Source organism: Rhineura floridana, chromosome 19 (assembly GCF_030035675.1).
Source record: "Rhineura floridana isolate rRhiFlo1 chromosome 19, rRhiFlo1.hap2, whole genome shotgun sequence".
In the NCBI taxonomy this organism is placed as follows: Eukaryota; Metazoa; Chordata; class Lepidosauria; order Squamata; family Rhineuridae; genus Rhineura; species Rhineura floridana.
The window spans coordinates 4,343,428-4,631,785 of NC_084498.1; the positions used below are offsets into that span (position 1 = coordinate 4,343,428).

At 44.0% G+C, this 288,358-nt stretch overlaps 3 protein-coding genes, 1 long non-coding RNA gene, 6 other non-coding genes and 1 pseudogene across 29 annotated transcripts in view; 4 read left to right on the forward strand and 7 right to left on the reverse strand.

Moving 5' to 3' along the window:
- The first annotated feature begins 24,116 nt into the window (after positions 1 to 24,116).
- On the forward strand, positions 24,117 to 175,577 carry HECTD4 (HECT domain E3 ubiquitin protein ligase 4). 6 transcript variants are annotated; one of them, XM_061603389.1, is made up of 76 exons: positions 24,117 to 24,790; positions 48,133 to 48,650; positions 58,978 to 59,067; positions 59,386 to 59,516; positions 60,673 to 60,781; positions 63,985 to 64,123; positions 69,250 to 69,420; positions 70,003 to 70,195; positions 70,553 to 70,714; positions 72,052 to 72,165; positions 73,047 to 73,187; positions 75,015 to 75,247; positions 76,127 to 76,272; positions 81,567 to 81,637; positions 82,420 to 82,525; positions 84,979 to 85,099; positions 87,299 to 87,427; positions 90,982 to 91,106; positions 92,926 to 93,079; positions 94,750 to 94,850; positions 96,570 to 96,768; positions 97,860 to 97,979; positions 99,996 to 100,100; positions 101,337 to 101,500; positions 103,603 to 103,836; positions 108,065 to 108,257; positions 110,000 to 110,104; positions 113,250 to 113,338; positions 113,575 to 113,750; positions 114,697 to 114,832; positions 114,944 to 115,085; positions 118,997 to 119,163; positions 121,150 to 121,296; positions 122,645 to 122,829; positions 124,082 to 124,235; positions 124,983 to 125,263; positions 127,560 to 127,749; positions 127,834 to 127,915; positions 128,130 to 128,332; positions 129,916 to 130,051; positions 131,885 to 132,067; positions 132,274 to 132,444; positions 133,168 to 133,337; positions 135,846 to 135,961; positions 136,950 to 137,053; positions 137,243 to 137,425; positions 137,565 to 137,713; positions 139,774 to 139,853; positions 139,962 to 140,125; positions 141,107 to 141,344; positions 142,855 to 142,991; positions 143,853 to 143,979; positions 144,272 to 144,409; positions 145,030 to 145,166; positions 145,273 to 145,433; positions 153,694 to 153,875; positions 154,073 to 154,278; positions 155,055 to 155,185; positions 155,515 to 155,720; positions 156,136 to 156,315; positions 156,929 to 158,220; positions 159,184 to 159,391; positions 159,891 to 160,114; positions 161,949 to 162,100; positions 163,343 to 163,449; positions 164,626 to 164,749; positions 164,924 to 165,114; positions 165,290 to 165,436; positions 165,793 to 165,912; positions 166,057 to 166,212; positions 166,602 to 166,705; positions 168,728 to 168,949; positions 170,583 to 170,749; positions 171,077 to 171,272; positions 171,642 to 171,864; positions 172,586 to 175,577. In XM_061603389.1, exons 1-76 carry the CDS (start codon positions 24,590 to 24,592, stop codon positions 172,720 to 172,722), a joined length of 13,296 nt encoding a protein of 4,431 aa, XP_061459373.1. In that variant the 5' UTR covers positions 24,117 to 24,589; the 3' UTR covers positions 172,723 to 175,577. The 6 variants fall into 6 exon arrangements, with proteins under 6 accessions (XP_061459373.1, XP_061459374.1, XP_061459377.1 ...); XM_061603390.1 differs by having other exon boundaries at positions 163,346 to 163,449; XM_061603393.1 differs by having other exon boundaries at positions 137,264 to 137,425.
- A 1,240-nt stretch (positions 175,578 to 176,817) lies between these two features.
- TRAFD1 (TRAF-type zinc finger domain containing 1) lies at positions 176,818 to 193,969 on the reverse strand. 13 transcript variants are annotated; one of them, XM_061603408.1, is made up of 14 exons: positions 193,798 to 193,969; positions 191,609 to 191,650; positions 190,622 to 190,778; positions 190,448 to 190,516; positions 187,601 to 187,736; positions 187,440 to 187,493; positions 185,761 to 186,166; positions 184,035 to 184,286; positions 182,845 to 182,912; positions 180,474 to 180,695; positions 180,219 to 180,351; positions 179,154 to 179,460; positions 178,605 to 178,662; positions 176,818 to 177,644 (listed from the first exon to the last, which is right to left on the reverse strand). In XM_061603408.1, the coding sequence occupies exons 4-14, from the start codon at positions 190,495 to 190,497 to the stop codon at positions 177,597 to 177,599; spliced, it is 1,734 nt and encodes a 577-aa protein (XP_061459392.1). In that variant the 5' UTR covers positions 190,498 to 190,516; positions 190,622 to 190,778; positions 191,609 to 191,650; positions 193,798 to 193,969; the 3' UTR covers positions 176,818 to 177,596. The 13 variants fall into 13 exon arrangements, with proteins under 13 accessions (XP_061459392.1, XP_061459387.1, XP_061459394.1 ...); XM_061603403.1 differs by having other exon boundaries at positions 190,622 to 190,784; XM_061603410.1 differs by having other exon boundaries at positions 193,794 to 193,969.
- Positions 193,970 to 207,414: 13,445 nt separating this feature from the next.
- LOC133373575 (U1 spliceosomal RNA) lies at positions 207,415 to 207,559 on the reverse strand (annotated as a pseudogene).
- A 12,537-nt stretch (positions 207,560 to 220,096) lies between these two features.
- LOC133373571 (U1 spliceosomal RNA) lies at positions 220,097 to 220,260 on the reverse strand. Its single transcript, XR_009759702.1, has one exon. It is a non-coding gene; the product is annotated as a U1 spliceosomal RNA (small nuclear RNA).
- A 933-nt stretch (positions 220,261 to 221,193) lies between these two features.
- LOC133373573 (U1 spliceosomal RNA) lies at positions 221,194 to 221,357 on the reverse strand. Its single transcript, XR_009759704.1, has one exon. It is a non-coding gene; the product is annotated as a U1 spliceosomal RNA (small nuclear RNA).
- Positions 221,358 to 223,896: 2,539 nt separating this feature from the next.
- On the reverse strand, positions 223,897 to 254,454 carry LOC133373514 (uncharacterized). The gene is made up of 4 exons (XR_009759684.1): positions 254,065 to 254,454; positions 249,595 to 249,687; positions 248,447 to 248,589; positions 223,897 to 224,381 (listed from the first exon to the last, which is right to left on the reverse strand). It is a non-coding gene; the product is annotated as an uncharacterized LOC133373514 (long non-coding RNA).
- LOC133373562 (U1 spliceosomal RNA) lies at positions 225,428 to 225,591 on the forward strand. The gene has a single exon (XR_009759695.1). It is a non-coding gene; the product is annotated as a U1 spliceosomal RNA (small nuclear RNA).
- LOC133373563 (U1 spliceosomal RNA) lies at positions 227,445 to 227,608 on the forward strand. The gene has a single exon (XR_009759696.1). It is a non-coding gene; the product is annotated as a U1 spliceosomal RNA (small nuclear RNA).
- LOC133373564 (U1 spliceosomal RNA) lies at positions 242,215 to 242,378 on the reverse strand. The gene has a single exon (XR_009759697.1). It is a non-coding gene; the product is annotated as a U1 spliceosomal RNA (small nuclear RNA).
- Positions 248,052 to 248,215, reverse strand: LOC133373565 (U1 spliceosomal RNA). Its single transcript, XR_009759698.1, has one exon. It is a non-coding gene; the product is annotated as a U1 spliceosomal RNA (small nuclear RNA).
- Positions 253,978 to 288,358, forward strand: part of NAA25 (N-alpha-acetyltransferase 25, NatB auxiliary subunit) — a 65,317-nt gene continuing 30,936 nt past the window's right edge. Inside the window, exons 1-11 of one of the 3 annotated variants that reach the window (XM_061603396.1) lie at positions 253,978 to 254,250; positions 260,519 to 260,604; positions 265,097 to 265,235; positions 265,898 to 266,016; positions 270,250 to 270,324; positions 271,876 to 271,983; positions 273,533 to 273,611; positions 276,644 to 276,755; positions 278,428 to 278,517; positions 280,294 to 280,463; positions 283,694 to 283,806. In XM_061603396.1, the coding sequence (XP_061459380.1) occupies positions 260,545 to 260,604; positions 265,097 to 265,235; positions 265,898 to 266,016; positions 270,250 to 270,324; positions 271,876 to 271,983; positions 273,533 to 273,611; positions 276,644 to 276,755; positions 278,428 to 278,517; positions 280,294 to 280,463; positions 283,694 to 283,806 (1,065 nt within the window). In that variant the 5' untranslated portion in view covers positions 253,978 to 254,250; positions 260,519 to 260,544. Of the gene's footprint in view, positions 254,251 to 254,302; positions 254,467 to 256,778; positions 256,983 to 260,518; positions 260,605 to 265,096; positions 265,236 to 265,897; positions 266,017 to 270,249; positions 270,325 to 271,875; positions 271,984 to 273,532; positions 273,612 to 276,643; positions 276,756 to 278,427; positions 278,518 to 280,293; positions 280,464 to 283,693; positions 283,807 to 288,358 lie in introns of those variants that run through there. The other 2 variants (XM_061603398.1, XM_061603397.1) reach the window with 2 other exon arrangements.

Below are 288,358 nucleotides of genomic sequence, written 5' to 3' on the forward strand. Positions count from 1 at the left end.
AAAATATTTGAGCATCAGTGGTTTTGGATTAACGTAAGGAGCGGTTGTAGTGCAAGTGGGTAAAACACCTTCAGGTTCATGACCAAAGGACCAAAATTGCCTTGTAAAGTGATTTGAGTTAAGGTGTTGACTTTGTCAGAATAATGACACCCAACAAAAGTGAGTGAATGATGTGGAATTCAAGACACCCACTCTTTAATGCGTTGCTGTTGTTGTTATGTGCCTCCAAGTCGACTGCGACTTATGGCGACCCTATGAATCAGCGACCTCCAAGAGCATCTGTCACGAACCACCCTGTTCAGATCTTGTAAGTTCAGGTCTGTGGCTTCCTTTATGGAATCATCCATCTCTTGTTTGGCCTTTCTCTTTTTCTGCTCCCTTCGGTTTTCCTCAGCATTATTATATTTTCTAGTGAATCACGTCTTCTCATTATGTCTCCTCAGTTTCATCATTTTAGCTTCTAGTGACAGTTCTGGTTTAATTTGTTCTAACACCCAATTATTTGTCTTTTTCGCGGTCCATGGTATGCGCAAAGCTCTCCTCCAACACCACATTTCAAATGAGTTGATTTTTCTCTTACCTGCTTTTTTCACTGTCCAACTTTCACATCCATACATAGAGATCGGAAATACCATGGTCCTGACTTTAGTGTGATACATCTTTGCACTTGAGGACCTTTTCTAGTTCTCTCTCAGCTGCCCTCCCCAGTCCTAGCCTTCTTCTGATTTCTTGACTATTGTCTTCATTTTGGTTAATGACTGTGCAGAGGTATTGATAATCCTTGACAAGTTCAATGTCCTCATTGTCAACTTTAAAGTTACATAAATCTTCTGTTGTCATTACTTTAGTCTTCTTGACGTTCAGCTGTAGTCCTGCTTTTGTGCTTTCCTCTTTAACTTTCCTCAGCATTCGTTTCAAATCATTACTGGTTTCTGCTAAGAGTATGGTATCATCTGCATGTCTTAAATTATTGATGTTTCTCCCTCCAGTTTTCACACCTCCTTCATCTTGGTCCAATCCTGCTGTCCGTATGATATGTTCTGCGTATAGATTAAATAAATAGGGTGATAAAATACACCCGTGTCTCACACCCTTTCCGATGGGGAACCAATCGGTTTCTCCATATTCTGTCCTTACAGTAGCCTCTTGTCCAGAGTATAGGTTGTGCACCAGGACAATCAGATGCTTTAATGCTACAGAGGGCTAATTTAAGAAGCATTTGCTGCAGGGTTGGGGAAGGCTGTGGCCCCCTGGATGTTGCACTTCATCAGCCCCAGCCAGCACTGCCAGTAGTCAGAAATGATGGGATCTAGAACCCAACAGCTGGAGGGCCATAGGTTTCGCCATCTCTGCATTAGATGTTTCCGAAATGGCTCCTGACGTGTTTGCATGCTAGGGCTGATATGAATTGGGTGCCCAGCAACAGCTGGAGGGCACCAGGTTAGCTACCCCTGGACATTATGCCCTGCAAAGGGCTAGTTTCACACCATTCAGAATGATTCACTTTAGCAGTCTGGTTACATCCAAAGATGTCCTCCACAGGACAATTAGGGAAATTAAGGTACAGGAATTACATAAACACATGGATGGCTTTTTGTGGGCAACCGTCTTGCTCATCTGCTCTGTACGCATGTTTTTCATGGCTTTTGCTGCTCCCGAGTTGACTCGGCTGACTCGTGCCTTTTCACTGAGCCCAGAAGGGCCCTGATCCCTCTCTCTCCAGCCTTGTGCAGCTCATAGAAAAGACTGAAAAGGTACCTGCTTCCAAAACTAAGATGCATAAGCTTCCCAGTGCACTTCATTAGCATCAGATCCACTTGTGGCAAAGCATCACGCTAAAAACTAAGCAAAGGGGAAAGGGATGGCAGATTGCCTAAAGAAACAATGATCAGATGAAAGCCTTTAAGTGGGGGAGCGGGGAGAGAAAAGGAAGGGCAGCTCTGTTCTGTTTCTAGTTAGTATAATTGGTTTTGGTAGTCAGCTTCATAAGAAGGAAATGCATACCGTTCTCAAGCTTTGGGGCTGTTTTTTAAACTTCTAGTTGGTCATCACCTGCAAGCAAAACAGTGAGCATGTGGGAGCCTGCCTCTCGCCTAGCAGAACAAGTATGGCTTTTAGTCAAGAGTAGATTGGGGAGAGGGGGTGTCACTAGATAAGGAACTGCATCCCACACCTTTAGACGTATGCAGGGGATGGTAGCCAATTTTCATCATATTCAGTTACCCAGTGGTTACAAACTGAGTGCATCTGATCTGTGGCATACGCTGCTGTTGGCAAAAAAACCCCACGCTATTGCAGTGCTTCCCCAAAAATAAGTAGCACTGATAGGGCAAGGATTGTGCAACAGAGAAGCCAGTTGGATGTTGCCACTGTTCTACCCCCAATCAAGAAAAAAAAATTAGCATTGACCACAGTCCATGCTCTCGGGCTGATAGGAGTTGCCATTGGCCAACATCAGGAGTGCCGCAGGCTTAGCCATCTGTAGTGTAAGGCAACCATTTAAGTCTAGCAAGGATTTTAACCCCTGTGTCTTTTCTAGCTTTTCCTTTTTACTGTGGATCAAGTGGGGAATCCTCTCCTACAGCTAACCACGGCTGTGGAGTCGGAGTCAGGACCAATTTTGGGTGGAGTCAGAGTCTGTAGAAATGTTCTGACTCCTTCATAAATGGCAAATGTATATTAACTAGTAATAACAGATTTACTGTAGTAAAATGGTAGCACAAGGCATTTCATCACCACCACGTGAATCCAGACCTTGGAAAAGTTACTTTTCTAAACTACAACTCCCACAAGCCCAATCCCTGGGGCTGATGGGAGTTGTAGTTTAAAAAAGTAACTTTTCCAAGCTCTGGATTCACGTGGTGGTGATGAAATGCCTTGTGCTACCATTTTACTACAGTAAATCTGTTATTACTAGTTAATATACATTTGCCATTTATGAAGGAGTCGGAGTCGGACAGTAGAAAAATAGAGGAGTCGGAGTCGAAGGTCTGGCGTACCGACTCCACAGCCATGCCGCTAACAATATATTCCTTCCCAGATACCTAAGAGATTGCTGCATTCCCTTTGACATGAGTGCAGACCTTAGGCCCAGGGAGCCACTGGGAAGAACCCACCATCCAGACTTCTTTCATAAAGGAAATTATGAAACCAGCTGGTGTTGCTGTCTTTGATGAGACCTGTAGGTTGCATGATTGGGTGGCACTGGGCAGGGACCTTGGTAGGATTCTTTGTATGAGCCCTTCGTTAGTCATAATTAGATACGCACAAGACAACACCTTTAATTGGAGGGTTTACAAAGTCTTCAAGCACTAATTAGTTAAACTTCGTAACCTGCCTGTGTTGGTATATACTCACTGAAAAACTGGGGAGGGAGTTATTGTCCAAGTATCAAACAGTATGAATATTGAATTACAGAAAAATCATACACTTGATGAAAGTGAAAATTACTGTTCTATCCAGCAAAGCATGCACATAAGCAACTATGGTCCTCCAGGTGTTGCTAAACTATAGTTCCCATCATTCCTGATTATGGGCTAGGCCTGCCGCCTTTCCCAACCAGTGTGCCTCCAGATGTTGTTGGACCGCAACTCCCATCAGCCTCAGCCAGCATTGCCAATGGTCAGGAAAGATGGGAATTGTGGTCCAACAACATCTGGAGGCACACTGGTTGGAAAAGGCTGGGCTAGGGTGACTGGGAATTTGGATCCAACAGCATCTCCCCTCCCTGGAAAAAGTGATTTTACGCCCATAACTATAACTCTGGATGGAAAGCCTGATACTCAGTGGCAGAAAACGTTTTAATGACTCCTATTGACAGATGTTAACCAGTCCAGTGAGTGAGGCTGTCTTATTTATACAAAGTAGCAGGTGACCCTTATATTTTTTTTGGGGGGGGGATAACTCAGTAAAGCATGATGCTCAACATGAGGGGAAACCTGTGGCCTTCCAGGTGTAGTTGGGCTCCCATTATACCTTGACCATTGGCCATGCTGCTGCAGATGTTGCTGGACTTCAATTTCCATCTTTCCTGATCAGTGGCCATCCAACAACATCTGGCCTTTGACACCTGAGAGAGAGAGGTTTTACGACTCAGTCTATTTTTTAATTGCTGAGTGGGTAAGAGATTGAAATTACTATTAATAATAATATATAAATAACATCTGGATGGCTACAGGTTCCCCATCCCTGCTTTATGTACAGAAGGTCCCAGTCCTCCAGTTAAAAGGATTGGGTAACAGCCGACAGGAAAGTCTTCTCTCTGCTTGAGATCTGACCTCTCAGACAATAGTGGACTATGGTCCACAAAAGTATAATTCAGTTTCCTTTGTGTCAGTGAGGTCTGTAATGAATGTATATTTGTTGTTGTTATATGCCTTCACGTTGATTATGACTTACGGTGACCCTATGAATCCTTTTTGGATATATTCATAAAGTTTTCATGGTAAGAGGCATTAAGCGGTGGTTTTCCATTGCCTTCCTCTAAGCCAGCCTTTCCCAACCAGTGTGCCTCCAGATGTAGCTGGACTACAATTCCCATCTTTCCTGACCATTGGCAATGCTGGCTGAGGCTGATGGGAGTTGTGGTCCAACAACATCTGGAGGCACACTGGTTAGGAAAGGCTGCAGCCTACACATCCCGGGTGGTCTCCCATCCAAGTACTAACCAAGCCTGACCTTGCTTAGCTTCTGAGATCGGGCATGTTCAGGGTAGTATGGCTGCAGCAAGGAATGTATATACAGTCCTATAAATAGTATGAAGTTGCCAATTGACTCGGATCTACAGCATATGAGTCCTGTTCTGGGAGCAGTCAATGAAAACCTATTTCCAGGCATCAAAACCTGCCCTGCAACTTTTCATGCTGTACAAATGACACCACTTAAGAATGCAATTAAAATGCACACACAACACAGGAAATAACACTTCCGAGTGCCTGACACTCTTGTCAACAAATCGGGAAGTGCATGGGAACGAATCTGTGTGAAGCATGCTGGCAGAGAACCAAGGTACTTGCTAGATAGGTGATGATGACAATGGGGTAGTTGCTGACAATCCCTCCTGCTTGGGTTGTTTCCAGACTACATCATTTACTAAAAAGGAAAGAAAGGTGTTGATGGGATCTGCATAAATGGGTCTGTGATCATATAATAACTTTTGTTGTTGTGGCTTTGTGTAAAACATAGCAGTTCAAAACAGTATTTCCCCTCCCCTCAAAGCCATGCGATAACATCTGGCAAAATGGGTCTTGAGCAGTAATGTAGTGGCAAATCCAGAAGTGCAGGGTCCCTTCATAATAGTCGCAGACACACACACACACATTTATTGCTGTGGGAGAATGAGAACCTTGTTAATGCCTGCTTCCACAACAACAGACATCCTTAGGATCCAATAAGCATGAAAGGGGAAAGTGTTAGTTACTGAAAAGAGTCTTCTCAGTGGCTGGCTTGCCATCTTTCACTCATTGGCTCCAATCAGGTAGGAAAGGATAAGGAAGCATGTTGGAAGACTTCTCAGGCTAGAACACTTCCCTTTCATGATTATTGGCTCTTAGGGTGCTGGAGACATTGGGACCCTGCTCCACAAAACATAAGGGGTCTAAGACTCCCTGAGACCCTGAAATGACTACACCCCTGGAGGCATTTTGTGTCACCCACAGCCTTCCGTAAGATTCGGACAGAAATTAAGAGCTCCAATGGGGATGGCCTTAAGCTAGCAGACATCCAAAATGCCTTGCAATGGAGTTGAGGCTTTTCAAATGCAACATATAACAATAACTTAATAATAAACAATAAATATGTCATGGCTAAAAGAATATTATATGGTACAATGTGGCAGTAGCCTGCTGAATGCTAATGATGATCATATTAACTACAAATGTCCTGCTTGTTATATTTATCAGATGGCCCTGGTGTCAAACACGTCCTAAACTGCTCTCTATGTGATAAAGTAAAAGGGGAAGGGGGATTATTAATAATATTAGTCATTAGATTTATTAGCTGCTTGTTACCTGAAGCAACATACAACACTTAAAAAACAAAACCAAAGATACTATAGTATCAAAACAGTACAACAAAACAGCAACAACACACACACCCATGCAGCCATGGTAACCTTTGGCAGCATACTAACAACAGACAACATCATCTCAGTCTATCATATGCCTGGGAAAAAAGGTAAGTCTTTATCTGGCGCTGAAAAGATGTCAATGAGGGCTCCAGGCGGGCCTCACCAGGGAACTTGTTCCACAGATGGGGAGCTACAACTGAAAAGGCCCTCTCCCTCATCACCACCTTTCGAGCCTCCCTCACAGGGGGGACCTGGGGAACAGCCTCAGAAGGAGTTTTGTGCCCCAAATGTTGTGCATGTGCAAGAAGAGTTACCCTATATACAAAAACATTTATACAATAGGATTGCCAGGGAAGTATGTCTCACTAAGACTCGGGAGGGCATGATTTATCAGATCAACAATTCCCATGAGGCTCAGCCAACAAGGAAGGGATGCAGGGTGATTTAATGCGTGCAAAAAGCAACACACGCACTTTCACAAGTTGGACTCTGCCAAAACGTATCTGACGTTACCATCCCACCAAATCCCAATAACTTTTTTCTTTCCCTCTTGCTCCTTGTCCCCCCTTTATCAACCAGCTATTGCTTATCCTCCATTTCTTTAATCTCAAAAAACATCACTCAGGTTTCTCGTGAGATGTACTGTGTATAAAAATACATTGTAATAAGACACTGGGTATTTGGATTTCCCTGTATCTTCCTGGCTTCAGATTATAGCCTTGGAAAGACAGCATTTACTCTGCCTCTTGGAGAGAGCCCCAAAGAGCAACAAGCCTGTCATCAGATGGCACTTAGGTGATTTGTAAAGTAATTTAAGTCAAACAGGAGGTGGCGAAAAATCTGATCCACCTGACTATTTCAGAATTATTTCTGCTGTGTAATGGAGAGAGACCAGCACTCTTACATATGGTTAGCAGCACCCTTTTTTCTTTATAGCTCAGAGAACACTTTATATCATCATGTGGTTCAAACAGATCAGTGTTATCTCATAATCGCTTTGTTTTAGATAAGCTGACATAATAATTCCAAAATAAGTGGAAAGGAAAAAAAGTGATTAACCATAACCAACTAAACTAGTATCTTTACAAACAGCATGTAATATAACAATTTGTAGCTTCCAGATAAGAGAAGTATAAATATCTGTAGAAAAAGAAGATGAAGTTGAACAGAAACAAGAAAAAAGTTGGTCAGAGACAAGACAAGCATAAAGTAAAGTTGTACGGGTGAATGTTATCCTTAACTTTGTTGTTCCAATAGCTCAGGAATAAAGCCCAATGTTGAATAAACTTGTTCTCTTGCTGGTTTCTGACCTCTTAGTATTGGGAGTAAAACAAGTGACCTGAATAAGGGTGAGGGTGGGGAGGTGGGATAGACAGAAAGGCAATCTAGTCTTCCCTCTGCTGATTCCTCCTCTAAAGCATTTGTTGCTTCTGTAGGCTTCGCTCCTCCCCTTCCTCCATTCTCTTCCTGTCTTTGTTCTCAGTTAGTGAGTAATGGACCCTTGAGTGCAGGCTGCCCTTCAGCATGTATGACTTTGCCTCTTAGTAATAAAGCTTACATTTCTTTCTTCTTTCAACTACCACTCTTAACAACCTAGTTATTTCTGCACTCCAGTGTAATATATAAATATAAAAACTCTTAGATGTGTCATTTTAATGCATACTAACACTTGCCGTGTCTTTTCTAACCACGCTTTTAAAAAGGGAGGAGCTTCAGCCTTCCATCTTTTTGCAGTGCATATTCTTACAAATGCTAGAAGAGTTGCAACCTTCAAGGTCTTCTGATCTTATTCTTACCTCAAATGAGCACTGTTTTCAGACTGCAGGGCAGATAATAACTGTTGGTTCCTAAGGATGGGGTTGAAGAGGGTGTTGTATCGTTTTACTGTTTTATCTATACTATCTTAAAGTGAGTTTTGAATTACTTCAATTGTATATTTAAATGGTTTTATTATTGCACATAGTTTAATTGTATTTTAATGTTGATTTTTTGTTTGCTTGTAATTATATGTACTTTTATATTTGGAAGCCGCCTTGAGTTCCAGTCCTTGGGAAAAGAGCGGGATAATAAATAATAATAATAATAATAATAATAACCAATACTTTCTTCTATTACTCTAAAAAAGTCTAACATATTACACTGCCAGAAAAGGTGCAGGTAGTCTGTTCTTAACATCCACACCTCCAGCAGAAAATGTTTTATACATTCTAGTTAGTTTGTGTGTAGTTAAATACCACCAGTCGTAGATCATTTGAAATAAAGTTAGTTACCTCCACTGATTTTATTTATTTATTTATTTGTTACATTTATACACCACCTTTCTTTCACCATGGAACCCAAGGCGGCATACATGTGGTTCCCAGGCAGTCTCCCATCCAGGCACTGACCAGACCCAGACTTGCTTAGCTTCAGCAAGGTGGTGATCTCATGCACCTTCAAACCATAGTCCAGGTCTTTAATGGGTCAACTACTCTTGAGGATGAATAACATCAGATATCTACATAAGATATCTTGATTCATGTAGTTATTCACTTAGGTCAGCTGCGTATCATCGACAACGATAAGTATGGCCAAAATAGAAAAGCAACTAATGAAAGAGTCACTCTTTCAAAAGCTATTAAACAAAACATGTACAGGAATAGCCCGCTATACGGACCTTCACGAGTATGGACATATTTACAGTAGCACCATTCCCGTTTACGTACACTCGCTGCGCAAGAACGCACACTTAACGGCATGACGTCACCGCCCGATCAGTTTCCAACTACGAACTTTTTCTTAAAATAAGGCCTACTGTGTTTATTTTAGTTATAAATGCGTTATTTACATCAGTTATGCCTATATATATGACGATTGCAGTGCAGTATATGCATCGATAAGTGAAAAAAGGTAGTGCTTCACTAAGTACATTTTTGGTTTACATGCTCGCTCTGTACCCATTGCGTACATTAATGCGGAGTATTCCTGTAGTGTGTAAGATCTTCAGGTAAGGACCTCTCTCCTTCCAGTTTATGTTGTTCTGTAAAACACTATGGGCATTGTTTATATCTATATAAATAAATAAACTGCCCAGTGCTGTACTATGCTGTCTCGCAAGGCGCACCATTATAATTCTAGCTCTTTAAAACAGGTTTTTAGCCCTCATTGATGTGGGGAGATGTCTTTAAATAGCATGGCAAAATACTTAAAAAGGAGAAACTGGAAAAGCCATATTGATTATGGATTGTATTCAACTAAGTTCTACTCAGAGTGTTTGTTGTGTTGTTATGTGCCTTCAGGTCGATTACAACTTATGGTGACCCTATGAATCAGCGACCTCCAATAGCCTCTGTTATAAACCACCCTGTTCAGATCTTGTAAATTCAGTTCTGTGGCTTCCTTTATGGAATCAATCCATCTCTTGTTTGGCCTTCCTCTTTTTCTACTCCCTTCTGTTTTTCCCAGCGTTATTGTCTTTTTTAGTGAATCATGTCTTCTCATTATGTGTCCAAAGTATGATAACCTCAGTTTCATCATTTTAGCTTCTAGTGACAGTTCTGGTTTAATGTGTTCTAACACCCAATTATTTGTCTTTTTTGCAGTCCATGGTATGCGCAAAGCTCTCCTCCAACACCACATTTCAAAGGACTTGATTTTTCTCTTATCTGCTTTTTTCACTGTCCAACTTTCACATCCATACATAGAGATCGGGAATCCCATGGTCTGAATGATCCTGACTTTGGTGTTCAGTGATACGTCTTTGCATTTGAGGACCTTTTCTAGTTCTCTCACGGCTGCCCTCCCCAGTCCTAGCCTTCTTCTGATTTCTTGACAATTGTCTTCATTTTGGTTAATGACTGTCCAAGGTATTGATAATCCTTGACAAATTCAATGTCCTCATTGTCAGCTTTAAAGTTACATAAATCTTCTGTTGTCTGTTCTGTTGTGTACTCAGAGTAGGCCCACTGAAATTAATGAACCCACATTAATCATGTCTATTTTCAGCAGGTCTACTAAGACCAGCATTCAATTACCACCCTCTGTTTTCCTAGAATTCCCAAAACAAGATTCTTTAAGAATAGTATGACCACCAGCCATATCTTAAAATGCATCAGGCTGATTAGAAAATAAACCTGAGGTGCAACTTGTGCTAATTTCACACAGCCAAAATCTCAAGTACAGCCTTCTGTCTTGTGTTATGTTTTCAGTGTGACCAATGCAAAACAGGTTTTGGGATCATCTTTGAAGGTTTGCCTTTCTCCCCTCTCTCTCCATCTGGACTAGTCATGATGGCAGGGTTTCCTTTCAACCTTGCCCAAGCCAGTGTTGCAAGAATACCATTATGAGTCCAACGTGTTGACGCTTTACATCATCTTTCACCTTGACAAGAATTTGGCGGGGAGGTAACATCCTGTCATACCAACACAATCAAATAATATCATTACTAATGTTTTGCAGGGCGGGGGCTGAGATTTAGACCTTGCCCTATGCAGTTTAATAAAAGCAAATGTCTGATGCCTCAGTGTTTGTGGTTTTTTAGTGCAGAAAAAAGGGTAGTAGATGGAACCATTATGGAAATGTAAAACATTATGCATGGTGTGCCGAAAGCAGATAGGGAGAACGTTTTCTCCCTCTCTCATCCTGCTAGAGCCTGGGGGGCAAGGGGAGTCATTAAATGATGCTGAATGTCAGGTCCCAGCCAGGGGAGTCTTCATCAGAGGAAGACCAGGAGGTCTGGTCTTGGCCCAGGTTCCATGTGAAAGAAAGGAGCCAAGGTCCTATGACAAGGCCCTGGATGGGCCATCGGCACCTAGGGCAAGTTCGGCCCCTGACACTGAAGCTGAACGGCCCCTGACCCCAAGGGAGAGGAGTCTGGCTGCAGGTGATCCATGGGAGCTGAGATTTGGGGTGTGCTTCCAAGAGGTCCAGCATAAAAACCCCAGTTCCAGGCTAGAAGGGCTGCTGGAACAATGTCTACACTTCAGCTCTATACCTGCCCTGCCTAAAGATTGGTCCTAGGCTATGGTCTGAAGCAGAGCTTGGAAAAGTTACTTTTTTGAACTACAACTCCCATCAGCCCCAGCCAGCGCCATGCTGACTGGGGCTGATGGGAGTTGTAGTTCAAAAAAGTAACTTTTCCAAGCTCTGGTCTGAAGCCACATTTGGCCAGCTCCTGCTGAAGCTAAGCAGGGTCAGGTCTGGTCAGTGCCAGGATGGGAGACCGCCTGGGAAACGTATGGAAACCACCTTGGGTTCCTAGCATGGAAAGAAAGGCGGGGTAGAAATGTAATAAATAAATAAATAAATATTGTCTGTGGCCCCAGGGTCTATCTCTTGCTTTGTCCCTTACCTGCGTTGCTTACAGGCTGCATGGCTTCTGACCTTGATCTTTGCCTGACTCCCTTGGTTTTGAGGTAGACCCTGGTCTCTGACTTCGGACTGACCCTGGATACTGCCCCTGCACTACCCTCACTTCTGTTTTTGTTGCTGGGCAGTCTCTTGCTTCCTTAAGGGACCTGGTGAGAACAGGATGCTGAATGTGGGATGATTCAGAACAGACAAACGGAAGGACTTCTTCACACAGTACACAATTAAGCATTGGAATTTGCTGCCACAGATGTTGATGATGATGGCCACCAACGTGGACTACTTTAGAAGGCAACAAATTAATGGAGGATAAGGACATCAGTGTGGTTGCTAGCAGGCCTTGAAATGAGCTAATTCCCTGAATTAGTTCGAAAATCTCCGAACTACACTTGAAAGTAGTTCCTATAACGGCTGAATTAAGTTTCTTTGGGAATAGAACATCCCATGATTTCCAGCTTCATTTTCTTACATGTGTTTTTTGCTCTTAAGAGTCTTTGGGCCTTTAAGCCTAAAGATCATAATTGTGGGGGGAAATGAATTAAAACCATTCACATTCCACTGTGTGTGGGTGTTGTGATCGTAAAGGTCGAGCTGACCTATGGTTCGTCAGATCTACTCAGATTCACCCCTCACCCAAGCATCCCAGCAGCACCTCCAATGCATCCCCCTTGCCAAAGCTGACTAAAACCAGAACTACCTTGCAAGGGACCCACCTTAGCCAATTTCCCACCCTGAGTCAGGGTCACTCGCAAGAACAAGAGCCAAATCTTACACGCACTGCTCTGGAGCCTCAAACCAGACCCAATTCAGTAGTTCGTAGCTTCGTGGCCAAGGTACAGGATTCAGAGCCACACTGTTTCCCGAGGAACACACATTCGTTAGTATTAAATAGTTTATTGATTAAAGTGCACATCAGAAAGAGCAGCATACAGTTCCTTCAAGCCAAATACTACCACAGGAGTTAGGCATGAGCAATGCCCATGCAAGAAATAGGGAGAAAGTTCCACACAGACACAAAATAAGGAATCTTGTGTAGCCTAAGCTACATACTTAGGAACAGGAAAATATAGGCACCAGACCACTTGGCTTCTTCTATCAGCACAGATAAGGCTGCAATCCAATACACGCTTACCTGGGAAGAAGTCCCATTGAACCCAATGGAGCTTACTTCTGAGTAGACATGCCTTGAGTTGCAGCCTAAGTCAGGAAGAAATGGGGCAACTCGTCAGAGGGTGACCTCTCTTTTATGGGAACTTGCTCAGCAAGAGTCAATCAGGACACCTCCTGAATAGTTCAGAAGTTCACAGTAAAGTCAGACTTACTAATTTATGGCTACTGGGGCCTTCTGACCTTGAGTACCAGGCAGTGCAGACAACACCACTGTCTCCCCTATGCCGTACGAGGCTGCAGCTCGAACTAGTGAGATGCCTTAATTTTTCCCATCCTGATGAGTCCCAGGAAACCATTATTATTATTATTATTATTATTGTTGTTGTTGTTGTTGTTGTTGTTATTGTTGTTGTTGTTGTTGTTGTTGTTATAAATATATTTATACCCTGCCTTTCGGCCAAAGGCCCTCAAGGCAGCTTACAAAGAAAAATAAACAAGTATAAAAATACATCAATGAAAGCAGTACAGCAATACAATTTACAAAATTTAAACTAAATAACAAATAACATTAAGACAAAAAATGTCCAGGGAAGAAACTCAGAATAAATTACATACATCCACCACTGTCCTGCTTTGGGACTGAGACAGGTACGGGTTTCCCCAGGCATGACATCTTCAGCCAGGCGGGAGAAATAGGAACAGAGGCAAACAGAGTGCCCCGTCCAGGTTCTTTGACGCCAGGAGCACGGAGCAAAGGATGAACAGTCTGCAGGCTAGGGTAGGGTAGGGCGCTGTCATATTCCCGCGCGGGGGCGAAGGAAGCGAGGCATCCTCCCCACAGGTTTAGTCGTCAGGGGTGCAGGTGGGGTGAAGCTGGTCCAGGCTGCCGACACTGCCGGTGCTGGAGCTGCCGTTGCCCAGGTCGTGGGGCCTGCAGGGCAGGCTAAGTCCAAAGAGCCACAGCCAGGGCTGGGCTGGTGTTGGGCCACGTGGAGGTGTATTCTCAAACAAGATTTCAACCATGCGAGATGTTCCCCACAATCCCTCAGGGTTAAGCCATTTTACCTGGGCCAACTCAGCTCTTCTATACTGTGAAGTTTTCTTCAGCTATGTACATACATTTTATTCTAGAATCAATGGAGACTGAGTACTTGTTTTTTCTATGTGGTCCACACATAATCTATTGGATATTTTTTGCCCCTGAAAAACATTTCTTGAGAAACTGCTTTAATTCAAAAAAATAAAAGCTCAGTGCAGATTGATTCTGCAATACCCTGCAGTGCCTGTCCATTTGGTAACAGATGTAGGCAGTCCTGGCAATGGGGGGGGTGTATCCACCCTTGCCCAATGAAATTGTGGTGGGCTCATGCCAAGAACACAACCCCCACTTTCTGCTTTATTCACCTGGGGCATGGGCAGGGGGGGAAAGGCATAGACAACCTAATCAAGGGGATGGTCTTCAAATGCGCATCAAGTAACCACTCGCCCTTGTGGATGGCAGAATCCAGAATCGATCTAGATTGAAAGCAGCGTGCTGAGAATGAGTATGAATGATTCCACATTGAGTACATTTTTGTGCTACAAATGGGATAGTCTGTGTACACAGCCATGGTTGTCTTCAGTATATTTTATACTTCAGCACAGCTTATAATATTCTGAATGCTTTTTTAAAAAATGGTCAAGGATCATTTGGATTAACTTGATCTGTGCGCTAAACGTGAAGCAAACTGGTTTGTTTTGTAACCATATGAACTGGAATTGCCTCCTTTTTATGTTGAACTTGAACAAGAACTAGGTTCCTTTTAAAATACACTTTTCGAACTCTATTTACTAGTTGTAATGAGCATGTTACATCCAGTATCTGAGCAGTATGTCTCTGAGGGTAGAGGCACACTCACTCTTCTGCTGGTTCCAGGGCATCTCCACCTCTCTCTTCTGAAAACGGGGGCACAGTCAAACCCGGCCACTTTTTACTGGAAAACCTGGTGGGATCAGCTTGAGTGTGTGTTGTTGTTTTTTAATCAGCTCCAAAGAGATTTTGCAACTCATCAGCCGATCAGCCCTTTCCCCCTCCAGGTGTGACTCATGGAAATGTTTTGCAGCAGGCAACTAGTATGTTCACAGCCAAAATGCCAAGTTTCTGGGCAGCTCAAGCAGGGAGAGTGCTGATGTTGTTGAGATCAAGTCCTGCTTGTGGGCTTGCCATGGGCATTTGGTTGGCCAGTGTGGGAACAGGATGCTGGACTAGATGGGCCTTTGGTCTGATCCAGCTGCAGCCTTAATATTTTTTTAAAAAAATAATTGTTACAAACAAAAACAGCTGTATTTACCATAGCTTACAAAACCAATGACTGCTAACAAGGACCAAGCGGTCCGAGCATATAACACCTGTTCTGGCCCGCTTGCACTGGCTGCCAATATGTTTCCGGGCCAGATTCAAAGTGTTGGTATTAACCTATAAAGCCTTATACGGTGCGGGACCACGATACCTTGCGGAACACCTCTTCCGATATGAACCGGCCCGTGCACTACGTTCTACTACAAAGGCCCTCCTCCGGGTTCCAACTCATAGGGAGGCCCGGAGGGTGGTGACAAGATCTAGGGCCTTCTCAGTGGTGGCCCCCGAACTATGGAACAGTCTCCCCGAGGAAGTGCGCCTGGCGCCGACTCTGCTTTCTTTTCGGCGCCAGGTTAAAACCTTCCTATTCTCTGAAGCATTTTAATTTAAATTGATTTAATTTTAAAAATGTTATTGTATTGATTTTAGACTGTATTATTTTGTTTTATATTGTGTCATTTATTGTATTTCCTATGTTATTGTATTTCTTTGTTCACCATCCAGAGAGCTATTGCTAGTCGGGCGGTATATAAATTTAATAAATAATAATAATAATGACTCCCCAGAGGAATAACCGATGAAGCTACTTTAAAATTGCTAAACACAATCTTAAAAAGTCAGAAAATTGTGTTTAGCAATGCGTAAAAAGAATATGGAAAGATGTCCAGCTGGATTTTATTTTAGTGTCTAAAATGAACATACACCTTAGAGCTGACCAGATATTCTTCTCTTCTCTACCTGATTGATCCACCAGCCTGTATCCTCTGACACATCTGCTCAGGAATATTTGCAGCTTCTAGTATTATTGCTTCATTTTGTTCGTGATTGTTTGAAGATTTGGTTACATTATATGTTTTGATTCAGCAAGAATTATGCATTTTAAAGCTAGCATATAAAGTGTCTGGCATTTAAAAGTATATCCATTTAATCAGATGACAACTTTGGTGATTATAAGTATTTTGAAATATAGGATGCATTACCCCCCCTCCCACCCTGGGAGCTTTTTAATTTTCTGAATGATATATTACCTTCTCCCACCCCACAGAAAGACTTGGGAGAACACTTAACAGTGCAATCCTGTGCATGCAGGACTAGCATTGGGGGCAGTATAATCTAATCTACTGCTGGACCCCAGAAACAGCAAACAATGGTGCAAGCAGAAGGAACAGGATAGTCTCCTCTGTTCTTCTGGACAGCAGAGGTGTAGTAATCCAGGGAGTCTTCAGCCTCTTATGTTTTGGGGAGCAGGGTCCCAGCAGAGTCCCTATATCTTCAGTGTCCTTTCTTGCTGATTGGAGCCAATCAGAGTGAAAGGAGTCAGGTCAGCCACTGAGGACTCTTCTCAGTAGCTAATATATTCCCTTTTAGTTTTAGTACGGCAACCAAAAAGGGAAACTCAGCAAAGGAAGTTCCTTACCTTACAGCATCTTAGTACATTTGCCCATGTACAGTAGATCCAGCTGAAAGGCAACAGAGGGAGATCTGCATTGATCTCTGCAATGCAACACTAAGGGAAAGTACCCCAAACAAAGAGACTGGAAGCTAATTTTATTATATAATCTTAGAAGAGGGAGTGACTGCAAGGGGGTGTGGTGTGACTATCATGAAGGGGCCCTGCACTCCTGAATTTGCTACTACACTACTTCTGGGCAGAGATTGGGCTCAGAAGATAAAGTGTGCTCTTGTAGAGAAGAAGACTTACGCTAGGGGGAAGTACTGGGGGCCTTACTGGGAGGAAGGGCAGGATAGAAATCTAATAAATAAATAAAGTAATGTACAGGGCACATTTTTCTCACATGTGGTAGGAAAGTCCTATTGTACTACAATATTGGCAAGCAGTGTTTGAAGAAAGTGGTAATATAATTGGACAGTGACACATAAAATGCACACTGCAGTTGACTTTGCGATAATTATTCAACAGTGACAATTTAAATTGAACATTTAAACATGTGATGACTTTCTTCAGAGTAGCTGCAACAACAACCCGGTCTCACTTTGAATAGATGGTATGGAAATATCTGGCACACAGCAAGAGCAGAGAAACATACAAGCCCGTTCAGAGTAGCTAAATGACACAAGGCAAGGACTTTGGCAATGGAGTAGCTTTGCTTTATATTCTATATGAGCAAATTCAATTGTTCAACACAACCTCCATCCATCGACTCATGGTTTGTGATAGCGAGACCTAGTTGGTTAAGATAATACAGGCATATTATTGTGTAATGCTAAATAGTGTAGTCGCCCTGGGCTCCTTCTGGGAGGAAGGGCAGGATATAAATGTAATAAATAAATGAATAAATACTGTACCATTATTAATTTCCCCCTTTTTTAATATAATCTGATAAGGGCCCCTCCTTCGGGTGCGAGGGTGAGTCTCCTATTCCATGATCTGCGGTAGCGTCAGGTCCTGCAACATGACCCTGCTCCGGATCGCAGAGAGGGAGCTCTCAGGCACCCCCCAATACGGACAGCATGGGCTTCAGTAAGCCTGCACGCACACCCCACCTACCTCTCCCATCAGTGTGAATGCTGTGTGCACTGTGCGCACATCCCTGCCATCACCCAAGATGGCAGTGGAGCCTCCCTAAGGGGCTAACAACCCTGACGCCATCTTGGTTGATTACAGGCATGTGCACTACACACTCACGTCATTCATACATGAGAGGTAGGTGGAGAGTGCAGGTTTATTAGCCCCATGCTGCCTGTATTGGAGGGGTAGGTTATAGTGCTGCAGGCCCAGGGAGGGCTGGTACCCAAGGGCCCAGTCATGCCTGGCACCAGCCCTGGGCAGAAGTGAGCAGATGGTAGATGGGACTCTACTTGGTAGATCTGTGGTTGATGTGCAGTAGATCAGCAAGAGCTTCTTACTTCCCAGTGGTTAACAATAGCAACAATAAGATGTCTTTTGATCGGTCTGATAAAATGACATGAGCTAAGTGGTTAAGGTGCTGGACTACGACCTGGGAGACCCGGGTTCAAATCCCCACACAGCCATGAAGCTCACTGGATGACCTTGGGCCAGTCACTGCTTCTCAGCCTCATGAAAACCGTATTCATAAGGTCGCCATAAGTTGGAATTGACTTGAAGGCAGTCCATTTCCATTTCCAACCAGGAGCAGACCTTTGTGTGAAATGGACACACATTGGCACTGAGCACAGATTTCTAGGTTTTAGAATGTGCTCTCACCCTGTTCTTTAATCCAAATATGGGTTGCATTTTTAAAAAATTAAGTTGCTTTGAGTCACTTCAGTGAGAAAAGCATCTAACAAATTAAATGATTTTAAATTTAAAAAGTCCTACTCAGAGTAGTGTAGAGTAGAGTAGAGAAATTAGTGTACATAAGTTAGTCGTGTCAATTGATTGAATTGGATCTACTCTGAGTATGAACAGCATTAGATACAAGTCAATATATTTTTTGCACCTGATTTTGGTTGGAAGATCAAGGGCAACCTTTGCCAACTTGGTGCCCTCCAGATGTTTTGGACTACAACTACAGTGCCAGCATCTGGGTAGGGCTGATGGGAGTTGTAGTCAAAAACATCTTTAGGGCATCAAGTTGGCAAAGACCCTGGTTAAAAAACAAACCAAAACAAGGCAGATCCCACAAAGCTGAAGTCTACCCACTCCTGCACTAAAGCACTGTTGAAAACATCAGCTCCTGGGCTTTCAAAGAATCAGGTTTTGTTGTTGTTATGTGCCTTCAAGTCGATTTCAACTTATGGCGACCCTATGAATCAGTGACCTCCAAGAGCATCTGTTGTGAACCGCCCTGTTCAGATCTTGTAAGTTCAGGTCTGTGGCTTCCTTTGTGGAGTCAATCCATCTCTTGTTTGGCCTTCCTCTTTTTCTACTCCCTTATGTTTTCCCCAGCATTATTGTCTTCTCTAGTGAATCATGTCTTCTCATGATGTGTCCAAAGTATGATAACCTCAGTTTCATCATTTTAGCTTCTAGTGATAGTTCTGGTTTAATTTGTTCTAACACCCAATTATTTGTCTTTTTTGCAGTCCATGGTATGATGGATAAGCCCCACTAGTCTACTGCTGTCATTCAGCTGCTCATCACTACCATCTCTAGATGCTGCATCCTCCACAGATGGATCAATGACTCTTCTTATAATTCAGTTTTTATTCATACTATTGTACTAGCACATACACACTATGGTTTCCAATTCTGTTTTGTCAGCTAATGGCAAATTTGTTTTGGCAATCCACCCTCCAGTCCAAACCATAGTTAAAAGGGCTGGTCCAAGACATTTTGCAGCCTGAGGTGAAGGACAAAATGGTTCCTCTCCCATTCCAAGTATGGAATCCAACCACACTGGCAGCTGAATCTTCCTTCACCAGTGGCAATAGGACACACTCCTCCACCATACTAGAGAGCAGCAGGTGAATTTATGGGGCACAGAGCAGTCTCATTTCAGGAACCTCAGGGAATAGTGAGGCTACTGCTGCCCTCGGCATCTTCTGAGGCAGCTGTCCCACTCTGCCAAATGGTAGAGCTAGCCTGGAGAGGTTTTCAGTATATTAGGACTCCTCCAGACAACCTGTTTATTCAGCATTTTTCCTGATTTGCTTGCACAAAGTTTACACAGTGGTTAGACTTTGTCCAGTCTCTACTGAGCATATATTCTGATTTGTTTGCGGGGAAGTTATATGACAATAATAATTCATTCTGCATGCATTCTGATTTGCTTGCAGGATGCTTAGAAGTCTTCCTTTTCATCATTTGTCCATCCCACACTTTCGGTGCATTTACCTGTCACTTTCCAAATCACACAAAGTCTGTGTTTATTTTTTTAAACAGGTTTGTTGTGCTTGTCAGAGAAATTTAATCCACTTAAACTGCACACGCCTAAAGTTCCGGTCTGCAGCTAAATCTGTCCCGCAAAATAGTGTCAGTCTACAGGCCCCCTTTGCTAGAAATGAACCAATGCAATTACAGTTTTTGTTGGCATCTAGCCTTCTCTGGATTATTCATTTAAGATGCTGCTGTGCCATCATGACAAGTGGAGGAACAATTTCTAAGTATCATTTGTTTATTTTACCCCTCCTCCCACCCCACCCCAGCAAGGCTCCCTTTTCAGCACATCAGCCTATAATGCTGCAAACGGAGCATGAAGGCTTCATATTTAATCTCAGCTGTGATCACATTATATTATGCGCAGCATACAGACTGCACACATGCTATTGGAGTGGAATATATATAGGATTCAGCTTCTGCTCTTGATGGAGCTTGGCTATCGGGGGCAAACACATGTCGCAACTTGCCAAGGAGCAATGCACCTGGGAAACATCATCTCCTCATCTCTCCTGTTGCTAATAGCATTGGTAGCAGTGATTTCTGTAACAATCTATCAACTTTAAAAAAAAAAAAAACCCACAACTTAGGAAAGAAAGTCAAAGACAGCCAAAAATCCTTCTTTCTCTATTCAGCCTTTCAGACTCTCATGGGGCCCTGCTCTCTCTCACGAGCCTTCCTCTGCTTTTCCCTGTCTGGGATTGCAGTGACAGATGGCAGCCCCATGTCAGTGGGGCAGTGGAATCAGTTAGTAGCGTCTTGGACAGCTTGAAAGTTCAGACTAAAACCCGGAGCTGATCCCACTGCCCCACTGACAGGGGGCCACCAGCGGCCACAACAGCCTGTATTATTGAACTCTTCTTGGGGACATGACTATGGATTTGGTGGTGTCCCTATGGACCCTCCTTGGGTGGGTGGCAATGGGGGCTGTCATTATAAGCTCCTGCCCTTCAAAAGTTACCACTAAACCCCTGCTCACAACCTGGCATCCTAAGAAGGAAAGAATAGGGATAAATAAGGGCAGAGATAAGGGCCTGTCCCCTAGTAAATAGGCCCACATGGATCCTACGAGGACAGTTTGCATGCAAAACATGTGCCCTGCCGCTGAAGTATGTCAGCTCCCTAATTCAGTATTCTGCGAGAAGCTGCATGTATGCTCTGTTAAACAAAACAAACACACCTCATTGAACAAGCTAGAATATGGTTTGCAGTGCAAACTCTTCAAATTAATTTGCCCAATACCCCACTGATTTCATTAGAACTTCCTTTTCAGGTTATGGCAGGGCAGGGTTGAAAGAGGGATTTCTGTTATAACACTGTTGTCGTCTCGTCCACTCAAGTTTCTGATAAGGTCCTTTCCCCACACACACACACACCTTGCATAATTTTATAAACCACTATCATGCAGGGCAATGTTCCCCCGTCCCAAGGGAAAAAACTGCCACTCCTGTCCTCTTCCTTTGCAAACTCTCCTCCACTCTACAAGAACCACTGTGGCTGGCAGGATCCTGAATCCAATGGATTCTTAGGCTGCAGTCCTTTATGCACACTTACCTGGGTGAAAGACCCATTGCACTGAATGGGGCTTACTTCTGAATAAGCAGGCACAGGATTGGGCTGCTTGTTAGATCCAGCAGGACTCTGGACACCGCACTTTCAGGATGCAGACAGACTAGAACGGGTTCAGAGAAGGGCATGAAGGACGATCAAGGGAATCGAAACAAAGCTCTGTGAGGAGAGGCTGAAAGAACTGGGCATGATTAACCTTGAGAAGAGAAGATGGAGGGGAGATATGAGAGCACTCTTCAAGTATTTGAAAGGTTGCCACACAGAGGAGGGCCAGGATCTGTTCTCGATCATCTCAGAGTTCAGGACATGGATTAATAGGCTCAAGTTGCAGGAAGACAGATTTCGACTGGACATCAGGAAAAACTTCCTACCTGTTAGAGTGGTACGACAATGGAACCAGTGACCTTGGGAGGTGGTGGGCTGTCCAACCCTGGAGGCCTTCAAGAGGCAGCTGGACAGTCCCCTGTTGGGGATGCATTAATTTGGATTTCTGCATTAAGCAGGGGGTTGGACTTGATGGCCTTACAGGCCCCTCCCAACTCTACTGTTCTATGATTCTGTGAGTCTCCTCATGTTCTAAGAGTTTGATCCTTGATACATAGCCTCTCCCCCTCCCCCTTCCCCTGCTTTTCAGGGTCTCACCATGCCAGAAATTATCAGCCAGAGATGTGGGAGGTCAGGCCAGCCAGCCAAAAAGCATTTTTATGGGTTAATAATTTGTGGACTTGATTGCAGAAGCTCACATCAGAGGGTTGACTTCAGGTTCCGTTGCTCTGTGGGTACCACCACCCCGTCATATTTTACTTTCAGCAGTCCAACTCTAAAGCTATGCATGTGCGTATGTGTGTAAGAGACTGAAAATATAGGCATACACTTGGGAAATTTGTATTTATTTATTTATTAAATTTATATCCCGCCCTTCCTCCCAGTAGGAGAATAAGAACTAGGGTAAGCAGGAGGGGAACAAAAAGGAGGAAATATTGGCAGGTGGGGGGTGGAATGAAGTGTGTGGTACAGTGGTTAAAGTGTTGGAGTAGTGCCTGAGAGACCGAGCAAACCCAGCAGCAATTAAAACAACCAGCAGTTTAAAATTTTTGCGGCTAAATACACAATAACCATCCTTCCAAAAAGGATCCTTTAAAGAAAATTAGTGCGGGAGGGGAGGGGAGAAGACTTGCGTGGTGAAGGATAGTCCTAAGAAGGGATTGAGCTCCCTCCCTCTTTTGTTTTCCCTTGTCCACTGAAGATTGTAAGCTCTGTGAGGGCAGAGACCTGTGAAACCCTGTAAGGCATTATGTAAGTTGTTAGCACTGTATTCCTATGATCAAAGCAGAAGCGAGCAGATGTGTATGAGGATGAGGAGGAAACTTGAAGTGGGTAACTGACTCAGGCGAAAAGGGAAGAGTGGAGGCAGGAAGACCACTGCATGTGTGGATAGGGAGGGGTCCTGAAGAGGGCAGGAAGTAAGCAGTGGTGCAGTGGCAAATTCGGAAGCGCAGGGTCCCTTGATGACAATCACAGCCATGCTCCCTCCCATATTTGTTTGGAGGGGCACTGCTGAGTTGAGAATAAGATCCTTGTTAATGCCTTCTCCCACAACAGACATCCCTAGAAGCCAATAAGCATGAAACAGGAGTGTGTTAGCTACTGAGAAGAGTCTTCTCAGTGGCTGCCTTAACTCCTTTCACTCTGATTTGGTCCAATCTGCAGGAAAGGACAAGGAAGCATGTTAGAAGGCTCTTCTCAGTGGCTAACACACTCCCCTTTCATGCAGATTGGCTCATAGTATGCTGGAGACATAAGGATCTTGCTGGAACCCTGCTCCCAAAAAAGTAAGGGGTGTAAGACCCCCTGAGACCCTGGAGCACTACACCCGTGGAAGTAAGTCCTGGATTTGCATGTGCCTGACAGACAAAGGGCTTGGGAATCAAAAGGAAAGACAGGGGAAGGGAGGAGACTCAGTGGTGGGAGGAGTGCTGAGAAGGGTCAAGCTAAGCCCCTCCCTCTGTTTTGTAAGCTCCTTGCAGGGCAGGGCCTTAGGTTTTACTTATGGCATTCTGTAAGACTTAACACACTGTTTATAGAGATAATGGTGATGATGAAGAAGAGATAGCTGTCATACTCAAGAGCAGACCCATTGAAATTAAGGGTCTACTCTGCTTATGTCTGACATTGGTTAACACCCATTTACAACAACAGCAAGGAAAGAGTGATGGTGCGTGTGTTAAATAAAAAGCAGGAAAAGAGTAGACAGGCTTTGGGTGAACACAAGTTCCTGAAGTTACTAAGTCCCTGCATGTGTGTTTTGTAACCTGTTCAGGTGCAGAGAGCTATTTTGTGGTATGAAACTCACAATGAGCACTGATGGCATATTATTATTATTATTAGTAATACTATTAGCAGGCAAGAGTGAGGTTGTGTGGGAGAATGAACGGATAAAATGTTTATTTGTGCTGAGGGGGATATCCTGTCGGGTGACACAGATAACCTTAAGCTGTTGCGACGGCGTTGTTTTTGCAAGCTCTTTGGGGGCAGGGACCTGTCCCGTTTTTGCTTAGGAAACTCCGCCACCCACCACGTCCACTGAATACGTGGTGCTTGCTGTGACAAAGGGTGGTGGTTTTGGAGTGAATAAGCGTTGGCATCGGGCCAAACCCGAGGGGAGACAAAGAACTCCCGCTCTTGGGGCACGCCGCGGGTGACCGCTCAGAGGGGAACGATCCTTTCGCGAGCCGCTGAGTTGAAGAGACGGCAGAGGCGGGGAGGGGGCGGAGCCACCGGCTCGAGAGGGGCGGGCTCATCTCTCCCCGGCGGCCAGTGAGCGAGTCCGGTCGCCCTCTGTGCCCGCGCGCGACCTGTCCCTCCGCCCCATCACCACCATCACCTGCTTCCCCTCCGCGGCGCGTGCGGAATCTGTCAGTCACACTCCGCCCGCGCGTCACGGCCCTGCCACAGTCTCCCGCTCGCTTTCTGCCAGCAGGAGGGGGGAAGGGGTCTCGGGGCGCGCGCGCGGTGCATGCTGGACCCTCCGCCTCAGCCGCCCTCCGCCTCCAACATGGCGTCGCGCTGTCACCTGTGTGTGTGAGGGAGAGGGAGGGGAAGGCGAGGAGGACCGACAGACCGACCGACCGACCGGGGACACTCCACACCTGGCGGCCCCCCTCAAATCCCTTCGCCCCCCTTTCCCCTTCCTCCTCTTCCTCCGCCTGCTCGCTCAGCTCCTCCCCGCTATGGCGGGGGGCTGAAGGGACCCGCCTTGGCGCCCTCCCTCCGCCCCTCCGCAGCATCCCCTTCCCTTCCCCTCAGCTGAGGCAGGTGCTGTCAACGCCGCTTCAGCTTCCCTCGCCGCCTCCTCCTGATGGGGTCCCCGGCAGGCGCGTCGGGTTCGGCGGCTGCCGCTGCTGCTGCTGCGGCGGCGGCGGCGGCGGACTCGGCTCAGTGGCTGTCGGTGAAGGAGGAGACCATCTTCCTCCACGACGGGCTGATCCGGGTCACGGACCTGGCCGAGCTGCCCAGCGAGATCGTCGGCGTGGCCGAGCCTGCAGACACCGAGCTGGAGGTGAGGAGAGGAAGGACGGAGGGAGGGGTGGTGGTGATGATGATGGAGGAGGATCTGGCCTTCGTCCTCCTCCGCGAGCTAGGCTTTGGCCGTAAGATCAGGTCGGGGTTCAATCTGGCCTTCATCAGCACCACAACTAGAAACCCACCACGCACACCTCCCATCCCTTCCCGTAGCTGAGGCTTTAACTGGAGGGGGAATTGGGGAATTCGAGATGGCGAAGTCATCCTCATCCCTACGAAGTAGCAATAAGTTTTGTGGATGGGTGGGAATACGGCCTTCATCGTCGTCATCATCATTCTTGTTCATGATGGCCTCTTCACCTCTGCAGAATAGGCTTTAAGGATAAAGTGTATGTTTCTGTGGTGGCGTCTGGCCTTCATCTACATAATTCATCATCATCATCACCATCCCTCCCAATAAGATGGGGCCAATTTTTCCATAATCCTAATCTGACTTTGACAGGAAGAGGGGGAGAGACCGGACATTCATCTTCATCATCATAATCATCATCAACATCCAACCCTCTGAATGAATCTCTCACAATAACATTGGGGACGGGGTGCCAAGGTGGATGGAGTGGAACAGCTGGAGGAATAATGGAGGGTCAAAATTTGCAAGGGGGATGGATGTAGAGGAACCTATCCCTAAATTTTGATGCCACACTCTCCCTTGTATCCCTTTCCTCCCCTCGATGATGATGCTTTTAATCAATAATGTATTGAGATCTTTCAGAGTTAAACTCAGATAATGATTTTGACATCTTTTACTACCCCTTGGTTACTGCTTCCCCATGCCAACGGATTGGGATGGGGGAGGAGTAAAATGTTCAAACCAGGTGTGTGTGAACTATGTGGTATTCCAATCAAGGGGTGAGAAAAGAATGGGGTGAAAAAATCAGGGATGATGGAAAAGAAAAACTGAGGGATAGCCCTTTCCCAAATAAGAGGTGTTGGGAAGAGATGTTAAAATGTAGGCAGAGTGTCTGGATTAGCAAACTCTAGGCTTTGGAATAAGGTAAGATGTCAAAATTGGGACATGGATGGTCAACCCATGAGTGGGTAACTCGAATGGAGAAATTGGATAAGGGTAAAATAAAGATGTGAATGGGGCTATTGTTGGAAGGAATGTGAGGAGGAAGAATAAAAGATGGGGTGATGGGTCACAAAGAGCAATAATGGAAGGTGGGGGTGTCAATTAGCACTTGATGGGAGAGAAGGCCACAAGGGAAGCATGAATAACAAGAGTCAAAATGAGGAAGAGATGATGAGGGCAAAGCGTTTCACTGGAATGGTAGTTAGTGAGCAGACTGGGGAGACTGCACTTAGGCTGTGGCAACTTTCAGGTAAAAGTTGTGGGGAGCAAAAACTGTGAGGTAGCAGTGATGAAGGGGTCAGGGAAGCTTAGGAGGAGCAGGGTGGTGATGAGGGAGGATATCCTATGTAGTAGGGGATTCCAATTACTAGTTGGAGGATGAGGAGCTGTGAAGTATCAGATGGAGAATCAATAAGGGATGGTGGGGGATGAGGACAAGAGAGAAGCACCTGATGGTTCAAAAAATGTCTTGGTGCACTAGGATCATAATGGGTTGGGGGGAGAGACTGACAGCTATTAGGAGAGAATGAAGCATCAAGCCATGCACATGTCAGGGCAGGCCTGACTCCCAAATGTATAGCAATGGTGGCAAAAAGGTGATTCAGCAGGAGCAAAAGTGGAGGAAGCAGGACACTAAAGCAGTTGAAGCTTCCCTTGTTTTGAACCAGGAAGGGCAGAATCCTCCTGTCTTCATTTGCCCAGAGAAGGATCTTCTGAAAATTGATGGTGGTTTTAATTATTACTATTGTTTTCTTTACAATGTATATCTGTTTTCACAGAGAAATGTCTGGGATGTGTTTAAGAGCTGGGTATCAAGGCTGGAGATTATAATGATGGTTGAACGGCCAAGGGGAGTAGCTATGATTCTTTACCACCTCAGCCTCTCCTTCTCCTCTGGTAATTGTGGGCAGCTGAGCTGTAGAGAGCTTTATAACACCGTAATTGTGTGTTGTTTGAAATATGTACTTTGGGTGAGCTGCTGTCAGTCATTTCTGCTTGCATGGCTGTCTCTTCGGTAGTCTGCATCTCTTCCTCATGCACCTCCCTCTGTCACCCCGCCCTCTCCTCCAGCAGTGTGGCTTGCAGTGACACAGGTTCTTTGTCAGAAGCTGGGTGGCGTGAACCGAATGGGGATGGTTCAGCAAGCGCTGCATTGAATGCTTATGTTCAGTCACCTGCGTTTGTTTGGGGGCTTGGCAGAAGGCTCTCTCTTATTGCCAAAAAGAACCACGAGTTGCAACTGGTATAATAGCCAGTTGCCTGGGCAATATGATGACTGGATTCTGGTGACAGCAAGGTTAATTCCTTCTTGGTGCCCTTCAGCGTAGTGTTGAAAAGAGAATCTTTCTGGACAGATTTTTTTTTTACTGTTGTTGAATGGTCTAAGTGTTGCACCCCAGTTGTTATTAAAATGAATCTTACTAACAATGCAGGCCCAGGCTTTTATGTCTGGCATCTGTTATCTGCTTTTTCTGGGGGAGTGTAAAATGATGCAATGATTCATGAGTCTTATGGTCCAGAGTTCATTTTTTTGGTATCAGTACAGCTTGTGTGCAAAGATGGAGTTGAATCCATTCATTCTGCAACCTTTAATAGCTCAAATAATCACATGCCTGGTAGCTGCAATCTGGGCTTCCTCATGGCATTTCTGTGCAAGAGTTGGTCAAAGTGTGTGCCATGATTCTAAGGTTTACTTTATTAAATCTCCTGTTGTCCAGGCTCTAAAACTGATGTAAAACTTGCCACAGAATCAAAACGGATATGTGGGGTCTTTTGGTTTCGTGAAAGAAACTGCAATTGATAGACATTTCATTCTTGTACTGTATCGTTTACCTTACAAATTGGACATGGATTCATTGGAATCACAACATTAAGGCATATTGTAGTGAAAGCTCTATCACCCCATAGTTAAAGGAAACCATGGACGGGAGAAGGGAGGGAATTTGCACCTGAAGGAAGGGAAAGCATGCAAGCCCACAGGACAGAGATCAGGTATATTTTGACTACCCATCCTGAGCCTAAGCCAAACGGTGCTAATTTTGGCACTCAGATTTGCAAATGCATTGGAGGCCTGGGATAACTGACAAGGATGGGGGTGGAGGGGCTGATGGTGGTGCCCAGGGAGGGGGTGGGGAGAGTTGGCCCCTTTCAGCCCTGTGTTTCTATCATCCCGTGTTGCAACAGGTCACAGTCGCAGATAGAGCAACTCAACCTGACTATTCCATTGGTTCAACTTATCTAGAAGCTGAACCACTGTAGCAGTCTTCAGGTGTGCACATAACATAAACCCTTGAAGTACTCAGAATCTTTAGGTGTTAAAAGTTAAATGTGCTTGTTCAAAATAAGCTCTATGCAGCTCTTTGTGGCTTATTATTGGTCAGGCCATCTTGTTCCTTTATTGCACATTTTATGTATTGTTTCCCTACATGTTATCTGTGCACACCCTCTGGCAAGAACTTGGGAACATTGCCTCATTAGAGAGGTCACGATTAATTAGAGTTCCTTGCAGCCTGTCCCAATAATTGTGGCATTAAAAGTATATAAATGGAATAAAGAGGAGCTTCAGAAATCCATTCAGGCAAAGGACGAGTTAGAAAGGGTAGTGATGAAGCTAATTCAGGCTTTCACTTAAAAAAATAAAAAAAGGTTTGGACACATATGGTTGTAAAGATAAAGCTTCCAAACATTTGCAGGGTGTAAATGCATGCAGCAGCATCTAACTGTTCTGCTGTGTTGATATGAAGAGCCATGGAGGTCTGCTACTAGTGTTGCTCATAGACTATGCATTCCAGTGGGATGGGCAGGTGGTAATGGAAGTGGGAGTTTGGGGGGGCGTTATAAAATGTGGTGAAATGGAGCAGAGGTTACGCGTAATCACGCAAGGAGTAAAGAACAGAATTTGCAGTGTACCAGTCAGGGGCAGGTGTTCTCACTCTTAGCAGCAAATGAGGTTTCAGTCAGAATTGTAGACAGTACTCTTTAAGTTCCAGGGCTTCTTCAGAACATTAGATTTAAGGTGGATTTACCGTGACACCTCATGGAGGTTGAATGCACAGTAATGGTATTTGCCCCAGAATCAGAGGCAGCATACTTCTGAATACCAGCTGTTGGGGAATGACAGCAAGAGATGGCAATTGCGCGACTGGAAAGAAAACAGTTCTGGTCCAACAGAGATTTGCCTGTGGCCCAACCACATATTATATTTTTATTCAGCTGTTGGACTTGAAACAACTTCTTTCGATTGATCCCAAACCCCTGAACATCTCAGTCAATGTCTATAGCACCAGGGCTGTGGAGTCGTGGAGTTGAAGTCGGAGTCGGGAGCAATTTTGGGTGGAGTCGGAGTCGGTAGAAATGTACTCTGACTCCGATTCCGACTCCTTCATAAATGGCAAATGTATATTAACTAATAATAACAAATTTACTGTAGTAAAATGGTAGCACAAGGCATTTCATCACCACCACGTGAATCCAGAGCTTGGAAAAGTTACTTTTCTAAACTACAACTCCCATCAGCCCCAGGGATTGGTCTCATGGGAGTTGTAGTTTAGAAAAGTAACTTTTCCAAGGTCTGGATTCACGTGGTGGTGATGAAATGCCTTGTGCTACCATTTTACTACAGTTAATTTGTTATTATTAGTTAATATACATTTGACATTTATGAAGGAGTCGGAGTCGGACAGTAGAAAAATAGAGGAGTCGGAGTCGAAGGTCTGGTGTACCAACTCCACAGCCCTGTATAGCACATACTGGTAACTCCCACACCAAAGGGAAGAAACTACCCCACATTTCATTTGAATGTGCCCCATATGAACCTAACCATTTCCTAAGACAGGCCCCGCTGTTTAGCCTGCTGGTAGGAAAGATCAGATTGCTGGGTACTGAGGACAGGGCCTTTTCATTAATGACTCCACAACCATAGAAAAGCCTCCCTGGGAAAGTTATTTAAGCAGGAGTTGAAGCAAGGGTTTTTACAAATATTCATTTTATATGTTTTCATTAATAAAATACAATAAAATAATATTGTTTTACTTTACCCTGGAACAACTTGTATTTTTAAAAGCAGGATTTAAATTATTATAATGAATAAAATAAACCTTACCTGCTGTTCCTGTGGACTCTGTAGTCCATGGATCTAGCCAGGTCCTGATTGTTCACTGTGTCCCTGAAAATTGTGCCGTGCTAGTAATTTTTCAGCCATGTGCATGGAGGCATTTAGCCAAACCTAGTAACCATGCCCTTAGTATATTCTTTATTCAATAAATAATGGGTACCTGGGTATATAAAAGTTACATATAAAGTACTCTGAGATTGTCTCCTGATATTTTAAATTCTGTGTTTAGAGCAAATAAGTTGGTCAGCAGCAGTGCTTGGTGACTTTCTCTTATTAGAGTGTTACTGGAGTTGTCAGTGTGCCAAACCCATCTCTGTAGAGGAACAGGCCTTTGTCATCTCTCACTTTTGTGTTTCTGCCACACTTGCATACCTATTGGATATTTTATCAGTTCTTTGCAAAACTCTGGTAGAGCTCTAGTGCACAAGCGACAGCTACCCTCTTCATTTTGGGGAACTGTTCTCATATGCGCACAGAGCTGCTTCCCTTATTAAAGTGGACAAAGAACCTTCCTCATTTGTGCAGTGTATCTCCAATAGGGTCAGGAAAGCCTCTGGACTGGATTTTAGCTTCCACAGTATCTATGACCTTAAAAGTAAGGGAAAAGCTAACCAAGGGACATAGGCTACTACTCTGTACTTGGTGATTCTAGGCATCAGAGAGGGAACAAAAAATCACCCAGAGGAGCAGAATAAATACCTTGCATGCATGTAACATGGTCAGCCCTTTAAACTGGCTTAAAGTTTGTCCTGATTCACTGAATCAAAGCCAGTGGTGGATATTTACCTGGAACTTATGTTGCCATCATGAGACCAAGCCCTGGGAAGCTTCTGTGTGCCTTAGAAATTACTTTTGCTACTAACCAGGGCAGCAGCATTCTCCAAAGGTTCCCACTGGTGATTCACCTTGTCAATCATGGAAGGACATACAGAGAGGAAATGATGATTTCTTGGCTGGCCTCATTTGCATCCCTCTCCTTTGGGTGGCAGCATGTCAACATGCCTATTATTTCATTAGGAGCTAATTGATAGGTGTCTAATGACTAAGCAACACATGCAGATAGATCGAAATCCATGCAGGAATGCTCTTGTTCAAACCAGTGAGTGATAGTTCAACTGGAAATAAAGTTGAAGATGCAAATGACTTTTTCATTGTGAAAGGTGTAAGGCAGTTTGTTGCTGGTATTTTACCAAATAAATTTTAATCTCTGACTTGAGCAAGGAGGGGATCAGAAATTCAACGTTTAATTTTTTTAAAAATAACTTGATAATACAAAACATAATTTTTAATTTTATTTAAAAATATCTTGCCTTTCCTCCAAATTGAGGCTAGCTAATTGACTTACATCTCTGTCTTCATAAGAACCCTCTGAAGTAGGTCAGGCTGAGAGATGGTAACTGATCCCAAGTCGCCTAGCAAGATTCATAACTGAGGGAGGATTTGAACCTGATTTCCCCAGGCTGGCCGAAGTTCAACCCATCCACCACATCACATTGGCTTTCCAGTGCATTTTATGGCTACAATATAATAAGATTGTAACTATTGTGTATGGGTTACTGGTTTTGCCCGGTCATGTGGGTTACTGAGTTTGGCCCGGATTCATACAGCTGCACAGATAATTCTGGGCACTCAAAGAGGGGCTTGCGTTTCTTGAAGAAGAACAGATCTCCCATGTCATGACAAATCACTTTTGAAGTGGAAGGAAGTTTCAAAAACAGCTTTTGATATGGTATGCTGAGTGCTTTTGTCATTCCAGCATGAAAAGTAAATATCCCGCTCAGAGCATGTAAGCTGTTGGGCACATCCAGCTAAACTAGCCTTTGTTTCTCCCCAAAGAATTTCATCCATGTATTCATGTCATTGTCCTTTTTAGTATGTGCTCCATTCAGCTGCCAGCTTGTTCAGTGTAGGTTAACTCAAATGTATGTTCATAGCTGGACTTGGGATGTTGCCAGAGCTCGACAGAAACTCTTCTGGCATCTGAACAGCATCTGTGGTGGCTTAAATCTCAGGCTAAGGCTTCCAGTTGCAAACTTCCAACTGAATGGTAAAAGGTGGGCACCCCTCAAATTTGTCAAACCAAGTAATTGTTGAGAAGGTCAGTTCTGCTTCTTTGAACAGTTTATTCTCACATTAATACATTTTCTGTGGGAGTGTGTGAACCCAGAGGATGGATGAAAGATGAAAAAATGGGAAAGGGGGTAGCCTGTACTGAACAAGAGACACAAGGGACTGTCAACTTGCAAGTTGCAGGAAGCCAGATTTTGACTGGACATCAGGAAAAACTTCCTAACTGTTAGAGCCATACGACAATGGAACCAATTGCCTAGAGAGGTAGTGGGCTCTCTGACACTGGAGGTCTTCAAGAGACAGCTGGACAGCCATCTGTCAGGAATGCTTTGATTTGGATTCCTGCATTGAGCAGCAGGATGGACTTGATGGCCTTATAGGCCCCTTCCAACTCTACTATTCTATGATTCTATGCAAGCTCTAGATATCTTTTGAGCTGCCAAATGATGGACTTTGGTGTGCATTATCATTATTGAGAAGTTGTGATTCTTGCTTCCTAGGCACTGTGCTAAAAATACACCTCTTAGTAAATTGCTGTTTCTTTCTAGGTTAGATTGAGAGCAGACTTAAATTATCCTGCATTTTTTGTTTTTGTTTTTAATATCCTGCCTTAGCATATGCCTATAATAAATTGCCTGCCAAAGTGACTTCCCATTCGATTTAGTAATTGCGACTTGCTTCCTTGGAGAGCTCTACTTTGTATGTGGCATTTCTGAAAATGCCAGGTAACACAGAAGCAAAAGCCAGAAACTGCATCCACATTTAAGACCAACCAGCCTACTGGTGTTCAGAGGGCAACAAACTTCCACGCTTTGGAGTTATCAGAAAAGATGAGGGGTTCTGTTCTGCTGGGAGGAAAGATAGTGAATAGAAAACACATTCTCTGTGCCAATGATTTTCTCCCTTGGCTCTCCTGCCAGAGAGACTTGTTTGTTGCAGAAGTGGTCTAGGCTGCAAAGTCAGTTCTTGCATAGTGCTGCCCAATCATTTTTGCCCTCAGCTCAGTGCCATGTGAACATTAGGGGTGTGCCTGTTGAAGGCAAAATTTAATTGTGTTGTGAGCTTGTGGGAAAGTTGTGCACCACCTTAATATTGCAATGTATTGATATGTTAGCCTGCCTTGGGTGGATAAAAAGGTGGGCTAAGAATCCAGTAAATACAAAATAATCTTACTAATTACCAAGGGACCCCAGGGTCCTCCAAATAGGTTGCTACTCTAGACCCAGAGATGGAATTTGGTTTTCAGATCTTCTCTGAAATAGCAGAAGTTAAAGTTATATCTTAAACTGTTGTAAGCTGCTTTAGAATCTCATGGTCAGAAAGTTGAATGTAAACTGATTCACTGGACTTTGTAGCGTCTCAGTATTTTTGTCATTTTGAAGCAGAGCGCGGTTTTATATTTTTCAACATGACAGTCTCAGCTCCATGCATGTTCAGATCTAAAGGGGCATAAGATCTCATCCTCCACCCCGTCCTCTTTTGCATCATGCCTTTTTTAGACCGTCAGTTTGAAGGCAAGCACTGCCAGGTTTTTGTATTGATCTGTAAGCTGTTTTGGGATCTTTTTGGGCTGAAGAGCAGGGTAAAAATGCCTTAGAAAGAAAACCTGCAGAGAGTTTTCATAGTTTTTGGTAGACAGATCACTAATCCCACTATTTCACAGGTAGTGAACTGAAGTGATAGAAAGTGACTTACCCAAGGCCTCTCAATTAGTCCATGTCAGGGAACAATCTAAACATCTAGAGAATTAAAATAAATAAATCAAATGTGAAATGGCTGCTGAGATGTGTAGACTGCCCCAAACATTAGCTGCTAGTGACAAACAAGTCCATCTGTATTCAGCAGTGGTTCTTCAATTTTACTGGCTCCAGGACAAGGAGGACTCTTTGATACACTTGAATGGGTCTTGCCACCTCTGTCATTCATATGCCTTATGTTTGTTTAATGCCTTCAAAATCTGTGTAGATCCTTTTTGGTGAATTTGGATGAGCAATTAGCATGACACCAGTGGTAGCACAGTCAGTCACAGACTATTAGTACAAAACCTCTTTGAGGAAAATGGGGTATCCTAGCAGGAAGACAAACTTAGGTGCAGTTTTTTATCCTTGAGAGAGGTGGAAACTCCAGGTGTTGCAAAAGCATGTTCCAGTTTGTAGTATTGCCTTATATTATTGCATTTTTTCTCTGGTGCCCACAGCATATGTATAGCCTCCCCAATTTACTGCTGCCAAAAATGCAATGTTTGCACTCCTGGTATCTGTGAAGAAAAATACCCACCCCCACCCCCAAAAATTTCATTCCCGTAAAGTTCCTTGCTCACTTCCCCACTCTTCTGTTTCTTTTATGACAAAGTGGGTCATTGAAACTTCTCTTCTAGCCTAAAGCATTTTATAAGCTACACACAATATTTGCCACTAATTGGGCCGTGTCGATGCCACTGGGGAATATATTTCTATGGCCCTGTGATAGCAGAGTGGTAGTACCTTCATTTCAGTGTGAGCAAAAGTATTGCTTATTTCAGCATCATTTGAACCTAGACTTGAAAGGTGTTTAACCATAACTTTGATTAAAATGTGGAATGAAATTGAAGCGTAATAATTTTGCTACCGCCTTTTCCCCACGGACCATTTTTAATTTCCAGAAGTACTTGTGAAACTATTCAGTATTGTGCTTACACGATGTAGTGCTTGAAAGGCTGCATACACAAATAGAATATATTTGTATTTTAAGAGAGTGGCTTCTGGGCTACTCTTCTGCACAGCTTGTTTTTCAGCACCTTTCCTGCTCCCAGATACCTTGCTTTCCTGTGACACTGGAAAGTCATATGGTTTTGGCAGGCTTAGAGAATCATTTGATCAAAACCATTCACTCAATGTAGAGCCTTTTACCACTGCAGGCAATATTATTTATTTATTTAACATGCTTCTGTGCTGCCTTTCCTGTGCCTGGAGCAGCTCACAACAATATTTAAAAACATAATCCATAGTCCTAAAATCATAATTTGACAGTTTCAGCCACAGCAGTTGTCACCTCCAATACAAATCCTTGCTGGCTTCCAAAGGCCCTCCTGGAAAGTTATGGGTTGTAGGAACATAGGAAGCTGCCTTACATTGAGTCCATCTAGCTCTCCCAGGCATAGCTGGAGATGCTGGGGATTGAACCTGGGATCTTCTGCATGCAAGGCATGCTCCATCCCTGAACGGCAGTCCTTCCCCTTGCAATCGTTCCAAATGCCTATGCTCTTATTCACCTTCCCCTGGAAGGATTAGGAGTTAGAGGAGACCGAAAAGGACAGAGCTTGTCAGTGAAGTAGCCCATGACTGAATCTGACCAAACTGACAAGAGCAGGACTGGCCCATCTGCAGAAGCAACCAAAAAGGTCACGAGGTAGCAGCATTTTTGGAAGCTTTGGATCACATTTAGAGCTTGTAAGGAATTCTGGGTGCATAGCGACAAGATTTTTGAACATGTGGTAGCATCTTAGGCCAGGTTTTGGATTAAATTGATTATCCTGACCCATTGCAAGATGTCCTCAGGCCTGGTTTTGGGACTGAGACAGCTTTTGGTCACACTGGCAGATGATCTACACCAGGAACTAGACAGGGGGAGTATGTCTCTGTGGGCCACTCAACAGCTTTCGATAACCATACACCATGGTATCCTTCTGGACTGCCTGAAGGGGATGGGCTTAGGTAGAAAAGTTGTGTGATGGTTTTGGTCCTTCCTTGTGCGTCAGTTTCAGAAGATGACATGGGATTCATCTGGACCTTCATCTTGGCCCAATATCCCTCAGGATCAGTTCTTCCCCCCATTCTGTTTAGCATCTACATGTTAAACAGCACTGGGAGAGAATGGTGACATACAACTCTAGTTCATCATTTTTATCTAAAACCAAACAAGTGGTTGATGTTTTGAATTGGTAGCTGGAGGTAATAGTGGATGGGATAAGGGCAAATAAATTAAAGCTTAATCCAGACAAGACAGATGTACTCCTGGTCAGGAAGGAGATGGAATTTGGAACAGTCTGTTTTTGAATGGGATAGTACTCAAAGAATCAGCTTCATAGTCTGGAGTGCTCCTGGATTCAGTTTTGCACCTTGGGTCCTCAGGTAGCAGTGGCTACCTGGGGCATCTTTGGCTAGCTTAGACTGGTAACACATGCCTTAGTTACATCTAGATTGGATTAGGGGGTTACCTTTGAGAGTCTTTGGAAATTTCAGTTGATCCAGAATGTGACAAGCAAAGATGTTAGTGGGCATATGCCCATATTACATTTATCCTGCAATGATTCCACTTATTGGGAATTTGTTGCTGTGTGCAATTTAACGTGTTGATGATTACCTTCAAAGTCCCTAATGGCTTAGGTCCAGGGTACTTAAAGGGCTGCCTGCTCCTTAAGTTCTGGTAGAGAGGCCCTTCTTTGTGTCCTACCTATGATGATGGCAGTGCAATTGGTGGTGGCTTCGGAAAGGGCCTTCTGTCTGACAGCGTCCATGTTGTGGAGCCCCTTCTTCCATGACATTTGGCTGCCCCCCTGTTGTGGTGTTTTCCATTCCATAGTAAATAACCATCTATTCCAGCAGGCTTTTGCCTTGCTAGGTAGGTAATGTTTTGCTTTGAATATTGTTTTATCTGCCTCTATTGTGCTGATGTTGTAGTTTTATTGTGAGATTGTAATTTCAATTCATGTAAGCCACCTTCAGTGATGCATAGGGATCAGAAAGATAAGGTAATTTCCCCCCATCATAAATAAATAACTATTGTTTTAAAGTTTTTTGTTATCTCTGTTCCTGTTTCTAAAGGCTTTATGATGGTATTAAATTTTATGAGTTTTGTGGATTTTTAAAAATGGTTGTAAGTCACCTTGGGTATTTTGACTGCAACAGAAGGACAGGGTATAAATGTTCTAAATAAATAAATGGATGGTGTAGGCAATCAGCTAGCCACGGGCAAAAGCATGTTCATGTTAAATATCAAACCTGCCAAAATGATCTGTTTATATAGATTGACATGCTAATTGACTAGAACTACTGACTTACATCTGCTTTCATTGGGTGGACCACTTTGTTGTTGTCATGTGCCTTCAAGTCGATTACAACTTATGGCGACCCTATGAATCAGTGACCTTAAAGAGCATCTGTCATGAACTGCCCTGTTCAGATCTTGTAAGTTCAGGTCTGTGGCTTCCTTTATGGACTCAATCCATCTCTTGTTTGGCCTTCCTCTTTTTCTACCCCCTTCTGTTTTTCCCAGCGTTATTGTCCACTGGCACTGTAACTATTGCTCTTTGTGTAAAAATGGATAATTAATAAAGATCTAAGTGTTTGCTCAAAGGCATGTAAGGGCCAAATCTAAACTTGGGCTGATATGACTTTTGGGGAACTCTGCCACAGTGCAGAACCCAGATATTGTTAGGATCTTGTTGGGTTGTGAATGGTCTCAAGTGCTGGAACTGAATGCGAACAACGGTGCTATTCTCAGGCAGGATTTTGTTGCAAAACTGAGGAAGAGCCTGAGATGGACTTTGTTGTTGTGATTCAAAGGTTAAGTGGAAACTGCTTAGATGACCAAGAAATGTGCAGGGCCCCAATGCTTCACACAGATAGGCGACTGAGGGGAAGAAAAGAGTGTAAATATCTTGGTAGAGATGAACAGTGGATACAAATAACAGAGAAGGAACCAGGCAGAAGACATAGACAGGAATTTAGAAATGTAACAAGCCAGTTTTCTGTGCCATCCGTTTTCTAAATTACTTGTTAGTGCAGCAGTATTCCTAGTCATTCTGTGAAATCTGTAGCCGGGTGCCAGATTTCTTGTGAACAATTTAGGTTTAAGTGGCACAGAGATGTAAAAAGAATGAAATTGCACACAGTAGGAAGGGTTGTGGTCTCTTTCATTTCATTTTCATTTAATTTAATTTTTAATTTGTATACCGCCTTTCTACAACACTGCACTCAAGGCGGTTTACAACCATAGAAATAACAAAAATATACAGAAGTAATCATACTATCATCCTATAATGTTACAAAATATAAAATATAAAGTAATACAAAACAACAAATGTTACAAAAATACACAATAATACATATACAAGTGTAGCACCAATGCAGTTTACTATTAAATAAACCCCATATCAGTCCCTTCTGCTTCTAACATACACACCCTCTCAGGGTCCTGGCTCTCACCCAGGACTCCATGCATCCATCTTGGCTCTCACCCAATACCCAAACACAGCTCACCCACAGAGTCCACAGCAAAGAAGGGACCTGGGAACTGCTTAAAAAGGTAAAGGTGTCCCCACACTTATAGTGCAAGTCGTTCCGACTCTTAGGGTGACATCTTGCGACGTTTACTAGGCAGACCATATATATGGGGTGGGATTGCCAGTTCCGTCCCCGGCCTTTCTTTACCCCCCAGCATATGCCAGGTACTCATTTTACTGACCACAGATGGATGGAAGGCTGAGTGGACCTCGACTCCTTTTACCGGAGATTCGACTTCCTCCTTCTGTTGGAATCGAACTCCAGCCGTGAGCAGAGCTTCGGCTGCATTACCGCCTCTTAGCACTCTGCGCCACGGAGGGTCTTGTGCGAACTGCTTACATCATCATAACAAACAAACAAACAAACAAATCACATCATCATAAAAACAACTTAAAGCTTGTTTTTATTAATAAACGCTAAGGTAGATGGCAATTCATATAAAATATCAAAGTAATGTACAAAATATATAATAAAATATATAATAAAACATAAAATATCATACAAACAATACAATGTCCAGAGCCTTCTTGCTCTTGCCCAATGATGGTGTGGCTCTGATGTGCAGCCGGTGGTGGTGCTGCTGATGGAGGTGGTGATGGGCGGTGCTGGCGTGCTGGCTGAGGGCTGGCGTGGGCGGCAGCATGGGCTGCCTGCTGGGCTGTAGGTGCACCAATGTCTAGGTGCAGCGTACCACCCGGTACTGGAGGGGGCAGAAGGTAGAGGGCGGCCAGCTCCGCCACCTCGTCGTCCTCGTGGGGTTCCTGCTTGATGAGCAATGGGTGCAGGCCGGGCAGTGGCGGGGGGCCCCCACCTAGGTGCTCCTAGACTGCGGTGGGGTCCAGCTTGTGCACGTAGCTGTAGAGCAGGCCACCACCCTGTGGGAACCCGCTGCCCGGCATCCCCGCCCCTCCACCACTGCTGTACTCCAGGCTGTTGTCCTTGGCCGCACGCTCCTGTTCCTTCCCTCAATATCCTTCATAAGCTTCTGCAAGTCAGCTTCTTGCTTCTTTAGATTTCCAAAAGACAACTGGCTTTCCACAATGCCACTTCCTCTGGCTCCTAAATAAATATTTCTCACCTGTGATATAAAATGAGACTCCCTCCTTCTTTGCTTGACTCATGTGACCTTGTAAATGATATAAGTTGCTGCATGCTTAACATTACCAGCTTTCTTATTGGAATATTCCTAAAACTGAAGGATTTAGTAAGAATATTACCAGTTGACTAGCCCGATAATGTCTTTGTACAGAAAACTGATGCTACATCGGTCCCTGACAGTATGGGCACATGAGAGAGATTGCCGTTCTCCCTCTTTGGTTCCCAGCATAGAATATATGTGATTTATTCCTGACACAGTCTGAAGAGTACATTCTCAGAACTGGATATGTGTTTAGTGTTTGTTTGCACTTACCAGTTTGTTTCTGATCAGAGTTCAACTGAAGTTAACGTGCCACTGAACTGCAGCACCAAGCTGCACTGGTCAACAACAGAAACATTTCGGGGATCTATTTAGGTACAGTCCAAACGGTTTGTTGTTGATATGTGCCTTCAAGTCAATTACGACTTATAGCTACCCTATGAATCAGTGACCTCCAATAGCACCTGTTATAAACCACCCTGTAAGATCTTGTAAATTCAGGTGGCTTCCTTTATGGAAACAATCCATCTCTTGTTTGGCCTTCCTCTTTTTCCTGTTTTTCCCAGCATTATTGTCTTTTCTAGTGAATCATGTCTTCTCATGATGTGTCCAAAGTATGATAACCTCAGTTTCATCATTTTAGCTTCTAGTGATAGTTGTGGTTTAATTTGTGCTGACACCCAATTATTTGTCTTTTTCGCAGTCCATGGTATGCACAAAGCTCTCCTCCAACACCACATTTCAAATGAGTTGATTTTTCTCTTACCTGCTTTTTTCACTGTCCAACTTTCACATCCATTCATAGAGATCGGGAAAACCATGGTCTGAATGATCCTGACTTTAGTGTTCAGTGATACATCTTTACACTTGAGGACCTTTCTAGTTCTTTCATAGCTGCCCTCCCCAGTCCTAGTCTTTTTCTAATTTCTTGACTGTTGTCTCCATTTTGGTTAATGACTGTGCCAAGGTATTGATAATCCTTGACAAGTTCAATATCCTCATTGTCAACTTTAAAGTTACATAAATTATCTGTTGTCATTACTTTAGTCTTCTTGACGTTCAGCTGTAGTCCTGCTTTAGTGCTTTCCTCTTTAACTTTCCTCAGCATTCGTTTCAAATCATTACTGGTTTCTGCTAGTAGTATGGTATCATCTGCATATCTTAAATTATTGAAATGTCTCCCTCCTATTTTCACACCTCCTTCATCTTGGTCCAATCCTGCTTTCCATATGATCTGCATATAGATTAAAGAAGTAGGGTGATAAAATACACCCCTGACTCACATAGTTTCTCCATATTCTGTCCTTACAGTAGCCTCTTGTCCGGAGAGTTCAAATAGTAAGGAGCAAATTTTCCCTGCTCTACCTTACAAAAATGTGTGGAGATGAAAATCCTGAGTAGACCTAAATATTAGCCATGGTTGTCTATATCCAAATTAAATCACTTCCTGGTACTTCATAGTCTTCCTCCCGTTTTGTTTCCTTTCTGAGGACAGTCCTGTTACTGTGTTACAGGGGGGGGGGAGTCTTGCAGCACTGTAATGCATAACAAACATTTTATGACACACAGCTGCTTTTGTGGCAGATGTGGTGATGGATGTGATCAGGTGGATCTTTTTTCTCTCCCTGTTCCACCAGGGGGCATCCTTTCCATTGCAATAGGCATAGCATTACTTTGATTTCATTACCCCAAACTCTTCATTTTAAAAAACACATTTTGTTCTGAAGCTGCTCATAACAGTATAATTTTTTCCGGATGTCTTTAAATTTTACAATCAAGTAAAAGGTGGTAGGAGGGGGCAATTTGAAGAGTGCTAACAGCTCATTAAAATCTGAAGGGATTCCCCACACCCCATCCAAATGTATCTTGAAGCATACCAGTCCTTTTTTATCTGTTTCATCAGGTAGCATGAAAAAACGGCTTAGCTGTTGTTTTGTTTTCATCCCAACTATTGGAGAATTGTTACTCAAATATTTCTGATCAATATCAACCATTTCATCACAATACATAGAAAGAACATTTTTTTATAACCTAGCTCTCTGTGCATGTAACAGGTGTAGCAGGATTAAGCACAAATTTATTTTATGACAGACCTCTCATTAAGAGGTAGCCTCACTGCCATTGTCACTGAATAGTTTCATCACAAGGACTAATCTTGTTTTTTTTCCTTCATGATAGAATGGGTGCTTCCATTTTATTGTAAAATATTTATTGTAAAATCACTGCTTCAATTGCATGGATGTTTTTCACATACCCATACAGCATTGTTGTCATCAAAATTCTAGCCCCCAAAATACTTTCAATTTTTTTAAAAAAGTTAAAAGCACTTTCAAAATGCTAGCCCATACTTTTTTCCATTTAATCTAGATTTCCCCTTACTGTGGAAAATTTAATAAATGTAAAACAATCCATTATACATCTGCAGTCACTGCTGGTGTGGAAGCTTGATGGCACTTTTTTGTGTGGGTGGGTGGTTTGTCGTGTGTGGTAATGTTTTGGTGGGTGACCTCTATTGGCATACCCCTGCTTCCATTTGCTCCTCAGCTTGGCTTAACCTAGCCATTTTCTTTCTGGGAGCCAAAACAGGCTGTCCCCTGCTCAGTATTAGCAGTTCAGCTGCTGCTTGCTTGGTTATCCTTCAGGCTGGCTGAAGGGTAGTTTGGCATGTGGTGGGCTGCTGTTCAAGAAATACAAGTCCAGTTAGGCTGGTAGATGAATACCGGTGCAACTATCTTTTAATTGGGCAGCAAATTAAATGGGCCATGTTGTTCTGGCTGTCATGGTATTGCCTTGAGTACTGTTTGCTCTTGTCCCAGCTTTTTGTCTGTAGGTATACAGAAAATTCCTAGCCTCCTCACTTTGCAAGCTTTATTGTCCTGGGGGCAGTCTTGGCAGAGGCACTTCTGCCACCTACTGTTCCAAGAGTCTATCTCAATAAAATGACACTTTACCATTCAGCTGAGTATCTTGAGTATGTCCAGGTCCTCAGTGGATGCCAGGTTCAGACCCTGGGACAGTTTATCCCACTTCTTGTTCTCTGCCCTGTCCTTGCCCTGTAATCTTGAGTCCTGAATAATTTGAATTTAGATCTCTTCTTCTCTCTGCTACTACATCATCCTCATCCTTGCATCCATCACCTTTCTGTCTTGACCACTGCTTTCTTCTTCATTGCCATGACAACCTGGCAGGCATGGCTAGAAAAAGGCAAGGCTGACTCCTGCCAGCATTTGCACCCCTCCACTGTTTCTGCACATTATTTGCTTGTTTGCTTGCTTGTTTGTTTATTAAATTTATATTCTGCCCTTCCTCCCAAAGGGAGCCCAGGGTGGCAAACAACAAGCACTAAAATGGTAAAAAATTATCTTTTAAAAAATCTTTTAAAAGAACAAGACACCTTAAAAAACAATTCCTATACAGATGCAAACTACATCATAGTTGGGCGGTGTTTCCAATTCTTTGAACATCTTTTTAAGGGAATGGAGGTCTTTTAGGGATTGTGAGACTCTTCAATTTGAAAATGGGGTATAGAGGGCTACCTTGCCTAAGCTGTCTTTTTAAAATAGTGATTTCTAGACATATGAAAATCAAAAATTCTAACATTACTCTCATTAGCAAATCTGAAAACATGACATAAGGCCATTGAAACCATAAATCCCTGGTTGGCAACTAGATTGGTCCCATGTGACCATTATGACAACACCTGACTTACTGATTACGGTTTTTTGGATCCCTGGTTTGGACATCATGCTAAACCAGAGAACGTCGTTTGTTTTTCCCCAACATGAGCAGGGAGGAGCAAAGCAGGTGCAGTTGGCTTGTACACAACAATCAATTAACTGTGGCCTCCTGTGATGTCCAAACAGACCCTGCCATTACATTTAGAAACTACAGGAGATCCTTCAGTGGTTGGCCAGTTCATGCTACCAGGGCAGGCCATGCTATGAAGTGGTGCTAGCTGACTATGTCTTTACCCTGGCCTTTAACACTTGATATGTATATTTTTAGGACCAACTCTTTTGTGATTTTAGGTTGTTTTAAATGGTTTTTAATGCTGTATTTTAAAATGGTTGTAACTGCCCTTTGGGTGAAGGGTGTGTAATAAATGTTAATGTTGTTGTTGTTAATATGTCAGGTTTTGGGTGCTGTTAAACAGATAACTGGTTACTTAACTTACTATTTTTCACCCTGAGCAGTGCAGTTGGGATATAAATGGTTAAAATACCATATTTGAAAGCAATACAAATGTTTTAAATAAATAAAATGGGAATCTGCTGCATCAGGCATATTGTTATCTTTATTTTCTCCACCTTTTGCTCTTCAGAATTTGTCCAGTGTGAAGGCTACTAAACAGTTATACATGTGGTGATCCCGGGTAGCGATAATATTATGTCAGAAGTACTGAAGGAAAATATGGATTGGTGGGCGCCAGTTTTGGCAACCCTATTTACCGCAGTTGACCAGTCCGTACAAATTCCGGTTCACTGGAAATTAGCAATTGTTATACCAATCTTTAAAAAAGGAAATAGAGGGGATCCAGCCAACTATAGGTCCATTAGCCTACTCAGTGTCATCAGCAAGTTATATGCTAAGCATTTACTTGAAAAATTAATTACCTGGCTGGAAGAGGAGAAAATCATAGCCGATGAACAAGCTGGGTTTAGGACGGGAATATCGACCGCGGACCAAGGTCTTGTCCTCCAACACCTTGTTGAAAAATATTCTGCAATACCAAATGGGACTCTATTTGCTGCTTTCATAGATTTTAAATCGGCATTTGATTCAATCTCCAGGGACAGACTCTGGTATAAACTGGAGAGCCTAAATACTTATAAAAGGCTGCTGCTTCTAATTCGCAGTCTACATGAGAACACTAGCTCAAGGGTTAGAGTTGATCGAGCAGGGCATTTGTCAGCACCCATTCCCACCTTGAATGGAGTCAAACAGGGCTGCATTCTTGCCCCTACTCTTTTCAATCTGTACATAAACTCAATACCTAGTTACCTAAGGTCAGTAAATTCTCATCCCCCTAAATTAGGGAATAGGCCTCTGTCCATATTATTATATCCGGACGACGTGGTCCTCTTAGCTCAAACAAGTGTTGGCCTTCGGCGCCTCTTGAGGGCGCTCGCGGCCTACTGTAATGAGGAGATGCTTAAAATAAACTATGATAAAACCAAGGTGCTGATCTTCACCAAGAAAAAGATCAAGCACAAATGGCAAATAAATGACCATCCGATTCAGCAGGTTACAATCTATAGGTATCTGGGCATTATTTTCCATTCCTCTGGCTCCTGGAACCCGCAAGTTACCTACGCTATGGCGAATGCCCAGAGGACTGTCAGGGCACGTTTATCTTTCTTCTATGGTAAAGGGGGGCAATATGTCCCCTCGGTGATCCAGGTGTTTAGTGCCAAGGTAATAGCTCCGATGCTCTATGGAGCGCAATTTTGTGCGCTTGAGGAGTATGGCCCTCTGGAAATTATCCAATCCAAGTTCCTAAGAGCCATTTTACGCCTCCCATCTTGTGTACCTAATGTGGCTATACGCCTCGAGGTCGGTCATCTACTAATTGAATCCCGTGCCTGGATCTATAGAATCAATTACTGGCTCAAAATGATATTTACACCCATAGGATTGGCTCCCCTGATGCTAGAAGACCCATTTCAATCTAGATGGAAGCGACGTGTATACAACAAACTTTACGCCCTGGGTTTTTCGCCTGAGGCTCTCATAGAGCTCGGGTTCACTAGGGCCAAAACAGCCATCCAGCAACGGATCAAGGATATAGAATTACAGAATAATTTAAGTTTGGCTGCGGCATATTCTAATCTGAGTCTAAATCAAAGAGTAGTTTTCTTCTATGTCTTATTTAACCAATCTAACTGTGGTCAAATATAGAAAAGCTTTTACTCTGGCCAGATTCAATGCTTTGCCATCTGCCCTGCTCAATGGTAGGTATAATAGAGTGCCCTATCAAGATCAAGTTTGTCCATGCGAAGCACGGGAGGTGGAGACCATTGGACATGTTCTTTTGAACTGTCCTTTTTACTGAGACCTCCTGCACGTTCTTATTACTCCTATCTTACACGAGCTTTCTGTAAAGTCTGAAGCTGACTACCTCCATCTTTTGTTAGCAGACACTAGCCCAATGGTGACACTCAGGGTAGCTAAATTTTGCGCAGCAGCCACCACCTGCAGACAGAAGATTTTAGATATGAATTAATTATTTTAATTATTGGTTCCTTTTATATACTTTAGTATTCCTAATTTTATACATTGTATGCCTCCTAATGGTTTTATTGTAAATCATATATTGTGTCATTTGTGTAATTTGTGTATTGTGTTCATACTATGTTGGCTGGTCCATGACCGAAATAAATTCATTCATTCATTCATGTGGTGATGCCTGAACAGTGTGGCAGGTCATGGGGTGTGTGGCTTGCCCATCTGCCCTGTAGTGCAGTTGAATAGCATTGGTGCAAGACCATCAAACAGTTTTTGCAGGGGCAAAACCTTTGGGGGAGAGAAGTGGACACTGTTAGTGTCAACCTCCCATAAAACTGGCTGCTCCTAGAATTTGTAAGATGCCATTGCAAATTTGTAACGCCGAATATCCTAATGGATTTTTAAAAGTAGTTGTGAGTTTTGGGCACCACTGAATCAATAGTTGTAGTTGTTCCCGAAGAGTCTGCACCAACTGATGTTATTTGGTCAATTATTCTTGAAATCCTTTCTGGATAATCCAGTTTGTTGTATGTTGCGTTTGTCCTTGAGAATGATTTAAAAATAGCAGAAACACCATTAAAATTGTTCTAGGAAACCCTTAGTATTGCATGTCATGTAATCTCATCTACAAAACATAAAGAGCAGCTCTTAATGAACAGCATTCATAAATATCTGATACTGATCGTAAGGGGACTTGAAACTTTATCCTAACTTTTTGATCTAACCAGACAGTAATTTGACCTTACCAATGCCTTTTGTGCAACACAAATTTGTGATAAATAATTAATAAAAGCGCTGAATATTATGTGTGTGAGTCCCATGGTCTTACTAGATCAGGATAATTAAGGGGGAATAGGAGAAGTCAACAGAAGATTCCCCGCCATCCCTTGCAGTCCTGTCTTTTAACTGCTTTGCTGTTAAGGCACAATAATGAAACCAGTGAGGTCCGGAGGTAAATTAAGTTTGTGTGCTTTTCCTGGGACAGGAATTCAGCATGAGTCAGTAGCAGGAAATTAGTCTGGTTTATGCAAAGGTTGTCATTTTTGGAGCACCCTCTGTTTCTTTTTTGTTTTTAAAATTAATTTCAACAAAACAACAAGAAAGAGAAAACAGTACAAAATTGTCTGTTTATATCAGTGGTGGGAAACATCCAGCCTGTGGGTCTAATTTGGCCTGCCAAACCTTGGAGGTTGGCCCGCCAGACGTTTCAGGTGAACCATGCCCACCTTTTCAGCGCCTTTTCATCGTACATGACGTCAGCGGCAGCAAAGTTCAAGCTGCAATTTGAAACTTCAAGCTGCAGCTAAAAGGAAGAAGAATTACTTGCATGGGATGCAAAGGAACACTTGTCCTTTGTAGCCACAGTTTGAACTCAAGCTGAGGATGCAAAGGAAGCATTGGGAGCATTCTTTGAGGGAACTTCTGTTTTTTTTTCCTTTGAAGCTGAGTCATCTGATCCCAGGGTGACAGTAGATGATTGACACGTGGGCAGCTCCACCCACTTGTCAGAGTGGCCCATGGGGGATGGGAGAGCTCAGGATCTGCACCATGGCTTACACAATATATAGCAAACAAAGATCTAGAACCCAAAGGTTTTATACAGATCTTCATCATTCTTTGTCTTGTTATTAATTACTATTGAATAAGATGTTGCTCTCATGTCCTGCTTGCAGTGGTTAGCCATTGTGAGAACTGGGTGCTAGACTAGCTGGATCTTTGGTCTGATCTAGCAGGGTTCTTATGTTCTTGAGATTACTTTATAGGAGTCAACTTAATGCTAAATTGCACTGTAAAACAGGTGTACAATTTCCAGAAATGTTGAAGCCATGGGAAAAAACATTCCCCCCTCCCTGATTTTTTTCATCTTTTTCTGGATCTTCACATCTCTACTTAAACTGGGATATTGTAACATTAGTACTATAATAAACCCTCAAAACATTATGAGCAAAGGTTTTTCTTCAGTATTCAATAAATGGCAAATCATCTTTCTGCCTTAATAGAAAAAAAATTGACAACTTGCTTTAATGGTAATTGCCACGCAGGGCGCAGATTTCATGGAGATTGTAGCTGGGGAGGGGAGACTTAAACCTTACCTTCCCGAGCACTGTGATCTGGGTTATAATTACCCCTCCCCCACGTACCTAGTATTTAATTTAAATGTAATTTAGTATAAGATTTAAAAACACACTACATGATTGCTAATCGTGTCACATGTAGTTAGCTCCCAAAGAACACTATTTGTTCTGTAGTTCCTGAATTAGCTTAGATTACCTGATTCATTTGAAACATGTTATTTTATTGACTTATGTGGGAATTTTGCGATTGTGTCATAAATATTTACACATTAAGTGCTGTGTGCCTTAACTTGTGCAAAAGTTCCACTAAAAGCAGCCTGGCGCATTCTTTCATCAGCCTGAACTTCTTTTTTTCTCCTTAGATCTTAACATTTGAGACTAAGAATCCATCCGAGCTGTCAGAGCGCTTGCGTTCTGTTTGTGGAAATCAGAGCAATGCTTATGCCCGCCTGCTGGAATATCGCTTGAATGCTCTGCGTGGACTCTGGAATGCCCAGCGCCAGCTCGCCTTGGAGGAGCAGCATGAACGGGAAAGCTCCGGGGATGAGGAAGCACTTGCCTTGCTCAAGCGACAGGGCCTGTTACAGCAACCTGAGCAAGCACCTTTCACTTCACGGATGGGGCTGCTCTTGGTCTTTCCCCTCATTGAGTCCCAGAGCAGAACGGACCCTTCCCTTTGTAACATAACTGCCGAGGTGCTCTTGACTTGCCTTCGTGACTGTCAGCCCTTGAGCTTGACTAAGGAGCCCGTGGACTGTCTTAATGGCATTGAGTGCTTGCTCTGCTCATGGTTGGAGGAGACGTCCACCTCTGGCCAACAGATTCCACACAAGCAAAAAGAAAACGCTGCTGCTGCCCTTGTTGCCTTGGCTTGTGCAAGGTAGGAGAAGATTAGGGTGGGAAATCTCTGTGTGTGGATCTTTTCATTGTTTTACTGTTGTGTGTCCATGTTAAACAATGGCAGAAAACATTGACATGTGCCCAGGGATGGGTATTCGGCTTTGTGTCTCCTCTTCTCCTGCCCCATCTTGCGACAAATTTAACTTTTAGCAGCAGAGGGAAAAAGGTGTTCTTGCGTGGATTGATGCATAGAGGTTGGGTGGTGGGCAGCTGTTAACCTCCAGGCATGGTTTAACACAGGTTCGGTAGTTCAGATCAAAGATCCAAATGAACTAGATTTGGATTTTAACCCAAAGTCACATTCACAATGCTTCTTTAGAGGGATGTTTCAGTTGCAGTCAGTTTAGTTGGGGTGCCAGCCCAAATTGCTGATAAGAAACTGCAAATTGTGAGGAGGAGGAGACAGTGTTTTTCAAGGTGATGGAGTTCAAGGTGATAGAGATCTATTATATATCTGACCAAATGTGGAGATGTTCTGGGAAAATGCAAAGATTTCAATATGGAATAAAAATGGCAGCCCCCTTTTGTCACTTGTCATATTTAAACTTTTACATGTCATATTGGACAGGCATAAGGAACAGTTGGACCTCCAGATGTTGCTGAATTACAATACCCATCAATCCCAGCAAAATAAGGATGATGGGAGTTGTAGTTCAGCAATATCTGGAGGGCCAAAGGTTCCCCACACCTGATATAGGAGAATCTGTACAGTGCTGTTTGTGTTGTTTAGTGGTTCAAGGAATCAATTTGTGAATTCTAAAGTACAATGAAACAGAGGCTGATATATGTAATCATTCTCCACATAAGGAAAAAGAAAGTGGAGAACAAAACCCCCCCGATTGTGCACATGAATAGTTTTTGTTGTAGAAGAACTCTCTGTGAGTAAAGGCATAAAAACTACATGTAAAATGCATCTTTCTACAGTAGGCTATAATGTGCAGGAGCGCATTAGCAGGTTTTAAAATATATAGTTTGAAGACTTCAGATCAACAGAACTATTCTTTCCTAAATGTTTTATAATGATTACATATAGGCATGCACATTCCTCCAACTTTTCTTTCTTTCAGTCAGTTTTAAGATGGTGTTGAGCAATAGTAAGTTATTTGGATGTTAATGCTGGTCTGATACAGATGATGTATCAGAAAGCTCAGAATGTGGGTAGTCAATTCTGACAAATGGCACTTAATAATCTATTGATTCCAGAAAATTCTGTTACTGGATATTGCTTGCAGGAATACGTTCGTGCCATAGAAGGCACTTTTGGACCTTATGCTACTTGGATTGTGGTTTCTGTCCTTGCTGCCACTGTTGGGATTCCTTTGTGTAGCTTCACTGGATGAATAAACTGAAGGTTTAAATGTCTGCTCAGAAAACATGAGGGGTCCAACGCTGCATACGTGGGACTGACAGGCCCAGTGTCATGTAACAATTCCATAATCTTCTTCTTTCTCATTTTTCACAAGCAGACTGGCATAGTAGGCTCTTGTCATTGTGCTTCTAGCTCACAACTTATTCTTAAATTTGTATCCTGCACTTCCTCCTGAAGGAGTACAGTGGCAAGCAAAACAATTTAACAACAAAGAAAAGCATTCTAAAAACAGTTGCAGATAAAAACATTCTAAAACAAATTTGCAGATAAAAATGTTCTTTTCTCCAGAGATATCCAGGTTGCCAGGAACAGTCGTCTTCAGCCACTAAAAGCCTGGGTAAACAGGAAAGTTTTCAAATTCTTCCTAAAAGTCATTAATATTGGAGACAGTTGCACTTCACTGGGGAGGGCATTCCACAAATGAGGAGCCATCACTGAAAAGGTCCTGTGTGGGTCAGTGCCAATTAGACAGCCTTTGGTGGCGGCACCAGCTCCAAGGCCTGACAGGGTCCAAGATGGTTTATACTAGGGAAGGCACACTTTTAGGTAGTTGGGTCCTAAGCCATTTAGGCCTTTATATGCTAGTACTAAAACTTTGAATTGCACCGGGTAAGTCACTGGTAGCCACTGTAAAAATGATAGTGAATGCTTTCTGGACCAGTGACACATTGTTTTCAAGGGCAGCCTCACATACAGCATATTACAATAGTATTATGACTTTGCAAAAAAACAAAAACCAAGGAGCGATGATACTACTGAGAGAGCATGATGCCATTATTTTCTAACTATGATCCATAAAGATCACAATAGCAAGCAGTTCTTGAGGTAGACATTTAAGTTGACAACTCTTCTCAACTTGCCCATTAAAAGTGCTGGGATGCTCCACCATTTCCATCTAATCATTTCTGCAACACAAATAAAAGCCAGTATACCTTCATTGTAATCCTCTCTGCAGCGTTGTCTCACTGCATTGCCAGTATTTTCTCATAGATCAGTGGTTCTGAAACTTATTTTCCCATGGACCACTTGAAAATTGCTGAGGGTCTTGGCCAGACCACTTATTGATTTTTCTGCATGTTGTAGCAATTGTAATGTGCTGTGCTAGATGCTGTATGATTTTCAATTGTATTTTTATTGCTTCTTTTATTTTTTATATATTTTACTGTATCACAATTTGAATTCAAATTATGATACAATAAAATACAATATAACAAATAAAAGAAGCAATAAAAATATAATTAAAAATCAATATTAATATTTAATGTGATGGATGTTCCGTCTCCTGTCTTCAACCACCAATCCACAGACACTCCATGGACCTCCTCAATGAAGCTTGCAGACCACTGGTGGTCTGTGATCCACAGTTTGGGAACTTTCACTGTCATCTGTAAAAAGCATGAGGGAATCCTGTGAAACTCCTGGAGATTTGTATATTCTGTGCATCTTCATTGTTGCTCTTGAACTGTTGTGTGATCTGCACTATGTATATCTTATTAAGGCCTCCCATTTTGAGTGCTAAGTATAATCCTTTATTTGCACAATCTCTTCCATATAATTTGTTTTAACTTTGCAAAGTTATTTTGTGCCAGTCTTCCTCACTGGACTTCTAAAACCCAACCAAATATTTTGCATGATATTTTGCTTTCAGGGCTTATCATGTCATTGGAACATAGCTAGGATATAAATTTGCTCTTCTGTTGTTCATTCATTATTCAGTCATCTTGCCTATATTTAAGGTTGCAATTTTAAAGAATGAATTGTGGCGTGAAGCTGCATTTTCACAGAAAATAACATAAATATTTATGGTGTGGATTTAACCAACTGTCACAGCGTTTGTCAAAGCCAATGACTGTTCATTAATTTCCTCTCCTGCCCATTTTATAGTTCTTTCCAGTTTAGCAGAGTTGTACTGCATTTTTTGCCCACTTTTCTTTGAGGATTTTTTTTAATTCTGCTGTGGCCTTCGTAAAACTTCTGAAGATCAGTGTCTGTGGATAGCATATCTATTTTGAATTCTCTGAGATGTTTGGCTATGGGAATGTAAGCTGCACTGTGCAATTCCCTGATTAGTAGTATTGGCAAGACCACATAAATTATGGTGTCATATGGGTAACTCCTGATGCACTGCTAAGTTACACGTACCACAAAAGAGAATTACATTGCTGTTCTGACATTTGGATACTGATACAGAACATACAATGATCAGTATAGAGGTGTATGCTGGATATTTCTCACTGTTTTTATTATTTATCACATTTTTCAGAAAAGTGACACTCAAAGTGGCTTAAGAAAACAAACATTAACAAGTGTAAAAACAAGGATTAAAAACAACCGAAAATACGCAAATAACATATATAAAAGAACAGATCCAACTCAACCCTACCCCACTAAAAAATTAGCAGAAAATTAAAATCCAAATATCTGGGAGAAAAAGAATGTTGTTGCCTGCCGCCTAAAAACAAATAGTGATGGTGCCAGGCGTTCCCCCCTGGGGACAGCATTCCAATAAATGTGGAGAAACCACTGTTAAGGCCCAGTCTCGTGTCACCACCCTCTGCACTTCCCTTGGAGGGGACACACAGAGAAGGGCCTCGGATGGAGAACTCAGGGTCCAGCTTGGTTCATGTGGGGAGAGTATAAGGGTCCTGAGCTGCATAAGGATTTATAGGTCAAAACTAGCACTTTGAATTGGGCCTAGAAACTAATTGGTAGTCAGTGTAGCTCTGCTACAATTGGTGTTACGGGTTCAGACCGTCTTGCCCTGGTCAGCAACGTGGCTGCTGAATTCTGCACCAGCTGCAATTTCTGAACCATTTTCAAAGGCAGCCCCACATATAACTTATTGCAGTAATCTAACCTAGAGGTTACCAGAGCATAGACAACAGAAGTTAGGCTATCCTCTGTCCAGATAGGGTTGTTGCTCAGCCACCAAGTGAAGCTGGTGGAAGGCTCTCCTTGCCATCGAGATCACTTGAGCATGAAGCAACTGTAATGGATCCAGAAGTACCCCCAAGCTATGCAGCTGCTCCTTCAGAGGGAGTAACCATATCCAGAAGAGGGCACGTTTCCTCCATCCAGTGTAGGGAACCACCCACTAAGAGTGTCTCAGTCTTATCTGGATTAAGCTTTAGTTTATTGTCTCTCATCCAGTCCACTACTGAGGCCAGACTTCTGTCTAGCATATCCAGTGCCACACCTGGAGATGTAAAGGAGAATAGAGGTGTGTATCATCACCACTCAGCAGTTTCATGTAGAAGTTAAACCGCATGGGGGATAAAACCGAACTGCAGCACACCACACTGAAGGCTCCATGGGGCCAAATAAAATTCCCCAAGCACCACCTTCTGAGGACAGCCATCCAAGTAGAACTGGAACCACCACAAAACAGTACCACCCAATTCAGACACCTGCTCCAGAAGAATACCGTGGTCAATGGTATCGGAAGCCACTGAGAGATCAAGGAGAATCAACAGATACACACTCCCACTGTCTCTCTCTGACAGAGGTGACCAAGGCAGCTTCTGTGCCAAAACCAGTCCAGAACCCTGATTGAAATGAATCTAGAACATTGGTTTCATCCAAGAGTACCTGAATCTGGCCCATAACTGTGCTCAAGAACCCTTGATCAAGAAGGGAACATTAGCGACTGGCCAATAATTATTTAGATTTTCCAAATCCAGGGAGGGTTTCTTAAGAAGTGGTCTTACCACTGCTGGACTCTCACAAGGAGGCATTAATCACTTTTGTGGCCAAGTCATCTGTCCCTTCCTTGCTAGTTTTTATCAGCCGTGAAGAGCAAGGCACAAGAGCACATGTGATTGCCTGAACCAAACCAAGCTCCTTGTCCACATCTTTGAACCTTACTAACTGAAACTCATCCAACACAACAGACTAAATAGTGCTCTGGACACCTCTTGAGATTAATCTACTAAAACAATGGAGTTGAGGCTGTGGCGGATGCAAGCAATTTTATATTCAAGATGTTTTGCAAACAAGCCACACAGAGCTGCTGTTGGTCCTACCGCCTCCTTTTGGCCAGACTATAAAAGGCCCTCACTACCCAGAAGGAAGACCTCTGCTGGACAGCACAGTGAGGATGTGATGCCACTAAGTAGGCTCAATAATAAGCTCTCTAGCATTTGGTTTCATACAACTTTCTCAACTTGCATTCAAGCCATCTCCCAACTTGTTTCATTGCCTTCAGCTCTAGTGTATACCAAGGAGTCATCTGGGCTGTATCAGGCGGGAGAAGGATGCTCAGGGGCGATCGTGTCAACAGCCTGGACCATCCCTATATTCAACAGATCAGCCAGGGCTTCAACAGAGTCATTTTAGCTGGGAAATCCCCCAGAGCCATCTGGAAACCAATTGGATCCATCAGCCTCTGAGAGAGGACCATCCTAATAGGTCCCCTGTCTCTGGAAAAGGGAAACCTAAAGCTCAATAGGGAGTGATCAACTATGACAAGGGACTGATATTAATATCCCCCACTCTGTGGTCACCATCTTCCTGCCTGGTTGAGAAAACCAGTTCCAGAGTGTGCGTTGGGCTGATGACAAGTTGGGACGACCCCATAGTTGACATGGTGGCCATGAAGTCCTGAGCTGCCCTACAATTAGTGCCTCAGCATGGACTGAAAGAACTGGGCATGTTTAGCCTGGAGAAGAGAAAACTGAGGGGAGATATGATAGCACTCTTCAAGTACATGAAAGGTTGTCACACAGAGGAGGGTCGGGATCTCTTCTCAATCATCTGAGAGCTCAGGACACGGAATAATGGGCTCAAGTTGCTGGAAGCCAGATTTCAACTGGACATCAGGAAAAACTTCCTAACTGTTAGAGCCATACGACAATGGAACCAATTACCTAGAGAGGTAGTGGGCTCTCCGTCACTGGAGGCATTCCAGAGGCAGCTGGACAGCCATCTGTCGGGAATGCTTTAATTTGGATTCCTGCATTGATCAGGGGGATGGCCTTATAAGCCCCTTCCAACTCTACTATTCTGTTATTCTATGACTCAGCATAAAGTCCCCCAGAACCAACAGCCTGAGAGTCTTCAACACTATCTCCGAGATCAACTCTGTCACCTAAGGCAGGGAGACTGCTGGGCAGCAAGACAGGTGGCAAACCAGCAGAATCCCTAAACTGTCCTAGTTGCCCATTGCAAGGTACAGACACTCTAGATCTTCACTCAAGCAGTCAGGAAGCCTGGAGTGAGAGATGGAATGTCTATAGACTGCAGCAACTCCCCCTCCCCAACCCTCAAGCCTGCTCTGATGTGCTGCAGTGAGTACCTGGGTGGACACAGCTGAGTAAGGCCAACCCTATCCTGCTCACCCACCGAAGTCTCAGTAATATACACCAGATCAGCCACCTCATCCAGAACCAAATAATGAGTGGGGGAGTTCTTATTTGAAACCAACCTGGCATTCAAAAGCAGCTTCTGCAGTCCTGAGGGTTGCCTAATTGAGCAACCATGTGACCTCTGGCTGGAGAAGGGGCTGGCATGCAACACAGCCACCAAAAGTCTGTCATGTGCCCCTTATCTCGCTTGCCACGTCTCTCACACCATACCTCCCTTTACCCTGGATCACTGCAGTTGGGACTGCTGGTGCTTGTGAAGTTCGTGCTTATAGTGTAAATATGGTAAGTGCTGTTTATATAGAAGACATATGGTAAGTGGAGTGAAAGAGGAGGGGGGAGTACATGAGCAGTAGAATGCTGGATGATTGGCTGAGCGTTTGAGTGGCTGGGAGTATAAATGGAAGAATGACAGTTGAATCTGGGTGGATGTTGGGAGTGTGGAGAAAGAGGTGTTTGAGGGTGGAGGTCAGGAGTGTGGAGAAAGAGGGAGTTGGAGTTCTGATTAATAATAAGTCAAGTACAAAACAGGAATAGATGAAACCATACGCTTGTGAAACATTCTAAAACTAATCTTGTTATTTCTGATATTTAATAAATACTTATTCGGTTTACCAAAGGCCTGATCCTTGGCTGGGGGATATACATACCAGAAGGGAGGGCAAGGTAATTACCAAGGCTGAAGAGAAACAGTATCTAATGGTGGCAGCGGTGAAGGGAGGAATAATAACAATTCAAGTATCCAGAGCAACCCAGAGTTGTATGCGTTATCTATAAAGATACAAGGGGGTTGGGAACAGCATAAGCACACAGTCACAAAAGTAACCAGCTAGAGAGAGACTCAGGCAAAGTCTCTGGGAATATTGGTTATAGGACGTGACTGGTGGTGCTGCCTAGCAGGGGGATCTAGTGAGATCTGTGCTAGAGCGGAGTGAGAAACCATATAAAGGACGGTCCGGACTGGTGGTATCCCTGGTGGTGCCTAGTGAAAGGCAGTAGCCACAAGCAGGTGGGAACCTGACAGGGAGAACCAGGGAAGGACGTCACAGTGCTCTCCTCGATTGATCCCATCCCAGGTACATATCTGCACTTGAGAACACAAAAGTACAACAATTGGGCTATAAGCTGGCAGTATTAGTTCCAAGAAGCCTCCAACTGGGTCCTGTGTCAGCTCAGCTATCCCTCAAAAAAGTGTAGCTCAACAGGGCTGTTAATCAGTGCACAAGGGAAAGGTCTCTCCTGCCAGTGGCGGTAAAACTAGCATTCTGAGGCACTCCCCAAGCAGGCAGGGGAAAAGGAAAAAATACCCAGCAAAGCCTCCTGCTAGAATTTGTGTAAGCCCAGCTCTTCAACCCCATGGGGAGAGGCAGGCTCTTTCATGCTGGTGGCGGTCGGCTGGTGGCTCAAACTTTCCCCAAGTAGGGAAATAAGGAAGGAGGAGAAAGGAAGCAACAGCAGTGAGCAGAGCCGGGCGGGCTGACAGGATGGTCAGACTCGCCTGCTGTGCTGATGGTCCTGTCTTTCGGAATGGTTTTGCTAACCAGCTGAAAGTATTGTGGTGTCTTCAGCATTATTTTCAGTTTTGAAGGGTTATGATGACATCAACTTGCACACCTTCAAAGGAAATATGAGAATTAGATACTCTAGTAAAATATTTAGGTGAAATGTTTCTTTTAAAATTAAATATTATACAGTTATTTTAATGTTCACAGGCAGATTCCTCAACTTACACAACTACAGAAATGGCACCATTTGCATTCTCATATGGAAATGTTTATAAACAAGAAGCATTACCAAAATGTTCTTACAGTAGGGCCCCACTCATACGGCGGGTTACGTTCCAGACCCCCGCCAAAAATTAAAACCTGATGAAAGCGGAACTCATTCAGTAGAATGGTGCCCGGCGCCTGAAAAACGCCGTAAAAGCGGAACAAGTGCCATATGAGTGGGGCCTTACTCTAATTGAAAATCGCTGTATTAGTGGAACATCGAAAAGTGGGCCGCCGAAAGCAGGGCCCTACTGTATTTGGCTGCCATATTGGAAGCTCTGCATTTTCCAAGATGACTCTATATCTGATATTGGCTGTAAAATGAATATCTGCAGTCTTGCAAAAGTTGACTTACTTGTCACAACTAATTATTGCCTAGGGAAATGTTAATAGGGTAACAAGTAGTTCTAGGGCATTGTTGAATTCTGTGTACTTTTATCCCTTCCATCCTATCTTAATTATGATCACGTGGTAGTTAACTGTACAGGAACTGCAGGAACTGCATTTTTATGGTATAGAACCCATTCAGATATTGTGATAGTCTCAATTACAGAGACTCCCCCCTGCCTCTCTCTAAGTTGTTATTCTCTTACTTGATGCCACCTCAAGATGTAAGGCAAGTCAATTCCTTCTCATTACGTTTTCTACAGCTTCATGCCCTTGAATTGATTCTGCCCTGAGTTTATGTTCTACTAGAAGCCTTTGCGTGAGGCTACATCAGCTTTCCATGCTGAAATTGTGTGATGGCTTATTGAGTGGCAACTGAATCCTACTCAGGGTAGACCCACTGAAATTAATGAACCTTTAATGTTTAATGAATAATTAATTGACATTAATGAATAGTCATGTCTATTAACTTCAGTGATTCTACTCTGTGTAGGACTAGGATTGAGTTTCACCCATTCCTTTGAATTTCTTGGCTGCCTTCATTGGTGCTACCCTGTAAGATAGCCAGTGTTGATTCATGCCCACCCCCTGTGTCTACCAACCAATATATTGCTGTCAGTATTTGTTCTTTTGTGAAGAATGGCAACAAAAGTAGTATGGGCTCCAAAGCGCAGTTGGGTCTGCTCACGTGCAAATCTGCTGGTTAATTTAACGTCAATTCTGTCTTTACTCAGGGTCTTTACAATCCATACCATACTGCTGTGTATTAGCTGCATTTCCAGTTTGTGTCTGTGATATACTGAGCAATAGATTGTCTGCTGCACGCCAGTTTGCTGGTGCAATTGTTATATGGTGGCTGCATGATACCCAGAAGCATCATTCTGGTGGGCCCTTCCATGTCACACTAATCATCATTCTACTTTGATAGTTCCTCTTGCATCCTACCTATCCTTAGAGAAGAAAACAATGAAGTTGGAGGCACTAGCCTATTGTTAAGTGTGTCCATTTAGAATTATCATCATCCATCCCAAATAATAGGATCTTGAAAGGCTAGTGAAAGCCTCTGTGCTCTCATGAAACCATTGATGTGCATTACAAGTGAGGTGTCTGGGAACTGTAGATAATACAAGTTTATATAACCAGATCTCTTGTATTTAATATGGATATCTTACTCCATGTCATATAACATCCTTGTTGGAATTCCATGAATGTTGAAAGTAAACATTTGAAACACCCCCAGATTTGTATTCTAAATTCATATTTTTGCAAGGTAAGTTGTCTTTCAGGAAGGCATATGGAGGCTTTGAACCATTAAGACTTTGCTTGAATGTTGACTTTTTAAGAGCATCCGTTGTTCTCAGTTGGTATCCTGCAGAGTTTCCAAGAAATGACTACTGCCTTGTGTTTTGACTCTATCCTCAGGGGATCACTGAAGACGTTTGTTCACACAGTACATCTTTTACAGAAGCAAACAGAGTTGGGATCCTTGCCTGTAGCTGATGTATTATACAGGTAGGAAAGGGGCTTCTGAGGGCAATCATGCTGCTATAGATCAAATGCTAATCTTAATAATACACTCGTGCATCAATGTTGGGATTTATGTTTTTCATAATAGTTTAGAAAACTGAGGATGAGCAATTAGAAAAGTCAATTTTTTCCCTGCAAAGCTCATTACAAACCTGAAATACACTAATAGTTCTTGTTCATACACAGGTCACCCACTATTTAAAGATTTTAATGTGAGATTTATGTCTGTATTTAGCTAATTATTTCCATTTTACAGAAGCTTTTCTCCCTTTCTATAACTTACTTTGTATCTGTTCTCTCAAGGTTGCTGCTTTTGGAAGGTGGACCTGGATCACCCTCTTGTTTGCTTGGGGGCAAACATATGGTGTCCTGGGGGTTTGAAGACATGTTGCCAGCACCTGATGCCAACCCTGCCTTGGGCTCAGAAAATAAAGGTGAGATTTGTGATTTTAAAGAGCAAGAATGTTTTTGTGTTAAAATTGCTTTGCCTAATAAATGCCTGAAGTCTGAAGTTGCAAAGATTGATAGAAACCATGTCCAGGTCACAGCTGGTGTTGTACAGAGGCAGCCAAAGGCGTTATTGCCAGGAGAAAAGAAATTCCTTGTGCAGAAGGGGTGTTCACTACAGCCAACACGTATGTTAAAACTGTTTGTAAATAAACAAACAGACTGCTAGATATAGTAAAGTTGTTTTCCTGTTGTTACTGTTATAATTATTATTATAATTATTGTTTTGATTACATTTATGACATACCTTGCTCCCAAGGAGTTCAAGTATGGTTCTTCCCCTCCTGATTTTTTCCTCACAACAGCCCTTTGAGGTAGATTAGGCTGAGATACAGTGACTGGCCCAAAGTCATCCAGTGAGCTTCATTGCCAAATGAGGATTTGAACCCTGGTCTCCACGGTTCCAGTCTGAAATTCTAACTACTACATCACATTGGCTCCCTGAGACAAGTACTGTAGTGTGGAGTTCTCCTGTTCAAGGTTCCAGCTAACCAGCTATGCCCCCTTCCAGGATACTTCATTCCATTCCCCCCCCCCCGGTTTTCTGTGTGTTCCCCCTCAAAGAGCTAGCCAGCATTCTGTGGCCACTGAGCATGCTCAGCCCTCATACAGCTGTTTTGGGAGAGAAGTCCCATCCTTAATATTTTTTTTTCCTTTTTGGGGGGCAGGGGGACTACTTCTGCAAACCTTGGCATTCCCCTGAGCCTGCTGGCACCTCCTGTTTTGTGTGGATGGTGCTGTTTAGGCTTCATATGGATTGGCACTCTGAGAAGTGTAATTTTAAAAACTGTTTGATGTGAGAATGAAATGTGTATTTGCATGTGGGTTTTTCCTCTTTCGTGGATGGGGGCAGCTTTACAGATTAGCATTAAAACTGAAGTATGCAGTCCTGGGCATAATGGTCTAGACATGGTAAGTCATTTGGGTGAAATATAACACATGAAGCTGTCTGTTTCTAGCCAATAGCTTCTGTGTTACCCCAACAGTTTGTGTGGGGAGATGCATCTCTCTCTGCCCCCCCCCCCAGCTAAATTCCATGAGTTTGGAAAAGGTCTACTTCTGAAAGCTTGCTTCCTCTTACAGACGCAGACTTAGGACGCTGCCTTGCAGCAGATGGGCTTTATCTTTATACAACAAACTCTGTTGGCAGAGGAATAAGCAAGTTAGGATCTGGATTACATGGTACCTTACGGTAAGCCACAGCATCATTATATACCCAATTTGTTTTTATTGTCAATTACTGTAACTGGCATTTAAGTGCAGGGTAGCAAATCATTTGGGGAGTCATGTCTAAAACTACTGTAGTCCCTCTCTGAGCAGAGTATTGGGACTAGGGCCCAAGTGGCTTTTGTGGCTAAGAGTGCCTTCTACCAGGTTTGTCTGATTCGCCACCTACAGCCATTCCTGGACAGGTATAGCCTGATCACTTGGGCACCAGCCTACCTCTGCCTGATACAGGCAGAAAGGACTTAAATATGATGTCAGCATAACACTGAGTCTTCAGCATTATTGGCCTAATCTTGTGGAATGCTCTTCCCATAGAGATTCAGCAGGTGTCTTAAGCATTAATTGCTGAACATTTGCTGAAAACCTTTGTATGCTGCTGGGCTTAGGCAAGACAATTAAAGAAAAAAATTCTCTTACAATTAGCGGGTGATCTGTGATTTTGGTTTATGTGATTTTGTGTGTGTGTGCAATTAACAAAACAGAGGTTTTTATTGTTCTACCAAAACACTTCCATTTCCACCTTCATCAGCTGCTAACATACAAATGCTGTTACAAAGGTGGCAGTTATAGAGCTTTGAGGATGGAATGCTCAGAGGGGCTTCATTTGCAAAAGCTAAGTAATGCTGGTACTGTCCTCCACGTTAAGGCCAACTGAAACTTGAAACTGAAACGTTTTGGTAGAACAATTAAAAACCTCTGTTTTGTTAATCACAGTTGCGTGCATATATTTTTAGGTGATTAACGGATCCAGAGCAAGCTTGGGTGACTTTCAGAATTCTCCCTCTCTCTCTCTCTCTCTCTCTCTCTCTCTCTCTCTCTCTCTCTCTCTCTCTCTCTCTCTCTCTCTCTCTCTCTCTCACACACACACACACACACACACACACACACACACACACACACACACACACACACACACACACACACACACACACTCTCCCTCTCTCTCTCTCTCTCTCTCTCTCTCTCTCTAAAATCACTGCTGTGCTAAATCAGCTTGTTCATAAGTTTCATTTAGGGTGTTGCATTTGTGACTTGTTTCTGAAAGTTAGACTCGCAGCTGCTTGCAGTTCAAGGGTAAGCCCAGATGTGTGGGACAGATATATATATTTAGCCCTTCTACCTGTTCAAATGAATTACACAAAGTTCTGGGTGTCTGCAGTCTGCCTGTGTGGGTGCTGATCAAATTAGTTTGTTTCGTTGAAATATTATACTCCATTTTCTGCCCTTGATGGGGGAGCCTCAGGCGTACTAACAGCCATCATGAAGCAGTATCAACAAAACAAATAAACAATACATGCGTAGATTAAAGCAGAGTAAATCACAGACAATTTCCAGGAGGTGAGTGGCTTGTTCCTTATTGAGTTCCCATGGCAATTGTGTGTCCTTTTCTTCTCCATCCTGTCTGCCTTCAGTGGGCCTTCAGTGAGTTGAGAGTGCTGACCTGATGAATGCATCATACTCCACCATTTGTACTGGGAAATCTTGGGGCACCCTATATTTGCAGCAAGATCTGCACTGGTCGCCCGTTAGCTACCAGGTTAAGTTCAGGGTTCTGGTTTTGGTGTACAAAGTCCTATGCAGCTTGGACTAGGTTATCTGAAAGATCGTCTTGCCCCTTATATACTCACTCGATCACTGCGCTCTGCAGGTGAGGGCCTCCTGCAGATTCCATCTTATCAGGAAGTCCTTTCAGTACAACATAGGAAGCAGACCTTTAGAGTAGTGGCACTGACCCTTTGGAATCCCCTCCCCTTAAATATTAGACAGGCGCCATCTCTGTTTTCTTTTCGGCACCTATTGAAGACCTTCCTCTTTCAACAAGCCTTTTAAGTAAAAATCTTATCCCATTCTGTGTCTGTGTTGGAATTGCTTTTTAATATGTTTTTAAAGCTTTTTTAAAAAAAGGTTTTTTCAAGATGTTTTGTTTTAAAATGTTTTTAAAGATGTTTTGCTTCAATATATTTTAAAATCTGTTTTTATGATGTTTTAGAGTGTTTTTAGTTTTTTTGTTTGTTGCCCCGGGCTCCTACTGGGAGGAAGAGTGGGATGTAAGTTAAATAAATAGATGAATAAATAAATAAATAATTTTCAGCAGCTCTTCAGTTCCCCAGATACCACAATCCCAGATATGTACGAAAAGTTTACCTGCCTGTGAACAATGCTTTGTGTCTATGTGACACAGAATGGCTTCAGCTAGGTATGGCTAGCAAGTGGTTCATCCAAGACGATGCTTACAAGTCTCTCTTAAAGCTTAGCTTGAGCCCACGTAGCTCAGCTTCTTTGCACACTTTTACCTGGCATCAAAACTCCACTAGCATCCGTGCTGTTTGCACCTGCGGCGGGAGGGCTTTCTAGAGTTTGGAGGACCACTGATGAGAATGCCTTCTCTGGAGTCTCCACACTCTGTCTCTCGGAGAACAGATATCCTGTCTATGCTTCAAATGCCCATGCTTGCCCTGCATATCTATCATGGCCCTGTGCCTCTGGCCCTGTGCCCAGTGCCTGCTGCACTCTGGGCCTGTCTGTCTGGTCCTTTGGAATCTCACAGGCCATACTCCCTCCTCAAACCACGCGCCTCACAGGCTTGGCTCCACACCCTCCTCAAGTGCCTTTGCCTAACTGGAGTGTGTCCTTCAACTGTGGTTAGATTTCTTGCTTGCCTGGATGGAGAGGGATGGGTGGCTTTTGCATGGCTTGAAAGTGGCCTCCTGTACAAAGGTGAGAGTCGCATTCCTTGCGTCGCCTGCTCTTGCCTCTTGCTCTGCACGTCATTAGCACACAGTCCCTAAGAGGTTGTCAGGAAATGAGGCCCTCAAGCTGAAAAAGGCCCGCCACCTGTGCCCTCTTTGAAGAAGCAGCCTCCACCTTGTAGATTCCAGATGCCGTTCCTGGTTTTTATCTGCCGTGTTCCAAACTGTATCAAAGAGAAAATTGCCAAGGCATGTGGGTGTTTCAAATACTTCTGAAAACATTGCCAGCATTTCTTTAACCATCACGTCCTTTTAGCCCTTCGTATTCCACTGCATATATTTTGAAGGTTGGTTGGTTTTTTAAGCATGTCAGAAAGGCAGAAGCCCCCTGAGTTTCACGATGGAAGAGAGGCAGGCTATAACTGTAAAACCAAGCTGTATTATAATTAAAGTGTCACTCTCCTGCTTTTCCCTTCAGGGGGTTTGTGTACTGCCGTAATGAAGAGTTGGAGCCAGGCTGGGTCGCTTTTGGCAATGGCAGGCTTCTTCACAGGCCCGTCTCTTTTGATAGCAAACCACACTCCCTTTTCCAGATCATTGATCAGAATACCCTTCAGGTAAAGTAAAAATTGGAACCACATCCTTCATTTCATATCCATGTTGTAGATGAAAAGATTAATTGTTAATCAGGGATTGTGTAGTCCATTCAGCCAAATATTTCATGTTATTTTAATTGACTGTTTACTTTAGAGGTTGCTACCTTTTTTTTTTACAGTTCCTCACATAATTTTTTGAGCAATTTAGTGATCACCACACTAGTCATTCTATGGTTTCATTGATAACAAATTAACACTTTAATACCACATCAAATGGAATTGGCTGTTGTCATTGTTCCTGCAACAGGTTTTGCTTTTGACTTCCTCTGGATTTGAACAAAAAAGTAGTCTTAAGTCTTGACTTTCCCCTGCAGTCAGACCTTGCAAGCAGGCAACTTTCTGTGATAACGCAGCTTTCCGAGTTCAAATCTAGACCCTGGAGGCCTGCTCCCTGGCCCCTCAGTCGCCAGGCTAATTTTTTTCCCTCCAGCAGCAACAGATGTCTTGGGTCTCAGGCAGAGAAAAAGAGGGGGAGGGAGGTAAGATGAGCCTCACTCATGTGGACTTACACCTCTCCCTTCATTGCTAAATAAATGGCCTCCCAATGCCCTACAGCTAGCAAGGCTGCCACTGGAGCAGGAATGTACAGGTATTCCCTGGATAAATAAAGAAGATCCAGGGTGTACCTGCTTCCAGAAACCCATTTTTATATTTGTTGCTTCAGTTTACCTTTCTATCAGTGTCCTTTGAAAACCATATGCAATTTAAAAAAGATTAAGATGAAAAGGCCAATGTGTGCATTATCTTTTTCAGCAGAACTTTTAAATCCTGCAATTTAAAAGCTAGCTTTACTGTCATTTGCCTTGAAGTGTAGAAAGATGACTTGCATCCTGATAAGCGTCTCTCTCTCTCCCCCCCCCCGCAAAAATAAAACATTCTGCCCAGCGTATTGGAGATGACTCAGTAATAGTTTCTCTTTGAAGGCTAGGAATCCAATATTGAGAATGTCTATGGTTCAGCAAAATATTGCATACTGGCTGTATCCGTGACTCATGGCCCCAATCCTAGGAATTGCTGTATCAGCAAACAAGTAACTAACATAACATATCAACTGCTGTGCCTGTAATGCCATGGAACAAGATGTTACGCCAGAGGTGCAAAGGAGTCATTCTGCACTGATTCTGCAGGCTGATATGCCTGTACAAGAGTCTAGGATGAGGGGGTAAATGATTGCATCATGTTGGTACTGAGGTTGAATCTTACTTCAAAGCTTGCTCCCCTGGGCTGTTTATAAATTGAATAAAAATAAAATAAATGAATAAACTCTGAAAAGATGGTAGTTGTCCTAGTCTGCAAGGCTGTTCTGAAAGCAAGTAAAGCATTTTTAAAAAATATTATTTACAGCCATAGTCTATTTATATACCTCGTTTTCCACAAATACATTGTGCTCAAAGCACAGTGGGCCTTTATTTCACTACTGGTGTAAATGTTATGTTTCCAGTGGGGTCTGTGTTGTGTTGTTATAATACATGGAACTGCCTTATTACCCAAGCAGAAGATTGGTCTGTCTGGCTCAGTATTGTCTATCCTGACTGGCACCACTTCTCTGAGACTTCTAACAGGAGGCTTTCAAGGGTGGATGAAAACAGATTTTAAAAAGTTGAATTTGCCTTTTCTGCATTTTAAAAAATGTAAATACTACATTTCTTAATATTTAACCTGTTTATGGTTTCATGAGGATATAATGATGTTAGCCCACCCTTGTATTTAGAAAATAGCCTGGTAGCCCTAGGCAACCAAGAATTCCATTGCAGTGAGGGTGATGGGGCTGGCAGAGGAGTGACATGGCTCTCCAACCCTTCCCTCCGTACCCAGCATAGAAATGCAGCTCTCAGTCCCTCCTCTGCCAACACCCCACAGGCTAGTCACTTTTGGGGCTTATTTACAAGGCCATGTTAGCCTCACAGTCAATCTCTACACTGAATCAATGCCTTCTATTAAATATATTGAGATAAAGGAGGCTTTTCTGTGTAAATGAAGAACTAAACTGATCATTTCCCAAATATGAACATCTACACTCCACCTACCAAACATAAGCATTTCATCTTCACCCAATAAAAATAAATTGCTTCAGCTTGCTGAATAACAGTCAGCTTTGCTTTGACCCATCAAGTCATGGGCTCTTCATTTTTGTTTGCTCCTTTCTTTGTGAGGGTGGAAAATGAAGGGCCAAACGAAGCAGAAAGGAGCAATGCTGGAAAAAAGAGTGGAAGACAAAATTGTGCAATATGCCGGTTCCTATATTCTCATACATGAGCTGCAGTGCTCTGCCCAGTTACTTGGAAGAAAGCCCTACTGAACTCAAGGGGAAGAAGGCTGTTGCACTCTGCTCCTGCTTGTGGGCTTCCTAGAGGCATCTGGTTGGCCACTGTGAGAACAGGAGGCTGGGGCAGTTGGGCCTTTGGCCTGATCCAGCAGACCTCTTCTGATGTTGTGTTCTGAGTAAACAACATTGCACTGTTAGCCTTGCAAACTGTCATGGGTGCTGGTTGTAAGAATGACTCCATATCTCCATAACTGTCGCCGCCGGGAACACATCACCCCAGTGTTGTTCGACCTACGCTGGCTCCCAGTTATTTTCCGGGCCCAATTCAAGGTGTTGGTATTAACCTTTAAATCCCTATACGGTCTCGGCCCAGTTTATCTGATGGAGCGCCTCCAGCGCCACCAACCATGCCGCCCAACAAGATCAGCCACACAGGACCTTCTCTCAATCCCGCCAACTAAAACAGCTAGGTTGGCGGGGACAAGAGAGAGGGCATTTTCAGTGGCGGCCCCCACTCTCTGGAACTCCCTCCCGTATGACCTTCGACATGCCCCTTCCCTGAATGTATTCCGCCAAGCTTTGAAGACCTGGCTCTTCAGACAGGCCTTTGGGACTTACGGGGAGGGTTAAATTTTTACGACCAATAGCCTACTACTCTGTACTGGAACTGTTTTATTGTTTTATTGTTATATTGTATTTTATGATGTATTTTATTATGACGTAATGTATTGTTGTTAAATTGTACGTCGCCTAGAGTGGCCATTGGCCAGATAGGCGACCCACAAATTAAATTATTATTATTATTATTATATAACAATATGTTAAAGATATTCCCCCTATTGATAAAAATGGAAAGCAGGGCTGGTCCCAAAGGGCGGCCAGGTCAGGCCCTGGCTGAGGGCTCCTGTAGCCACAGAGGCCCCTGAGGGGCCTTTCAATAGGGTGGGGGAGGAGTAGCGCTCCTTTTCTGCGATCTGTGGCAAAGTAGCTGATGCAGATTGCAGAGAGGGAGCTTCTTCCGCCTGCCCGTCTCTCCTATCCTTTGAGGCTGCGTGTACTGTGCAAGCAGGACTGCCATTAACCAAGATAGTGCCCGAGGTTTCCCTGAGGGGCTGAAGCCTCTGGTGCCATCTTGATTGATGGCAACGATGAGTGCGCGTAGCAGCCTGCGCAGCTGCAAAAGACATGAGAGACGGAGCCAGTGAACGGGTGGGCGGAAAAAGCTCCCTCCCTGTGAGAGACAGGTAGGCGCGTGTGTGTGAGAGTGTGTGTGTGCACCAGGGCCCGGGACAAGCTGGTGCCCAAGGGCTGTCTGGTGCCGGCCTTGATGGAAAGCATGAAAAATGTATACAGTGTGATTAAGAGATGCTAGGCTTAGTTGTAAAAATGAAGCAACTGTAAATAATCTATTTAGCTGTAAATTAACATGATTTAGCTGTCAGATTTGCTCCATTATTTTTTTCAGCAAACATACAAAGAACTGTCGATGGGAAGGTTGCTTTAAATCATTTTTTTTCTTGCTGATTGAAATCACTGAGTCTTTCTCAGCTCTTCCTGGAGATGCTGGGGAATGAACCTGGGATTTTTTGGATACAATGTAGGGGCTTCATCTATAGCCCCTCCCACTTTCAAGGGGGGAGAATAAAGTGGAACATTGTGTGTATGTGAGGGTTGCTGGTGGGTGAGAGTGCTTATTTGGTTATTGAGAGAAGCGTTTTTGAAATGTTTTAACAGTTCACTGTGCTTGATTGGTAGGCATGAGTTTGCAAATTATGAGTGGTTTTATTTTTGTAAGGATTTTTGCAAGGTATCTGAACAAAGTAAGTTCGGTGTCCAGTACTCTCCTTTTTAAAAAGTCAGATCTATATAGGTCACCCTTCCCCTTTTGCTGTTCAACTGCCCTACAAAGCATAAGCACTGGTTTTAATGACAAAAAAGAGACCACTGCAGAACCACTCAGTGGTCATGGGTTTGGCTTGATATATCATCTGGACCCAAGCTCATGGCTTAGTTCTCCAGACTAGGGATGGGGTTCGCTGCATGGTGCTGATCCGCATGCATTTCGATAGTCCGTCATTCCTTTACCAGTCCATCCTTTTTTTGTTTCCGCTTTCTCTGGCACTTGCCAATTCGATCTGCTGTACGTGTTTTTGGTTGATTCGATGCGCAGGTTTTTTTGGGTTGCAAAAATTATGTAATTCTTTTCATAGATACTTATGTAAATGACAGCATTCCACGTAGTTTTTTGGCGGCGGAGAAAAACATTCCGTAATTTTTAGGTCGCTTACGTGAATGATCGGTGTTCCAGTGTGATTTTTTGGCGGAGGGGAAACACATTGTGAAAAATAATTACAAAAAAATTACATAAAATAGGGGGAGGATTTCAGAAAAAAATCTTGCTCATTGCAGTCGCGGCCACAAAATCCATGCCAATTACAGTCACAACCCGCTGCAAGAGATCGGTGACGCTCCAAAGAGATAGCGAACTAGCACATTCAGTCAGGATCTGGTACCAGGTTCAATTTTGTCAGATATTCTCCCCTATCCCTACTCCAGACTAACCATGAGATGTAAGCAAATGCTTCTCCTATGGTTCTGGTTCGTGGTTTGTCCAAGAGAACAAACCCCGCACCTGAGTTTGGATGGCATGCTTAGCTCAGTGCAACATAGCAGCAGAATGACTGGGAAGGAGCAAAGCAGCTTAGCTTAACATGCTATTTCCAGAGTCATTGTTCAGGAGACCTGGTAAAACTTTTTTCTCTCTCTTCTTCTTCCCACCTCTCTTTCACCCTTCCCCTTTTGCTTCTATGTCATGCCACAGGTATGTCAACTTCTCCCAATGCCAGCAGATCACTTTCCAGTAGGCAGCACTATGACCACTGTACATCTTTCTTCGGACGGGACCTACTTCTACTGGATCTGGTCTCCTGCAAGCTTGAATGAGAAAACACCAAAGGGACACTCTGTCTTCATGGATATCTTTGAGCTCACAGTGAGTGCTGTTCCTAAGGTGTTTGGCAAAAAATCGGGCTCAGTGCTATTACTTCTCTCTGTAACTAAAAATTAGTGCCTGAGCTTGCATTTTTCCTTCTCCCTCCCAGGCCCTTTTTCTTCTGTGTCATGTCTCTTAGATTGCGAGCCTCAGGGGAAATAGCTCACTGATATTAGTAAGCTGCTCTGGGAGCCTTTTTTGGCTATAATACTTATGACTAACCTTTCTTGTTTACACAGTAGTTTCAATTTGCAAAATATTTTGCTTTCTACTCTTTGCAGCTGCAACCACTCTGTCTCTGTCTTCTGTTTCTCCATTTGTGTTTAACTTGCTGCTGCATGTGCTATATACTGTTTTAATCTTTTATTTCTCATGTATTTATCCCTTTGCTTCTTTAATAAATTGTCCAACGGCAACATCCTTCACATTGCACTGTGCATGCTTAAAGCTGTACGCAGCTGAGCACGGGCAGTCTCCATCTTCCCCATCTCAGCCTGTGTCTAAGGACTGGAGTTTAGGGTTGGAGGTGCACTTTTTTCCAAACAGGTAAATGCTGTGTGTTATCTTGGCTCATTGGACTAGGTGGAAAACGGCATCTGTGTGGCCAATCCCCTCCAGGAGCGGATTATACTCATGAGGAAAGAGGGGGACTCCGCAAAGAGCATCAATGAGATGCTTCTGAGCAGGCTTTCAAGGTACAGAGCCTCTCCCTCAGCAACCCTGGCTGCGCTGACTGGGTCTACCATCTCCAATACGCTGAAAGAGGACCAAGCAGGTGAGGGAAGGAGTTTGTCACTATGATTTTGCCCATTCATTCGCTTTGATAAGCCAAGTCCAGTAAGAATGCTAACTGTGCTTCTATTGCTGTGTGGGTCCAAGCACATCAGAAGCATCTCATGCACAATCTCTGCTGGAAGTGCAGAGGCCTCTTGTTTCAGATGAAGGCATGAACTTGGTAGACTGTCTCTCTTCTCAGAATCCTATGTTATATCACAAGTGACTGTAGGGCTTCCCTTTGGGGCTTGAGTCTCACTTCTTCATCCACCAAGGTTTTATCCCAGAATCTAGTTACTTCTTTTTCTTTTTCATGGACAACACCATGCTTCTCATAACTTTCATCTGATTTTTTCAGCTGCTAACACTAGTTGTGGTCTGCCTCTTAAAATGCTACGGAGGACTCCGATATACACTTGTGGGACTTATTTGGTGATGTTAGTCCCACCCCCGGGTGGCTCTGGTAGCTCTGCCACACGATCACTCTTTGGTGGAACAAGTGGCTTGTCATCCTTGAAAAGTAAGTTCTCTCCAGCCTGCCTCCTTGTTCCCTCTGACCCCCATGTTATTCTTACATTCTGCTCAGTCTTCAGCTAAATTCTCTTTATCACCCAGTCCCCTTTCCAGCTTCCCCCCCCAAAGTGTTATTTTACTCCCTCTGTCCACCTCAAAGAAGGCGTTTCCGCCAAGTTTATTTCCCAGTGGTTTGTTGGCTTGAGCTTAAGCTAGCTGATTTAGCCCTGAAACTCAGCATAGGGCTTAGGGTTTAAATAGGTATGTTTCTGCCCTGCTTTCATATAAAATGGCTATTGTTGTTATGTGCCTTCAAATCGACTACGCCTTATGGCGACCCTATGAATCAGTGACCTCCAAGAGCATCTGTCGTGAACCACCCTGTTCAGATCTCGTACGTTCAGGTCTGTGGCTTCCTTTATGGAATCAATCCATCTCTTCTTTGGCCTTCCTCTTTTTCTACTCATTGCTTCAGGTAGTTTTCTTCTAGTCCCCCTCTTGATACTAAAAGTGACCTGTGTTTGGAGTGAGAGGGGAGGGGAATTGCTTGAAGCAATAAAGCACAATGGGAAAGAGGGATGGGTTTCATTCCCCTTCCTTGCCTCTGCTTCTTTTCATGTAAGGATAGACCCTCCGACTTGGTCTCCGTGTGAATGGAGCAGGCACATGATCAAAATGCGTGTAGCTGCCCTGCCCTTTTTAGTGCTGTTCAGTGGTACTACTGCTACTAGACAACATACTTATATGGAACTAGAGGCAAAGGTGGGTAGTGCAGTGGATGTGACTCACAGTATGCTGCATTCCAGCCAGGCAGAAACATTCAAGGAGGGCTGGCAAGAGATGTGGCCTGGGGAAAGAGGCTTGGCTTGGAGAGAGTCCCAAGGGCCAGATGGGAAGCCCTCAAGAGCCGCATTTGGTCAGTAGGTCTGAGGTTCCATATCTCTGACCTACAACAAATGGAGAGAGACTTGGGATTGCCAGGGGTTGGGAAGAGGAGAGACACACAGGGCAAGAGAAACTTTAGTTAAAAATACAAATTGGCAATAAAGGTGGAAGGGCCTGAGAGCATGTGCAGAGAGGGTCTTTCTGCCACTGCTCAGTAGACACAGCCAACCAATCCCTGTCCCCCAGCTCCCTCTAGCCAAGTTTGGGAACAGGCAGGTAAGAGTTTCCAGGACAAATGGTGTGGCTTCCAGTTAAGTTTAAGCTTCAGTATCTCGATTTTCTCCCCCTAGAAATTAAGCACTGACTATGTTTTACGGTTAAGCTCTGCTTCTGCATAATGCACAGTTCGGAGAAATGTGTGAGCTTTCAAGGGATTGATTGCAGGCTCTTTGTTTAAAGTTCTGGCTTCAAGTTTGGTGTACAATATCTTGGACGGGCAGTTTGCAAGCCGAGCGGATCTCATTGATGCTGCTGGAAGCTCACTTGGACGCGGCGCTCTTGTTCCTGGTCTTGGTAAGGAATGGATATGCATTTTCGATGCAACCTGCTCGTGGCAATTATGGCATCTGATGCCCTGGATTATAGATTTCTCAAAGCATAAACCTGCTTGAAACACCTACTCCGTTGAGGCACTCTCTTTAAAAAAAAAGAAGCATTGGAAATAACCTGCTAAAGGAAGAGTAGGCGAATAAATTTAAAATGAGAGGTAATTAACTTCAAATAACTACTTGAAGCTGTATATTTGCTCTAAACCGTGGGTGTCCTAAGGTGCCAGCTGAGTCAGTGAAATTGCAGTGTGAATTTTTAAAAAATTAGCTTTGGTGAGTCTCATGAAGGAGGGAATCTCAGGCATTCGGTTTATTACTTTCTTGTCACCAGCAATAGTATCTATAAATCTATTGGCCAAGCAAACGCCAGCCTTGGATAATATGTTGGCATGCTTGCTGTGATTGAATGGAGTCAGAGAAGGTATCATGTTAAAGGAAGCAGATCTGCAGAAAAATTGGGGTTTCATAAGCTTCTCCCCAAAATCAGATAAACTAGAAAACAAGTAAAACCTGAGTTGTAAGTAAGCCACAATCTTGGAATCACACCATATTGGATGTAGATTTCAGTAGATTTCAGTAGATTGCATGAAGATCTCCCTAGCCATGGGCTTAGCTGCTGAGGTGTTATGGAATGTTTAGGAACATTCCAACTTCTCAATAATAAAAGCAAACAGAATCCTTTAGGACCAGACGAAGCTGTTGATGGGAAGAGGTGCAGAGAAGGAAGGAGGCATCTGTGTCAGTTAAAAGACAGGAATTATTACCAACCAAAATCGCATGTGTCTCCTCCTCTTTTGCATTATAAACCATTTTTGCTAAAGAGATCTATTTATTGTTTTTGTTCAGGTGCGTGCTATGATGCTATGAACAACATGATCTGGACATGCTCAAACGACTATATTGATCAATGGTGCAATCCAGGGAACCAAGCCTTCCATTACGTTTGCCAGAGGCTAGGAGTCAGCCATATAATTAAGGAGCCAAAAGGTGAGGGGAAAATCAGCAGTCAGCACTCTGTACAAAGTCAGTGTCAGTGGAATGTGATATGGATGGCCTAGATTGGTGGGTGGTGCCTTTGAGCCATGTTGCACCTTACTGAGAAGCCAGCAGGGCAGAACAGAACTTTCATACAAGGTTGATGAGGGTATATATATATATATATATATATATATATATATATATATATATATACAGAGAGAGAGAGAACAAAAGTTCCATTATTATTATTATTATTATTATTATTAATGATGATGATGATGATGATCATGATAAATGTTTTGAAGTTCTCCTGCTTTTGATGTTACAGACTGTAGCCTCTGCGGTAATTCCTTTGAATTCCTCTGGAATTGTGCTGAAGGAAATCAGTTGACCATTACAGCTGCAAAACTGTGCTTCCTTGAATACAAATGTTATCACTGAAATCATTAGATATTGGTACCCCCATCATAAGTTAGCAGAATTTGTAGAGTTCAATGCAGACTTTAACATGCTTTCCCTCTCAACAATCCTATGGAGTAGTTTATTGTTTGTTTTCCATTTGTAACAACTGAGGTTGAGAGGTGGTGACTTGCAGAGGCCAAACCAACAAATCCATGTTAGAGTGATCCAAGCCACCTGTCTTCCTACTACTTTTGGGATGCATTTGGCTTCATGAAGGAGAGAAAGAAAGAAAAGTACTTTTAGAGCATTTGGCAATGCGATGGTGCCCAGCACTCTTAAGATCCACTCTGAGGATGTCAGCTGCCCAGGATAGCAGGGAGGTCTCTTTGAGTCCAATACATGCAGGAAGTGGGGAGATAACTGGTCAGGATAGTGAGGACACTCCTTCAGCCCCCCCTCCCTATATGCAATGTCGTGGTCATCTATGAAGCGAGGGGGAGGGACAACTGCCTGGGGTAGCAAGGAGACTTCTTCAAGCACCCCACACAGCACTCTGCTCTGACTCTTGGTTGTCACCGAAACACTTCGGAGAAGGAACAGATCACCTCTGCATTTGCCCCCCCCATCTCCCCTTACCTGCTTTGGCATACCACAGGCACGGCCTCCTTCTCTTGGCAGCCCTTTTGATTCTTGGTCAGGGTGGGGGTGAGATTTGGAGAAGACTCCGAAACTAGAGCAGGAGCAGGTAACCTGTGGCCCTCCAGATGATGTTGGACTCCAGCTCTCCTCGGCCCTAGCCAGCATGGCCAATGCTCAGGGAATAATAGGAGTTATAGTCCCGTAGCATCTAGAATGTTGCCCACCCCTGAACTAAAGCAGCCCTGATTCAAGGCTTCTTTAGCTTGTGAGCAGGGTTTAGACAGCTATGAACAGCTTTATCTCTCTCACATACATGGTTGCTGTTCCCAGTTACTTGTGGGCACCTCAGTCTCCATGTCCTTCTTCTGCTCCGCCCTCATGCATATGAATATTTGAAGATGCCTCATTATACTGTAAGGCCATTGGCCTGCCAAGTTGTCTAGCTAGTGTTGTTGATCCACCTGAGAGTGCCTCTCCAACATCTCAAGCACCAATCTTTCTCAGTTTTCCTGTACTGTAACCTGTAAACACTAAGGATTGAACCTGGGGACTTCTACGTTCCAACAATATATTCTGCCACTGAGCCTCTCCCCAACTCCCTCCCCCACTTACCTTCTGCAACCCATGTCCTTGCAGCAAGATGCAAATTATTTGTGAATCTTAATTCCTAAATTACGGAGAGTAAACCATTTGTATGAATATTAAAAAAAAGAAAAATCCAGCAGAGTACAAAAACCCTGACAATCACTGAAATACACACTGCATATTTATATGAAACTTTTCTCACTGTTCTAGGAGATGCCATAACCACCAATGAGGTTATCAATCAATTACTGCACCATGTTGGTGCTATGTGTATCCATCAGCTCAATCTGCTAACAGCAAGTAACAACCTTCCAATCACAAACTTTCTGGGCAAGCAACACCCAATTGAGGCCCATCATCTTAGCAGCATTTGCGACATTATGGAGAAAGCCATGGTCAATGGGGACATGTGCATTATACGCTGCATCCTGGTTGTCTTCCAGGTGTGTACATGTGTGATAGGAAGTTGCAACTGCATATGCTATCCTAATGTAATTGTCTGCATTAGGATTGGGGAGGGGGCACTCAAGCAGAACACTCTTTAGTGGGGTTCCCTTAACCTGGTAGTGGTGGGATGTGTAAATGGAGAATTTCCTTGCACAACACTGGAGGCATTTGAGAGGCAGCTGAACAGCCAACTGTCAGGTGTGCTTTAAGTTGGATTCCTGCATTGAGCAGGGGCTTGTACTGTATTGGGACATTGGTAGGTTTTTTGTCAGTCTTGGAAGTTCCATCCAGGAGAGGTCTTCATGGTGGTTTCTGCCACTGATGGAACTTTTCATTGGTAATTGAACAAAATCCACCTCTGGCCATCTTTTCCAGGCATCAGATGCACCTGCTTTAGTTGACTTGTGTGGTGCAAAGTTAAGTCAGCAGAGGGAATTTAATGTGATCATGCTTTATTCTGTTTGTCTTGAGGTTCTTTTGCTTTTTGTTCCCCACTTTGAGCCACTGGAATGAAATTGGTGGCAGGGGTTGCCAACCATTTTTGGACCCATGGTCACCGTTGCAAACTGGAAAAACTGTTGTGGGCACCACCACACAGACACACCACTGTGGCCTAGTCTGTTGGCTACAACACAGTGCTTCTGTCAAGTTTAATTTCAGTGGGGAAGGAGACCCTATGGGCACCAGGGAAAACCTCTGCAGGTACATGTATGCCCACAAGTGTCATGTTGGTGATTCTTGGGTTATAGCAATGCATTATATTAATATAAATAAGTAAATCATCAGATTACATATACTTTTTTTAGCGACGGTCACTTATTCATCACTGACATTTCAACATGTGCATTTGCACATACCCATATATTTCCTTGTAGGTGGTGTTTAAGTTTTTCTTCAGTCCTCAAACTGAGAAGAATCGAGACATTGTAAGACGATCCGGCCTCTTGCTTTGGCAGTTACTGATGGCACCGGTGGACCAGATCAGCCCTGAGATTCAGAAGGAGGTCTGTCTGGCAATCAGGTGTGTTGTCTCATCTCACTGCAGTAGATCAAAGGATTCTGTAATCATTATGAAAAGAAGACTTCCAAGGCCTGAATCAATAAAAATAACAAAGCAGCCATTTGGAGCTTCACTTTATCTGGATTTTCTGTGCTTTAGGCCAGGGCATGGCAACTTATTTTTTATTTGATTTATAGTCCGCCCTTCCTCCCAGCAGGAGCCCAGAATGTGTGGGATCTGGGCTGAATCTGGTCAAAGGGAGGGAGCTAGCTTGGACTCCAGGCCATGCTAGGCTCCCACCCTGCCCATTCCAGGCCACTGGGTATTTTATTCAGGAAGGAACCGCTGCGGTAGCTTTCCAGCCTGCTTCTTGCTCACTGAGATTAGAAATCTTAAAGTGAGAGGGGTTGGGGTTGGCTGTGTGCTAGGCAACATCAAAGCTCTGCCATTGGGTTTTGACTCTTGTACAGGACCTTTTATAGCACAGGGTGGTGATGTATCTGAGCCTGTCACGGAAATGCTTTGAACTGATTTGCTGGCCAGTCTGCTTCCCGCTTTCTGGCTTTACACTCTTAGGAGGCCATTCTGATGCAACACCCCCAGTTAAAATGGTCAAGAAGCCGAAATCGTTGGCTATATAGGAGAAAGTTTTATAGAAAGCAAGTATTTCTACCATACTTATTGAAGTTCTATTGTGAGAGCTGGTGCTGGTTGGGGATGGTTCTCTGCGGTGTGTATGCCCTTGTTCTTTGACCTAGTTGGAGAGACAAGTTTGAAGATGGCTCTCACTCTTCCATCTGCCACTTCTTTTGTCACTTTGCCAAAGTAGAGGGAATGTTATAGTGTAACTTTGTGTCCCTGTGTTAATATAACCAGATAATGTACATTTCATGAGCAAAGAACATTCATTTTGAGTGTCCTGGTTTTGGACCTGTAAATGGGACACATTACAAAACTTGAGAAGAAAACTTCCAGAGTAACCTGCATGCCTGTGCTTATGAGCTGCTGTGTTCTCAGTTCTGGAATAATAACGTCATTTGAATCCAAAGCCTGCTTTTTCCAGCCCTGTTGATTAATATTAGAAAATTAATCCTGGTTGCTGCACTGTATGACCAGATAATCCTATCTGGAAAGTGTTGAAGAAACTTGGTTTAAATAAATTGGTGAAGTGTAGAATTAAGTCTCTTCATTATAATAGTCAGCCAGCATGTTCCTGCGGTTGAGTGCTGGACTTGAGTTGAAATCCTTCCTCAGCCACAGCCTCACTGCTTAGCCTTGGGTGAGCCTTGCAACTGCTTAACCTCAGATCCTCATCTGAGAACTCGGAGTATTGTTAATCTACCTCACTGGATACTGGATACAATAGAGAAGGATTGTAAAGTGCTTAAAGCACGAACAAACTTTCAAGCCAGGCCAGCGGTAAGGCGTAAGCTGAAATATAAGACCGCCTGTAGTGTGAACCAGGTTCCCTTGCCCATAGAAGTACAAGCAGCAGCATCAGACAAACAAAGAAGAAAAGGCGTGTGTGTGTTCATTCTTTTAACTGTAGAAGCAGTCGTGGTCTTCATCCTCATTTCCCATAAAATGATCCTTAATCAGTCAAGTTGCATTCCAGGGAGGAGAAATGGGAAAAATCTGCTCTTTCTGATCATAGCAGTTATCTTTGTATGTTGTTGGCCTTCTCTCTTAAACATGAACATCCTTTTTTTAAAAAAATACTCCAGACTTTCCTTTTATTCTCAGGAAGCAAATGCTAAATTTTTCTGGAAGGGTAGTCTTGCTAATCTTCTGTGGCAAAAATACAAAAGAAAAAGAAACAAAAAAGCCCATGCTGCAATAAGGGCTCATCCACATTCTCCTCTAAATCCAGTAGAAATCCACTATTTCCTTGTTTGGATTTGGCCCTGATAGTTCACACATGTGGAAATTGGACTTTGTAAAACAGTTGGAATCTTCTCCTGCCCATCCGTATTGGCTGCCTAGTCAGTGCTGGTGGGGGAGTTGTGGGGGGGTGGGCAAGGAATGATGGTTTCCAAGCAATCTTCTCCTTCCTAGAAAGAAATTTATCCAGAGACAAGCTTGTGGGAAAGTACATATACCCATCTTATAACCATGCTTCTTTGCCATATATGTTGCAGAAAAGGGACAAAAACAAACACCGGAATGCCCCATATCTGTCACTGTTCCTTGGTATTTCTGCTGTTATGCCATACGAAGGTGTTACATTTTTAATTTTAAAAATTAAAATTGTGTGCATAAATTAGTCAATGGTTTTTTTAAAAAAACATGTAAAAGAGAGCTTGCTTCCCTCCCCCTTTTCTGAACTTGATGCTGAGGGCAACTTATTTGAGGAGGGGGAGAAACAGGCATGTGTGTGCAGCTTGGACTAGGTGAGAAGGAAAGGGCTGCAGGGTGGTGGGCTCTGAAGGAGAAGGCGTGTTGAAAACTGACTCCTGTTCCTCCTTACAGACTGAAGAGTACCTCTGGTTTGGTAGCTGCTGTGACACCCTTTAATCTTACACACACACACACACTCTCTCTCTCTCTCTCTCCTCTCTCTCTCTCTCTCTCTCTCTCTCTCTCTTAGGTTGTAGGGCTGGCGTGGAGTGTGTGTGTGTCTCCTGCTCCCCCATTTTCTAGATTTATGCCTCCCTTTCCAGTCTCATGTCCCCGTCCCCTGGTTTCTTGTAATCTGCTGATTTACAACCACTTGAGCAGCACAAGACAGTGGCTCTCAGGCAGAAGACATTTCCATGGTTTTATCTCCACAGCTAACAACCCACTCACTCACTCATCCTTATGTTTCTACTCTCCATATTTTCTTGCAGTAATTTTTCAGCCTGCCAATAAATGGTGAGTTGAAAGAAAGGGCTTGCCCACGTTCTCCATTTAATAATAATTGTGTGCAAATTAGTTAGTGGGTTTGTTTTTTAAAAAAAAGGAAAGAGGGGATTTAAATTGTCCCCATGTTAGCCAGAGCCCAGAAAGGCATTTAATCTCCTTTCCCACTTTCTCAGCTCCATCAGCAGCTAACGGGTGGCCAGTTTACACCCCCCTTCTGTCCTTTTTTAAAAAAAATTAACTAATTTGTGCATAATAGTCATTTCTGTTCTTGATTTATTTTGGGCAAATCAGACAGTTAGAGCAAAACCTTATAAAAGAAGCCTGATGCTGGAAGTTTATGCAACCACTTACTAAAGTGAAATGAAGAGGAGGCAGGGAGTTGCAGTTACCATGCGCTGATAACCTCCAAGCTGGATTACTGTTATGCTCTCTATGTGGGGCTGCCCTTGACATTGGTCCAGAAGCTGCAGCTGGTGCAAAATGTGGGGGCGTGACTGCTCACTGGGGCAGGGTATCACCAACATGTCACCTTGTTGCTGAAAGAATTGCACTGGCTGACCATTAGCTACCAGGATAAGTCCAGGGTTCTGGTTTTGGTGTACAAAGTCCTATGCAGCTTGGACTAGGTTATCTGAAATAATAATAATAATAATAATAATAATAATAATAATAATAAAATAAAATTTTATTTGTGAGTCGCCTATCTGTCCGAATTAACGGACACTCTAGGCGACGTACAATAGCATAGTAAAATACAATATACAAATCAAAAAGCCATACTCATCAGTTAATCTAAAACCAGCCTTCAATTAATACATCATAAAAACTAATCCACCCCAGCAATCCTATAGGCCTGCCTGAATAGCCAGGTCTTTAAGGCTCAGCGAAAACCCATCAGGGAGGAGGCATGTCGAAGGTCAAAAGGAAGGGAATTCCAGAGGGTGGGAGCCACAATCGAGAATGCCCTCTCTCTGGTCCGCACCAGCCTAGCTGTTTTGACTGGTGGGACCGAGAGAAGGTCTTGTGTGGCTGATCTTGTCTGGTGGCATAATTGGTGATACTGGAGGCATTCCTTCAGATAAACTGGTCCGAAACCGTATAGGGTTTTAAAGGTCAACACCAACACCTTGAATTGGGCCCGGTAAACAACTGGTAACCAGTGTAGGTCTACTAACACTGGAGTGATGTGATCCTGGCGACAGATATGCTTGATCAAGCGTGCCGCCGCATTCTGTACCAGCTGCAATTTCTGGACCGTTTTCAAGGGTAACCCCACGTAGAGCGCATTACAGTAGTCTAAGCGAGAGGAGACCAGGGCATGTATCACTCGTGGGAGCAGATGCGCAGGAAGGTAGGGTCACAGCCTCTGTATCAGGTGTAATTGATACCAAGCTGCCCAGCTCACTGCCGAGACCTGAGCCTCCATGGACAGCTGGGAGTCGAGAATGACCCCTAGGCCTTGGACCTGGTCCTTCAGGGGTAATCTCACCCCACTGAGCACCAAGTCTATATCTCCCAACCTTCTCTTGTCACCCACGAGCAACACCTCGGTCTTGTCAGGGTTTAGTTTCAGCCTGTTCTCTCCCATCCATCCACTTACGGACTCCAGGCACTTGGACATGGTGTTCACAGCCAACTCTGGTGAGGACTTAAATGAGAGATAGAGCTGAGTGTTGTCCGTCTGAAAGATCGTCTTGCCCCTCATATACTCACTCGATCACTGTGCTCTGCAGGTGAGGGCCTCCTGCAGATTCCATCTTATCAGGAAGTCCTTTCAGTACAACATAGGAAGCAGACCTTTAGAGTAGTGGCACTGACCCTTTGGTGGCACTGACCCTTTGGAATCCCCTCCCCTTAAATATTAGACAGGCGCCATCTCTGTTTTCTTTTCGGCATCTGTTGAAGACCTTCCTCTTTCCACAAGTCTTTTAGGTAGAGAACTTATCCTAGTCTGTGTCTGTGTTGGAATGGCTTTTAAAGATATTTTAAAGCTTTTTTAAAAAAAGTTTTTCAAGATGTTTTGTTTAATATATTTTAATATGATTTTTTACTATATTTTAAAGTTTGTTCTTGTTATGTTTTAGAGTGTTTTTAGTGTTTTTGTTTGCCACCCTGGGCTTTTACTGGGAGGAAGGTCGGGATATAATAATAATAATAATAGAGAATCTGGTTAAAACTGGAGCAAGGCATCCACCTCCCTTTGTAGGACACGCCATCAGCATGCATTACCTGGCTGTTTCAGACTTTCCACAGATTAAATGCAAGTTTTTTTTTAAAGGGGGAAAGGTCTGAGACAACACTGGGATGAGGAGGCTGTCACGTGGATTCTGCTAAATTAACGGAGAGACAGGCCGGTGCAAATTCACATCTTGCTCCAGTGTGGACAAGCCCTAAGCCTGTTTTTAAGGTGCTCTAAGACTCAGCTGCTGCTTCTTCAGATACTAAAAGCGACTTGTTTTCTCTCCTTTAAGCTCTGGCCTAAATATCCTGTATCCTGGAGAAGTAGAAATTAACAACTTGCTTAAACTGGTTTTAACAGAAGGTAAGTGTTTGGACTGAAAATTGGAATGCTGGAATGAAAATTTATTTGTAGGCTGTTACCACACTGACCTTTTCCTCTGGAGTAGCTATATTTTGTTCACTCACTTTTCATGAGGCATCTTCACAATGATGTGAACAAAATCTCTTTCTCTTATGTTCTCCCTGTTGAGTTTCTGTTTTTCTCAAAGCTCAGACAATCCAGGGTTTTTTTTCCCCAGACTGGAATCGCTGTGCAATTTCTGCAGATGTAGATAGCCCATTGCACTGTTGTTCTGGCTGGTCATGGTCTGCAGAGATTACTTTAACCAGTTCATTCTCTAGGAATCATCTGTGTCACTGTAACCCTTTCCTTTCCAAATGGCATTGCTTTAATAACAGTTTCTGCCCCCTCTCCCAAAAAAAGAAAATATTGAAGTGGGGAGGGGAGATTCATGATTGGGAATGCAGCGAGGAGGGAGGGAGTATACAATACAATAGCGTCAATGAAAATCGGTTCCCTTCAACATTTGGGGTTGGGGAAAAGGGGTGACTGCACACTTGGCTACAGAGAGTTAGAAGTCTGGAAGCAGAGTTGCGATTCCACTTCCAATTTAAAGCAGAGCAGCAATGATTGGGTGGTGCCAAGTTGTCCATGTCTGGAAGCATCGGTAAACTAGAAGTACACGATCCAGAAAGTGCAATGTGTTCCACATTCAAAAAGATTGAAATGTGCTTAGCAGTTTACAGCAGAGGCCAACCTCTACATATATGCCCAGTTTTCTCATGTGAATGATTCCATTGTAGGAGACAGGAACAGTGGGCTTGCCCAGCTTCGAGATGTGATCATGACTAACCTGGCTGAGCAGCTTCAGAACAACAGATTTGGCAGTGAAGATGATGAGCATTACAGGTAAGCAGCACAAGTGTTGTTCTACGTAAGGGAGGTAATCTGCCAAGGGCACAGTCTGAAAGCTTTGGGGAGTGGACTTGACAAGGTAGCTTGCCTGTAAGGTAGGAAGCTGAGGAGGAGGAAACCTCCACTGCAGGTGCTGATGGCCTGTGCGTTTTCACCCCTTGGGATCACATCCAGTTGGGACTTTCATCTTGGAGTTGCTGCCAGTGTTGTGCAACTTCCATTTGCTTCATCAAAGCTTGCCTGGCGTACCTGTAAGTGGCTAGAGATGTGAAGGTCTGGGGGGAAAACAGAACATTTGGGGGCGGGAACTGATTCCCCCCCCCAATTTTCCAGGTTCCCCCCCCCAAGCCTTCACATCTCTACCAGTGGCCTTTTTAAAAGTGGAGGTGGCATATGTTCTTTGGCTAGCAGACTGTTTCTTACCAGTAGTTGCTTACATTGTCTTTCTCTCCCTCCAGATAAAATCTCTACAGTTCTTAAATATTTTTGGTTTTGTAGGGTGCATGTGCATCAAGGATTCTTGTGTACTTTATCTGCATTTGCACATAATGCTAAGTCATGGCTTTGTTTTAACCAAACCAGGAATAGTCTCACAGCCATGGCTTGCTTTTCCAAAGCTTAGTTGTTTTCCAGCTGCTCCTGCCTTGTGCCTCTGTAGCTTGCAAGGACCTACAATGGGGTAGCTAAACACACTGTGGTTATGAAAGGCTGTTGGGTTTAGACATGACACCAAATCAGAGTTAAAACAAGCCATGGTTCATACACCTTCGTCAAACCATGGCTTTGATTGTTGTTTGTTCCCAAAAAGCATATCGTAGTTAGTCTACTGGACCAGATTTGGATATTCACAAACCATGCTTTGGCCAAACAAACCATGGCTAAGCATAAGAGACATCAGCCTCCTTGTGCCTGTGGGCACATTTGGAAATCTGAGAAACTTTGTGGGCCTCAGACACGCACATCCTGCTACTATGCAAGCACACACAGTCTACAACCACACAGTCATGCACACCACACCGTCACTCTCTCCCGTTCCCTGGCCAGCATTTAGGATTGTAGAAAGTGGAGAATGCAGCGTGGGAGGGAAGGATTAAATCTCCAAAAAGATCACACACCCTGCCCGTGGCAAGAATTAGGTTTGAAAAAAAGCCTTCTATTGGCTACAGTAGAAAGCTCCTGCCAAACTTATTCATGGGAGGGAGGGGCAGGGTGAGGAAGCGATGCCCAGGAAAGGTGCCAGGAAGCGCAAAGACAGACACACACACACATGGCTTAACATTATTTGTGAAACTGGCTGGTGAAACTTGTCCAGTGTTAGTGGCAGTCAATTAGAAATCAAAATTCACAAGTACATCCAGTCAGGAACCTCAGAACTGCCATACTGGCTTAGAGCAACCTTGGCCACCCTGCTGCCTTCTCTCTCTCCTTTGGACTGCAGCTCTCATTAGTCCTAGCCAGCACAGCCAGACTGCCTGGTGCTGATGGGAGTTGTAGTCCAAAGCATCTGGAGGGCACCCAGTTGGCGAATGATTGGTTTGACCTAGTCCAGTGTCCTGTTTCCAGCAGTTGCCACCAGTCAGAGGCCTCTAGGAAGCCCACAAGCAGGGCATGAAAGTGATAATCTCTCTGTGGCGTTTATCCCCAGTATCTGGGGATTGAAAGGCTGCCTCTCAGCCTAGGGGTTTCGTTTCTTAGCTCTCATGGCTAATAAGAATTAATATGCTTAATCTCCATGGAAGATCTTCCATAAAAGCAAGTGATTGAAAAAACCAAAATATTCCATACAATAGGATTGCAAGACAGACTAAGGAGAACTCTTGTTGCAGTTTTGGGAAAGCACATTTGCAAGAGCTAAATGCTTGGAAGTATGAATTGGAAAACCTCAGGCAATTAAATCAAGAGTAAGATGACCGGTTTTTATATTTCACCACCACCACCGTTATACACAGCTCTCTAGTGCACAGAAGATCCTCTTTAGAAATTTTTGGACAGTGCGAACTGTAGGTGGACCCAGTCCGTGGGGAATATTCTCTGTGCAGACATTTGCTAGGCGCTTGTTTCCCTGTATCAGAAAACTTCCCATAAAATTGTGCCCCCATTGCTGGGATTCAAAGAGCTACTTCTGGTGCCCCTTAGCACTCGAGTGCACCAGTGGAGTTTTGAACTTGGAAATACAGATCCTCTCCATCACACACACTATCAAAAACTGCTTTTGAATCCCGTTTTGAGGATTTTTTTCTGAGACATGGAGTCCTGCTCTTAGATATCAGAACCATCTCTGCAATCCTTTGAATAGAAGCTGATGTAAGTTAAGGATGTAAAAAGATGTGTCTCTCTTTTATAGTAGCTACTAGCTTAGTATAACCAAATAATATACTTGCATGTGCGTTTTTTATGTCCAATACTGAGCCCTCACCATATTACCATGTCTTTCCTGCATTTCAAAGACTAAACGATGAACTTTTGCACTACATTCTCAAGATTGTTGTCCGAGAATCCTGTATCTTAATCACCAAGTGCCAAACTGTATCCAGAGATGAATTTCAAAGACTCCTCTCAACTGTGCCTGTGAGTAACACCCTTTGAGCTTGCTCTTTTTCAAAAGGCCTCTTCTTTTGTGGATAGAGGCAGGATAGGGGCAGTGCTGCAGTCTGCAAGGAGAGACCTCTTGTGGGTGTTTGGGTTACCAAACTTGACAGGTGAGAGACTGAATTTCCCTGATTGGCATGCAAGAAGCATCCAGAGGACAGTGGATTAACACCCTGCTGCTACCCAGGAGAGGCAGGGACATGTGCTCCAAACTGTACTAACGGGCAGCTTCTGAGGCTGCTCCCCACACTTTTGTTCCCTGCTGAACCTTGGAAAAGCGGTCTTATACCTTGTCCTGCCATGAATTTCAACACCTTGTTAAACAAGCACGAACCTTTGCTTGCTTGGACAGATGTCTTATCATGCCTTTCATCCACATGATGCCTTACTCTGTTTTTCGTTCTTGATTTAAAGAGCAGCAGCAACAAAATAATCATAATGAAGAATTAATGTTAACATAGCAGTTTCAAGAGTGAATGGCGAGATGGGGAGTCTGTGGTTTAAGTCTTGCCATGAGTAGCAAATTCACTGGACAAACCAGTGTTGATTGTTTTTAATATTGTTTTTTATTTTAGATTGTAGTCTATTCACTTGTAAGCTGTTTTTGGATACTTCTGTAGAAATCTTGAGTATATATATATATATTTAAAAGATGAATGGAATGGAATCAAGCCAAAAAACCCCATTGAATAGTATTTATTTATCTTACTACATTTTATCCCACCTCAGAGTTGCTCAGAGCTGCGTCCGCCCCACCCTTTTATCTTTGCAACAGTCCTGTGAGGTAGGTTAGACTGAGTGTGAGGTGATTGGCCCAAGCTTACCCAGTGAACCTTGTTACTTCCAGTGTGTGTCTGACACAGTCTAGCAACTGCATCGCTCTGACTCCATTGTGGATATAACAATCCAGGCCTCTTGCAGGGAAGCAGTGGGGTTAGGAAGAAGCAGGCTGAAAATTTGGGTAATAAAGATTCTGGCAGAATTTCAGGAAATGGTGACCAACAAGCTATGAGTGTGGGAAGTAGCAGATGGGACCAGATTTATGTGTCTACTGTGTTAACTGAAAGGCCAGGGCCAGGCCATCCAAAGCCTGCGGCAAGAACAGCTGAATTCTGTGCCCTCTCTCGGTATGCAGATTTACATAACTGCTTTTGTTTTGCACAATTTATTGTGGTTTTGCCAGTTGTGAGAGAGGGGCAAGGAGTAAGGCAGACCATTGGAGCCCTCCTGCCCCATAGACCTTCTAGCTACCTCTCTGGCTCTTGATATTTTAGCAGACCTTGCCTTATGCTTCCAAGCACATCTGAACAGCCGTGAGGGCTAGTTTTAAAAAAATGAAAGCTTGAGGTTTTCAAGAAGCTGAATTCTACACCCAAATCAATGTGGGTTTTCTGTGCTCCCACAGAACCAAAGCATAGAAGACACAGCACTGTTTTAAACTTCGTTTATCTATTTAGAGCATTTGTACCCTGCTCATCAGCCAAAAAGGCTCCCAGGGTGGCTTACATAAAGTCAGTCCCTGCCTGCAGACTTACAGTGTAAAAAAAAAAAAAGACACGCAAGGGAAAAGGAACAGGGAGAGAAGTGAGGGGAAAAGCAAACTCAGGCCCCAGTTCTTACATAGTAGTTCTTATCATGATCGTCTGGCATAGAAACAGCTCAGGGGCAGCTGGTTTTTCAGCAGAGCTGGTGGAATGAGCCCTGTGGCCTGTCTCTCCCACTGAGGCAGCCTGATGGAATGGCTGCTGCCAGCGGATGGCTGAGAGAGAAGAAGCCTGATGCAGCTGTGTTGTCTATGGCAATAAATATGATGAAATCACATTTCCACTCCACTAGCTGCCTTTCCAGAATACACCAGTTGATCCCTGTGATTCAGCTTTGTTTTCAGGATCAATTTGACTATCTATTTCCTACTTATGTGTCAACTCAGCAAAAGCTAGAAATTTGTGGCATGTCTCTCAAATTTTAGCTAGAGTTAGTGAGTCTTTTGTTATGTTCTTGTAATGTGTTACAAAGCTGTGACAGTCTAGCAGGAGAATAACTTAACATTTCCCTTGTACCCTTCCCTGTTTGTTCTCTTCCTTCGTGTTTCAAAAATAGCACACAGCCTTTTTCTTTGCTGATTTTCTCATTGAAGTGTTGAAATGATAATGCAAACGGTGCTCATTTATATTAAAGGCTGCCTCTTCCTGCCTGCGGTATCTGATGGCCGTACAGAACCATCTTCTGAGTAATACAATTTTGATTAAGCCTGACGAAAACGATGACAGTGACAGCTCCTTGCAGGGAGAGACATTGAAGGTACAGGTAAACACCGAGATTAAATTCCAGTACTGCTTTCGACAGCCCATGCTCTCTTCAGACCCTTGTATCTCTGCAGTTCAGCTGATGGGTATACCCGCTCTGTGCTGTCTCATTGCTTCTCATTGTCTCAGTGTAACTGTGTGAAAGCTTCAGCTGGAACTCTCAAAGGTGGCTTTTTTGTGTGGTGGGAGGGAGGTGCTATTGAAGCTGTCCGTGCCCCGATTCAGGACCTCTTGTGCTTTGCAGTGCATGGCTGGGCTCCCCTTTTGACTTCTGCCAGGATGCCATTCAGGAAATGCAATGAAGGCCGTTGTATGCTGCTGTCCTCCACCACTCACAAGTTCAGTCCAGATGTGACTGTTCCTCAGGAGTGCCTCTATTTTGGACCAGCAAATTAGTCCACACTGAATGACTGTAATTACCAACAATTCATTGACACTATGTACACCAAAATCCCGTTGTATTAGAGAAAAAAGTGTAGGCGTTTGTCCTGTATTTGATGACATTGCTACAGATGTTTTAATCCCTTAAACAAATACTTTCTTGCCATTTGTTTTAGAATATATCCTGCAATGGGCCTTTAAAACGTTCAGAGTATTTACCTGCCCCCCTGAAAACTCTGTGACATACTCTGCCCCCCTGAAATCTCTGTGCCTTAACCATGTAAAATATAAAAGGATACTCTGGATGTTAGCATAAAGCAGGCATGAGGAACTTGTGGCCTTCAAGATATCGATGGACTCCAACTTCATCATACCTGGCTGTTGTTCTGTGGGGCCACAAGTTTCCCATCCCTGGCATAGAAGGTGGGTCTGCATTTGCATCCCTTTTTATGCCTGGAGCTGTCCCACCCCCTCCATGGAAACCCAGAGGGAGCCTTTGTCTTGGACTGTTCACCACAGACTTAAATAGGTTGATCTCGCCAGAAGTCATGGCTTCTCTCACACTCCAGACCCCAGTGGATGTAGTTCAACGAGGGAGCTAGGAACCTCTAAGTAGAGAATTCTCTCTAGCTTCAGAATGCCTAGGGTTTATTAACAGAAGCTGTGTCACTTAGGACCAAACTACACATGCTAATAAAATACGCTTTATAAAAAGTGTGCTTTAGCAAGCTACTTTAGTTTTGAAGGAAAAAACAGCTGTGGGGCCCCTGGTCTGGCATTTGCCCCCACTCCGGATTAACCCCATGCTGGCCCCTTGTGGGGCAAATAGAAGCAAGGGGGATTTTTGATAGGAAACTGGCACAGGACTATTTGGGAGCATGTTCTAGATGGAGACACTGTGGTGCTTTGTCTTAAGAAAAAAGAAAAAGCTGAGGGGAGTGGGGGGGACACAGGCCAGTTTAAGCACCCCTTTTCTCAAAGTACATTTATCATAACATGTGGTTTGGCCTTTAAGCAGGTCTCAAGCCTATTTATATCTGTGGTATAGATGCATCCGTCAGCAGCTTTTTCTCCTTTTGACTCTGGTTGCTGTAAGTCAGCTTGATAGCCTCTGTTTTTATGAACCTCGGCCCAAAGTGGTTGATGACTCAGTGCCATTCTAGATGGACATCTTTGCAGTCCTGTTGCAAAGATTGGGTGACTCAGTTCCAGAGCTATTACTTTATATCAGCCACTGAGTATTCCTGAGAGGGGAAGCTATCCCTGTCTTCAAAAAAACACAAAAAGCACCTAGGCTTTCTAATACTTCCTAATACTCACTACTGTTTGCAGTTTTACCACTCAGTGATCTGCAAAGCAGTGCTGTTAGAAGTAGGATTTCTGAGAGCGTAATCCCCCTCACCGCCCCCAGGGAATACTAGTTGTTTATCTGCAGAAATAGGGCAAACCATACTCTTATGTAGGGCCTATGCTTCTTTTTCTGATTCGCTTTGCATCTCTTATTTCAGCTGCTTAAGTTTGATGGTGGAGGGTGGGGAAAGGCAGTCCATAGCAGGCTACTCGAGCCCTTGGAATTGACTGGGCTGGTGGAGAAGAGCAGTTTTCATTTCTTTCAGTGGGGCCCGCATGGGAGGGACATATTTAGTTTTGTCCACCTATTTTCAATTCTGTCAATCTCCTTTTAGCTCTTCTTTGGTGTATATTATGTGTACTTGTATGAAGTAAATGCCAATTGTGTCCATGCCGTCTTTCATCCTACAAACACCTTTTGTTTTTTTCAGTTCCTCTCTGCAGTTTCTATCATCCTCTCTTCCCTTCTAGGACTGTCTGTTTCATTACTTCTCTGGCCAACAGACAGGGCTGGATTAACCATTCTGATAAGTACTCTACACAGCTGGGGCCTGGCCCTCTAGAATTTCTCATCTGCAGCTAACTAACTGGAGTTTTCCAAATGCAAAATGTGTGTTTTATTTTACCCCTTCCATTTAAAAACCCACTGCAATTAGGAAAAAATAGGCTGTTCTAATTTGTCATGGAGAAACCTCAGCCAGTACATAAATATCCAGTAATGTTCTCTTCAATATAAGTAGAGCGTCCTCAGATCTGCAGAAGATTTTGCCAACTGGGCAGGATGGGGAGGGATAAGTAAGGGTGTGTGGGCTTTTCTGTGCCCACTAGAGTTGTTGCCCAATGAAAATTTTTTTTAATCTGCTCATTGTATAAGGTTTTAATAAATAGGTTAAATCTGCATCAGTTTGCATAGGAGTAAAAGCAGTAATTCTGAGGAGGGAATTATTTTCTTTGTTCTTAGAAGTAAACACCATCTTAGAAAAGGCATTCCACCACAGTGTGTGCGTGCGTGCGTGCGTGTGTGTGTGTGTGAGAGAGAACATCTTCTAATACGGTGCCTACGGTGTATGATTTTTAGGAACTTGTTTTAAAGAAAAGTTAACATTTTTTCAGTGTTTTGCCCAATCACAAGGGCGTTTTTAAAAATCAGTTACTCAGACTGATTCATCACTTGAAGTTGTGGACCTTGTGCTCACCTTTGTTCATGAATGTTGGTAGACATGTGTCTCTGAGACAGGTGTCTCCCCTCAAAAATGGCTCCATAGGGCTTCCCGTATCCCCCTGGGCCTTCCTGACAAGGAGATCTCCTACTCGGAATCAACCCATTTCCTCCATACTACACAGATTCATCATACATTTTAAATAAAAACATTTTCTCTAGTACTTTGGAACTTAACATGTTAAATTTCCGGCTGGCACAGAAAACAAGACTCCCCACCCCCAGAGAGTCAACGGAGTAATGATAGCAACATCTGTTTTCATGGCGTGTTCACTCATTTCTTCTGTCCTGGTTTGTTTGTGGGTGGGTGGGTCAGTGGGGCTTCTGAAGCACAGCAAAAGACCTCTGAATGGAGTTGATGATGGAGTGAGTGTATATGCTACAGGCCACAGTGTCTCTCATACCACCTTCAGACTGTTTGAAGAAGCTATTGTCTGTCCTTAGCCTCTGTCCTGGAAAGATCTGCTAGTGCCAGGCTTCATTGTCATGATCATCCCATTAACTTTGGAAGCCCATGCTTATTTTTTTGTTGTTCTGTTTATTTGTTTTAAACAATGGCTGTTCCCCTTGGCCATGTAAACAAAATTGTTCTCTTTTGTGCCTAGGAGCTTAAGGCTAGTATCTTGGCTCTGGCTATACAGATCCTTACAGGATGTGACGAAGTTCTAGAAATGCTGCAACAAGTCACCACTGCTCTTATAAACAGCGATATTCCAGACAGGGAGCAGAGGTAAGATTATGTACTTTATTTATTCTGTAAATACCCCACCTTTCTTTTGAATGATCCTCAAGGCAGTTTACAACGTATTAGGGATGGGATCTGTTTGGTGGATGCCTGTTTGAAAGCATTCCGTTGACCTAATAGGCTGGTATCGATTTGAGTTCATTCTTTGTCTGCAAGGCGCTGCTTTTACTGATCCGTTTTTCCCCTCAGAAAAAATACTGTAACTATTATCGATATTTTTATAGGAAATACTGATATTTTGAAAAGATTGATATTTTGAAAGGAAATGCTAATAAATTAAAGGAAATATCAATACGTTAAGGAAATATTGCCGCCCTGGGCTCCTGCTGGGAGGAAGGACGGGATATTTAATAAATAAATAAATATTGATGTAAAATTTGTTATTAATGTCAATATTTTAGGCAGCTTTTTAAAAAAAAATCAGTTTCCAAAAATAGCAGCGTGAAATCACTACATAAAAATCCGATCTGCAATCATTATTTATTTATTTATTTATTTATTTATTTATTTATTTAATTTGTATCCCGCCGTTCCTCCCAGCAGGAGCCCAGGGCGGCAAACAAGGCACTAAAAACACTTTAAAACATCATGATAGTGAATAAGCGTATTAATGGAAAATTTGGTAATAAGGTAAAGGTGTCCCCGCACTTGTAGTGCGAGTCGTTTCCGACTCTTAGGGTGACGTTTTGTGACATTTACTAGGCAGACCATATATATGGGGTGGGATTGCCAGTTCCATCCCTGGCCTTTCTTTACCACCACCCCCCCCCCCCGCATATGCCAGGTACTCATTTTACTGACCATGGATGGATGGAAGGCTGAGTGGATCTCGACCCCTTTTACCGGAGATTCGACTTCCTCCTTCCGTTGGAATCGAACTCCGACCGTGAGCAGAGCTTCGGCTGCATTACTTCTGCTTACCACTCTGCACCACCCAAATCCAAATTGGGCAGAATTCTAGCACATCTCTACAACAGACACAAAACAAACATGCATACAACCTGAGGGCCCTTAGCTGTCTGGGTGGTGGGTAGGATTGGGGTATGCGTTTATTCTTACCTATAGTCCCAGGCCACTGGCAGTTGGAGCAGAGGGATCTTCCTGGCAGAGAGAAAGGGAGGGAAGCAGGCAGTGGGCTCCCCGCATCTGCCCTTTCTCTAGATGGTGGATGTGGCCAGATTGCTCTTCTCTTCCCTATGATGGGAAGGGATCTTCTAGTGGCTCTAGATACTTTGCGCACTGGGTGGGGCCAGAATGTGTTTCAGTTCAGTTCTGCAAGATCCCAATTGTCTCCTTAACAGACAAAGGGCAGACATTAAATCTTCATCAAAACTTACACCATTTTGCCATATCTCCTGTTATTGTTGCCAAAATCAGGAGACTTTGGGAACTGTTGTACAATTTCAGTGTGTTGGAGGCTAGCATTTGTTTGGCAGGATGCAAGTCCAGGCAGACTCTGGGTCTCAAACAAAAATGAGAACCAGGGTCAGAGGCAGGGGGATTGTGAGCAAGGGGTTGTCCTTAGGAGGGTAGAATAGGGCTAGATTTGAGCTCTGTCGGAGGGAACAGCTCGATAGCTAAAGCAATGGCAACAGGGACAGGCTTCAGGTTCAGAAAAGATGACTGGAAGTCGAAAGATGTCAGGGTTCTGGGGATCAGCACCTTAGAGAGCTTGTTGTACTCTTGGAGATGGAGGGGGGTAAGGCAACTAGGGTGGGGAGTAGGCAGTCAGACACGCCAAAGCAGGGCTGGTGAGCGAGGACAGCAGCAAGATGGGCTAAATCCAGAGGGCCTCTCATTGCAGGTTAAAAGGTCTGGAGCAGGTGACCAAAGCCACAATGCTGGGCCACTTGCTTCCAGTTTTGCTGACTTCTCTGATGCATCCCAATCTCCAAACGTTGACCATGGCCGATGCTCTGATGCCTCAACTGGTCCAGCTGGTCCTCTACACAAGCCAGGTAAGGCCTTTCTCTCTTCCACTGGTTCTTTTATCCAACCCCTCCAAATGGTTTTGTGTTTCTTTTCCCTCCCTTGGGATGATCTTTGCTACTGAAACCATTACACAGAATAGCAATATTCATGTTCTACCTTGTACCAAACTTTTATAATCCTCACTGGCCTGGTGGGGAAGCCATAGGTGTTGCATTGTGTGTATGTATGTATGTATGTATGTATTTATTTATTTATTATTTGATTTATATCCCACCCTTCCTACCAGCAGACAGCATTGTTTTTTTTATAAAATTGTCATCCCTGCAGAATTTGACTACCCAGAATGCATTTATTTATTTATTTATTTATTTATTTATTTATTTATTTATTTAGTTTAATTTATATACCGCCCTAAGCCCGAAGGCTCTCTGGGCGGTGTACAAAAAGATAAAAACAAGCACAATATATAAATACAATAAATACAATAAATAATAATAAACAAACAAACAAACAATAACGAACCAAACAACATCCAAAATACGGAAATGCTGTTTAAAATACACTTTAAAATGCTACTTTGACTACTTTGGCTCACTACAACGTCCTAAAAACCTGAATTGCCTAGTTACAAAAGCCTGCACGTCTCCATTTTTATTTGTTTTTTTATTTAACAAAATTTATATACCGCTTGATTATAATAAAACCTTGAAGCAGATGAGTGGCATGACCCAATCATTGCTTTTCTGTTGTAAGCTACAAGTGGAATCGTGGAATTGCAGTTGACTTTCCACACTTTCGGGTATGTTGTGCTTTTTCTGTGTGTACATCCCACTCTATCCTGTCCGCACCACTGGGTACAACACAGACACTGCGGGAGGGTCTATCTGAAGCTCAGAATGCATTCGCCAAATCCCTTGTGGTGGGTTATTTTATGACTCCTATCTATTTGAGTTTTTTTAATCCATCTTTTAAATATCACTAAAACACTGTTCTGACTTTTTTAACTGAAACAGAGGTATAGCAATATACACTGCACTGCTATAAGTTTATCATGGTGCTATAGGGCAATATAATGGAATAATGCTATAGCTATGGGGTGTTGTAGCACTATATGTCTTTCATTTAAAAATAGATGGAAAAGCATTTAAGTGATTACTAAAATATCAATTAAAAACGAAGTCATAAAATGACAAGTCTTATAATGAATGTGTGCTGAGCTGTGATAGGTTCATTTTCCCAATATATCACTTCCCAAGTCAAAACTCTACTCTTTTAGAAAGATGAAAGAACAGGGAAGATTGCACTACTCCTTTGTTCTTCCTAAACATTGTGGTCTAAGAAAAACAAAAGGCAGAGCCACAGGGAAACAACAGGATTGCAATGATTGGATGATTGCATCCTGTGGATGCCCTGTAAAAAGTGAGTGAAGGAAGCACCCCTGTGCCTCACTAAATGTCTAGTGTAGACGGAACCCTCAGTCTCCTCCTTCCAGGTGGATAATGTGGACCAGGAGGCCTGGGCCATCTTTGAGGGCAATAGGGAGCATTGACAGGGCAACAGAATTAAAAAAAAGTCATTTTCATTCTATTTCTCTCTCCCTAGTCCCAGCTCTTCAGTTACTTTTTCTCCTTAACTGAGAGACAGCATTACACACAGCTTCGCTAATCATAAGAAAACCATGTTCATGTTGTTACAGACAGCCTTGCTGCTGAAAACCCAGTCTCCTGTTTTCGCCGATGTGGGCAGTTCTCCTGGAGGGGCATCCGAACAGAGGAGCAAGCTGTTCCCTGATGAGAGGTGATAGACATAGCATCATCAAACTGCTCTTTGACACTTAGCATTCACTACTTTAATGCATCGAGAGTACACACATTTGCTGGCAGTGTCGCTCCTAGCCTGACCATTATTGAAAAATTATTCAGAGGCAAGGAACTCCACGTTACTTTGTAAAATTGCTTTATAGACTCATGGGGAAAAAACCTCCTGTAGAGAACAGAAAGTTACAAATCCAACTGAAGGTTTTGCTGGAGAGCAAGTTACAGTTTTTCTTTCTCCTCTCTTTCCCTGCCACCCTCAGGGTTCTAGAAGAATAGCAGAAAAATGAGGAAAGGTTGAGATTATTTCAAGGGCACCATGCTTTTAATTTATAATGGGCATGATATATCAGCCTGATCCTAAGAACTTAGGGTACAAGTAAGTGGGGTGTAGTGTTGGAGAAGTTTGTATTTCTCCTGTGGGTTCTTTCACGGGGGTCCCTTAAATAATAATCTCTGAGACAGGCTTAAAGCAAAAGAGTAGGCGTTCATTAAAAAAATAAAACAAGCATATGCAAGGTCAGTCCCCCAGAACACATCCAGGAAGTATCCAAGAGGGACTGCCCTGAGGCACTGTTTGCCTGGGGTTTTTATACATTTTAGGACAAAGACTTTAGCATCTACCAGTCAGGATTTAACACATCAGAATGACAGACATGACAGTATTACACAGGCATTTGCACAGGCATTGCATAGGTACTGTACTTCTCTGCATCGTGTTCTAGTGAATTTGGAATGTTCAGTACTTCACATGAAAGTACATTTTCACAGTGAGCTAAGCACTCCAGCTAATGAGCAAAGCAATTTAGTTACGCATTTTATTACTGCAATTCTTTCTTTCTACATCTTAGGGATACTGAGATGTTCAGCACAGTGTTATCAATTATTTTGAGTACAAATAGTTCCAAACAAACCAGCATGGTCAGAGAAGTCAGTTCCAAAGAGAAAAGGGGTTTTTTTTGGCTTGCTACTAAACTATTAAAATATTATAAACCTTTATAGCTTTATAAAAGAATACATTTTGCTTATTGTTTATGTATAAAGAACTCCCCATTAGCTATACATGTATGCATATATAAAATTCCCCATTAGTAGTGAGATCCATTACTAGATCATGTGTGGTCTTTAAAATATTGAACAGCAGCTCTGGAGAGGGGTTCCATTTCACTGCAGCCCTGGGGTAGAGGGAGGTCAACTCTTCCCCTCCTTCCCTCTTTTCCCAATGGCAAGCACCTGTAAAAGTGTTATTTGCCCTTTAGGAAAAGCTTACAGATGCCCATGTGTACTTCCTCTGCAGGGCAAATATCAGCTTGGCAGTAGCTTAGCTATGCATCACATTCTATCTAGTTTGTTGGTTGTTCTCTGTTTATAACACATGCTGTCTTTGATTGGCAGGCAATAGTTTTTAGGAGAGTTGAAAGCAGCATCCCCACTGCTTCTCATGGTGTTACATATGTTGCCTATGGTCAAAAACGCTTTGCAGGATTTTTGAAACCAAAGAAAAAACTGCCAAACCTCTTGAGCAGAGCTGTACACCCCAATCAGCAGCTATTCCTCTTTCAAGCTGCCTTCAACTCTCATTAATTTGTCTTCATCCCAAGGGCCCTTCCCACACTATGCATTTGCTGTTGTGAAAGGATTCCAGTGCAATTTCTAGATTTTCTTTGCTAATGTTTGTTCTTTCTTCCCTTTTTAATGCCAGAATGCTAGAAGAAAAAGAAGAGCCGGGTTTCCTTACTGGCTTGAAAATCCCAGCTCCTTGGGCTGCTGGGAAAACAGTAGAGACAGTTCATCCTGTCAGAGACAATTACAAATTTAAGGAGACAGTGCATATTCCGGGAGCCCGTTGTTTGTATCTGAGGTTTGATAGCCGCTGCTCCTCGCAGTATGATTACGATAAGGTAAGTGTGTAGAAACTCTAACTGAGACATATCCTGACAGAAAGGTCTCCCTGGTGAAATGAGACACGTCATGTGCAGTCCCCATTTCCTTCAGCAGAGTTTGCACAAGAGCAGGGTCTGCCACTTAGTAGTCTTCCGCTTTCTCGTGGACTTTATTGTTTTTACTGTTAATCACCTTCCAACTATGTCCCAAGGGGATGGGCAAAATATAATGACAGCTAAAAAACAGTTAAAAACAGTACAAAAAATTATCAGAACATGAATTTAAAAACAATACAAAATGCCCCCCCCCTAGCAAAGACCTGCTCATCCAGCTGGAAAGGCTTGTTGGAACAGAAATGCCTCCAGCTGTTTCCAGAAAGTGCCTGTCTGGAAAGATAGTAGGTGCCTATCAGATGTGTTGTGGTCTCTCAATATGTATAATACGTTTCCTGATGCCATGAAGAAAAAGTGGGGAAGATTTTGAGGTTGGACCTCTACCCACAGCTTCTTCATGGGACCACAGAAGCTGGTTGTATGTGTGTTGTGTGAAGAAAAGATCCCTCAAAATTAATTTATTCACTGCTGAGTGGTGACCACTGCTGAGTGATGATTCACTGCTGAGTGGTGACTAGACGTGACACCACTCATGCAGTTAACAATTTTATGAAGGCTTTTTTAAAAGGTGGTTGGCTTATTTAAAATGTCAACACCTAAAGGGGTGGGTGAATCCAGATAAAAATCTGAGCCGGGTGGTGGTGGACTTTAGCTCGGTGTTACTGGAAGACAAACTTCCGTTGGCACACATAGGAGCTTTCCCTCTAGGACCAACAGCAGGGCAGGAGCTCCAATCCAGATCAGCATCATAGTGGGGACAAAAGAGAGAGCCCCCTGTCCTGCCAGGGTCCCAAAGTGATTGGGGGGCCCTGCCCCTGGTCTTTACGTTTAACAGGCCATTCATGCAACTGCTTCAGAGTTCCTGTGTGTAGTACCAAGATTTGCTTGTCTCCTTCAGAGCAATTTAGGAATTGTTTTAAATAATCAATATGCTATACATCTGCACATGGTCTTTGTCTTTACCCCACCTAACAGTTTTTTTCTTGTTTTTGAAGTTGGTGATCTATGCAGGTCCCAACACAAATAGCCGGAAGGTTGCTGAATACGGAGGCAATACCCTTGGATATGGCAGCCGTAGTGTCTTAGGAACTGGTTGGCCTAAAGACTTGGTGAAGGTACAGAATAAACACCTCTTAAAAAAAAAAAAGACACTATTTTATTCTTCGGGGACTATGGAAAAATGCTTCCTGTTTATCGGCAAATATAGACCCAGCAGAAACAATGCATTTTGTTGCACCTGTGTTCAATATTTGTTTTGTAATGTTAAGGGAAGGAGAAGGGAAAAAAGCAAAGGAACTGCTCTGTGGGCAGTACTCAATGTTAGTCCTACACAGACTAGACCCATGGAAGTTAATAGGCATGATTAACTTAGGTCCGTTCATTTCAGTGGGTTTACTCTGAGGAGGACTAAGTTCAGTACAGCTCTGGAACAGTTGCTGATCCTGAATTTTCTGATGCTATTATTTATTTATTTATTTATTTATTATTAAATTTGTTAGTCGCCCATCTGGCTGGTTGTCCAGCCACTCTGGGCGATGTACAAGATAAAACAGTATATAAAACAATTAAAATTTAAAAACTTGAATTGTACAGGAAAAGACTGGTTTTGTATTTTTGTTTTTAAAAAACACTTTCTAAAAAAAACTGCAGAGAGGTCATTTTTGAAAACAAATTTTTGAAATAATAACGCCATTGTGGTTAGGCATTAGGACATCTTGCATAAGAGAGAGAGATTCGTAGACCCCAGAACTATCATTGATATACACTGTCCTCTCTAATCTGTCACTCACATTTTAAAACTGCTTGGTGTTTTCCACATTTGTCATGGTTCTGTGGTGAAGGACCTCCACCAGCTGCAACATCTGAAATCAGTTTATGCATGTCAGTATTTCTGGATTTTTGCACCTCACTTCTGGTGACATTCCTGTCTTTGACATCCCTTTGGCGGGGTGAGACTACCTCAATGGAAGTATGTTGGTTACTGTCAGATTGTGATCCAAAACAACTCTGTTTGCTAAGGCAGCAAAGCATATTCATGCAATTACTTAGAGTGCTATTGCAGTGGACTGTGCAGAGGATTTGCTAAATTGAACTTTGTCTCTATTTCATTATTGTAATAAATATTTTCTTATTTGGTTGTGATGGCTATTAGTCAAAAACAATAAAATGATGACTGGATTGGATTTTTGCACCTCACTTCTGGTCAACCAGAAAGAGGGTGATAGTTTTTTATCTCCTAGGCCAAACCTTGCTTGAGAACATCCGGGTTAGCCTTTTTCTAGATGCTGCAATCATACAACCTTACAAATTTGGGCCTGGTGGATTTTTTTTTTTTTGGCAGGGTTCCCAATCTCTGTACATGACTGCATCTGAGTGTGATGCCCCTGAGCAGACACCCCCTGTCCCCTTCCTCATAGGGCCAGGCTCCTTTTTGAACCTGGAGCCTTGTAAGATAGCACAAACATTTGGTGGCGGTGGCAGCAGCAGGGGTAGATACAAGAGCTTTGTCTCAAACTAATGCTGTAACAGAGGCGATTTTTAAAGAAAATTTTGCAGTTGTTGATATGTATCAAGGACAATGTGTGTGTGTCTCTTTTTGTGCTGTGGCAAAGTCTTTTAAGGGACCTTGATAAAGCACACACTTATTTATTACTTTAATGTATTGCATTTTTATCTTTCCTTATGAGGGAGCTCAGAATAGTGTCTCTTCTTCCCTCAACCTTCCCTCCCATTCTGTTCTCACAACAAGCCTGTGAGATTGGTTAGAGTTAGAGTTTGTGTGTGTGTGTGTGTGAGAGAGAGAGACAGAGAGAGACAGAGAGAGAGACAGAGACACTGTGTGATTAGCCAAAGGTTATACAGGGACCTCCATGCCTGAAGGGGATTTGAACTGGGGCCTTCCCATCTGATCTCTTAAGCACCAGCCTATACCCTGTCCAGTGTGACTTCCTGTGATTTTTGTATAAAGCCAGTTGAGTTGCTGTAATGCTCTGTCATCTCACCAGACCTGCTAGAACCCAGTGGAAAGTCACTGAAGGTGGCAGTGCTTGAGAGAGAGAGATTGCACCCCGTCTTTGGTTGCTTGCTTAACTGAATCTTTTTTTCCCCACTTTGCACTTTCAAAACATAAGGTGGAAGGGGACACTGTGACCTTCTCCTTTGAAATGAGAAGTGGCCGAGAACACAACACCCCAGACAAAGCAATGTGGGGCTTTGCTTGCACGGTTCGAGCACAGGTATATATGTGTGTGTTAGGTTTGTGTTGTATATGGGCCATTAATGTACTAAAATGTCTAAATGTGCTGGATTTGAGGGAGGGGGAATTAGGACAGGTGGTTTGGTGGCTGCCTAGTGGTAGTTGCCTGACATATTGTGTGACTGATCTGTGTTGTCTGAGCCTTGACTACACTCATTCACACTTTATTCAACTCTAATGTGACCAGCTTTCTAAACATGGCGATATGCAGTTCTCTGGCAGGGCTCTCAAGACGAGCTGCTGCTGCACAACTTCTCCTAGTCAAAGGATGAAAGAGGGGGCAGTCTGGATGTTGGGCTGTACTTCAAGGGACAGTCGACAGTTAATTCACTGGGCCTGAATACAACATCAAGACCTTGGAGAGGAAGAAATGAGTTGAATACTTACTAGCTCACATGATGGACTTTGGCAGTTGAGTGTCAGCTTTGGTTTTTGTTAAGGAACACAGAGGCAGGTTAGAATTGGGATAAGAGCATCAAATCAAATACTAATACTGTGCTTGGCTGCATCAACATGCAATTCAACTCAGCCACATGGGAAGCGGAATCTAGACATTAATGTGGTCATGTCTGTGGAGTCTCATCCACATGGAAGTCATTTTTGCCAGGAGTGGCACTGCCGTGTTAATGTTTGAATCAGCCCAAGGAAAAAAGAAGGATCAGTCAACATGAGGCCAAATTATTCCTTGCATTTTCAGGCGAGAGCCAAAAATAGTCTGAAGAGCAGTCTGAAGAGTCTAATGAGGTCACCTGGCCATCTGCTTTCAACTTTTTTTGTTGCTTTTGATCACTCCTTTTTTCCAGTATCCAGTTATCTACAGCTTGTTCAATTTTGGCTTTATGATAAGTAGATTTTTCAATTAATTGATAGGCTTTTACCCAACTGCAAGGTTGTGGGTGTATTTTCTTAGCCTCAGTTCTCGGCCTCCTTTCATTAGATGCTGCTTCTGATACTGTTTTCAGAAGGAGCTTATGATTAGTGCTGTTGAAGAAAGGAAAGTCCTCTAGCTCAGGACTATGGGGGGGGGTTAATTTGCTTTTTGGCTATGTTTTTTAATGCTCTTGGTTTATATTATTTTTAAGGTAATATAAAAACATTACTTATTTACTTTTTATTATTGTGAGCTACCTTGGGAGCTGTTTTGAGATATGCTCTTATAAATAAAAACAAAGAACATTAATTGTTTTTTGTGCATATTTGCCTTTCTGTGCTGCAGGAGTCCTCGGAAGACGTGTCGGGTGGATTGCCATTCTTGGTGGACCTTGCTTTAGGCTTGTCTGTGCTGGCTTGCTCTATGCTGAGGATACTGTACAATGGACCAGAAATAACCAAAGAAGAGGAAACGTGTCGAGAACTTCTGAGATCCAAACTTTTACAGAGGTAAATAGTATAAGAATGGCAGAATGTAAAAGAGGCCAGTATGTTGATTCCCAGAGTTGGATGCCAGGAGTTTGCAAAGTTTTTCTTTTTTATGTGTAGGTAGCTGAGGACACAACTCTATGTGAGCTGGAATATCTGTGCTTAGGTCTCCCGTGGCTTTTCTGTGCTTAAAAGCAGTTGCCAAGGAGGGGAGGAATTGTGGTGCTGGGGGAGCAGATTAACATCCTGCCTATCAGCCTAAATATTACTTCCAGGATCTCACAGCTACATTTTCCCATGTTATTGGTGCCAACTTGCACCACGACCACTTTCTCCTCCCCAGCACTATCTACCAGGCTATCCAGAAGATGGGTGACATCTGCATCCTTTGCAGATGCCCATCACATACCCAGCTATCTATGTGCTTAATGATCAAAGGACCCACCCACCCCTCTGAGGGCTTGTGAGGATAACCGCTCACCCAAGGAATGAGTCCCTTCTAAGGGATCACTTCTCTTTTCCTCAGAGCGACAACCTCCTTCCTTGAGACCCTCATTCTCCATGACAGCAGGGGAGCTATATTCCTAGGAGTGGGAAACAGCTTATAATGTCCCCAAAGGCCTCATTCACTAACCTCTCTGCTTCTCTCAGCTTCTCCAGGCCACCTTGGCCTCAAGAGAATGAACCTGTTCCCTGGGGGCCAGGAGTTCATTGTACTAAGGACGCAACCTTGACTTCGGTCCAACAGGCAGAGAGTAAACAGGCAGACAGTAGTGCATGTGACAAATAGCGCAACACATGGAAAGTCCCCACACCCCTGCTAGGTTTCTATCTGCATAACTTTTGAAAAAAGTTTATTGAGCTTGGCTTTTGTTAGGTCATGGAGTGACAAAGCATCAAGGCAAGTTAAGCAGATGAGTGAGTTAGGGAATCAGACATAGAGCAGCCAATGAGGTCAGAAGATGTGGCTCAAGTTCTTGAGAGTAGGAATTTGAAAAGGGGAGATGGGGTCAGGTCAGTTTAGCACTCTGGGAAAGGGGAGTAAACAATAAGTATTGATTAAATGGACAGTGGGCAATGAGTTGACTAGGGATTAACTCCTTGGGGAAGTCTTCTTTCTTCCTGATAAAGTTTTTGTATTAGAAGTTTTTAAATAGGAATCTAACTTTTACCTGAATTATTTTTTTAACTGAGCAGAACACAATTTTTAAATTGGAAGTTACCCTGTAGTTTTAAGTGGTAGCTTACACTGTAGCTTTGATAAGCTGGACTAGTTTTTAGCTGGTTTTAAACTGATCTGAAAGCTAAAATTTTCAGCTGACTTTTTTCACCTCAAAACCACCTTAGAAAACCTAGAAAACTGAAGTCTACATTGAGCTTGTTTTTAAAGGCTAAGCCTAGCTTTTTATAATCTAAGCTGGCTCTTCCACTATCTAGATCTGTATTTCTTGGAACTATATACATTTGTGGGGATTTCCTTTTTACCCCTTCTCCAAAATTGGAGTTTAGTCTAGTTTACTATGGCCCCTCAAGGTCCCCTGTTAGGGTAGGAGTGAGGTTGTATAGGCTTACCATTACTAGAATTTAGCTACTGAGCTATTCTTTTATTACAGGATTTGGTTCCTAGCACACAGTGCCCTTACTGTGATTACTCTGAGCTGCTGCTTTAATTAAATAGTTAAATACGTGTTGTTGCTTACCCTCTCATAGCTCATCCGCTCAACTCACCTTGACACTTTGTAAGATGGTATTTGCAAGATGGTTATATTTCTTAAATTCATAAATCAACCAGATAGATGAATTGCAAATAAAATGGCAGAAACAATAAAGAGAATATGCAGTGTTTGAGTCAGCCCTTGTGAGAGATGTCGGACAGTCCATTAAACAAAAGATCCGGTTGGTGTTTGACAAACAGCTTCATGGTAAAGTTGTTTTAAGATCATTGTAGTTATACTGAGGAATAAGTGTGCTTCTCTGCTAAGAATACACTTCAGTTACACTGTTTTCTAATCCAAATTACTTTGAAAATACTAGAGCTTGTTTTGAGGCCTTTTAGGTCAGGGTGATATGATAAAACTAGGGAAAGAAAGGAACAGAAGACTTCCTCCTTTTTCATTTTACAGGTGCCAGTGGCAAGTAGAAGCCAATGGTGTCATCTCACCTGCCCTGACTCCAAGCCCCTCCCCACTGCCTCTCACCATCGAGGAAGATCGGGAGTTCACTTACCCATCTGATGTTCTTGTGCCCCCTGTTGGTCATTACTTTGACTTGCCAAGGATCAGGCTCCCTCCTGGAATCATGATCAAACTGAGGGAAATATCCGGTCGTGCTCGGCCCCAGTTCAGACCCAGCATCAGGTCTGTAACAGCTTTTCTTTCTCCTTTTTTTCTTAATGCAGGTTCATTTTCGGTCATCAAATGCCTATCTTTAAAATAACTTCCCTTTAAGTAAACAAACTGAAGAGAGATTCTTTTTTAATCTGTCAGTAGTTGTTGCAGAATTTGTGTATGATATTAAGCACATTTAGTAGTTGGATCCTCCTCTGGGATGCACACCTTAATGTGGTGAAGGGGTTTGAGAATTTTCCAAAATGCAACATGAGATAGTGCTGGATGATGAGACCCTTAGGTCAGATGGCACTCAGTGAGCTACTGGGGAAGAACAACGGACAAGTGCGAGTAGCACTGTGACTAATGACGCCACTGAATCAAAGCTGAATGAAAGCCCAGAGGCTGATGCACACAGATGCGTAAGGAGAGTCCAGAGTTGTACTACTTGAAAAGTTACAAGTTGTCAAGCAAGAAATGGAATGCATCAACATTACAATACTTGGGGTGAGTGAATTAAAATGGACGGGAACGGGACATTTTCTATCAGGCAACTACAAAATATTTTATGCAGGAAATGAGAAATTAAGAATAAACAGGGTTGCTTTAATAGTGAGAAGTGATGTAGCAAAAGCAATTAGGAGCTATAATGCGAGGTCTGAATGAGTGATATCAATGAGATTTAACGGGAAACCTATTAACATAACTATCATCCAAGTCTATGCTCCAATGGCAAACACAGAAAAGGAGGAATTAGAGAGATTTTATGCAGAAGTACAGGAAGAAATTGATCACACACCAAAACAAGATGTTCTGATAATCATGGTGGACTGGAATGCAAAAGTAGGGAACAGAGAAGAACTACGATTTGTAGCAAAATGGGGTTTAGGAGATAGAAATGAAGCAGGAGAAAGACTTACTGAATTCTGTGAAGCCAATGATTTCTTTCTTACAAACACATTTTTTGAGCAACCAAAAAGACCGCTACATGTGGACATCACCAAATGGTCAATATAGGAATCAAATTGATTATATAATTGGTAGCAGAAGATGGAGAAGTTCCATACTTTCTGCGAAAACAAGACCAGGAGCAGACTGCGGTACAGATCATGAACTGATCGTATCGAAAATCAGAGTAAAGCTGAAGAACAACAACAAGGCAATCATAATGCCAAAATACAATTTAAATAACATCCCAGATGAATATAAAGATGAAATAAGGAACAGGTTTGAGGCTTTAAACTTAGTTGACAGAGAACTAGACTATGGATTGAAGTCAGAGACATTTTCAGGGAAGAATGCAAAAAGACAATACCTCTAGTTAAAAAGAGAGAAAGACCTCAATGGATGACTGACTAAACTCTTAAAATGCTTAAAGAGCAAAGGAAAGCAAAAGCAGAAGGAGACAGAAACATGATCAGAACCCTAAATGCAATAATACAGCAACTAGTACGTAGGGACAAAGAGAAGTACTGCAATTGTTACTGTATAGAAATAGAAGAGGACAACGAAAAAGGTAGAACAAGAGCCCTATTGCAAAAGATGAGAGAAATTAAAGGGCAATTTAAACAAAGAGTAGAGATGTTAAATAATCAACAGGGGAACACACTGACTGACCAAGATGAAATAAAAGGAAGATGGAAACAGCACACTATAAAAGAGATGTAAGGATGATTCATGGAGGAATCGTATGATGAAGAACCGGAAATTTTAGAATGTAAGGTGAAAGCTGCTTTTAAAATACTTAGAAGAAACAAATCACCAGGAACAGATGGCATACCAATAGAGTTGCTACAAGCTACTGAGTCTGAATCTGTCCAAATTTTGACAAAAATTTGACAACGCATATAGAAAAGAAAACAATGGCCCACAGACGAAGTGTTCAATATACATCCCAATTCGAAAGAAAGGAGATCCCCGGGAATGCAGCAATTATCAAATTATTACCTTACTATCCCATGCAAGTAAAGCTATGCTCAAGATTCTACAGCAAAGGCTCTTACTATATATGGAGTGAGAGATGCCAGATGTTCAAGCTGGATTTAAAAGGGGAAGAGGCACAAGAGATCATATCGCAAACATACATTGGATAATGGAATGGACCAAGGAATTTCAGAAGAAAATCACCCTGTGCTTTATAGATTACAGCAAAGCCTTTGATTGTGTAGATCATGAAAAACTATGGAATGCTTTAAAAGAAATGGGGGTGCCACAGCATCTGATTGTCCTGAACCGCAATCTATACTCTGGACAAGAGTCTACTGTAAGGACAGAATATGGAGAAACCGATTGGTTCCCCATCGGAAAGGGTGTGAGACACGGGTGTATTTTATCACCCTATTTGTTTAATCTATGCGCAGAACATATCATATGGAAAGCGGGATTGAACTAAGATGAAGCTGAACTCCTGCCAGGAGGAAAGGCGGGATATAACGAATGAATGAATGAATGAATGAATGAGGTGTGAAAATTGGAGGGAGAGATATCAATAGTTTAAAATATGCAGACGATACCATACTACTAGTAGAAACCAGTAATGATTTGAAACGAATGCTGATGAAAGTTAAAGAGGAAAACACAAAAGCAGGACTACAGCTGAATGTCAAGAAGACTAAAGTAATGACAACAGAAGATTTATGTAATTTTAAAGTTGAGAACGAGGACATTGAACTTGTCAAGAATTATCAATATCTCAGCCCAGTCATTAACCAAAAGGGAGACAATAGACAAGAAATTAGAAGAAGGCTAGGGCTAGGGAGGGCAGCTGTGAGAGAACTAGAAAAGATCTTCAGATACAAAGATGTATCACTGAACACTAAAGTCAGGATCATTCAGACCATTGTATTCCCGATCTCTATGTATGGATGTGAAAGTTGGGCAGTGAAAAAAGCAGATAAAAGAAAAATCAACTCCTTTGAAATGTGGTGTTGGAGGAGAGCTTTGCACATAACATGGACCACGAAAAAGACGAATAACTGGGTGTTAGAACAAATTAAACCAGAACTATCACTAGAAGCTAAAATGATGAAACTGAGGTTATCATACTTTGGACACATAATGAGAAGACATGATTCACTAGAAAAAACCATAATGCTGGGAAAAACAAGGGAGTAGAAAAAGAGGAAGGCCAAACAAGAGATGGATTGAGTCCATAAAGGAAGCCACAGACCTGAACTTACAAGATCTGAACAGGGTGGTTTATGACAGATGCTCTTGGAGGTCGCTGATTCATAGGGTCGCCATAAGTTGAAATCGACTTGAAGGCACATAACAACAACAAGTAGTTGGATATCCGAGTTTTAATGTGATTTTTAAATAAATGGTTAGAGTATATGCCACTTGAGAGGATTTTTGTACACTGCCCAGAGAGCCTTCGGGCTTAGGGCGGTATATAAATTAAACTAAATAAATAAATAAATTTCCATGCTCCAGAGCAAGTGTGAATCATTCCCTTTCCCCAACTCCCTAATATTATTAAAAACTGACCAGTATTGTCCACGTGTGGGTCTGCCCTTAACCATCTTGGTCTATCGTCTCTCTCCCCACCACACCCCACAGTAGAATATGTCGATAGGCTCACTAGAACTCCTTGTTTCTCTGCTTCACTTGTATTTACTGGTGGTTGATCATAGTGTTCTTTTGGGCTAGTCAATGCCCTTGGTACTCCTCTTGCCCTAAGGCCATAGAATCCCTAGATTTGAGCTCCAACAGTACACTTTGCAGGGTCCCTAGTCTCAGCAGTATTAGCTGGACTGGGTGGCTGAAAGGATGATAGATCCTCATACTTTACAATTGCTTAGTTCAGGCATCATGCCAAACCATGGTTACAGACATTTATATATAATGCCTGAATTACCAAGCAATAGCCTGCAGATGGTCGGCAAAACAGAATCAAGAACCATGGTTTGAAGGAGGTTCATGAACCATAGTTTGGCCAACTTTATATCTGAATTGACAAATCATGGTTAGGGCTGTTGCTCTGCTCCTGGAGGCTACTGCATCTAGAGGTGATAATGCTAAACAGATGGAAAGTGAAAAGTAGATCTAGACAATGGTTTACTTGTACATTTGGAAGCTTAGCCATGGTTTAGTGTGATGTCTGAACTGAGCCACAAGTTCCCATGCAGGTCCTTTATACATTTTTCTCCTTTGCTTTCTGCTCAGGGGCCCCTAGAAACAGCACAAGCTGATGGTTGTCCCAATTTGCCAAAACATGTGTTTTTACCAAACTTTCATTTTTGGTTCCTACTTTCAACAGAGAGGTGATCCAACCAGACATAATGGAAGAAATGGTGGTTTCATGTGTGATCAAACATTTGAACCTGGTTGATGCCCTCCAATCCCTCATAAACTTCCAATATCAAGAGGAGCATGCAGAAGAATATGACTTGCTTTGTAAAATTATGGGAGAAACTTTTAAGAAGCTAAATGCCATGGAAAGACAATTGCAGGTAAGAAAACTACAAAAAAATTCATTTCCAGTGCAGAGAAAGAGGATGCTTGGGCTTTTAGATTTAAAATTATATTCACTAATAGGCAAAAAACCTTGCGGTTTAAGAACGTACCTATAGCCAACAGATATTTCTATCAAACTTTAAAAAGCAGGGAAATTGGCCAGCTATAGTGAATGCACCAGGGGAGCAGGCGACCTGACCTCCTGTCTGAGATATTGTACAGCCCTACACACTTGTAAAAATGGAAACACAATTTGGGTTGGTCTTTCACAGTCCAATCCACTTCCTGTGCAGCTTGGACGAATTTGGTAACATGTGCCTCTGTTTTTTAAAGTTTGATAGAAATATTTGTTGGCTATGCCGCAAGGTTTAAACCACAAGGTTTTTTGCCTATTAGTGAATTTCTCTGCTTTTTAATCCGGGAGGTAAGAAATGGGATCCTGTGCAAGTTTGCTGAGAATGGATTGATCATTTGCATGCTTATTGAGTTCAGTGGGATTTACTCCCCTGCAATCATGCTTAGGATAAGTGATACTGACCACGGGATGGGGAGCGGGGGGAGCAGACAGGAGGGGGAGGGGAGATTTGATCATTTGCATGTTTATTGAGTTGAGTGGGATTTAGGATAGGTAAAACTGATCATGTAGGGGGTGAAGGGGAGGGGAAGGAGAAGAAGGGGATTGGAAGGGGATGGGGGGAAGGGAGGGGAGGGCAAGTTTGATCATTTGCATGCTTTTTGAGTTCAGTGGGATTTACTCATGTGCAATCATGCTTAGGATAGGTGAAACTGGCCTGGGGTAGGGGCAGAAATGGGAGGGGGAGAGAGGAGGGGAGGAGATTGGATGGGTGGTTTCCTTTCCAAACGGAGAACACTGTGAACAATATCATTTTTTCAGGGTTTCCCCCACCTTTGTATTCTACAGCAGGGACATGTAGCCTTCCATCCACATTTAAACCAAAGATGTCCCAGGCCATATCCATACCAGACCTTTATTTCACTTTAGACAGTCGTGGCTTCCCCCAAAGAATCCTGGGAAGTGTAGTTTGTGAAAGGTGCTGAGAGTTGCTAGAAGATGCCCTGTTCCCCTCACAGAGCTTCAATCAGAGTGGCTGACTATTAAACCATTCTGGCCACTGGAGCTGTGTCAGGGGAATAGGAGTCTCCTCTCAGCACCCTTCACAAACTACACTTCCCAGGATTCTTTGGGGGAAGCCATGACTGTCTAAAGTGAAATATGCCTGACGTTATTCAGTTCAACGCTAAATTTCTTAAATTAATTAAAAACCGTGTAGGCATTTTTTAAACTTTTAAACTGCAGAAGATGAAGGTCAGAGTATGGGGCAAGGTCAGTAATAGGATTACAGGTACTCTGTGAACATGGCTGATTTTTAATTAATTTCAACAAATTATGAGAACTCTGACAGAAAAAAGTCCAACATGGATCTTGTTTTTCTCTCTCTTTTTACATTTTGAACTCTTGATTCTCTCTGATTGTTGTGTGTATCGCCATTAAAATTTAGAGGGTTGTTAAGCAAGTGTTTCTGAGTTCAGGACTATAAATTTTGTAAGGTTTTGTTTTAAAATGAGCGTATGGGGAGCATCAGAATGGCATGTGGGGGGTATTTCTAATTTAACATTGCGGAATGTGAAAAATCCATGCTGACTCTGATTTGCTCCTTAGCTTTTGATAAGCTACTGGTGACCCAACCATTTCACACTGTTCTTTTGTTTTGGCCAGAGTGTCGCCGAATTAGAACAGAAATGGCAAAGTGAAGTGGAAGATGCCATGCACGGGAAATTGGAGAAAAATGTGCCCTTCTTTTATGATTATCACTTTAACGAGGTGAGACTAGCAGTACTGGTAAGACTGGGGGAATTTGGGCAATGCTTTCTCTGTCTTCTTTCTCTCTTCCTATAAAATGTTGTGCTGTGTTTATTAGTGCCCAAGAGTAAATCACATGTACTTTAAAACAGACTGAATGACTGCGTGTTGGAAATTAAATGGTAAATGACAATTGTTTCTAGGAACAGCTAGCTTCTGCAGGCATATGTGTAAGGGAAAGGCATCTCCAAAGGATGTGAGGATTTCCCCAGTATCCATGGTGGTAATAAAATAGAGCAAATAGAAACAACCAATATGAGTGAATTGTAAAGATGGGCACCAGTGTTTTACTGCTGCTAGATGTTTTTTTAAAAAATGGGCCTGATTCTGGAATATGTAACTGTTTTAGCAAGATTCGAATTTTTCTTTAGACTGAAGGAGAAGGCAATCTGGAAGTTTGGGGAAGGGCTGTAGCTCAATAGTAGAGCACATCTTTGCATGCTGAAGATCCGAGATTCAATCCCTGGTATCTCTAGGTATGGATGGGGAAACTGCTGCCTGGAGCCCTAGAGCTAGGGTCCCCAATGTGGCACCCATGGGCACCATATATTCTCAGACACATCTCTTGGTGCCTGCCCAGGTCCCCTCCCCCTCTCAATTTAAAATAAAAATTAGGATATTTGACTATTGTTTTTGTTGTTTGGTTGGAGGGTGGGGTTGCCTGTTTTGGGGGAGAGGTTTTCTTTTTTTCATCTGTGTTTTATTTAGAGATGTGAAGGCTTGAGATAAATTGGGAAAAAACTTTCCCATTTTCCCCAAATATTTTCCGTTCCCCCCCCCAAAAAAATTTTTAAAAGAGAGAGAAAAGGGGGGAGACTCTGAATGTGTCTATTTTTTCCCCTTCACATCTATAGCTTTATTTTGTCAGGGATGTAGATGTTTTGCTCGTTTTGGGGTAGTCAGTTTTTCTCCTGTGAAATGGGTATTTTCTGGTGCCCATTACAGTTTCTTAGATTTCCAAAAGTATCCTGGGCCCCAGAAAGACTGGGGATCCCTTCCTTAGAGAGTCACTGTTGACAACACTGAGCTAGAGAGACTAGTGATCTGACTTGGCATAAATGCTTCCTGTGTTCCTTGCCAGTATAAACTCCTATGCTGGATGTGGTCATGGCTCATCTGATCCAGCATCCTGTTCTGTAGGAGATAAAAAAGCAGAGCATGAAAGTGCAGGCTGCCCCCTATTGTTTGTCCCCATCATCTGGTACACTCAGTGGTAGATTGCTTTCTGAACATAGAGGCCCACTTTCTACCAGATTAGCAGCACAATCTTATACATGTTGATTTCAAAATCGGTTTTACTCCTTTCAGTGGGACTTCCTCCCTGTTAGTATGTTTAGCAATGCAGATTCCCTCCTTTCCCTGCACCCCCATGCACACCACAAAGTATAATTTCTACATAGTGCTGCGTATGTTTTGACGTCCATAAAATAAAAGTAATTAAAGAGGTTGATGGGGCTTGCTGAAGTCAAATAGAGAACTTTGTGGACAGTAGGCCTTTCCTGTATACTTAGGCCCTGACAAATGCCCACAGAAATGTGCAAGAGAGAGGGAAAGCGGTTCCTTTCCAGGTCATATTTGGTGGGAATCTCCTGCATTTTTGCTACCTGAAGAGTTGCCTGAATCTTTGCCCTTTTGGAATGATATACTTTGCTTTCTTTTCTGGATGATTCTCTTATTATATGGGCTAATCAAGATTTTGGCCCTCCAGATGACGTTGGACTCCAACTCCCATCAGCCTCAGCCAGAATGGGCATTGTTGTCCAAAACATCTGGAGGAAGGGATGTGGGAGAAATTCAGTTTGGCTCACATTTTAATGTGAATCTACCTAATTTATGCTTGCTGAAATAATATGCAAACCATAGTGCAGCCATCTATCAAAAGCCACACTTCTCCAAATTTTGTGATGAAGTTCCCCAACCAAAAAGTATGTAGAAAAATGTGTACATTAAGAGGGAGTATGCATAACAAGTCTTTTAAATAGAGACCTTATCCCAGTCTGCGTCTGTGCTGAAATTGCTTTTTAAGATGTTTTTAAAGTTGTTTTTAAACATATTTTTAAGATGTTATGTTTTTATATGTTTTTAAACATGTTTTGTTTTAATATGTTTTAAAGTCTTTTGTTTTTAAGATATTTTAAAGTGCTTTTAGTGTTTTTTGTTTGCTGCCCTGGGCTCCTTTTGGGAGGAAGGGTGGGATATAAATTTAATAATAAATAAATAAACATATTAGTAAAAATAACATCAAATGTTATAAAAAATTGCTTGAAAAATGTGTAAAGGTAAAGGTTAGGGTGTCCCCGCACTTCTAGTGCGAGTCGTTTCCGACTGTTAGGGTGACGTCTTGCGACGTTTACTAGGCAGACCGTATATATGGGGTGGGATTGCCAGTTCCTTCCCCAGCCTTTCTTTACCCCCCAGCATATGCCGGGTACTCATTTTACTGACCACGGGTGGATGGAAGGCTGAGTGGACCTCAACCCCTTTTACCGGAGATTCGACTTCCTCCTTCCGTTGAAATCAAACTCCGGCCGTGAGCAGAGCTTTGGCTGCATTACCACCGCTTACCACTTTGCGCCACATTAGTGTACATTAGGAGAAATTCACACTAAAAGTTTTGTGAGGATTTCTTAAAAATTACAAATACATCTCTGATGCAGAGATGTAGCAAACCGAATTTAAGATTGGAAAAACTGAGCAAAACCAAAATTGACAGATTTGTCCATTCTTATTTGAAGAGCACCAGGTTGGGGGAGTCTAAGCTAATCAGTTAGGGAGGTTTTGAGTTTGGGAATGAAAGGATCTGAATCTCGATGTATTCCTTTCTTGCTTATTGTGAAAGATAGTTGCAATTCTACTATTGGTGCAAGGCAGATAATCTCTGATGAGGATGCTATCTGCCTTGGGTAGAGGATGCGCTGGCTTCTTGCTCTGTCCTGTGTGACTAGCTTAGACCACCAATAAAGTTCTGAGTCTGTCCACAGAAGAGGAATTTTGTATCATAAACAGAAGTGGACATTTCCTGTCCTTATGATAAATGAACCGCCACATTATCTCCTGAATCAGATACATCTGGGCTCCCTTTTTAGCATATTTTCTCTCTCTCTAGAGCAAAATGAAAGAATTGGAACTTCTGTGCTCAATGAAAGAGATTTCGTTTGATGGAAGTGATCTTGAGAATATGGTTCTCTCACTGAGGTTAGTGCAGCCATTGAATTTGATAGACTTTCTGTTCTTCTACTCCGTCCCTCTCTTCATTTGGGTGGCAGTAAATTTGGGCTGCTACATGTTTAAGTTCCAGTCTGAGGTTCTCAGTATTCAACTCTTCCACTGCAGCCTCAGATTTGAAGAAACATTGCACCGTCCCCCCTCTATGTTTCTGAATATTGAATGAACATCCAACCTGTCTGGAATTTGACTTCACTGGTTTTTAGGGAGAAATTCTTCCAAGAAGTGAATTCTCTGCTTCAGAAGCCTTTGCATCCCATGGCTAAAACGAAAACTCTGGTCAAGAGTCTGATGAACCGAGCAGAACTGCTGTTGCACGTCACCATTGCTGCCCAGGCTGGGCTTACCAGGAGTATATCCGGCACACCCACAGAGACTCCAGGTAATGTTGGTGGCCTGGCCACAGAAAAGAATCTGGTATCTTAAGGTAACAGATGCTTGCAGTGTACAGTTTACAAGCTACTTCAGGCAAACTCTCAGGCAATACAGGTACGAAGCAAGAGAGAGGTGCTGAGAAACTACAACTACAGTGTTGGTAGGGGATGGGCATGCATTCTGAGAAGGTGCAAATGGAGGGAAGCATTATGGCGTCACTTTTTTACTCAGTTTAATTCTGATTCATCTCCTAAACGTAAATATAACATGCCGCAATAAAAATAAAATCTCATTTACAAAGGGCAAGAAGAGGATAGCACACTAACAGTAGTCTGAGCAGGTTCTTCACCCAGCGCATGATTCTGCCTGTGCAGCTTGGCTTACATGCATGCATAGTCCCCAGGTGCGGCCATCAATCATGCACTTACCCTCAATTTTTTTATTACCCTCAGTTTTTTTATTAATTAATCTGTCTTTGTTTCCTTAAATATACCTTCTTACATCACCTCATTGAGGGAAAAACAACTGCAAACATTTTTAAATAGTTGTAAATAGTTTCAGGGATTAGGGGAGGGTGTGTTGGTGATGTCTTCCACACATGGCTTTTCCCTAGTTCAAACTGCACCACACTGAAAGTCCGCAGATTGGTTTTCTTCAGAGCATGCTGAAGGAGAGCAAGAGATATGTTGGTACTGAACAAGTGTGCTCAGTAAGTGTGCTGTCAAACAATCTCCATTGTTCTTAAAATGTTAAGTATAATATCATTGAAAGATACCTTTTTGCAAATCAGGCATGAAAAGAGAGTGAGATTCCCAGTGGGAAAGCAACCCGTGTTGAGTGTATACATGGGGAGTCACACTGAGAAGAAGTGGCTGCCCTGTTGCATTGGCATCCTAAAATGTCAGCCTAGATCATAACGAATCAGTGCTTTTTCTGTTCACTTCACACTGCAGCCTGCAAGTCAGCGTCAGAAACGAAGGTGATATCCCATGCTGTTCGCCAGCCTGTTTTTCTCCGCAGTATGTCAGCACCATCTGACCTTGAAATGATTGCAAATGAAGATCTGGAGTTCACTAGGTCAAGCCAGAGGTATATGTTGCCTTCAATTTCCTTAAAATACAGTCTGTGCTTTTGTCACCCTCTTGGTGTAATTAGAGGTTTCTTAATCTCCCTAATGAGATCTGTGTTTTCTCCCTATAGGCGGCGCCACGTTACTAGTCACAGAAGCAGCTCCTTTACTCTTCTTCAGTCTCTGACCATTGAGGACAGCCGAGACAAACCCACTTACAGTGTCTTACTGGGGCAGCTGTTTGCTTTCATAGGGACCAATCCTGACCAAGCAGTAAGTCATGCCAACATCAGAACTTGGGGTGCCTATCAGGCTGATGGAGTCAAAGACCATTAATGACCATAGCTCTGTGTGCTCTGCAACAAAACAAGGCAAAATTTCCCAGGACGTTATGGAATAAAAGCAACAAGCACAATATTTATTAGATTTATATCCTGCCCTTTCTCCTAGTAGGAGCCCAGAGTGGCAATACAATGCAATGGTCGTATCAAAGCAATACCAGCCAATAATCAGTTAATCTTTAAAATTCAGCAAGCCATAAAAAGCACACTTGATCAGCTATAAAGCATGCTGGAATGACCAGGCAAATTATAAAATTCTTTGCTTGGCACCAAAAAAGATATCAAAACTAGCAACAGATGAGCTCTAAGGGATACTATTCCATATTCAGGCCACTATGACCAAGAGACACCTCTCTCCAGCCACCACCTGCATAATTTTGATGGCAGAGGGACCCAGAGAAGGGCTTTTGGCGACAAATGAAGGGTTCAGACAGGGTAATGTTGTAGAAAGTAGTTACTATATATACATCTGAAGCTGTGTTATACTGAGGTCTTTGGTCTACTTTAAATGAGTGGCTGTTCCTCATATTTGCTGTCTGAGCTCCTCCTAACTGGAGATGCCGAAGAATGAACCAGGAACTTTCTATGACCAGTAAGAGAGAGGCATCCAAATATGGGTTGTATCCCAGTACTGCCTAGGGTCATGCGATCTAAGAATGTCTTCACACTGCTGCTGAGGAGGCTCTGCCCCAGTTCCCTCCCTGTCTCACCCAGGATCACCACTTTTCTTATTTGTCACCACAGAATTTTTGATTTTTTTTACTGTCTAGCCTACCCAACCTCTTCTAAGTTTTCCTCTTCTAAGTTGCTTTTTTGTTTCAGGTCTGTGTTCCTATAAAAAAGAAAAGAAAAAGATTTACCTTTTGTCTTGCTCTGTCTTCTCTTTGCCCCCCCCATTTTCCACTGTCTTGATGGCTCAATCAAGGAAGCATTTGTCTAAGCCAAAAGGAAAAGAGTTAATCTAGTCCACAGCACCTCTAGGAAGGCTGTCAGAGTGCTTGCTTGAACCATAGTTTCCTCCCTCTTGCTGAGTTTGCAGTGGGCCAGATCACTCACATAGCATTATTCCAGAGTAAGACATCTCCCCCCACCTCTCCTATATTGGGCAGATAAAGGATCCTCCCACCCCATCCAATCCATTTTTGTAATCTGATGAGGCATCTTGTGGTAGCCTCAGAGTGGAGCAACTCATTGCTTCTGGTACGAGAGAGTTTGCGTGGGTGGATCGGGCTAATGCTGGAGGAACTGACTCCGTGGATTTCCAAGGTTCTCTTTCATCCACCAAAGGGCACACCAATCAGTTATTAATTACACTGGGCTAGACCTTGCATCACCTTCTCTTACCAGCAGAAACTGCTTTGGCATTGTTCTACGGATGAAAGCATGAGGATCGGTTAAAATGCTTCTTTTCCGTCTTTCAGTCACCTAGGTCACTTTCTTCTTCACCACAGGCCACAGTTCCAGTTTTGAACAGCATCATGTTGTTAGTGGAGCCCAGTGGGATGACAACACTTCCAGTGGACTCACTGATTCCCAGTCAAATCATGTAGGCTGTTATTTCTGGCCCATATTCCTGCCATGGGTCAGCAAAAACATCCAGCTGAAAGGTCCAATAAAAGAAAGCATATCTGTTGACTCCTCCCCCCCACCTACAAAGATAAAGACCTGGGCCAGGATCACAACAATCCCACCATTTAAAAAAAGTCCAGGCAATATGCCTAATTGTTACCACCAATCTAGTAAGCCTCACAGCAGAAGGGGTGACAGAGCACTTTCCTTTGAAGAGTATGAGAATTTCATCTGACCCCACAGCCTACCTGCAAGCAAACACCCAGATCTTCCTCCCCTCTTCTCCCATCTTTGAGAATGAGGATTCGACTGTCAATAATTGACAGGATGAAGCTTGTGGCTCCAGATTATGCACCCCTGTGATTTTTGTGCTCCATTAATATAAGGTTCTGGCCAGCCTTAAGTCTCCAATGAGTTCAGAGTACATTGGTGTTATTGAAATGAAAACAACAGTCAGATAGGTTCCCATCCCTTCTTCCTTTGATACCATCATTAAGGAAATGTAGGCTACATCCCTTTAGGTAAGAAAGTATTGGTGTAGCAAAACTACTCGATGCCCTCTTTAAAAGCATTATGGAAGAACCAATGGTCTCCATGGTGGATGCCCCAGTGGATGCCTCCTTATCAGAAATGATGGTTGCAAAGGACAGAGACATATCCCTTCATCATCCAAGGAGAGAGGAAGTCAGATACAGCACTTTGTAAAACCCATGAAGCACAGGCCTTTGCCCTACAGGCAGCCTTCATGACTTCAGTGTTTTCTAGGGCATTTGGATTCTTAGAGGATTAGGATCTGGACTGGCCAACCTTTAAAAAAAGCTGTGATTAAATTGTACATGGCTTCAGCCTATGTGGCAGACACTACATTGGACTCTCTTGGGTTCTCAGCCAGACCCCTCATGGCTGCCATAGTGGATGCTTTGGCTAAGACTGAAATGTACACTCATTGTCATGCACAAATCTGCCTTCTGTTCCCTTCAAAGGAAGAAAGCCATGCCCATTGCCATAAAAAAGATAAGAGAGATCAGCACAAGTCCTTTCCCTTCATTTGCCCCTTTGGGGAGTAACCCTACAGGGCCAAGGTTTATAAATTGGGAAAGCCTCCTTTGAACCACTCAAGATCGCAACCTAAGGCTTGAATGTCAAACTAAAACAAATCCAGGTTCTCTCAGAGCTCTAAGAAGCCTAGGCAGCAGTTCTTGCAATGGCCTTCTTCTGGTAGGAGAGTGGCTGCACTTTTTACTGCTGGCCTGGGAGAAATCTGCAAAGGAGTCCTGGGAATAGAACAAAATTGCAGAATAAAGTTCTCAATATCCAGAGACAAGGCTCTTTCTACTCAAATCCCCAGAGAAGCTGGCTATTGTGGAGGAAGCCATTTTACACCTCCTGTGCATCCAGGCCATAGAACCAGTCCCCCACAGAGAACGCCGTATGGGAGTATATTCCATTTTCTTTGTGGTACCCAAAAGGGGGAGTATTGGAGAGCAATACTAGACTTGAAATATATCAACAAGTTAATCAAGTTCAGGAATCCTTGCTAGATTCAGTAAATGGCTGCCAATCTATTACCAATTTATCTTGTCTTTGAGTTCACATTATGTCAGATTATTGGTCATTGAGGCAAACTCCTAAATTTTCTCTCTGCATTCATTAACAGTTGGTATCATTGCTGTTCTCCGTTTTTTGTTATTGTTCTTTAAAAGTTGAGCTTTCTAGCTAAGTGGGGGTTTGAATCCAGATCCCACTCATCCAAGTTGACACTATCCACTACATCAGAGACCTCCAAATGTGTAAGGCCAGAGTAGGCACAGTTGGAATTTTGATTAAGTGTGAGTCACAAAATGGCTGTTGTGGACACGTAGCATAACACAAAATGGCTGCTACATCTACAAGAACAGGAAAAGAGACAGGCATGCCCTCCCATCAGCATTCCCCTCAATGGGGAAAAGGAACCTAAATTAACCACTATCACACCTACTCACAGAGAGAAGCAACAGTTTCTCATGCATTGTGGATTTTTGAAGGGATATTTACTGAGACTTTTCACAGGTGCCATAAGAGACACTGGTAGACACAATGGCACCCACAGGCGCCATATTGGCAACCTCAGCAGTACATTTACTACTTTTTATTAGCAGCCCTGTTATTAGTAACTCAAACATGCATGCTTCCAAGAAGACATCCTCTGAACCAACCAACTAGCCCTCAAAAACAGAAAGAGAGGTGATACCTCCAGCCCCAAAGTCATGAGATTTACACATTCCTTTCTCCTAGGTATCTAGCAGCAGTTTCCTGTTAGCCGCTCAGACCCGGTGGCGCCGTGGAAACACCAGAAAACAGGCTCTGGTGCATATGCGAGAGCTGCTGACAGCAGCAGTCCGTGTTGGTGGTGTGACGCATCTTGTGGGTCCAGTCACAATGGTACTTCAAGGAGGCCCACGGTAAGTTACCTTCTGAAACTCACATTTGGAGATGTCTGGCAGGGAATGTGGCTGGTGTAGAGGCAGGCTCATCGGCAATAACATACTTGCTGAGAGAACTCTGGAAATTGCCAAAATTGGCCCTCTTTTTGTGCCTTGGTCAATGGAGAAGAACATTTCAGCTAAGGCATGAGATCGTATCACAGGGACAACTTTGAGTGGTGGTTGTTTATACTGTCTTGTAATGAAAATGCTGACTAAAGCCAAGGTTCCAACAGATGTAACAGCTGGAAAAATAATTCAGCCAGTTGTGTAGTAAATGGGCATCCTCTTGTGGAATGCATTGCCTCATGGGATTGGTTTGCAAACAGTTCTTGGGTAACGCTGGATATATCCACAGTGCAAATGTAACTTTGATTTTTTAAATCAGTGTAATTGGCATCGCTTCTTCCAAGAAATCCTGGCAGTTGTCTCTTTAAGAACATAAGAACATAAGAAGAGCCTGCTGGATCAGGCCAGTGGCCCATCTAGTCCAGCATCCTGTTCTCACAGTGGCCAACCAGGTGCCTGGGGGAAGCCCGCAAGCAGGACCCGAGTGCAAGAACACTCTCCCCTCCTGAGGCTTCCGGCAACTGGTTTTCAGAAGCATGCTGCCTCTGACTAGGGTGGCAGAGCACAGCCATCATGGCTAGTAGCCATTGATAGCCCTGTCCTCCATGAATTTGTCTAATCTTCTTTTAAAGCCGTCCAAGCTGGTGGCCATTACTGCATCTTGTGGGAGCAAATTCCATAGTTTAACTATGCGCTGAGTAAAGAAGTACTTCCTTTTGTCTGTCCTGAATCTTCCAACATTCAGCTTCTTTGAATGTCCACGAGTTCTAGTATTATGAGACAGGGAGAAGAACTTTTCTCTATCCACTTTCTCAATGCCATGCATAATTTTATACACTTCTATCATGTCTCCTCTGACCCGCCTTTTCTCTAAACTAAAAAGCCCCAAATGCTGCAACCTTTCCTCGTAAGGGAGTCGCTCCATCCCCTTGATCATTCTGGTTGCCCTCTTCTGAACCTTTTCCAACTCTATAATATCCTTTTTGAGATGAGGTGACCAGAACTGTACACAGTATTCCAAATGCGGCCGCACCATAGATTTATACAATGGCATTATGATATCGGCTGTTTTATTTTCAATACCTTTCCTAATTATCGCTAGCATGGAATTTGCCTTTTTCACAGCTGCCGCACACTGGGTCGACATTTTCATCGTGCTGTCCACTACAACCCCGAGGTCTCTCTCCTGGTCGGTCACCGCCAGTTCAGACCCCATGAGCGTATATGTGAAATGAAGATTTTTTGCTCCAATATGCATAATTTTACACTTGTTTATATTGAATTGCATTTGCCATTTTTCTGCCCATTCACTCAGTTTGGAGAGGTCTTTTTGGAGCTCTTCGCAATCCCTTTTTGTTTTAACAACCCTGAACAATCTAGTGTCATCAGCAAACTTGGCCACTTCACTGCTCACTCCTAATTCTAGGTCATTAATGAAAAGTACAGGTCCCAATACCGATCCTTGAGGGACTCCACTTTCTACAGCCCTCCATTGGGAGAACTCTTTGAGGAGCAATTAATTGTTAGAGATATCCCCCCCACCCTGCCTCCATCTCAGTCCACAGTGTTTCCTTAGTAGAGGCCATGACTGTTTAAAAATCAGCAGGTCTACAATATTAACATGTCTCTGACTCCCTGCCTCATCCCTTTACTAAAGTTTTCTACTTCTTCCTTTTCTCAGATCTGATTTTGTCTTGCTCTTTTCAAGGCTGTAGATACTAATTGCAGCAAGCTGCTGAAATACATGAGTGGTTCAATGTGGGAAAAGTCCCTTTTTCTCATGTCTTAACATTATTCCTCACACTTGTATCCTGCCCTTCCTCCAGGGATTTGGGGGCAGTTTATGCTTGAAGAGCTTGTGCATTAATGAGGATCAACTGTTTTAACTTCCCACAGAATTGAAGAACTCACCTGTGGTGGGATGGTGGAGCAAGTACAGGAAGCTTTTGGGGAGACCATGACCTCCGTGGTGGCACTCTGCGCTCGCTATCCCATTGCATGTGCCAATAGCATTGGCCTGTTGTGCACTATACCGTACACCAGGTAGGCATGTCCCACTGAGAGAGAGCTTGTGAGCAAAGTAGCAACAGCAGCTGTCTGCATATCCTGTTACATAAGTAAATGTGTCCAAAATGATGCTCTGCCAATAATTGACAATAGTTCATGAGAGGCTTTCTGAAATGTGGCTTATGATGCCTCCATCGCTGTTTTTGTGTTCCTTGCCATATGTTTCCTAGTTGCACTGCTGCCATTTGGATGTCCTACTATTGTTTGTTTGTTTATTTATTAAATTTATATCCTGCCCTTCTTCCCAGAAGGAGCCCAGGGCAGTAAACAAAAACACTAAAAGCACTTTAAAACATCCTAAAAACAAAAAGACTTTAAAACGTATTTGAACAAAACATCTTTAAAAACATACTATGCCATCCCATCCCCCACCCCAGCTGAAATTTTGCCTGTAAAAACTTTTTTAATTTCATTTTGTTTTTCTGCTAAAGTTGTAGGTGCAATTTTTAAAAATAAATTTATTGGGTTTTTTTAAAAATCAGGCACAGTTGTGCTAATAAAACATTAAAATAAGAAAATAAGGATTGATTCCAATAATGCTGCTGACCAGGAAGGAATGAGTGTAGGAAATAAAGAGTCAGTTTCAGAAATTAATAAATAAAAACTAGCAAGCAGTGTCAACATTACTGAGCTGAATGGAACTACTAGCATAAGGCATTAAAGGTCTCCCCGTTTTGATGTGGTTTAGAACAATTCCTGCTTCTCCCAGCTTTTGGCCCTTTAATTACTGTTTCCCTGAACCTAGTTCTTTCTTCTCACCTAGTTCAGGAATCAATTAATCAAAGCGTTGAGAAAAAGACAAGCCGCTTTAAACCACACCAAACAGGGAGACATTGGCACTTTTTCTAAGAACTAAGTCCCATTAAAGTAAAAGAAATGTACTTCTGAGTAAACATACTAGAATCTTGCCTGTGGCATTCTGGGATTATTATGAGGAATATGGGACTATACATTAAATGCGATGTAAAACTACAGTGGTAATTCCATTTCCAGATATTTGTAGGAGAGCAATGCCTTAGTAGTGCTAAAGAGCCCCTGCTAATGCATCCATTACAAGTTCTTATCTCCAAATGTGACTATAGTTTCTTAAAGAACTTGGTCTTTTTCTAGCTGTAACTTGACTATGAGGACATTGGCATTCAGAATATAATTAGAATGATGGAAATAGTCAAGTAGGAGACATAGTGATATTATATAGAGCAGCAAAGCAGGAAATGAGATTTACAGATGCTGTAAATTTGTTGCGTGGATTCTACTTGAGTGTATATTAAGAAGGTTACAATGATACTGTGGCCTCACTGTTGTGGTTTATGTTTCTGGACAGGAGTGAAGAGAAATGCCTGGTACGGAGTGGGCTCGTCCAGCTGATGGATCGGTTGTGCAGTTTAAGCAGCCAGACCGAATCTAGCTCCAATGAGAAACAGACAAAGAAGCAGAAGGTGGCCACTATGGCTTGGGCTGCATTCCAAGTGCTAGCCAACCGTTGTGTCGAATGGGAAAAAGAGGAAGGTAGGAGGGGCTGCATGGCTAGCACTGGCTGTATGAACTAAGAAGCTTGGCAGTGTGTCCAGGAAAAAGATATGGAAGCTTTTTGGTTGAACTGAGTTTTTTATGGCATTACTTTGTATAAAACCCAACCACACTGTTCTTTAAAAGCATAATTGATACGTTCTGGCACCTCAGTTGTGGACACATTGTCCTGTGGCTACCCAGAGTGACATTGTAACTTTATGAAGATGCTAATCCTTGTTCAAACCTTATGTTTTTAAACTTGCTGTAACAGCACAGGCTGTGGTCTGCACCATGAGAGGGAAAGGAGGCAAGGAAACCAGCCAAACCCATTTCTCCTTCTTAATTTCAGCACTTCCACCAAAGGAGATCTCTTTATTTTTCTATGGCTGCCTCCCCTAAGCAACCCTTTAATCTTCTGGATAACTGGCTGAACCTACTTCATATACTGAGTAGTGGCATGGCAATTAGATGTTGGGTGAATAACAAGGCCTCGGACTGTTCTTTCCCAAAACAAAATATGCTTTTACTTAAGATTCTAGTCAAGCAGCAAGTTAAACAGTTTTTGAGAAAGTTATTTTAGGAAAAAGCTAATTTTACAGTTTGAATAGTTATCCAAATATGAAAATAAACTGTAATTATCCATATATAAAAATAAACTGAGCAATTTGCATCCCTCAGTCCAGCTTCGGGGGCCCTTTCAGTCATCTGGCTCCTTTTGCTTCAGTGCCCATCCATGCTATCCAACATTTTCCAATGGTCCAGCTGTCTTAAAACATTTCAGCCCTTTCTCTTTCTTGCAGCTCTTCACTTCAAGTTTCAGACTCTTTTCTAGTCTGACATATACAGTATTTTCACTCCCCCGCCTCAGCAACCTTTTAACTAATCAGTAGAGTAGGCTCCTATTGAGGCTTTCCCCCCTTAATTGCCAGGCCCATATGCTGAACATTTGACCATACTGTGTACAGCTTCCTGAGCAAAACATCCCCTTGTATATTTAATGTTCCTGTGAATGTTTGACCTTCCTATGCTGGAGAGCATCTAAAGCAAAAACAACCATTTTGTAACCCAAGTTTTACAAACAAAAGCCAACAAAAATGGCTCAAAGTCCTATTCCATCACACACACACACACCCCTACCTCTCCCTTCAATTTCACATTTTTCATTATTGACATTCTCCTGTTTTTAATAGCCTCTCAATGCATTAGTTGGATCTCATCAACTATGATCCCATTTATGTTTCTGTTGCAGGTGGATCAACAGAGGCTGTGCACTCGGGCTTGGCTCGTCAGGTCTCTAGTCTCTTAACCAACCACTTGGCACGTGCCACAGAGTGCTGTGGCAACCAGGCAGCTGGGAATGATGCCTTGCAAGATGTTCTCAGTCTTCTGAATGATCTGTCAAGGTACAGGCTAGTTCTTGGCCTCTGGATTGCACATTAGCCTAGAATGAATTCATTTTAGTAATGCTGGTAGAGAGCTTTGAAGTTTAAAAAAAATCTTGAAATTTTCTTGTGAATCATAAAACAAATATATTTTGAGATTGATATGCTGTGCTACTGAACCACAAACCATTTGTGCATCACACTCTAATGTCCATGTATTTAGGTTGCTGCAGCAGGTTTTCTTAATATATTATTTAATTAATGCAATGAGGTATAATATTTTGACTTGATTCTGCTGTCTAACATGAGTCCCTTCAATCTTGTAGAAAGTCATAGGGAGTGTTTTGTTGTTAAAAATGACTCAGCCAAAGCTCAGAGTTTCAATGCCTTTTATTTTGTCCAAAGTTGTGTTATTGTTAGAGCTGTCTTCCCGCCTTGTTCCATAGAGATGAAACTGGAAAAGGTTACATTGTAATTTTGCCCCAAATGTCATTTTAAACCAAGAGCCAAAACATTGTTAATTCCAACAGTGGCTGAAACACACCAAAAACAAATTGTTGTAGTTCATAGTCACTTCCTGATTAGGATGCACTGCTTCTAGTCTTATTAGATTCTTTTCTGCTCTCCAATTTAGAAATCACATTGGACATTTTTGCCAAGCTGGGACCACACGTTGTATAGAACATCCTGTTGTCACTTGTTCTTCTTTCAAAAATATATATATAGAGAAAGAGACATTCAAAGCTGGTGGTGTTTGTCCCCTTTCAGGAGTCACATTGGCAAAGCAATCCTGAGCCAGCCAGCCTGCGTGTCCAAACTTCTCTCTTTGCTCTTGGACCAGCGTCCCTCTCCAAAGCTAGTCCTCATCATCCTTCAACTCTGTCGTGCTGCCCTTCCGCTCATGAGTGTCGAGGACTGCGGGAATGTTGAATTGCCCCCCTGGAGTTACTCTGTGCCCTCCCTGAACAGCGAGCAGGATGACCCCAGCGACCCAGCTTCCAAAATTGCCTCTCTGCTCTTAGCAAAACTGGCAGATTATGTGGTACCAGGTAGGGAATGCAGAGGATAATGCTGCTTGTTGGTATCTTGAGAAACTAATCAGTGCTGCATGAGAATTCAAGAAGCATCTTTCACTTCTAAGATGTTCCTTTTATTACAGCTTGGAAATGGCTTTGCAGGCCAAATGGGGAGGCCTGCTGGGCCTATTTAGGCCTGTGGGCCAGAGGTTCCCCACTGCTGCATCATTCACTAAGGTGTTCTTGTCTCTGAGCCTGTAAGAGTCTCTAACTGCACTGCCTTAGCCATCCTCCAGAGTGACTTCAGAGTTTCCTGCACTTAAACCTACTACCAAAGATGTAGCTTTCCTGTTTTCTTTAAGGAATTTGTGAACTTCAAATGGGCCATTCCCTAAAGAGGAAACAAAATCCACCAGCATGGACCAAATGTTTTATTCACTTCCTGAGAAATCAATGGAATTATTTAAGGTGTCTTTGATGGATGCTCCTGTAGTTGTACTCTTATCCAATGTGGTAGTCCCAACAGATGGGAATACGCCTCTCACTCAGGGATGCTGGTGAAGTGCAGTCTGACCTGGCTCTTGGTAAAGCTCATGAGGTGGAGATCCTTTGTCTTATAGCTTCATTCCCTGTCTCCATTTTTGCACATACTTCTTTCTTGTGAGTTGAAGATTTATTGGTAGAAAGAGACACTGAAGAACAGCTTCACTGTCCTCTCTCATGTAGTTGGCTGAGTCCCTAACCCTCATTGTTGACTCTATAATGGGTTCTTTTCAGTTTGTAGCCTACACCTGGCCACCAGCACAGTAGCATGGCATGCAAGTCTGGCTTAAGCATATGAATGCTGTATCTCAAACTAGGTTAACTACTGTGTTCTTTACATTTGTTTGAGAAAGAAGCACTGAAATTGAGAAAAAAGCACTGCTTATAGAAATGAAAAACAAAAAATAAGTCCATGCCCTCTGCCCTCAAAAGACAAAACAATCATTCCTTGTCACATGCACAATAAGGAGGGGCTTCTCATTCTTTTGAGCCTATAGGCATCCATTTCGTTCCATGTACTGATCTGCCTGGTTCTGGGTACACTGTCCATCCAGATCCTGGCCCTCCACCTCAGGGTCAGTGCAACTAAGGTCAGTTGCAGATCTCAGTGATGCCATGCACTTGCCAATGGGAGGGCATCTCCAGACATTCCTTCCAGTCTGACAGGCATTGGCATCAAACTAGTGGGTGCTGCAACCAGCCTTTCAGGGATACTCCATAGAAATTTTATCAGTCCAAGGAGCAGGTTCTCCTCTGTCCTGCTTCTTCTCAGAAAAGGGCAGTAGTGGCCAAGCCATTCAGTACTTGGTGAAAATCAGAGCAATAGAGGACAAACTCACTCAGGAAACTTTCTGGGAGGTGTACTCTATTTTCTTCATCATTCCCAAAATGGGTGACTCTAACAATCCATCTTGGACCTGAAATACATGAACAAAATTGTACATTGCAGGTTCAGGATGGAAACTTTGGTATCAGCAATGTGATGTGTTTTAGGGACTTCATTACCTCCATCAGTCTCATTGAGGCATACCTGCACATCCTGATTGCACCCAGGCACAGGTGGTTTATTGGCTTCAGTTAGCTGGGGAGACATCAATTCAAGAAATTACCATTTGACCTGGCATCAGCAGCCAGGATGTTCACCAAGATTATGACCCCTTGGTAGCTCACCTCTGCCTTGGGGGAGGGGGAGAAAAGAGGGCAGAGGAAGATCTGAACACCACACTTTGTGCTATGCCAAACAGTGGGTTTTTGGTCATCCACCTGAAGAGTCAGCTCCAGCCTTCACAATGCATACAGCACCCAGGGACGTGCATAGATATTGCTAGAGGAGTACTCTCTCTGTCCCAGAAGAGTACATCCAAAGCTTCTATCCAGTATAGCTCAGCTTTCAGTTCTTTGCTCTGTGGATCTGATGGACCAGGCATGTGCATTGGGCCTCATGATCGCATGCATGGGGATTTTAGCATGGGCCAGGTTCCGTTCTCAAGCCTTGCAATGGCTACTCTTTAACAATAGTAATTTTAAAAACAGTAAGTTCACAATACACAACAAATAACATTAGTCAAAAACCAGAGTAATTTTTTCAGTAAACATTTCTGGTCAGAACAATGTGTGTCCATGTTCTGTATTCTGAGTTCCAATGTGGTGGTGCTAAACTGTTACAGTTCCCTTTATGATCAAGTGTCTCTCCAAAACAAAGTTTTTGTGATTTCGCCCTCTCCCCACTTCTGTTAACAAAAGCCAGAAATAGGAACCAAATGCTTAAAGATTATTTTGCTTGCAGGATGTCAGACAGTTCTTTCTCCAACTGCTTCTGAGCCTGATATTTCATTGACGAAAGCCAGCCCGAAAAGTTCTCTTAAAGGAGACAAAGATCCAGGAGAAGAGAGTGAAGCTGTGGATGGGAAACTTTCAATTTTTATTCATAAGCGGGAGGACCAGTCATCTCACGAAGTCCTTCAGCCATTGCTAAGGTAATTTGAACTCTGTGGAATGTAGTTAAGAAATCTGGATGCTGCAGCCACATTTATACTGTACATTTATCCTTCCTTTTGTAGTAGCTCAGAAGGTCGGCCATTTCGCCTCGGAACAGGAGCTAATATGGAGAAGGTGGTTAAGATGGATCGTGATATGACTAAAGTAAGGGCAAAACAGGTTAATCCTTTTTCAAAAGAACTAAAATAAATCTAATTATTTCCCAGCAAGAAGATGACTTGCCAATTGATGCTTTTATAGCTAGACTGCAGAACTAGAAAAAGAGGAATTTCTAGTGATAATTAGCATTAGGGGAAATGGTGTTGGTAAGCACATTCAGAATACTGAGTGAGTTGCAAAAGAATTGTTTCTTTCTCAGAGTGGCTGCTGCGAGGTGATTACAGAGGAAGCTGCTGCTGCTTTGCGGAAGGCCACCAAGTGGGCACAGTCCGGACTGATTGTGAGCGTGGGGCCACCAGTAGAAACAGTAAATCCTGAAAGCACAAGTGGCCTGTCAACTGGGGACAAAAAGAAAACAGCACAAATCTCCATTTGTAGGGAGCGGAATTCAGAGCTTGCCAGGTATGGAACCTCTGCTGACATCCAGAACGCCTACCATCCTGATGCTAAGAAAAGATGGTTGCATTATTGGCATGTTGGAAATCTGTTCACATATTGGCCCATTTCTGTAGACTTTGTAATATATAAAAGCAGTGGAGATGGTAGTGGCCTGTGTAGGTTTGAAACTACACCCCAGTGGACAAAGCTGAACCAATAACAAGGACTGTAAAGCCAAGACTGTACCTGAAGTGTATTGTGACATAATGTTCAATACAGGGACAGCAAAGAAATAACAATGCAACTACAGTAATAGCTACATAAGCAGGAAAGGGACAATATTAATACATACTAGGATAAAGAAGCATAACCCAAGAAGGAAAGTATGCCATAATAATAAAAATAGGGCAGAAATATAGATTAAGAAAGTAAAGTCAAAAGCTTTTCTGCATATTCTGTTCTGTTCTGTTCTCGTAAACTCCCTCCAGCACACCTGCTTAAGAGCTAAATCATCCTGACTCAGTTACACAGCACTTTTAAGCAGTCCATAGTTACCAGAGAAGAAGTGAAGGAGGAAGACCAAGGAGAGGGAGGAGTGGAGTGGAAGTGGCCTGTGCTGGGCTTTTATGTATTGATCAGAGGGTGGGAACAGACCTTTCTACACTGCTTAGCGATGGTCACAAAGGTGGGCATAGAACTTTTCCATCCCTTGACTTTATTAGGGAAAAACATCACCCATGTCACTGTGTGTTTTCCATCGGGTTGTAAGCGCATCCCGTTTCAGCATCATCTCAAAAACAAATACTATTGCTGCCAGATTTTTAGGGCTTTACCAGCTACTAGGTCACCAAGCAAGAGTCTTCTCACCCTCTTTATTGGTTAGTGAGACCTTTTTATCCACAAATGAGGCTTTTTTATCCTCATTTCTGTCCAAATGCCAAGGTCTCATACATAAGCATTGTCTTTGTAAGACAAACATCTCAATGGCCAAGGTGTCCACTATGCAATTTGTTTGTCTAATCAAACGTCACTCTGACCCACAGTTAGTTTCCCTGTAGATGAGGGATGGGGGACCTCTTTCAGCCCAAGGATCACAATTCCTTGTAGGCAACCTTCCGGCAGCTGCATGCCAGTCATGGCTGGGGATAGAGGGAAAAACAGGCAGAACAACAGATGTGTCTTAGCTTTGTACAAGTGGGCTATATTTCACCCATGCAGAAGTCAAAGGTTTCTAACATTTTTGGGTTTCTGACACCCGCACGTTTTCCCATCCTCCATCTGTGCAAGCATGATCACTGTTCAAGGATACGTTCCTGCAAGGCAAATGCAACTCAGGAGGGTGTGGAGTAGGGGCTGGTAAAAGGCTTGGCCTGGTGAGATGTGTGGCCTGGGGAAGAGTCCCAAGGTCCAGGTAGAGAGGCCTGGAGGGTGTTGCTTGGGCCACTATTCTACTGGTTCTCTACTCCTGCTGTAGCAAAGATAACATGGAGCCCAAGATTTCCACAACTGTCATCCACTTTGGTTCATCATGGGTGCTCTGGGGTTTGCAGAATTCAGGGTTTCTCTCAGCCTGGCAGCCACATCATGACATCCACCTTTCTCAACAGAACTGACCCTGTGCGACCCTTCATCAGTGGCCACGTAGCAAACAGCATGGCAGCGGAGGTGATTGCTTTGCTCCACAGTTTGCTCATGGCGCCAGAATCCAATGCAGCTCAGATATGGACGACCACAGCTGAAAAGGTAAGCCAGGGGATAGTTCTTAGCCCAACGGATGCGCACATGAAAGCTGGGGAGTCGTTTGCCAAATCTTAAACATGAGCCTCTTTCGTAAGCATTAAAATATTTTGTTACCTGGAATTCAGTCAGAAGGAATCAATTATAATTATGTATAAATGGGACCTGCTACAAGATAATGCAGTGAACCCTCACCGTGTGCTTTCTGGTCAAGGATTTAGTCAGCCATGCCCTCCTCCAGGATACTGCACGTTGTCAGGGGCTCAAGCTGGCCATGTCCACACACCCCTACCCCATATTTTTCCTTTCCTATAGGCAAAACGTTCCATGGCTTATGGAGGTGTTCAGTTTGTCGTCACTTCTTTTATTTTACAAATTAACGTACTGTTGCAAACCTAGGGAGCCCCCTCCAAAAAAGTGTGTAGAAATTATTAGCTTATGTCAGGGTGGCCCTATTTTGCTTCAGAACTGAACCACCTAAGTTTGCTGAGAGGGAGTGATAAACATTTGTTGTTGTTATTATGTGCCTTCAACATATTAGTCATTTATTTGGTAAACAGAACCCAAAGCAATGTACAAAAAACATAAATTATCACAAACAAAAATAACAATTTTAAAATAAAATACCGAGAGACTAAAATAGCAACAGTTGAATCAAATAAAAGCACCACTATTTATTTATTTATTTATCCATCCATCCCTCCTGCCCTTCCTCCTGAAGGGTCCCAGGGCTGCAGTCATATCAACAAAAACAACTAACAAGAAAAAGAAAAGCATTCTAAAAACATCATAAAACACAGTCATAGTTAAAACCATTTTAAAACACCTTCACAATTTAGCAACATTCTTTCATCAGTGATCTTCAGGTTGCCATTAACAGTCCCCTTCAGCCAGTGAATGAAACAATCAATCAGTATAATGCAATCTAGTAACATGTAGTTGTTTAATTCTTACTGGACCTTTTTATTTTTATTTTATTTTAAAGTGTTACCACCTGTCCAATACTGTCCTGTTCAGAGTGGGATCCACAAGGATGAGACGCAGGTGTAATTAATTCTTGTTTTATTAGAGTAATGGATACATCAAAAGCAGTACGTTTCATAGAGAGCACTAAATTAACTCACAAGAATTCCCTAGCTGCACTCTAGACATGCTCTGCAACGTATAAAGAAAGTTGACTCAGCAGCTCCTCCCCTGGAGCTGCAGGTTTAAGTAGGGAAAGTCCTTGATCTTAATCTCTGACTCCTTCTCAAGTCCTGCCTCTGACCTGTCTGTTTCTCGCGACAATTAGTGCGGGGTGATGGGGGGCGGGCGTCCAATGGCTCGTCCGAAAGGGCCTTGGCAACAGGCTCGATGTCAGGGGGAAGTTGCTCTCCTGGCGCCTCCCGAGAACCGCTAGGCAGAGGGGGAGGGAGCACGCCCTCTGGAGCAACTTCCAACGGCTCCTCGTCTTGGTCTGGGGTGGGGCACACCCTTATTCAGAGAGAGTGCCATCCGTGGGAACTGACCCTGGCTCCAACTCACTCCCACATCCCCTATCCTGCAGAGACTTGACAACTCCTGGATCTACTGCTCCTTCTGACAGCTGGGGACCCTGAAACTCATGCCTTCCCCCTTCCTGGCCCCCATGGAGGAGCTGAGGCCCAACAAATACCCTCTGGAAAAAACAAGTTAAAAAGCTATATAAAATAATTTCCTGTAGGAGTTGTGGTTTTCGGGCTGCATCTGCATAGAATCTGGCCAAGTCCCTCTATACCTAGCTAATTGTATATTTAAATATAAATATGTATTTTTATATTTATAACAGTAAAGTGTCTGTGTGTGTAAACTCCCCCTTAGGTTCTGTCACGTGCTCTGATGTATATTCCTCAGCTGGGAAAATATGCAGAGAGCATTCTGGAAAATGGCAGCAGCAGCGGAAGGAAACTTGCCAAGCTTCAAAGGATCGCTCGCCAGGCAGTAGCTGCTTTGTGCGCTCTCGGTGGCTTCAAAGAGACCATCAAAATTGGCTCTGAAGTACAGGTGACTGGCCAGGTTCCCATTTATTTCTCCCCCCCCCTTCCAAACCTTGCATTTGAGGATATAAAACATTGCTGTTCTTTTTATTACGGCTGCACTATCTCTCTGTCCAGCGTGTTAGGTTTGTTGCTCTGTCCGTGTTAATTATTTAAACCCATGGATAAATCTTACCTTCCTCCCTAAATATTCTCACTTTCTCTTTTTATTAGGTCTTGGGTAGGGGAATAGCAGGAAGCATTGGAGTGGTGGCATCTATTAATGAACAGGAAGGTATTGCAACGGTCAAATTTTCGCCTACCAGTATAGACTGTAGAAAGACTTCCCAAGCGTCAGACATTTTAACTATTCCATTATCTAGGCTCTGTGTTCCAAGATCGGAGGTAAGGTCACATTAATATCCAGCACTGAGTGTAATAGTGAAGCCTTGTAAATAAGCCCACAAAAGTTACTGGTCTGCAATTTTATTTTACTAGCCTGCAAAAAAGCAAATAGTCTGCATTTCCAGAGAAGCCCTCCCCTCTTTGGCCATCACAGAAACATAGGATAGTAGCCTTACCTAGCTTTTTTTAAAAAAAGCCTTCTACCAAGTAGGCTGGGAGAGAAGTGACGCCTTCCCTTCCTCTATAGCCAGCACAGAAACCATGCAGGTTGCCAGAGATGGGATAGCGATCCATTCCTTTTCTGACAGCCCACTCATTCTTCTGCATAGGATGATTTGTCACCCACAGCTACTAGGCGAGTTGTTACGTACAAGGCTATAATACCGAATTGTTTAATTTAAGCTACAGTTTAAAATGTGAGCGGCTTGTTAGAGGGGCCAGTTTATAGGTTTTTGTTTTGTTTTTTAAAGCTGATGTGGGGGATTTTGGGCATTCTGTAAAGAAGGCAGTTTGAAAAGTCTGTTCTAACGAAAGATAATGTCAGTCATTGAGAATTTGTGGCTATCTTGCCTTTTTCTTCTTGGTTTGTAACTTTTGAAATAGCGCTGCATGTTTTTGTGATGATGTAAAAATGAGACTATATAACTCCAGGTAATTCCCTCGTTTCCTAGAAACTAACGACTTGAATTTAACTTTTTACCGTGCCCCCTCCACTACCATCAGGCATTGCCTCTCCATAAACTGTCCATTACTGAGAAGGTAGTACAGGCAGTCCAGTCCATGTTGCTTCCTCAGGAGGGAAGTCTCTCTATTCATACCTCACTTCCTGCAACAGGAGATGGCTCAACTCCAGTAATGGCAGTGGTCCGACTCCTTGCTGAAATTAGAACCAGGTGAGTGGTGGTGGTGGTTCTGGTAGTATTTGAAATACGGTTGGGAGGCAGATCCCAAGGATGCCTGGGTGCTTTGCTAGGTGGGCCGATGATGGCAGCTCAACGAGTGCAGTTGACACAGTTTGTAGACAGATAGAATATAAAAGACAGAACTCATGGTGGGTCCCTTAGCTGTGGGGCAAGCTCAGTTTCCTCCCAACTTGCGTAGATGCATACCAGTGCCAAGATGCATACCAGTGCATCAAATGCTGTCTCGGCTGCCAGTCTGGCTACTCCCTATGGAGTTCACTCTGCCTCTTTGCTGTTAAAATTTTCAAAGTTAATTCATGACTTTGGTTTTTAATTGTAAGTTGCTTTGGGTAGGCAAATTTGCCCAGAGAAGCAGATTAAAATATTTTAAATAAATATATTTTATTTTTTATTATATTTTAAAATGCAAAACTGCTCTGTGGAAGAGAGTTGTTTGGTGACATTGTGGGGGGCAGCCAATCAATACCATGCGCTGCTTCAGACTTGCCAAAACAGATTTTTCACAGCTCCATTCTATAGAGGAAAAGTACCTCTGACCTGAGCATAGCAAGGACACTTCCAGATTAGCCCACTACTCTAAATATGTTATGTCTGTCTTTATTCTTAAATCAGTGGATGGCAATTATATTTGCTGTATAAGGTAGATGGCTATATTGAAAGGGCTTAGGTCACTTCCAGACAAGCTGTTTATTGAGCACTCATCCTAATTCATTTGTAGGGAGGTTATATGATGTGATGTCAAGCAATTGTTATCCCACATTTTCTGTTGCAAATTTCCCATTTCCTTACTGCCCAAAAAATCTAATGGGGAGGAGCAGGTTTGCTGTGCAAGAGTTCCAAATCCACTTTCTTTGTGCAACCTAATTTTCCCTATATGGCATTGAATCCCGCCTACAAAACAGCAACAGTCTGGAAGTGCCCTAATGTGGGACAGACAATGCATGTACATTTGAGGTGTGCTTTCCTATTATTTAGTAAACAGCAGTATCTTAACCTAGCTTGTTTGTGAAACAAAAGCTCCTTGACCTACAGAAAGGTGCTAGTTGCTTAATAATGTAAAGCAATAATAATGTAGGGGAGCTTCAGCAGCCATAGCCTACTTGCCATAGTGAACAAGCATTGCTTGGGTTCCTTGTAGGTGTTCACCCAGCTGCGTAGTGGTTGCTTACCCAACCAATCTGTCTGGGGCCCGATCCTGTGGCTGTTTGTCACAGGCCTGGAGGAATATATGCGTTGCTAATACCTGTCCCCAGCCATGTGTTTATTTAAACATACTTCTTGTTGTGGGTAAAAAGTCCCTGGGCTTCTGGAAGAGCATCCTAAAGGGTGCTTTAGTCATTGACTAATAGAGCAACTGACCCCCAAGTCTCAACTCTGGTGCTTAATAGCTGTGTCAGGTTGTTGTGACTGAAATGCCTAGATCAAGTTTATTCAAGTGGAAACACTTTCTGGGGTTTGGACACAGTGATAATATGTCTGGCTTGAGGACAAAAACTATGAGTGTATTGCACTCTAAGGCCTGTGCAAACATAATGCTTAAACCTGGTTAAGATCCCAGGCTTCTAAGGAAATCTTGGTTTAGTTTGCCATGCTAAGTTCCTGGAGGACATGTAGAAGGAAAAACCAGTGAGACCTGCTTCTCACATTGCAAGCAAAGAGGCTGGGGAGACCAGGAACTGCCTTAACCGTGGTATTACTTCAGTGCATAAGTATCACTTCACTGTACATTTGCAGAGCTACCTCAAAACATGGTTACATATATCCTGGTTTGCAGCTTTTCTTGAGTATTCATGTAGTATACATGTGGGCTTCCCATAGGCATCTGGCTGGCTACAGTGGGGAAAGGATGCTGGACTAGATGGACCTTTAGTCTGGTACAGCAGGACTCTTCTTATATGTTCAGACATGATGCTTAACCGTGGTTAAGGAAAAGAAAACATGGTTAAGGGTTAGGTTTGCACAAGGGTCTAAGAATATACAAGTTATAGACAATTGTTACAATTGTTTGCCAGTGTGGTGTAGTGGTTAAGGTGATGGACTACGACCTGGGAGACCAGGGTTCGAATCCCCACATAGCCATGAAGCTCACTGGGTGACCTTGGACCAGTACTGCCTCTCAGCCTCAGAGGGAGGCAATATCCATAGGGTGGCCGTAAGTCGGAATCGACTTGAAGGCAATACATTTACATTTACACAGCGATACGGCTGTGGTTGGAATGGTTGATATGAAGAGGTTTATTCCAGGTGTGAACTTGGCATACCTCGTCATGCTGGTCGTATTTTCTAGAAACTCATTACTCAGGCCTTTTTAATGAGACCTAAAAAGCAACTAAAACTTAATTAGCAAGCAAGGGATTATTTCCCCTTGGATGTTTGTTTCTGGAAGCAATGTGAGAATGTGTAACCCCAAGTATATTCTGGCAAGATTTTAAAATGCTTGTTGTTCACCTTTTATCCCCTCCTTCCTGTCCCCCCAAGAGCATGCCTGGTGATGGCACAGTTGTTGGAGGACAGTTCCTTCTGTGAAGAATTCATCCAGCAGTGCCCAGCTGCTGTGGAAGTCCTTAACCTTGTGGCCCAGGAGTGCAGCCCTGGTAGGAGCTCAGTCTTATTTTGCAGAACTTCACCTAGTAATGAGTTTGGTCAGTGTTTAAGAACAGGGAGACAATAAGGTGTGTGCTTATGCTGTGGCTTGCCACTGATGTTTGGATTGAAATAAGGTTGGCGGCTAGGCATGACCTGTTTGGAGCAGAGCAGTGGGGCAAGTAGCAACATTCTCATCTTGAAATGGTCCTCCTTATTTGTTTGCCATAAACATCTGTGTTTGAAAACCTCCAATATCTGTGCAGTCTGTTGTGAGGGAAGAAGAAACGATGTCAGAGAGCAAGTCACTGGAATACCCTGAGCCACATCTGAGAGCTTCTCCTTTCTACAGCCTGCTGGGGCTAAGTGTGGTATATTGGATAGTCAGCCACGATGCTCAGCATTTATTTGTGTATTTATTTATTACATTTATATACCGCCCCATAGCTGAAGCTCTCTGGGCAGTTTATAGCAATTAAAAACAATAAAAACAAATATACAAATTTTAAAACAGAAAAAACAATTTAAAAACAATTAAAAACTATTTAAAAACACATGCTAAAATGCCTGGGTGAAGAGGAAAGTCTTGACCTGGCACCAAAAAGATAACAGTGTTGGTGCCAGGCGCAAGTAGGTGATCTTGACCCAGTTTCTTACACTAAAACAACCTCACAGGGAGACTGTGAAGATACAGTGGGGTATAAGAACCATCCTTGAAGGAAGGGAAAGATAAAACTGAAATGAGTAAACTTTTGCTAATTCTGTAATAGAGGTACTTATGTTCACACTGCTTCTGAAAAAAAGAGGTTAAAATGCAATCCAGGAGGCCTTAGAAAAGTTAGCATTTATTTATTTATTTATATCCCACCCTTCCTCCCAGCAGGAGCCCAGGGTGGCAAACAGAAGGGCTAAGAACACATCAAAACATCATGAAATAGTAGCACCACTATAATCTTAAGATCTGACAGGCATGTTGTTGCTGGATTTGTTATCTTCTAGGGGAGCGGCTCCTTGTTGTGGAAGTGCAGTGTGAAAGGTTACGGATGCTGTATCGTGATAGCGCTCGCCCACCCCCACCCCCACTCCAGGCAGACCGAAGGCAGGTAAATATCTAAGCACGGCCTTCACCCGCCTCCTCCTTAAACTGCTTGTGTGCCTGAGGGAAGCCGATGTTGAGTCATGATAACATGTATCATGCCCCACACTATCTCCAGTCTCCTGCTCAGTGTACTTTGGATTTTGCAGGCCCAAAATCCAATTTACACACAACAGTTATATGTAATTAAATGCAGGCCCTTCTCTTCTTGGTTCAGCCCAAGGAAATCACCTGGAGCCCTTCTAGGGTCTTCCCACCCGTGAGAGCCTGCATGTTCTCCTCACATCTTACAGCAGTGACCTTCCTTGCGGATCCCAGCGCAGGTGGAGGACTTCCTCGTGGCACTTTCATTTATGCCACATCACCACTTCCGGTACAGGTGAGAATTCACAATGGATATATGTGCATATGCAGTCGTGCTCATGCATGCACAAATAGCGATTCAGAAGGTGTTGGAAAGCACCTTTTCCTCTGGATTGATCTATGCATAAGTGTGTGTGCTTTGTTCTTTTCCCCAGGCACCATCCTTTTATTGGGAGATTGAGATAGTGTCCTATGGAGATACAGATGACGACACAGGGCCCATTGTTTCCTTTGGCTTTGCCACTGAAGCAGAAAAGCGTGATGGAGCATGGACCAACCCTGTGGGCACCTGCCTCTTCCATAAGTAGGTTGCAAATACATTTGCTATGAAACGACCCTAATTTCAATATCTGCTGTAGGAGAATTAGGCTGCATTAACAGGCTGTGGGCTGCATTAACAGAAATATAGTTTCCAAATCACGTGAAGTATTAGTTCCCCTCTATTCAGCACTGGTTAGGCCTCATCTTGAATACTGCGTCCAGTTCTGGTCTCCGCACTTCAAGAAGGATGCAGACAAACTGGAAGGGGGTCAGAGGAGGGCAACAAAGATGATCAGGGGACTGAAAACAAAGCCCTATGAGGAGAGACTGAAAGAACTGGGCATGTTTAGCCTTGAGAAGAGAAGACTGAGGGGAGATATGATAGCACTCTTCAAGTACATGAAAGGTTGTCACATAGAGGAGGGCTGGGATCTCTTTTTGATCGTCCCAGAGTGCAGGACACGGAATAATGGGCTCAAGTTGCAGGAAGCCAGATTTCGACTGGACATCAGGAAAAACTTCCTAACTGTTAGAGCCATACGACAATGGAACCAATTACCTAGAGAGGTAGTGGGCTCTCCGAGACTGGAGGCATTCAAGAGGCAGCTGGACAGCCATCTGTCGGGAATGCTTTGATTTGGATGCCTGCATTGAGCAGGGGGTTGGACTCGATGGCCTTATAGGCCCCTTCCAACTCTACTATTCTATGATTCTATGAATTTCAGCATCTCAAGAACAGGCAACTTTTCATTTCTGTACAAGGGTCCCAAAGTGAGATGTACTGTATAACAAGGTGGATGTAGCCGATACCAGCTGTGTTGGTGGGACGGCAGGCCTTTGAATTGCACAGAAGCTTTTCCCACTCCCTTCAGGGGCTGTCCTTCGCCACTGGGCTGTGCCTCTTCCCATAATGACGAAGGCACTTAGCTATTCATATGTATAGTGCTTTACAAAGAGGACAAATTCATTCTCCAAGGAGCTAACAATCTAAACTTCAACTCAGGACAGTTGATGGAGGATAGGAAGGGGAATTGAAAGTAAAGCTAAACATGGGAAGAATGTGCTATTGTTTCAGTCTCATATACTGAGCCTTAGGTTGCTTCCACAAGACCTGACTCTTAATCATTCAGCCCAATTTGTTTTGTACGAAGTTTGCTGGGGAGCTTATGCAACACTGCATGAAGCAATTATTGTCCTACACGTTCCAGTGCATTTTCCAGTTGCTCTTCTCAACACAAAGTCCAATTTTTTGAAGGGGGAGGGAAGCAGGTTGCGCAAAACTGCTGAGTCAACTTTAATTGTACAGCCTAAATTTGCCAGTATTTGACTGAATCCCCCCAATAAGCAACAGTCTGGAAGCATCCTTAGTTACAGCAGAGCCTGGGGAACCAAGTAGATATGCCAAAGGCGTCATCGGAAAGATGGATTTTGAGGAAGTGTTTGAAGAGGGAGAGAATGTGGCATCGCACCAGTATTTGGGAAGTCTTGGGCTAAGGGGCAGCAAGGGAGGAGGGATGGAGTTGTTTGAGAGAGCAGGAGATTTTCATATGGCTGAGGATGGGGCATTATTGCTGAGACCTGTCTGAGCCTTGATGCCAAGAGGGAGCGGCATGTAAGAGTTCTGCTCCAATCTGCCTGTCTGTCTTCAGGCGTGAGACAGTGTGTGCTAATGTGGTTTTGGATACTGGAGCCTCAGAAGAGAGAGAAGTCCTTTTTTATACAACCTTAGGGCATGGTACATCTTCCCACGTATCTTCATCTGTCTGTCTCCCTGGTGAAAAGAGGTTTTCATACCCTTTTCTGGAATAAAACCTCCCATATGGCAGAGGAAGATTCTGTGCAACTTGAAGGCCTGCTTCTGTAATCTTCCCAGTGTGTTAAGCATGAGGGAAAGTGCCATCTAAACCCATTGACAACTGTTATGTATGTAAACTGATTAGTTTCTTTTGGGACCTCAGCAAAGATCCTAATGCGTCCCCCCTCCAATCTTGATACGGTAAAGTGAGCACAGGTTTGTTGTAGCGTCCTTTTAGGTACTTGACAAAAGATTAAATGAACTGTTTGTCCAGTTAACACTTTGCTTCTTTCGTCACATGGTTTCAGCAATGGGCGAGCTGTTCATTACAATGGTTCCAGTTTGCTGCAGTGGAAGAGCGTGAGACTGGATGTGACCCTCTCTCCTGGTACGTCTCCTTTGGCTGGGCTGACCCTGCACACATCTTCTGAGAGCCCTGTTGGCAGTGGCAGAAAGATACCTCCTTTTCTCTTTTAACCCTTTGCCTTTCTTCTAGGTGATGTTGCAGGCATTGGTTGGGAAAGGGCAAAAGGCACCCCACCTCCTCCAGGGCAGCCAGCCAAAGGCAGAGTGTATTTTACATACTGTGGACAGCGGTTGGGGCCGTATCTGGAGGACGTCTCCGGGGGAATGTGGCCAGTCGTCCATATCCAGAAGAAGGCAGGTTAAACACCATCCCATTCTCCTAGAGGAGTTAAACAGAGCATGGCCCCAGATCCTGTTTTAAGTCCAGGCCTTTAGACATGTGAAGCAACAATTACGAAGAGTAGCTCTGTGCTTGTGCAGAGTGCCTTTCCCTCTCTCTACTGTGTAATCATAACTAGCCCATGTATATCTGAGGGAAGGGGTGAACGGCTCCAAAGTGGACTTTTTTAAGCTCTTGGCATGGGGATAGCCAACATGGTGCCTTCTAGATATTGTTGGACTCCACCTCCAATCTCTGACTGTTGGCCATGCTTGCTGAGGCTGATGGGAGTTGGAGTCCAACAGCATCTGAAGGCCGCCACGTTGGCTACCTCTATCCTGACTCTACATACAGTAACGTATTCTGAGAGGGGGAGAAAACCCTCTGTATGTAGATACATAGATAGGTATGTTTCCATAAGAGCTGACGTGAGCTTCTCAGCACTCTGCAACAGATCCAAGAGCTTGCTCCCCTTAAATTTGTCTATTATGACCTTCATTTCTTAGACAGGCTTTTTATAACAGCTGTTTTAATGCCAACCATTGGCTTCATTTTGCCCCTTCCCTTGGTCATTTTATTTGTATTATTAAAATCTTCTAACTGTATCCTGTTTCGGAGGTCCAGCATTATTGAAAAGTTGGCTGAAAATAACCTAAAGAATTAGATATAGATTTCAGTATTATTCACGGCACAATGTTGATATCTTTTCTTGTTGATATTTGGCATTTTCCCTTTTTCTAATGTGTATTTCCTTTTTGACAACAAATGGATTATCAATAGTGCCATTGTTTTTAAAAATGCTTCTTGGTTTACTGTACAGCAGAAACTGTAGTTCTGGGAAGTATTTAGTAAGCCAGACAGAGCGCATCTTCCTTTTTTAGCAAATAGTATAAAGAGTATAAAGCTGAAACAGTACACAGGATGAGCCCTTCTGATTTGTTTCCATCACCTTCTAGAATACCAAAGTCCGAGCCAATTTTGGGTCCCGCCAGTTTGCCTATGCGGAAGGCCAAGCTCACCGAAATGCTGCCGACCTCTGTGTTGACCTCGCAGAAGAAATAAGTGCCAACTTTGAAGCGTTGCCTTTTGCCATGGCATCCGATAGCGATAATGATGCAGGCACCAGCACCGCCTCTGACCCGGGGACTCATGGGCCTCCTTGCAGGATTGCTGCTGTAGCCACAGCTCAGCAACGTAATGCCCCCTTCTCTCTATTCCAAGCAACATCTTCTGCCCTCCATAGCAAAACAGCATAGAAGGGGTGTCATTAACGAATTGTATGCCAGAGGAGGGTGACTGGAGCTCTGAGTGACAATTCCGTGCATGCAATTGTATTATTATTAGTACCTCTTTTAATTCCTTAATTTGGAAGTAATTCTTTTTTTAAAAATTCTTGTTCACTTGCATGATAGCCCTAGGAAGTAAGCTGGGACTATTCTGCCTTTGCAGTGAGGATCTGTATGGCATATCTGCAGTACAGATTTCACCTGCTTTAAGTGTCATGGTTGCCCTGCACCTCTTGGGAATTGTATTTCTGTGAGAAAGTTAAGGATTTGTACCAGAGAATCCTGTAGCACCCTCACAAAACCACAGTTCCTTAGAAGGGCAGGTAATAGATGATGATGAGGAGGATGAGGAGGATGATCATGACTAGTAAGGACTGATCACTTTAGCACAGAGGCAGCCAGCCCAATGTCCTCAGGCACCATGGCACCCACAAAGGCCTCCTTAGGTGCCCCCAAGATAATCCCCAGATTCTCAGCTTTCATTTTTTAAAAAAAGTAAGTTTCTAGCATTTTTTGTACCTGAGATATGAGACAAAATGTACAGACCTCATTCTTCTCAATTTTTGTGAGAAACCTTTTCAGTGTTTCACTTTGCCCCCCCCCCCGAAAAAAATCTCTTTCTGGAAAAATTCCTGTGGATGTCTGTGTGTGAAAGAGGGAAAGATACACTTGGGGTGGGGAGGGAGAGAGAGTGGATGCATGTATGTATGAAAGATGTCTGTATGAGTGGTCTGTGGGAGAGGGAAAAATGCACTTGAACAGAGCGAAAGAGAGAAAGGAAGAGGTCTGTGTGTGTATTAGAGAGTGAGCAATGCATGTGTATCTGTGGTCTATGTGGGTGTGGTAAATATGTGCATGTGCATGAGAGAGTGCGTGTGGTGTGGCCACCTTGTATATTTGTCATGGTACTGGGAAATGCTCCCTGTTGTTACTAGACAGCAACAGCATCACTGTGGGGAAGCATGTGGAGAAATCAATATTGTGTTATCTCCACAGTCAGGACCAGCGGGACATAGATGACTTCTCATGGTAAACCTGAGGTTGTTGGGGGCAGCAATGACTGTACTCGCTCTCATTTTGTGTTAAGCCGCCGCCACCACCCATGTCAGCCATTTTGAAACTAGTGCCCTACAGGACTTCCTTAAAACTCAAAATGTGCCCACTGGTCCAAAAAGGTTGGTGACCCCTGCTTTAGCAAGCTTGGGAAGTCTTCTCAAGACCTCAGAGAGATGCTGTCATGATGGCCCCATTAACAGGACCGTGCAGGGCAGCTTCATATGTTCTGTACCTGTTTGCAGCCTCTCGTTCTTGTGTCAAAAGTGCATCAGGCAGCTTTCTTCTAAGCACAGGGTCAGATTGCATCCATCAGATACGGCGGCTGGTACAGCTTCCTTTTCCTCCTTGTTGCTTGGTTACAGAATATGACAGTGACACCTCCTGCCATTACAAGATGGAGCTGAGCTATGAAAACTTCATCACGTCAGGCCCAGACCCTCACCCCCCTCCCATTGCAGATGACGAAAGTGATGACGAAGATGAAGATGACATCCCACGGGTAAGCAAAAGGAGGCGCCTCTGTGCTGGAGGTCTTACCTGCTCACACAGTACACAGAATATTTGGGTGTTTTGATACTGCGGAAGGGACAAGTGTAGAAGCCTCTGGCTCAAAGCCAGAGGGCTTCTGCACGTGTCCCTTTCACAGGCCTCTCAAGCCTGTGTCCCCATATCCACGCACTCCCTACTGCCTTTCATATGTGCCTGTTCTTGGCAACATTGCTTGGATCCAGATTCTACACAAATAATGGACTGAAAATGACACCAACAAATGCGGCAGCTTTTCTCAAATCAAGCCAAAACCTATGATAGGTTGGGAAGGAAGAGTTTGGCAGGGCAGTCTCTCCATTTGATGTTCTCTCTCTCTCTCCTGCCCCAACCCCCACATTCACAGATTATCATCGGTGTAGCTGCCAGCAGTCTCACTGTCTGGATACCCTCAGCTTCTCAACTGCAGCTTCTTAACACTGCCTTTCTTTGTTTACCTTCTTACAGATGCCCCCTGCATCAAAACCCTGTATTTTTGCAGACCTCCTCTCTAAGAATCCTTTATCCATCTTTCCAAGGTTCACACAATGTGGGATTGGACCAAAATGTGGATCTAGATACTCTGTTTTGCAACACTGCAAATAATTTGAATTTTCTTGGATATTTAATTTTCAGAGCATGAGTGAGCTGTGTATTATTTATTGAGGCATAAGGCTCTGAAATAAATAATATGTGTTACATTTAGAAGCTCTCAGTCTACTGCCTTCAGTTAGACTCTTGAGAGTTGTTGGTTATCAGGATAGATATTATATAGCTGGATGAACTGATGGCCTTTGCTAGATTTGACAAGGGGATGCTTGGCTTCCTTTTGCAGGAGGATCACTATGCCTTATTAGTTAAAGCCTGGGAAACCAAAGTATTCCCGACAATTAGAAGACGGTTCCGTAATGAAGCAGAGAGGAAGTCTGGCTTGGATCAAATTAAAGGAGCTTTGCAGCTGGGTAAGCCTGCCAGAAATGTTTCTCTCCTGAATTTAGCACCAATTTTCAGGCCTTCTTTGTTAATACCTACACTGAGAAACTTTTGGTGTTGTGTTTATTCCTCAGTTTTCATGTGTGCTTGGATACAGACCTAAGTGGTCATGAAATGTTTTGTGCATCTACCAGAGATTCTCAGCTGTAATGGCCAGTTCATTCAGCTGTTGCCTGAGAAGTCTTGCCCACAATTATCCAAGCTTTTAACATTCAAGTGATTTCAAAGGCCCCCTTAATTGACAGTTAATCTTTGTTTCAGGAATGGTTGATATAGCCCGGCAAACGGTGGAATTTCTCTATGAGGAAAATGGGGGTATCCCTCGAGACTTGTACCTTCCCACAATTGAAGATATCAAAGATGAAGCCAATAAGTTCACCATTGATAAAGTTCGGAAAGGTACATTTTGGGATGGGGTTGTTCTTAGAGTTTAGTTTGATTATGGGTGGATTCAAGGCTTCATACTGGATGACTCTAAACAGAATGGGTGAACTGCCTCTGAAGAAGCAGGAGAAGGTCTGCTTGGACTGTGTGTTCTAAGATGACACATTTACTCTCAGTCACACACTCTCACACACCATCATCACCACTCTGAATTTGCAGTCATGAAATACTGAGCTTGGGTGTGTGAATTCCATCACACTGTGGTGATGTATGGACTAACAGAGCAGAAGGAATTTAACCGCCATCATAGTTTCACCTCAGAGTTGTCAGAGCCTCTGCTTCCCACTGCAGTTATCCCCTCATTTCATGCTGCTGCCTGTAGTCCTTGATGCCCTACAAGCACAATATGGCAAGGAGACATGGTAGCCAGGGCTCAGATTAATTATGATCACCACAAGCAACAGGCCACAGATTGGGGGAGGCACAAGTGTTAGTCTGCTCCACACACGCTGTTCCAGTTTGTATAGGCCAGACTTAATAGCTGCCTTTCTTGGCGGTGGGAGCTGTGCTTGAGAAGGCCCTGCTTCCTCTTGTTGGAGATCACAGCGTTAAGACCACCTTTCTCTCGGCTTCAGGACTCACCGTAGTCACCCGCTGCCCAGACAGTAACAACGTGGCCACCAATGCTGTGGGAACAGCCCTGCCTAAGTTTGCTATCCGCGGGATGTTGAAGACATTTGGCCTCCACGGAGTCGTTCTGGACGTTGATTCGGCAAGTTGTAGCTGTGTTTAAACTTGGCGGGGATGCCTTTGGCATTTTGGCTGTAACCTGTCACAAAGGCTCGGAAGTTGTCAGGTGATAGATTTTGTCATTTCAGGTGAATGAGCTTGTCCAGGTAGAGACTTACCTCAGAAGCGAAGGTGTCTTGGTAAGATACTGGTACCCTATTGACATGCTTGAACGCCCCCCTGCTGGCTATAGAAGGACTGCAACAAACGGGCTGGTTTCTCTGGATAATACAAACATTCAGATTCACAGGTAAATGGAGATTAGACCACTGGGGAGCTTGTGTGTGCTTTGAGACCATTCTACATCCAGTGTCTCTTGGGTTAAGTCCAATAGGTGCAGCTTTGCATAATAAGATCTTCTGAGCACCTAAAAGGAAACTGGGCAGTGTTTTATGAAGGTTTCCTCCACTAAAGTCCACCAGAGGCTCTGTTACAGTGATCTTCAATTCTTACACAACTCATGGGGTTCTTTCTGAATTAGCCACGTAATTGTGGTTAATTTCTGCTCATCCTTTTATTCATTCAAGGTTAATTGATGGTTATTCTTATTGACGGGTCTTCCTGTAACTTGGTCCCATTCAGCTGGAGAGGTTTGTCCTTCACTACTATAGATAATAAAGGAGCAGTTACTTTTCACGGGATGACTTTGTTCTGTGAATTAATGCTGTATTTTGTCCGTAGGTGCTGCTGCAGTGCTGTTTGCTGTCTTCTGGTGTAGGCTGAAGCAAACTGTGCTGCAGTGCCACCTAGTGATAGAATATAAGCAGTACAACACAACATACAGTAGGGCCCCGCTTGTTGGGGCCCCGCTTGTCAGTATTCTGCTACTACGGCAGCGCCAGTGGGGCAGTCAGCTGTAGCGCGGGGAGCTCCAGCCACCACGCTCCAGCTGACAGCGATCAGTTGGAGTGCATGAGCTCCCCACGCTCCAGCTGATCACGCGCTCCAGCTGATCAGCTCGAGCGCGCGATCAGCTGTAGCATGGGGAGCTCATGCACTCCAACTGATCGCTGTCAGCTGGAGCGCGGTGGCTGGAGCTCCCTGTGCTACAGCTGATCGCACGCTACAGCTGAGTAGGGCCCCACTTTCCAGCGGTTTTTGCTTTTCAGCAGGGGCCTGGAACAGAACCTGCCATATGAGTGGGGCCCTACTGTATTTAGAAGGCAAGAGAAGGCAAGAGAAAAAGTCCCCATATATTTCAATCCTAAATGGATGCTAACATCCTAATACAGGTAATCAAACACAGAGAGGTAACTGCATATATTACATACAACAACAGTCTGAATGCATTTTTTTAATCAGTATGAATTATTTTAAGCTCTCCTTTTGATGAGCATGCCTCTTGGGTGAGAAGTTGTTCTGGGACAGTATAAAAATATCCCTTAATAATTTGTAGTTTTGCATATGCGGTACTAGCAATAATAACAGATTGTGCTAGATGGATGCATATTTAGCTGTGGTGGCTGCTAAATTTTGTTAGAACTCTATAACTTCCCATCAATAGACTCCAAATTTGAGATGAAGTCTGCAAATACATTTTGAGGACTTGGTTTCACTGTATTGCAATTTCTTTCTTGCAGTTCTGCATACAGTATATTGGAGCTGTTGTGTAATTAATGTTTCAGTGGGAGGGATTCCAGGCATAGACTAACACACACACTCTGGACAGTGTTAAAGTACTTTGCCTGGTAAGGAGGCTCTACCACAGTTCCCTTCCTGCCTCACCCCAGGTTCAGAGAAGTTTCTCTCTTTTTGGCTTTTAACAGCATTTCTCTCTTCTGATTCATCTTTGAACTATATAAAATCCCCTTTCTCTCATGGATGACAGAGGTCTCCAAGTGGGTAATATAGCTCCTCCTACAGCCCAGAGACAGGAAACGCTTCAGCGAATATTTGCTCTTCCCCTGTCGCTGAGGCTCAGTTTTAGTTTCCTGTCTCAGCCCGGAGCACATCCTCTTGGATTCTCTCCTTATTTAGAGATAGTCTATTCCTAGCTAAAACTTTCCAGCGTTTTCTCCTTCCCTTACTGTGTATGTTTACCTTGACTTACATCTGTCTGTCTTCCATTTTTCTTTCTGTCAGTTTCACCTCAGTCCTCTGTATCTTCCCCACTTCTGCAAGAGTATTCTCTTGTCAGTTTCACTCCCTCCCTTTTCCTCTCTCTCTGAGCTATGGAAAAAGCAAAAAGATCCAAGTTGGGGAGAAAAAAGCACGGATAAGACTAAGAGCTATGTTTCCAGAAAGAAGCATCTTAAGAAAATCGGGCAATACCCAGCTGCGGCTTCGGTCAGTTCCCGATCACTGCGCTTTCCCGCCACTTTTCAGCAACGGCTGCTTACTGGCGAGGATGACCCAATGGAAGAGTCTTCTTCAAGAATCTTTTTGCACAGCTCACCAGCCTCGCACCCGGCTCTGCTAGGCAGCGGGGTAAGTCGATACAAGGATGGGCTCATTCCCCCGGCAGGGCTGCAGGAGGAGATAGCGCTGAGGCGGTTGCGCTCGCCATTTTGGATCCAAACATAGCAGCGCCTGCCATTTTGGAAGACACTACTGAATTAGCGCCTGTCATGACTGAACGGAGTACTTCTGTCCTGCTTGATATCTCGATGGCTGCTGCTGCTGAGGGAGGCATCCAGGCCACGTTAAGGGCGCGCAAACAGTGTTCTCATGCAGCCCCTCCCCATTCTCCCGATCCTCCCCGCCTCATTCTTAATATGTCGGGGCAGCTGGACTCGCTGTCTTCTGAGGACGAAGGCATCACCAGGTCAGCCCAGTGTGAAGCACCTTCCAAGCCCCGGCTAGGGAGCCCCTCCAGGAGCCTTACCCAATAATTCAGCAGCAATTACTGTCTGACCTCTTCTCTCCCGCTGTGCTGCATCAACTTAGAGAGGCCATCCTAGGGGATTTACCCACACAAGGGGGACAGGGAGCCTGAGGGTCCTTTTCCCAGCAAGGGAATACAATCGATCGCCCTTCCCTAAGGGGGCAATTAGAGCAACAGGAGCCAGACATAGCCCACTCTCCTGGTCCCCATTCTGCTGCTAAGGGCAAGACAGACGGAGGGAACTTACAGTTAATGAAAGTCACTCTGATGATGGGGGAGATGACGTTTTGGATGAAGGGGATGGGGAATGGAGTGATGGATCCGAGCTGGAGGACTTTGGCTCCGCTAGACTTTTCTGGAGGCCCATTTCCCTCCTCTGTTTCACAGAGTGTTGACTGCTTTAAACCTGAACTTAACACAGCAGCAACAGCAACAGGAGCCAGTATCTAAAAGCGCTTTGGTCCTGCCTGTCCCAAGACTGTCCACCAGGTGCATTCCTTTCCCTGCTCCTTTTAAGTCAGTAATGAAGTTGGAGTGGGACTCTCCACTTCTATGTAAGAAGGGTACTAACTATGCCAACAGATTTTATATTCTAGAACCTGAGATCATGGAACAGCAGCTGCAAATCCCAGCAGTGGACGGTCCAGTCTCTGCTTTACTGTCCAGGGCTTTCCTCCCTCGGGATGGGGATGCTCAGATGAGAGATCCCAATGAGCGAAAGATGGAGGTAGCCCTAAAAAAGACTCATGAGGCAGCTGCCCTTTCAGTAAGGGCTTCCGTTTCGGCCTCAGCGTTTGCCAGAGCAGCACTCCTTTGGGTAGAGGACCTTCTGGACGATATGTCCCTAGATCCCGTGCAAATGAGAAAATCTTTATTGAAAGTTTCTAGATCATGTACCTTTATAGTGGATGCAACTATGGATGCTTCCCAATTTTCGTGTAGAGCTATAGCAGATGAAGTGGTTGCTCGCAGACACCTTTGGCTTAATCATTGGGATGTAGATGCCCCCTCTAGGGCTAATCTGGCATCTGTGCCCTTTCTGGGTTCCAAATTATTTGGGGACACTGCATTACAGGATGTCTTAATAGAGTCTAGAGACAAAAAGAAAATTATGCCGGCTCAGAAGAGAGAGGCTCACCGTTCCTTCAGGCGTCCCTTTCAATCAATCATCAGCCCTGCCAGTCCTTTTGCGGGAGTAGATTCGGAGGCAGGAGTTGTGATTTTAGATCAGGCCGTCCCTCCTGGAACAGACAACGGTTCCAACAGAGAAGCCAGCAACCATTCTCCTACAAGGGTCCTTCAACTCAGTCACGCCAAGGGCATCAGAACCAACAGCGCTTCTGACTCACCCACCGGGTTGCCAGTAGGGAGCAGGCTAGGCCAATTCTCCCAACAGTGGCAGCAATCTACCCAGGACAAGTGGGTATTAAGAATAGTCATGCAAGGGTACAAAATAGAATTGAGAGAGTATCTGCCAGCCAGGTTCCTTCCTTCTCCCATCTCCAAGTCCGGGGTAAAACAACAGGCAGTTTCCAACGAAATTCGCCGCCTATTGAGCATTTCGGCCATAGAGGAGGTTCCTTTCAGAGAGTTCTTCTCAGGACTTTATCCTGTTTTTGGTCAAGAAGAAGGAGGGGTCCAAAATTTCTGAACCAATTTGTGATCACTCGAAAATTCTGGATGGAGACTCTATCCTCCATAAAAGAAGCACTTCAGCCCCACGACTTTCTAGCATCGGTAGACCTGAAAGATGCTTACCTGCATATACCTATCTGCCCTGCACACAGACGCCTGCTACGTATTTACTACAACGGCAACCACTTTCAGTTCAAAGCCATGCCCTTTGGTCTAGCCTCTGCCCCATGAGTCTTAACCAAGGTAATGGTGACTCTGATAGCCGTCCTTCGACTGCAGGGACTACACATATATCCCTACTTGGACGATCTCTTAATCCGGGCCGGCTCTCTTCCCCGAGCTCAAGAAGTTGTCCAGATCACTTTGGCTCATCTGAAGAATCACGGGTTTTTAATCAATTCTCAGAAGAGTCATCTCATCCCATCGCAGACCCTAGTACATCTGGGAGCATTTTTGGACACAGTGCGTCAATCCATGTCCCTCTCTTTGGAACGAATTCGAAAGATCACAGGGTTGGCCCGCATGGTGACTCGGTCTTGTTCAGTCAATCTCACGACACTGGCAAAGCTGCTCGGCATGATGGCTTCGGCCATAGGCATTACTCCCTGGGCTCGACTACACTCATGACCACTTCAATGGATGCTTCTCCGTTTCCAGAAGGAAATTGCACTATGTTCCCACCGTTATGTTCTTCTCTCACAGCAGACCAGACAATCTCTTCTATGGTGGATGGATCTACACAACCTCACAAAGGGAGTTCCTCTCCAGGAACCTCCACAATCCGTCATCAACACCGACGCGAGTCTATCAGGATGGGGAGCTCATTACCAGGGGCAGTATATCCAGGGCCGTTGGTCCTTCCAAGAGTCCAGGAAAAGCATCAACTGGTTGGAGCTCAGGGTGGCACACCTAGCCCTGCGTCACTTTGCAAGCAATATCGATTTACCAGACGTCTTGATTCGCACGGACAATACCACGACTCGGGCTCATTTGAACAAGCAAGGAGGGACCCGGTCACGAAGCCTGCATCTGGAAGCAGTGACAATGCTATCGTGGGTGGAACACCATGTCACATCAATCAAGTCAGAATACATCCAGGGCCATCTGAATGTGACGGCTGATTGGCTGAGCCGCCAGCAGTTGTTTCCTGGGGAATGGTCCCTCAACCGAGCAGTCTTTCTCTCTCTTCAATCCCAGTTCGGCGAATTCAAAGTAGACCTGTTTGCATCTGAGTTGAACCACCAGACTCGTCGCTTCTTTTCCCGCTACCTCACCCATGGGGCAGAGCAACAGGATGCTCTAGCGGCAACGTGGCCGACCGGGCTACTCTATGCATTCCCCCCAACTCCGCTGCTCTCCAGAGTATTAAAAAAGATAAGATCAGAAAGGGCTCACGTCGTGTTGGTGGCACCGTATTGGCCAAGACGTCCGTGGTTTTCAGACATCATTCAGCTGTCTGACGCCACCCATTCGACTTGTTTCATGTCCCGATCTGCTCCATCAAGGTCCTCTTCTCCATCCAGACCCACAATGGCTTCAATTGACCGCCTGGGAATTGAATGCAGCAGATTGTTAGCATCAGGCATATCCCCAGCAGTTGTGTGTACCATACTGGCATCTAGGAGGCCTTCCACCATTCGCAGCTACCAAGGTACCTGGAAGGCATTCTCAACTTGGTGCTCTAAGTCGAACATTAATCCAGAAAGAGCAGAGGTACCCGATGTGCTACGCTTTCTGCAAGACGCGTTTCAAATGGGCGTACGTCCCAATACATTGAAAAGACAAGCATCAGCCTTTTCTTCTGTTTTACAAGTCCAGGGAGCTCCCTCCTTAGCCTCTCACGAACTCGTGAAGAGCTTTCTCTGTGGAGCTACAACTCTTAGTCCACCAGTCAAACATCGTTTTCCGACGTGGAACTTGCACACAGTGCTCTCGGCGTTACAAAAACCACCATTTGAGCCTCTAAGTTCTTCATCATTAAGAATACTTTCATTCAAAATAATTTTTCTAATTGCTATAACAAACAGCGCACAGAATTTCAGAGTTGCAGGCACTCTCTGTTGACAAGCACTTGTGTGTTTTCCATAAAGATAGGGTTGTTCTACGTACTAACCCAACCTTTATACCCAAAGTTAACTCTCCTTTCCATTCTCAACAGGACATTATACTACCTTCTTTCTGTCCTCACCCTACTCATCCTCAAGAGAGGGCATGGCACTCCCTTGATGTCAGAAGGGCACTAAAATATATATATAAATAGAACTAGGCCCTTCAGGAGGTCTGACTCTTTGTTCATTTCCTTTCATCCGGCCACATTGGGACAAAAGGTGTCTGTGGCGACTTTGGCACGATGGATTAAGGCTTGTATATCCTTGGCCTACGAAACACTTCATTTGACCTCTCCTTTACACATCACGGCACATTCCACCAGATCGGTGGCTACATCGGCGGCATTTTCCACAAATGCTCCAATAGCCAATATTTGTAGAGCGGCCACCTGGTCCTCTCCTACCACGTTCACAAGGCACTACAAGATAGACCTATACGCCTCAGCCGAGGCTTCATTTGGACGCAGGGTCCTGCAACAGGTCCTGCCTTCATCTATCCCACCCTAGGTCTGCAGCTTTGTTACGTCCCACTTGGAGACCTCTGTCATCTATGAGAGAAGGAACAGTTTGTTCTTACCGTAAACAGTGTTTCTTCATGGATGACATGAGGTCTCCAAGGCCCACCCACTCTATAATTAAGGGTTGGGAGTGCGTCAAGGAGTGCCATGAGTTCTGTATCATTTAGTTCGCACCAGCTAACATTGGTTGGTTTGTTTAACTAATTCTGAGCACGTTGCTCACATTCTGTCTGTTATACTGTTCATTTTTATTTATTCGCTGAGGCTGATGTCAAAGCTAGCCAAGAAAAGAAAACTGAGCCTCAGCAACAGGGGAGGAGCAAAAATTCGCTGAAGCGTTTCCTGTCTCTGGGCTGTAGGAGGAGCTATATTAACCACTTGGAGACCTCGTGTCATCCATGAAGAAACACCGTTTACGGTAAGAACAAACTGTTCCTTCTCTCTCTTAGTTCTCCCTCTGATCCTCTCTTCTCTCAATCTCATAAAAGCACTGCTGTCCCAACTACTGATTTAGGCAGCTGACATCTGAGTGGAAAGGCCCTGATCAAACTTGGCTGTTAGGATCATGCTTGTTCCTTTCAGAAGATTTCTAAGGCCACCCTTACTAGGTGGATCAATACATTGGATTATGGGGTGCAGCATTTACCAGCGCCACTTAAGGTCACAGCGCATTCCACCAGTGTGGCAGTTCTATATTCTGCCGCTGTGGCCTTCTCCATTAATGCTCCCTTAACTGGGATTTGCAGGGCTGAAGCCTGGTCATTACCAAATACCTTTATCAGGCATGATAAGATGGATTCTTACGCCTTGGCCAAGACAAGATTCAGGAGATGAGTGCTACAGCAAGTACTGCTACTGTCTTAATGGCCAGCTGCCTCCAGCTCTCCCGGCAGAGGGGGTAGGCTTGGGTAAGTCCCCTGTCAGGATGCCTCCCTTCCACGGGGAAAGGAACATTGGCCACTTACTGTGACTCTCCTTTCTGGTCCAGTGTGAGGGAGGCATCAGCCAGCCCTGCCCTCCTCCAGGTTTCCTGTTGGCGCTCAGAGGCTCTTGCTTCGTTCATCCATATATGTTGGGTGTTCCTGGAGGAAGCTCCTTTTTTTCTGTTAGCCAGTTTCTTCATCCACACACTTTGTGTTTGGCTCAGTGAAGCCTCCTGACCAGGCAAAGTACTTCAGCTTGGTGTCACAGGATCCTGCCTCTCTACTCTAGAGAGTTGGCCCATGTCTGGATGCCTCCTTCATACCGGACCAGAAAGGTCTTCAAAGTAAGCAACCAGCATCACTAATTTATAATCCTGAGTTTTGTTAGAGTTCAAATAAATTTGAACTGAACAGTTGGGCGAGACAAAATACTCTGTGTTAGCGATGCTGTTGTTTTTTAAGTACTTTGAAATATGCGATTTCTTTATTTCTCCTTTGACAGAGAACTTTTACGATGTGAAGCTGCACTTGCTCGGCTGTACTGCCGCATGGCTCTGCTCAATATTTTTGCCCCTAAATCTCCTCACATGTTTACTCGTCTGTTTCACATCTCTGCCATTCGGGACATCACTCTGGAGCACCTCCAGCTGCTATCCAACCAGCTTCTTGCACCACCTCTTCCTGGTAAAATGGCGCTTTTAAAAACAAATACAGTAGTGTTAACCTTATCCATAAGTGAGAGGCAGAGTGTTCACTTATGCTTGTTTGTTTAATCAGTTCAGTGTTTGTAGCTGTTGAGCTTTAGCTGTGGACGAGTGATCAGTTTGTCCCGATAAGAGAAAATGGGCATTCAGAGTCTCTCTTTTTTCGTAATGTGGCAGATGGAACAATCAGCTCCAGCTCCATCCTCCTGGCCCAGTCCCTCCAGCACTGCATACATTCCCAGAACTGCTCAGCCACAGACCTCTTCTACCAGGGCAGCTCCCAAACTATCCAGGAGTGGCTCACAGTTGCCATCGCTCGGACTCTGCATCAGGGAGAGGACAGCCTGCTTGAACTGACAAAGCAGATCTGTTCCTTCCTACAGGTACGTTTTTTTAGAAAAAACAAATTCTGATTCATAAAAAGCATCCTCAGAGCTATTTGGGCCTCTCTTTCCCTGATTAAAATGCACTTTTGTTGTCATTATGTTAATTATTTGGTTTTTTTATAGTGGATCAGAAAAAGCTCTGAAGCAGATCAGAGAACAAAATGCTGATAGGCACAATGGCTACATTCTCCCTTCGCTGTTGGAGACAGTATGTCTCTGATTCTCAGTGACTGGGAATCACGAGTGAGGAGAGCATGGTTGCACTCGGGTCCTAATTATGCTCTTGCGATAGGAATCCAGTTGGCCGCTGTGAGAATAAGATGCTGGACTGCTGGCCTGATCCAGCAGCCAGACTCTCCTTATGTCGTGTTCATGGAAGAAAACAGGTGCTGGAGAGGAAGGTGTTCCCATCCAGTCCTCAAAGTAAAACCAGCCCTTCCCCTTTGAGGAAAGGCAAGAAAAGGAGGAGGAGGATGCCAGAGTTCCTGGCAGGATTGTGCTTTCCAGCACTTGTTTGTTCACTTCCAAGGGCCCCAAGACCAACATTTAGTGAACTGTAAGTGTGGACTGCTTTATAGCTTAAGAAGATGGCGTCTTGTGACTCCAGAAGTGGGTGAGGTGCAGGGATTTCCCAGATCAGCTCCCAGTTAGTTAGCCTAGCCCAGTATTTGACACATTTTTGTTTCATTAATTTAATTTAGAAAGGTAGAAAGGAGGACTGCATTTCCAACCTGTGGTGGGTTTTTTTTACTGTTTTAAATTCTGTTTTTCAGAATGCCCCTGAACAGTTCCCGTCTGAAGAGTTCCCCATTTCCGAGTCCAAAGTCAACATGGATGTTAATTTCCCTGGTGCAGCCTTTGTAGTTGTGTCCTGTAGGGAAAGTCAGTCTGGATTCCGCAAAGAGTAAGTGATTGTGAGCAAACAGAGAGTGAGGATTGGGGGGGGGGCTTTAGAAACATACCTGCCCACCCAAGAATTCCAAAATATTAATCCCCCTCCCCAGCCATTTTTAAACTGTATGGCCACGGAAAGGGGAAACAGTGTATAATAATAATTGCAATATCTTGTACAACATAATTACTGATATAGTCCTGTTAGTGTACGTGTTGCCTTACAGAGTAACGTAAGTGAAATGATAGATCCCGGCCCTAAGGAGCTTTCAAAGCAGCTGAAAATGTTTTCTGCCATCTTTAAAAAAATCTTGTTAGCAAATATTCTGTTTTGTTTTCTAGCTCCTCCCTGTATAAGGCCCCCTGGGCCCGGATCCTTGTCTATGGCCTTGGTCACAAAGTGAAGAGGAATGGCCAGCTGAACCTCATGGAGGCTGCTTGCTACCCTCGAGACGCTTCTCCGACCAACACAGGCCTGACACCACCACCCACCACCAATCAGTATCCTTCGGTCATCATCTCCACAGACAAGGTCCACATCAAACTTGGTAAGGTTTAAAAACACATCTTCAGAATATGGATTGGTAACTGCAACAGTGCGCCTAAGGCTTTAGTGAAAATACCCCCAGAGTTGGGTTTCAGTAGGATGTCTTGAATACAGACTGGGCCTATATTGTTCAGAAGCTCACATACTAGCCAAGCAATGTCAATTTGCCAAAGACGTTTTTTAATAATGTTGCAACTGATTAAAAGTCCCCCCCCCCCTTTAAAACATGCCTTTTGAGAATTCTGGAAGTATACTTAGCTCAAGGATTTTGACTTGGGGAAACTGAAGGGGACAGGGACTATTTTTTCTTTACCACAAGTTTATTTTTTAGTGTGTCTCCTTTTTAACAATGTATATAACATCATTGCTGCAAGTGAGCTTTATCAGTTGCTCTGTTTCTGTGGGTCTCAATCAAGGAGTGTCTCCCCCTCCGGGCGCCGTGCTCATCCTACATTCCCTTCCCCTGGAATTCCCGCTGGCCATGGCATTCACAGAGCAGCTGCTGGCCTGGAAACTGGAGGATGGCGATGGGAAATCCGAAGAGGAGCTGGACACAATCCCTGCCTCGGTTCTCTTGCAAGTGGTGGAAATTCTTGGTGAGCTCCTGGTTGTGCGCAAACAACCATGAATGGAAAAATGTAATGTGCTGGGATATTCTGTCACGTAGAAAACAACAGTGACAAAATGACCTCAGTACCATGAGCTGCTTTAAAATACACAAAAGCAATAAGGAACGTTGGCAGCACGTAGGAGTTAGGCATCAGGAACCCAGATCTGGTGCAAAGGCTTTGGTCAATTCTCTTGCCCTGTTAAAGACACCCAATTCTTGCCGCCCAGAGACCCTGCGCTATCCAAGGGGTTCTCAGGGCTCTGGGAGGGGGAGGCAGAACTGCAGCCTCCAATGTGGCTGCCTTGGGACTCGCATGGGCTGAGAGCCAGCACGTACTCTGGTCCTGCTCTTCCCTGGCAACAGTCAGGACTGTTGTTTCTTTGTGTAATGTATGCGGAATAGAGCCAGGCGCTGTCTGCCTGGCGAGCTAAGACTGGCGTGCTGTTTCCACATCGTCAGCAGCATAAGCTAAAGCAGCCAAAGTGCATATCCCTGGGGTAGGTGGTATGCACTGCCCAACAGGTGTGTATTCTGCTGTAAATGCTGCCACCCCCCTTATAAAATGCCTGGCTCCTCTCATCCTGTCTGAACATTTCTAGGGAATTTCCTGTGGACAACCAACGTGGCGGCCTGTGTAAAGGAGCTGCTCTTTCACCTCCTAGCTGAACTGCTTCGCAAAATTCATGGCCTGGAGCAGAAGAAAAACCCCACAGGATTGTCCTCCTCCATCGCGTTGCAGCTAAACCCTTGCCTGGCCATGCTGATGGCTCTCCAGTCGGAACTGCACAAGCTGTACGATGAAGAAACCCAAAACTGGGCATCTGGAAATGCTTGTGGTGGGCCTGGGACAGGAGGAGCCGACCAGGGGAGGTTTTCCACTTATTTCCACGCTCTGATGGAGGTCTGCCTGGCTGTAGCCGAAGTGACCTTGCCAATCAACATGAGCATCACAGCCAACGTCATGTCATCGACCAGCGGCCCAAACCTGAGTGATTCTTCCTCTTCCTCTTCATCCTCTCCTGGGCAGACCCCCCAGAGCCCAAGCCTCCTGTCAAAGAGGAAAAAGGTGAAAATGAAGCGAGAGAAGACAACATCAGGGAAACGAACTGCATCCCGAGCCTCCGAAACGGACACTGCTCTGTTGAGCATCGGTGGGAGCAAGCCAGAGGACATGTTGTGGTTCCACAGAGCACTCACTTTGCTCATAATTCTTAGGCATCTGACGAAGAAGGATCCCCAGGGACTGGGCGTGACCAATGATGCTGTGGCAGATGCATGCCAGGCCTTGGTTGGGGCGACAGCTCACAGCCGCCTGCTGGTGATTTCGGGGATCCCCACCCACCTGGAGGAAGGCACCGTGCGAAGTGCCATCCGCAAGGCCTGCAATGCCCATGGTGGCGTCTTCAAAGACGAGATCTACATCCCCGTGCAGGAGGAGGATCCTAAGAAAATCAAGGACAAAGCAGAGGGAGGGGAATGTAAGACTGAGATGGACAAGCCCGTGGTCTCTAGCAGCGTGGACAGCTTGGACATCAGCAGCTCCAGCAGTGTCGCACCTGCCATGAGTGTCAGTGCCTCTGCGTCTACCAGCCAAGCCTCTCTTTGCAGCTCCCAGGGCATCTCTCGGACTATTAGCGATATCTCTGTAGACCAGTTCCAAGCCGGCCTGGAAATGGCCCTTCCACCTGGGTTGCTAGAACCGCACGTGGTTTCCAGCCAAGAGAGTTTAGACCTTTCGCTTTGCAGCACCGGCAGCCTGGGGAGTCTTGGGGAGCAGCTTGACAACGTGGAGACTTCATCAGTGTCAGACGTTGGATCTATGTACACGGTTACATCACTGGATAGCCAGCCAGTCCCCTCAAGGCCCATCAAGGGCTTTGCAGTTGTGGAGGTAATAGTTTTCTGCAGAAGGGGGTTCCTCTGGATAGGACAAACTGACAATATTAACACATTATTAAAGAGTGATCATAACATAGGTAGCTCTGAGTGTGGAGGGCAGACCGGTACATGCTTGAGGCAGCTTGAATGAAAGGATTATGGATAAATCTGCTTGCTCTTATGGTGCACCTACCTCCTGTCCTGTGCAGCAGGAAGAAGGAGGCGGCAGTCATCCCTCTCTCTTTAATCAAAATATGCAAACCAAATTGCAGTAGAACACTTTGTATGTATGTCAGGCAAGATAGCAGAAAGGCCTGCAGCAGATTAATTTCTTGTACTATGAAAAAGCTCATGATGGAAAATCCTGCAATTTTTTTAGTGTACCTGGCAAACTAAGCTCTTGCCTTACAAAAGAATCTCAGGCTGCAATGAATTAGTTAGCTTTTATGGTGCCACAAAATTCTTTGCTGTTTTCATGCAGCTGTTTAACATGGCAACTCTTCTAGCAGGTCAGATGTATATTTCAGAGCAAATGATGCTACTATATTGGCACCCAGCTTAAAATGGATTGCAATGGTGTAGCAGTTTAATTTCATTTGTGTGATATTGTTATTGTGGTGAAGGGTGGGTAAGAAATCTTAAAAACTAAGCATTCTTTATTGAATTCCTTCCCTTCCCTTCACCATAAGGTCCTAGGATGAGTATAACAGTATAAAAATATAACATTAAAATCAGGTTAAAAATCAGTTAAAAGTCAGTTAAAACAATTTACAATCAGAAGAATAGGGCTGGCCCTAAAAATTCAATTGGTTCTTGACCATGTTTTGTTTTTCTCAGAATTTGGATTTAGAGGAGGGAAAGCAGATTGCAATGTAGGTAGGGTGGGTCAGGAATTCAGAGCCACAGAAGCAAAAAAAGCATTAGCCACCCATTGACAAAGAACTCATTTTCCTGGATGTGTGTTTCTGTTTATCAGATAAGATCCCGGGCCAAGATAGAGAAGATTCGAGCCAGCTTATTTAACAGCAGTGATCTGATTGGTTTGTCGAGTCTGGATGGGGAGGATGAGCTCATGGAAATGTCAACGGAGGAGATTTTAACTGTCTCAACTGTGAATCAGAGCTTGTTCGATACGCAAGGGAGTCCAGCACTGGAAGACTATTTCACTGATAAGACCGTCAAAGGTGTGTGCACTCTTTCATTTCAAAAGCAGCTTGCACACACTGTGTAGTGTGTCTATATGTGTTTGAGAGACAGACTTTCATTTTGCTGGGGCAGGTTTTTCTGCCATCATGAGATGAGCCGGGTTCACTGACCTGCCTGAGTTCTGTTTCCCAGACTGTTAAGCAAGGGTGGGGAACTTTTGGCCCTTCAGATGTTGGGCTAGAACTCCCATTGTCCCTGACCATTGGCCATGCTAGCCAAGGCTGATGGGAGTTGGAGTCCGCCTGGAGAACCACAGGTTCCCCATCCCTAGTTTTATAGCAGTGCCCTAGAGGACAACTTAAAACTTTTTAATACAAGAACCCACACATTTTGTGTCAGTCATGAATGAATTCAACACCTTTTCAGCCAAAGGTTTAAAACAGATAGTTTTAAAGGTCAGATAAAGAAGCCAAAAACTGGTTTGTGCTGGCTTTGTTAGTATCACATTGCCATTCTTAATATTTTGACTTCCTTCAGGTGACAAACTCGTGCCGGGTGCACGTGAAGTCCTCACTGAAATATTTAAAAGCTGCCTCCATTCGGAGCAAATGTTGAGCTTGACGCCAGCAAAACCGGCCAAAGTGGCAGAGATTTACCTGAGCAAAGAGCAGATCAACGCTCAGACACCTGGGAACCTCCTGCACACCTTCTTCACCAATGTCCGCCCCCCAAAGAAAGTTCTCGAGGATCAGCTGACCCAGGTTGGCATTCAGTGTTGTATTGCTCTGTGCTTAAGATTGACAGTCTTGCCCTAAGGAACCTGTAAGTTAGTTGCAAATATTTGTTTTGTGTTTCCTGATATGAACCCGTTCCTCCTGATAGCTAAGGAGCCCGGGGCCCCACTAGGCATTCCCTCTGCTTAATACTTAATTTTTGTTAGAACACATTAAACCAGAACTATCACTAGAAGCTAAAATGATGAAACTCAGGTTATCATACTTTGGACACATCATGAGAAGACATGATTCACTAGAAAAGATAATCATGCTGGGAAAAACAGAAAGAAGTAGAAAAAGAGGAAGGCCAAACAAGAGATGGATTGATTCCATAAAGGAAGCCACAGACCTGAACTTACCAGATCTGAACAGGGTGGTTCATGATAGATGCTGTTGGAGGTCACTGATTCATAGGGTTGCCGTAAGTCGTAATCGACTTGGAGGCACATAACAACAACAATACTTAATATTGTCCCACCCTTCCTCCAAGATGCTCAGGGTGGTGTACATGGATCGTCATAACAACCTGTAAGTAGGGTAGGCTAAAATAAAGCAATTAGCTGCTCGGTGAGCTTTGAGGCCCCAGCGGGATTTGCACCTTGTCCACCTTGCATGTTCTGTTCAGCACATCACCATGCTGGCTCTCCCTCCTATGTAAAGCAAGGATGGCCTGCACCGGAGAGAGAGAGAGAGAGAGAGACCCTTCTCCCTCAGCGCAGGAGGAAGCTCTCCTGAGACGAGTTCCATAGGCAGGGCCACGTCACTCAGTGCAGACAGTTCAGCTTCTGTTGGAGGAGGCCCCATGCAGGGCCTGTCTTCTTGTCTTCACAGCAACACAGTTTATCTCAGGCGTCTTCTCTCTCGTTCTGCTTTAAAAGCTGGGTAGTTTCTGCCCTCTCTTGCCTGGTTTGGACTGTTAAAGGCAGCTTTTGCCAACCTGGTGCCCTGCAGATATTTTGGACTACAACATCTGGAGGGCACCTGGTTGGCAAAAGCTGGATCAAGAACCAGGAGGAGGCCCGCCTCCCGTGCTTGGACTGCTCGCTCCTGGGAGGCTCATTTGTTCTCTTTCTGAAGGCAGTCCAAGACTATTTTTAAGTTATATTCCACACACACGAATTGCTGTACACAAAGGGAGCACAACAACAAAAGGTGGCTACTGTTTTCACAAATATGTAAGCATGAGGTTATGCATAAATCAGTACAATGCAGAACATATGCAGGATACCATCAGTGCTCTACAATAGCAGGGCAGGCGTTTTAACTGTCTTAGTTCTCAATTTACATGTTCTGACTTAACAAATACTGACTTCATAGCAGATGGACATTGTGAGCTCAACCCAGCCCAAGTGTAGAATTCTAGCGATTGGTAAATTCAGGGGTGTGCTTCAAAAAGCGATGCGAATACAGAGAAGCGCAAGAGTTAGGCAAATGTCTCGTCTCTTCTTAGGCCAGTGTGAAGGAGCCATCCAAGCACCTACTGCCTAGTTCAGGCGGGATCATGTGACTTAGGGGAGAAGACACTTGCCTGGCCCAGGAGGCTCCACCCCAGTCCCTTCCCCTCCCCAAATCAGAGCTCCCTTTTCATAAGGAGCCTTCATCCCATCCCACCACTACCTCCCTGGCTCCTGGTCTCTTTTATGCTTCTCTTTCGTAGCCTTTGGTGACTTCACATAAGAGTGCTGAAGTTCCCAGGGTACTGAATTCTGGGCTCCACAAGCAATGCCCGTGCCTGCCCAGTGGCTCAGATCTGTCCAGTACAGTCAGCCTTGCCTTTAAAGTTGCGGTCCTCACAGTTCTTTCCTTCTGTGCTTCGAAGATCCTGAGGAAATACGGAGCTCCCAGGCCAAAGTTTGACAAGAGCAAGTACACCAAGGCTGGCAAAGAGCAGCACCCGGTGAAAGTCGTGAGCACCAAACGGCCCATCATGAAGCCGCCTGCCAAGGAAAAGGCCATGCTCAACAGCGTTAGGTGAGAGCCATTGGCTGTGGGATGCGCATCACAGGCCATTGCCTTTTCGCGTGCGGCTTCACAGCTGTCCTGCGCTCTTGGTTTGGCACTTTGGCACTCAGCTGGAAGCCATGCCCACCCAAGAGCGCCTCAGCCCGAATCTGCCCTGTGGACGGTGGGAGGCGCCCACCTTAGCCAAAGCCTCTGTGTGCATTCAGCAAGACACGATCTGAGCTATCCTGCAGATTTGTTCTTCAAACACAGAGCTTGACCCTTGTGGTTCTGGTTGCTGGGAGAGCTCTGCTCTGAGGAAGGGCTGGGGCATGGCAGCAGAGCACCCACTGTGTGTGCAGAAGGTCCCTGGCTCACTCCCAGCACCGCCACCCAAAGATTCAGCCCTCCACCTGGGGCCCGGAAGAACTCCTGCCAGTCAGATTAGAGGAATACTGGCCAGGCTGGCCCAGGGAGCTGGCGCAGTCAAAGACTGCTTGCACATAAAAATATGCACGTGAATTTCTGTTACAAAAAAACAGAATTCACCATACGTGTATATATAAATCTAGTAAATTTGCAAAAATCTGTATGCTTTTGCTTACTTTTCATAGTTTATTCTTTCTGTTAATCCACATAGAAGGGGAATTCATTTCACCAGATGGTGCCTGCAGGCCTTCAATCCACCTTTGCATACACAGGGGCTATGAACCTCTTTAAATAAATAAGTAAGCACACACACATATGTGTGTTTCTGCTTTTGGGGGAGGGAGCCCATATCTCAGCCTCTGCCTGCCCTTGTTGCTAAAGAGAGAGATGGAAATATACAGTATACCCTAGCTATACTAGAAAATTGTTAAGACAATTTGCTGGTGTCAGACCATGGTTTCTGTTTTAGAAGCCTTGGAACCTAAGTGTCTAGTCTGAGAGGTTGTTTTTAATTCTGTACCTCCAGGCTGGCTAGAGAAGAGCACCTCTGAGTGTATGCAGAGTGTTTTTCTATCCTGCTGAACATTGGGCATATTCAGTCAGGAGTCAGGCTTTGGGGTGAACAGTCATGGCCTTGGAGAGGCTTGCCTGGCCCCTTTCATTTTTACCCAAATAACCTCGCAGCCAAAAGTAAAGTGAATGGAAATTGTGATCTGTGCTGCATATGCTGGGTACTTTCTGGTACTAAAAAAATGCTTTGAATTATCTCTGTGTCCTGTAAACAGTTGCTTTGCACAAGCACGGTGGAAACACCATCTGACATGAAGCTTTTCTTTATATTAGCAGGACAGCTTTGAGTGAGAAGAAGCCAACTGTGAAGCCCAAATCCCCAGAGAAAGGCAAGCCTGAGGAAAAGGACACAGACAAGTCTCCCACAAAGAAACAGGAAGGTAGCTGCCCGTTTTCTCTTTCAGGCCTCTGGAGAAATGCGTAACCTATCCAGGTGCTTCTCTAGGTGAGAGCTGTGAAAAAGTAATTTCCAGGCAACATACCTGCAGCATCTGAAGTGCCCTCTATGCTGTACTTGATGGAAACTGCAGCCAGCACTGGCTTGCATTCTGGTGACTGTGGCACCATCTGGCTTCATATGCATTCATTTAGGAGAGAGTGACTCCAGTGCCACCGTCTTTGTGTAACAAGTGGATATACTTTGTGGGCTTTTAGGCAGCATATAACTTTCTAGTCCTCATCTTGGATTGCTTTATAATAGCCCTCTTGAGAGAGGTCATCCAAATTCCCTGTTTTGCAGGGAGAGAGGCTTGCTCATGGTCAAGCCAAGGAATCAGGGCTGAGTCATGATTTGGACTGCTTGGTGCCCAGTGCTCTGTTTGCTGGCCCTGCCAGAGAGGGGCTGAAATGCTCCAGTGCAGAGCACCTGAAGAACAGGCCATGGCTTAAGAATAGCATTTTGCTGACAGAAATGGTTGTCTCTATATTCGTTTCACAATCCATAAATGTTTGCAAATTATCAAAAAAGGAGGAGTCAAATGTATCCAGGAGTCCAGTTTTCCCTGTAGGTAAGGTCCCTTTTAACCAATATCACCCTTCCTTTTGGACCTTGTTTTATGAGTCTTCTGAGTTTAAACTGCAGGTTTGGATTTTATGCAAATAGTTAACAGGATGATTTGTTGTATGACCTGGGTCCAACGATCTTGAAATGTCACATCTTCCCCACTACCCCATAGAGCTTTCCAAGTGCCTTGATGTTGTCAGGGAAGGTCTTGTTTCGAGTGTTTCCACTACCAATTTGAGTGGCTGCAAGCAGCAGGGTAGCCTCTGTTGTGCCCCCTAGTGTATGAATCTGCCTAACAAGCCACCTGGCTTGCACTTGTCTAGAGGGCGAGCAGAATTTGTCCTGCTGTCTTTATTTTTGACATTTGGATTGGATTTATTCTGTTGGCTTTGACAATGGCCTTATGCTTCATTGCCTTGAAACTATTTTGTTGCATATTTTTACAATCTGACATAAGCTACGTTGGAGAGCTTGTGTCATGACTCATGAGCTAGAACAGAAGGAGGGATGTGTAACTTCTAAAATAAAGAATCACCCATTGTACCCAATTCAGTTCCTGAAGAGAAGTATCTGACGCTGGATGGATTTCACAGATTCGTCATTGATCGGGCAAAACAGGACATCCGTAGTGTGTGGCGAGCCATTTTGTCATGTGGGTACGACCTTCATTTTGAAAGGTAAATAATGGCTCTTCCCCCCTTTTTTCTTTTGCAAGAGAGGAGCTGAATGTCACTTAACTCACAGCTGCCCCATCAAGGGGGTTAATTTTGCAAGTTGCCTGTTGAAAACATTTGTTGTGATGCAGACGATGTACATGCCATTCTTCAATTTGTGCCTTCCCGTTTTCTCAGGTGTGCCTGCATCGATGCCAGACATGCTCAGAAAGCCTCCCGCAAGTGGTCCTTGGAAATGGACGTCGCCCTGGTCCAGTATATCAACCGGCTCTGCCGCCATCTGGCCATTACACCTGCCCGGCTGCACCCGCACGAAGTGTACTTGGACCCTGCTGACGCAGCTGACCCACGGGTGTCCTGCCTGTTGAGTATGTGTGAAGTTCTGGGCTGCAGGGCCTTTCCCCAGATGTGTGTGTGTGTGTGTGTGTGTGTGTGCACGTGCGCTGAGGAGGAGTGCTAGTGGCCCAGGTGGAGGTGCAAGGAGTCCTTTGCCCCTTCTCTTCCTCCTCCTCCTCTGTTACTGACATTTCTGTCCAATTGCAGACATCCCTATCGAAAGCCTCCGCCTGCGCTTTGCTCTTCTCCAGTCCCTCAACACCACTTTAGAGACATTCTTCCTGCCACTGGTGGAGCTCCGGCAAACCGAAATGTACAGCAACAGTATTGCAGCACTGCTCCAAGAGGCCAAAGGTCAGTGTTTTGTCTTGGCTATGTGGCAAGGTGACCCTTATATAAAGGGAAGCAAGAAAAAATCCTAACTGGAGAAACCAAAATAATGCCACCACCATCATCCTCTGGAGAAAGAGGTGTAAAAATCTGGGTTCTCAACTCAGTCCACACTCAATAATGCAGGATCAGTGTTTTAAGTTATGAGTAGAATGTAACTTTAACCTCTCAAGGGAACAAAGAGAGAATTTGATGTCCTATGGAGTCACTATCAGAAATCTTTCTGAAATACTTTGGGTTCCTCAACTATTGCTTCTAAACGGGGACTGTTTCTCATGGGACAACTGTTATAGCACAATACGTTCTGTCTGTTTCTTTAGGATTCATCTTTTATGACACAAAAGTGACTGTCATGAACAGAGTGTTAAATGCCACTGTGCAAAGGACAGCTGATCACGCAGCCCCAGAGATCACCCTGGACCCACTTGAAATTGTTGGAGGTACAGCCGCCCTCCCTTACTATTTCTGCAGGAACTTGCCTGGGGTGGGGAGAAGGTGATGTGTCTTCAGAGCTGACGGAATTCAAATTCCTGCCTGCATCGACTTCAGCATTCTCCTTTTTTACTCTCCCTGCTCTCACACAGGAGAGATTCGTTCTTCAGAAAACTCCTATTTCTGCCAGGCTGCCCGACAGCTAGCATGCGTCCCATCCTCACAGCTCTGTGTGAAATTGGCCAGCGGGGGAGACCCCACTTACGCCTTCAACATTCGCTTCACAGGCGAGGAGGTCCACGGAACAAGTAAGCAGCTTTCGCTTTTCATCGTTTGCTACTAGAGACTTTACTAGCAACCGTTCCCTGAAGTCACAGCCATGTGGAGAACATTTAGGCTCAAATCCACCCTGAACTATTTCATCAAGGAGGCGGCACAGCTTACCTCCAGCCTCCAATGCAGCTCTCTTAGAATTCATTGCACACTGAAAAAAACCAAGTGCTTTACCAACCTTCTCCCAGTTAACCTCAGTCGCCCTGTTAAGGCTGAGAGTGTCTAACAAATGGCTGTTGGCCGCAGCAATGCAAACCGAGTTGAGCGGGTTGGCTGAGAAGCCTGCTTCCCAGATGGCTCTGACCCCAAGCACCACAACTGGCTGGCCAGGCAGCTGTAAAAGCTTCACCTCCGTTTCTTCCAGGTGGTTCTTTCCGTCACTTCCTGTGGCAAGTCTGCCAGGAGCTGCAGAGTTCCCTCCTCTCCCTCCTCTTGCTCTGTCCCAGCTCGGCAGTCAATAAGAACAAGGTACGCTGCGCTCGTGTGTGGGGAGAGCCGCTTTACGTTGCTGCAGCTGATGGGTGCCTTCACTCTTGCTGGCCACAGAGCCAGCAGGTACTTTGTTGTGGGGTGGGGTCATTATTATAACCCTTCCTTGAACATTTGGTGGAAATTTAATGAGTGAATGTCATGTGTGTATGTAGGGAACAGCTGACGCACTGGCGGGACTGGAGAAGACCTGCCCTGTGAATTAGTACTTAAGCATCTGGGTGCTTGCATGTTTGCTCCCCTGGTTTGCAGTCTCTTGAGACAGCTGAGGTCCCTGGTAAGCACCATAAAGACTGGGATCCCCTGCCTGACCTTGGATCCAGAGGGAGGCCGCATTCAATCTTGCAGCCTCTTGTATCAGCTCTTGGCTGGATCAGGGGACATAAAAGGCTGGCAGCCCTTGGGTGGCAGGTCTGCTGCCTGCGGTGTCACTGTTAAAGGAGTGACACCAAAGGGGTGTCAAGGGGACATGATTGAGTGGATCCAGGCTGTGGTCAACACATCTTTGTGGGAGGGAGTTGTCCCACCCGCCCTGAAAGAGGAAGTAACCTGACTGCTCCTGAAAAAGCCCACCCTGGGCTCGTTACTGGTTTGTGACAACTACCGCCCAGTTGCAAATATTCCCTTTTTAGGGACGGTGATCGAGAGGGTTGTGGTGTAGCAATTGCAGGTACTCTTGGATGAAATAGATTATCTTCTTAACGCATCCCAGTCTGGGTTCAGGCCTGGTTATGGGACTGGATCAGCCTTGGTTGCCCTGATGGATGACCTTTATTGGGAGGAGGACAGGGGGAGTGTGACCCTGTTATTCTTACTTGAGCTCCCAGTAACTTTTTCAACATCCATATGAAGCCCTTGGGAGCGGTCAGCAGGAGATTTGGGGCGAGGTGTCAGCAGTATGCTGATGATACCCAGCTCAATTTCTCTGTAACATTTGAATCGGGAGAGGACGTGCAAGCCCTGGACTGCTGCCTGGACTCTGTGGTGGGCTGAGGGCCAGTAAACTGAGTCTGAATCCTAGCAAGACGGAGGAACTGTGGGCTGGTGGTTCCCAAGTTCGGATAATTGGTCAGTTGCCTGCTTTGGATGGGGTCATACTCCCTCTGAAAGAGCAGGTCCGTAGTCTGGGGGTGCTCCTGGATGCATCTTTGCTGCTAGAGACCCAGGTGATCTCAGTGGCTAGGAGTACCTTTTACCAGCTTCAGCTGGTAAGACAGCTGCGGCCATTTCTGGACCAGGATAGCCTGACCACTGTTGTCCACGTACTGGTAACCTCCAGGCTGGATTACTGTAATGCACTCTATGTGGGGCTGCCCTTGAGGTTGGTCCAGAAGTTGCACCTGATGCAAAATGCGGCGGCGAGACTACTCACTGGGGCAGGGTATCGCCAACATGTCACCCCACTGCTGAAATAATTGCACTGGCTGCCCATTTGCTACCAGGCCAAGTTCAAGGTTCTTGTTTTGGTGTGCAAAGCCCTATACCGCTTGGGACCAGGATACCTGAAAGACCATCTTATCCCTTATATACCCAGTCAATCACTGCACTCTGCAGGTGAGGCCTCCTGCAGGCACCATCTTATCAGGAGGTCTGTTCCGCACAACATAGGAAACGGACCTTTAGCGTTGTGGCACCAACCCTTTGGAATTCCCTCCCCTTAAATATTAGTCAAGCAGGGCCATCTCTGTTATCATTTCGGTGCCTACTGAAGACATTCCTCTTTCAACAAGCCTTTTAAGTAGAGACCTAATCCCAGTCTGTGCTGAAATTGCTTTTTAAGATGTTTTTAAAGTTGTTTTTTAAAGATGTTTTTTGATGTTTTGTTTTAACATGTTTTAGCCTTTTGTTTTTATGATGTTTTAGAGTGCTTTAGTGTTTTTTGTTGTTTTTGCTGCCCTGGGCTCCTGGGAGGAAGGGTGGGATAGACATTTAATAAATAATAATAAACAATATTCCTGGACAGAGTCTGCCTCCCCAGCTAATGCTATTCTCCATCATCAGGGCAAGTATATCCTGACGCCCAGCCCCATCAGCTATGGGGAGGAACAGCTGCTGCACTTCTTTGGGCAGCTGCTGGGCATTGCCATTCGGGCAGACGTCCCCCTGCCCCTGGATCTCCTGCCCTCCTTCTGGAAGACCTTAGTAGGAGAACCACTAGATCCAGATGTTGACCTCCAGGAGGCTGATGTACTGACCTACAACTACATCAAAAAATTTGAAAATGTAAGTCTTTGGTGATGCTCTTTCCCCTTCCCCCACCTTTAGTCTCCCATAGAAGCTGCTGGGCAACAGGCAGTTCAAGAGGGCCCCGAGTGTGATCTCTTTCCCTCAGTCCCACCCTGCTTTGGTACCTTCATAGGGAAATCCAGTGGGGCTGTGCGTGAGTCAGACGGCAGGCTGAGAATCAGGACGGTCAGGTGACCTGGAGATGTTTTGTGAGGCTATAGACGTGCTCAGCATCCTTTCCACAAGTTTTTCAGGGGAAACCTTTATGCACATCTCCAACCCCTCTTGAAATAAACAACCCTTTTAAACAACCCACAGATTTACAGTTCAAACCTTGGTCTCTAAATGCTCAGATCTGAAAGTGCATGCACCACAATGATAGAAATGCCCCTATTTTCCTGCTAGTTTGTTTTTGATAAAGTGATTTGATTTTTTTATTGTTTCTCATTGTTCCAAGTGCTTTATATGGGTTGAAAAGGTAACTCAAAAGTTTTATAAATAAATAAATAAAATTTCAAATATATACACATGCTCACAACAATATGCTTATCAAATGGACACAAAGAGCTCCCAACCTTCAAAGGAGAATTCACCAGGAATGCCTGCAAAAGCTTTTTGGGCTGAGTGGAACTTTTGGCAAGAGCTCATGTGATGTTGGTGGATGTGGACAAGAGTGGCTTCCAGGAATTGTACTGTCAAATGTTCTGTTTGGTTCTAACCAGCTATTTGTTGCGTACTCTCACTCTCTCCCCCCTCCGCCCCCAGAAGCTCTAAATCAATATTGTTGTTACGTTTGGCTGCATTCCCAGAATCTGGCCTTTTCCAGCTGTCTCTTGGGTCATGGTTTAGGCACAGTGCTGTGTCATAGTTCTGACTCAGCAACTGAGGAGCACATTCTGAATTACATCTTTTTAAAAATATATATGCTTTTCTAAAGTAATGTGCAGTCTGGAAGAGAATCAAGTGCTTCTAAATGCAAGGTGGGTGTACTTAACTTCTGCCCAGCATATGGGCCCGAGGCAAGGCTGTTAGGGAAGAGACCGGTGTACCCCTGACTTTGGTGTTTCTGGAAAGGCCTAGAACAGTTTTAGGCAAAAGGGAGGGGCCTCATCTGCGACCCCATTCATCCGGGCTTTGGCCTCCCCCAGCTAGCTAGCCTGCCTCCTGATTCTCCTGCCCCAGAAGTCCTCTTGCCCTCCTTTCCAGCAGTTTCTTAATGTGCTGCTCCTTGCACTCTTAACAAAGGATGGAGGCAGGAGCCACTTGGGCTATTGCTGTCTCAGCCTCACTCATGCCCTCCCTCTGTAGGTGCTCGAGGCCATAGAGGTGCTGGTACACAGCTAGGATTTTTAAAAATCTATCCAGTCTTCACAATGTCCTGGCAATTTTCTCATTTCTGCTCAATACTCAATGAGCCAAGGTCAGCTGCCCTTCCACGCTGCCTCCTGTGTATACTCCTGTGCAAAATGAGTCTGCTCCCTCAATTTAAGTGAATTGGGGAGCCCCATCCATTGGAGCTCCAGCTGTCTGTTGCAGGTCATGTGGGGCTCTGCCTTGAGGCATTTTGCAGTTGCCTGGGAAGGGTTAGCCAAGCAAGCCCCCATCGTGCTCCTCTCTGATGTTGTCCTAGCTGAACGACGAGACTGAACTGGAGGCCCTGTGTGCGGAAATCGCTTCCCAGCACCTTGCCATGGAAAGCCCCGACTGCCCCAGCAAACCTAGCTGCAAGTTCACATACCTGACGATGACAGGAGAAGAAGTCGAGCTGTGTGCGAGAGGCAGGCACATCCCTGTGGCGTGAGTAACAGCAATCCCTAGGACAAAATGGTTTGGATGCAGGCAGCATTCAGCCATGAAGCAAAGCGGCAGAGGCCAGCGGAGGGAGGAGGGCTGGTCATGAGGGCGTGGCTGGCACAAAGAGCTTCTCAAAAAGAACATTGTGGAGCCGGTGGCAGAAAGGGACACCAAAGGAATCCCAAAATTAAAAACGTACAAGCTGAAGAGGGGAGTTGATGAGAGTCTCAGCTGGGCCATCAAAATACAAGAGCAGCCAGGAACGGCCAAGGGCTCCTGTGCTGGGGAGAGAGCTGCACCCCAAACACCTGCCTGTCTCTTTCCCCTCAGTTGGGAGAACAAGACTGTCTATGCCACAGCCATCCGGAATCTGAGGTTACGTGAGCTGCAGAATCCAGAGTGTGTGACAGCAGTGAGGGCTGGCCTGGGCGCCATCATCCCCCTGCAGCTTCTGACTGTGTTGACACCCCTGGAGATGGAGCTGAGGACCTGCGGACTCCCCTACATCAACCTGGAGTTCCTCAAGGTATGTTGTTGCTTCCCAGGCTGCGGAGCAGGACCTGCCGAAGCCAAAGGTCACACAACCCCCCAAAACGGTATCCAAAGCCTTGGACAAATCCAGCAGCAGCAGGAGCAAGGGGGATCCTTCTCCCTCCCCTCCCCCACTCTCAGGATAGTCTTTAGCAACAGTTAGATCACAGCAGAACATGGGAAGGTGGTTAAAGATCAGATCTATCTTAAAACGTAACTCCACTAGCAGGGGAGAAAAATTAACTAAAACCAACCCAAAAGCTTGGTGGAAAAGGAAGGCCTGTAAAGTTTGGGGTCCTCAAAAACCTCTCCCTTGGGCTGTAACTGGACTCCCTCTCTCCCCTCTTTCTCTTGCTGCGGGCAGGCACATACCATGTACCAAGTAGGCCTGATGGAGACCGACCAGCACATTGAATTTTTCTGGGGGGCATTAGAGATGTTCACCCAGGAGGAACTCTGCAAGTTCATCAAATTTGCCTGTAACCAGGAGCGCATCCCCTTCACCTGCCCCTGTAAAGATGGCGGGCCAGACACGGCACATGTCCCCCCGTACCCCATGAAAATCGCACCTCCGGATGGCACGGCAGGTAAGGAACCCCCTGGCCTTGGAAAGCTGCCTCTGCTGAAGCAGCTTTATTTGTATCTTTGGGAAGAGAAGAGAATGGGGAGGGAGAAGCCCATGCAATACTGGATCTCACCATACAGGACCAAATTAACAGGCAAGGGACAGACCAAAATGTTGTGCTGAAATCACATTTATTTTCTGACTTCACTTTGGTTTCAAAGTAGTTAAAACAAATGGGAGTTAAACCCTACTTGACTTTTGGGAGCACGCATTGCTTTATTTACTATGTTTATATACCACCTTCCTGCTAAAGCATCAAGGTAGAAAGTTTTCCAACGCAGGAGACATGATACAAATAAAAAAGGGATGAGCAGGTCAGAAGAAACCAGAGATACACAATGGTCTTCTCCATTTCAGGTGTCAATATAATTTATATATCATTTATATATCAGAGGGCGTGTCCTGCTCTGCTTTTGCACTCCCCGCTGCCTTTAGGTGGCTTCAGTGGCGCTTTCTTTTCCGAGATCTGGGCCAGCTGCTACCTGAACCTTGAATAGCTGGACAGTCCATCTTGAACAGGATCCAAGATGGTGCCAGTCACGTTGCCTTCATAAGTCGGAACTAGGTTGAAATGAGACAACTGAGGGATCCAGAGGGCAGAGTTTGGAATGAGGTCTTAAAGGCACCAAGAACTGCTAAGAGGAAATTTAACAGTCTCCCTTCTTTTTTGCGGTTCTTTGTAGGTTCCCCAGACTCGCGCTACATCCGTGTTGAGACCTGTATGTTCATGATCAAACTTCCGCAGTACTCCTCCCTAGAGATAATGTTGGATAAACTCCGGTATGCCATCCACTACCGTGAAGACCCTCTCAGCGGCTGAGCTGCTCCACACCTTTAGGCAACGAACATCTTTAGGGAGGCCCTTCAGAGGCTCTTGCTCAGCCCAAATGCCACAATGAACGTCTCGGGGTGATGAGAAGGTGTGAGCTGAAGGCTGGTTCTTTCCCCAGATCTTTGTGGAAAGACTTCCATTTCATAGTTGTAGGCTTTTGTGGTGGATGGGTTGTATTTGCTGCCTTGTTCGTGACATATTTGTAGGATATGTTTAGTATACAGACTGATGTTCACAAACCTTAAGATCCCTACATTTCTTTCATAATTAGAAGAGTGCTTATCACTGAATGGAAAATTGTCAAGGTGGAATTTTCCTCCCCACTTACATTTCTGAGTGCAAAAATGGAGCAGCTGCAGCTAGTGGCACCAGTGGCATAACAAAATTCTCACTGGGACATGTCGTGAACATTCTTCTTTCATGCCAGGGATGCAGGTGGTAACTTGATAGCATTCCATAAAACACCTAGTGGCAAGGTTTTAGTGACAAGGAACCTGTCAGTTCATGCTTCAGCAGCGCCTCACTTTTAACGAAACGTGTTTTTGGGTTCCATCACTGAGAGCATGAATCATTCTTTTGCACACACCTGGTTAAGTGTCTAAAATCAAGCAGACCAGCCTCTTAGCTCTCCCCAAGCAGCAAAGCCCACGGAAGTGCTGCAAAGTTTTTGTACTCAAAAATTATCACTTGAAAGATTATTACTAGACTGTTGCGTCCAGAAAGGAGGAAACATGAACAATGTTTTGACTTTGGAGAGTATGTCTCACTCTTCCTTGGCAAACCTGCAGGCATGATCCACTCAGCCTTGCTATTTCACGCTTCTGTTTGCTTTGTTTGGGCACCTGTAGTAACCCAGTAAAGCCCATTAAAATCAAAGGAAGCTACACTGCAGCAGAACTTGGTGAATTGTGCCTGTGTCTTGGTGCAAGATGCATTCTGAACCGAGATACATCAAGCACGCACATTTTTTTCCTTTACTAATGTGAAGTGTGTTGTGGATACTGAAGAAGGTAGTGCTGCTGGATTGAGCCGTTTCTGAGTTGCTCTCAAACATAAGATGCCGTGTGTCCTGCTTGGCTTGGTGCTACGTATGAGTTGAAGTGCCAGCTCTTAAGTTCCAGGCTTGTCCTTCAGCCTGCAAAAGCCTTGCATGCAACTTTGCAAGCTAGAATCTAAGGCTGGTGGGAGACGATTCTAACATATTTGCTTGTCTGTAAGCAACGGAAGGGCTGTATTTATTGTATATAACTGTGAATATTGGTAATTATATGGGTTGCATGATGTTTGGAAGGAACTTGGAGAGTGAGTGAAAAGGTAAGACTGTTGTTAGAGTTAACAGTGTGAAAAGGATCCAGCTTCCATCGTCAGAAGAGAAGAAATGAAACCAATTAAGGTATCACTTTCAGCTCTTATGTCTTGCCCATTTTCTGGCCAAAACCGGCAAGATGCATTCAGACTAAAGACAACTGCCGAATGGCAAGTTTACAAGCACCCAAAAGAAACCCAGGCGGAATGATGAAGGCATTAAATGACTCCATTCCATCCATGAAGGCCAGGCTGGGCTGACAGCCTCCTTGCTTTACCAAAATCTGGCTGGTTCCCCCTCCCCCTTGTTTTGAATTGCCCCATTTTCTCTTAAGGGAACATCTTGCTCAGTCAAATACCTCACAGGCCTTTCCGCTGGCAGATGGCCAGCTGCAAGTATGAGGAAGCTGTTGCTGCTGCTGCTCCCTCCTAGAGGACGTAGGCGCCTAGGGAGTCTCCGTCCCTTGGCCCAGAAGCGTGCGTGCAGAAAAGTGACTTTGATGTATATTTATTCCAACTACTTATGGTTGCATTTAACGAAACAGACTTTGTCCTCCATGTTGTTTACACCCCATCCAGTGTAAATGGAGCTGCGTTGGGGGAACATTTTGTGTCCAGAACTGATGCCCTTCCTGCATTGTGGATTCCTTTTTTGGAAGAGCAGGCAGGGGCAAGTTGAAGGGTGCTGCTAAGACTGAGCACGTGGTAAAGAAATCTGTCCTGGACTCCCTGAACCTATCAGATTGGTTCTTGTTCTCAGTATGAACACTGACTCTATAGTCTGCAGTAAGAGTCTCACTGAATACTCTCTGGTTTGTGACTTTTTTCTTTTTAACTTTAATATTCATTCTGAATGTAAAGCTGTTCTAAAAACAGCAGAGAATACGAATGTTGAGGTATTTAAGTTTATGTTGAAGCATCCATTTTGCTGTTTATTACACACTGTTAACCTGTTTTAAGTGCTCTTGGTCAGGTATCAAATATCCAGGCTGAAAAGGAATTCTTACTACTTGTATGTGCTCCTTAATAATTTCCCTGGAAACAGAGAAACCCTATAACCTCCAAGTCGCATTCACCTACACAAAGTTGAAACTACTTGAGGTCATGAATTGCAGGCTTCCTGCTCACTGGCTCATTTGAGATGGGTTTAAAGCACTGTACTTTTTAATTTGTATTTACTTACAGCAAAGGTGTAAATATTTTGTACAAAAGGGAAAACTGAGCAAAGGGCTGCCATTCCTCTTGCGCAGGAGGGGCTCCAAGTTTCTTCTTCTGCCCAAAAGAGATCAGCTGACAATTGTGTTTTTGCCTTTTTTGTGTTAATTTATTCTCTGCTTTTCACACCTTGAGTCTACTGCAAAGTTCTCCCCTTAGAACTGTTGTCCCTTCTCAACTATATCACAAATACAACCTTAGCTTCCCTCTGTAAATCCACCACAGTGCTTTGCCCTTGCAAATAACACTGCAAGGTTGGTTGCCACTTGTTTTTAAGAAGTCTCTTTGGCTTTTCTTGTATTTAATAAATGCTTACTTTTGGTGGAAGTGTCCTTCAAACTGCTCTATTTTTGGCCCGTGTGACAGAGACTTTAGCTGACACTCAACATGCACTGGGAATTACTGGAATCAGTAGGCCTAAAGGGCCCTAACTAATGCTTTTGTGCAGGGTTTCAAAACAGTGTTGTTGGCTGTAGTTTCTAGTGTGTACCTGTCCAAACGTTTAACTTTATACCAGCAATTACCAAGTGAAGAAATGGGAAGCGGAGTAATAGCTGAATCCACCTTGAAGCTCTTACAACATAGAAGATGCATCAATATGGAAAAGCAGTCGCTGAGAGTGGAGGAGGCTCCGTTTGGCTACTGATAAAAACTGTAAGGCGTGCCAAGACACTTAACTACAGCCAAGGCTCTGTCACACTTAGCATTCTGTGACTAGACTGCATATACCCCCTGAATTCTTCCATTAACAGCGCATTATAAGCAGGGCATAGAAGGGAGACCTTAAGCCTTCAGTGCTGACAGGAGCAGCTGGTCTATTGTACCTACCCTTCTTTTCTACGCCTATCATCTCAGAGTCAGGGCTCTACAGTCTGAGAAGGACCACCTAAGAATTCGAGAACCACCACCCTGGTGTGGTTTCTAAGGGTTGTGGGGGAGGGGTATTATTCAATACTAGCCCTACTCTAGGCTAGGCATCACTTCTACATCACAGGATAGGCTCACATTCTAAGAATTCTACAGTGACTTTCCCTTCCCAAAATTCTGATATCAGAAAGAAGTAAAGCCTTTAAGCCAGCAGCACTTTTAAACATGAAAAGTTTTCAAGTGGAGACAAGTAAGGATGCCAGCCCACCACCGCAAGGGGGCTTGTTGAATGGAGTAACTCAGGCAGTGACCGCACAGCCCTTTGGCTTGGAGTGACTGAGTTATATTCCCACTATTACATCACCTGCTCTGCAGAGACACAGTAAGTGACAGCTGCCATTTGGAAACTGTTTTTTTAAAGTACAAACAAGATGGCACCTAGAAATAACTTGGCTTTGGCCAAGACATTTGAATAGGATCAGAAACAAACAAATCCACCCTCCAAAAAAGCCACACGGTGGAGCATATACCTTTGACCTCAGCATTTAATTCTGAGCTCATGCAGTTCTTTCAGTGCTGTCCTTATAATAATCGTAAGTACAGCATAGAGCTTGGAGTAAAAGTCCTCTCCACGTTCAAATCTCAGCTCTGCACAGCAGGGAGGAGGGGGATAAAAAAGCCCAAGCTACCTCACTGTTAACAAGGCCCAAAGACAACAACCAGATACAAAGTTTATTACAATAAATTTAAGACAGACTCCAGTACAGTAGAATAATCAGCACAGAGAGAATGAAAAGTAAAGCCTATCTCAGTGGGCTTTAAGAAAAAAAGGAAATGTAACTGGGCACTTCTGGTATTAAAGACAGGTTATATATACACACAGAGGCACAACTATTAAATATGGCTTTCCCCAGTGTTTTTCCTCCCTTCCATTGGTTACACATTCCTTGCTGGGAAAACAGATTGTCAAGTGCAGTTAAAGAGGAATTACTCCCAGCACCACAAGTACAAGTTTAAAAGCCCACTAAAGTTGGCCACAGCCGCCTACAGCCCAGCCTTCCACTTGGGGCCTTGCTTGGCGCCGGTCTTAACACACTGTTATGCGAGTAGCATTAACAGCTGCACTTGGACAACCTCTCCCCTCCCACCGCAACTCCTTCAGGTTGAGCATTCTAAGCAGAACTTCTAAGAGACTCTCAGCACAATAGCTTAACTATAGGACACATTGAGAGCCTGATCCCCACACAGACTTCACCCCAGAGCATAAAGACATTGCACATTCAGAAAAGCAGCCCTAAAACAGGAGAGGAGGGATCCTGCCACCACCACTGGCCCACAGCCATGGTATCCTTTTCTACCTCCCTTCCCCTGCTAAAATCAGTGCCACATCAAAACCAACTGTACTGCAACAAGTCTCTTTGCTGCACAAAACACAAGCAAAGGCAAACCCACTTGCCCCGGGGAAAACCCTTCCCCTACTGCTCTTCGTCAGGATAATCCGATTCAGCTCGCCACGGTTTTGCCTATGAAAGAGAATGACAGGAAGTGAAGCTGGGGTAGTGTCTGAGCAAGAAGAGGAAGAGGTGACAACCAATCCAGGATGCCGCCATCAACTGGAATTCTCCCCAAGGTTCAGAGGTTCTGCACCATGGCTGGCATTTGCCTTGCCAGAGCTACAACTGGGACTCCCAAGCATATGCAAAACCACACCATCGTTCCATGGGCATCCAGAAAAAACAAAGTAAGGCATGATGGTGCAGAACTCAGCTTGCGTTTTAAAAAGCAGCAAGTTACTGACCCTCACAGTTGGCAATGAATGGATGGGTGCTGTGCCTGGAGACTGCACAAGCCAGGTGTTTGTTGGACAAGGTAACATTTCAGTGCCCGCTTTATGACTTAAGAGGGGGCACAACACAGAGCTATAAACTGACTGGGGAAAAAGTTCAACAGACGAAAAAGTCACCTATTTTCCCCCCTTTAAGGTAATACAACCACTGTCTTAAAAAAGGCACTCCCTCTTCACATTCACAGCAAGGAATGCCTCTAAAATGACACATGATGTCAGTTCTGATGTGGGTTGGCTCAAAAAGGAGGATGACTAAGAGCGAGCTTTGGTCCAAACCCATCTCAGGTGCCCGGCACTCTCCCAAACCAGACAAAGATTTGGAGCAACTGAGGAGCCGGTCTCACTCACTCACTCCGATTTCCCAATGGGAGGGGAAAAGCTGCATTTCTCTGCCTTGCTGATGAGAGGCCAGCAGGGCTTTGGATAAGGCAGTCTAACTGCCTTTGGATTTTGGCCTCCACTTTAGGATTACAGCCTAAGATTCCTTTAATCAGGCGATAGCTCTCAAAATGTATACAGATCAAAGAATTCAGCTTGGTGCAGGAGTTTCAATCATTTAAACTCTGGTCAGAGGACCAAGAGCCTGGAAGGAGAATCAGATATTTTGTGACCATCAAGGGCCAGCCAGAACTCTTACCTTGGCGCTGTTGTAATGAGCAGAGCCAGCAGGACTCGTGCCTCCTTCTCTTCTCTGGCTGTGGGAGACGAAAAGAAAGGAAGACATGTGGACCAACATTTGCAACTGGAACTTGAAACCTGCTTCACTAAAAAAATTATTAAGCAGCCTTATTAAGGGGTTTCTAACCAGCCTTTCAGAGCTCAACCTTCCCAAGATAGTTCAAGGATTTTAAAAAATACATAAAATCATAAAACAAATTTACCAAACAATCCCCTAGTTAGTGAAGAAATAAATGTCAAGAGCAGCACATGGTTTCAGAGACAGCACATCATGCTCCACAGAGGCTACAACGCAGCTCCTCTCAATGCCAGCTGGCGGACTGAAATTCCTTCCCAGCTGCAGGACTCTGCCTACAGGAGCAAGCAGGAGAAGGGACCCACAGCAGGAGGTTCTCCACCACTGATGGAGAATTTGGTTCTGCTGCTAACTTTCCAACCAACAAGCAAGGCACAAATGTGTGGCTTAGGAACAAGATAAACACCCATTCACCAGTCAACCAATATCTACCCGGGCCGAGTTGGAGCCATAACTGAGAAGCTTGGCACATAGTTGCTAGGAAGGAAGTTGTTGAGGGGAGAGCGTCTGGTGGGCAGGGGAGCAGCCGCAGGGACACCTGGCGGTCTTCTGCCATCACCCCTCAGGTCCTTGGATTTCTCTAGTTCTGAGGACCCAACACTGTTCTCTCTCGAGTTGTTGGGAGGAGTCTGTTGAATGCATCTGGTGGCCGCCAGGTTGCTGCGGGAGTGGCTCCCTCGGATGGGGTGGGGAGGTTTCTGCTGCCTGAATTCCTCAAGGTACTGAGGTGAGATTTCCCCTGAAATGGGAAAACAGGAAGGAAGTCAGGAACTGCAGGGGAGGGAAATTGCCACACTTACGGAGCAGGTTAACTGGAGACCTGATCTGGCCCGAAGAAGTGAGCTGAACTGCCTGCTCAATGTTAAAAACTGCCCCAGCTAGGACAGCAAACCGTCAACTTCAGAAGATTGGCAGCATCACTGTCCAGCCACTGTGATCTTATTTGTTTAGAAAGATATACAAACCACTTAATCAAAGAGTTCCCAACCCAGATAAAATCCGCAAAAAACTATGGAAAAACAAATATACATAAAATAATCACTAAAACAAAGAATTAGCAGAACTTTTAAAACAAATATACGTAGATTTTACGACTAGGTAGAGTTGCTGAAATATAAGAAACAATCTAGTAAGGGTGCCTGCCTAATGTCAATAGTCAGAGTTCCAAAGGACAGGCTCTGCCACGCTAAAAGATCAACTCCTCACAAATTCAACCATTTGGACTTAAACCCAAAGGACTACGTGACCACTGGTTGCCAGCAGAGTGACACCAAGCACCACAATAAGCAGGAACAGAAACAATACTGTATATTGCCCCACAGTACAATGGAACACCCAGCCTCTGCAAATGAGGTACACACACACCACCTTTGGGGCAGGAGTCAGACCATCCACAATTTCCAGAATTGTCCTGCTGTGGGCAGCAAAGCAGGCAGCTCTTCTCTGCTCTCTAGAGTTTTTAGTCTGAGAACCTGCTTGACTTGTCAGTGACAGTACCTTGATGCCGGATGCGTCTTCTAGGCAGACCTGGCGACTCTGTTCTCCCTGAATTATCCACAGCTGGAGCCCTTTGTGGTGATGGAGTTCTTCCTGTTGAGGGGGCAGTGGCTGGACGCATGTCACACTGGTCCTGGGTCAAGACAGAATGCCCATCATTTGCAGGGCTTCCCCTAGAAGGTGCCGAATTTGAGGAGCAAGCAGCTTGCCTGTAGCGTATTTGCCACAACCTATGAACTTGGGTGCTCTCCATACCTGGTGGTGGAAGAGGATCTCTTCTTCCAGCTGGACACCACAGAATTCGCAAGGGAGCATGAAGCTGCTGGGGGCATCATGCTGGAGAGGAAGTGCCTCTCTGCTACCAGTGGACTGACTGCCGTGCAGCTGGTCCCAGAGCTCTTGAAGGCACTTCGTCTGAGAGACAAAAGAACTTCTCTTGCTGAAGGATGCCAAAGCAGTGGCAGGATTGCAGCTTGTCTGTTACATGGGAAAGGGCAGAAAAGCTTCCGTGTTAATTCTCTTCTTCTAGGGTCCCCACAACACACGGCAAGCAAGCATCTTAGACATGGCCAGCAATGCTAGATCAACCCCTAAAACAGCACTGGGGGGACTCCAGTCTACAGATGTCTCTTTTCAGGTGCTGCTCTTTGGCCTGTTCCCTCTTTCCATGAGCATCATGTCATTTCCAGTAAAGAAATACCTTCATTTACAGCTGAGTTTCTACACACCCCTTTTGCTTCCAATCTTAACAAGACAGCGTCCTGTTCCAACTCTGCATCATTTGTTTATAAAAACATCTGACCTTCCTTTCCAAACATGCACACACACTCAAGGCAAAGGACAACAGAACATAAACAAATGGGGTGCTGCTCCTATCCTCCTAAGAGGATTGCTCCTATTCAAGGCGTCAGCTAGCCTGGAACAAGAGTCTTGCATGCCTAAAGACAGAGATGCCTTCTGTGTCTTTCCCTTCTCCTGAAACCTTCCCCTGCTGTGCTATGCTATACAGTGGTAAAAGGGGTCAGAACACAAGAGCCTTGCACTGGATCAGACCACAGGCCCATCTAGGCGAGTGTCCTGGTGCAACAATGGCCAACCAGATGCCCCCTTGTGTATCCAGAGCATGCCCTCTATGCTTCTGTAGGGAGCACCAGCTCCTCCAAGAATTCGTCCAATCCCTTCACATCTGTGTGACGAAGTCCTCTTTTTTTGGTCTGTCCTGAATCCCCCAACATTCAGCTTCACTTGCTGGCCCCACCAGGTTCTAGCATTACGAGTAGAGAAAAGCTTCTCTCTGTCCACTTTCACTGTGTCGTTAATAATCATGCTCCCCTTAAAAGGTTGTGGGCTGCCTTCCAGCACAGAACCTGAGCCCTTTATTGCCATACAGCCGGGGAGAAGGAAAGGCAAAGATCTTATGTTTCCTCCCCCCTCTCAAAAAACAAAGAAAAAAGCCTCCCACATATAGCAACAGGAACATTTTTAAACTCACAGGATGTTTCCCCCACCCTCTTGTCCAGAATACAATAAACTCTTCCAAGTCTCAGTCACAGCAATTTTATCTTCATCTCCAACTTAACACCCTCAATGTTGCTGGGTCCTGGCAATCACCAAGCAAAAGCCCTTTGTGGACCAACTGGGTTTCTATTTGCTTTACTTTACAGACTAATAGTTCTGCATACCTGAGGGGTCCTCCAAATATGCAGAAAGCACTTTCATTTTTGGAGGGCTCCATGTGGCTTCCACGCAGATGCGCATGCAAACACTCAAGTTCATTAACAGAGGGAACAAGGCATTACAGTGTGAAGTGTTGCTGTTCAGTGTGCCAGCCAGCCAGCCGGCCATCCCTCCTTTCAGGACACTCCATTCCATACTCCCCCTCTCCAATAGACACTCAGCACTGTGTGAGCACAGAGCATACTCAGTCCTCACTGGCTGTTTTTTTGTGGGGGAGAGGTTGAGGTTGCCTTCTTAGGTTTTCTTTTTGTACTTCTACAAACCTTGAGTTTCCCCAGGAACTGCTGATACCTCCCTCCCAAAAAACCCGCTTGGAGTACACCTCCATAACTGAGGTGCTGAGTTCAATGCTTGTAAAAAATGATGGTGAAAGTCCAGCAAGCAAAGCTAGCTCAATATATTTCTTCTGAGTTAACAACCAAAGAGTTAACAACCAAAAATGAAACAAGGTTGAACTTGGCAACAAAAGGTGTGTAAAGATGTAGCCAAGCTAGCCTATTCCATAAAAGCAGTCACCATCACTGAAAAGGCCTGGCCAGACCAGTCCAAGATCAGTGCACACCGAGTGTGTTTCTCCCATCCAACATTTTTCCAAAGCTGAATGGTAAGAAGGACCATTAATCCAACCCTTGGGATGCAGCAATGAAGGCAACTCCCCCGAGCACAGCAGTTTCGAACTGACACTGCCTGGGCCTTTTGAAGAAGCCTAGGAGTTAGCAACTTGCTCTTATTTTATGGTAAATGAAAGCCAGAGCTCTGGGCCAGTTGCCATAAGCTACCGGGATTTCCCTTCACTGTACTATGTAAGAGTAAGAGAGGACCACCTGCCCCATCTGCCAATTTCCCCTTTCTATCTACAAGGGGAACAAACATGACAATATATACAAACCTGATGAAGGATTAGATCTTCTTCAGGGAACAACTCCTCACAGAATTCACAAGGCAGCAGCGTTTCAGCTGCAAGGCAAAGGAGGACAAGATTACACAATTCATCTAGCCACTTCCTCTTCAGAACTGTCATCAGTCACCTTGGTTGCACAGTCACGTGCAAGGTGCTATACCAGGGATGAGGAACTTTTGGCCCTCCACATGTTGAACTACAATTCCCATCAGCCCTAGCTAGCATAGCCAATGGCTGGGATGATGGGAGTTGTCATTCAGCAACATCTGGAGGGCCAAAGGTTCCCCACACTTGCGCTATACAATCACAACCATCCTCCTTCCAATCTAGGAAGCAGGTTGCCATTCCTCCCATTTTTTAAAGCTAGGTGACCCAGGCTGGCCAATAGTGAGTTGCCCACAACCTGCCAGCAACTCTGTAGCAGAGAACAGATCTGAGCCCACCTGTACAAAGCTCATGGAAGCAAACTGCACCTCTGACGTGCACCCCAGCAAAGAGGACGAAGAGGAAGGCAGGATCAGGGTACTCCGCAATCTTTGGGGTGGGGAATTTCATGTGTGCATTCTACAAACTCATGGTCTCTCTGCTCTGGACCCAGAAGGCCCATCTCATTCCAGTGAATAGTGATTCTCACAACTTCTCCCTTCATACCTACCCTGGTACTTAAAACCTTTCTTATATTATCTTTGCAGAAATAAAGAGATTTCTCATGAGGCAATTTCCATAATGGTTAAGACTGGCAAACTAGTACAAAATTCCAGGTTTAAATCCCACCTGCACCCATACAAAACCAATGTTTCTTTGTTTTTTAATTAATACATGCGCATACTACTTTTCAAGGCAAGTCTTCTCAAAATGGGTTACACCACCATCAGCATACAATAAATATACTTTTAAAACGTTATAAAAATATTACAAAGAGTAATAAAAGCCAAAATTATGCCAGTGAAACTCAGGTAATCTGGTCTATCCACTCCCTTTCAAGGGCACACAGCTTTCTCTGGTGCCTGGATCCTGTTCTCCCAACCCTAATGGCACTTTTGCATCCTTCAAAGAAGCCAAAATCTTTGCAAACATTCTCCTAACATTTTCGGTTTGGAAACATTCCATGACATCACAGCAAATCAACCAATAACTCAAAAGGGCTCCTACACAGGCAACAGCAAACATTTACTTACTTTTGGGCCTGTTTGAAGTATTATCAGGTGCCAGCAAACCCCGGCAGAAGATTCTAGTCTCATTTGCTTCAATGAAGTTCTCAGGTGGTTTAGCCCTAGCGGGGCAGATATTCTTCCAGAGATCACTCTGGATCTCCGTGGTGCCATGCTCGTGAGAACTACCTTCATGCTGCAAGCTAAGAGCCAACAGGTAATCCAAGTTGCAGTCTGGCTCTCCACCAAAAGACCGGGAGGTCATCTTTTCCAACTGGACTTTAAGGGACAAACCATAATAACCAAATGTTAGGCAGTGGTGCTTTGATCAGTCTGACCGTTCGTTTGTAAACACAAGTGCAGCACAACACTCAAAGATGTTTCCATGTTTTTCAAACCTTATGCAAAAAGTGCCCTGCAACTTTATCTGAAGAAAGCAGGAAAAGAGAGGGAGGGAGCTATCCCCTGACACCTTAACCACTGAAGAGAGTCGATCCTGGCATTGATCATCATGCCTCTTGCTTCCCTGGGTGGCAGGATAGAGGAGGGCGCAGGAACGGGTGAAGAAACTGGCCAACGGCACAAAGACAACATTTATAGTCATTGCTCCGCCCACTTCTGCAGGCTGAAAAAGATCCAAGAGTATGGGGACCTGCGGGCCTCTCCCAAAACCACACACCAGCCTTGCTCCACTCCTTCTTCAGATGCTTTTGCCTGTCTGGAACATGCCTCACTTAACTGTGAGGCTGCCTCTTCCTGGGTGGAGGACAGCAAGGAGTGAGAAAACACATGCCTGCTCCCATGCAGCACCCCCGCACATAGATGTTTGCACGGTTGGAATGTACCCTGCTGTACAAGAGTCACATCTGATGCTCTGTGCACCACTGGCACACAGCTCCCAGAAAATTACCTGCAAGGAAAGGCAGCCCTCAAGCTGAAAACAGCTCCCCACTCTTGCTCTATGCATCGGTGGCCTATGAGGACCGGCATAGCAGTTGAGGGATCAGGCGACAGGCCTGGTTGCTTCTGAGAATTCACCAAATTACCTTAACCATGGTTAAAGTTCACATCAGCCTCCACATTCACCAGGTTTTGTACACAAGAGGGGAGGAAACGTGTGATCCTGCACCCCTGTCCCAGTCCTTGACAAGGCCGCTGCAAGATCAAAGAGGCCACTAAATACTTGGCTTGAAAATCCAAAAACTGCAAAGCTGCTGACACAGCGCTAACACTCTCCACGCCAGCAATGCTTGTGTGGATCCTTCACTGGGGATTAAATCCTGCTGTTCTTCATCCCCATGCTGAGAAGGACCAACTAATCACGGTGAATCCCACACACTCAGCAAGGAAAGATTCCACCTTTGGGACAAGGTCAGGCCATCCAACAGAGCTTCTACCCAGGGAGGCTGAAGTCCTGATACCTCGAAACCACCAGCAGGGCCACTCCCCACTTGCTGGCCACCTTCTTCCTGACAGAAAACAGCCAGATCTTCCAGCAGTCATGCTGTGACTGCTAGGTGAATGGAAACACTCCCAAGGTGCACCAGCCAACCGCCAGTGCAAACACGCCCAGGGAGAGAAAGGGACACCTAATCAATCTTGTGAAGGGCTTGTGCCGCTGGGAAGGGGGCACAGGAAGGTCAGATTCAGTTAATGGAGAAAACACTCTAGAACACCGGGGGGGGGGGGGAGAAACACATTGTAAAATGTCAAGTACTTTTTCCTTTTAAAGGTGGACGTTTGCTGCCATTACCTCGATTCCGATCTGGCTGCGACAGAGCAACGTTCCTTTCGTTGAGGACACTGGGCAGCTGGTCGCCCAAGAGACAATTGTAAAGCCTACTTTCAGGAAACCGGTTCAACCTTGGCAGGGGTCGCACAGAGTCATCTGGATGGAGGACATTTCGGACCGTCTGAATGCCGCACAAAACTGCCTCTGAGTTCGAGCAGGGCTTGGCCTGGCTGACTCTGGCTTCCTCGGCCTCCTTCTCACAGTCCTCGGGGTGCTCCTTCAGGTCTCTCAGCAGGACATTGCGGCTGCACCTGCTACATCGCTCAGTTCGAGCACCACAGTAGTCCTCATGGTCCTGGAGTTTGCTGAATGCAAGCTCAATGTCACAGTGCTGGCAGGCCACAGGCCGCAAGGGACACTCGGAGGCCTATGGTAAGACAGCAAAGCAGGTGGGTATATGTGTTTCACCTGAGCAGGCTTGTTGCACTGATCTGGGGTGTAGAGGAAGATAGGCACGGGTAGCCAACACGGTGGTTAGGACTCCCACCTCCTGTCAGCCCCAGCTGGCACAGATTGAATGTTTGAAGAGCCACCCTCAGGAATGACTATGGCGTTTTCACGTCCTGATGCCAGCTAACTTGCACTACTTGAGGAAGGCTTGCCACGGCCTCCAGATGCCAACATCTCTGACAGGAGGGTGCAAAGGTTTTCTGTTGTGACTATCAGCATCAGTTTAACAAGATCATCGAATCAGACTTGGAAGGGGCCAGAGACTATCTGTGTGAATGCAGTTCCCCACACATGGCCAAATATATATTTGGCCATGTGTGGGGAACTGCATATATATATATCCCCAGAGAGAGCATGGTGCAATCTCACCACACCAGTGCAGTCACATGACCCACTCCCCACGGCTGCCTTGCCACCCAGCAGTTTTAGAATATGCACAAGTATAACCTCAAAAGGTATACTCCAGTTAACTCCCAGAAAGAGGGAGGGCAGCCGTTCAGTGGCACAGTACATGCTTTGCACGCAGGAGGTCCCGAGCATCTGCAGGAGGGGCAGTGAAAGACCCTCGTTTCAAGCCCTGGGGAGCAGCTGCCAGTATGAGGCCCAATTTGCATGTTACATTAAAACACTCTTTTAAGCCAACCATGGTTTAGTGTGCCGGCTGCTCAAAAGTGCCCACGGGGCTCCTCCCCTGTTCCTGCCACCCTCAAAACAAGCCAGAGCCTGACTTGTTATGTCCCCAAAAAGTCTGTTTTCCCCAAACAAATCATGGGCAATACACCAAAAAGAAATCTTGGCTACCTTTCGTGGCTTGGAGAGAAATGCAAACTGTGGTGTGGTTTAAGAAGACAATGCTGAGCTAGGTAGAGCCACAGCACAAGCTGTAAAAATGGCAGCCTGGAAAGGCAGCTCTCCCGATCAGAGGGCCCATCGGAAGCTGCCTTATCCCAGCAGCCTGCCCTGAAGCCCATCTTTTGACCCCTCCATCTGGAGAGAAGAGCCTGGAACCTGCTCTATATCATCAACTCTCTTCTGGCTCACCAAAGGCTTCCCTGCTTAGATGGAGGCAACTGTTTTTCTCCACAAGCAACCCTTTATTACCAACCTAAAGGCTCACACGCAATCCGGTGCTTTGTAGGTTTTGTTTGTCCCAGCTAGCATGACAAGGTAAAGTCAACAAGCTTACTAACCACATGCTCCTGTAAAAGGCCGCTGTCCATCTTCATGCTGCATTTACAGATAACCTAGGATTAAAAAACAAACACATACATATACCAGCGTAGGATTTGCAATTAAACATGCCAGGCAGGGAGAAGTCACAGCAGAGAGGGAAGAAGGTGCTGCTTGTCACCTGAGTGTGTTCCAGCTCCTCATGGTTTCTCATTTCCGATTTTGGGAAACACTCCTTGCAGATATGGCACACCCCAATGTTCCTACGGCAATGGATTTCGTGGATGGTGAAGTTCGCCACAGGAATATCCTTTTTGCTGAAAACAAAAGAAGCAAAGGAAATCAAGGAATTAAATGCTGACCTGGAGTACAAGTGCTGGGAGAGGAAGGTGCAAAAGGAGTAAGTCTCTGAGAAAGGAGAGTCCAAGTTTTTATTAATTCTCTATGAAGCACCCTCTGGCTGCGATCTTAAATGCAGATTTGGAAGTTCAATCCTGTTGAACTCAATGGATTGACCCGGGGGGGGGGGAAGAGACCCTGGCTATTGATGGGAGAAATGGAAATGGACTGCCTTCAAGTCGATTCCGACTTATGGGCGACCCTATGAATAGGGTTTTCATGGTAAGTGGTATTCAGAGGAGGTTTACCATTGCCTTCCTCTGAGGCTGAGAGGCAGTGACTGGCCCAAGGTCACTCAGTGAGCTTCATGGCTGTGTGGGGATTTGAACCCGGGTCTCCCAGGTGATAGTCCAACACTCTAACCACTAGGCCACACTGGCATTTGGCCTGTTATCTTCATAAGTTACAGCATTCAGATTTTCTTGGTGCAGAACTTTGGCTATTTTAATTCCTTTAATAGTGCAGCATAAGGGGCCCCAGCTACAGGCAGAAGCCGGATTCAAATGTTCTGGAGGACAGTCCTTCCTCCCTGTGGCCTCCATAAAATAAACCTCCAAATAAACCACACAGGCAAATCTACACTTACTTCCTGCAAGTTTGTATGTTGTTTGCATTTAAAATCTTAAGTTAAAGTTGTGCAGTGTGTGGAAGACACAACACCACAATGCAAAATTCAAGTAGCCTGACCTTGAAAAGAAGCAATCCCACTAAGGAATTTCTCTGCCCCTCTCAGATATGCTCTTTCCTTGCCGACAAGTGCCCTAAGATTGAAGAATGGGATGAAGAATTCATTCCCCATCTCTCTTTCAGCCTGCCATCACTTCCAGATTAGCCCCAAAACCACCTGTGTAGAAAGGGATATGCTCTTGACTAGCCAACCTGAGTTTGAGAGACAGCAAAGGAATTCCAGCGCAATAGTCACTGGCCACATGGCTCAGTCAGGAAAATCAGCCCACACAGGGTAAATGCTATGGCACACTGAACCCTGTAGCATCTATGAAGACCTTCACTACTCCCATTAAGTCTCCCTTGAACCAAACAACTTATGAGAATTAAAATCCAGAACGTTGATGACTTAACATTAAGAGATGCTTGTAAGGAAGCCAATGCATAAACTCCTGTGGGAACCGTTTGTAACTGATGGTATACCATCATGAAACTCTAAATAGAGAAAAGAATTGTATAAATAAATAAATAAATATTAACCAGGAGCATAATCATTTTCCTGGGATAGCCACCCAACTCCCTTTGAACTCCAACCCATTTCAAGTATTCAGAGCACTTCAAAATATATTATGTCAATAATCTTCACAACAAACCCTGCAAAGCCAGCCAATGTTATTCTGTTTTGCCATCTGTACAGGGCTGCAGCTGAAGTCAACACATTAAAGTCCAAAACTGCGGCAAGTTGAACAAGATTCACCAACCCTGGCAAAATCCACACAGGGCTCTCAATTCATCCCTTTCACAGAGCAGCAAGGATGTTCTCTCTAGTGGACAAAACTTACACCTCCAGAGAGGGAAGCAGAGGTAAACTGCTATTCCACACTAGATCCTGAATCAGTTGCACTGATCCCATTCTTCACCACACCCAGTTTTTTGTTTTTAATTCAGCATTCACATTGAATAATAAACCAGGATTTCTGGTTTACTACGAATGAACAGCCATGTGTCTGCACGCTACCTAAGCGCTCCAGTTGGTGCAAACAGGATAAAAAACAATGCTTACCTGGTTGTTATTTCCAAACCAAGGACCATGTTTTGCTGCTCCCTAACCAGCCACAATCCATAAGTCAACAATGCCAACAATGAACCTTTTACTGGCTAGTGATCATGGCTTGTTAGGCAAAAACAAACCACAATCCCAAACTGGGACACAACCAGTGATGGGGGGGAAATTTCCAGGCTATTTTTTATGCTGAAAGTTTTCCATTTCATATATTCATTAGCAACATGAATGGACACTAACTACAAATGACTGAAACTGCCAACCTTACCTAATAACCTTTTTTGCTTTGTTATATTAAATATAAGTAATACAACCATGATAAATTAGGCTACTCTCTAAGGCATCAGAAAGTTTTCCAATACGCATTGATTTTTTTCCAGTGCAAATTACCTTAATTTGCATAGGACTTTCCCCCCCGAAAACCCACATCACTGGGCACAACTGGAAGCCAAGACCTGATTTCTTTAGCTTGCGCATGTCAGAGGAAAAGCAAAGCAGGAGCGATGGGGCAAGAAATCCTGGCTTATCATTATGGGTGAACATGACTCAAACCTTAACACTCTCATTTTCAATTTGTTTCCCTCTTCCTTCTCCCCCCCTCACCATCCCCCACAATGTTCCCTAATGTTAATAATTTTAATCTTAAAAACCATGTCGTAAGGGAATGTTGAGAACATCTTCAGAGACTCTGGCTAAAAAAGAGAATATATATATTATAAAACAAACACAAAATAAAGACCCCATCATCTAAGAGCTGGGAAGGCTTTGCAGATTAACTCTTCTGGATTTCCCTGTCCATGTGAACAAGGTTCTCAAACTCAACAGAGATAATCAACCCACACAACTGCATATGTATACAGTTGGCAGGGAGTGCTCAAACAAACAAGTTCCAATTCTTACCAATTGCTGCATAGCTGGGTTTCACTTTCTGGTTCCACCATTGCAGCCATCAGCCTGCTGTTCTAGGAACTTGGAAGGGGAGGGAAAAGGTCACTCATTTTTGCTACACAAGCATGCTTATTCATTCCCCTCCTACTCAGAATCCCTTTCACAAAGAGCTCCCCCAGTGCTCACCAGCAAGGTTCCTTCTTGTCCCAAGAGAGTTCAAACACTAGCCATATAGCCCTTTTGACAGCATGATTGCAATGAAACCCAATTCATCTCACTGAAGTCCTCAGGTTTAAGGGCAAGATATGCTTACATAGCTGTGAGCCTCACCACTGCTTGGCAACTGATGCTTTCACACAGAGTTGGGAGGAAAGAGGAAACATTTCTTTTTTTAGAAAAAAACCACACATTAAAAATCCACCATCCTGTTCCATCGCCTCTATGCACTACTGCAAGACCACTGTCGCAGAATCTTCCAGATCAGGGGATCCCAATCTGTGGTCTGCAGACCACCAGTGGTCCACAAGCTTCAATTAGGCGGTCCTCAGCGTGGCTGTGGATTTGTGGTTGGAGACAATACACCCAACTGCATTTATTTAAATTGATTTTAATTATATTGTATTGCTTCTTTTCTTTCCTATATTTTATTATATTACAATTTGAGTTCTATGGAACCAGGGCTGTGGAGTCGGAGTCGTGGAGTCGGAAGCAATTTTGGGTGGAGTCAGAGTCGGAGTCAGTAGAAATGTACTGACTCCGGCTTCAAAATAAAATCAATATTTTAATATTAATATTAATTTATTAATATTAATATACATTTGCCATTTATGAAGGAGTCAGTGTAGGAGTCGGACAGTAGAAAAATAGAGTCGGAGTCGAAGGTTTGATGTACCGACTCCACAACCCTGTATGGAACAGCACATTACAACTGCTACAACAGACAGAAAAATCATTAAGTGGTCCTAAATCTCTCTTAGGTGTATGACGCGTTCCCTCGCTCTCCCCTCAGCTAGGTCTCCCCTTCCCTGCCTGGCCTTGTGTTCATGCCCAAGGGTGTCATGTGGTGCTCCATCCTCTTTTAATCAATGCAATGCACAGTGCAAAATACTTTGAGGAGGAGGAGCACATCTTTAAAAACACACCATTTTGAAAAGAAACCGTCAAGCAACTTACCTAAAATGGGGGCGAAGACAGCTGATCAGATCCTCAGTGACTCTGAATAAAAGCGGAGGGAAGGAAAATGTAACTTTGCAACACCTTCCTATATGTTTTTAAAGAAACTATTGGGAATGCAAATGTTTTTAGTTAAGGAGCCACAACAGGATATACACAACCCTTCCCAGGAATAATACCCTCGTATCCACCTCCTGAAGAAGGTATCACTAATGTCTGTGGAAAGAGGGCTGATGAATGCTCAAGAGCCAAATATGCTCAGTGTCTTTGGCAGGCGTGTGTTATGTGTGGGCAGAATCAATATTCACCACATGCACCTCTTCTGCCAGGGAGGATGACCAAACACAACAGACCCATCCTTCCCTTATACATCCACATCCTCTTCATCCACTAGCAGAAAGCCGAGGGAGAGATTAGCAGGGGTAAAAAAACACACAGCAAACACCAACACAGCAGCAGAAGCAGCACACAAGTCTGGCACCATCACCACTCTGTACCTACAAGACTTGGAGGTGAGACATAGGTTGAAAATCTAGACATCAGGAGGGTTTTTTTGGTGATAATTATAATAATATAATACTTCATTGTACAAAATAGTGAGTGCTGTATAAAGACAAAATATTTAGGGTTACAGCAGCACTTTAGAGCACTGACAATGCTTTTTGCATATAGGCAATATAGCCTCATGGTAAAGAATCTGTTCTTTTTTTCTTTCCCAAAAACACCCTGGATGCTGCCTTGCACGGTTTAAGGCTCCAATCCTACAGACCATCACGAAGGATCAATCAACTCCCTCTGCGCACAGATGACCTTTCTTTGAATGAGCAAGCTTGTGCTTGTATTGCACAGCGCCAAATATTTAACAAGAATAAGGTTTTTCAACAAAATTTGCAAAGGCGGCAAGCACAAGAGCAATGCGAGAGCCAAAAATATGAGAACACCCACCCACGCAGAGCGTCCAAACTCTCCTGCCTCAGAGAAGGACCTCTCACCACCACCCTCTCCAGACAACAGTTTGGGGTGATGGGGGAGGCACCCCAGACTCACATATAGGGAAACGGGGGAGAAGAACGAAATTAACGTTCCCCCTTCAAGCCCCAAACCCGAGAGGTGGCCCGGCTCCTTCCTCCCACCCTCCCTAACGACAGTCCCCAACACACAATGCAGCGACTCCTTCCTTAAGAGTATCGGACAAGGCTTGAGGAGAAGTCAGGCTCAGCCAAGAACCTCACCAGGGTGCCTTTGGGCCAGCCTGGCCTACCTCACAGGGATGACCTGAGGGTAAACAAAGGAAGGAGGTCCAGGTCCTGCCACCCTGAACCCCCTCGGTGGAAGCGCGGGAAAACCACCATGACGAAAAGGATTGGCGGTGGGAGGGTCCAAATCCCCCTCCCCCCGCGAGAGGACTGTGAGGCATCCTTCCCTGGGTCTCCCTGTCAGGTTCCTACCTGCACGTGGCTACTGCCTGTCATTAGGCACCACCAGGGACTCCACCAGTCCAGACCGCTCTCTCTTATGGTTTACCTATCCGCTCTAGCACAGACCTCAACAGATCCCCCTGCTAGGCAACCACCAATCACGTCCCAATACTAGTATTCCCAGAGACTCTGAATACTGGTATTGTTATTCTCTTCACTGCTGCCACCATTCGTTACAGTTCCCCTTCAGCCTTGGTAATTACCTTACCCTCCCTTCTGGTCTGTGAAACCCCAGCCAAGGATCAGGCCTTTGGTAAACCAAATTAAGTATTTATTACAGATAACAAAGCTAACAAGATTAACAAGATTTCTTCTTAAGGCACATAAGCATATGGTTTTACTCAATACTAATCCGAACTCCACCTCCCTCCTGGCAAACAACTCTCTCAAACCCCACCAAGCAACCCACTCTTTCTCTTCTCCCCCCGATTCCACTCTCACTCTTCCTTTTATACATTCAGCCATTTTAAACACTCAGCCAATCATCTCGCATTCTACTGCCCATTCACTCCCCCTCTTTCACTCCACTTACCATGTATCTTCTAAAACAACGACACTTACCATATATACATTAATATAGGAACATCACAAGGACCACCCCATGTATGTCGTGGGGGAGGGGATAATGGTGCCCGTCTCCCTCCCCTTCCCTCAGAGGGACTCACCAGTTCCCAGCCCGGGAGGGAAGTCGGGAACGAGGCACCTACCCACCCGCGTTTCTCATCAGCCTCGGCTGCTCCTTCCTCTCCGCCACCGGGGCCAGCTCCCTCACACAAACACAGGCAAAACCGCTAAGCCGATCCGAAGCGGCCTCAGCGCTTCCTAACCCGCCCTCCGCGTCGCGATTGGCTGACGGCTCCTTGCCGTTGGACGGCTCCGGACTTCCATTGGCGAGCAGGCCTATCAAGAGATCCTCCTCACCCCACGCCTCTTCCGATTGGCCAAGAAGGATGCTAGTTAGGCGGGCAAAGGTCCCGCCTTCTCGCCGCCTTTCCCTGCACCTCCGCATCGTCAGCTCCGGGTGGGTGGTGTCTAGAGAACGAGCCACGCCCCTTTCCTCCCAAATTGTTTGAAGAGGACTCGCAGGCGCTTCGGAGGTTAAGTGCCTGCCTGGGCATTCATTGGTGATTGCAAACGTAGGTGGAGAGTGCCGACAAAAGATGGCGACAAATGAGAGGGTAGCATCAGCACGCTCAGAGGAACTGCAAGGCTTGCGGAAGCACATCAAAATGCGGGAGGGGGAAAAAAGAAAACCCAGCCCTCCAAACAGCCCAATGGAGACTGAGCGTGCTCAGTAGTCACAGGATGCTGCGCATCAATTGGAAGAGAAAAATGGAACAGCTCTAGCCTCCTGGCTGGCCCTGGGGCTATGGGAGGGTGTTCTGTGGACTCCTCTCGGTCAGGCTCCTTCATCCGGAGACTCTGCCGCCTCTGGAACTACGTTGTGATCACTACTGGGTCATGAAAACTCTGATGAAGGATTCCAGGGGGAAATGCGATTTTTTCCCTACCAAGAAGCCCTCATCAGAGGTTCGCTCCCAGGGGCTTTGGGAAGCAAGAACAAGCAGGCGCTAGGAGCAGGTCCCCTGGTCATGCCCACTCGAACACTTCACTCAGCAGAACAGGCACTGTTGCAGGTGCCACATAACACTCATTCCGCACTCGTAAGTAATCGTTCTTTCAGCACCTCCTGTTTGGAACTCCTGCCGGCTGACATCAGGCAGGCGCCTCTGCTGTATTCCTGTCAGGGCCTGCTCAAAGCTTTTTTGTTTAGGCAAGTTTGGGAAGCCCTGATCTAAAGATTAGGGACTGGGGGGGGAATTCAATTTGCATTTAATGGTGAAGCTATTAAATTCACACTTTCCGACAGATACCAGATAGCCCACTTTTCTGTGTTACCACTTTTAGCTCTGACCATGATGTGCGAATGGCAAACAAAGTGGCCAACGTTGTTAGGTGGGATAGAGTTTGCCATTGGATGTTCTGTACGTGGCTGGCGTCTAAGGAGAGAGCATACGCTGGGGAGGGGGGATTGGCTTCAGTTCGCATTTAAAGGCGGGCCTCCCAAATTCATACTTTCCAAAGCAACATGTGAGCTGAAACACGCCCAAACTTCTTATTTCTTCAAATTTCACAGTGCAGCTCTCCAGCCAAGTAATGTGTACACATCCACGGCAGTGCAGTATGCATAAAAATGCACATGTTAGTGGAAATAACCTAAAATGCATTATATTAGGTAAACAAATACATATTAGGGAAAATATGCTTTGCAGAAACGTCATCAGTCAATATTGCTTAAAAATGTGTGTATCAGGGGCAGGATTGTACCTTGAGATTGATAGACAAATTGTCAAGGTATACTAAATCTCTTTGAATGAGTTCAAATCTCTGATGAACTGCATCCTCTAGGACCTAAAGTATTGAAGTAACTGGCTGAAGAACTCTCGGAACCACTGTTTGTTATTTTTGTGAAGTCGTGGCGGATGGGTGAAGTGCCGGATGACTGGAGGAGGGCTAATTTTGTCCCCATCTTCAAAAAGGGCAAAAAGGAGGAACCTGGGAACTACAGACCAGTCAGCCTGACATCAGTCCCTGGGAAAATTCTGGAGCAGATTATAAAGCGATCAATCTTTTTTTTTTTTTAATAATTTTTATTCAAATTTTTCAAAAGACAAACAAAACAAAGTCAAAAAACATAACAATACAAAAAAAATAAAAATAAAATAGTTGACTTCCGATTTGTCGCAGATCAGCTATAAGTATATAATATATATCAAACCTGTCCCTTAATGTATACATACAGGATCACTTTTCTCCATAGGCTATCTTAGTTAATCCCAATATCATCATTTTATTTTGATCTTTCAACAAAAAGTCTAAGAGAGGCTTCCATTCCTTAAGAAATGTATCTGTCGATTTTTCTCTAAGTAGACATGTCAATTTATCCATTTCTACTAAGTCCATTAATTTCAATAGCCATTCTTCCGTTGTTGGTGTTGATTCCATTTTCCACTTTTGTGCATATAATAATCTTGCTGCCGTAATCATATATAATATTATTCTTCCATATTTCTTTTCTATTTGTCTATCCATAAAACCCAATAAAAAAAATTCTGGCTTTGACTGAATATTTATCTTTAGAATTTTTTGCATCTTCCTACCTATCTGTGCCCAAAATGATTTTGCCTTTTTACACAGCCACCACATATGATAAAATGATCCTTCTTGTTGTTTACATTTCCAACAAACATTAGAAACATTACTATACATTTTTGACAACTTTTCTGGAGTCATGTACCAACGATACATCATTTTATAGAAATTTTCTTTAAGATTATAGCATAGTGTAAATCTCAAGCCTTTTTTCCACATATTTTCCCATTGATCAATTTGTATGTTATATCCAAAATTTTTTGCCCACTTTACCATACACTCTTTTACTTGTTCTTCCTCCATATCCATTTTCAGTAAGAGTTTATACATTTTTGCAATTATATTTTCATCATTTGTGCACAATCCTATTTCAAAATCAGATTTACTTATTTCAAACCCATACATTTTCTTGTCCATTTTATATCTTTCTAACAATTGTAAATAGGCAAACCATTGAAAACTATATCCTTCCTTTGTCAGTTGTTCTCTCTTTCATTATATATTCTCCATGTACATTTTCTAATAGTTCTTGATAAGTTAACCATTTCTCTTTTCCAGCCATTTCTCTTCTGTAAAACGCTTCTTGACTTGAGACACATAATGGTATTTTCGAATAAAACCTTGGTTTATATCTATTCCATATTTTCAACAGAGGACGTCTTATAAAATGATTATTAAAGTCTACATTTACTTTTACTTTGTCATACCATATATATCCATGCCATCCCCACTTCAAATTATGGCCCTCCAAATCCAATAGTCTTTTATTCCTCAATAAGATCCATTCCTTTATCCAGACTAGACAGCAGGCAGCAAAATAAAGTCTCAGATTTGGTAAACCCAGTCCTCCTCTTTCTTTGGCGTCTTGTAGTAGTTTAAATTTAACTCTTGGTTTTTTTCCTTGCCATACAAATTTAGAGATATCTTTTTGCCATTGTTTAAAAGGTAAATCAGAGGATATTACAGGTATTGTTTGAAACAAAAACATCATTCTCGGTAATACATTCATTTTTATCACAGATATTCTACCCATTAATGACAATTGTAGTTTATCCCATCTTAACAAATCTTTCTTAATCTCTGTCCATAATTTTTCATAATTATTATGAAACAACTTTGAATTTTTATTTGTCATAATGATACCTAAATATTTCAACTTTTTCTCTATTGTAAAATCTGTCTTGTCCATTAACTCTTTCTGTTCCCTTAAAGTTAATTTTTTCACCAACATCTTTGTTTTTTGATTGTTGATCTTAAATCCTGCTAACGGTCCAAATTCTTTTAATTTGTCCATCAATACATTAATTCCTTCCAAAGGGTTTTCTAGTACAATTATCAAATCATCAGCAAATGCTCTCAATTTATATTCTTCTTTTTTTATCTTTAATCCCAAAATCCTTTTATCTTGCCTTATATCTCTAAGCAGCACTTCTAAGACCAGAATAAATAAAAGGGGAGATAATGGACATCCCTGTCTTGTACCCTTTTGTATTTCACATGAATCCGTTAAATCTCCGTTAACAATTATCTGAGCCTTCTGAGATGTATAAATCGATCTAATCCATTTTATAAAATTGTCTCCAAAATCCATTTGCTCCAAAACCTGAAACATAAATTTCCAATTCAAATTATCAAATGCTTTTTCAGCATCTAAAAAAATCAAAGCTGCTTGTTTATCATTTCGTTGTTCTAAATATTCCAACACATTCAAGACATTCCTGACGTCACGTAATTGTCTTTTAGGTAAAAACCCTGATTGATCTTCCTGGATAAATTGTTGCAATATTATTTTCATTCTTTCTGCCAAGATCATTGTAAAAATTTTATAGTCATTATTCAATAGAGATATTGGTCGATAATTTTTTGTTTTAGTTAAATCTTGCTCCTCTTTAGGTATTAATGTTATATTAGCATTTTTCCAACTATCCGGTATCTTTCCCTCTTGCAGAATAGAATTCATTGTAGACTGTAAAGGTAGCAAGAGTTCTTCCTCCAAACATTTATAGTACATTGCAGATAACCCATCTGGTCCTGGCGCCTTTCCTAATTTAATTTTGTTTATAGCTTCAGATATCTCTCTTGACGTGATAGGGCCATTAATAGCTTGTCTCTGAAAGTCTGTAATTTTAGACAAATTCTGTTTAGATATATACTCTTCTATTTTTTCAGATGGAATTTCCTGACACTTGTACAATGTTGAATAATATTGATGAAAAATCTTTTTGATTTTTGCATTATCTGTCAGCGTCTCATCTCCTTCTTGTATCTTTAAAATAATATTTTTTGACGTTCTTTTCTTAATTTATATGCTAACCATTTCCCTAGTTTATTTGCAAATTCAAAAGTCCTTTGTTTAGCAAAATTTAGTTTCCTTTCAATTTCTCTAACTGTCAGCATTGATACTTGATTCTGTAACATTTTAATTTGATTTACAATAGAAACTTTAGTTGGATTCTTTTTCAATTCTTCCCCTTTTTGTTTTATTTCTTCCAAAATTAATTGCATTTTCTGTTGTTTCTTTTTTTTTAATTCAGAGTTACATTTAATAAAATATCCCCTCATAAATGCCTTACTTGTATCCCAAACGATATTTTCATTTGTTCCTTTATGTAAATTATGTTCAAAAAACTCTTTTAATTTCTTCTTACATTCTTGTACTACTTTGTCATTCTGTAATAAAGATTCATTTAGTCTCCATCTAAATCCAAGATTTTTTTTTTTTTAAGTTAATATCACAGGATTGTGGTCCGAAAAAGTTTTTGGTAATATATCCATTTTAAAAATATCCTTCGCTAGAATTTTAGACATCCAAATCATATCAATCCTCGAGAATGTTTTATGTCTTTCTGAAAAATAAGTAAATTCCTTTGCGTTATCATTTATATATCTCCAGGTATCCACCAATTCTAAATGTTCCATCAGTTCAAAGCAAATCTTCGGTAATTTACCCTGTGTCTCTTTAATATTTTTTTCAGAAAGTCTATCAATTTTTGGTGAGATTACCCCATTCCAATCACCCATAACGCACCAATGATCATATGAAAACTCTGACAATTTTTCCATAAGTCCTGTGTAAAACCTTGTTTTATCTTCATTGATAAATACCCACTATCAAAATGTTTGTACCCTGTAAAGTAATTTCAACCCCCACAAATCTACCACTATCATCCAGTAATACCAATTTAGGAAGCAATTGTGGGTTAATGTAAAGAACAACTCCATTTTTTTTTTTTGGTCCAGCCGAAATAAATTCTTCACCCAAATTTTTACAAATCAAATATTTGGAATCTTTCTTCTTAATATGAGTTTCTTGTAAACAAATTATATCCAATTTTAATTTTTTCAAATAATGAAACACTTTCTTTCTCTTCTGCGCTGTGTTGGCTCCATTTATATTCCAAGTTAGATATTTGTAATCCATCTTTAAGCGTGTATTTTAAAATGTGCCTGATGCTCCTTTTAATCCATCGTCTTCCTTCCCCTCCTCTGCATGTTCTTGTTGACTTTGTTTCCCAGGAATTATATCCATATCTTTGAGTTTATCTTCTTCCATGTCTTTTGAAGCTTTTCTCAAGAAGTCCCTTGCTTTTTGAACAGTATTCAATCTATATTTCTGTTGTCTGAATGTAAAAATCACTCCTTCTGGAACATCCCATCTAAATTGAATTTTGCATTGCTTAAGTTTTTCTGTAAAGAAAGCATATTCTTTTCTCTTACGTAAAAGTCTAATAGGAATTTCTTTCATCACCAGTATTTCCTTACCATCAATTTTAAAGGTATTGTTGAAGTGTTGTTGTAATACCATATCTCTGGTCGTCTTCTTTATAAAGTGAACAAGCACATCTCTTGGAATTTTTTTCATTGTTGCATATCTGGAATTAATTCTATGAACTTTGTCTATTTCAAATTTCATCCGATCTTCATTCAAATCCAGAAATTTTACTAAAGCATTAATAATTTTATCTCTGATGTCTTCACCTGTTTCCTCAGGGATTGCACGGAATCTCAAACAATGTTCTTTATTTCTCATTCAGTCACAGCCATATAGTCCAAGTTTTTTTCTAATTCCAGATTTAATATATCTGTTCTATTCTCCAAGATTTGTACCTTTTCTTTAGTATTTTTTGCATCCTCCTTTATTTGCCCAATTGTCCCTTTAATCTCATCCACTTGTGTTTTAATATAGTCTTTTATATCTGTCAATTCAGTTTTCATTTCCTGTTTTATATCACTAATCCCTTCCATTATTTTTTGAAACATATCTGGGGGTATAGCCCCTTCCTGTGGATCAATTGAACCTCTTCGCTCCTGGGCCTTAGTTGCTTTTTTAGTTGTCATTCTCGAAAGAAGCCTTTAATTTCTGATATTAACCACTGTTCCAAAACCTAGAGGCAGTCTATTTTTTTTTTTCCTCCACCAACAAAAGAGTTAATATTCCAGGCCTGTTACTGTAGTCCGGCCAGCACAGCACAGTTCTTATCTACGTCCAAAAATGCAAAACAATTCTGGTTCACAACACCAAACGATTAGTAACATATACGAGCAGCAGATTCGTCCAAAAAGAAATAGTCCAAGGAGAAAAATAGTCCAAAATATATTTCCATCAGATAATAATTACCTCTCATCCGTTTTTAAACTTTAAAACTCCAATTTCAGGCTAGCTTTTTGTCGTAAAAAAAATATAAGTTGTTTACATTTTCTTTCTTCCTTAATTATATTTAAAAGAGAAAAAGTATGACTCACCCAGATTTCTCAGTTGCTGATTCGTAAACAAATCTCTTTTATTGTAGTAATTTAAGCCAAATGATAAGATTTAGACAGAAGTAGGCTCGCTGGTTAAGGACGTTTCTTTAAGAAGAAGAAAAAACGCTTCGCTTTTTTCCAGTACAGCTTGCTGGAAGTCCTGACTCCATCTTCAGCCGATCGGCATGCCTTTTTATCTCAGGGATTTCCTGATCAATTCCAGCAGCCGACAGCTCAACGAAGTCCTGTGGAAAATCTGATCGGTTCTCCTATACCTTGGAGAACATTTAAGCCAGTCAGAGTTTCCTCTTGGCTGGCTTTTAAACTGAAAAAAGCTTCCTCTGAGGCAGAGATCTCTCAGAGACAGTCACCAGCTGAGCACTCACTTCCGGGAAGTCTCATAAAGCGATCAATCTTGAAAACAATGCAGTGATTACTAGGGACCAACATGGATTCATCAAGAACAAATCCTGCCAGACTAATCTTATCTCATTTTTTGATCAGGTAACCTCCCTTATAGACTGTGGGAATGCTGTGGACGTAATATATCTTGACTTCAGCAAAGCTTTTGACAAAGTGCCCCATGATATTCTGATTAGCAAGCTAGCTAAATGTGGGCTGGATGGAACAACTATCAGGTGGATCCACAGCTGGCTACAGAATCGTACTCAAAGAGTGCTTATCAATGGTCCCTTCTCAAACTGGGGGTAGGTAAGGAGCGGGGTACCACAGGGCTCAGTCCTGTGCTCAGTGCTCTTCAACATTGTTATTAATTACTTGGATGAGGAGGTGCACGCAATGCTTATCAAATTTACAGGTGATACAAAAGTAGGCGGGACAGCTAATACCTTGAAAGACAGAAACAAAATTCAAAGGATCTTGAAAGGTTGGAGCATGGGTTGAAAACAACAATGAAATTTAAAGGGATAAGTGTAAAGTTCTACACCTAGGAAAAAGAAACCAAATGCAGTTACAAGATGGGGGATACTTGGCTCAGCAATACTACATGGAAGAAGGATCTTGGGATTGTTGTTGATCACAAGCTGAATATGAGCTAACAGTGTGATATGGCTGCAAAAAAGGCAAGTGCTATTTTAGGCTGCATTAACAGAATTATAGTTTTCAAATCAGTATTGGTTTCCCTCTATTCAACACCGGTTAGGCCTCATCTTGAGTACTGTGTCCACTTCTGGACACCACACTTTAAGAAGGATGCAGACAAACTGGAACAGGTTCAGAGGAGGGCAACAAGGATGATCATGGGACTGGAAACAAAGGCCTATAAGGAGAGACTGAAAGAAATGGGCATGTTTAGCCTTGAGAAGTGGAGACTGAGGAGAGATATGATAGCACTCTTCAAGTACTTGAAGGGTTGCCACACAGAGGAGGGCCGGGATCTCTTCTTGATTGTCCCAGAGTGCAGGACACAGAATAATGGGCTCAAGTAACAGGAAGCCAGATTTCGACTGGACATTAGGAAAAACCTCCTAACTGTTAAGAGCGGTATGACCATGGACCCAATTACTTAGGGAGGTGGTGGGCTCTCCAACACTGGGTGCCTTCAAGAGGCAGGTGGACAGCCATCTGTCAGGTATGCTTTAACTGGGATACCTGCATTGAGCAGTGGGTTGGACTCGATGGCCTCATAGGCCCCTTCCAATTCTGTGATTCTATGATATTAGGAGAAATTTGCACTAAAATGCTCATGAATTTTCATGAGGACTTTTATAAAAACAACAAACTCATGTGGAAATGTGGGGAACTGAACTGAAGATTGAAACAATGAGAAACGGAGAGGAAGCAAGAATGGACAGATGTGCCCATCCCTGCGAAAGGTTCAGATTTCACCAGCTCTTTACTCGGACACACCGCATACAGGGATTGGGGAGCCCAGTCCTTATTTGGAAAAGCCCCTTATTTGGGGAGCCTACTCCTGATGCTTATTGAGACGGGAGACTCCATGACTCACAGAGGCACATCCAAGAACGGAGGCAAGAGCCCTCCTTACCTCCCATGCCATCATCCTCGCCACCCTCCTGCTTGACGAAAGAGGCCTCCAGGCCCATTTCTGATGGAACCTGATCTTCCTCGGCGGGGTTCACTTCCTCCTCTGGGAACAGCTAAAAGATTATGGTGCAGGAACACGTCAGCAGTGGTCACCTTTAGGGAGCAGCACATTTGGCCCCCTTAGATTCCCTCACTGAACCCAGCACAGATTCCTTGCCTTTGCAGTTCTCTATGGTCTTGCCCCAACCCTTCACTTTCCACTCTTCTATCTCTATCAACCCCAGTCGATAGCCTTTGATCCCCCAGAGCCCTTTCCTCCTTCGTTCTCCCTTCCACGTGGAACTGCCTCCTTGAATGTGTATGTGGTGCCACCTCCCTCCCGCCCTTCAACTCTCCCTCGTAGCAGAGTAAGACTGCCTTACAAGATAAGGTTTTGGTTTGCTTGGAAGACGCCTGTGTGTGAATTTGTTTTATGTGGGGAGATGGGCACATGACGATCAACACACAATCTTGACAGAAAAAGGCTGATCCAATGGCATGGATACCTACGATTGGAAGGCTTATCTGCTGCAGCGTTCATCCGCCTTCACAGCCAAGTTGTAACATACAGAGCACAACCCCAGTGCAACTGCGTCCCCCCCCCCAACAGCTTCCTTTTGGGGACGGTGTAAAAGCCGGAACGGAACAGGCCCTTTATACACTTGAGAACAACATTTAGGAACAAAAACCATTCCAATAGGATTTTATTAACCCTTTAACAACCAAAATGCCCTCCGGAACGGAATGAAACAGCCCGGAATGGCTCCCATCGAGTCATGTTGGACTGGTGAATTTGGTGGGTGTGGCTCATTGGGAAGTCGCCGTTCCGGGCTGTTTTATGTAAAAGCGTATTATAGCCTGGAACAGGCTATCGGAATGTGGTTTGCATGGAAGTTTTGTGTCTTATTGCATGCATCCCATGTGGTCATGTGGGACTGGTGAATTTCGGAGGTCTGACTCGCTGGGAAGCCACCATTCCGGGCTGTTTCATTCCTTTCTGGAGGGCATTTTGGTTGTTAAAGGATTAATAAAAATCCCATCGGAATGGTTTTTGTTCCTAAATGTTGTTCTCAAGTGTCTCTAACACATCCCAGTGTTTTTGGCATCAAATTCTTTTATAAAGGACCCGTTCCGGCCTGTTCCGTTCCATTCCTGCTTTTACACCATCCCTTCCTTTTGTGAGCTGAGCTTTGCTATTGCTCTCTTCAGGGACCGTGGAATGCGAAGCAACCAGATATTCAGAGCGGTGTTATGGGGAAAGTAGATCTGCAACAAAATGGTGCAGTGTCTCCACTCCCAACAGAAGTGCCCCTGTTCCAGGTGCCAGCCAGCCTTGTCCCCCTCCAGGATATTCCATTCCCCCCTTCCCCCCCCGTTCCTTTTCTAACTGGCAAGTCAACATTCCGTGGCTGCTCAGCATGCTCAGGCCTCCCTGGACTTTTCTGCTGGGCTGAAACGTTTAAAATGAACATTTAAAAAAAAGTCAAGAAAGGGGAGGCGTTCTGGGACTTGGTGCAAAAGACTGGGGGTCCAGGGCCACCACTTAGCAAAGCCACGGAAGAGGCACTATCCTTTGTGATGCTCAAGGTTCTTCTCCCTCCCCTGCCCTTCTCCGGGAGACTCACAAAGCCTGAGCATCTTCCCTCTATAGCTGGAAGACTTTCCTGTCTCAGCTGCTTCCTGGTGGTCAGGAATAAAGGAGTGGCAAGTGCACAATGCCATGTATACTGGGAAGGGGGCACTTTTCTTTCCCAAATATGCATAGCCTTGCATACTAACATCAAATAAAAGCTGCACAAGGTAACTGAACAATCCAAACACAAGGAATTGAGTATCACTTATTACTCCTCCTCCTCATAGAGACAAGAACAGCTGTGCTGCTAGCTGCCCCCCTCCAATCATTGCAAATGGGGAGAATGCAAATGAAATGAGTCAACCTCACCAGCAGTATCTTCAGCTACTCCTTTGGATAGCTACATGGAACCCCACCCTGTCAGAGAGTTGGTAGAGCAACAGAAGGAGCAACCCACTGCCCTCGCATCCTCCTGCTGGGCTTCCCAGAGGCATCTGGTGGGCTGCTGTGGGAAACGGGGTGATAATGGACTAGACAAGACTCTTGGGGAGCTCTGCTAAGGCTTTTCTACTGAGAAACATGAAACAAAGTTCTCGAGCAGAATACAAAATGCACAAAGGGCAAAACCAACCACCACATTGAATCAGAAAAAGGTGTGGTTCCACCCAATCAAAGTAACCGTAACATCCCACAACGAATGGTGCGTCTTTAGTTCCAATAATAAGGTGGGCCTCGGTAGGAGCTTACCTGCCTACCTAGTCAGAAATCCGGTGAACTTCTGTTCTTACATTACCCTGCCTCTAAATCTTGGAAAGCTAGAGAGAGTTCTGTTGGCACTTTCTTAAAAGGCTAACATACTTGCAGTGCCATCCTATGGTAAGCCTCATTGTGTTCAGTGGTGCTTACCCCCCATTGTTTAGGATTGCACCCTTACTGCTGCATAAGCCCAACTCTATTCTCTGATTCTGTGAAATCATAAAGGTACCACAGGACTGCTGTTTTCACTGCAACACCTACCCCCTCGAGCTTCTTCCTGGTAAAGTGTGGGAAACAGGCTCATCCCCCACCATTAGGAAGAGGCAGGAGAGTAGTTTTATTCCTCAGTCTTATCAAATGCAGGCTCACCTATCAACCCAACCTACATCATAGGACCCACTTTAAATTAATTCCTGCATTCCTCTATCTCCTGTTCTCTCTACGAGGGCCACATGAAAAATTGGGTTGCCGACTCTTGCACCTTTAACAGATCTTTAGAATAAGGAATGTGGCAGGTATAGCTAATCAAAGGAGGAGACAAAAAGCAGATTTGTTTGGACTCACCTCCACTACAAAGCAAGGAGAGGCACACGGTCCCTCAGCATCTTCTGCAGCTGGTCATTCTCTTTTCTTCAAAGCCAAAAAAAGGTGTTGCTACCATCAGTGTGTGACCAACCTAAGATGACCCACTAGGCTGCAATTCTAATTATTTATTATTAGTATTATTTATTAAATTTATATACCGCCCGACTAGCAATAGCTCTCTGGCCGGTGAACATAGAAATTCCACTTACTTGGGAGTAAGCCCAATAAATTCAATGATATTCAGTTGCTTCTGAGTAGATATAGTTAGGATTGTAGCCTAAGCTTGATGGGACTTAAAATATTTTTGTAGTTTGTTGGCATTTGTTTTGGATCATTTTTGGGTTGGGAACAAAAAGAAGACCGTGGTATGTGATAGCCTTGGTACGCTTTGATATGTTGGTGGGGTTTTCTCGGGATGAAGCACTGTCCTGTGGTTCCACTCATTTGGGCCTTGGAGAACTGGTGATATAAGAATCTGGCCCTCAGGATAACAAAGGTTCCCCACCCCTGTGCTAGTGGATCCCACTCTACCAACTGAAAGGCAACGAGCTTAAGGGCAACACATTTTCAATGATGCCTGTGTTTATTATTAGGCCTTTTTAGGAGCCAGGGTCAGAGTCCCATTTGGATATTCATCTTCACTGATGGGCTGCTTGGACACCAGCCCTCCATTCCTGCCCCTTCTGCTTTTTCATCCTCTTTCTGCTCTAGTGCAATAGGATTCTGAGCAATTTACACAGGTATAGGCTGACCCAAAGAAACAAGCACAGCTGTAAGCCTCAGTTGCATCCCCTTAGTAACTGCAATGCCTCAGACATCATTGCACTGCCACAATCTCTCCCACACAGATGGGCTGCAATAGTTTAGAGTGCTGGAGGAGGGGGGGGAAAGATATTTTCCAGTTTCCAATCCAGCAGAGAAGGAAAACATGCTCCCTTGTACATGCTTGGTCCTTGGTCTGAAGGCACTTGAGGCCACCTGGATGGGTTCCATGAGGAAAGAAAGGCAGGATAAAAAAAATTAATAAAAGAAATGAGTATTTGTCATGATCTTCCAGTCCGAGATAATACAACAGCATCTGGGCAGCCAAAGCTACGAGGCTTCTAGATGGGGGTTGTGGCATTAGGGATAAACATACATACCTATCAGGCCTTTTGGGGGGATTAAGTTCCAGGATTTTTCCCCCCAAGAGAAGGCTGGGAGATAGGCGGAGCCACACTCAAGTGCGACAAGGTGGACAAGAGATTCCAAGAAACCCATCTGCCCAAATTACAAGTTAAAAAAGTTGGCTAAATTTTCAGAAATTGGGTTTCATATTACAAATCAACCTGATCTTGAGAAAGAAGAAAAAAACAAAAAGCTTGGAAATTGACACCCTAAGTTAGGATCACCAAGGGTATTAACAGTTAAAAATAAAAGGAGAAAAACAATACAGATAATTAATAATTTCTCTTTTCTTCACCAGAAAACCCAGGGGGAAATCCCCCTCTACCACAAATTATGCAGTCAAGTTTCTCACATTTGGGGAAATAGCAAAAGTCAATACACAAGGAGTGCAATGGATGAGCCTCACCCTGGGAAAACCACCTTCATGATCATGTTATCTCCTCACGGTATCATCTGGAAGTATGGGTTGGAGCTGCACATATGCCCCTTGCATGCCCTGATTTTTAAGGTACAGGGATTGGAGCCTCAATTTGACTTGCTCACAGGCAAGTGTAAACAGGAATGCAATCTAACATTCATCTTCTTCTAAATTAAAAAGACTCATACACTTTAGCCTTTCCGCATGCGGAAGGTGCCTCAACCCTGATGATCTTGACTGTTTATTCTGTTCCTTGTCTAGGTGTACAAAATGGGGCAAGAAGAACTTTTCACATGACTCCAGATGCAGCCGCTACAGATAACAGAGATTACAATCTCAACCATCTTCTTTTCAATCCTTTTCCTACAACCCCTAGCAAAAATTTACCTTCCTCACCACTACTGCGTATGGAGGCAAGAGCCTGCTTTAGAAGTTTGCATACTTCCTCCATCACAGAACCTTAGAAAAAGAATGACTAAATGGGAGTCTCTTAAAAATCATTAAAATACTGCTAAAAATTTCTTTCGCGTGAGTGTGACTTTTTGACTAGTTCTAATAAAGGTATTACCCAACACTGGACTTTGGAGTTCTTTCTTACGGACCAACATGCCTACTCTGTTTTTTGTGTGCTAAAACTTAATCACTGAAAGTCTGAAAACAATTATCTCTTTGCCTTGCAGGAAGTGCAATACAATTTTCATCTCATTAATCCTCACAGGAACACTGCAAAAGGTTCAAGTTGAGGGAAGAGAGGGTTATTTGCCTAACACCAATCTGAATCTCCAGCCTTCAAAGGCAAAGGGAGTAAAGCTACTTCTAGGAACTGATTGTGTTGCATGTTGCAACAGATTGAGTAAACTATCTTTCAAGAAACAAAACCAACCTAATTGCTATTGCAATAATAGCACAATACTATTTATCTATTCAGAAATATTTCTTCATGACTTACTTCCTTACAAAGACACAGGACCTAAATAGTATACTTAACAGAACTGTAAAGAATACTTAGACTTTCAAAAAGCGTTTGACAAGGTACCTCACCAAAGACTTCTGAGGAAGCTTAGCAGTCATGGAATAAGAGGAGAGGTCCTCTTGTGGATAAGGAATTGGCTAAGAAGCAGAAGGCAGAGAGTAGGAATAAACAGACAGTTCTCCCAATGGAGGGCTGTAGAAAGTGGAGTCCCTCAAGGATCGGTATTGGGACCTGTACTTTTCAACTTGTTCATTAATGACCTAGAATTAGGAGTGAGCAGTGAAGTGGCCAAGTTTATTGACGACACTAAATTGTTCAGGGTTGTTAAAAAAGATGGCGGCGGTGCTAGCAGAGCTTGTTAAAACTTCTGGATACTGATGTGTTTTCTTTCTTGCCTGGTAAGCTCTGCCTTTGAAATAGATGGCCAAACTGTAGCAAAACAACTTTATTTCGCTTGTAGCATCTGCTGGAGTTGACGGGGGAGTGTTAAATTGGCTGCTGGAAGTGAAAACAGTGGAAAACGCTGGAGAGATAAAGACAAGGGTAAAGACTTCCCCCCCCTCTCCTTTCCACCGGGACCAAAGCTGATTAACTACAGCGGCCAGCCGAGAGAGGGAAACCTTCTTATTCTACAAGCTGTGTTTACTGCTGTTATATTGCAGACATTTTTAATTATTTCTTATTTATCTACAAACTCAATTGAGCAAATGGTTCTCACTTGTCAAGCAACCCGGCTGCTAGGGGCGACCATTCTAACAGGTTCAGTCCCTCCCAAAAGGAAAAGGAAAAGACAAACAGAAATTATCTCATATTTCCCTAAGAAAGAAGAACGTAGGGTAGGTGGAGGAAGTTCTTCTCCGCAGAGTGGGGATAGTGACAAGAGCATGGGGCCGGTCCAAATTCCATCTAGCCATGACTGGACTGTAGTTCATAATAAATGTGATCTATACTTATATGATAAGCTTTCCCCGGGGACTGACCTTGCAGCAGAAATTGCTTTGATGGACACTTCTCTAGTAATCCCACGTGGAGATACTGGGGGGCCACCGTGTTATTCAGGCTCTCCCCCTCTGGCCTCTGAAGCTGCTGAGCTGGAGGATTCTGTCCGGATGCAGGATTGGGACCCTGGGAGTTCAGAGGATGAGGAGGAGGGGGGAGATGCTAAGTTCCCAGAGTTACAGGAGAGAGAGAGAACAGAGATAGAGATGTCTACCGACAGAGACCTTGAGAGCCTGGTAACCAAGGAAACAGACAGCTCCCAGAAGTTTCCCACACCCTCTTCTCCCTCCAGCCCAGAGCAGTCCGAGACGGAAAAAGGAGGGGTTCCAATTCCCCCTCAAGCGGAGAAAAACCTGCCTGACAGTTTAAACCTTCCCCTCCCTCTTCCCCCCATCCTAGAAGCAGATACTTTAGAAGAAGAGAGAACATAACATAAGAACAGCCTGCTAGATCAGGCCAGTGGCCCATCTAGTCCAGCATCCTGTTCTCACAGTGGCCAACCAGGTGGCTGGGGGAAGCCAGCAAGCAGGACCCGAGTGCAAGAACACTCTCCCCTCCTGAGGCTTCCGGCAACTGGTTTTCAGAAGCATGCTGCCTCTGACTAGGGTGGCAGAGCACAGCCATCATGGCTAGTAGCCATTGATAGCCCTGTCCTCCATGAATTTGTCTAATCTTCTTTTAAAGCCATCCAAGCTGGTGGCCATTACTGCATCTTGTGGGAGCAAATTCCATAGTTTAACTATGCGCTGAGTAAAGAAGTACTTCCTTTTGTTTGTCCTGAATCTTCCAACATTCAGCTTCTTTGAATGTCCACGAGTTCTAGTATTATGAGAGAGGGAGAAGAACTTTTCTCTATCCACTTTCTCAATGCCATGCATAATTTTATACACTTCTATCATGTCTCCTCTGACCCGCCTTTTGTCTAAACTAAAAAGCCCCAAATGCTGCAACCTTTCCTCATAAGGGAGTCGCTCCATCCCCTTGATCATTCTGGTTGCCCTCTTCTGAACCTTTTCCAACTCTAGAATATCCTTTCTGAGATGAGGCGACCAGAACTGTACACAGTATTCCAAATGCGGCCGCACCATAGATTTATACAACGGCATTATGATATCGGCTGTTTTATTTTCAATACCTTTCCTAATTATTCCTAGCATGGAATTTGCCTTTTTCACAGCTGCCGCACACTGGGTCGACATTTTCATCGTGCTGTCCACTACAACCCCGAGGTCTCTCTCTTGGTCGGTCACCGCCAGTTCAGACCCCATGAGCGTATATGTGAAATTAAGATTTTTTGCTCCAATATGCATAATTTTACACTTGTTTATATTGAATTGCATTTGCCATTTTTCCGCCCATTCCCTCAGTTTGGAGAGGTCTTTTTGGAGCTCTTCGCAATCCCTTTTTGTTTTAACAACCCTGAACAATTTAGTGTCATCAGCAAACTTGGCCACTTCACTGCTCACTCCTAATTCTAGGTCATTAATGAATAAGTTGAAAAGTACAGGTCCCAATACCGATCCTTGAGGGACTCCACTTTCTACAGCCCTCCATTGGGAGAACTGTCCGTTTATTCCTACTCTCTGCTTTCTGCTTCTTAACCAATTCCTTATCCACAAGAGGACCTCTCCTCTTATTCCATGACTGCTAAGCTTCCTCAGAAGCCTTTGGTGAGGTACCTTGTCAAACGCTTTTTGAAAGTCTAAGTACACTATGTCCACTGGATCACCTCTATCTATATGCTTGTTGACACTCTCAAAGAATTCTAATAGGTTACTGAGACAGGACTTTCCCTTGCAGAAGCCATGCTGGCTCTGCTTCAGCAAGGCTTGTTCTTCTATGTGCTTAGTTAATCTAGCTTTAATAATACTTTCTACCAGTTTTCCAGGGACAGAAGTTAAGCTAACTGGCCTGTAATTTCCGGGATCCCCTCTGGATCCCTTTTTGAAGATTGGCGTTACATTTGCCACTTTCCAGTCCTCAGGCACGGAGGAGGACCCGAGGGACAAGTTACATATTTTAGTTAGCAGATCAGCAATTTCACCTTTGAGTTCTTTGAGAACTCTCGGGTGGATGCCATCCGGGCCCGGTGATTTGTCAGTTTTTATATTGTCCATTAAGCTTAGAACTTCCTCTCTCGTTACCACTATTTGTCTTAGTTCCTCAGAATCCCTTCCTGCAAATGTTAGTTCAGGTTCAGGGATCTGCCCTATATTTTCCACTGTGAAGACAGATGCAAAGAATTCATTTAGCTTCTCTGCAATCTCCTTATCGTTCTTTAGTACACCTTTGACTCCCTTATCATCCAAGGGTCCAATTGTCTCCCTAGATGGTCTCCTGCTTTGAATGTATTTATAGAATTTTTTGTTGTTGGTTTTTATGTTCTTAGCAATGTGCTCCTCAAATTCTTTTTTAGCATCCCTTATTGTCTTCTTGCATTTCTTTTGTGTTTGTGTTCTTTTTTATTTTCTTCATTCGGACAAGACTTCCATTTTCTGAAGGAAGACTTTTTGCCTCTAAGAGCTTCCTTGACTTTGCTCGTTAACCATGCTGGCATCTTCTTGGCCCTGGCGGTACCTTTTCTGATCTGCGGTATGCACTCCAGTTGAGCTTCTAATATAGTGTTTTTAAACAACTTCCAAGCATTTTCGAGTGATGTGACCCTCTGGACTTTGTTTTTCAGCTTTCTTTTTACCAATCCCCTCATTTTTGTGAAGTTTCCTCTTTTGAAGTCAAATGTGACCGTGTTGGATTTTCTTGGCAATTGGCCAGTTACACGTATGTTTAATTTAATAGCACTGTGGTCACTGCTCCCAATCGGTTCAACAACACTTACATCTCGCACCAGGTCCCGGTCCCCACTGAGGATTAAGTCCAGGGTTGCCGTCCCTCTGGTCGGTTCCATGACCAACTGATCTAGGGAATAGTCATTTAGAATATCTAGAAACTTTGCTTCTTTGTCATGACTGGAACACATATGCAGCCAGTCTATGTCCGGGTAGTTGAAGTCACCCATTACTACCACATTTCCTAGTTTGGATGCTTCCTCAATTTCATATCTCATCTCAGAGGGCCATGCCCCCACCCTCGCCTCGTTCCAGGAGGCGTCTCAAAGTAACAAGGGAAAGAGAAAGGAGGGGGTTAGAACAGGGCGCTTTGAGACGAAGTGAGAGAATTCGCGCCAGAAAAACCCCTTTATAAAGAGTGGGGGGAGCAGAGCGCCCCTGTTCTGTCACCTTTCTTCCATGTTGCAGGTTCTTGTTTGCAGAAGTTGTTCATGCGACGAAGGAGTCTATGTCTGGAAATTACTTTAATAAAAACTGATTTGCTTTCACCAAGTGATCTGATTCTTGGGTCTCAACCTGAACACGACAGATTCCCTCCGGGTGGACGATGAGTGGAATGGAGCCCACGATCGGATTCTGAGCACTGAAGGTTGTCTGACACCTTCTCCCTTAACAAGGACCGGCAAAGCGTCAAGCCCTCTGATTACTCCTTCCTCTCCTAGGCAAATTGAGACGAAGGGGACAGAGAACACCCATCCATTTGAATTGGAGCTACACTTGCTCCTGATGAACAAAGATCTAGTGCGAATAAAAAACTTTCTGACTGAAAGCTATGCCCTTTTGGTTGTAATAGCTGGATTTCACAAAGCTCATTCCTGTGTGCAGTGCCCTGGACACCAAGGAAAAGATATAGTTGACAAAACTGACAAGATTGGCCCTGACCCCAAAACAAAGTTACTTATCTCCAGACCTAAAAAGAAAGGAACTAAGCGTAAGCCAGAGAAAGCAGAGGGCACTAAGCAGGCCAAGCAGGCCCTGAACCAAACAATTACATCTAAACCTAAAAGGAAAACGGATTTACCTTCAAAACGGCGAAAAGGAATGAATTTTAAGAAACTTTTTAAGATAATGGAAGAATCCCAGCAGACCTCTGCTAAACAAGTAAAAACACTTAAGCCAGATTCACAGACCATTAAGGCAAGATCCGTGGAGGCCGATTCAAATATCTGCTTTAAACCACTTATTTTTCCCACTCGTCTAGATGATGTCTTTATACCTTTTGCAACACCTTTAACTACTTCAAGGGACAGCGCGGCTCTTAGTAAAGAAATACAAGATCCGTGGCAACACGCTCTGGACACTGACAAACTGACGCATGATGTCTTATACACCTTTCCCTTTAACTCAGCAAAAATGGGAATTGGTGTTAAGCTGCTGCAAATTAGCAATCTTCAATCTGTCCAAACCGAGGGCTATGTTGACTCCTAGCCAGCGCAAAGTACATTTACAATATCTGATACGAAATACTGTCCCAGACTGCGGCTTGATGGAAGATATAATAGATGTTGAATACCTCCCTTACGAGCACAAAACCGCTACAGCAGTAGTGACCTTCGGGAGTTGGCCATCTTTGATGTGTCTATACACGGTTAAAGACCATTTTTATCATGCAGGCATGTGTATAAGTAGGTTATTTGAGAACCACAAGCCGATGCACCTATTCAGCAAATCCCAGGACCATGCTTTTAGGAAAAACACAAGAAATCTCTCTCCATCTCAGGATGGGACCTTGGTCAAGGTTCATTCCTCACTAGCTGAACAACATCTTTCCCAACAACATCTCTGCCCTTCAACTTTTGATTTTACACTGAAAGAAAAAGAGCTCATAAAATCGTTCCACTCCTTGCCTACAAGATCTCAGAATGAGATTGTCGAAAGACTAACATTTCTAAGAAATACTCTTGCCCAAGCCTCAGCCTCTGACAAGATGCCCCTCCGCTTTGGAACGGTGAAATCTACTCAAGCAAGTCTGGATTGCATGATGAATTCTTTTCAGCAGAATAGATTAAGCCCTTTGGCTCAGATGATTGAATCGCTTGAGGATTCTGGGTCCCTACCCCTGAGGGGTTATGGCTATCATCCGAGCACAAACTCTGAAGGGATGCAGGCTCATTATAAGCCATCCGCCTTTAAGACTAAGAATGAGCCTTTAAAATCTGGATCAGATTGGTTACAATCTAGATACCTTGATCCTGAGGAGCTAGGACATGACTTAGACGGCCCTCCTAACCACTTCCACCCTATGCTAGATCCGGAGCCATATTTTTGGATAAGGAAGATGAGTTGAATCGGATTACAGAACTAGACTGACAATCTCCCCAAACTGTAGTCACTTCCAACAGCCCTACATTTGAACACTATGGAGTACGACGACATCAAAAGATGACTGAATTGGGCCTGAAATCAGACCATGTCAAATTTCTGACATGGAATATTGCGGGTTGGGCTTCTAAATTACACTGCCCTGGATGTGAGGAGTTTTTAAGATCATTTGATGTGGTTTGTATGCAAGAAACCTGGTTTACTAAAAACATTGTCCTAAATGGTTTTTCGGTTTTAGATCTACCTGCGGAGCCCGCTAAAGGAAGGAGGAGACCTAAGGCAGGCCTAGCTATTATGGTATCCACCGCTTTACATATGAATATCAGAAAACTTGCCCCATGTGGCAATATTGCCATTGCGGGCTTAATAGAATTTAGAACAACTGCTCTTTTATTAATAAACGTATACATCGCACCCTTCCCCCATAAACGGGACTCTGCACCATTTTGGGACCAGCTGGAAAATTACATAGTTGAATTAGAAAAGAAATACCCTAGGGCATATCCCATTGTAATGGGCGACCTAAATGCTAGAATTGGCCCTAATAATGACATCCTGGCTGCATCTCCATTATGGGGGGCAATGGATATTGAAAAAGTTATTCCATGGTATGACAGAAGTTCTAAAGACCAAAAGGTGAATTAAGCAGGAACACGCTTGATCCAACTGGTGGCCCACCTGAATTTGATAATTATAAATGGGCATACAAAAGCTGATGCTCCAGCAGAGTTCACTTACATCTCTGGGTGCGGTAGTAGTGTGGTGGACTATGTGTTGACCTCCCTCCCTTTATTCAGTCAGATCTCCAGCTTTCTAGTTGGCGACAGGTTGGAAAGCGATCACCTTCCCTTGACCTTTAATCTGAAAATAACAGGGGTGGGATATCTGACCTCATTCCCCCAATATGCAAACAGTCCATCTGACCCCTGTTATAAGATCAATCAATCAATCTTTATTTGCGGCCAAAGACCCATACAACAAGATTAGATACAGAAAAGGAAATTATAAAATACATAATTAAAATTCCAGCTTAACAAGAAACTAAAACTCTTCAAGGTTAAAAGAAAATCAGACATAAGGTTGTGTTGGCCATTCAGGGTACAAGGTTAGTTCGTTTACTTTGGGCTGCATAGATGAATTTGGCTACAGCAATTGTAAGATTCCTATTTGTACCATTTAAAAGCTGTTCTATCATCCTCGCAGGGGGGCTGTTAGGAAGCCGATTGATGTGGGGGTAAAGGAATTTAGACCGTTCAAAGGAGTATATTGGGCATGCAAGAAGGACATGATACAGAGATTCTATCTCTCCCACCCTACAGGGACAGGTCCTTTGTGCATGCGGTATCCCCCGAAATCTCCCTTCCAATACTGCTGAGTTAAGGCAGTTAAATCTCGTCTTAGAAAAGGCTTGTTGGAATTTGGGAATAAAAAGTCTAAATAGTAAGCATGCGAAGATAACTGTTCTAACGAGTATCCTAGTCTAGGGAGCTTGGAATGAAAGGTTTTCAACCAGTTAGAAGAATATGTATCTTCCCAGAAGCCTTTTAGGTATCCATTTACGAGACCAAAGGAAGGTTTAGTCCAAAATTTAAAAGCATACGACCATGCAAAGCATTTGATCGAGTTTAGTCTGGCTTCAAGTCTAAGGGCAGCACTTGGGACGCATCTTGGTACTCCGAAAAGGTGACATAAAAAGATAGAAAGAACCGCCTCTACTGAGATATTGAAGGCAGCGATCCAGATTGGAACACCAAACAAGAGTTGGGGGATTACCTTTGTTCTAAAGATCTGAATGGCTGCTGGGATAAACTGCCCTCCTTTGATGTAGTAATAGCGTAAATAGATTTCATTGTTGTGCGGGCCGAAGCAACCGCCGCTCGGATATGTGAAGACCAAAAGAGGGAAGAGTGGAAAATAATGCCTAAGTACTTATAGCTTTTGACCTGTTCAATTTTTTGGCCATTTACTGTCCACTCCTCAGCCGGAGAACGATTTGAAAAGACTAATATTTTGGTTTTGGAGAAGTTTATTTGGAGTTGATTATCAGAGCAGTAGTTCATAAAGACACGCAGTAAACGTTTAAGGCCAATTTGAGTAAATGCTAGAAGAGCAGCAGCATCTGCGTAAAGCAGTATGGGGCATCTAAATTCACCTATTTTAGGCGAATGTAGGTTTGGGGTAATACATCTTGACCCCAGGTCGTTTAGGAAGAGATTAAAGAGTAGGGGCACCAATACACAGCCCTGCCTGACACCTTTAGTAGTGGAGATCGACCTGGTCAGGCCCCCATTAGTACCACAGCGTATTTGCTCAGAGGTCTCCTGATGAAGGGAATAAATTAGAAAAAGTAATCTCTTATCTATTGATAATTTTGCCAGTTTGTCCCATAAAATGTCCCTGGGAATAGAATCAAAGGTGGACTTTAAGTCCACAAAAGCAACATGGAGGGCTTTTCCCATATGGTTCTTGTATTTTTCGGCCAAGTGGTGAAGGAGGAGGCAGTGATTTATTTTTATTTTATTTTTTATTTATTTTATTACATTTTTAAACCGCCCTATAGCGACAAGCTCTCAGGGCGGTGTACAAAAAGTTAAAACAGGTTAAAATACAAATAAACATGAGAACAATACACTATAAAGAATATATAAACAAAATTAAGACAGAGACAAATTAAAATTAAATTTAAATTTAAAATGCCTGGGCAAAGAGGTAGGTCTTTACCTGGCGCCGAAAAGATAACAAAGAAGGCGCCAGGCATATCTCATCAGGGAGGGCATTCCATAACTCGGGGGCCACCACTGAGAAGGCCCTAGCTCTAGTTATTACTCTCCGGGCCTCCATATGCGTTGGAACTATTATGGGCCAAATTATCACAGACTTCGATAGATAAGCGCCTCCTGTTTCTGATTAGTCGTCTCTACCAGTGCACTTCACTTTGTGTACGCTGTGGTGTGAATGGTAATCTAACCAATGCCATCTTTGCTAACATAGGGGTGCGCCAAGGCTGTGTCCTGGCCCCTACCCTCTTTAACCTCTTCCTCAATGATCTGAGCAGTTATTGCCTTGCTGATTATTTCCATCCTCCTAAATTGGCCGAAACGAGATGCCCCCTTCTGCTTTACGCGGATGATGCGGTGTTATTATCCTTTTCGAAGGTTGGCCTTAAACGCCTCTTACGTGCTTTTATGGCCTACTGTGACAAAAACTTTCTCACCATCAATTTTATAAAATCAAAAGTCACGGTTTTTACACGTAGGTTCTCGAAACAAGCATGGACTATAAATGGGCAAAAGATTGAGCAGGTTAGGCAATTCAGATACCTTGGGATTATTTTCTGCTCTTCACTCTCTTGGTCCGCTCATGTCCGGGCCGCAGTTTTATCTGTCTATAATACCTCCAAGGCCACCACCCGATTCTTTTATACTAGAGGTGGCCAGTATATCCCGGCTGCTCTCCAAATCTTCAAAGTGAAAATTCTCCCCCAACTTTTATATGGAATTCCTATCTGGGTTACAAGCTTTAGCACCAAAGTTGAGGCGGTGTTTTCATGCTTTTTGCGAGCTATATTGGGGTTGCCACGGTGCACCTCTGCGGCTGGACTTCGCCTTGAAGCGGGCTTTACATCAATTGAGTGCTCAGCCTGTCTCCAGGCTTTTAGATTTTGGGCCAAAGTGGCCTACGCTGGACCTTCCTTAGGGTACTTAAACTTGTTATGGAGGGATTCCTTTATAAGCTCTTGGTCCAAGATCTTTAATGAAAAGATAAAGTGTCTTGGTCTTTCACTGGAGCTATTGTCAACCTGGGACCTTGAGGTAACGAATCATATTGTTGGTCAACGTATTAAGGACATTGACCTTCAATTCTCAATGGTCGGAGCACATACATCTTGCTCACCCATTCAGTTTGGCTTGAGCTTTTCGTTTCCAAAATATGCAGCTTATTTTGAAACTTTAACTTTTTCGCACTACCGATCCCTGTTTACCAGAGCCAGTATGTCTACCCTCTGCAGTATTAGAGGGCCGTTTTCAAGGAACCCCCCTGGAAAGGCGTCTATGCTTCTGTAAATTGGGGGAGGTTGAAACAATTGGACATGTCCTACTTTCCTGTGAAGTATACAGGGATGCTCGATCTAGACTTATTTTTCCAATCACCAAAGCCTTTCCCGGTAGATCTATTGAGTGGCTCGTGCAATATCTTCTGTCTGACAAGGATAAAGACACTACTGAATTAGTTGCGAAGTTTCTCTGTGTAGCTCAGACTTTATGGAAAAGGCCAATCTGTACTACCGTGGCCTCTTGCTAAATTATTATCGTTATTACTGTATTTGGTTTTAATCTTGTTTGTTTAACTGACTGCTTAATCACTTGTATTGTGGGTCTATGACCGCATAATAAAATTTGATTTGATTTGATAAAACAAAAAGGGATTGTGAAGAGCTCCAAAAAGACCTCTCCAAACTGAGTGAATGGGCAGAAAAAAGGCAAATGCAATTCAATATAAACAAGTGTAAAATTATGCATATTGGAGCAAAAAATCTTAATTTCACATATACGCTCATGGGGTCTGAACTGGCGGTGACCGACCAGGAGAGAGACCTCGGGGTTGTAGTGGACAGCACGATGAAAATGTCGACCCAGTGTGCGGCAGCTGTGAAAAAGGCAAATTCCATGCTAGTGATAATTAGGAAAGGTATTGAAAATAAAACAGCCAATATCATAATGCCATTGTATAAATCTATGGTGCGGCCGCATTTGGAATACTGTGTACAGTTCTGGTCGCCTCATCTCAAAAAGGATGTTATAGAGTTGGAAAAGGTTCAGAAGAGGGCAACCAGAATGATCAAGGGGATGGAGCGACTCCCTTACGAGGAAAGGTTGCAGCATTTGGGGCTTTTTAGTTTAGACAAAAGGCGGGTCAGAGGAGACATGATAGAAGTGTATAAAATTATGCATGGCATTGAGAAAGTGGATAGAGAAAAGTTCTTCTCCCTCTCTCATAATACTAGAACTCATGGACATTCAAAGAAGCTGAATGTTGGAAGATTCAGGACAGACAAAAGGAAGTACTTCTTTACTCAGCGCATAGTTAAACTATGGAATTTGCTCCCACAAGATGCAGTAATGGCCACCAGCTTGGATGGCTTTAAAAGAAGATTAGACAAATTCATGGAGGACAGGGCTATCAATGGCTACTAGCCGAGATGGCTGTACTCTGCCACCCTAGTCAGAGGCAGCATGCTTCTGAAAAACAGTTGCCGGAAGCCTCAGGAGAAGAGAGTGTTCTTGCACTCGGGTCCTGCTTGTGGGCTTCCCCCAGGCACCTAGTTGGCCGCTGTGAGAACAGGATGCTGGACTAGATGGGCCACTGGCCTGATCCAGCAGGCTCTTCTTATGTTCTTATAGCTTGTTCTGTCTTTGAACCCAAAGGATCAGGGGAAAGCGCGAACGCAGTCCCCCACTACCACAAATTATGCAGTCGAGTTTCCCGCATTTGGGGAAATCGCAGGAGTCAGCACACCCGCAGTGCAATGGATGAGCCTCACCCTGGGAAAACCACCTTCATGATCATGGTATCTCCCCTGCCAGGTAAGTATGAGTTGGAGCTGTAGACGTGCCTTCTTGTCCCTTGCGCACCCTGATTGATAAGATACAGCAGCTGAAGATTGGCATCTCCAACATTTAGAAAAAAGTGTAGGGCCAATCCTACTATGCTGAAACTGGCTGACTGAGCTCTTAAATTAGGGTTCCTTTTCCCACTTTCCAAAATATTCACCTGTTTCTGTACCCCCCACAATGCTCTGCTGCACAAATCTGCATGCAGGCCTGAGTCAGTGGGAAATGCACACTCGGCATCTTCACATCCAGGCAACAGAAGGAGGCCAGGAGCTCTCCTCACCCAGCCCTTTTGTGGAAGGCGTTTAGTAGAACTGGGCTAAGGAACATTAACATAGTTCAGTCCTATAACAGGTTTACTTGGAAGATGTTTAGTGGGACTTCTTAGGAAGTGCTTGCAGCCCTAGCTTGCCTCTCTCATATAAAAAGTGGCTACTTAAAGTATTAGTGTTATAAACATTCTCATTCACATTCCATCCAGATAATGCCCCCATAAATATCCTGAAATGCCCCCTCCCTCTGCTGTCCCTTAAGCCAAAACATTTCACACTCTTGCTCCCATTTGAACTTGGAACACCTTAACAAAATGCCAGCGGGGCCAATCCAGCTCCCCATCACACCAAGACCACACAACAGAATGCTTTCTGAAACACCCAACTTTGTTTTATGACAGTGCCTGAAGGTGATAATCCAGCTAAAAAACATCCACCTGTTATAAATATCTATTTGCATATATTAAATTTATATTTTTACATTAAAAACATAGGTGTACCATATCCTTATAACATATCCATGACAGGGAAGTGCAAGAAGAAGAAGCCATGCTGTGTATGAGCATGCCACACACACTGGAAAACTAGTCTAAACAAAGATAAATTACAAACACATTTATCTGCTTTTTTCACCAGAAAGATCAGGGCAAAGCGCGAACGCAGTCCCCCACTACCACAAATTATGCAGTCGAGTTTCCCGCATTTGGAGAAATCGCAGGGGTCAGCACACCCGCAGTGCAATGGATGAGCCTCACCCTGGGAAAACCACCTTCATGATCATGGTGTCTCCCCTGCCAGGTAAGTATGAGTTTGTCACTCTTCCATAAAAAGTTACTACTAACTGTATTGTCATTAGTATACATGTTCTCATTCACATTTTGTCCAGAGAACACCTCCATAAATAACCTGAAAGGCATCTTCCCTCTGCTGTTAAAGTTACATTTTTAAGTTATTCATAAATTATCTTAGAGTGAGGGATGAGCAGTGAGGTAGCCAGTTTTCCTGATACCAAATTGTTCAAGGTGGTTTAAAAAAATGTGCTTATACCCCAAAATCAGGTGAATCAGCAGAAAAATGGCAAATGAGTATAAACTGATGCACATTAGAGCAAAAAATCTAAATTTCACATGTACGTCCATAGGGTCTGAACTGGCGGTGACTGACCAGGAACGAGACCTTGAGCTTGTAATGGACAGCTTATTTATTATTTTATTTACTCTGAATACCACTTACCATGGAAACCCTATTCATAGGGTCACCATAAGTCGGGATCGACTTGAAGGCAATCCATCCATCCATCCTCCCAGAAGGAGCCCAGCTTGACTGCTGACAAGGACCAGCCAGTCAGCACATATAAACCTGTTCTGGCCCATTTGCACTGGCTACCCATCTGTTTCCGAGCCAGATTCAAGGTGCTGGCCATGACCTATAAAGCCTTACATGGCGTGGGACCGCAATATCTTGTGGAACGCCTCTCCCACTATGAACCTACCCGGTCACTTCGCTCAACAGCTAAGGCCCTCCTCCGGGTACCAACACATCAGGAAGCCCGGAGGACAGTTACACGATCTAGGGCCTTTTCTGTAGTGGCCCCTGGATTGTGGAATAGCCTCCCCGAAGAAATACGCCTGGCGCCTATGCTGCTATCTTTTCGGCGCCAGGTTAAGACCTGGCTATGCTCCCAGGCATTTTAATGTGTTTACTTTTATATTTCTGTGGTTTCTGTTTGTGTTTATTATTGTTCGGCTATTTATATTATGATATTTTGTATTTTAATCCTTTTGTACACCGCCCAGAGAGCTATTCGCTATGGGCGGTTTAAAAATGAAACAAACAAATAAATAAATAAAGATGTTGAACCAGTGTGCGACATTTGGGGGGGGGGGAAGGCAAATTCCATGCTTGGGATCATTAGGAAAGGGATAAAAAATAAGCCTGCTAATATCACAATGCTGTTATACAAACCTATAGCACGGCTACATTTGGAATACTGTGCATAGTTCTGGTCGCCTCACCTCAAAAAAGATATGGTACAACTCAAAAATGTTCGGAAAAGGACAACCAAAACGATCAAAGGAATGAAACAACTTCCCTATGAGAAAGTTACAACATTTGGGGCGTTTTAGTTCAAAGAAAAAGTGAATAAGAAGGGACATGACAGAGGCATGGCATGGAGAAAATGAATAGGGAAAAGTTTTTCTCCCTCTCCCATAACGCCAGAGCTCAAGGACATCCAATGAAGCTTAATATAGAAAGATTCAGGACAGAAAGTGCTTCTTCACATAGTTTATTTATTTTATTCCACTTATATACCACCCTTCGTCAAGAGACCCCAGGGTGGTTTACAACACAGAACAGAAAAAACAATATATATCAATACCTACCGTAATATCTATTCAATATAAAAATTAAAGCATTTATAATGAGAAATACTCAGTAAAACACAAAGTCTCACAACGTAAGTTATGACCTGCTTATCTCAGGTTCAACTGTAAAATGCCATACATATATAACAGCAACAACCTAAGATATAATTAAGGGAGGGGGAAATCAGAAGCAAAATATATAAAATACAAAAACAATGTACAAGTACAGTTTAGTCTCTATACAAAAGTCGTGCTCCCCTCCCACCCTTACAGAAAATGGCAGACCCTCCTACCTGGGAGCTTTCCTTTCCTCTTCCAGTCTCTCAACCTGGGAAATCTCCTCTTCCCTGCCTCTCACACAAGGTTGTTCCTCCCTCCATCTGGCACTTTCATGTGGGTGAAGTCCTAGAAGGTTTCATGTTGCAGTCTCTCTTTGAAGTTCCTTTGCACCAAGGTTGCCACTCAGTGAAGTAGCTTACAGAGCGTTCTGGGAGGTTGAAATGTTTTCCCGCTGGCTTTTGAATATTCTCAGCTTTTATTTTATTGTCTCCAAAGCAGAGATGCTGTAAGTAGGCAGCAGCAATGGATTGTACTGAGGGGAACTGATGCTGTAACATCTGAATGACTTCTGGAAGTTCTGGATCTCTACATCCAAACTCTCTGGGATCATTCTGAATGCTATCAATTGAAGGTGACCTAGCCAAGGTTCCCTCAGGTGGGATGGCTGGTCCAGATTTGCTGTATGGTGATTCAACAGAAGAACAATACTGCAGCTGTCGGTAGGGGTCTGCATAATTGGAGGCTGGGCCTGCTGCATTCTGTGTGCCATGCTGACTGCCTGTGTGCTGTAAAGGTACGGAGTCGACACCAGGGGAAGATGGGGCTGTGCTAGTGCGATATGTGCCTGTATGTGCTGGTTGAAGAGGGTCCCCCTGACTCTGGCTGAGACTCCTCATAGGGGGCTTCTGATATACTCTGTCTTCGTAAATAGGACCTATGTGGTGATCTGGAGACTGCAGTGCCCTTAACACATAGCCTAGGTAGTTATGCTGGCTGGTGTAAGAAGCCTGGGATCCAGCTGCTAGGCTTCCAGGAATCTGCAGGGTGGCCGTGGCATACAGTTCCTCGTAATGTTTGCTGTACTGCTTGAAGGGATGGACCAGCCTTTTGGTTGGCGATAGAGTCGCATAGGTACTGATGGTGGAGCTCAGCTGATGGATGGGTGAGGAGGAGATGTTGGACTGGATGGTGGGTGGGGAGGTGACCCAGATGTACTAATTACAACGGTTGCCCCAAGAAGAAATACATGGAGCTCATTTTTCACCAAAGTAACTTGACACAAACCCACATCCATTTCTTCTGCACACATTATCTGTTAATGGATCCATTTTGGTGATGTCCAGTACCTTAATTACCCACTCAATTGGTGCAGATTTCAAGTGCATGTCTTCAAATGCCATGCCCCTAGGTCAGAAAACAAGGTAGTTAAATGATGGACATAGTTAAATGATGGGATCCTCTTCCATAACAAGTAAGGATGGCCACCAACTTCAATGGCTTTCAAAGAGAATGAGACAAATTCATGGACAATAATGCTATCAGTGGCTACTCGCCACAATGGCTATATTCTACCTCCACCTCTAAACACCAGTACTAGAAACTAACATGATGCAGCGGTTATAATACTTTGGACGCATAATGTGAAGACCTGATTCACTAGAAAAGATTGGAGGTCGCTGATTTATAGGGTTGCCATAAGTCGTAATCGATTTGAAGGCACATAACAATAACAATGAAGAAAGTGTTGAAATCTTACATGGATATTTTCAAACCTACGTGATAAATGGAAATTAAATTGTGCAAGTGGAATTTTAAATGAGAAGCTGATACGAGACCTATGTGTTTTGTTTTACAATAAATTATGGCATCATGTTCTCCTTATACCCTCTTCGCTAAGAATGTGGCTTTCTTGCTTCTCTTGATGCTTGATCCTGTGAGCCATTTTGGCTTGTGTTCCTGGACAAAGCCGGCAGGCAGGAATCTGTCTTTTACATTGTTCCTAGCTAGCATGAGGGTCTTCCAGTTGGAGAGCTCGGGGCACGTTAAGAGAGGCAGAATGAGGCTCCCTTCCTCAGAAGGCATTCAAATGGAAAAGTCTCATGGGGTGGAGCAAATCTGTGTCAAAAGACTGCGAGTGGAGCAAACAATTCCCCTTCCTGCTTTGTAGCTCAGCTGACAACCCTTAGCCAATCAGGTGGAGCATCATGCGTCAGAGGAAACTGTAAGATGGAACATATGCAAAATTCCATGCAGCGGAGCACTGTGGGAGTAGAAACAGGGTGCCATTTGGGGGTGCATAGGCATCCCCAGACATCGCTCAACCAAGTCAGACTTTGGCAGGGCTGCTGTGATGCTTGTCCGAGAGGAAGAGAGGGGGCTGAGCTGCGGTCACCATGTCTTGAGAAGCAGGGTGCATGAGGGGCAAGGAGGCTCCTGTGCAGTTCCAACTCATACTTACCTGGCAGGGGAGACACCATGATCATGAAGGTGGTTTTCCCAGGGTGAGGCTCATCCATTGCACTGCGGGTGTGCTGACCCCTGCGATTTCCCCAAATGCGGGAAACTCGACTGCATAATTTGTGGTAGTGGGGGACTGCGTTCGCGCTTTCCCCTGATCTTTCTGGTGAAAAAGCAGATAAATGTCTTTCTATTTCACTCTTGTTTAGAGACTGGGTAAACCATTTTTCCTTCTTGTCATTTGCAATCGCATGTTTAAAGTTGCGGTGTTGCCAGTATGCGTGGCATGTTCACACAAGACTTGATTTCTTCTCTTTGCACTTCTCTGGCATGGATATGTATGGGGATTTGGTACTTCTCTATTTTGAATGTGAAAATAAGATTTCTTTTGTTCTTGCTTTTAAAGGGAGTTACTTCTGAGTAAACACTGTAGGAAGTAGTTCCCTCAGCAGCAGTTGGGCTTCTCTTTTGCTGAAATGCAGCTAGAGTGCCATCACTTTCTAAAACTGGCTATTTAGTGGGTCTCTAGATTCAGGAAATTCTAAACATATCCTCTTGAAACTGCATCATTTTTACAATGAATACCCCACGTCCCAGCCTGGATCTGTCTGCAGAGGCTAAAGTAAAAAACCCGCCAGAGATCTCGTAATTTTGTTGCACAAAAACACTAATCCCATGAATCCTCGTGGTTCCCCACCCCCAAGACCATCCAATCATGGACCCTGTGTATACAGGAAAAACACAGATCTGGTGATTTGCTGCACCACCCTAGCGGTGCCATCCAAGACATGGATCCGCACATGATGTTATTTTTCACAGGATTCTTTCTTTCCCCTCTCACAACCTCATAGCATCAGAGATCACTTCAGGATCCAAGAGGACTGTAAAATCTGCCCGTGACTCGGGTGTATGAGGAAGAAGAGGGCAGCTGTTCTGATCATTAGCTCCACACAGTAGTGTAGTGGCAAATTCAGAAGTGCAAGGTTCCTTCATAATAGTCACAGCCATGCTCCCTCAAAGCTGCACCCTCTTCTAAGATTAGAGAATAATCTGGCCAGGCTTGAATACTGTTTTCTGCTTCTCTTGTCACTGTCACGATTTGGTTGTCCTTCTTCACTGTCAGAGACATTGCTTCAATTACTGAATTCAGTGTCTACATGTTTATCTCCTGCTGCTACCAAACTGCTTGATGATGTAGATGGGATGCTACCCTCAGGATTCACTGACTCTTCTTCTGCAACTACTCTCCACAACTTGGCTCTCTGAAGTAGGAACTAAGAGGAATGCCTTTCAATCTGATCTTTTAGTTTGGATAGGCGTTGAAATCTTAGATGGATATTTTCAAACTTAGTTGATGTATGGAAATTAAATTGTGCAAGTGGAATTTTAAGTGAGAAGCTGATACGAGACCTATGGGGTTTTTTTTACAATAAATTATGGCATCATGTTCTCCTTATACCCTCTTCACTAAGAATGTGGCTGTCTTGCTTCTCTTGATGCTGTCTTGTGAGCCATTTTGGCTTGTGTTTCTTGACAAAGCCAGCAGCCAGGAATCTGTCTTTTACATTGTTCCTAGCCAGCATGAGGGTCTTTCAGTGGAGAGCTCAGGGCACATTAAGAGGGGCAGAATGAGGCTCCCTTCCTCAGAAGGCATTCAAATGGAAAAGTCTCATGCGGTGGAGCAAAGACTGCGAGTGGAGCAAACAATTCCCCTTCCTGCTTTGAAGCTCAGCTGACAACCCTTAGCCAATCAGGTGGAGCATCATGCGTCAGAGGAAACTGTAAGATGGAACATATGCAAAATTCCATGCAGCGGAGCACTGTGGGAGTAGAAACAGGGTGCCATTTGGGGGTGCATAGGCATCCCCAGACATCGCTCAACCACGTCGGACTTTGGCAGGGCTGCTGCAATGCTTGTCTGAGAGGAAGACAGGGTGCTGAGCTGCGGTCACCATGTCTTGAGAAGCAGGGTGCATGAGGGGCAAGGAGGCTCCTGTGCAGTTCCAACTCATACTTACCTGGCAGGGGAGACACCATGATCATGAAGGTGGTTTTCCCAGGGTGAGGCTCATCCATTGCACTGCGGGTGTGCTGACCCCTGCGATTTCCCCAAATGCGGGAAACTCGACTGCATAATTTGTGGTAGTGGGGGACTGCGTTCGCGCTTTCCCCTGATCTTTCTGGTGAAAAAGCAGATAAATGTCTTTCTCTTCATTTCAGTCTTATTTAGAGACTGAGTGAACTGCTTTTCCTTCTTACCTGGGTTCATTTCTGTTCAGATGTTGTGTGGCATGTTGACACACGATGTGATTTCTTCTCTTTGCACTTCCGTGTCATGGATATGTATGGGGATTTGCTTTTATGTCAGAACATGAATATTTTTAATGTAAAAATATGAAATTAATATATGCAAATGGAGGTGGAGGATTATGGTTTCCAATCTGAAAGGGTGTGAGACGGGTGTATTTTATTACCCTATTTGTTTAATCTATATGAAGAACATATACAGAAAGCGGGATTAGACCAAGATGAAGGAGGTGTGAAAACTGGAGGAAGAAATATCAATAATATCAATAATAAGATATGCAGATAATACCATACTACTAGCAGAAACCAGAAATGATTTGAAACAAATGCTGATGAAAGTTAAGGTCTCGTTCACAAAGAGGTTGTGTGTGCGCACACACACAAACACAAAAACATACACACTGCACGCTATAAACATTTCATTCCTTCTTCACAAAAAAGGGCTTTGTCTAGAGGAAATGAAAGTGACAACAGAAAAAAACTAATTTGGTGTTGGTTACATCCCCCCATTGTCTCCGGGCTTAGTGTGAAATTGACAGAAAACCCCTTTCCTTCTTGATTAGCTATTGGGATGTTCCGGAGGGAGTTAACATGTAAATATGGGGGTGGGGCCACAAGGAAACAGTGATACTAATAAACGCAAATGTGTGTAAATGCAAAAAGCAAATTGGAAGGTAGGGAGGATGGATGTGTGTGAACTGTGGAACTCTATCGCGATGGAAAAAGCTTCATATTCAATATGGATTTTAGCTCCCATGTGCACCTGGCCAGAGTAACTAGGACCCTTGCTTCATCAGCAGTTCTCCATTTGGGCAGTATGACATACCCAGCACTGGCTTGCCAGACCAGACTAAGCTTTCACTTTTCTTTTGACTTCATGGATTTCCCTCCTCCCCCCCCCCTGTACTCTTATCAGTCTGTCAACGTTTTAGTAAATGGCTAAATCCAGCACAAAGTTCTAAGCAGCTTATGCAGAAGGGATACAGGAAATTTCACTGTGTCATCTATCTTTTATCATGGCTGCTCTATTGTGTGTTTTAAACTCACTGCAGCTGCTGGTTCTATAGGCCTAGCAGGATCCACATTTACAGTTGGGTGTTTCACAAGGCATTCTGTGAGGCTTAATTTGGATGGTGTGGCTTTGGTGTTGGTGGGAGCTGGATGGATCTTGTCATGCCAGCTTGCCAGCCTTGCCCTGGCCTGCATTTAAAATGGCTGAACACCAAAGTCTTGTGGGGATTTTCCCCCTTGCCATCTTTTTGTTAACCTGCTAGCAAGCAGTTAAACATTTGATTTTCCTTCATCACTGTGACTTGGTGATTTTACAACACAGCTGTATCAGCTTACAGTTAGCTTCGCACCTTCTTATTAGTGGAAGGGGCCTGGTTCCATCAAGGCCGTAAAACTCCTTGCTTTGTTATGGGAAACCAAGAGGAGGCGCCAGGTGCTGTGGGAACATAGTTTTTTCATCCCTTTGATGAAAATGTTAATTGGTTAACTGTCTCTGGCTGGGAGGGAAAATTTTCATCCATAAGAAGAGGCTCAGAACTCTGGGTTAGTGTCTCACTTCAGAGCACCACCTTGTCTCTTTGGTGATGCTCTGTTGTGGCTCCATTTCCATCCTGACTTGCAATTCCCTGAGGGGAGAAGGCTATCCAGCTAGAAATCCCATGGTCTGTAAGTATAGCTTAGACCAGAAAGCTTTGTTATTTTGATTTGTGCCAAGAAACTTACGTTACTGTTTTCTTACCAAACCTTACCCATCTGGGTGTATGGTGACAGGATTCAATTTGCTGCTAAAACTTACTTTTGTGCACCTCTTTGTTCTTTGTAATATTTTTATGCTTTTATTTTCTTTTTAATAAACTTTAATTAAATTAACCAACGTGTGTTCCTTCCAGAGAGAGGGGTCAGTTCCTAAATTCAGTCCTTGCCATTCGACTACAACTACCGTGTAACAAAGTAACATTTTATCTGAGACTTTAGAAGCGCCAAGGAGTATTCCTAGATTCTTGCCCTGAGAAACTCTGGTGTTTAAATGGGCTCTGGAGTTCCCTTCGCCCCAGAGTAGCTAACCATTCTGAAGGGTGGTGGCAGTTACTACCTTGCAGGGTTGGTGTGAGTGTGCACAACCTTGGCAAACCAGGATTTGCTGGGATCAATTGCCCAAAGCTGGGGATTGACTCCCGGGACAGAGAGCAGACGGGGAAGGGTTCCCCGCTTTCACTACAGATCTCAATGGCATTTTATTAATCTTGTCATGCTGGGGAGAAGGGTTTCCAAGTTAAAATGACCAATGAGCAAGAGCGTGAAAATGTTCTGGTGTGAAGAACATAACATAAGAAGAGCCCTGGTGGATCAGGCCAAAAGCCCATCTCATCTAGCCATCTGTTCTCACAGTGGCCAAACAGTTGCCCATGGGAAGCCCGCAAGTATGACCTGAGTGCAAGACCACTCTCCCATCCTGCAGTTTCCAGCAAGTGGTATCCAGGGGCTTAGCCTGGCGATCACTTGTGACCGAGTAAGATTGTCTTCCAAAATAAAGTCTTTCCATGGGACTTTTGTTATGGAAGACGCCTGTGTGTGGCTTTGTTTTACGTGGGGAGATCAGCGCACCATGATCAACACACAATCTTGACAGAAAAAGGCTTTGATCCAATGGCATGGGTACCACGACGATTGGAAGTCCTTTATCTGCTGCAGCCTTGTATACCCTGTACCAGTCTATTATCCCAGCAAGCAAGTAGAAGCCTATAGCAAGATATATTCAGCATGTATTTGTTAGTTCGCCTAAAGGATTGTATTCCCCTTTAGAGCCCCACCATCCTTGGGTATGCCAGATCACCTTATGACCACCTGGGATCTTATCTAGGTGTTCTAATGAGGATATGATGGCTTGCCCAGTATGATGCTAGGAAAGCACCTCGTTACCTTGAGACATGAAAGGAGCATCGTTAGGGGAAGGTACCTTGTTAACTCAAGACATTAAAGGAAGCTGATAGGCGTAGAGTCAAGGGTATTGCTTGGCATAAACAGGTAGATGAGTCAAGGGACCGTCAATGACCAGATAGTGCAGCAGCTGCTTGTTAGCAAAGATAGAGAGGATATGGTAAGCATATAGTTGCCAAGGAAGGATGCCAGGGTATTTCCAGTGAAGATACTATAGTTCTCTAGTAATTAGTTTGCTTTTGAAGGTGTTCTGTGATAAGGTCAGAATAGCCAATTATAGGCAACAGATGCCATGATATGTTATTTTGATGACTATATGCTCATTAATCATTTATGTAATCCTAATAGTTGTATGCCAATTTTTATGCTATAAAAGTGTTTCTTGTGCCCAGTGGGTTGTTCAGTCTGACACTAGCTACTGCAGAGCTGTGTGGCTGATCCACTTTTATTGGGATACTTGGCTGTATGCTTGTAAGTTACTCAATAAATTTTAACTCTTTGTAAGCAAATCTCTTGTCTGCATCTCATCTTTGGTAACCCAAAAGAACCTGGAGGTACACAAGCCTTCATCCGCCTTCACAGCCGTTGTAACACACATTGTTATCCTCCGCCTGTTCAGACGTTGAGGACATTCTTAGATTGTTCTTTGTCTGGTTCCTCTCCCTTGACCTTACCGCCATGGGTGACCCTGCTGGGAGTACATGACTCCCGATGGCATTGCTCATAGGGTTCATTGGAACACGCAAGCCCACTCACCACTACAAGGTGACAATCCACCGAGGGGAGGTATCCAGGGGCACACTGCCTTCGACTATGAAGGCAGAGCATAGCCATCATGGCTAGTAGCCATTGATAGCCTTATCCTCCATGAATTTGTCTAATTCTCTTTTAAAGCCATCCAAATTGGCGGCCATCACTGCCTCTTGTGGGTGCAAATTCAATAGTTTTTAAGTACTATTAATGCTGTGTGAATAATTACTTTCTTTTGTCTGTCTTGAATCTTCCAACTAGGGCTGTGGAGTTGGTACACCAAACCTTCGACTCCAACTCTTCTATTTTTCTACTGTCCGACTCCAACTCTACCCAAAATTGCTTCCAACTCCACAGCCCTGGAAAGAGCTTTAAATGTCTTTTTAAATTGGAAGCTCTCACAGGAGCATTTTTAACACTGCCTGAATATGCGCTGATCTTGGCATCACAGCATTTGTCTTCATCTGGGTCCTGTGTCATACACTGACACACAAAATGTTTTCCATCCTGAGTTATGGTGAAATGCTCAACTACAGCTGACTTCATGGGAAGCTTCTTTGGCATTTTGAATTTATATTTTAAAAAATTTGTCAATCAAAATTTATTTTGAAGCCGGAGTCGGAACATTTCTACTGACTCCGACTCCACCCAAAATTGCTTCTGACTCCACGACTCCGACTCCACAGCCCTGCTTCTGGCATTTAGCTTTACTGGGCACTTCCAGAATAAGATCCTATGCATCTGCCGGGACTTAGACTCCCAGTTTATAACAGTTGATCCGAATGAGGTGTCCAGAGCACAGTCCTGTCATGTTTTATTGGATGAGTTTCAGTTGGTTCAGCTTGAGGACGTGGACAAGGTGCTTGGACAGGTCCGTGCAACCACTTCTGTTCTAGATCGTTGCCCCTCTTGGCTTATAAAAACTAGCAGGGATGGAACAGCTGACTGGGCCAGGGAAGTGATAAATGCCTCTTTATGAGAGGGAGTGGTCCCTGGCCATCTGAAAGAGGCAGTAGTGAGACCACTCCTGAAAAAATCCTCCTTGGACCCCGAAAATCTTAATAATTATAGAGCAGTTGCAAATGTTCCATTCCTGGGCAAGATCTTGGAATGAGTGGTTGCTGGCCAGCTCCAGGTGCTACTGGATGAAACCGATTATCTAGATCCGTTTCAATCGGGTTTTAGGCCCGGTTTCGGTACTGAGACAGCCTTGGTCGCCCTGTACGATGACCTATGTCGGGAGAGGGACGGAGGGAGTGTTACTCTGTTGATTCTCCTTGATCTCTCAGCGGCTTTTGATACCATCGACCATGGTATCCTTCTGGAGAGGCTCGTGGAGTTGGGAGTTGGGGGCACAGCTTGGCAGTGGTTCCGCTCCTACTTGGCGGGTCGTATCCAGAAGGTAGTGCTTGGGGAACATTGCTCGACACCGTGGGCTCTCCAATGTGGAGTCCCGCAGGGGTCGGTTTTGTCTCCCATGCTTTTTAACATCTACATGAAGCCGCTGGGTGAGGTCATCAGGAGTTTTGGAGTATGCTGCCATCAGTACGCTGATGACACGCAGCTCCACTTCTCCTTTTCATCCTCTTCAGGTGAGGCTGTCAATGTCCTGAACCGTTGCCTGGCTGCGATAATGGACTGGATGAGAGCTAATAAACTGAGGCTCAATCCAGACATGACTGAGATGCTGTTGGTGGGGGGTTTCTCTGATCAGATGGTGGATATTCACCCTGTTCTGGACGGGGTTACACTCCCCCTGAAGGAGAGGGTTCGTAGTCTGGGGAGGGTTAACTGCTATAACTGTAATGCCTCCTGCCCTCTTTTAATACTGTTGTTGCAGATTTATTGATTTTACACTGTTTTATATTGTATCACTGTATTTTATTAATTGTATTTTAATGATTTTGTACGTCGCCTAGAGTGGCCATTGGCCAGATAGGCGACACAGAAATTAAATTTATTATTATTATTTATTATTAGTTTGGGAGTATTTTTAGACCCTTCCCTGTCACTCGAGGCTCAAGTAGCCTCGGTGGCACGGAATGCTTTCTACCATCTTCGATTGGTAGCCCAGCTACGTCCATATCTGGACAGGGAGGACCTCACCTCAGTTGTCCATGCTCTGGTAACCTCTCAATTGGATTACTGCAATGCGCTCTACGTAGGGCTGCCTTTAAAGACGGTTCGGAAGCTACAGCTTGTGCAGAATGCGGCGGCTAGACTGATTACGAGGACCAGGCGGTCTGAACATATAACACCTGTTCTGGCCCGCTTGCACTGGCTACCAATATGTTTCCGGGCCAAATTTAAAGTGCTGGTTTTAACCTATAAAGCCTTATACGGTGCAGGACCACAATACCTGCTGGAACGCCTCTCCTGATATGAACCTGCCCGTACACTACGATCAACATCGAAGGCCCTCCTCCGAGTTCCGACTCATAGGGAAGCTCGGAGGATGGTAACAGAACTAGGGCCTTCTCAGTGGTGGCCCCCGAACTGTGGAATAGTCTTCCCGATGAGGTGCGCTTGGCGCCGACGTTGTTATCTTTTCGGCGCCAAGTTAAAACCTTCCTCTTTTCTCAGGCATTTTAGTTTTTTAAGTATGTTTTAATTGATTTTAGATCTGTGGATTTTTACTTACGTGTTCCTCACACTGATTTATAGGATTTTATTGTATATATTTATATTTTTTCTGTTGTACACCGCCCAGAGAGCTATGCTAGTCGGGCGGTATAGAAATTTAACAAATAAAATAAATAAATTGCCATGAGTTCTAGTGTTATAAGAGAAGGAGAAAAATGTGTCTTTCTCTGCTTTCTCTATGCCATGCATAATTTTGTTCACTTCTATAATGTCACCACTGACTTGCCTTTTCTCTGAATTAAAAAGCCCCAAATGCTGCAACCTTTTCTTGTAGGGGAGTCGTTCCTTCCACTTGATAATTTTGGTTGCCCTTTTCTGAATGTTTTCCAGTTCTACAATATCCTTTTTGAGGTGAGATGACCAGAACTGTACACAGTACCCAAATGTGGCTGCACCATAGATTTATATAATGGCATTGTGATATTGGCAGTTTTATTTTCAGTCCTTTTCCTAATGATCCCTGGCATGGAATTTGCCTTTTTCACAGCTGCTGCATACTGGGTTGACATCTTCAGCGAGATATCCACTATGACCTGGAAGTCTTGTTCTTGGTCAGTCACCACTAGTTCAGACCCTATGAGCATATATGCAGAATTAAGATTTTTTGCATAACTTTACATTTGCTTTACACTGAATTGCGTTTGTCATTTTACCACCCATTCACTCAGTTTGGAGAGGTCCTTTTGTAGCCCTTCACAATCCCTTTTTGTTTTAACAACCCTAAACAATTTAGTATCAATAAACCTAGCCATCTCACTGCTCACCCCTAACTCCGGATCATTTATGAACAAGTTAAAAAGCACAGATCCAAGTACTGATCCCTGGGAGACTCCACTCTCTATATCCCTCCTCTGGGAGAACTGTCCATTTATTCCTATTCTGTTTTCGGTTTCTTAGCCAGTTTCTGATCCATAAGAGGACATCTTCTCTAATTCCATGACTGCTAAACTTACTCAGGAGTCTTTGGTGAGTACCTTGTCAAAAGCTTTTTGAAAGTGTAAGTAGATTATGTCCACCAGATCACCTCTATCTATATACTTATTGACACTCTCAAAGAACTCAAATAGGTTAGCGAGACAGAACTCACCCTTGCAGAAGTCATGCTTGTGGTTCTCAAGCAAGGCTCGCTCTTCTATATGCTTGGTTATTTTATCTTTATCAATACTTTCTACCAGTTTTCATGGGACAGAAGACAAGCTAACTAACCTGTAATTTCTGGGATGCCCCCCGGATTACTGGTTTCTGCTAGTAGTATGGTATCATCTGCATATCTTAAATTATTGATATTTCTTTCTCCAATTTTCACACCTCCTTCATATTGGTCAATCCCGCTTTCCATATGATATGTTCTGCATATAGATTAAATAAATAGGGTGATAAAATACACCCGTCTTGCACCCTTTCCGATTGGCAACCAATCGGTTTCTCCATATTCTGTCCTTACAGTAGCCTTTTGTCCAGAGTATAAGTTGCGCTTCAGGACAATCAGATGCTGTGGTACCCCATTTCTTTTAAAGCATTCCATAGTTTTTCATGATCTACACAATCAAAGTCTTTGCTGTAATCTATAAAGCACAGGGTGATTTCCTTCTGAAATTCCTTGGCCCGTTCCATTATCCAACGTATGTTAGTGATATGATCTCAGGTGCCTCTTCCCTTTCTAAATCCAGCCTGGACATCTGGCACTTTTTGCTCCATATATGGCAAGAGCCTTTGTTGTAGAATGTTGAGCATTACTTTACTTGCATGGGATATTAAGGCAAGAGTTTGACAATTACTGCATTCCCTGGGATCCCCTTTCTTTGGAATTGGGATGTATATTGAACACTTCCAGTCTGTGGGCCATTGTTTTATTTTCTATATCAGTTGACAAATGTTTGTCAAAATTTGGAGAGATTCATTTTCAGTAGCTTGTAGCAACTCTGTTGGTATGGCATCTGTTCCTGGTGATTTGTTTCTTCCAAGAATTTTAAGAGCAGCTTCCCCCTCACATTCTAAAATTTCTGGTTCCTTATCATATGGTTCCTCCATGAATGAATCTGTCACCCTTGCATCTCTTTTATAGAGTTCTTCAGTGTATTGCTTCCATCTTCCTTTTATTTCATCTCGGTCAGTCAATGTGTTCCCCTGTTGATATTCAACATCCCTACGCTTGGTTTAAATTTCTCTTTCATTTCTCTAATCTTTTGGAATAGGCTCTTTTTCTACCCTTTTTGTTGTCCTCTTCTATTTCTATACAATAACTATTGTAATTGTCCCTATGTACTAGTTGCTGTATTGTTGCATTTAGGGTTCTAACCGTGTTTCTATATCCTTTTCCTTTTGCTTTCCTTCTCTCTTGAACCATTTTAAGAGTTTATTCAGTCATCCATTGAGGTCTTTCTCTCTTCTTAACTAGAGGTATTGTCTTTTTGCATTCTTCCCTGATAATGTCTCTGACTTCACTCCATAGTTCTTCTAGTTCTCTGTCAACTAAGTTTATGTACGCCGCCTAGAGTGGCCGTTAAGTCGGCCAGATAGGCGGCCTAGAAATAATTTTTATTATTATTATTAAAGCCTCAAAAATGTTCCTTATTTGATCTTTATATTCTTCTGGGATGTTCTTTAAATTGTATTTTGGTATTATGATTGCTTTGTTGTTCTTCTTTAGCTTTCCTCTGATTTTCGATATTACCAGTTCATGATCTGTACCGCAGTCTGCTCCTGGTCTTGTTTTTGCAGAAGTATGGAGCTTCTCCATCTTCTGTTACAGAGCAGCGAAATTAGAGAGCATCTGAGTGAGCTTTGTGTGTTTGAATCCTTGCTGAATATTACACCTTCCCTGGAATTAGTCAGACTGAGACTTTAAACTTCAAAATAAGAAATAACTACTTTATTCTCAACGTACATACTTGATAGGAAAAAGTTCTACATCTAGCTAACTAGCTAAGTTGGAGACGCAAACACTAAGCCTAGTGTTTGCCCTCAAGCTGGGAGGAGAGAGAGACAAAGAGAAGATGTCTGCTCCCCCTCTCAACAGAACAAAGAAGAAGCTGGAAGATGTGGTCAACATCCTGAGAATATCAGTCTAACAGAAAGGAAGAGTCAGCAAGAGATCAAAGATAGGTATAGCCTAACAATCAGGAGGTCTCCTCTCTCTCTACCCTTTTTAACCCCATGCAGCCCCAACCCACCAGTTTGAGTTGAACCACATATTCCAATATCTCCTGCTACCAATTATTATAATCAATTTGATTCCTATATTGACCATTTGGTGATGTCCATGTATACAGTCATCTTTTTGGTTGCTCAAAAAATGTGTTTGCAAGAAACATATTGGCTTCACAGAATTCAATACGTTTTTCTCCTCCTTCGTTTCTGTCTCCTAAGCCCCATTTTACCACATTTTACTACTTTTGCATGATTATATCAGAACATCTTGTTTTGGTGGGTGATCAATTTCTTCCTGTATGTCTGTGTAAAATCTTTCCAATTCCTCTTCTTCTGCATTTGCCGCTGGAGCATAGATTTGGATGATGGTTAAGTTAATAGGTTTCCCATTAAATCTCATCGATATCACTTTTGCTACATCACTTCTCACTATTAAAGCTTTCGATACCGTCGACCACGGTATCCTGTTGAGTCGCCTGGAGGGATTGGGAATAGGAGGCACTGTTTTACAGTGGTTCCGTTCCTATCTCTCCGGTAGATATCAACGGGTAGTGTTGGGGGATGAGGTTTCAGACCCTTGGCCCCTCAACTGTGGTGTGCCACAGGGTTCTATCCTCTCTCCCATGCTATTTAACATTTATATGAAACCGCTGGGAGCCATCATCAGGAGTTTGGGGCTGCAGTGTCACCAATATGCGGATGACACGCAGCTCTATCTCTCATTTAAATCTTCACCAGAGTTGGCTGTGGATACCTTGTCCAAGTGCCTGGAGTCCGTAAGTGGATGGATGGGAGAGAACAGGCTGAGGCTGAACCCCGATAAGACTGAGGTATTACTAGTGGGGGACAAGGGAAAGTTGGGTGATTTTGACCTGATACTTAATGGGGTGAGTTTGCCCCTGAAGGACCAGGTCCGCAGTCTCGGGGTCATCTTGGACTCCCAGCTGTCTATGGAGGCTCAGGTTTCTGCAGTGAGCCGGGCAGCTTGGTACCAACTTCATCTAGTACAGAGGCTGCGACCCTATCTTCCCATACATCTGCTCCCACGAGTGATACATGCCCTGATCTCCTCTCGATTAGACTACTGTAATGCACTCTACGTGTGGTTACCCTTGAAGACGGTCCGGAAACTCCAGCTGGTACAAAACGCGGCGGCACGCTTAATAAAGCAGACCCGCCACCGCGATCATATCACCCCAGTGTTGATTGAATTACACTGGTTGCCAGTTGTATACCGGGCCCAATTCAAGGTGTTGGTTTTAACCTTTAAAACTCTATACGGTTCCGGCCCAGTTTATCTGAAGGAGCGCCTCCAGTATCACCAAATATGCCGCCAAACAAGATCAGCCTCACATGACCTTCTCTCGGTCCCACCGACTAAGACAGCTAGGTTGGTGCGGACCAGGGAGAGGGCTTTTTCGATCGTGGCCCCCACCCTCTGGAACTTACTTCCCTTTGACCTTCGGCATGCCCCCTCCCTGTTGACTTTTCGCCGAGCCTTGAAGACCTTGCTCTTCAGGCAGGCCTATGGGATCTCTGGGGTGGGTTAGGTTTTACACTGTATTAATGTAAGATGGTCTTCAGATGAGATGTTATGATATTAATAATGTGATGATTATGTATATGAGCAGATTGTATTTTATATTGTATTTTATATTGTACGTCGCCCAGAGTGTCCGTTCAGTCGGACAGATGGGCGTCTGCTAAATAAAATTTTATTATTATTTATTATAACCCTGTTTCTTCTTGATTTCTCATTTCCTGCATAAAATATTTTGTAGTTGCCTGATTGAAAGTGTTCCATTCCCAGCCATTTCAATTCACTCACACCAAGTATTGTAATGTTGATACATTCAATTTCTTGCTTGACGATTTCTAACTTTCCCTGGTTCATGCTTCTCACATTCCATGTTCCTATTGTGTAAGTCGTACAACTCCGGACTCTCCTTTAGCATATGTGCACATCAACCTCTGGGCTTCCTTTCGGCTTTGACCCAGTTGCATCATTAGCCACAGTGCTACTCTTCTGTAGTTCTTCCCCAGTAGCTCACTGAGTGCCATTTGATCTGGGGGTCTCATCTTCCGACACTACCTCGTGTTGCATTTTGGATAGTCTATTCATAGAGTTTTCATGGTAAGAGGTATTCAGAAGTGGTTTACGAATGCCTTCCTCTGAGTCTGGATGCATCTTAGTCTGGTGTCTAGACTCCTGACGGCATTGCTCTCAGCTTCTTCGACACTCTCAAACCTCTTCACCATGTTAGGGTCTGCATCCTAGAGCGGGTCTTCTTCATTATGCAAAGTAAAAGTTGACCCAAGAATCCTTCTGTGCAATATCTTCCACGCAATCACAGTGCCCTCTCCAAACTACCGTTCTAATTTCTCAAACAGTTCTTTAAGAGAGGTTTGGTTGGGGGCACCAATTTAGCCAACTGCCAGTAGGATTTCATCCCATTTAATAGACAAGTCTCTTTCTCAGGTCTACTTAATACCTGATCTGCCTGAAACAGAAGATGGGGAACTAAGACTACACCTCCTGCCTTACATGAGACAGGTACTGTACACTTAGTTCCAAACCACATGAAAAAGAGCCATCTGATACTTTGCTTTTGAGATGAGCCTCTTGTAGACATAAAATTACACATATGTTTTCCTATAAGCTGGGTTTGGCAAACAATAGAAGCAGGCAAGATATTTGCAGGATTGTCAAGGTTTCTGACTCCCAACAGTTTAACAGTGCCATATATAATTAAAGTTCTCTCTCCCACGGCTGACTTTGTGCTAGTCACTTCCATCTCAGTCTCTGGGTTCTTCATCTGTACAATAGGAGCATTAATGGGCTGCCTTTAATCCATGGGCATCTGCAGGGGCAACCAGTTGCCATCCTGGATGAGACAGATTCCATTTTTTTTAAAGAAAGTGAGTTCCTAGTGAGAGCTAGTGTGGTGTAGTGGTTAGAGTGTTGGACTATGACCTGGGAGACCCAGGTTCAAATCCCCACACAGCCATGAAGCTCATTGGGTGACCTTGGGCCAGTCACTGCCTTTCAGCCTCAGAGGAAGGTAAACCACCTCTGAATACAGCTTACCATGAAAACCCTATTCATAGGGTCGCCATAAGTCAGAATCGACTTGAAGGCAGTCCATTTTCATTTTCAAGTTCCTAGCACTTGTAGAAGCTGAGATATGAGACAAAAAATGCAGGTGCTATTCTCACATTTAGTGTGAAACTAGCCTGTTCTCGCTTTTCAGTATATGAGTGCCTTAGCAATGAAGGACCTGGCTGATTGGCTTTGAAGTGTTTTCTGGTGGTCTTCCCTTGTAGAGAAGTGATTGCAGCCCCACAAAAAACAGGGTTCAGGATTTTAATGTGGCTGTGATCAGGGAGCAGCAGGTGTCAACCCAAAAACAAAATGTTGCAGCAAAGACAAGGGGAGATCATGATATTTTAACTCAGGTCTTTTTTCATTGGGGGTTGGGAGTGATCTCTTTCCCCCCCCCAAAGTTTGCAAGCATTTTAAAAATTATTCTACCAATGACAATAAAATTCATTATTATACACATATAAGAGTGATAGTGCTGTGACTGAGACTGTGGGTTACACCAGCTTTGCAAAGTAACTAAGTCCTGTTGTATCCATGTTGCTGGGAGAAAGGGGGAATCGCAGAAATGTATGACAACCCTGAACTGTACTCCCATGCTGTCATGGTGGTTATTCTGACATGTTGCGTTGTTTGTTCTAGGAAATGCAGTGGAGTGTGTGTGCTGCTGCTGCTGCTGCTGCTGTGAAGTTGATTGCAGCTGCAGTGGAACTGATTAAGGGCTGTGGGGAGACAACAGAACTGGGGGCTGAGGAATGAGCGCTTCAGGGGTGAACAGAAAGCTGCTGTTTGGATGCCAGATGAGCAACAGATCTAACCGTAACAACAGAGGGGCAGACTTGGAATACAAAGTTTATCAGAGGCCAAGTCTACAGAAGCCTCAACATTACTCAGGCATTAGATCTACCAGAAATGGTAGACCTGTTTTCTGAGACTAATTATGTATGTGTGTGTGTTTTTGGACTATTGGCTCCCTGCAGGAAAATTTATTTATTTATTTTATTAAATTTATATACCGCCCCATAGCCGAAGCTCCCTGGGCGGTTCACAACAGTCAATATCAAAATTCCTGTGTATGCTCCCATGAGGAGCTATGAGAATCTGTGGGCCCAGTCCGTGTTTTCACACCATAGTAGTGCCATGAAATACGGGATCAGGGATTTTTATGGTGCAGTCTGTGAGCACAGTATGTATGTATGTATGTATGGACTGCCTTCAAGTTGATTCCGACTTATAGCGACCCTATGAATAGGGTTTTCATGGTAAGCAGTATTCAGAGGGAGTTTACCATTGCCTCCCTCTGAGGCTGAGAGGCAGTGACTGGCCCAAGGTCATCCAGTGAGCTTCATGGCTGTATGGGGATTCGAACCCTGGTCTCCCAGGTCGTAGTCCGACACTTTAACCACTACAAATGTGATGTGAATTCTTATTGTTTCAGGTGGATCCTATGAAAATATCATGAGGATTCAGGTTTTTGTGTCACGGGAGTGCCAAAAAGTGTCACAACTTGGATGGTTATAGTTCAGTCAGTGGAGACAGCTGTGATCTGATGGCAGGTTTGGGGATATACCCTGGAAAAAATATGCAAATACAAGAGGATCCATAGTCTATTCCCATTGCAACCTGATACATGTCTCTTCAGACCTGTTCACATCAATGAGACTTACTTCCAAGTAATTGGGCTTTACCTAGAATTGAAGCCTGAGAACACTCGAAGCAGGAGTACTTTCCCAGCATGCTTTGTGCAGAGGTCATGAGGCTGAGACACCATATCTGAACAGAAAACTCAGATAAGAAGAGGATGGAAAAGTAGTTCACTCAGTCTCTAAAGAAGACTGAAATGGAGAGAAAGACATTTATCTGCTTTTTCACCAGAAAGATCAGGGGAAAGCGCGAACGCAGTCCCCCACTACCACAAATTATGCAGTCGAGTTTCCCGCATTTGGGGAAATCGCAGGGGTCAGCACACCCGCAGTGCAATGGATGAGCCTCACCCTGGGAAAACCACCTTCATGATCATGGTGTCTCCCCTGCCAGGTAAGTATGAGTTGGAACCGCACAGGAGCCTCCTTGCCCCTCGCATGCCCTGCTATTTAAGACATGGCGACCTCGCTGCAACAGTCCCAGTAAGCTCATCCAGTAGAGCAGCCGTGCGCCCATGGCTCCATTGGGGGGGGGTCGTGTTTCAGGGTGCTCTGCAAGCCCCAGTCTGCACCCTGCTTTTGCTCCCACAATGCTCTGCTACATGCATATTTGCATGCGCCATTATGTATCTCTGCTGCCTCCCACACAGGCATTGGGATTGCAGGCTGGCAGTGCAGAGCTTGACCACATCTTTCAGCTCTTCTTAATTGCAAGGCCAAGGAGAGGTCCTGTTATCGCCACCTACTGGCAACAGTATGCATCACACTTCCCTCACAGCCCTTCAATCAAGCCTAATGTTGTTGTTATGTGCCTTCAAGTCAATTACGACTTATGGCAACCCTATGAATCAGTAACCTCCAATAGCATCTGTCATGGACCACCCTGCTCAGATCTTGTGAGTTCAGGTCCGGGCCTTCCATTATGGAATCAATCCATCTCTCGTTTGGCCTTCCTGTTTTACTACTCCCCTGTTTTTCCCAGCATTATTGCCTTTTCTAGTGAATCAGGTCTTCTCATTATGTGTCCAAAGTATGATAACCTCTGTTGCATCATTTTAGCTTCTAGTGATAGTTCTGGTTTAATTTGTTCTAACACCCAATTATTTGTCTTTTTCACAGTCCATGGTACAGTATCCGCAAAGCTCTCCTCCAACACCACATTTCAAATGAGTTGATTTTTCTCTTATCTGCTTTTTTCACTGTCCAACTTTCACATTCATAGAGATTGGGAATACCATGGTCTGAATGATCCTGACTTTAGTGTCCAGTGATACATCTTTGCATTTGAGGACCTTTTCTAGTTCTCTCATAGCTGCCCTCCCCAGTCCTAGCCTTCTTCTGATTTCTTGACTGTTGTCTCCATTTTGGTTAATGACTGTCGAGGTATTGAAATCCTTGACAAGTTCAATGTCCTCATTGTCAACTTGGAAGTTACATAAATCTTCTGTTGTCATTTAGTCATTTTGTTCAGCTATAGTCCTGCTTTTGTGCTTTCCTCTTTAACTTTCATCAGCATTTGTTTCAAATCATTACTATACTGTTTTCTGCTAGTAGTATGATATCGTCTGCATATCTTAAATTATTATTATTTTCTCCTCCAATTTTCACACCTCCTTCATCTTGGTCCAATCCCGCTTTCCGTATGATATGTTCTGCATATAGATTAAATAAATAGGGTGATAAAATACACCCGTCTCGCACCCTTTCCGATTGGCAACCAATCGGTTTCTCCATATTCTGTCCTTACAGTAGCCTTTTGTCCAGAGTATAAGTTGTGCTTCAGGACAATCAGATGCTGTGGCACCCCCATTTCTTTTAAAGCGTTCCATAGTTTTTCAAGATCTACACAGTAAAAGGCTTTGCTGTAATCTATAAAGCACAGGGTGATTTCCTTCTGAAATTCCTTGGTCCGTTCCATTATCCAACTTATGTTTGCGATATGATCTCAGGTGCCTCTTCCCTTTCTAAATCCAGCTTGGACGTCTGGCATGTCTCGCTCCATATATGGTAAGAGCGTCTTTGTTGTAGAATGTTGAGCATTACTTCACTTGCATAGGGTATTAAGGCAAGAGTTCGATAATTACTGCATTCCCTGGGATCCTCTTTCTTTCGAATTGGGCTGTATATTGAACGGTTCCAGTCTGTGGGCCATTGTTTAGTTTTCTATATTTGTTGACATATTTTTGTCAAAGTTTGGACAGATTCAGTCTCAGTAGCTTGTAGCCACTCTATTGGTATGCCATCTGTTCCTGGTGATTTGTTTCTTCCAAGAATTTTAAGAGCAGCTCCCCCCTCACATTCTAAAATTTCTGGTTCTTCATCATACGCTTCCTCTGTGAATGAATCTGTCATCCTGGCATCTCTTTTGCAGAGTTCTTCAGTGTATTGCTTCCATCTTCCTTTTATTTCATCTTGGTCAGTCAATGTGTTCCCCTGTTGATTATTCAACATCCCTATTCTTGGTTTAAATTTCCCTTTCATTTCGCTAATCTTTTGGAATAGGGCTCTTTTTCCACCCTTTTTGTTGTATATTTCTATACAATAACTATTGTAATAGTTCTCTTTGTCCCTATGTACTAGTTGCTGTATTGTTGCATTTAGGGTTCTAACCGTGTTTCTATATCCTTTTGCTTTTGCTTTCCTTCTCTCTTGAACCATTTAAAGAGTTTATTCAGTCATCCATTGAGGTCTTTCTCTCTTTTTAATGAGAGGTATTGTCTTTTTGCATTCTTCCCTGATAATGTCTCTGACTTCACTCCATAGTTCTTCTAAGAGTTCTCTGTCAACTAAAGCCTCAAAAATGTTCCTTATTTGATCTTTATATTCTTCTGGGATGTTATTTAAATTGTATTTTGGCATTATGATTGCTTTGTTCTTCTTTAGCTTTCCTCTGATTATTGATATTACCAGTTCATGATCTGTACCTCAGTCTGCTCCCGGTCTTGTTTTTGCAGAAAGTATGGAGCTTCTCCATCTTCTGTTAGAGTAGCGAAATTAGAGAGCATCTGAGTTATACCAATTATATAATCAATTTGATTCCTATACTGACATTTGGTGATGTCCATGTATAAAGTGATCTTTTTGGTTGCTCAAAAACTGTGTTTGCAAGAAACATATTATTCGCTTCACAGAATTCAATAAGTTTTTCTCCTGCTTCATTTCTGTCTCCTAAGCCCCATTTTACCACAGTCCCTAGTTCTGCTCTGTTCCCTACTTTTGCATTCCAGGCCCCCATGATTATCAGCACATCTTGTTTTGGTGTGTGATCAATTTCCTCCTGTATTTCTGCATAAAATCTCTCCAATTCCTTTTGTTCTGCATTTGCTGTTGGAGCATAGACTTGGATGATGGTTATGTTAATAGGTTTCCTGTTTAATCTCATTGATATCACTCACTCAGACCTTGCATTGTAGCTCCTAATTGCTTTTGCTACATCACTTCTCACTATTAAAACAACCCCGTTTCTTCTTAATTTCTCATTTCCTGCATAGAATATTTTGTAGTTGTCTGAGTGAAAATGTCCCATTCCTGTCCATTTTAATTCACTCACACCAAGTATTGTAATGTTGATATGTTCCATTTCTTGCTTGACAATTTCTAACTTTCCCTGGTTCATGCTTCTCACATTCCATGTTCCTATTGTGTAAGTCGTACAACTCCGGATTCTTCTTTTGCATCTGTGCACATCAGCCTCTAGGCTTCCTTTCGGCTTTGACCCAGTTGCGCCATTAGTCACAGCGCTACTCGTACATGTCCTTTGTAGCTCAGTGAGTGCCTTCTGACCTGGGGGTCTCATCTTCCAGCACTATCTCGTGTTGCATTTTGGATATTCTGTTCATAGGGTTTTCGTGGTAAGAGGCATTCAGAGGTGGTTTACCATTGCCTTCCTCTGAGTTTGGATGCATCTTAGTCTGGTGTCTCAGCTTTGACCATTCCACCTTGGGTGCCCCTGCTAGGAGTTTAGCCTCTTGGTCTATACTCCTGATGGCATTGCTCTTAGCTTCTTCAACACTCTCAAACCCCCTCACCATGTTAAGGTGTGCATCCTAAAGGGGGCGTCATGTATCTTTCACAAATTACCTTAAAATCTCCAATGCTGAGCCGAGCCCCAGAGACTTTTTTCCAAAAGGCAAATTACTAAGACCTAAATCACTAAGAGGTTCTGTCTTCTGTTTGTAGTAAACAATCCCATACAAAGGGATCATCCGTTTCCTCCACCCCACAAACTTCATAACAATCGCAGTCAGTCCTCCCAGTCCTGTGCAAACCACTCTAAAGAGCACAATTAATGCCCCATCAAAATTCTGGATGGACTAACTTGTTTCTGCTGCTCTTTCAATTTGATGGTTCGTAGTGTTTACCCAGCTGGATACAGCTGGACACTATGTGCTCCAGAGGTCCATTCCCTTGGGCAGGAGTGACCAACCTTTGGATAACACAGAACAACTCAGCTGGACAGTTCTTTGAGGACAGAATGGAGGCAGCAAAATAGGATCTCTTTGCTGCCTCCACCGCCATGCAGTAGGCCCAACTGTGAGCCCAAACACGTGTTCAGTCTGCTCCGGAGTGAGATCTATGCCACTTACGCCCTTGCCCACTCCGTTTCATCCACCACAGTTCCTCAGATTATCGGGGAGCAAAGCAGGCTTTATGGCACCAGGGAGGACCCTCAGGTGCGCTCATGTCAATGGCCCTACAAAACTCACCATTCCATAGTGAGACTAGGGAGTCAACAGGATCACCTTCTCTGTCCACTGGAAAATCCTCCACCGCATTCAGAAATCTATCAGATTCCATCAGTCTGCAGGGGTGGACCATCCTGACTGGTTCCCCACCCCTGCAGGGGAGAATTGCTGCTGCAAGACCAAACCTCACCAGGAAGTGGTCTGACCATGACAATGGGGTGATAGCCATCCCACCGATTTCCAGACCACCACCCTCCCCACATGGAGCAAAGACTGGAGGGTATGCCCTGCTCTGTTTGTGGGACAAACGACCACTTGAAACAGGCCCATAGCTGCCATGAAGGCCATGAACTCCTGAGCTGGACCTGAGGTGGCCTCAGAATAGATGCTGAAGTCACCCAAAACCACCATTCTGGGTTCCTGCCACACCACACCCAAGACAACCTTAGCCAGCTCAGTCAGGGAGGATGCTGAGCAGCAGGGTGGGTGGTATACCAACAGCATCCCTAATCTGTCTTTTTGGCCCAACGTAGGATGTAGGCCCTAAAGTCCCGCTCCAAGAAAGAAGGGTTTCCCTGCGGTAGGGAGGGAACTCCTAGGACTACAGCAACACCTCCCCACACCACCCCTCCAGACTGAGTGGATGTCATACTGAGTACCCAAGGTGGGCAGATCTGAATCAGTTCTGGGCCACCTAGCTCCCCCACCCAGGTCTTGGTGATACACCAGGTTGGCCTGTTTATCCATGATCAAATCATAGATCAGCATGGTTTTATTACGGATTGAACTGGCGTTCAACAGTAGAACGACCAGACTGTTGGGGACAGTGGTAGAGCATCCATTAGTATCAAGTGTAGGACAGACCCCAGACAGGGATATCGGGCGCAAGTACCTATCATACCTCTCTGATGTCGTCTCCTCCTATGCCTATTCCTGAAATGCCCCCTCCCTCTGCTGTTCCTCACACCAAAACTTGTTCCTTGGTCATTTGAACCTGGGAAAACCTTAACAAAATGCCAGTGGGGCCCATCCAGCTCCTCATCACACCAAATGCACAGAGTGCATTTTGAAACACCCAACTTTGTTTTATGACAGCATCCATGAAGGTGATAATCTAACAAAAAAAAATTCCACCTGTTATAAATATAATATTTGCATATATTAAATTCATATTTTCCTATTAAAAACATTCATGTTTTGACATAAAACAAAAGTACCAAATTCCCATACATATCCATGACAGAGAAGCGCAAAGGGAAGAAATCATGTCTTGTGTGAATATGCCACACATACTGACATATCACAACAGAAGTGAACCCAGATGGCAAGAAGGAAAAGTAGTTCACCTGTGAAATAGGAAGACATTTATCTGCTTTTTCACCAGAAAGATCAGGGGAAAGCGCGAACGCAGTCCCCCACTACCACAAATTATGCAGTCGAGTTTCCCGCATTTGGGGAAATCGCAGGGGTCAGCACACCCGCAGTGCAATGGATGAGCCTCACCCTGGGAAAACCACCTTCATGATCATGGTGTCTCCCCTGCCAGGTAAGTATGAGTTGAAGCTGCACAGGCACCCCCTTGCCCCTCACATGCCCTGCTACAAACCACACAGTGACCACTGCTCAACACCTTCCAGACCTCCAAAATAAACATAACCATAACCTAGCCATATTCCAGAGTTGTTAATTGGGTCCTAAGAAGAGATGCATCACAACATACACCCCACTATGGACCCCCTTGTTTGTTACCATAATGCCCTGCTGCACACAAATTTGCATACGTACCTAGTCCATGAGCTCAGGAATCTGTTTTGCTCAGCTTCCCATCTGATTGCAAAGCAACAGGAACACAAAGGCTTTTTCTCTCTTCCCACAGATGCTTCTCTCTTGTGAAGTACTGGCTTTATCCTTGTCCATCCATGAGGGACCTTCACAAGGGCAGGTAACAATGTCACTGTTATTTACATGTCGAAAGGCTGCTTCACACAATATTTTTTGGATAAGAGTTTTCTTGGTAAGCTCATCTGGAGTTCCTAGTTTATACGTGGGACCACTCTGTGTATATCTTTGTTTTTATTTAGAACAACATTCAAGAAATGCCAGACTTGCAACCTCAATCATTTAAGGGAATTGGTCTACTCTGTTCTAAAAGCAAGCCCCATCTTGGCATGATAGGGAAAGGTTAAGTACTCCAGTCATCTTGCCTTTTGTTTCATCCCTGCAGATCCCAGACATACAAGATAAAACTAGTCTGAAGTTCCATTACTGGAACTCCAATGTAACTCTCTTCTTCAAAAGGCAGCTGCAGTGTTCCCCCAATTTAATTGGGACCACAGCATTGGGGGTGGATTAACTCTTTGTCCATGCCAATTCCCTAACTGAAATAATCTTTTCCCCTTACAGAGCTGCTAACAACCATGGAGAGGAAAACATACAGGCACAGTTTTTGTGCTCCTATATTTCCTCCTCCACAGCTAATAAAAACTTCGAGGTAGGAATCTTAAACAGGTCACAGCATGGGGGGGTGGAGGGAGTTGGACCCACCTCGATATCCTTTGGCTGCTTTTTGGAAAAGCAACAGTCACTGGACTCCAACATAAAGTGTGGTTTGGGCAGCCCACATACATATTCTCCCTGTGTTTATACCAGCCCCGCTTCTTCTATTGTCTCCCCTGTTAAATATATTTATTTCAATTATTTCTATCCTGCTTTTCAAACAAATTTTCTAGAATGGTTTGAGACTGAAAGCACTTCAAGGAGAGGACCTGTCCTCTTGTATCCTGAAAAGCACATGCACAAAGTAAGAAGACAAAACCGGAGGCAAATATAGAATTTGGAACTGTCCTCTTCTGCTGCCCTGAGCTGCCAGTTTACAAATCACTGCAATGGAAGTGCATGAGTTCATAATGCATTACCAGGCCAACACATCTCACCTGTCTGCAAGTAAACAAGAGTTTGGGGCTTTGTAGAGATGCAAGATGAGAGCAAGATGAAATGATGTCATTGAAATTCCTATGAAGTTCTCCCTGAAATAAAAACAGAAGGAAGTTCAGATTAGCCACTGTCCTAAAACCATCTTCCCTGAACTGGTGGCAAGTTTCCATCACAGAAGACAGTTCTGGATTTTTTAAGAAATTGGTTATTTATGCATGCATGTATGTTATAAACAAAAAGAAATAGATGAGAAACAGCACCTAAAACAGACAATGCTAGACCTAAGTAAGAACTGGGGCCACACCAGCTTCACAGATTACTTGTTTTCTCTGCCTGATGTCCACTTGACAGGGAGCCATAATTAATCCCGTGTCTCTGTTAAGTGCCTCATATTACTGACCATACATAAATGGGCACATGGGTTACATTTTTGTGTGCATATTGAAAACAACATGATTCAGTTTGCAGTGTGGGCTCCCAAAATCACACTACGTAGTTAAAAACTTTGTTTCTGCCCAGTCTCTCCTCCAGTTCTAAAGATAACCTGATATGAGTTGCTTCCCCCAAACAAGGCCCAAATCAGCTTCCCCCGTGTTGCTTTTCTCAGGAAACCACCCCCATCCTTGCGGACAGCCAGATTTCACAGCTATTCTGTCCAGGTGAAATGTGTGGAAAAAGCAGGCAGCATAATATAATCATAATATTAGAATTCAGGTTCTTTCAATTAAACTGGCAGGACGGACAAGTAGAGGTATTTCTTCACGCTGTTCTGGGCATCACTAGATCTAATGAGCTTAAGTTACAGGAGGGTAGATTACAGTTGAATATTAGAAGAAATGTCTTGACAAAAGGAGCAATCTGACAATGGATTAAGTTACCTAACAAGATGCTGAGTTCTCCTCACTGGAGCTCTTCAACCAGAGGCAGGGCAGGTATCTTGGAGACACTCTAGTTCTGAATTTCCTGCATTGAGCAGGAGTTGGCCTACACTACTAAGTTCCCTCCCCCACCTGACACTTTGATTTTATAACATTAAATTAATTCAGGAAATCAACTGTTACAAGGTGCGGTGAAGGATCTGAAACATGCAGAAAATAAACAGAAGAGGCTAAAAAGTAAATGGGCAGAACAACAGATATAACTCTTACCTAGTAGGCTACATTTTAGCCACACAAAAGTCAGAGGGCTCCACACATTCAATCGTTTATCCCACAAGCTAGAGGCATTATCACAGTTCAAGGAAATATTTCAGCCAGGTGAAAGAGAGCATGGAGCAGGGTCAGTGAGGGGTGTGGCCTACACCTAGAGGGCCACATGTGGCCCCTGAATCTGAGGCTCTCTACCCATGGCCTAAAAGGTACAGAGAACTCACAGGGACTCAACCTAGCAATCCTAGAGCTGCCTGTCTGAAATGCACTCTGAATATAGGAAAGGTCTACATAAAAGTAATAGGGGTCATTAGTATATACAGACTTATTAAAATTAGGTTCTATTAATGTTCTGTTCAATTATTATAACATAGCTGAATTGTATTATGCCTGTGTGGTTTTCAGATTCTCTGACATTGAGCTGCTTTGGTTGTCCTGACAAGCCATGGTTTACTGTGACAGGAATGAGCCACAGTGAGCATCAGGCTCATGTGCTCCCTCTCTTTCTCCAGTGTAGCTTCGAGGGGGCAATCAGAAGCTTTCACTTCTATTTTTGATTGTAAGTCTAATGATAGAGATGTATCAAATTATACATGGTGTAGAGAAAACAGAGAAAGTTTGCTCCCCTCTTTCGTAACTCAAGAAACAGAGGCAGAAGAACTGAATGGTAGATTTAAGACGAGAGGCACTTCTTCAAGCAGTGCATAGTTACACTAGCTTCAAGATATAGCTATGGCCGCTAACTAAAATGGCTTTAACTGGGCATTAGACAAAAATCATGGAAGAGAAGCTTCTATCAATGGCTTCTAACCCCTATCAGAAGCAACATGGCTCTGAATACTAGTTGCTGGGGAGCATTAGGAGAAGCCCTTATATTACACATGTCCTGCTTGTGGGTTGGCCACTGTGGGAAGAGAATGCTGGACTCAATGGGCCTTTTCATCTGATCCAGTAGGGATATTCTTATATTTTTAACTGCAGCTTGCTCTTTTGTTCAAGCCCACTATACTGTGGTTAATTAATGCTGAACTATGGCTTCAAGACTGGAACTATGTTCCAAGATTATCATACCCAGAGTACTTTTGCATTTATCTTTTCAAACGAAATAATTTACTCTCTCACCTTTATTTTCTAAAAGAGAATTTTGTTATGCGGTGGCATACCTGTTTTTTGGTCCTGTTTCTACTGCTGGTAATGGGAGACAAACACTATTTGGGTCATCCACAAGCCAATTAAGAAGAAAACGGATACAGTAGGGCCCCGCTTATACGGCGGGTTAGGGACCAGGCCCCCGCCGTAAAGCGGAAATCCGTGTAAAGTGGAACCCATTGACTTTAATGGGTCGCGTCATGCAAAAATGCTGCAAAAATGCCGCAAAACGGGCTTTAAAACAGGGAATTTCCCGATTGAAAGCCGCCGCATCAGCGGAATGCCGTAAAGTGGGGCCCTACTGTACCTATCTTGACTTCCAGTGTTGAGGGGAAATGCTTTTGAAAAGAGCAAGCTACACAGCTACTTCTGCCCAGGAACACAGAATTACAGAAAAATCCTAACGTATTGTATGTCCTATTGAATTCTATGGGGTTCAGCCTTACTTACATTTTACTCCAGAACCACTGGAATAGAATCACCAGAAAATGCTTTGCTAGCCATGCAGTGACTCGCTGAATTTCATCTTGTAGTGACACAGCAGCAGGCATTCTGCTTGGCGGCACCCATGTTGTGGAATGAACTCACCACTACAATATGGCAAGCACCAACAATGGTATGTTTCCACTGCCTGCTAAAAATGCTTATTTTTAACTTAGGCATTCCCAGACCCTTGATGCCAACTTTTAACCAACTTCAATGCCATAATTTTGATGTTTTTATGATGTTTTATTGTTTTGCTGTGAACTAATTTGGATTTTTTTTTTTAAAAAATGAAAAGCAGTTTTGGAAATGCTTTTAAATAAATAAATAACAAACCATTTGGGTTTTTCTTTTGATGAAAGCAGGAGAAAACAGCAGTAATACTAGACTACTGCTGATTAAGCATCACATAGTGGTAGGACCACATCCAGATGTAAACTACCCGTGCTACCAATGCACTTGCAGTTTCATGCTGTGTAAGATGCAAACAGAAAACTCAGATCCAGTGATGTAAGGTGCAGGGGGGGGGAATAGACAATACCATCTTAGTGGCATAGTAAGGTACAGTAGGGCCCTGCTTTACAGCGCTTCACTAATGCAGCGGTCTCAATTAGACGCAATTAGACTAAAGCCCCACTCATATGGCGCTTGTTCTGCTTTTACGGCGGTTTTTGGGCATCGCGTGCCATTCTATTCAATGGGCTCTGCTTTACAGTGGGGGTCCAGAACGTAACCCGACTTATGAGTGGGGCCCTACTGTAGTGTAATGAATCTCCCCTTATAACTGGGAAGGGGGGATGAAAGTGAGCTTGTTAACCATCTCAGACTGAGTTCAAATCCCTTCTCAATCACAAAGCTCCATGGACCAGCCCCCCGCATTTCAATACTAACTCACCTCACAGTGCTGTTGGGAGGATAAAAGAGGGGAGGACTACGCATATGCTACTCTAAGATCATTGGATTGATAGCCCAGTGAAGAAACTTTTGGCTTGATACATCATCATCTCAACTGTCCTCACAACGACCCTGTAGAGTATCCCTATTATCCTCTTGCTACCAGGCTTGTATTTAAATCCCTGCTCAGACACAATGCCTCAGGGGTGAACCTGGGTCAGTTATTCATATTCAGCCTAACCTACCTCACAGGGCTGTTGTACGGATAAAAGGGTGTGGAACCATATATAGGACTCTTTGAGTTTCCTAGAGGAAGGCTAGAAAAAAAATCTAATAGAGAAGCCAACTACGAAGCTCATGACTCAAGGCAATAGTAATAATAGCTAAAGCAATCCTATGTGGTGGCCCAATCTAATGATTATCTCACATCAAAACAGGTAGGGGGCTGGGCAGCAGGGCACTCCAAAGCAGAGAGACGGCCGGAGGACTCAGCCCTGAGTCCAAATCCTCTCTCAGCACCCTGGGTGCTTAAAGTCTAACTTCCCTCACAGAGCTGTAGTAAGGTTTGGCCAAACAATAGCCTCAGGCCAGCCTCCCTCACGGGGCTGTAATGAGGTTTGGCCAGCCTCAGGCCCGCCTCCCTCACGGGGCTGTAGTGAGGTTGGTCAAGCAACAGCCTCAGGTCAGCCTCCCTCGCGGGGCTGTAGCGAGGTTTGGTCAAGCAACAGCCTCAGGCCGGCCTCCCTCGCCGGGCAATAATGAGGTTAGGCCAAAGGAAGCCCCCAAATAACGTACCTCACAGGGCTGTTTGTGAGGAGAGCAGCTACGCTAAGGGACTCGTGGCTTGAGGCAATAATAACAGCAACACGAATTCGTGGCTGCTGAGGTGACTGGCTTTCCCGCCTTCCAGCCATGTGAGGAGGGAAAAGGCGGAGGGGGGAAGACGGCGACGCCTCAGGCCCTCACGAAGGAGACCGACAGGTAAGGAGGCCGCCCGCCAGTCCGCCCGCCAAGCGCCTCCTTCTCCTCCTCCTCGGCGCGCCTCGCCTCGCATCGCCCGGCCTCTTTCCCCACCCGCGGCCCGCCCAGGCAGGGCTGGCGGTGGCGGCTGCGCGCTGCGGTTCTGCGCTCTCATCATGGCGGCGGCGCGGGGCCATGTGCAGGACCCCAACGACCGGCGCCTCCGGCCCATTTACGGTACCAACCTCGCCCCCAACCCTCCGCCGCCCCCCCGAACCCCCGCGGACCCCGTCCCACGCGCGCGCCGCCGCCGCGCCCTCGCCCCTCCTCCGCGCCCTGACCGCGCGGCTGCGCGTGCCCTTCTCTTTCTCCCTCAGGCGAGACGCCTCCCAAAAATAAGGCACTGCTGCCCTTCACCACCACCCCTAAATCTCCCCTTCCTGTGCCTGGCCTTTCCCGCCCTCCGTCCCCCCTTTTTTTCTCTTCCCTTTTTCTGGGGGAGCGGCTGCCTCTTGGGGAGGAAAGGAGGCTAAACAGGCAGCCCCCCCAATATTCATCCTTATTGTGATGGGGGGGAGGGAAGTTAAGCACGCAAGCCGCCCCCGTGTTTATCATTATTGTGATGTTGGGGGCAGGAATGCACCTCGTGGTCACTTTTATTGTGGTATTGGGGGGCTGAGATGAAGGTCTAAGGGGGCACCCCCCATGTCCTTATTGTCGTGGAAGGGGCACGTTTACTGCAGAGCCCTGGAAAATGGGGGAGGGGGAGAGAAAGAAAAAAGGGGGACATTATGGGATCTTGCCCTAAACTCCCCCCCCAGGCTTGGCCTTGCATTGGAAAATGGGTTCCCCACTATCCCCGGGTTGCATTCCGCTATGTCCTACTCATAGTAGACCTATTGTAATGAATGGTCATATGTTAGTCGTGTCTGTTGACTTCAGTGGTGTCGCCTCTGAGAAGGACTAGGCTTGAATACCCCCTCACTAGGAAATGCCTTGAGTTGAACATGCGGGAGGGTGCTATGAAGTTGTTTGTATCCTGATTATGCCCTTCCGCAGGAAAAGATTTGGGAGGGTTATGGGTTTCTTTCATGTACTCCCCATACTGGACTTGGTGGAGGTGGTGGACCCCAGGCACGTATAAAACAGGAATAGGGTAAGGGACCATGCAGCTCTTTTCACTGGGTTTTCTCAGGGGAGGGTGGCTGTGGGGGTGGGGGTGGGGGTGATGGACCCATGTGCTTGTCTAGGGCGGGGGATCACAATTCATAGTTCCTGTGTAGTTGGGTGCAGGGGGGGGGGTTCTGTGGTGTGATGGACCCCATAGCTTTAGGGAGTAGTTCCAGGGTCTGTATCTGAGTGAATCCCAGAATATTGTGAAAGTAGTGGGGAGGACGGGGTATGATCTGGAAATTTAATAAATAATAATAAAATAAAAATTATTTATATAGCATTATTGGAAGAAAGTCTCTGGAGTACCATACATTTGTGTTTTAAAAACACGGGATTCTTGGTGTGTGTGGATTTCGGCACCCTATGAATCCTTATAGAATTCCTGGAGCCAAAATAGTGCGATAGGAGGTATGAACCTATTTTACCTAACTGCAGATTTCCTCATTTGAACTGGGGGTGGGGGGTGGGCAGAATGTGAAATACATGCAGCTGGCTGCACATACTTAATGTCCTTATTAAATCTGAGGGGAGGATATGAATTGTAAGGGCTTGTTTAGTGTGGCTTTGTTGTGGTAGTGGTGGTGTTACTTTAGTTAGAACCATGCAGAGGGTGGCAGACTGTTGGCAGCTTTGAGCTCATGGATGGGTACATTGTGAACTTAAGGCAAGATTCCAGTAACAATGCTTTTTATAAAACTTTTGGGTATGTCTCTTTTGCTTTCCCTGTCCCTCGGTATTGCATTTGATGTAGCAGTGAGAGCCAAGACGCAAAGGGTGTCACTTTCAGACACCCCTCATGGGTGCCCCTTTATAATCCATGAAAGGATTGATGTGTGCGGTTATAAGCCTACAAGAAGAATTTCTTCATCAGGATAGCTCCACAACATATTTACAGCACAGTCCATATGCAACTCTCTCTTTTTTTTTGCCAACATTGTGTCCAAAACTAGATCCAAGTGTCTGTTAACTCGGACAGATAGGCGACACAGAAATAAAATTTATTATTATATTATTATTAATAACTTCCTTGCTTCAGGATATGCTTTTTATATTCTTCTGAAATCTACTGTTGCTTCATATTTTCACTTCTGTATGAAACCTTTACATTATCTGTATCTCCCAGCAAAGCAGGTGAAAACACTTGGGACCTCCTCTTTTATTAATCAGTGACGACGTTAATTTGCTGCCACCCCTCCCTCCCCTTTAAACGTAGAAAATCAGTTGTCTGGGCACCTTCCTGCTGCTTAAGGAAACTGCTTTGTAATATCCCAAAATGTATTCCATGCTGTTCTTTTTCAACCTGTCTTGAAAAGCATATTGGTTAGGAACTCTGGTTGTTTTGCTGTACATTTTTACAAATGCAGGCAAAGATAAAATGCAGTACTTTGTATGAGCATTTCTTCTGAATGTTTAGCACTGAAGAAAGTTCAGGCCAAAGCAGAAGCATTTCTTAACTTGCTAATATAAAATGTTAGTCAGGAGGCTTTACTACTTTGGGGCAGACTCTGTAGTGTGAGATGCAGTTCTACAGACCCAAATGTACAGGCCATTTCTGCACTTCAAATGAAGTCAACAAAAGGGTATGTATTTCTGACTTGTATAGTCAGAAGGTTCTGCTTGTGCTTGGTTTATTTGGTGTGAACCAGGTCTGAACGTACATTTTTTACTTGGAGTGAAAATTTTTGGAACTTCAGCTTTTACAGTCTGTTTCATTGATGCGAGCTGAAGTTCTGCACCTCTTTTGAGTGTGTGTATGAAGTTACGCCTAGTGTATAGGATGCGTTTTTGTGTTGGAGTCTTAGCTGATACAATTAAGAAGGGATATTAAGTTTGAAAAACTAGGTTAGACAAAATAGTGGTAGTTTTTAATGATGTATTTTTAGTGTCTTGAATTTCCAAAAGTAGCTACTGGAAATACTCCTTAAAACAAACAAGTCATATGTAAAGAATTGGTTTGAAGGATAAATATTAAGGACCAGTAGCAATCTTAAATGTATTTGGACCTTGCAAAAGGCCTGTTAGGCTTATCAGAGACATTTAATTGATTTTGTGTCTCCTACAAAAGAGCCTCAAGGCAACTTACAGTTAAAAGCAAAACATACAATATCGCGATACAAAAAATGTAAATGCATAAATTAAACCTCACAGGCAGACACCAAATAAGAAAACCCCTCTTTGAGCACAAATCTGGATAAAACACAGAACCCCCATTCAACAGTATTTAGCTATCGGCTGAGAAAAGGCATGTTAACTATAAAATACTAAAAACGTATCTACTAAAAAGAACCTGAGAGAGAAAAAAGCCCACCTGGTGCCAAAAATATTGTAAAGTGGGCATCGGGCAGAGAAAGAGAGAGAATTCCGTAGGTGGCGGGGACACCACCGAATAGGTGGCCTCTCTTGCCCACCCTCCTAATTTGAGTAGGAAGGGGCACTTTCAGGAGGGCCTTTGTAGATGAGTTCAGGGTGTAGGTAAGCTCATATAGAAGGGTTTTCTTCAGGTATTGGAGTCCCAAGGTGTGTAACGCTTTATAGGTTAAAACCACCCTGAATTGGAGCCAGAAATATAGGATGACGAATATAATACCCTGAAGACAATAGGGTTACTCTGGACTCGGTAGCCTAGGATCTTTAAACTGCAAATCCTAAGTCACAAGTATGGAAATGGACTGCCTTCAAGTAGTTCCTGACTTATGGCCACCCTATGAATAGGGTTTTCATGGTGAGCGGTATTCAGAGGGGGTTTACCATTGCCTTCCTCTGAGGCTGAGAGGCAGTGACTGGCCCAAGGTCACCCAGTGAACTTCATGGCTGTGGGGATTCGAACCCTGGTCTCCCAGGTCGTAGTCCAACACCTTAACCACTACACCACAGTGGCTCTCGAGTCACAAGTAAGCCCCATTAATTTCAATAATATCTGTAGGTATTTGAAAGTTGGACCATAGTTTTTAGATATATTTGATCCAGAGTACCTTTAATCAAATGCTGCTTTCATGGTGTAAAGATTCTCATATCTGACTTAACGTGTAATAGTAATTTGTAATTAAACAAAATATAGTGATGTGTGAATGCTATTTGTTAGAACAATGTATTGCCATCATAGCTGCTCTACTACAACTATGATCTGGACGTGTGAACATAGTAGAGAAACCTCTTGTTTTCCCTGGAGACAATTGCCTTTACCTCTGCAACTAAAATAAATGTTTGGACACATTCTTTTTTTTTTCACCTTTCAGCAGCAGTCAGCTTCTTATTTGATGACAGTTGAGCATCCTTCCATTGGTGTTTGGCTTTTATCTTAATTGCTTATGTGTTGTACAGAAGCTTAATGAAGTTGTACTACTGTACTCCCCAGAGCCCTCCACCCTCAGGATAATGCTTAATACTTGTTCTTCACAATTTGTCATTCTGGTAGCTGAGATAATTATGTTATAACAGAGAATGGTGGCAACATTTTAAGTTCTAGAGAAACTTGGTGAAGTCGTTCAATGCCTAATCTTTATGCATTGGTTTTTTATTCCTTGTGGACTTCCACTTTTCCAATTGCTCCATAAAGTTGTTTATTAAACAGACTTTGGAACTTCAGTCATTAGGGTGGTGTCTACATTGTGGAATCATTATGGATAAACCAATGTCAAGCACAACAACTTTAAGCCAGTTCTACCAGGGTGCTCATTTTAAAGGTTCTGAATGGTTTTTTAAAGGTTGTTCACCCTCTGTGTGTGGGGTTGGAGCTAAGAGGGAGAATCAAATGCAAGACAGGACTAGCAGCCCAAGCCACATACTGCCCTGTGCTTTCAGGCAAGAGACAAAGAGGTACAGGTGGCTGCTATGATCCTTCTGTGGACACTCTAGGCTGGCCTCTCTCCTGTTGGGTGCCCATCATCTGATTCTATTATCATTTACCCACATGTACATTTGTGGAGGGAAATTGCATGAGTTGATCCTTTGCCTGCTTTTCAGAGTAGAACAGATGTTTTCAGCCATACTCCTGCTTCCACTGAATTGCCAGCAACACTGCCGTTAATTGCCTGCTTGTTCTTTACCATCTTGTTTTGCTCCTGTTTGGGTCACTCCTGAAATACTCATTTATGAATTTATATTGAGGACTAATTTTGCACCCAACTTATGTATATAACCACTGGATAGAGAGGGGCTGAGTTATTCTCAGCCAGGAGCTTGTCTCGTCGCTTTGGACAAGTCCTTTTCCATCTCAGCTGTAAATCTCTAGCCTGCCCAGGGTAGTTGTGATGATGAACCAAATAAAGTGGCAAATCCTTTTGATGTGTAAATAATAAGAGGCAGCAGGGCAAGAGCCTCTCTGTGTAAATAACCTTTTCTAAAGTGTCTGTAATGTTCTTCATAGAATGCCTCACTGGGCCAGGCTAAGGACCGTCCAGTAACAGGTATTCCCTCTTGCTTGCCCTCAGCATCCAGAAGACACACATCCATTGCCTCTGATGGAGGCTTGCCATGACTAATATCTTTTAAGAGACCTATCTTTCCTGATTTTTTCTAGTCCTCTAGTTAAAAACCCAAGAGCCACTGTGGTGTAGTGGTCAAGGCTACGACCTGGGAGACCAGGGTTTGAATCCCCACACAGTCACGAAGCTCACTGGGTGACCTTGGGCCAATCACTGCCTCTCAGCCTCAGAGGGAGGCAATGGTAAACCCCTCTGAATACCGCTCACCATGAAAACCCTATTCATAGGGTCTCCATAAGTCGGGATCGACTTGAAGGCAGTCCATTTCATTTTCGTTTAAACACCCACATGGTTGTCACCACACATTGCTATAATAGCTTCCACAAGTTACTTATGTGTTGTGTGAACAGCCACTTTTTGTTTGCACTGAATCTTGCCTCCAGTCAAATTGATTGGTTTGCTCCAGACATCTAGTGCTGTGAAAGAAAGGGGGGGGGAGATGAATATTATCTATTGCCTTCAGATCAGTTATATGCCTTTGTCATGTTCTTTTTTACCTGTCTCTTTTTCATGTTGTTCCCTAAATAAACCAAGTGTGAAAACAGCCCCTTAAGAAAACTGTGGAATAGATGTTCAGCTTACCAGCCTGTAGAAGTAACCCTTGTGGGTTCCCCCCCCTTGTCTTTCATTAGATTACCTTGATAATGGCAATAATAAAATGGCAATCCAGCAGGCAGACAAGCTGCTGAAGAAACACAAGGATCTTCACTGTGCTAAGGTAAGCTCAGGGTTTGTTTGCTTTAACTTGCTAAATTGTCTCATGTGTCTCATGCCTTACGTAAGCAACAGCCAGGCTCTTCTCTGTAGTGGTTGCCTTGATAGTATGGGGTAGGGAACCACAGGCCCAGAGGACAGTGATGGCCCTGCCCCACCAATCTCAGTCCACGCTCAGACAGCCCCCACCTGTCTGCTTTCTCACTTGCAACTCCTCCAGGGGGTGTCTCAGTCTTCGTGTCGCCTTTGTAGAGCTCAGCATCAGGGCTGTGGAGCCAGAGTCGGAAGCAATTTTGGGTGGAGTCGGTAGAAATGTACCAACTCCAGCTTCAAAATAAAATTAATACTTTAATATTAATATTAATTTATTAATATTAATAAATTAATATACATTTGCCATTTATGAAGGAGTTGGACAGTAGAAAAATAGAGGAGTCAGAGTCGAAGGTTTGACGTACCGACTCCACAGCCCTGCTCAGCATGGAGTAGGATGGGGGCAAAATAAAAATCAGTTGGCTCTGCCTGTCGTTGACTGGCTATTGTTGGGCTCCTTGCATTCCGCCACACTGGTTGCAGTGGGCACCAACTGGGGAATAAATACAGCCCTCTGGACCTCTCTGTCTCGCCGTTGGGCCTCTCCCTAGGGCACAGCCCTCACTGGCCCTGCTCTGCACCTTCCTCAGGTGCTTTTGCCTGGCTGGAACGTGTCCTTGAGCTGTGATAATGCCTCTTGGTTGCCTGGATGATGGATGGAGAAGTGTGTGCCTCTAGCAATCTGTCTTTTGCCAGAATGTGGCGTACTGTACAAAGGTAAATCTATTACTCTGCTCACTTGTGGCTCTGGTCCCTACCGACTTTTACATCTGGCCCTGTCCACCACGGGCATGTGGCCCCTGGAAGGTTGCCTGTGAGGGAATGAGACACTTGGATTGAGAAAAGTTTCCATCCACAGACTTGAGCTCTGTCCTCTCTACAGCTGTTTTAGAAAAGAGGGTTTTTTTTCTGCCATTTTTACCCTCCGCTTTCTTGGGACAAGTGGGGTGAGTCTGTTTGTGCTTCAACACACACACACACAAACCTTGCACAACCACTTAAGCTTAATCCTTGTTACTCCAGCCTTTCTGTTCTGCTAATTCCCAGCAATGAGTTTGACTTTGCTGCCACATTAGTCAAGCTGTCAAATAGCTACAGAGCAAAAGTTAATCATTCTTCAGTGTTTGTTTCTATCTACATTGAAATAGCTCAATAAAATAAGGCAATTAGGGTTAGTCAGTTGACCAGGTCAAATATAGATAAACATTTTCAAAGGATAGGTATAGTACTAATGCATTAAAGCAGGGGTTCCCAATCTGTGATCAGTGAGCTCATTCAGGTGGTCCAAGGCGTGTGTGGATTTGTGAATAAAGACGGGACACGAGGGCTTCCATCACATCAAATATTCATATTGATTTTAATTGTATAGTTATTTCTTCTTTGTGTTTTATTGTATCACAATTTCAACTCTATAGAATTCAAATACAATAAACTATAATACATGAGAAATGAAAAATGTATTTATTCCTGAGGCCCAGGTGACATCAGTGGCTAGGAGTGCCTTTTACCATCTTTGACTGGTAAGGCAGCTGCAGCTGTTTCTGGACCAGGATAGCCTGACCACTGTGGTACATGCACTGGTAACCTCCAGGTTGGATTACTGTAATGCGCTCTATGTGGGGCTGCCCTTGAAGTTGGTCCGGAAGCTGCAGCTGGTGCAAATGTAGTGGCGAGACTGCTCATTGGGACAGGGTATCACCCCGCTGCTGAAATAATTGCACTGGCTGCCCATTTGCTACTGGGCCAAGTTCAAGGTTCTAGTTTTGGTGTACAAAGCCCTATACAGCTTGGGACCAGGATACCTGAAAGACCGTCTTATCGCTTATATACCCAGTCGATCACTGCGCTCTGCAGGTGAGGGCCTCCTGCAGATACCATCTTGTCAGGAGGTCCATTTTGCACAACATAGGAAACAGACCTTTCGTGTGGCGACACCTACCATGTGGAATTCCCTCCCCTTAAGTATTAGACAGGTGCTATCTCTCATCTTTTCGGCGCCTGTTGAAGCCCTTCCTCTTTCAACAAGCCTTACTTGTTGCTTTTTAATATGTTCTTAAACCTTTTTTAAAATGTTTTTAATCTTAGAAGATGTTTTGAAAGCTTTTTTAAGAAACGTTTTTAAAGATGTTTTTGTTTTAATGTGTTTTAAAAGTTTGTTTTTATGATATTTTAAAGTTTTTAGTGCCGCCCTGGGCTCCTGCCGGGAGGAAGGGCGGGATATAAATCAAATAATAAATAAATAAAGAAGCAATAAAAATACAATTAAAAACCATACAGTATGTAGCACAGGGCATTACAATTGCTACAACAGGCAGAAAAACTATTAAGTGGTCTGCCAAGACACTCATTGGTCTGGGGGGGGGAAGGTTGGCAGCCCCTGCGTTAAAGCAAAGCTAGGAAACCTCCAGCCTGTGGGCTGAATTTGGCCCAGTCCAGCTCCAGTTTGGCCCAGGTGGCCATTTTCCCCAAACTTCACACATCTGACACCAGGTGTGACATCTGATGTGGGACAGGTAGAGACATCTCTGGATTGATTGCATGACTGAGTTCCCAATGGACAATCCCCGCAGAAAGCAGCTTTGCCCAGCCCTATGCTCAGAGCTTGGGAAGTGGCAAGTGTACAGCTGGCAAAGTCCTCCGCCCTACAGTTCCCAAGCTCCCACAACCAGTTGGCTGTCGGGCACTTGGAAAGCACTGTGCACAGAAGTTTGACAGATGGGTCCCGCCCGCCTATCAGAGCTGACCCACAGGGGTGGGGACTAATAAGGATCAGGGTCGCTGGGCCAAAAGTTTCCCCATCCCTGCATCAGAGATAAATGTATGCTATGTGCAACAACAAAAAAGTTAGTTTATTATTATTGGTGTTTATTGCCTGCCCTTCACATAGAGTCCCAGGGCAGGTTACAACAACCTTAAAATACAGTGTAAAAAGCAAATAAAAACTACCAGAATCACGAAAAGGGTGGGTCTTAAAACTATATGTCTCAGGTGTCAAAAGCCACATTTGCCTAAGGGTCTACAGTGAGGTTGCCAGACGAGGAAGTTCCACAACTTAGGGGCTGCCACAGAGAATGCCTTCTCCCAGGCCGCCACCCCTAAGCTTCTGAGAGTGGTGAAACTACCAAAAGGGCCCCCTCTGCTGATCTGAACAGCCGAGAGAGTCTGTAGGGAAGGAGGCAGTCTTTCACATATTACAGAAATGAAGGGAACAGGTTCACTACACCTGCTCTTAACCTGCTGGTCAGCTTATGCTCTTCTTAGGGCAGGAGCAGGGAATCTGTGACTCTCCAGATGTTGCTAAACTGTGCTTGCCATCATCCCTGACCATTGGCCATGTTGGCTAGGGCTGATAGGAGCAGAAGTCCAACAATATCTGGAGGGCCACAGGTGCCCCAGCCCTGCCTTAGGGGAGGGAGGCAGGCAGAACAGCTGCTAGAATTGGATGTGCAACTGGGAGTGGTTCTGTCTTTCCTGCAGCAAGCCACATACGGACCAGCAAGGAGTACCCGAGAGGGCAGAAAATCAAGTTGGGAGCACAAAACGCCTATGTAAGAGGGAGCAGTTTTGTGGAAGGACTAAACACAGAGCGAGATTGGGACTAAAATATACACAAGCAACTTCCTTTCATGTGGGGCCCAGAGGTGAATGAGGAAGACTACCCTTGTTCAGATGATGGGTGTGCCTTTTTAATAGCATCCTAGTTTTCATTTCATAACTAGCTGTGTAATCCAAACCCTGAATTTGCCAGACTGGAGAGAGCTAGGACACAGCTGCCCCATACCAGAAATAATCCCCCCTGCTGGCAGAGGACCATCTACATGGTCAGGAGAAGCTTAGCAGGCAAAAGTCATACCTGCTGTTAACTTTCCTGACACAGCATCCTAAATGGGGCTGGGCTGTGATTGCTGTGCACTTGAGTTGCCAGTGGGGCCATGTGTCTTTGTGCTAAGGTGAGCTCAGGGCTAGATGCAGAAAGACTTTATATTTGTATTACTTTTATATCTTATCTTGTATTTTATTGTATTACGATTGGCATTACAATTTGCAAATTGTAATACAATGAAATGCATGATAAGAAATAAAAGAAGCAATTGTTTTATTTATTTATTTTTATTTCATTTAATTTATATACCGCCCTAAGCCAAAAAGGCTCTCTGGGCGGTGTACATAAAATTAAAAATAGAATTAAAGATCATTATGACTATTTAATGTGGACATGCTGCAGACCACCTGAATGAATCTCGCAGACCACTGCCTTATGGTATATGCTCCATTACTACCACCCACCAAACCGTTCCTGCACCCATTCACTGTGTAGCTGAATTTGTTTCTCTATAGCGCTTCCTTTTTTTGTAGCTTTTGAGAGAAGCTCCTTTAAAGCTGCCTCTTTGATCCATGTGCAGGTTTTGAAAGCCATCGGCCTGCAAAGAACCGGGAAGCAAGATGAGGCATTCACTTTAGCACAAGAAGTAGCAGCCCTTGAACCCACGGATGACAATTCGTTACAAGCTCTGACTATCTTATACCGGGAAATGCATCGGCGTGAGTTCTCTGGTTAACTTTCCTCTTCCATATTTCAGGTGTTTCAAAGTGGAGAGGTGGCAGATTAAGGAATGCTGGCTCCAGATGTATTATGTTTTCCAGAGTATTTAATTCTGGGTTGTAGAACTTCAAGAAGGAGAGATGGAACAGGGTCCGGATTTGGCAGCAGGGCTCTAGCAAGCTCACTTAACAGTGGGCACAGCACCAGACTGCCATTCTCGCTGCCATTTTAACATTTTGACAATGTTTCTTATGTAGCATTGCTCCAAGAGAAATTAAAATACAGCTAGACTAAGCAGCTTGGAGTGTTGGGCCAGGATTTTTTTTTGTAAAGGGCCCAAGGCAGATATTGGAGCCCCAGAAGCTGCCCAAGGAAGCCAGGCGCTGATGCCAGCGCTGGGAAAATGAGAAAGATGCTCAACACAGATTCTGAGACAAAAGTCTCTGTCAGAATATTTTACACAGAAAATTACAGATGCCTAGCGACCCAAGTCACAACAAATCTGAAGACTTTTTTCCCCTCTGTTACTTGTTGATGTCTCATTTAAAAATCTTTCTGGAGTCTGTTTTGAATTTTGTGTTCTGTAAAATTCTTTAGGGGTTGGGAGAAGTATACAGATCATAACAAAACACACACTGGTTTCTTAAAATGTCTCATTTAGCGGAGCTGGTCACAAAACTCTACGAGGCAGCTGTGAAGAAAGTTCCCAGCAGTGAAGAGTATCATTCCCATCTCTTCATGGCCTATGCAAGGGTTGGGGAATACAAGAAGATGCAACAGGTATTTGCCTGGATCAGAGCTAAGTCCATTTAGCTTGAGAGTAAATGCACCCCTCAGAGAGGCAATTCGATCTAAAATCAGCCTAAAGATCTGCTGAGATTCCATGTGTGTGCATGCAAACTGTTTAGTAATCAATTGTGTATAAAGTCTTGTAGATCAAGTTGTATTTATATACAAAACATTTCTTCCTAAAACTTTCTAAAAATTTGACCTGCCCTTTGGTTTAAGATACTTGTGAAATGAGATGCTTTTAAATGCTTTACTTTTGCATTTAACTCGTAACATTTGAAAAATCTGCAAAGCTACTGGGTTGTTGTTGCTTAAGTTGTTATTGTGAGACCCTGGAAATAGATCTGTGGGACTAGTTTAGTAAATATTTAACTCTGTGAGTAACACTACTTAAAAACATCAGTTTGCTGCATGCATAGATAACAGATACATACATATATGCATACACATTATTAACCCAGAGGTATTTGCAGTATCAAGCTCTGTGGATGTGTAAAACGCAAGTCTACAGAGGTCTCTGTTGGCTTGAGTGTATCAGTTCTTCACAGTGTGTGCATGTGCATATATATGTATGTGACAGGGAGTGAGGGAAACACCTATATTAATTATGATTATGTAGCTATGTGTTGAGCACCATTATCAGCAAAATTGCACCCAGCACCATTACTCCCATTTTTAGCCGTTGTATGTCAGAGGAAGATTGGTAATTGTGGGGGAAACTGTTTTTCAAGGAATTTTTTCTCATTGGGGAACCCCTGAAATACTGCCAAGCATTCCTTAGAACACATTTTGACAAGTGCTAGTTTGTGAAAAGGAGCTATATGTATTCTTTTTCCTGCCACGTTTCCTGTTGTGGTTCACAGGTTTGAGCAAATGACTTTCAGTTTTGGCATACTGGTACAGGAACTCAAAGGCAAAGAAATCAGCCCATGGATAGTGAAACAGAAACTATTCCTCTCTCGTTTCTAAGTGATTTAACTAGAATTAAATGTCCTGTTTAAATGTATAGGGTTGTTAGTCCTACTCAGAACCATTGAGATTAATGAGCATGACTAATTTAAGTCTATTAATTTTGGTGAATCTACTTTAAATATAACTTCATTGGATACAACTTATACTAGCATTTTCCTCTCAAAGACAAGCCCCTTAATTAGGAAGATCATAGTGATTAATATACAGGGCACCAGTATTGACTGACCAGCCATACAGATATCCTAATCACAATTTTATTCTAATTTATACTCCTGAGGTGGGAAACTGTCAGTTCCAAAAGGCCTTATCTATCTATTTGCATAGATAAACAGCCCTTAGCATTTCAGTGACATTTTGTGTGTTCAGAACATTGTGGGCATGTTCGTATGGATGATCTAACCGAATAAATCATTCCATGGCTGGTAAAAAGGGACTTTTGGACTTGGCATGAATTACAGCAGGAGTGAGCAGACTCCCAGGGTTTACGTCATGTTTTATTAGAACTGCAGGGTTCCCCAGCTGGAGCCAGGTATTATGGCTAGGAGTGGGAGCAGCACCCATCACAGCCAGTCCTATCATGAGCCACTCTGAGCCATGTGACCCAGGCAGTGAATTGCCTCTTTTTCCCATCCTAACTCATCATCACTCCCTCTGCCCATGCACTGTTGTTGCTGATGGTGCCTGGCTGCTTGCTTGCGGTGGTGATGTTCCCACTCCTTGCTCTGAGGAAGGGGTCCAAACACTTGCATGCTGCCACAATGTAACACTCCATTATTCTTCATGCCACCGCCACTTTTACACCATGGCGGCAAAATAAAGTCATTTTAAAAAGTAAATTTATCATTGTGGCAAGGCAGCACAGGTGCTTTGGGCAACCTCACCCACAATGCTTTGCTGTGAGGAAGGAGCCCTTGCTCAGATCAAGGAATGGCGTGCCTATGTCACAGCAGCAAGCAAGTGGCAGGATGAGACAGAAGGGGGAGGGCAGGGGAGAAGGAGAAAGTGGAAGGCGTGGCAGTGGGAGAGGGAGGAGTAGCAGGGACAGGAAAGAAGCACAAAGGGGGCAACGCCCACCAGACTTGGGTAAAGCACTGTCTTAATTCATTATTATTTTAGAATGAAAAAAACCTGCATACCTCTGAGCATAGACTCAGCCGAGGAATTAGTTTAGTTTAGTTCCAGAACTGAGCTAATAGCTGTTTCAGACAAAAATGCGCTCCTCAGGTTTCCCACTCACATTTCTTCATTAGAGCAGACTGATTTATATAAAGGAAAAAAGCCTTTCCCATAGTTGCTATTGTTAAACCATTAGGATCCTGAAAGCCTTGCTGATTTACTACACATCTCCTAGAGATCTGCTAGAAGATCCAGATCTAACTTTGGCCTGTCCCTGAATTGCACTACTCAAGGATTCAAGGAGAGCACAGCCTTCTGCATAGGCAGATTGCTTGAGTGCTGGTGGGATCTGAAAATGTCTTTCTCTGTTAAGGAAAGGGGTTGTTGTGAGGCTTCCTTCCCTGGCTCTCCCTGTCAGGCTCCTACCTGCTCGTGGTTACTGCCTGTCTCTAGGCACCACCAGGGACTCCACCAGTCCGGACCGTCCTCTCTTATGGTTTCTCTCCCCGCTCTAGCACAGATCTCAACAGATCCCCCTGCTAGGCAGCACCACCAGTCACGTCCTATAACCAGTATTCCCAGAGACTCTGCCTGAGTCTCCCTCAATCTGGTTACCTCTGTGACTGAGTGCTTAAACTGTCCCCAATCCCTTTGATTTACTCAGACTGCTTATAATTCTGGTTTGCTCTGAATACTTGTGGTGTTATTCTTCCCTTCCCCGCTGCCACCATATTATCCTTCAGCCTTGGTATTTACCTCACCCTCCCTTCTGGTCTGTGAAACCCCAGCCAAGGATCAGGCCTTTGGTAAACCAAATTAAGTATTTATTAAATAACACAGATAACAAGCTAACAAGATTTCTTCATAAGGCACATAAGCATATGGTTTTATCTAATACTAATCCGAACTCCACCCCCCTCCTTCTCCACGCTCTCCTGACAAACCACTCTCTCAAACCCACCAAACAACCCACTCTTTCTCTTCTCCCCCCCAGATTCCACTGTCACTCTTCCTTTTATACTGTCAGCCATTTTAAACATTCAGCCAATCATCCTGCATTCTACTGCCCATTCACTCCCCCTTCCTCTTACATTCCACTTACTATGTATCTCCTATACAAACAGCACTTACCATATATACAATAATAGAGGATCATCACAGTTGTTACTCCTCCTTCTGATCAAACTTCTTTCCTTTTAGACAAAGGAGATTAATTTGCTACTAGAGAGTCTTGGTTCTAGTATGGTTTGACTGGCTCTTCCTATTTTGAACTGAATGCAGGTCTTCAGGTGGGGACCAGTGCCAGGCAAAAAGGGCTTGCCCCACAGAGACCTAGGGGGACAGAGTCTCCTGCCCTCGCTGCTCTGTGACTTTGCTACCTACGCTAGAAAAGGAAGTGAGGGCTGTGTGTCTCCTTCCTATTCTTTGCTGGGTGTCACTAAATCAGAGGCTCTTCCTGCAGGACTACATTTGTCAGAGCATTCACAACATATTAAAAACATATTTCTGTGAATCAGTATAACAGCCTTCGCCAACCCAGTGCCCTCCACATGGGCTACAACTCGCATCAGCCCCGGCCAGCACCCTTGTGCTGCAGTGGTGGTTAGACTGACTGTTAGTTTGTTTATGTATTACATTTATACCCCACCTTTCTTTCACCATGGAACGGTTCCCAGGAGGTCTCCCATCCAGGCATTGACCAGACCCAGACCTGCTTCGCTTCAGCCAGGTGGTGGCCCCGTGTGCCTTGAGACCATAGCCTGGGACGACTAGGGCACATAAGGCACTGCCCCACCCATAGCCAGCCTCTACCTACCTGCCTTCTTCCTTAAAACCACTCCATGGGGTGGTCCTCTTTAGTCTCAGTGTTTCCCTTGTAGAACTCAGCAGCAGGAGGAGGAGGGACAGAACTAGAATGAGTTGTCTCCTGTCACTGGCTGTGGCTCCACCTGCTGTTGGCTTCTCTGTCTTTTGCCCCACCAGTTCCCAACAGGCACCAGCTGCCTCTGCTGTGCTGGCTGGGGCTGATGGGAGTTGTAGTCCAAAACCCCTGGAGAGTCCCAGTTTGGCAAAGGCTACACTATAATGACTCCAGACCATTTTTGTAATGTTAATTTACACCTTCTTATTTTTCAGGCTGGAATGGCACTTTATAAGATCGTTCCCAAAAATCCTTACTATTTTTGGTCTGTGATGAGCTTAATTATGCAGGTGGGTGTAGTGCCTCGAGGGAGAAAACATCTATTTTGAAATGATTTGCCTCCTCCCATTTTCTGTTGTTGCTGAAGATGCTCAGTAGATTTTGCAGATAGACTGTAAACTGTGGTGCCTTGTGCATTGGCCAGTGTTGCAGAGCAGGGGTGGCCAACATGGTGCACTCTAGATGATGTTGTACTACAACTCCCATAATGTCTGACCATTGGCCATGGTGAATGAGCTAATGGGAGTTGTCCAAGAACAACTGGAGGGGCACTGCATCGACTACCCTGTTATAGAGCTTGTTTACAGATTGGGGGTTGGGAGTTTGTCATTTTAGGTGGGGCACTTCTGTCTCTCTGAACAGGAAAATCCGGGGGTCTTAACCAGAAACCCTTAAATACTCCCTTGGGTCATGGACAGGTCACTCCTCCACCCTGAAGGGAATTGTTACAATACAGTATCTTATCCTGGGCTCACAGCTTGCCTCTCTTGCTTCTATCTATAATTGCTCTCTTTAATGTGTGCATTTTGGGTTGTTACTTGAGATTAACTAATGCAGTAAACCTGGAGTTCTAGCAAGCATAAAGTACGTTGGCAAAACTGTTTTGCATCCTATCTGAAACCAACAAGAGTGCTCTTGCACTCACATTCTGCTTGTAGGCACCTGGTTGGCTGCAGACTGCTGGATGAGATAGATCTGAGCCAGTAGGACAGTGTCTCGTGTCGCTACTTGAGGCTGAACCTGTCTACCATGCTACAAGTTCATTTTAACTGACGTAGCCATTCATTTTCTTTATTTTGTGATGCTGTCCTTAAACATAACCAGCATTGTCTTCTTGTGAGTGTTTCTTGTGACTTCCATCTTTTTGAAGAGTGTAAAAGAGCAAAGCTGCCAGCTAATTCTTCCTCTGCTTGCCAGAATGTTCACTTGTTTGCTGGAACATTCATGACTTCTTTCTTAACACCTTCAGCTAGGCCCATAGCTGTGAGTATGAAGCAGATCCTTTGTCCACAGAGAGTCCTCAGTTCAGCCTCCATTTTCTCCAGTAGCAGAGCTCGGAAAGAGCTGCTGCCAGTCAGGGGAGCTGGGATATAGTGATCTGGGGTCTCGGGGTGGGGTGGGGTGGGGACTTAGAGCCTTTACTTTTTTTGGAGCAGAGTCCCTATATCTCCAGTATCCTATGAGCCTGAAAGGGGAGTGTGTTAGCCACCAAGAGGACTCTTCTAATGTGCTTCCTTGTCTTTTTCTGTTGATTGGAGCCAATCAGAGTGAAAAGAGGTGAGTCAGCCACTGAGAAGACTCTTCTCAATAGTCGATACTCTCCCCTTTCATGCATATTGGCTTCTAGGGACGTTCGTTGTAGGAGAAGGCATTAACAAGGTTCTCATTCTTAACTCAGCAGTCAAAAAAAAAAGGACAGGAGAGGGTGTGACTGCGACTATCATAAAGGGATCCTGCACTTCTGAATTCGCCACTGCGTTACTGCAGGGTAGATAGTACTATGCTAGATGAACCAAAGTCTGATTCTGTATAAGGCAGCTTTATATGTTCTTCTCTTTCAGTCTATATCGGCACAGGATGAAAACCTCTCAAAAACCATGTTTTTGCCTCTAGCTGAAAGAATGGTAGAAAAAATGGTGAAGGAAGATAAAATTGAAGCCGAGGCAGAAGTGAGTTTTTTCTAAGTATTTAAACTCATTGTTGATGAAAATACACAAATGAATTCAAGTTCTGCTGTCGCTGAATTATTACAGCTAGTTTTTTAATAGTTCCTTTTGTATATGGATTGCAGGCTTATGCAGGCAATTAAGATGTCTTTTTGCAATAGTTGACTTTTTTCCCCCACTGTATTTTTAATGGTTTTTACTGTATGGGTTATTTTGCACTTGTAAACTGCTTTGATATTTTTAAATGAAATAGCAGTATTCAAATATATGTAGAAAATAAATATCGTGAATATATAGAAGGCATGGGTTAACGAAGGGACAAGATAGGCTGACACCTCTAGAAGAACTAAAATAGAAGGTAAGGGTTGTGCAAGCGTGGCTGCTTGAGCATGCAACAGGTCCGTCCTTCCCCAAAAACTTGATGGAATCCCGCCGTTTACACCTCTGGCTCAGCTTGCCCAGAAAATCTGGGTACAGTAGGGCCCCACTCATACAGCAGGTTATGTTCCGGACCCCCGCTGAAAAGCGAAAAGCGCTGAAAAGCGGAACTCATTGAATAGGATGGCGCCCGATGCCCGAAAACCACAGTAAAAGTGGAACAAGTGCCATATGAGTGGGGCTTTAGTCTGATTGTGTCTAATTGAGACCGCCGCATTAGCGAAGCACCGTAAAGTGAAGTGCCATAAAGCGGGGCCCTACTGTATCCTTAAGGGTGTAAAAGCCTTGGTAGCGTGAGTAAGGGGCAAAAAAGGCCTTCGGGGTTCCAAGGGGCACATAATTGGATCAGATGTATTAGCTTTTGATTCAGAAGTCTTGCTATCTTTACCTGCAAACAAGGCAGAGATGGCAGTTGATCAGGTATAAGTTGCACCTGTTTTTCTGTTGACCAAAATGTCTACCCTCTTGCAAGAGTAAGAACATTGTGCAGAATGTTGTGGGTTTTTTTTTTAATTCCTCAGATTTGCCCCTTGTATTCCCGTTTTCCCCTTACCTCTGTATTGGCCATCATTTTCCAGAGACTGGGTTTTGGGACAAGGAGCCATTTGCTCAGTAGTACAGCATCTGCTTTGTATGCAGAAGGTCCCAGGTCCAATCCCTGGCATCTCCAGGTAGAGCGGAGAGAGACTCCTGCCTGAATCCATGGTCAGACGCTACCAGTCAGTGTAAGCAATACTGAGCCAGATGGGCCAGTGGTCTGACTTGGTACAAGGCAGCTTCCTGCATTGCTCTGTTTCAACCAGTAGTAGCCTGAAAAGTTGGCCAAATTAGAGATTTGAAAGAGAGAGGAGGAGAGCTTTGCCAGGCCAGCATGTCGGAAATTAGCAGTGCAAACCAGTTTAATAAATTAATTGCTGGATTAGAATAAGATAGAAGAAGGGAATGGAAGGGTGACAATGAAGATAAATTATTAGTTTGCCCCAAATTTGGCAGGCAGCAGAGATTTTTCACTCCATTTGAATTCTCTCTTCCTTAAAGATGTTGCATAGCCTGCTTCTATTGACTAATACTGACTCTTCATTCAGTTGTGTCTTGTTTCTCTCAAATTCTATAGGTTGAGCTTTACTACATGATTCTAGAACGCTTGGAGAAATACCAGGAAGCTCTGGATGTTGTGAGAGGAAAATTAGGAGGTAACTTGTTTCTTTCAGATTTGACAAGTCTCAGTGGCTTGTAGATAAACTTCCATATTCAGAGACAGTGTACCTATGAATATTATTATTATTATTATTATTATTATTATTATTGTTATTATTGTTATTATTATATTTATTAGTCGCCCATCTGGCTGGTTGACCAGCCACTCTGGGCGACGTACAAGATTGAACATTAAAAATTAAAATTTAAGAACCTAACAGTAAAACTTAACCCATTCCAAAGGCCTGCCGGAAAAGCCAAGTCTTCAAAGTCCGGCGGAAGCTCATCATAGAAGGGGCATGGCGGAGATCATTTGGGAGAGAATTCCATAGGGTGGGGGCCACTATTGAAAAGGCCCTCCCTCTGGTCCTCACCAGCCTAGCTGTTTTAACCGGTGGGATCGAGAGAAGGTCTTCTGAGGCTGATCTTGTTGAGCGGCATCCCTGCCGATGCTGGAGGTGCTCCTTCAGATAGACTGGTCCAAAACCGTATAGGGATTTAAAGGTTAAAACCAACACCTTGAATTGGGCTCGGTAAGCAACCGGTATCCAGTACAACTCCATTAACACTGGAGTGATATGGTCCTGCCGGCGGCTGCCTTTGATCGGACGAGCCGCTGCATTCTGTACCAGCTGCAACTTCCAGACCATTTTCAAGGGTAACCCCACGTAGAGCGCATTACAGTAGTCTAGGCGAGAGGTGACCAGGGCATGTACTACTGGTGGGAGCAGATGGTTGGGAAGGTAGGGGCGCAGCCTCCGTATCAGATGGAGTTGATACAGCGCCGCCCGGCTCACAGCCAAAACCTGAGCCTCTATGGACAGCTGGGAATCAAGGATGATCCCCAGGCTGCGGACCTGGTCTTTTAGGGGCAAACAAACCCCATTAAGCACCTGGTCTATATCCCCCAACCTTCCCTTGTCTCCCACAAACAGTACCTCGGTTTTGTCTGGATTCAGTTTCAGCTTATTCCTCCCCATCCAGCCACTCACTGACTCCAGGCACTTGGACAGAGTTTCTACAGCCAACTTCGGTGAAGATTTAAATGAGAGATAGAGCTGCGTGTCATCCACATACTGATGACACTGCAGCCCAAATCTCCTGATGATCGCCCCCAGCGGATTAATATAGATGTTAAACAACATTGGAGAGAGGATGGAACCCTGTGGCACCCCACAAGTGACAGGCCAAGGGTCTGAAACCTCCTCCTCCAATGCTACTCTTTGGTACCTACCGGAGAGGAAGGAGTGGAACCACTGCAATACAGTGCCTCCCACGCCTAACCTCTCCAGGCGGTCCAAGAGGATACCGTGGTCAACGGTATCAAAAGCCGCTGAGAGATCAAGGAAGGTGCCTTTGCACCTATCCCATGCCCTCCTCATATCATCTACCAAGGCGACCAAGGCTGTTTCAGTCCCATGTCCAGGCCTGAAACCCGATTGAAATGGATCCAGATAATCTGCTTCCTCCAAGTGCGCTTGCAACTGCTTTGCCACCACCCGCTCAATTGCCTTGCCTAAGAATGGCAAGTTTGAAACTGGGCGGAAGTTACTCAAATCTCGAGGGTCCAAGGAGGACTTCTTTAAGAGTGGTTTTATTATTGCCTCCTTGAGCGCTGATGGCATTACTCCCTGTTCAATTGAAGCATTTACCACCAGCTTGATCCCCTCGCCCAGTTTATCTTTACAGCTCATAATGAGCCATGATGGGCAAGGATCAAGTACCAGTTGATGTGGGTGGGGAACAACAGGTGGTGAATATGGCCCTCCTGTCCTGCTTGTGAGCTTCCCAGAGGCATCTGGTAAACAGGATGCTGAATAAGATAGGCTTTTGTCCAGCATGGATAAAAAATCAATTGTGGTGTAGCGGTTAAGGTATTGGACTACAACCCGGGAAACCTTGGGCCAGTCGCTGCCTCTCAGCCTCAGAGGGAGGCAATGGTAAACTCCCTTTAAATGCCGTTTACCATGGAAACCCTATTCATAGGGTCTCCATAAGTCAGGATCGACTTCAAGGCAGTCCATTTCCATTTATTTTTCATGTATGTATCTATCTAACCTATTTAAACTGTCAATCTAATCTATCAGGCTTTTGTATACTTTTTAAAGTCAGTTGTTTATTTGGCTTTCTCATGTATGAACGTACCCAACTATTAAAATCTTCAGAGGCTCTGCTTTGGGAACTCAATTTCAGGTGGGCTGCAGTGAGGAACAGGGTCATCTTGGTTGTGGCACCTTCCTTGTGGAACTCCCTCCCCTGTCCATTCACTTCGCTTCCTCTTTAATGGCTTTTCGAATCCAGATAGTCACTGCTGTTTGTACTGGTGTTTTTAATGGAGGTTTAGTATGCTTTTTAAATGGAAAGTTAGTATCCCTTGATTATATTTTATCACTGTAAATAATAATTTTTAATCTGGCTTGGAGTTTTTTAATGGCTTTTACATATGTGTGTGTGTATAAGCTATGTCGTAAGCTGCCTCAGAAAGTTGAGCGAGGCAGAATTATAAATGTTTTTAAGCAAACAAGATCATGCCACCCTGGGCTCCTGCTGGGAGGAAGGGTGGGATATAAATCGGATAATAAATAAAATAAAATAAAACGAAGAATATTGATAGTAGGTGGTTCGAAATGTAGTAGTTTTTCTCAGTTGAAGAATATACGTCAATTCTTAGACAGCCTTTAAAAGGAAAAGGAGTTGCTTATAGCATTTCACTTTCCTCCTTGTTGCCTCCCCAGCAGCCAGGGGTGACCCTGCCATGCACCCAATAAATGTCACACTCTGTTGTGTCAACCACAAAACTTGCCACTGGCTAGCTGTGCCATCAGATCCCCTGTGTCAGGGTTAAAGATTGTAATCCATTAAACAAAGGATCGCCAGCAGTTTAACTTGTGCCTGATGACAGTTGTTTGTTTGTTTGCTTGCTTGCTTGCTTGCTTACTAACCTGTCTATGGCTTGATTTGGTGGGGGGAGATTGCTTTTGAATTGTGACTGATAGTGTGAATTTGTGACTCCTTTTGTTCAATTTAGAGAAATTAACCAGTGAGCTCCAGAGCAGAGAGAACAAGTGCATGGAGATGTACAAAAAGCTGAGCAAGTGGCCTGAATGCAATGCACTCTCGAGGAAACTTCTGCTAAAAAAGTGAGTGCAGGTTTTGGCTCTTTTGTCGGTCCCTAACACAGAGCTGACTTTTTCGTCTTGCACCACAGACACTACTGTACGTGATGGTGTTCCAAGGCAAATAAGGTGTGTGTGAGAGACAGTCCCAGAGGAATCTCTTCTCCTTGTTCCTAACTTGGGCCCTAAATCAGTTTATTCCCTCCCCCTGCCCCTCTGCAAGGTATGAAGGGGGCGGGATGTTTGTCTTATTGAATAAGATTGGTTGGATCTACCCTATTTCCACTGGCTAAGAGCAGGAGCTGAAGTTTCCATGTCACTTTGTATTAGAACAATGTAAACTTAAAAGCCACTTGAGATTTATGTATTTATTTGCAAGCATTGGGTGACAGTTGAGAGAAGCTGCCTTCCCCCCCCCTTTGAAGGTCAACAAAAAAGGACTTTGGTTTTTTTAGAGGAAGCAGCAGTAGGATCCTTGAGAGGAGGGCTGTAGCTCTGGTAGAGGATTTGCTTTGCATACAGAATGTCCTTGGTTCAGGCCCTCACATCTCCAGGAAGGATTCCCTGTCTGAAGCCCTGGAGAACTGCTGCTGGTCTGCGTGGAAAATACTGAGCTAGATGGGCCATTGGTCTGATTTGGTACAAGGCAGTTTCCTACATTCCTAAAAAGCTTCAATAAAGTAGCGTCCTGATGTCTATAATGAGAACAGATTTCAGTGTTCCCTTGCACTGCCTTGTCACCATACAATAAACTGTTTAATTTCAACTGGTTGCAGTGGGATAAGTGTACTTTCCAGACCATAGTTATGGGAGACAGGTATACAAGTGGTGGTTGGAGAGATCCTCCACTCTGAACTGTGAGCTTTCATCAAAAATGTAAAAAGTGTCATAGCTCTTTCGAGCCTGGAGAGATGAATAAGGAGAAACATACAGTCATTATTCCCTCCCCCAAATTGCTTTGTTAGAAGTAAGCCTTCAGCCTCCTCCCGGAATCCTGGCTGTGGATTCTGGCTGTGAAGAGGTACTGTGGTTGTTGACAAGCACTAAGGGACATGACTGGTGTGTTTATCATTTGGTTTATAGTTAATTGGGATTATTAAGTATTTAATCAAGTCACTTTTGCTGTTGACTCCCCCATATACCAACATATACCACTATAAAATGTCTAAATACAAGCTTCTCTGGATTGCATCCATAGAGTCTAATCCATCTGAGTCTTGTATTGGAGGCTGCCCGCCTACCCGTGGTGGAAACAGCTGTTATGTCAGCAGATGAGTTTTTCTCTCCTTGGTACAGGAATTCACATTTTACACATAGTTCCCCTCCTTTCAAAAGGGTCTGTAAGAAAACTTCAGTGTCTAAAACTGCTGCTTTAAAACAGTCAAGCAGACAGTGTTCACCTACTATGGGGGATAAGCAAACTCCAGCCCTCCAGATGCTGTTGGAGTCCATAAACATTTGGAGGGGCACAGCTTCCCCATTCCTAACTTAAGACACAATGTTTTTACTGGTGCATTTTCTTGTTAGGGGCACTTACCTTAAGTTACCTTTCCTTTAAACTTTAAAAGGCTTGAAGATGTTTTCATTTCATCAGGATACTTCTACCACAAACAAGAGCATTTTACCCTCCGTAACCCAAGAGGGAAGTTGTTCTATACTGTGCTCAGTTTTTCTGCTTGCCTTTTTTCTGTTTTAGCCCAGATGATTGGCAGTTCTATATGATCTATTTTGATTCCATCTTTCAACTGATTGATGCAGCCTGGACTCCCCCAGCTGAAGGAGAGCAGTGAGTGTCTTACTCTCTTTTGAGGGCTTTGAGAGTTTCTGTCTCTTTAATTGATATATTTGTGTTTGAGGGGGTGTTCATTGGTAGAGAAACGGGCCTACTTCTATAGTGTACTTGGCAGTACCTTACTTCCAAACATGGGATTGACTGTTGCCTACTTCTGGATCCTGTACCAGCTAGGAAAGAACCAAATGGATGTCCAGTGAACCACCTCATGTAAACATTCTCTCCTAGTCAGAGGTGTGAGGCACTTCTAACTTCTTGACGATCTTAGCAATGCAGATCTTGCTCCATAGTAACAAGTGGTGGGGTTGCATGGAACACTTAAGCCGTGGTTGATACAAATCAAGGACTATAAAGCATGGTTTACAAGCATGATTTGTTTGTGATTGGCAAATCATGGTTAAGCTGCTGGGCCAGGTTTGGACAATCAAAGCATGGTCTGATACCCACAATTTATTCAGCCATGGCTTACCTTTACATGTGAACCAGGCCAGTGACATCTCACACACCAACTTACCTTTCATCTTAGGCTGCCTAATTTTAACCAGAGCTGCAGTACAGTTTTGAGCAAATCCTAAGAGACCAGCACTTCATCAAAAGATTCCAGGGCTGTGTACAGAAGTGTGAACAATCCACTCAGCCTCAAAACAATATTAAGGAATAATAACAACAACAACAACACAGTAAACAACAGCAAAAAATGCAAGCGACAAACTTAAAACTAAAGAGCAAAAAGAGTTCTGACTATACTCTGCTTCTTAGATCTCAGGGCAAATATACAGAGCTTGGAAAAGTAATTTTTTTGAACTACAACTCCCATCAGGCCAATCCAGTGGCCATGCTGGCTGGGGCTGATGGGAGTTGTAGTTCAAAAAAAGTAACTTTTCCAAGCTCTGCAAATATAGTCTTAACCTGCCACCAAAGCAAATGTAATGCTGGTGCCATATGCATCTCCTTGGAGAAGGTATTTCAAGTCGGTGCACCAATACAGAAAAAACCCTCTCCTTTGTAGCTACATACCTCTATTAATGGAGGTGCTTGGAGCCAATATTGACTCCACCCACAAACGCCCATGTGGGCTTAGGCCCAGGCAGAATCTTCATTTTTTCCTGTTAATGACCTTTGCAGACACTCCCATCGCCAGCTGTGATGTAGGTTGAAGGTGTCGGGTTCAACATCAGCAGAAGTTTTGGCAGGACCTTCCCTTGACTATACATCCCAGCTGGCTACTCCAGCTGTTTCTTGGCTTGAGAATAGTTCAGGGTTAGAATAAAGGGATGGTTCTGCTTGTGCTTTGTTGCTCTTCAAACGGGACAAAGGATTAAAGCAGGGGTGGGAACCTTGTAGCCCTCTGGATGTTGTTAGACTGCGCATGGCCATGCTGGCGTCTGGGAACTGGAGTCCCGAGAACACTTGGAGAGCCACAGTTTCCTCATCTCTTGGCTTGTGCAGGAGAAAACTGTTAAGGTACAGAACTGGGAAGACTGGGGGAGGGGGCTTGGAATTGGGACTGTGCTGGGAGACAGGAAGCTGTCAGGAGCTGTGTTGAGTCTCTGGATCCCCAGGTCCCCATCCCATCCTAAAGTCACGGGCATCCAGCGAGGCTCTCATGGGCAGGGCAGTTGTTCTGTTACAGAGCTTCCAGTTCAGGCTCCTGGGCTTTGAGCCATGATGAGCTAGAGTGGCAGTGCAGTATCCCGTTCCTTTATCACAACAACTATACAGAAAGGAAGTACTGGGACACTGGAACTCATGGCTCCTTCTTGTGAACAGCTCTCTGGAAGGCGAAGTGCATCACAGAACAGAGCAAGCCATGACTTTCATAAAGCAGAGGATAATGCAAGAAGCCAACAGCGCCCGCCCGCTCCGGGGACCGTTCCTCGCCCAGCTGGAGCTGATCAGGCGACTGCGGCACAGAGGCAGTAGTGAAGAACATAAGCTGGGTAAGGGCCACTAATGGGATGCCAAATTGAGCCTCACGGGAGAGGGTGCAGAAATAGAATTGGCGCTCCATCCTGGGATTGCAGCAGCTGATGTAAACTGTGTACAAGAATTGCAGAAATCCACCCATGCTTTGGGGAGAGGATTGTTTGTCTTCTATTTTAATCCTCGGCATAAAGAGGCAGCTTGTGGATGGTAAATATTTAGAGACCAGTACTTTGGAGCCTCATGAACTGGTGCAGTACAAGGACTGCTAAAACCAGTTTTTAATTTAACAGGGAGAAGCATACATTTATTTATATTTATTTAAAATATATCTATCCCGCCCTTCTACCCTATAATAGGGCACTCAGGGCGGCTTACAAAAACAAAATCAAACACGTACATAATAAAATTGTAAACAATAAAATCACAAAAACATTAAAATAAATTAAAATACATAAAATACAATTAAAATACATGAAATACAATATACTGACCTGCGCACATGCTTCAGGAACCACAAGTCAGCAATCTTAAAAAAAAGGAGCGACCAGTTGCAAAACATTTCAACATTGAGGGTCACAGCCTGTTGGACTTCTGTATAACAGCAATGGAGATGCCAACAGATCCAGCAGCATTGACTAAAAGGGAGAACTTTTGGATATACTCTCTGGACACATTGGCACCACATGGCCTGCACCTGGAGGACAATGGTTGCCATGGGCATCCAAAAAAGAGGTGCTGGTATTATGTTCTAGCAAGTGAAATGAAAAAGCCTTGTATGTGCGTACAAACACAAACATCTGGCTCTATAAAAGTTGTCCCCCTGCTAAGAGTAAAAATCCTCTCAGTTGTCTGAGGATTGGGGAAATGGTTCCTGCAGCACATTCTTAATAAAGTGGGAAGTGACATCTCTGTCTCCATCACTGCTGTTGCTGCTTTAAAAAAAACCCAGAAAGATGTTAAAAATCTGCCCAGGAAATGGAAATTAACTGAGCAGAAAGATGGGAGTCCATGTCCTTTTAAAAAGAAGCAAGAGGGACCTGCCACAAGATGTTGCAGCATATCCTCACCCCCTAAGATAGTCTGGGACAGGAATCTTCCGGTGCTGTTCAGGCCTCTTGGTGGGGATGGGGGATGAGTTTCAGGAGCAGGGAAAGGATAAATATACTTATTTTTCGCCCTCTGCTCCAAGGCCTTTTCCTGCTGTGCTGCCAGCCTCAAACGTAAGCATTTTATAGCAGGAGGCTTGCAGTTGTAGAGATGGACATGGAATCTCCCTCCCGCCAAAACTCTTCCCCTCCCACCCCAGCTGTTTACTCGGAGTTGTTGAGGGCTTGAGCAGATCAATTTCCCCCTTTTCCTTTGCCCTCCATTTTCATGCTGGGGGATTTCTTTTGAATGGTGCACAGAGATCCTGTGTGGGAAAACTGCATACTTGATTGATAGACGCGCACAGTCTGCACAGCCTCTGGTTTCTTTAGGCCCTTTCTAAGGAGCACAGGGATCTGCCTTGTACTAAGGGTGGGTCCATCTGGCTTAGTACTGTCTGGAATGACTGGCAAGTGGCTGTTGCAAGTTTCTGATTGGGGATGTTCCCAGTTCTACCTGGAGATGCCAGGCATTGAGCCTGGGGCCTTGTGCATGCCATGCAGGTGCTCCACCAGCCACCTGAATTTTCTCCACTCTCGGCTCAACTGCCATCAACATTCTGTAAACTCAAATGTTCTTGTTGGGCAGTTTTGGAATTTTTTTTTTTAAGGATCATTTTCTTTTAGTTGAAAAACTTACGATTACCAAGAACCAGAAGCTTATTTTTTACTTCTGGCTTCTGGAGTGCAGAAGCCACTACCTTGTATAATTTCCAAAATGATAGGCACTCAAGACACCTGAGATTGCTATTAGAGGGAATAGTGTGTGCCAGTGAAAGTGAACCTCTGGCCCTCTGGCTTAATTTGGCCCGTGAGGCTATTTTGAGCTGGCCACGCCCACCATCTGTTGCAGAACAGATAAAGCTGTGTGTACAAAGGAACAATAGGAAGGCTTAGAGCAGCCTTTCCCAACCAGTGAGCCTCCAGATGTTGTTGGACCACAATTCCCATCTTTCCTGACCATTGGCAATGCTGGCTGAGGCTGATGGGAGTTGTGGTCCAACATCATCTGGAGGCTCACTGGTTGGGAAAGGCTGGCTTAGAGCGTAGTCCTGATTGTTACTTTACAGCCCTGCCTTGCATTCAGCACTCTTCAAATTGGGCCTGGAATGCAAAACTTTCTGCTTTTGGGTGGAGTCAATTCTGCTCAGGATCTCCCAGTCGGAACTCCCAAGTTGAGCCAAGAGCTTTGCCAAGAGCAGCAGCAGAGCACCAAATGCAAACCAGGGCTGCAAAGGAACAGTCAAAGAGTGCACTGTAAGCCATGTGCTCCCACTTCTTCCTTTGGAGCCCCAGCTTGCATTCACCAATTTTTAAATCGGGCTGAATGTAAGCCCTGCTGCTTTCAGGTGGGATCAGTTCCACCTGATGTCATTCGACACCAGGTGATTGACAGGTGGGTGGCCCCACCCACTTGTCAGATGTGACCTGCAGAGAGTTGACCACTATTTGGTCTCACCCACCATATGAAAGTGCTGCCCGCATCCCTGGTGTGTCCCAGAACTATTGGATCTATATCTGTGTGTGCATACACATTTGCCAAGTGTTTACAGAAAGGAGTTTGGGGGACTTGAAGCTGTGCAGAAACAGGATAGAGCATGTCATGACCTGCATTCCCCCAATACATAGTTATGTTTGGGGCTGGCAGACCTTTAGCGTTATATGGCACAAGTGAAGGACGGGGACAGGTGGAGAGAGAAAAAGTGTCCTTCATATCTTCCATACTCCTAAAATGCCCCCCCTCCAGTGAAGTCAGAGAGAAAGAGTGTTATCAGAGGATATGTTAAAAGTGAAAATGCCCAGTTAAAATTGTAAGCCTTACTGAGACAATGAAACGTCTCTATTCTAACTTACTGTATTCCTCACATTTCACTTCTCTGTTGTATGTTTGTGTCATTCTTCAGCCGTGTAGACCCATCTTTGTTTATCACTTAGCTTCCTGATTTCACGATGGTCTTAAATTTAATATTGTATTAACATTTTTAAGTACACCAGGGCATCATGCCAGTTCAGGCATAGCAGCTAAGATACATGTATGTCACCTCACTCCAGTTAACCATTTTATTGCTGAAAACATCTTAAATTGCTGCTCTTAACAGGTGATCCAGCAGAACTGATGTTTCAGTATTTCAAACGATTTGGGGACAAACCCTGCTGCTTTACTGATCTCAAAGTGTTTATAGATCTCCTCCCATCAACCCAGTATACAAAGGTAAGTTCAGTGGCTATTTGACTTCTTCAAGTGCCTGTTTGCTGATCCTTTCTCTTTCTTTCCAGTATGCATGATTGTACTATTTCTCCCATTGATTGAAAGATATGAAGAATGTAAAACATTTTGGGAGCAGCTTCAGAATATGCAAGCTTTTGCACATTACAGGACTTTTCTCTCTTATGTGTTATGTGAAACTGCAAGGCCTACATGCTCTTTCTATTTTCACTCAGGTTCCTATGTGGTGCAGTGTGGCGAGAGCCCTGTCCCATTTTACTGCAAAAGAAAGAGACTGTGTGTGCTGTCAGGAATAGCTTTACTGGATCGTTTCAGCAGCTTGGAATCTCAGGGCTCAGCTCATTGTTCTTCTAATCCCCTGTGGCTAGGGGGTTAAATGCAACCCCCCTGACTTGTCAGGGCTGTAAACAAAACTGCTGAGAACTGTGGTACCGGTGCTGTTGACTTTGGAGTGTTTTTTTGTTTGAATATTTTCCTTATTCTGGCTCTAATCTGGCTCTCACCGAAGGTTGCTGGACAATTGAGAGTAATCCAGCAGATGCCATTTCTAAGCAGGTTGTAAATATCAAAACAATTGTTACTTACATGTCCTTTCCTAAGTAAATATTAGGATAGATGTAGTTGCCTTATGCCGATTCAGGCCAGCTGTCGTCCTTGCTCCATAATGATGACAGAAGCTTTCCAGGTTCAAAGGTGGAAGGAGACTCTATTCTTCCCCCTGCCCCCCCCCCGAAATGCTAACTGGTTGCCTTATACCTGCTGGTAGTCCCTTAATTACAGGAATACCCTACATTAACGTACGAAATGGGTCCAGAGCAAGTACGTAAACCGAAAATGTACTTAAAGTGAAGCACTACCTTTTTTCACTTATCGATGCATGTACTGCACTGCAGTTGTCATATACGGGCATAACTGTTGTAAATAACGCATTTATAACTAAAATAAACACAGTAGGCCTTATTTTAAGAAAAAGTTTGTAGTTGAAAACTGATTGGGCGGTGGCGTCATGCCGTTAAGTGTCCGTTCTTGCGCAGCGAGTGTACGTAAACGGGAATGGTGCTACTGTAAATATGTCCATACTCGTGAAGGTCCGTATAGCGGGCTATTCCTGTATAGATCTAACTGTAAGGAAAAGCATTAACTCCTTGAACATTTCACAAACACGCATTTAATGCTGGCTTTCCAAGGCAGGAGTTTTGCAAATAAGCATAAGATCATAAGAACATAAGAAGAGCCTGCTGGATCAGGCCAGTGGCCCATCTAGTCCAGCATCCTGTTCTCACAGTGGCCAACCAGGTGCCTGGGGGAAGCCCGCAAGCAGGACCCGAGTGCATCTGTCAGGATGGTCACTTAAGAGCGAATTCTGATATCTGGTGTAGCGTTCAGTATCTTGAGGTTTTTGAGTTTTTAAAAACGATGTTTCTAGCTATTATGACTTCTGGGAAAATCTCAAAAAGGTGGTGAAGTTTGAGGAAAGGAGCTCTGTACAGTTTCTTGTTACTCCGCTATGGATAATGCTCCCTAGACCATGCCTCTGCATACCACCCACCCCTCACTTCTCACATTTATTTGTTTGAAGGTTCTGGCTGTCAGTGCTAGAGGGGAGAGTGGGGTGCTGTCTGGTTCCCTCACATGCCAGCTTTCCCCATATGGTGTCCTTGAACATATGATACTATCCAGCCATTTTGAGCATGTTCATTGAAAATGTTTGTTCCCAGGCTGTCACAGGTTTTGAGAGTTTTGTAAGAATTTGAGAATTCTGCCTTCAGGTCCTTCTTTCAGTTTTCCTGCCCCTACAAACTTGGCTGGACGAGGCTTCAGCCCCGGTGCTTGGGGTCATGTGTCCGGCCGGGTTCCAGTACGCGCAGCAGCCGAGGGTTGGTAGGCGGGGAGGGTGTGTGGCAATTATCTATCGGGAGTCTTTGATTTTTACCAGACCTCCTCTCCACGAGACCACGTTTGTTGATTGCATGTACTGGAGGTTGGGCCCAAAGGGCAGTTTAGGAATTCTGCTTGTGTACCGCCCACCCCGCTGCACAGCAGACTCCCTGACCGAGGTGCTTGAGGTTGTCGCGGATGTGCGGGCTCTGTCCCCTAACCTAGTGGTTTTGGGGGATTTTAACCTGCACGCTGAGGCAGCTCTCACAGGAGCTCCTCGGAATTTCTTGGAAACCATGACTTCCTGGGAACTGCACCTTAGTAATACGGGGCCCACCCATGTAGCCGGTCATGTTCTTGACCTTGTGTTTGTCTCGGGAGGGGATGGAAGTGCTCTGAAAATAGAGGCTGTTGTTGTTAACCCCGTGTCATGGTCAGATCACTATCTGGTAAATATAGATCTCTCATTGCCGCACACCCTCCACAGGGGACAGGGACCTATTAGAATGGTCCGTCCCAGGCGCCTGATGGAGCCTAAGGGATTCCTGAAGGCACTGGGGAATTTGGAGTTGTCTGAAGGTCGCCCGGTCGAAACCCTGGTGATGGAGTGGAATAGGGAGATAACTGGGGCAATTGACCGGGTGGCTCCAAAATGTCCTCTCCCCCTGAATAGAACTCAGACTGCACCCTGGTATACTCCACGGTTGCGGGGTCTGAGACAGGAGGTGAGACGACTAGAGCGCCGGTGGCGGAAATTGCACTCTGAAGACGATTGGACACTGGTTAGAGCAGCAATTGCAGCCTACCAAGTGGCAACGAAGGCAGCAAAGAGGGAATTCTTTGCTGCCTCTATTGCATCCGCAGATTGTTGTCCCAGGAGGTTGTTCCAAGTGGTCCGAAGCCTGGTCGGTCCAGTTGTGCAGGAACCCATGGAACTTTCTAAAGCCTCCTGTGACATATTTGCTAAACACTTTGCTGATAAAATTGAGCGCCTAAAGAGTGCAATTCCGTATGCCGTGGATACAGGAAGTGTGCCAGAGTTGGCCAGTTGCATTCCGGTCTGGTGGGATCGGTTTCAGCCTCTTCCCTCTGAGGAAGTGGACAAGGTGCTCTCTACTGTGAAGCCAACCACTTGCTTGTTTGATCCTTGCCCTACATGGCTCATTGTGGGCTGTAAAGAGAAACTGAGCGAAGGGATCAAGGCAGTGGTGAATGCTTCTTTAGAAGAAGGTGTGGTGCCATTAGCCCTCAAGGAGCCCTTCCAAGTTTTCGCCAAGCCTTGAAAACCTGGCTATTCAGGCAGGCCTACAAGATCCCTGGGGTAGCCTAATTGTATTGGTTTTAGTTATGGGTGGGTTCGGTTTCGTTTTATATTGTAGTTCTTGGGTTTTTATGTAGCTTGTATGTTGTATTTTACTTGATCTTGTATGCCGCCTAGAGTGGCCACTTGTGCGGCCAGATAGGCGGCCTAGAAATAAAATTTATTATTATTATTATTACAAGGCTTTTTGATAAGGTCAAATGTCCTTCTCTGGTCTCTGCCAAGTTAGGCAAACTAGAGCGGTCCAGTTGGAAAATGTAGGTGTTTTCAGTTCTAAACAGGCTTCCCCAACCTTGTTCCCTCCAGTTATTTTGATGGGAGTTGCAGTCCAAAACATCTGAATGGCAGCAGGTTGGGGAAAACTGGCATGGTGTGTCCACACAACCTGCTTATATGTTTTGAAACTTCTGCTGCAGATGGAACAGTTGTTCATACTATAAACAGTATTTCTTTGTGGATGCCCAGAGGTCTCCAAGAGGCTTGTGTAGCCTGCCTTGCATCTCTGAGATAGGAGACACATATGCGTCAACAGAAGATTTTGCTCCTCCCTTTCCCTTGAAGCTCAGACCCGTTTTGGGGGACACCATGGAGAACAGATCTCAACTGAGGAAGTATTGGAACAGATAGGGAGGAAATATATAACAGCAAAACATGAAAAAACCTCATAGCTTAACACTGACGGTAATAACACGCTAGAATAAAAAAGGCATATATGGAAAAAAGAACGGCAGTGGCACTCTCAGCTACTGTCTCTTCCACCTGAGGCAAGAAAATTTACACAGATAGCCAATCAGGGTGGGTCTCGGGAGACCTCTGGACATCCACAAAGAGATATTTTTTATAGCTGTTCCGTCTCTCATGGATGTCAGAGGTCTCCAAGAGGGATGTACTAAAACTGTGGTCCTAGAGTGGGATTGCTTGGGATGCAGATGGAGTCAGAACTTGTTGCAAAACTGGGCCCAAAGGCAGCCTCAGCCAAGGCATAAAGGTCTGTTTTTTAATGTTTAGCGAATATACTGGATGCCGACAGATCTGTGAGATTCGGGTGTTAGAAAATTCTGCAGCTGTGGCTGCCGACGTTGTAGAATGCGCCGTCATGTTCATAGGAGAAGATAAGTGGAGAGCTTTGTAGGCTAAAGATATATAGGCTGTAATCTACCGGGATATCATGGAACAGGTGACCTTTTCCCCCAAAGGTGTAATTAAGTGAACCATATGTCAGTTTTGCGTAAAGGCTTTGTACAGTTAAATGTACACCTTGAGTGCCCTCCTAACATCTAAAGAATGCCACATCTTCTCCCTAGGGTGAGAGAGGTTTCGACATAAAGAAGGAAGAAT

Coding starts and splice junctions, on each gene's coding strand:
- TRAFD1 (XM_061603404.1), bottom strand. CDS start 190,497: ATGGCTGCAATGGTGGAACCAGAAAGTGAAACCCAGCTATGCAGCAAT. Junction 184,287..185,760: donor GCAGCCAGATCGGAATCGAG/GTAATGGCAGCA, acceptor TGTCCCTTAAAG/TCCAGTTGGAAAAGATGACC. Junction 177,645..178,604: donor CTCATTACAACAGCGCCAAG/GTAAGAGTTCTG, acceptor TCTCTTTCATAG/GCAAAACCGTGGCGAGCTGA.
- HECTD4 (XM_061603389.1), top strand. CDS start 24,590: ATGGGGTCCCCGGCAGGCGCGTCGGGTTCGGCGGCTGCCGCTGCTGCT. Junction 164,750..164,923: donor TACGACCTTCATTTTGAAAG/GTAAATAATGGC, acceptor CCGTTTTCTCAG/GTGTGCCTGCATCGATGCCA. Junction 166,213..166,601: donor CGAGGAGGTCCACGGAACAA/GTAAGCAGCTTT, acceptor CGTTTCTTCCAG/GTGGTTCTTTCCGTCACTTC.